Source organism: Electrophorus electricus, chromosome 5 (assembly GCF_013358815.1).
Source record: "Electrophorus electricus isolate fEleEle1 chromosome 5, fEleEle1.pri, whole genome shotgun sequence".
NCBI classification, from domain to species: domain Eukaryota; kingdom Metazoa; phylum Chordata; class Actinopteri; order Gymnotiformes; family Gymnotidae; genus Electrophorus; species Electrophorus electricus.
In genome coordinates this window covers 26,413,243-26,678,242 of record NC_049539.1, presented here as the reverse complement: position 1 = coordinate 26,678,242, position 265,000 = coordinate 26,413,243, and the positions used below count along the sequence as shown (strand labels likewise).

The window sequence follows — 265,000 nt, the reverse complement described above, 5'->3', positions numbered from 1 at the left end:
ATGATGTTCACTTCATACTGTGGCCAACAGAGAAGACACCTCTCCTACTTGCTAGCAAGACAATCTTCTATTGCCTCTGTGCTTCTTGTGATTCGATGTAATGTCATTGTATAACCGGGATTCAGCATAGCTCAGTTTGCTCAGCCTGGTTCAGTCTGGTTCAGCCTACTTTTAAAAGGCTTACAGATACAGTAGAGATTGGTTAGAGATCTTTTATCTGTTTCCAGACAAAAGCGGCTGATTTATCTTTCTTATTTCTTGTGCTGTTCTCTCTCTCTCTCTCTCTCTCTCTCTCTCTCTCTCTCTCTCTCTCTAACGCTGGTTTATCAGCTATCTGTGCTGTATCTGCCGGTTCTTGTCCCTGAGCGATGCAGTCATTAGCCGGGCCATCTGTGTCTGAAGGCTTTGGAGGGTTTGTGCCGTGCTCTGCGTGTGTGCATGATGGGTGGGGGGGTGTCGCGGACAGACGATCAATCGCGGTGCCACCCGGCGTGTTGACATGGAGTGACCCTGGAGACAAGCAAGGCCTGGAGCTTCTCAGTTTCTCGCCTGCTTACACATCATAAGACCCAGTGACACGGCGCCGGACGATTAAAGCCAATTGAAAAGGTGTCAGTCAGTTTTCCACACCCCCAGTGGTAATCATATTTGGCCCAGCATTTAATCCAGTCATGTATTTAATCTATTAGTTGTAGTGGAGTTTTTTTGGTCCATTCATTAAGTCTCCTTTTCCCATCTGAGCACTAAGGTTGTTGGATGCTTCTTGAAGACTCTACAATCTCTCCAGCACGGTGGCTTAGATGTTAGCATGTCTACCTGCCTCTCAGCACTGTGGTGTCAGGTTTGCATCCCTATCTGGGTGGGGTTTCCATGTTCTCTGTGTGGGTTTCCTCCCACGGTCCAAAAACACGGAGGCTAGGTCAATCTTAAATAAATTGTCCTGGTGTGTGTGTCTGTATGTCTAATAAAGTTGCCCTATTGTGAGCTATGGGTGTGTGTGTGTGTGTGTGTGTGTGTGTGTTTGTGTGTGTGTGTGTGTGTGAGTGATGATGTGTCTTCATGTCCAGTGGTGGATGGTGCTCTGTCCTGGGTGTTGTCCTCTCTCCCTCTCTCCACCTGATTCAGTCCCCCAGGTGGTTGAGAGGACACTGTGCGTGATTGGCTACCGCTTCTCACCGCCATGTGACTGGATGTAGAATCTTTGTGTGTTAATTGTAAAGTGACCTTGGTTTCCTTGAAAGGCACTATATAAATACAACTTCATTCATTCAAATTGGAAGCATTAGGATCTTAATGGTTCTCGGAGCCTTGGCTCAGAGAGTGGCTTCTTCCTGAGCGAGCAAGCGAGCATGGAATTGCTCAGTGCCCCGACAGAGATTGTTCCAGGCCACCCAGAGGCGGCCCGTACCGAGTGTTACCTCAGACAGGAGGCCCCTGAGACTCTCCCCTTGGAGACCCTGTAGCTTCATCTTGACAACAGCCAATAACACAAAACATAGTGTATCTGTGCTGTGATGCTGTTTCGATCAAGGAGGTCCTGGGTCTCTTTCATAGTTTATTTACTCCAGAATTAATTTATATAGTTTGGCCCAGGCTACTGTTTGCAAATTTATCAGTAGGATATACAATAAGCATTTGTTCAGTGGGATTATTAAGTGCTATTCCCATGAGTAAATCACTCAAAATATCTGCACCAGATGTCTTGTAGATCACCCATAAACTGGAATCAGTCGCCTGATCTTAGTGACATGCCGGCAGGTAGCACATTCAAATAAGATTTGTGTTGCTGTACAGTTCAGCTAGTTAAGTTGTCCCATCTTCACTGACAGCACACACTCTGATCTTACTTTGAATAGCCCTAACAACATTCCTTCAACATTCCTTTGACAGTCATTTATTCATTCTAAGATGCAGAGTGGTTAATCTGTAACCTGCGTATTTGCATGCAAGTGTTGCTAGTTTGCTTGGTTGGTACCTGAGTGACATTACTGGGGTTTTTTTCAGTAAACTCAGTGAGCTTCAGATGGAATTTTGTGTTCTCCGAAAGACAGTCAGCACACGTAGCCCCTGAACAGATCACTAAATCGCCCAGAGATGCTTGGCTGGTTTAAGTAGCCGTGTGGGACCCCGCGGGATGCATGCATTTCCCGCTCATTTTCATTCATGTTGATCACGTGGCTCTTAAGCAAGGAGAGCCTGTCCCATTGTACACCAGTGTCGATTTAGTCAAACGATTTATTATATTGTTTGAACAATTTATTTCTTACGTGAGAAAGCGAAATTGGAATGTGCTTCCATAGACTACAGAGCCAGAAATCAAACAGAAGTCATTTGCTCTCTTTGGAACTGGAAAAGGGGAGGAAAATTGTATGAGGAATTATGAATAGATTTAAGAGTGATTTTTTTTGTTGGGGGTGGGGGGTTAGCAAACTCATTCTACAGGAATTCTCTCCGCCATTATTGTGCACTCCTAAATCGAGTAGATGTCTGTTCATCTGCTGGAAGTCTCCACAAAGACGACTCTCTCTGTGCCTCCTCATTGCCTGAAGTGTCACCTGCAGTTACCTGAAGCTGTGCTGCTATTTCTGCTCACAAAAGCTCATTAAAGTTTCAAATCGCAGGCCCTGCGGTGTCACTGGCTGACGCCACTGTTTGTTCTAACGCAGAGAGCAGTGAGCCGGGACAGAACTCTGCATCCTCTGGAACCCAAGCTGTGGCCAGGAGCTCATTATTTGGACCATCACAGAAGGGAAACAAATTGGAGAGAGAGAGAGAGAGAGAGAGAGAGAGAGAGAGAGAGAGAGAGAGAGAGAGAGAGAGAGAGAGAGAGAGAGAGAGAGAGAGAGAGAGAGAGAGAGAGAGAGAGAGAGAGAGAGAGAGAGAGAGAGAGAGAGAGAGAGAGAGAGAGAGAGAGAGAGAGAGAGAGAGAGAGAGAGAGAAAGACTGAGAGAGAGAGAGAGAGAGAGAGAGAGAGAGAGAGAGAGAGAGAGAGAGAGAGAGAGAGAGAGAGAGAGAGAGAGAGAGAGAGAGAGAGAGAGAGAGAGAGAGAGAGAGAGAGAGAGAAAGACTGAGAGAGAGAGAAAGACTGAGAGAGAGAGAGAGAGAGAGAGAGAGAGAGAGAGAGAGAGAGAGAAAGACTGAGAGAGAGAGAGAGAGAGAGAGAGAGAGAGAGAGAGAGAGAGAGACTGAGAGAGAGAGAAAGACTGAGAGAGAGAGAGAGAGAGAGAGAGAGAGAGAGAGAGAGAGAGACTGAGAGAGAGAGAGAGAGAGAGAGAGAGAGAGAGAGATTGGGTTAGTTGTGTGTCATAGATATATTTTAGTATGGCACTATGATTCATGTTTGATCTGAGTCAGTCTTGCCAGTTTATCAGTTTCCCCACAGACTTCCCTTTGAGGACGGGAACCAGGCTCTCGCCATTTTGAGATAAATGGCTTTAAACGTTGCTTTAGGATTCATCTCAGCCCTGTTCTTCCCCAGTTAATAAATGTCCACTTGTCCAAAACCTGAAATGCTGAGGAGTGAGCTAATTCATTCTAAAGTGCAGGAGAAGCATTGGTGTTAGCTCTTCAGCCTGCAGTGATCTGGAAAGGGTGCTATGTGCACCTTTTCAGTATCAGGTACAGGCATCCTTCACTTTGGTCTGAAGGGAAGTGTCCCAGTGGGGGAGGGAAAAGCGCAGGCCACGCCTCCTGCCAGAAGCTGCCTGGTTCGCTGTGAAGCCATCCCACAGCCAAAGGTGGCCCAGACAACAACGCTGACCTTGATTCAGTGCCAGGTAGCTGAACATCCGATGTGGAGATCCAAAGCATGGCAGGGAAAGACCTCTTGGGTGTACGCTGGCCCAAAAACAGTGCAGGGAGGCGTAGTGATGAATGAGAGTTCAGGCCCACCTGTCCCCCTGCTGCCAACCATAAACACATTAACTAAAAGTGAGTGTATGAGGCGTCTCAGGCCGAAGACAGGGAACTCAATTTGGGCACCACAGAAGTGCCATTAAGGTTGGGTGAGGCTGCTGTAATTACACTGGGTGAGACAGTGGTGTAGAAGATGGATGGCGATGATGGCAGATCATGCCAGCCGGGACTGCAGCCTAAGAATAGACTTTTTTCTTCGGGGCGGGGCTTAGATGTTTATATGTTGGTTTGTAAACACACATGGAATTTGCGCTCAGAAAATATGACCACATGGATATTGCAGGAACATTGTTTGGAAACACATGAAAAGGCAGTACTGTGAAAAGTCGGATCCAGTCGGATCCAGTCACTAGCATGCAACCCTTGTCTCACCCTCCAGTTCTCCATGTAAACACTTCAAACATCACCCTGAAACTTCACCTCCCCTCTGTGGGAGCTTCCCAGGTTTTTCCTCAATGCTTGCCACAACATTCCGACTCCTCTCCATCTAGACCCAGCAATTGCTGGCAGCAATATCTCCGCAATTTTCACTCCCTGGGTCTCCACAATTTTTTCTCAGATAAAAATAAATACTAAATAAAAGTCCTTTCAGAATAAAAGATGGTAACAGCTAAATCAAATGTCTCATGCCGTGACTGAGTGATGACCCAAAGACACCACACTTTTTGCTACTTTTTTGCTAGATGTTGTCTTCGAAACCGACATCTCTCTGAATCGGAGTGGACGTGCAATACTGGCACCTTGTGCCTCTGTTCCTCCACTTTCTGAGTGGTGGTGACATTGACCACTTTACTCAAAGATGTTTCTGTCTACTGCTTTCAGAGGCAACATTGATTCAGCAGGGCAGATAGGAAAATGCAAAAATGTACGATAATCTAATCCAGTCCTGAAATTCTCCTTGGAAGGGTTCAAACAATGTTCCCTTATTGTGTTACATAGTATCACAAAAACATTTGAAAGACACGACCACACCCATCCACTAGAATAACCTTCTAGAAGTAAGTGGTTGTGTCTCAGTAAGAACAGATCCTGGATCAGTGTATACCATGGTGAGTCTATTACCTAATTTTGGAGTCAGGGTTATTTAGGCTCTCGCCTGCCTGCCCTGAGTCCATGTTCTCCACAAACGCTACATCACATTGCACCATTCAGACAAGGCCAGCAAATCATTGCTTGTGTTAGTATACGTTCGTTCACGCTTAGCACAGATCGGCTGTTCTCCTCAGGCCAGGCTACTTGACATCGTTGCTTCTTATCTTGTGTGAGCTTATCTTGTGTTATATATAGCAACAAATCTGCTTAATTAGTGACAACAGCTGAATGTTCGGAAGAGAAAAGATACGGCACGGTCAGGTTGAAATGATTCTTCTTCGAAACGAGCTCTCGCTTTTGCTTCTTTTCAGAGCCCCTTTCTACCCTCCGTCCAAGGGAGGCCGACCGCCTTCCCAGCACACCTCCCACTCCCAAACGACTGGGATTTTGTCCTCTTCACAGTGCTTAATTGCCCCAATTAAATGTTGTCCAAACTGAGAGTGCACCATGTCAAGAAGCCATCAGAAGATGAGAAAAAGAACAACAAAAGAAAAGCGAGGCACGGTCTCGCGCTGTGCAATTATCTCCGTGGGACAAAAGTGTGTTTTCTGCGTGCCTGCTGCTCATGGCAGCGCCCTAGTTTCTACACGTGTGCTAATAACAGAAAAGGCACTTTTGTTATGTTTTGTTTTGGCTGTGGTCCTGCCTCTCTGCTAAGGGAGGGCAAAGAACAAATGTGAGAAATTGCTGCGGATTCCTAATGGCTTCTCGTGGTGTGGTGTGCTTTCCCGATGCCCTCTTAATGGCCAAGTATGCTAAAGGTGCTAAATGTGTCCAAATCAGTCCCCATAAATCTCATTTGGTAGTACCCTTTAATAAATGTAACATATGGAACCTATTAAGCCAGCTCCCATTAGGATTCTAATGCTGATTTCAGCAGGGTGGTTTGGATTGCTTCTCTGTCCTCGTGCCACTCCACTTCCATCCAAGAGCGATGGCTACCTACTTAGAGCTCCGTGTGCAGGACGGGAATAGTACGCACCGCATTTTGTGTCCCTGGCAGGATGCTGCTGGATGCCAATGCATTCCAGCACTCCGAAATCCAGAAGTGTTCATACAGCCTCATATGAAATCATGAAAGAACATTGTCCTCCAAACTGCCTTGATCGCCAACCCCACCCCCACCCCCCCTCCCCACCAGCACATTTCCCTCATCTCCCATCATTCTCTCCACCCACCAGAGGCGGCACCCGGTCCGGTGAAGACGGCTGGTGAGGGCTCGCCAGCAGGCTCGCCACGCCTTCGCGGGGACTCGGACCGCTACTGCCAACTGTGCAATGCTTGGTTCAACAACCCGGGCATGGCCCGGCAGCACTACGACGGCAAGAAGCACAAGAAGAACGCGGCCCGCGCTGACCTGCTGGAGCAGCTCGGCAAGACGCTGGACGTGGGTGAGATGAAAGGTACCACGTTACTGCTGCCTGTCAACATTATTATCAATGCCACTCTGTACGGTTAAAGGCAAATGGAGTCCGTTAGCTAGCATTTAGGCAAATGACTCCTGTTAACCAGTTTTGGCTAGCTTTCACTCAGTAATTTCATTAACATTTCATTAACAGCCTGAAATTCTTCAACACCAACAAAGCAAAACATTTGATCTTAAGCTCATTTACTTAAATGTGAGTGTTGGAAAGTCTCTGATGGTATTTTGAAATGTGTCCTCCATTTCATACTGGTTCACTGAGCATGTAGCATGCATGTAGCATGCAGGCCCAGTTTAGACACCCAACCAAGAACAGCCTCTGCAACTCCTCACGTTTTTAAAATGAGGACATCCATTCTGGAATAAGGAGAACTCTAGGCTGCGTTCCCATAGCAGTGCCTTTTGTTTATATTGCTGTTTGCTTTATAGCCACTACCTAATATACTCCAGCAAAACGGATGGTGCCATTGACAGCTATTTGCGTCCAGTGTCTATGGATATATAAATACACAGCAGAGTTGAGTTGGCAGAAAGCCACAGGTTTAGACTTGTAAAGTGCTCCTGCAGGAACACAGTCATGGACCATAAGCTGTTTGGGTCCAGGAACTGGAAAAGCCAAGTTAAACCTGAATTTTCGTACTTTATCTCAGCTTTTCCCTGTAGTTTCTTAAAATAGAGCGGACTGAGCTGAGTTAGACCAAGTGAGCTATTTCCTGACTGGCTAATATGAAGTGACAATACTCCAAACATACAAAATATTTCACTTGCTTGAGTCTGCGGTTTTACACTGTAAATGTCTTGAGATCTGATGCAAGAAGTTCACATAGCTGCAACTTTTATCTGCAGCATTCTGCAATGGTTTCATCTAGTCATGAATCCTGGGACTGGACTGGGGTTAAAACTGCCTGCCAGCTTGTTCCTATCATGTCAGTCAGCACTTTGGTGCTGTTGTGTCTTTGTTACCTTAAAACAGCTAAGGGTATAATGCTGGTGACAAAAACCCTGTAGAATCTCTCTCTCTCTCGCACACACACACACACACACACACACACACACACACACACACACAAACAAGAGATGGCTTTGAACCAATTGAAGAAGAGCCAGTATGACACTGCAACACAAAAAATAGGCACTGTTGTATGACACATTGTGATGCAACAAAGGCTATCTCCATAGAAACAGAACAGTCCAGGGACTCAATGTTGGTGCTAAGTTTCATCTAGAAACGATATCCTGGTCACAGCTCCTAATGGCGAATCTCCATTGAATAGCTGGATGTTGCTTTGTATCTATCTGGGAACGCAGCCCAAAAACGTGTCAGGTTCCGTCACGACCAGCTGCAGTCACGGCAACCAGCTGCAGTCACGGCAAGCAGCTGCCTTTCAGCTGCCATGCATAGATATCACAGTAATGCCAGTAAGGCTCCCTCTAACATGCTCCAAAAATGTCGACGGCCAAAGTACCTAGTCTCCTTGCCTACCGGCCCCCCCACCCCACCCTACCCCACCCAGCCAAGGGAAAGGGGTAATCATGCTGGCATCCAGCACTGCCACACAGATCATGCATTTCTAAACATCCATGAGGTGCCCTCCAACCGGTTGCCTGCGAATTTACATGATGTCAGTGACAGGGATGAGCCCTCCTTTTCGCTCAGCACATGGGGTTTTCTCCGCTCAACAGAGCACACAGGCCTAGAGCTCATCCTGGCCTCTCCCCGAACCTAGAGAGGCAAAACCGCATCTATATCCAGCAGCTTCAAGCAGATTTGAGAGGTGGAGGTTATTTTGGCCTTGTTTTTTTACACATGGGTAATTTTCAGCCAGCTGACTGAGCAATGCTTACACTAAGCAGAAATTTCCATTAGAATCTAATGGTAGAACTGGGTGGACATGTGAATATTGCTTAGGGTTTGTAAGTCAGGACTTACAGGAAGGAAGTTTTACTTCGCTGGTCTTGGCTAATTCTGTTTAGTGATGAGTGATGCATTCATCCGTGTGTGTAGCACCAAACCAGTCGGCCCTTTCAAGCGAAACGTTAAGAGATTGCACTTTAGCTGTTATGCTCTCCACAAGCTTGCATGAGGATTAATGAGAAATGCATGAACTAAAACGGATAAAGCCATAGATTTTCAGAAATTACATGGAAACATTTTGTACTCTAGTGAGTTTTTATGGTCGCCTGCAAAGTATATTCCCGCTCGGACCGACGAAGAGTGTCTGTCCTAAAGTCTGCTCGCAGGATAGAACTGAGAAAGCATTTCCGGCTCCCGCACGGGCGCCCAACGGTATCGGCTTCCCCGGCGTGCCGCAGTAACTCAGACAGAGTGGCGCGATTACCGTGGTTAAACCCTCCGCAGGCCATGACTCGCTGTGGCCCCCGTCTCGGGCTGCAGAGACGGAGGTAGCCAGGACGAAAACGAGGGAGAAGGCCCTCCTGAAGCTGCCTCACCTCGGCAGCCAGCTTGCTAATGTCACACGGCCATTAGCCTGGCCCATAAATGCCAGTGCGGACATGGCAGAGAGCTCCCCTTGGACACTAATGAGGGCCCGTCACCACGGCAATTATCAATTAATAACGATGCGGCAAATCATCCTAACGAGCAGAGCGAACGGGGGGAAGAAGGCATGAGGGAGAGAGAGAGAAAGAGAGATGGTGTGATATGTGCTGAGGAGTGCTGATGGACTACAGCAGTAGAATGGTGAGATTTGGCTGCTGGCACACTCATCTTTTCACATAATTTCACCCAGCCACAAGTTCAGCAGTCTCTCTCTCTCACTCTCTCTCTCTCTCTCTCTCTCTCTCTTTCTTTCTCTCTCCCTCTTTCTCTCCCTCTGGAAGGTCTCTCAGCTTCTGTATCTTTTCTTGTCTTCTCCTGCCGTCCCCCACCTGGTTGCTGCTCCAGTGTGACCCCTTTAGATGCTTTCTACTGCAAGGTACCGAAGCAGCAGAAAGAGGGAGATAGTCAGAATGAGAGTGTGTGTGTTTGTGTGTGTGTGGGGGGGGGGGGGGGGGGGGGCTGCCAGACTTTGAAGATTACCACATGATAAAATATTCATAGCTTTTCGATAGAGTGCCTTGTGCCTGTGTCTGTTGGTGTGCTTGTGTGTGTGTGTGTTTGTGTGCATGCACACACACTGTACCCTCAGCTGCAGCAGAGCCCACTTTACACGCTGGCCATTATCTGTTGCACACTGAGGATTGTGGGAGGTTGCCCTCCGAAGAGTCCGACGTCCGCCCCTGAAAGCGAGAGGCAGCTGCTACGCCAGCTCTGATTCTCGCTTTGATCTCTCTGTGACTCTGCTTCACTCTCTCTCACCCTCCACTCAGGATTCGCACTCCTGCCTTCAGAGGTCAGTCTCGGGGAGGGGCGTCTTCACCCAGCCAAAATACAAGAACCGGCTCGATTACACGGCGACGAGCCCGTGACCCCATGACATCAACGCCACGCATCAGGTGATCGTGGTGTCGGAGCCTTACAGAGGCAAGCTCATTGAGATGAAGACGTGTAGGAAGCCATTGTTTGGCTAAGCGTCCTGCATCGGTTCACAGAAGAATGAAAAACAAACGAGCAAGTAGATCGCTGCAGCGTCTAGGGCCATCCATCTGTGATGGGGCCAGCCACTATAAAGCCTACTAATGCACCTCCTTTTCTCTGTGTGTCTCTCTGTTTATCTTCATCTTTGCTGCTCTGTTGTCGCCCCACTCTCTGTATTCAGCGTGCACAAGCGGACCCCGCCCAACCCACCCCCACCACCCTAGCTCCACCCGCAGTCATCAATAAAGCAGGGGCGGAGGAGTGCAGGCTCTCCCTAGGACCTCAGCGCTCCGCCCGCAAATGGAAGCAGCCCTTCGGAGACGATTCGTGTGTGCGCGTGTGCGTGTACATAGCCCATGTTACGCCGGGCCCACGTCACGTCTCTCGTGCCAGCTGACCGCCCCCATTAGGTGACTCTGCAGCCGGAATTCTAAGCACCCCAGGTTCTGTCACAGCACCGAGAAGAGGCCGTTTTTTCCATGGAATTGGGCAGAGCGAGTCCGATCGATCCAGAGCGTCGTGCCCGACAGGATAAGGCGTCACCCCAGCCAGTCCCACTCTATCATCACACGTGTGGTTTTAAAAATTTGCAAAGAAACCAGCTGCTCAGAAGACACCCGGTGCTTGAGGCCACATGCCAAGGAACCTGTAAAAAGAATTTTCCTTTATCACTGGTTTTATCTTTCCTTTGTCTGCTGTGGTCGCTAAAAGGAGACGCACTTATTATGCCACGGGGCTGTCCGGCTCCGTTTCTCTGTTCCTCTGGTTCTCCCTGTAAACTCTGAGTGCTTGGCTGATCATAAAACTGATCTTTTCTACTATTCACAATGGAACTGCCGTGGGACAAATGGGCACCGTCAGAGGCTTGCCCTTTGTCTTTGAGCCATGGTCATCGTGGCTCACCTCAGCATGGTAGCTAGAACAAATCACTATATGGTAGAGGGACAAGGCAGTTTATATATATATATATATATATATATATATATATATATATATATATATATATATATATATATATATATATATCTATATCTAGAGAGAGAGAGAGAGAGAGAGAGAGAGAGAGTTTCCAGAGAAACAGGATGTTTTGGACAGAGGTCCTTCATCAGTTGTGCAAGATGTGCTTACATGTTCTTCACTTTGCACAGCTGATGAAGGACCTCTGTACGAAACGTCCTGCTTCTCTGGAAACTCTGTGTACTTTACTTCAGTTTCTAATATCTCTACATCTCCTACTACAGTACACTGCAGTTACTCACCTAGAATCTTCTGCGGAGTTTATATATATATATATATATATATATATATATATATATATATATATATATATATATATATATATATATATATATATATATATACACACACACACACACATATGCGTGTGTGTCTGTGACATCTGATCTGAAGTTCCAGGTTACAGGAAATGTATTTTAGAAGTATTTTAGTAGTGAAATCTAGCTGGCTGTCATCAGCTCTGTCACCTTCTATCATGTGATGTCTTCTTGGTTTCAGCTCACTCAGACTGGGGCTGATTAAAAAGTCCCGTTGGAATTCCGATTTCCCTTTCAGCTGTGGAGCAGAAGCTCAGCCATGGCATCCGCTACACTGGCGCGTTATATTTTCTCCATAGTACTGATTGCAGCAGATCTTTCCAATGGACTGATGTCATCGCGTCAGCGATGGCTTTGCTTTACCTCTATCTGCCTGCCTGTCACTCAGCGCTGGCGACAAATTGCATCTCTTTGTATGCCGTCGTCTGGGGCAATTAATTTGAGATGCAGGAGTTGAAATTTGCAACGTTCCCCTATCGTTCTCTAATGTCCTTGTGAGTTGGGGGCTTTGCACATCTTAATTTCTCTGATTAGGCCCCCTCCTTCCACTTCAAAAATAGTGGTAGCAGCTTCTCTACTGACTGAGACCAGCTAACCAAAATGGTTAATAGATTTTTGGGGCGGGACAAAAGCTGACCCTGGATCAGTCTAAAGCATCAGCTGTTTTCCAGAATAAATTCTTTAAGGTCATGGTGATAGATTATAGAAACAGAGTAACTCAGAATGACTGACAGCTTAGAAGAGTTAAGTGTTATCCACCTGACCTTTAATGCACTTGATATGTTTCATTGATTTTTTTAAAGAATATTGTTTACTTCTCAAGTACAATTAGCATGAACAATGGATAATTAAATCTTACGGGAGTTTTCTATAGAGCTTACACCATGCCAGCCTGCAGTTAGTTCATTCTTTATATGCTGCTGTTGCATGCTGTCACATTCTGTTTCCTTTCATGATGCTCCAGTAATCTGCTTGATCTGGGTTACCAAAAAGCATCGAAGTGTAAAGATTATCGTAAATGAGAGAGAGATAAGCGTGATGCTTGCTCTGTCATTTAACAATGACTCTGTGTTATGATGCTTTTGGGAAAGCCCTGGCTGCTGGAGAATAGCACTTGGGGGTCTTAGAAAGTTTCTTCTGTAACCGTAACAGTCCAGAGCAAGTTCACGGTTCAAGGACACTTCACTCCGACCTGGATACACGTCAGAAGAACTTACCCCTGAGTTGAGTTTTTAAAGCAAAGCTCTTAGCACTTAGACTCAGTAAGGTGAGATGCTAATTAGACTGTGTCAAAGTATTTCCCATCTGCTAATATTGTTTTAGCTTCAGGCTCTTTTCATTTGACACGGATGATAAATTTGATACAGTTACATAAATGGATCAGCATGATCAGATTTTTTTTTCACACCATCTGCCTTTTATTGCACACATGTGGGTTTTTAATTCTCACCCTGTCTTTTCAAGCACCTTTACACGCCCCTTTCATAACAGGCGGTAACCGGTGTTATTCCATTAGAAGGCAGGCCATCAGAAAACAGCATGTGACAGTCCAGTAGCGATCCAGGCATCCAGCAATTGCCAACGCATTTGCCCCCAGCGCTGGGCCACGGTTAGCACGCTGGGCCCCTGGGCTACCATAACCCGCTCCCTGATCATGAACGGAAACCATGAGTCCGGTAAGATCATTGGCACCCGCTGTCTTTAGCCACGGTAGTTCTGGCTCTGTCCAAACATGCCCACCACTGCTTGCCAGAAAGAGCGCAGGTGGAGCTTGGTGAAGGCCGGCCAAGTGCCGTCACCTTCTCGGCTGTTGGGCGATCGCAGGCAAGAGGTTTCGGGGGAGAATGGAGCCAGACTCGGAAGCCTGCGGTAGAAGGCTCACGAGCAGGACCTATGCAAAGGCGCTCAGAGAGCAACAGCTAAAGTGGTCGGACACGGCCTGTCGTTGTGGTTACCCGGCAAGGAAAACAGCATGGACCAGGCAAATCCCACCTTTGGTTTTGAGACAGGATCGATAGATTGTTTCTCAGATGGAACAGACAGACCAATGACAGTCTAATGATGTAGTTGGGTTAGTGACGCCATGCTAGACGTCGCCAAGGAACCTGTAAACGTGTATTGCATCTCTCCAGATAGGTTGCATGTGTCTGTCCAGTGTGACAGCTTTTAAGAACATGTCTGAGAAAAGTCAGTAAAATGGGTCACATTGGCTGAAAGTTAAATCTGAGTAGAGGGAAAATGAAACCGCTGTAGGTCTCAATTTATCATCTCTGCTGAAAAGTTTTTGGGTTTTTTTGTACACAGGGCACTGGGGAAGATATAATGCCCGCGCCTCAGTTGTAAGTAATACAAATAGTGAGGAGGCTCCGGTCTGACATGGAGTCCTCGGAGAAATAATTGTGGCTCATCTCCTAAGCAAGTTTTCGCAGACTGGTAGAGATGAGACAGCCGCGAGTTTCGGAACGCTGCCAGACTCCCGCCGGTTCATTGCCCACGTGGCTAGGGTGGCATGCAGCATTCTGATGGATGCCTGGACACCGTGGCACTGTTCTGCTCAAGGCACGGGCCCAAGTGGTCAAAGCAGCAAGGCTAAGCTTGCCCCTGTCTTAGAGGCAAATAAAGTGAAAAAAAAATAACACTCTGGCCTGTGTTCACATATCTTCTCAGAGTAGCAGTGCTGATCCAGGATCTGCTCCTGTCAGCTAATAAATAAGACATAAATCTGATTTAAACCAGCACTCTTAGACTAAGAAGGCTTGTGAATACAGGCCACTATGAAAATCCCTCTGAATTTCACATTAAAATTCTGAACGCCACACCACATAACGCTTACTTATTTAATTTGATACTTTATCCACTTTCTAACTTTACTAACTTACCTTCTTTGCTTATTGTGGCTGAGTCCCCAAACTAAGTAATTAAAGCAGCTTTCCACACATCTCATTTTTGCAGCAGGAGACATTTTTGCCATCGGATCCAGGATTTTTTTTTTGGTCTGTGATACTTGGGAGGAGTTTTTTTCCTCTTATCCTTCACTCTTCATATCCCTCTCGGAGCTCAGTAATAATCAGGCTCCTGGGCTTTTGGGGCTCGGTCTCTATCTATTGCTCTCCACAATCCAAACCAGAAGGGCAACGGCGTGAACTGGCACCACTGAAGCCTGATGGATGAGAGTCAAGAAGAATAAAACTGGACGGTGCAACACCAAGGGGGTGTTCGTGTCGCCCCAGTCTTCTCCACAGAGTTGGAGAGCAGAACGTTGGTGTCGTCGCCCAAGATGGTTCTACTGTCGGCCAACTGCCATGATGCCATGAAGTCAACAAACGGCAAACTGCCTAACAGCAGGACAAGGTGGTGGGAGGTTCTGCAGGCCCCAATGCCCAATGTGATGAAGTCTCCGTGGGAGCCAAGCCATGGCCTGTTGCTCTGGCTCCATCTGTAGTCCAGCGCCAAGCAACAAAACGGCGGGCCTCTTGGACGTTCCAAATGTCACTCCGAGCACACAGAAGTGGGGAGGGGAGAGAAGAGGATGTCTGCGTCCCGCCGGGTGCCTGTCACAGTTCACCGAGTGGCACCGTCTGCAGCAGGACCACTGAGATGCAGTGGAAATGGAGCTCAGTAATGCCTCTATGCTGTTTAATCGCACGCATGCGTTCACAGCCATGCAGGCATGCACGCACACACACACATACTCATGCACACACACACATACACACACACACACACACACACACACACACAATTGTGTCCTCAGGGAGAGATAATCAGGAAAGTCGATCAGGCAGAACTAGCAGCCGTGGAGGATAGTTAACCCACGGCAATCCACAGCTGAAATAAAAATAGAGAGAGCGAGAGATAAAGCAAGAGAGAGTGAGTGAGAGAGAGAGAGAGGCCTCATTGACCTGATCTTCTCCCAGCCTGCTTTATTGGCACCGTGGACACCTGCAGGCCTTAAGGACACCGAGGTTGCAAACCGGTCTGAAAGACACTGTGAATACAGACCTGTTTGGAGGACACCATGGACACAGACCGCTCTGGAGGACACCATGGACATAGACCGTTCTGGAGGACACCGTGGACATAGACTGTTCTGGAGGACACCGTGGACATAGACCGTTCTGGAGGACACCGTGGACATAGACTGTTCTGGAGGACACCGTGGACATAGACCGTTCTGGAGGACACCGTGGACATAGACTGTTCTGGAGGACACCGTGGACATAGACCGTTCTGGAGGACACCGTGGACATAGACCGTTCTGGAGGACACCGTGGACATAGACCGTTCTGGAGGACACCGTGGACATAGACCGTTCTGGAGAACACCGTGGACATAGACCGTTCTGGAGGACACTGTGGACACAAGCTAGTTTGTACTTTCTGCCAGCTACTTCTATTTCAAGGCAAACTCTGAGGTGGCACTTCTCTGCTGTGCTTATAACACACTGTAGTGACTCACGTGTGCAGAGGGACTGGCTTATCTGGAAATTACTTCGCAATTAATAATGACACGACCCAATGTCGTGTCTCCTAATTACTTCAAATAAAAAATCTGAAAGCATCATATTTTTTTATCTGCAGTTGGACATGATTGATGTTAGCATTAGTACAGGAGCTTGTTTCCTTTATCTGCTCCCCCTGGGCTGGATTTTGTTGTGTCATGTCGTGACATGTGCGGTGTTTTACGTCTGCATTGATGCTGCATTGTCATGACTCATGGTGTAATGATGCACCTATGTCGCGTTGCCTTCTGGCCGCACTGCACTGCGATGTCTTACAGTAGTAAAACTTGCCTCTGGTTCTCTCTGCAGGACTGAAGCGCAGCTACACGTGTGACGTGTGCAGTGTCACGCTCAACTCAGTGGCGCAATACCACGCTCACCTGCAGGGCTCCAAGCACCAAAACAAGTGAGTACCCCTTGCACGGCCGCGTAACGCCGCAGGACAAACCGCAAGGCCATATGTACACACATCTGTCCTAGACACAGAGTGAGGCTTGGCAGGACCAGCCAGGGATAACGTAGCAGGCTAACACAACCAGTGTGGCGTGGTTCCCTCCGGTCTGGGGTGGCAGTTTTGGACGTCTATGGTGTTGGAAAGGCAAGGATGGGAATGATGCCAGGCTGTTCTTACGAGCAATCCGGCTACCCTCCACTTCAGCTGTGAGGAGCCCTTTTTTGGCAGGTTTAAGCTCTGCAAGCCTTTTGGGAAGATGGCCGAACTGTAACACCAGCTGCTCGACCAACATCATGTAAATTAGTCAATTTTCCCAAATTTCGGGGTTGAACAAAAAAAGAGAAAAGAGATGGGAGGGAGGAAAAGGAAGAGAGTGAAAGGGAGAGTATGAGAAGGAGACAGTGAGGGAGAGAGAGAGAGAGAGAGACAGAGAGAGAGAGGGAGGGAGGGAGGGAGGGAGGGAGAGGGAGAGGAGACCGGCTGTAGTATAGTAAGCTTGGCACTGCCCCTGTTGCTTTGTTTAGCCTCCACTACACCATGGACAGTCTGGAAGCCATTACTTCCTTAATGTGTCTAATTGAGCCACTTTCTCTGCTAACACTCCCGTGATAATCGCCAGCCATGAAGCATGCAGCAGTAAAATTATTTGATGTCCTCTAAACTTCAGGCTTGTCACAGGAACGGCAGTGATCTGGGACCAGGTTTTGCGCTTAGTTGCCTAATGAATTTAGCTAGGGAATCTGAACCATGATCAGGTTTTAAGATGAGATCATTTAGCTCACATTAGTGCCTGTTCAGCACTATAGCTTTCATTCCATTCTTGCATGCACAACAGTGGCCTACTGAACCTGGGCAGTGGTTACGCTTTAAGACTGCAGGAATGCCTCCTTATTGCTGTATTGTTAAGCCGAACCATAACAACAGAACCGGCAAAATAGTGCAAAAGTCCTCTTGCACCTTCGGGATCGGCGTAGTCGGCTCTCTAATGGTGGTCAGTTGGCATTCATATTCCACATACCACTCACCTGAAAGCACACTGAATTCATGTCTTTACTGTTCGCCAGGCATTAGCCCACACGTTAACATTGGCCCAGAGGCTTGTGTTAACCCAGACATTAGCATTAGTCTACATGCAAGCATTAGCCCAGAAGCTAGCATTACCCCAAAGCTTGCTTTAGTCAAGACACTAGCCTTAACCCATTGGCTGGCATTTGCCCAGAGGCTAGCATTAACTCAGACATTTGCATTAGCCTGCATGCTAGCATTAGCCCAAACGTGACCTGTTACTGTTTGTCCATTCTCCTCATGTCTGACTGTGACACTGTGTCATTACCTGTCTTGTAATTTCCCAAATGCTCATCTTCACTCCTAGGGGTGATAGTCCAAAATAAATAAAGCTTTTGAAATTTGAACTGAATAAATTTCCAGCATGTGTACTGGCTGTTCGCACAACGCACTGTGGGAACATACCAGGTGGGTGTGTGCTGGCGCATCCCAGGCAACACGGATACGATCCACAGATTCACGTCCAGTAAGATCCATCCTGGGCCCAAATACCAAGGGACGGGACTCGTCCTCGTCCCAAATACCGAAGCCTTTCCTACTTCCTGCTGTAGCCACTCCTGCTAGAACAAAAACACTTCGGTCTTAGCAGTATGACTCCATAAATGCATATCTCACATCACTAGTATCAACATATGCTTAATTCTATTATTTTGTTATTCTCAGTTAAATGTTTGGGGTGTTTTATGCCATCATAGCAGTTTGTAGATTAATTTCAAGTATCAGGTTATTAGAGACCTGAAGTGTAACATTCATATCACCATTAATGTAGTGGGTGCAGGTTACTGTATGCATTCTGGTTGCCTGTTAATTCAGTTTTATTGGCATATTTTGCAGGCATGGGGGCAGGGATTCTGAAACACTATTCAGATTTAATTCACTGGGTGTGATCTCCATGGCAAAGTGCGAATTTTTTTTTTGCTGTTCTGAACTTCCTGCTTTTACTCATCAAGGAGGTGATAATGACCTACTAATGACCTAATGAGAGAGAATTTGACCGTGATGGCATTAAAGAGTCTGGGTTGTGTGGTAGGGGAGGGGGAGGATACTAACAGCTAACATGCCTTAGTCCTCAAACTGGAGAAGGCACGGCACTTCTGCTTCCGACTGAAGGACTCTGCACGCACGCGCACACACACACAGCAAGTGGCGCTCGCACGCAAGCATGCGCACCCGGTCCTCTGGCTCAGTTACGCCTTCCTGATCCACCTTCCCCGTCCCTCCACCCAACCCCGCGTCCCTTCATGTCTCCCTCGCTATCTCTGCCCCTCCTGTCTCCTGTACACTTTCTTCCCCTCTCTCTTTCTTCTGCCTACGCCCCCCCTCCCCCATCCTCCCTTTTTCAGCTCCCGTGGGTTCTCCATCCAGGGCAGAGCAGCTATGTCGTGTCACACTGCTACCCACCTCCAACCGCCATGTCCCGCACACTGACTCTCTCACGCACGGGTCCTGAGCCATGTGACACACACATACACAAACACACACACACACACACACACACACACACACACACACACAAACACACACGCATGCAAACACAGATGGGCATATTTAGGCAAGGCCTTGCAAATGTTCTCAACTGCAGCGGGGGTTGGAGAGGTGTGAATGCGTGTGTATGTGTGTGTTGGCCAATATGCTCTAGGCTGTGCTTCAAGCAGTATTCATAAAATGTCAGCTCTCATAACTGTCACTCTGTTTATAATCGATTTTGGCACACAGGTGGTCCAGATTAGATTATTTTACACTTTGTTGCACCTCACCAGGCCCATAATTCAGATTTAATTTGAGAAACTTGTTTACATAAATAAATCAGTAAATTGCCTAAATTCCAGGGTCCTGCAGGGGACACTGTAGCAGAACTGCAGACTGAAAATGACTCTACGATGCAAAGTGTGTGTGTGTGTGTGTGTGTGTGTGTGTGTGTGTGTGTGTGTGTGTGTGTGTGCACATCTTGTTAATTCTGCAAGCTCAATGATGGACTCCAATTCACACTCTTGGTGATGGATGATGAAACAAAAAATCTGATCACCATGAGTGGCTCTGATCGATGCTCTCCTGACAAGCAGAGAAGTCTTTCCCCCTGCGATAGACCCACCACACCTCCACTACAGCCAATTACTGTTGCCGTGACCATTCTCAAGCACACAGTCGAAACCAGACTAGCACGTCTACAAAATTGGAATAGATATTCATTGTTTATTTAGTTATTATTTATTGCTCTTTACTGTTTATGTGGTTGCTGTTGTAGTGTCCACTGTAGGCCAGAGGAGGATGCCCCCCCCTTTGAGTCTTGGTTCCTCTCAAGGTTTCTTCCTCATGCTCTAGGGAGGTTTTCCTCGCCGCTGTCATCCCTTGGCTTGCTCACTGGCGGCTTGGACTCGGACATTTGTAAAGCTGCTTTGTGGCAACAGCTGTTGTAAAAAGTAGAAATGACTTTGACTTTGACCAGCTCCTCTATCATTTTATCACTTTCTTCTCCTTCACTACCTTCTCCCTCTCGGGTCTACAACTATACAAGAGAATCCATACTGAAAAGGCTTTTTGTACATCTCACATAGATGTACAGGCCTACATGATTGACAGTATTAAGCAGACAGACAGACAGATAGATAAATGGATAGATAGAGAGATAGATAGATTGATTGAGGTCACGGAGAACGTGGGAGGGGTCACGGAGAGCGTGGGAGGGGTCACGGAGAGGGTGGGAGGGGTTAAGGAGAGGGTGGGAGGGGTCACGGAGAGCGTGGGAGGGGTTACGGAGAGGGCGGGAGGGGTTACGGAGAGCGTGGGAGGGGTCACGGAGAGGGTGGGAGGGGTGGTCCCTGATCTGCAGTTTTATGGTTCTCAGACAATGTCCCTGCTGCAACCTTTCCATTTTCATCCAATATCGTCCCCAAGACATTGTCCTATTAGTCTCGTTTGAAGAAATTTGATTCCCATAATAATACAATAGGGAAAAATATTTGATGGATGGTACAAATTTTGTGTGTGCGTGCGTGCGTGCGTGCGTGCGTGCGCGTGTGCGTTTGACGATACAAGACTATGCACAGAGCCATCTCAAGAGGGGAGGAGGGCAAAAGCCTTGAATCTGGCCAAAATGTTGAAACATGAGAGGAGAACTGTGATATAATGGAGCATTTCTTTGTTGCAAATGGCATGGATAACCAAGACAGAAAGACGTCAGTTCTCATTAGCGTAGTCGGTGCACAGACATACAGTTCAATGAGCTACAGCTCAGTTCGGACAGATACAGTAGTCGCTCATATGAAGTTAATGGATCTACTTAAAAACCTCTTTAACTTGAAACCAAGTGAAATTGTCCAGTGATTTAAATTCAACTCTCGCATGCAACAGCCAAACAAGACACTGGAAGAATATGTGGCTGAGCTGGGAAGAACAGTTCAGAAAATCGTAACTGTGACACTTCACTGACAGACATGCTACGAGATTCCGAGTGTGTGGAATAAATGACAATGATATTCAGAGGAGGTTATTGTCAGAGACAAGTCTCACGTTTGACAATCCAAGTTAAAACTAGATACCGGTTGTAGTGTCACATTAATGAGCAAATCCATCTTTAAAGAGAAACAAGAAAATGTTCAAATGCCAGACCCCAAGGACATTCCAAATGAACTTCAAACTTAGAATGAAGAGGACCTTGAACTGTTGTGTGTGGCTGATATTAAAGTTCATTATCATCAACAGCAGAATATACTTCCTCTCTATGCTTGAAGGGTTTGGCCCCAGTCTGCTAGGGAGGAGCTAGTTAGAAGAAATGAATCTGAACTGGGAAGATATTAAACTATTGAAAAAAAGAGATTCTGAAATTACAAGTGCTTTCCAAGCATGAGGCAGCGTTCAGAGAGGAACTGGGAACACTGAAAGGTGGAAGAGCCACAATTCTTGGTGCACCCCACACAATCCTGTTTTTCAGCCAAGAACTTTTCCTTTCGCAATGCGCCAAAGCTGAAAATTAATTGGCTATTGAAAGAAGGCATTAACACTCCTGTTAACCATTCAGAATGGGCTGCCCCAGTAGTGCCCATTCTGAAGCCAGATGGTACTGGTAGGCTTTGCAGTGTCTATAAACTGACTATAAATAAAGTCTCTTTCTTGTAACAATACCCCATACTGAAAGTGGACTTATGTGTGGCCTTGTCTGGGGGCCAGCAGTTTTCAAAGCAAGATCTCAGTCATGCTTACCAATAAATACTTTTCGTTGAGCAATTCAAGAATTACCTGACACGGTATACATACCATAATGTTCACATATAATATTTTCCCTTTTTGAGTGTCTTTGCCAGTGGCAGTATACTTAGATGTTGTGCCAACAAAGGAGAACATCTGAGAAATTTGGATGCTGTACTTAGAACACTGAAGGAAAGTGATCAGTGGCTGAAAAGCTAGTACCTCTTGCTTGAGAATGAAGTGCAGTATCTGGGACATGCAGTATCTGGGAAGTGCAGTATCTGGCACCCCTGGAGTTTAAGGTTAAGGCAATTGTGGAGGCTATTACTCTGGAACCCTCTAATGTAGAAGAGGTTAAGGCTTACCTAGGTCAATAAATGACTAAACCATTTTCTTCCAAACCTCTCCATACTGCCAGCACCACTGCACCGGTTGCTCCTTAAATATGAGAGATGGGCCTGGACCTCAAGTCAGGCAGATGCATTCCTAAGATCTAAAGATCTTCTGCAGTGCGCAAAAGTGTTGGTCCTAGACTTGGGGAAAAAAAGTTGCTTTTATCCTGTCATACCTCACAGTACCGAGTTTGGGTGGTGGTGCCGCACAAATTGAAGTGCTGAACCGAAAGACCTCTTGGATTTATGTTGAGAACATTGAAAGTTTCTGAAAAAAAGATATTCACAGCTGGATAGAGAAGGGATGGCTGTTGTCTTTGGGATCCAGAGGTTTCACAAATACCTCTATGGTCACACGTTCACATTTGATCTCTTTGTTCAACAAGATAAGTCTGGTGCCTCAGATGGTTTCCCCAAGACTTCAACTGGCTTCAGATGTGTTCTCCTGCTCAACTGAGGTCCAAGATCTGATGATGGACATAATGGAGGACACACCAGTAAACGTGACAAATTAAAAGGTGGACATGCAAAGATGGCCTGAGATCAAGAAAGAGGCCATGAGAACGGAAAATCCCCACCAAATACTACATTATTACTGTTATTAGTTACTCAAACTCAAGGATGCTTTACAGACAGATATCAGCTTTTACCATTACTCACACCGAAGAGAAGTGGCAGCCAGTTTATGCACAGCGTACTCTCACTCGGAAAGCACAGCCCCCTGGGGGACTGCACTGGGTGCAGGGGAAGGGAGGTTAAGACAGGACAGAGCACCAACCACAGGTCACATGCATATGTGACTATTTAGAGTGTCCAGTTAACCTAACCTGCATGTCTTTGGACTGTGGGAGGAAACATCAGACCACAGAGGAGAGCCACACAGACATAGGGAGAATGTGGAACCTCCACCCAGATATGGACTGGAACCCAAGATCCTAGTGCTGACACAAACATGGAACCTCCACCCAGATATGGACTGGAACCCAAGATCCTAGTGCTGACACAAACATGGAACCTCCACCCAGATATGGACTGGAGCCCAAGATCCTAGTGCTGACACAAACATGGAAACTCCACCCAGATAGGGACTCAAGCCAAAGACCAAAGCACTGAGAGGCAAACATGCTGCAGTTATACTCCTGGGAATGGCCTGAAAGTCCAGGGTCTCCTACTCACATTGACTATGTGGGGCCATTTATTGGCAAAATCTTCTTGTTGATTATCAATGCACATTCAAAGTAGATGGAGGTGTACCCTACTAACAACTCCACAACCAGCGTGACCATTTCTGTATTCATAGGTTACCACAAATGCTTGTGTCAGACAATGACAATTGTTTCACAAGCCATGGATTTCCCAAATTCAGGAGGCAGAACAGAACACAGAAATAATTCCCTCCCTCTTCTAATGGGCTGGCTGGACGACTAATTCAGGTGTTTCAGGAGAGGACAAGAACAATGCAAGGAGGTAGTATTGAAACACAAGTCTCATGGTTTCCATTCAGCTATCATATTACCCCGCAGGCCATGACAGGACTGTCACCAGCAGAGAGGTTGATGTCCAGAAAGTTAAGGTTCACTTTTGACATAATCAATCCAGACCTTAAATCCAAGATTCAGCAGAAACAAGTGAAACAGAAAGTAGATCATGACAAAACCATTACAGTCTGAAGCTTCGCTCCTGGAGATGTTGTTTTCCTTTGGATTTTCCAGTCTGGGACCAAAGCAGACCTGCTGTAACTGAGTCTATTTTTGGCCCTATTTTCTATACAGCGAGAGTGGAGAGCAGGCAGAAGATGAACAGAAATGTCGATAAATTCCAAACACACATGCTGAACCTGTGCCAAGCTTAGCTGGACTGTGGAGAGCAGCATGTGGAGTGGCAGGAAGGGCCTGGTATTTTCTCTTTACCAGGTTCTGTGGAGCACCCTCACCCAGAATGTCCTTCTGCTGTCGTGGCACAAGGCACAGTGATGAAGTTTCTCATCTCTCCCACTGTGCATCAGTCAACCCACGAGAAACATTCTCCACACCGCCCGAAGGAGCACGTTACACAGTAGTAAGATTTAGTTGTGAAAATGGTCAAAGAACATTCACATTGTAGGGGAACCTTACCCTTGTATGGGAACATTCCCGCTATAGGGGAACATTCCTGCTGTAGTGGTACATTCCCGCTATAGGGGAACATGCCCGCTGTAGGGGAAGTGCCCAGTAGCAGGGGGTTTGATGCGAATTCTTGGTCCTGTCTTGATGCGATTTCATGCTTTCACATGCATTTTTGATTTGCAATTACTTGGAATATCACAAATGTATTTGAAACTCCAAACTACAAAATTGTGGGGTTACAGAGAAATTACAGACAGATTTGATCCTGTTGTACCGAAACCTGTTGAGTGAAAAACAGACAAAGAAATGAACTCTGCATGCATCTATATAACTGCATTATGAGAAAAAATTACTTGATGTGGTTCTCTCTCCTACTGAAGAACTGAGAGAGAGATATACTGAAATACACTGAAATGGTGGGTAAATACAGAGGCTCGTGGGTCATTTCAGAGACTTGAGCTTGAAATGTACAATGAAAAAATATTTTGTGACAAGAGAGGAGGGTAAACGTGTTGACAGTGTGAATTTTCTTTTTCCCCAGAAATATTTCAAAACTGCTTCCAGAAATCTTTAGACATGTTTGGGTTCTATTTGATGTTAAAACGTGAAATGACAGCAAACTGAAACTGCGGCACGCAGTTTGCTCTGAAATTCTCACCACATCAACATCGGCACCTGAGTTTAGTCGGGAACATCCAGATCCAAAAAATCATTCCTGCTGAAATAGCATATGGCAGTCCCGCCGAGGAAGCTTTCCAAACACAGACGTGGCATAGGATTTCACTCACTGTACCAGTTATAGCGGCCTCGGGAAAACAAGTTTCTCTGAAACTTCGGTTAATGAGGAATTACCTAAGAATAACCCCATCCCAATAGGGACTGTGTAGTCTTGCTGTCAATGGAGAAGGACCCTGCATTGGAAATAGACTATTAGTCACCCGTTTTGCAAAGAGGTCAGCAAGAATAGTCGAGTTCTGTGTCACTTTCGCAACCTTGGCTGGTTTCTCTTGGCCAAGAGTCAGACAGTTTTAATGGCAACTCTCTCTAGTTTCTTTGCTTGACTTTACTGTTAACGTCCCTTGCTGGGACAGTGTCACATGCAGCTGTTACTGCACAAGTCAGGTTGGTATTTCATCATCGTCCACGTCATCACCTGAACGCCCCTCGCTTCTGTAAATCCGCCTGCCTGTCTCCACACCCCCATAGCCCTAGTGTGTGTGTGTGTGTGTGTGTGTGTGTGTGTGTGTGTGTGACTACAGAGACACCGAAGAATAATAAGGTTTCATAAACGAATGAATGAATATGTAGGGCATGAGGTACTTCTCCAATGATGCATTGTGTGTGTGTGTGTGTGTGTGTGTGTGTGTGTGTGTCAACGTGCTGATGCAGCATCCTCAGATGTGTAATGACCTCATCACACACTGCCACCCATCAGCACACCCTGGTACTTCAGTGCGAAAGGGCCGGCGGCCTGCGTGGTTTAATTAGGAGGGAGGATGCAGGGAACAAGGGAGACTCAACATGAGGGAAAACGAGAGGTAGAGAGGGAGGGTACGAGAAGGCTTCATTTGTCCTGCTCTCCATTATTGACAGGTCGGACCAAGCTGACGGGCTGATTACCATGTCATCACTACTGTCTCTTTAAACCATCTATCAAGAGGCCAGCAGCGACACAGCTGTGACCTCCACACACACACACACACACACACACACACACACACACACACACACCCCACAGAGAAATGATCTGGAACATGAACAAACACACAAATAAGCAAACTGAATTTGCACAACAAAGGATTATATTGCTACACCGTGTTTGTTTGCTCGTGTTACGTGTTATTCAGTATATTAAAACTACACCAGTGACTTAATGTGGAATGGTTGACGACTGGACTGCAATATTTGGACCTAAATGATATACACTGGATTGTTTGAATGAAAACACCCACAGAGCAAACACATGGCATGCTAACATTTGCATATTACAGCTCTTTTTTTTGCATATTACAGTGCTCTGTGATATCAGTATTGCAAAGACCAAACTGCCATAACAGTTACCAAATGACAGATTGTGCAGCCCCACTGTGCACTCACACACACCTGTGCAAACAACTAAATATGTACGTGCAAGCACGCACCCGTATGTACAAACTCACACAGAGTAGTGCAAGATAATTTACCTGCGGTGTTGTGTATCTTCGTGCTGGCACTGTGAATGGGAGGCTGGTTTTTTAATACCACGGTACCTTCTGACTACATCACAGCACAAATGAACCTAGTGGCACGAGTAACGAGCTCTGCCCATTTTTAGTGCTAGACTGCGTGATTGTTAAAATTGTCTCACTTAAAATTGTTATTATTGTGGTGACCGTTGTTGGCCAGAGGAGGATGGGGCACCCCTTTCGAGTCGTGGTTCCTCTCAAGGTTTCTTCCTCATGCTCAAGGGAGTTTGGCTTGCTCACTGGGGACTTGGACTTGGACATTTGTAAAGCTGCTTTGTTATAGCTGTTGTAAAATGCACTTTGATTTGATTTGACTGATGGAGGATCGTGCTCATACTTTGCGAGGTTATTGTGCTGTCCTGAGCCGGGCTCATTTGACACCTTTGTTTTCATATTATTCCATTCCATCTGGTTTTTAATCTGTTTGTGTGTTCAAGTCTTGTGTAAGGGAGATCGTAGCTGAAGTGGACTAATGGAAGAGAACACACAGCAGGTGAATGACTAAGCCCCGCCCCCCCCTTGGGATACTCCGGCAGGTCACGGAACCTCTTTCATCCTGATATCTGTTTAATCCTGCCCTCTCCCTCTCCCCGTATCCTACAGTGACTGGGCCCCTCCTCCCCACGTGTTATTGTTTGCAATACCACCACACCATGCTTTCCCACATCTCAGTGTCTAACCCACCACAGCTCCTGACCCTGCGTCCAAGCATCCTGCTGTTTCATATTCAGATTTAGATTCAGAAAACAATAAACTATACATATCACCAAAAAAAAAAGACTAAACATAGGTGAATTACTACATAACAGATGCAAACATGACACACCTTCAGGGTATCTTAAATTGGTGCTCTGAGATAAGTAACTGAATATAATTAGATTGAGATTGAAAATTGCCTGCTATAATTAGAGAAGCCTGTCCAGAGATTGATTGCGTAACTCAGAACATTGTATTATATTTGTTATTCCTTCCAGGTGAATAATCCTTAATATTTTTGCTTTTTAAGTTTGCTTTTATTGTATGTAATATTAAAAGTAATCAAAGATTCAGTTAATGACTTATAAATGGCAATGAAATTATATGCAAGAAATGTAACTTATTTGCAATAAATTTAACTTCCTTATTAACAAAAGTTGTGGTTTGCCCTTTTGGCAATAGCATCTGTATGGTTGGAGCAGGCGAGGTGTGAGTTCATCTGCGGATGCTTGACCTTCCTTCCTTTACACTGCAGTCATTTAAAAAGGAACTCGAGGTGCCACAACATCAGTGTGGGATTCACATTTAAAATACCAGCTGCTTCAACTGCTAGAAGCCAACAAGAGTCGAGCTGTTTCACAACCTTGCACAATGAATTCAGCCTCAAATTTCACCTGCTGTGGGTCCAATTTGTCCTCTGTGTCTGCGTGTGCCTCCTGGCAAGACACTCGCTCTGTGCAACACAAATGTCACAGTCTCACTGTTTACTGCTTCGCTGCGTCTGGCCCCGCCTCCCTGCCGCCTGCCATTTGCTGCTCTGCCAAGCCTGGCCCCGCCCCCCTACAGCCTGCTGTTTACGGTTTCACAGTCTCAGATGTTGGGCAAGGCATCCATTTTTCTCTTTATATTGTCGAGAGTTGAGGGAAACATATCGGACCAGGTGGGGGGTTGGTAATATCATCGCTCAGTCTGCTGATGAGAGTCATTGTGTCCGTGTAGTTGTATAGTGTGGCCAGCCTGCTATGCTGCGGTCGAGCTACACTGTCTCTAACCAAGATCCACACCCTGAATGTTGTATCTCACTTTCACCTCATACTAACCGACTGTCAGAACAGGCTATTGTTCATTCCATAGGGCAGCCAATGTTTTGCATATCCTGCAAATGCCCTGTCGAACCAACCATAGAGTTAAAATGGCACTAGTATAGAACAGGCAATGCTGTAGCTATGCTCATGTGCACAAATCCCCCTTTAATGCACCCTCCTAGCTCCCCAGACTGGAGAGAAGCCTATTAGGGTATGCTTTCATGTTTCACTTTGATTGATCCAGCTTGAGGCACCTGGTACCCCTCTCTAGCCCAAAGAAAGTCGCCCAGGGATAGAGCCTCAGGACGGGTGTTTTATCACCAGATCCTGTCCCTCATCTACTGGGTCATGACGCCCTGTCGTACCCATAAGGCAGTAAAGGAAGCTCCCAGCATACAAATACATATGAAGGCATGCAAGCTTCGAACACGAGGCGGCATGACGGACATGTGTATGCATATCAGCTGTGTATATGGAGCGGGGGAGTCTTTTGTGTCAGGTGCCGTAACGAATTGGAATGTCGGTGGGGTGGGGGTGGGGTGGTGCTGCGAGGCCTCTTATTCGGACCTGGAGTGGGGAACAGACCGCACCTCAGCGGCAGCATAGGGAAGCATATGGCCAGTCCTGGAGAGGAAACTTTGCCGACGTCAGTTTGGCCATGGGGCGCAGGACAGGAGAAGAATGTCCAGAGGAACATGGTGGGAGGCTGAGGGATGGAGGATTAAGAGGGGAGGGGAGGAGAGGGGAGAGGAGGAGGGATGAGGGGAGGTCTGTGAAGAGAGGACATCAATTGATTTCAGCCACACAGTCCAAAGCCATTCATGTTATTATACAAGGTTTTTCTCTGGGCTCCTTTATTGCATAGGTAATTTGAATTATTGACTATATGTGCTATCTCAGTGAACCATGGTAGCAGGGGAACACATGGGCGGTGAGTCAAGCAGCACCAAAGTAGGGGGTGTGATCTTGAAGACTCAACCAAAGGGGATTCATCAGGTTACAAATTCGCAGTTAAACCTTTATGAATGATTCACACCTACATCACAAAGCTCGTTGAGGTCAGTCACTCGCTGGAGGCTGGAGGTGTGAACTGATGGCAGAAAAATAGTTATGATGCCATATACGGAAAACAAACCATACTGGTTGAAGGTGTTCCAGATTTTAAGGCACTGCCTTGACTTAATGTACTTGCCCATCCGATAAAAGGGAAACCTTCACAGACACAAAGCAGCGCGAAACAAAGTTTGTTTGCTCGTTTACCAGCTTTGCGCTGTGTGTTTAAGTACAGGTCTTCATCCAGCTAGCCTGGCCTCACCAAAAGACACCCACTTAGTTGCCCAGCAAACAGAACGGCAGTGCACTCCTTCCTCCCTCTTCCATGAGCCGACGATCGCGGACAGATGGACAGAGGACGAAACGCCGCACTTCTGGCTCCGGCCGGAGCGGACGCGCGCGAAACAACAGCAGCGGCATGAATAGAATGGTCTGGGCGCAGCTGAGCTGGTGGGCAGGTGGCGAGCGGATCTGCTTAGCTGCGGCTCCTGCGTCATCGCCTCACTTTAATTCGGTTACGAGGGGCAGCGTCAGCCAGGTCGATCCACTTTCCCTCGAGTGATTACCTATTCACTTCACAGTGAGTGAGAGCGTTCTGTCAGGGGGTGGGGGTTGGGGTGGTGTCTCCGAGCCAGGTTTAGCCATACGGTGGGCGGACCCTCCAGAGCAGAAGGGCTCTTAGTGGCAGGGCTCTGCTTAATATTCGGTGCTTAGGAAATGAAGGAATGCTGATTGCATTAACATGTCCTCAAGGGCTTGGGGCAAGTTGCCTGTTTTGCACTCCTCAAAGAGCCGTCATTGAGCTGGAGCTTTCTGACGACAGGGGTCATATCTGTAATACAGTCCATGTTCCACTCGAGAGGTGGCTGCTTCTGCTTAAGAGACACGCCAGCGCTTGTTTGTGGACTACTGTACATTTGCAGCACATGTGCAGCACATCTTGCACATCTGCAAGTCCATGGTCACCCAAGCAGGGCCCTCGAGCGGCTTGTTTTGGCTCCTTTTGGCTCGTCTGGCTCATTTTGGTTTGCGGCGTAAGCTGACCTAACTTAGCATCCATTCCTACTGCTTAGTATGGAACGGTCTGACCGCTCGCCCCGGCAGCCATTTTTCAGGAGTCCACAAACAGATGACATCCGCAGATTTGTAAGGGTGATGAGCTGCAGTCCTCGCTGAGATGAGAGTCATATGTCGCGCTCAGAAATGCAAGCGTGTGCACGCCTGCAGCTCATGCATATTAATGAGCACTGGGCCGACATGACTGCTTTGCACGAAGCAGGTAACGCAAGGACCTGAATTTGTCATATATAACAGTAATGCGCAAACTGTGTTCAAGACAGGGCCACCTGTGTAACAGGCTGTCCGCCTGGTCCCACCCAGCCAGACCTCGTAACCTACACCCAACCGGGCACTAAATTAGTGATGAGGCTGTTGAGTGGGAGTTAGAGACTCTCTGTCGTAGGTGCAAATTTCACTTTCCTCTGGCCTGAGGGACGTGGAAGTGCATGGAATGGAAGCTGGGTGTCTGGGGGAAGGGTCAGGCTGATTCTGTCCAGAACTGTCTTTTATTGACTGTCTGCTGCCCTTCGGGGTCTGGCATTTTAAAGCGGGGGACATAATAGACTGAGATGACTTTCAGGAGGCACCTACCACTAGTGCAAAGGATAAACAGTGCACCATTCTCTCTTCCACCCCTCTCTCTCCCTCCCTCTCTCTCTCTCTCTCTCTAGCTCTGTCTTGTTGTATCAAGTGAATGGAAGGCCACAGACAGAGTTCTTTAAATGTCATATGAAGCACTAATGCCCTACTTCATTGTTTCACACCTTTTGATGTATATTTATGTGTCCTCTGGGGAAAACAGCTGTCTAAAAGTGCTTGGGCTAGATACGGTAATTAAAACTCTTTGATTTACTTTTAATGTCACCGAGGCTATCAAACACAGAATCACTTTAATTATATCTTCAGAGCCACTATTTGGACTTCTTATTTAAACCTACTTTAACTACACGTAAATTGCCATAGTGCCTAATCTACCCCATTCCAGCTCCTGGGCAGATCTAGCTGGTCCACATTTTTGATTCCAGTGTGCCTGATCCAAGATACCAAGGGCACTATGCCTTAGACATTAATGTGTCAGTGCAATCCCAAAATTACAACACACATGTCCCCTGTAAGTAAAGTGAACACTGCCCTGGCTTCAGTAACCATAGTGACCCAGAATCCATTAAGAAGATGTGCCTAGCAATGCTAAGCTGTTTGTAACAGGCCTAAGGGGCATCGTCAACTGCATCACATCATGTGATGCAAGACTACAGAGATGATGCTCAGTGTTTCAGTAGAATAACAATGATCTGGGTTTTAATAAACCCAGCCAAAAAGAAGCTACATTGGTAATCCCTTTTCATGGGATAATTAATTCAGCAAGTGGTACATCCTTGATCCATTTCCAAAAGTATACAAACACCCTAAATCATTGGAAGTATTGCTGAAAGGCACAGGTAGAATTAAGGTAGCCTTTCCAGTGGTCAGATCTGTCCTGCAGCTCAACTGTGACCATTGCCCTAATTACCTTTATTTTCTGTGTGCAGGTTTTATCTTACTCCACTGCAGTTTGCTTCTCCCTCATTATCACTGCATCATTCATAGGCTGTACTATGACTCACACCACAAACAGAATCTTACTTCAGTCACTCCCCATGTCTGAGCTGAAGGTCGGTGCACCCTTGAGCAGCCGAATGGTCACTTTTGATGTTTACGAGAATCTGCAAAATGACAGCTGAGAGCCACAGTTTACCTGGAGACAGGCCTATCTCAGGTGCTGCAGCAGCACACGTGGGCCTTCGTTGCGGAAATTTCAAGCGCGCGTCCATAACCGCGTAACTCCGTAACCCTTCGGCATCTCATTCCTGTACAAGGAGCCATTTCCCCATGTCTCTCTCTCTGTCTGTGTCACTGTCTGTCTGTCTCTCTCTCTCTCTCTCTCTCTCTCTCTCTCTCTCTCTCTCTCTCTCTCTCTCTCTCTCTCTCTCTCTCTCTCTCTCTCTCTCTCTCTCTCTCTCTCTCTCTCTCTCTGTCTGCTGTGGCCTGTCATTAGGCCAGGCTAATGAACTGGGGCCTCTTGCTAAGCATAAGGGACATCCGCTGTGACATCACTCAGCCCTTATGGGCAGTCAATTAACTCCCAGCTACTGTGAGCTCTGCAGGGGAAGTGTGCAGGGGCAGAACTGAGCCCATTTGTGCATGATAAGAAGGTTGAAAAGGAAGGAGATTGGAACTGGTAGCTAATGGAAGAAGGAGAGTGACCCAGTGCTGCAGTTCAGACAGAGGAAACAGCCAAAACTGAGGCATTTGCCGTGGTATCCAGTTTGGATTTCTTGTTAATGGGACAGCTTGTGGCAAAGTGTGATGACATGGACAGAAGTAAACAACTGATAATTGGAATGACAGAAGCAAACACATCATTAGATAATAAATACTGTCCAGCTATTAAAAATTCTTACCTTCCATCTGCGATCAGTTTATTAGGTACACCTGACTGACTACATGCCCAAAAGTATGTGGACAATATATGGAATGTTCATTCATCTTTTGGAATGACCTCAAACATCTGCGAGCAGGATGTCATCCAAAAACAGTTTGTGACCTCACAAATGCTCTTATGACTGAATGGGCATGAATTCCCATAGACACTCCAAAATCTTCCTAGACCAAGGGAGGCCATTATAGCGACAAATGAAGGGCAACTCAATATTAATGCCCTTGGTTTTGGAATGTGGTATCCAACAATCTCCTAAGTGTGATGGTCATGTGTTCAAATACTTTTAGCCATGTAGTATATGTGCATTTTATAGGGGTACAATTACACTGTTGTCTGTGTGTTTACATGCATGGGGTTTCTTTATCCCTTTCACGATTGGTTAGTTCCTGAGAACAGGACCGATGACAGTAATGACTAGATTGTGTGTGTGTGGCGTACCTAAAAAAACTGTAGGATGGGATTGAGGATGGTGAATGCAAATTGTTCATGGCAACAGAGGGGATGTCGATTCTTAACTCCACTCCTACAAAGTATTTCTAGAAATGAAGTGTGTGCTGAGTGTATATATTATATAGAAGATTTACTGTCATCTAATGTCGCTTTTTCTCTCTCTCTCTCTCTGTCTCCAGCTTAAAGAATCAGTTATGTGTCCAGTGAGGCCAAGGAGGAAAGAAAGAAGTTGATTGATGTCAAACAAGCTTTGATTAGCTTGCCCTGTTTTCTCAGCCCCCATCCCACCTTCCCACTTTCCTCTCCACCTCGTTGTTTCAGGAGACCATTTTTTTTAACAATCTTCACATTCCCTGGATTTGCAGGGGTTCTCATCATCTGCTGCTACTGCCCCTGTTCAGAAGTGTAATTTTGTCATGACTGAATGTTTGAGTAGCTGCCCCAGGTCTCTGCTCTGTGGGACAGAAATGGGGTACCACGGACAGCGCCACTTGCGCCCCCCCCCCCCCCCCTTTGCCCAGCTCTATTGGTAGCTCCATGGTAACCACACTTCATCATCTTGTCTTCTGATGGTCTTCTGTCACCTCTTAGTGGTATTTTTGTAGGTCGATAAACTGAATCTCACATCAAGTTCAGGTGTTTTGCATGACCAAAAAAAAAAAAATCATTCTTTAACCCAACTAAGCAATATCAAAAATCTGTCAAATTTTATCACTGATAAAATTATTTACTTGAAAATTTAGTTATTTGTGTATTTCTGCATATTACTCATGGGTTTATTGGCAAAGGCAGTTATCACTGGCTACTTTGATTGGATGTAATGTGTGGGCATATTAACAGGGTTCTAAAAACACAGGACTGTGTAGTATCTGACACACCTATAAAACAAAGGCCTACAGCAAATTTTGTTCCATCACATATTGAACTTGTTGCCAGCAAACACGTTACGTTTGAGGTTCAGTCTAGTTTTAAGTATCGCAAAGGTGTATTCATTTCATTCCCATCAGTGATTGTTACAAACTTGAAACTGATTTCCTTTCTGTGTGACTATGAAGTTGATAGGCATTAAAAGTAACTATAAAGTAATAACAGTTAGAACACACTGTCATTTTATAATGAGCAAACTAGATTATGCATTATTAGAAAAGAGTATTTATTTTTATTCTATCATGAAAGATGTGTCCATGCAGCCGAACTTATATGTTAAACACCTTAATATTTGCCTTGGTGTTTACACCTTTGTTCTTTTTTAACTGACCTTCATTTAATGAGTAACAGATATACTGTATCATATTGAGAGTTTGAAGAAGATTCATCTTCTCCGGGTTAAAATATATGTGTTTTAAATTCTGGTTACGCCTTTTTCAAACCCATCATGGAGCAGATATCACATATGAACTCCAGTCTTAGACCTAAGTGGATTTTCCATGATGAACCTTCATTGACAGTTTAATATTGATCTTGACTAAGAGGAAGCTGTCTCGAAAACTCAGCAGCCAGAAGCTAAGTGTACATAACGTTCGATATTAACTGATTCTGCGCACGAACAATTTGTCGGCATAACTCTCGACTTGCAAGACTGCTTTGCTGCTTTTGAAGTTCAAGTAGTCCAGTCTTCTCTCTGTTGCACTTAAACTGTGCGCGTGCGCGCGCACATTTGTGTGAGTTCCCTTTAAGAGAGCAGGCCACTTCTTCCTCTGAAAATGCACCCTCCTTGTGCTATGGTCCATGTGATCGACTGTAAATATGAATAAAACATACTTGCAACCGTCTGAAGTGGTCTAAGTGTATTTGGTCACAGAACAATGAATAACATCAATATATCACCCAATACTTCTGCAGTCTGTTGTTCCTTTGCTATTTCTACTTTGAGATGCAAACATTTTCAGTTGTAAAGAGAGGATTCAAGATTAAATTAAATATTTGAAAAAATAAATACGTGATTTCATAATGATTTCACCTCAGAAACTGGCTATAAACAGAAGAAATTTTTCAGCTTTCATCCTGTCAGTGGATTTCTGCTGTCCTTCAGTGCTGACACGAGGTCGCGTGGCCGCAGGTTAGCGTCTTCTGGTGCGGGTCTTGTTTTGCTATTTCACTGCATAATGACGCTCATCCGTCACAGGAAACACGTAGTCTCTATCAGGAAACACGTAGTCTCTATCAGGAAACACGTAGTCTCTATCAGGAAACGTAGTCTCTATCAGGAAACACGTAGTCTCTATCAGGAAACACGTAGTCTCTATCAGGAAACACGTAGTCTCTATCAGGAAACGTAGTCTCTATCAGGAAACACGTAGTCTCTATCAGGAAACACGTAGTCTCTATCAAATCCCATTCCTACTCCACAAGCGGCGTGCTGCAGTCATTAGCAATGCAGCTACTCGCACCATAGCCAATAAATCGTTCCCGCCTTCACTCCACTTCCCCTTTCACGCCGAGAGTGAGAGAGCCAACGCCTATTTGTTTGATAATCAACTTTTCCAACCCGCCCATCACTCCGCTTCCCTCCACCCTCTACATGAACGCTGACCTGCAGAGACAGACGATTGTAATTTAGCGTCGGCAGGGACGAGGCAGCTCATCAGCGGGCACGAGTCATTAATTCTTCCGCTCCTGAGGAAATTTAAATAATGGAATGGAAATGGAGAGACGTCCCACGTGGGCTCTTGCCGGCTGGCGCGGGAACGGAGCACGCGCACGGTTTGGACAACTATGTCGACTTCAAAGGCCTCTTGAGAGACATCTCGTAAAAACTGAAAAACTGAAACAGCGCTGAGGCATAATTAAGACTTTGAAATGAATCATACGATATCATTCACTTGGAGTAAAAAATAACCCAACATCATTTTTTCCTAAATAGCAAAGTAGAATGCCTATCCAGCACTCTAGTGCCACAAGATATTGATATAGGCCTATTGCTATTACCACCACAGCAAAAACTTATTATATAGTAGCCTAATGAGTAAAGGACCTTACAGAATTACTGGCACCAACAATATTTATGTGGGCCATAACACCTGAAGTACAATGTTTGTCCTTTCACTTTTAAAGGGAGTGGCTGTGTGTGGAATGACTATAACAGGGTCACACTGGCTGTGGGAGCATTGTGAGAATGAAATGGAGAAACAAACTGGGAATAAAGCTCTAAACCAAGAACCAGAGCCAAGACCTTCAACAGAGAAGGTTGAACCTTCTCTTGGCAGCTAAAATCTCAGGAGTGCTGAAGGCAGAAGTGATGTGGAAAGATTACCCCCCCCCCCCCAACACCTCTACAGCTGAGGAAGAGAAATGCCTTCTCTCACCAGGAAATGAGCTTAGGCAAGGGGAAATGGGTAATCTCGTCCACTTGGGGGTGAAAAAAAAAAGCAGAACTGAACAGTTCCTCATTGTGGAAAGATTTCGAGGATCTGCAAAGTTGTAAATACGGAGATCACTCCAAGGTCCATAAAGAGAAAAACTATAAGAGAAGCATATTTAGGGGATTTTTTTTTCACCTGGGGCTGGGGAACCTTTTTAAGGAGGCACAGGGAGGATGTACAGATGCCTGTGGCTAAAGCTAAAGTATGGGGGCTGAATTCTGCTGCGCTGCATCCGTGATTTGCTGACTATTATTCTGCTGTAGACACACTTAGCATCTGAACTGTTAACCATTAACATCAATGCATTGGAAAGAAGACAGATGATGCTGGACTACAATCCAGGTAAAAAAATTCAGTATTAGATTAGAGGGTAGAACAGACGCTGCCGATTGTAGTAAGTACATCTGTGCTGACATGGTATATTTAAATTTAATTGCTCTCCTGCCAAGAATATCTCCTGTCAGTTAGAAATCAGATTAAAGCAGATTAGATAATGGGGGGGAAAATGGACAGAAAAGTACAGAGGCTGCTGCAGGATTAACTGCAACTAGTGAAATCACACTCTATGTGGCGTACGCTCCGTCGCTGGGACCAAGATTCCTGGCTGTGGCCTTACACAGCATCTTAATTAGCTGACATGATAATGGAGCAAAAATAAGGGAATGATCACTCCAGGAGGAATATGGAGGGCATGAGAGCACAGTTACTTGATGTGCGGCTCGTTATCCCCAGGCAATGCCTCCGGGCGCTCACCAGGGATCGTTTAGGCGTTTATCTCCACTGCGGCTCTGTCTATTTAGTGGCAGTGGAATTTAGTGGCTCCACATGCAGTGGGGGGGGGGAGACTTAAAAAACAGACTTATTACCTAAGCACATTTCACAGACTGTGCACAAAGAAATTTGCCAGCCTAAATCATGCATGAATATGATTACAACATGTTGCAATTACGACATGCTAAAACTGACAAATTACACTGATGAGGTAAAAAATAAAGGGTTGCTTAGGTTGTACTCACCTGGATCGCGGATTCGGTTCCTAAGGGGCACGCATACTCTCATGCTGTGGGCTTGAAGTGGGAAAAGGTGCAAAGACTCCCCTTATGCACATGTTGGCACTTGTATCATGTGGTATCTGCAAATTATTAGGTATTACATTCTGAATTTCTACAGTGAGGATTCTAGGATACTAGGAGATATCACTGATGTACACAACATAAATGTATTTACTCAAAGTGACAACCGTTTGCAAAACTATTAATTTTCATATATAATAATAATATACAATAATCTGATACTGCAATATCTGTACACTATAGATTGTGTGTGTGTGTGTGTGTGTGTGTGTGCTCAACAATTGGACCATTCATCTTTACTGACATTATTGTTAACGTGGTAGTTGGCTGTGGTAGTAGTAGCTTTAGGTGGTTTTGCTGATACTACACCGCCTGGCTCCTCGCTGTTAGCAGTGGCACTAATACATATAATACATAGGAGGTTGTCCAAAGTCTGATGTTCTGTAAACTCCTTCCCTTAGGTGAAACTGAGGGTTTGAGGGTCTGCTGGTGGCAACGTCCCTCGCCCCTTTGGAGAATCAGAATGCCCTTCACCATGGCAGTGGGGATTCCCCCAAGGCCAAGCGTAGAGGGGAAGTGTGGGAGGGGCAAACTTTTCCACAATCAGAACTGAGCGCTGATATGGAAAGGGCAGAAAAGAGTACAGGGAGCTCGTGAGAAGCTCCTAACAAAATGTCATGGTATGCCAAAGAGTTAAAAGTAGAAATGCGGATAGTATGTGTTGATCAGCACTGATCATACTGACAAATAGGTCGTTTGCTTCTTCCAAATGCTGTAAGTATAAACTTCTCTTCCTTCCCTTGCTGAGGTGTCTGCATGCAGTGTAGTCTTTTTTTCTTACCCCCTCTCTCCCAACAGTGTGAAATGAGATCATATATAAACACAGTCTGTATGATTTATTATGTTACAGGTTTATAGGGATGATTTTTTGGCCAAGGAAGGGTAGTTAAAATGAATCAGGACACACAAAGTCACTGTCATTGATGCAGAGAGCCGTATTACACGCTAGTTACAGGTTAGTGTCCCATATATTAGGTGATATACTGTTAGCTAATGGGGTAAAGTGTCTTCTAAGGGCTTAAGTTAGACGACGTTTTTAATGAACAGCGATTCATAATGCAGGCTCCCTGCCAGCACGGCTCCTTCCCAAGGATTATACACACACACACACACACACACACACACACACACACACACACACACACACACACAGAAAGGCTAAGGCTGGATGTACCTTGTCCAGTGTGCTGCCTCTTACAGCCAGGGCCTTTGTCTCAGGTAACACGCTCTGCTCCCCAGCCCTTCCTGGGCCCCAGGCTCTGGGCCCCTGGCATGCACATGGATGAAGCTGGAGTGCTGAAGCTCTGGCTATGTGAATGCTAATGTGTGGTCACGTGTTACGGCCCGCGTGCAGTGGAATTCACGTTGTCTTGTTTGTAACCATGCCCCCCTTGATAGCACACACCTGCACACGCTATGGTGTTGTGTGCCTGTATGTATATAAACCATTGTCGGTGTGTGTATGATTGTTGGTCATTGTGTGGGTTGCCGTTGTTAATGTTCATGTTGTTTGTGCTAGTTAGATATGTATTTATGGTTACCGTTTATGTTATGTGTGAGTGCCATCATCGTATGCGTTGTATGTTAATAAACGTCTGTCCATGTCGAGGGAGTCTGCGTCCTGCTCCGTCCCCTGTGGCACTCAAGCCGATAGATAGATAGATAGATAGATAGATAGATAGATAGATAGATAGATAGATAGATAGATAGATAGATAGATAGATAGATAGATAGATAGATAGATAGATAGATAGATAGATAGATAGATAGATAGATAGATAGATAGATAGATAATTAAGCATCTTCAAACTGATCATTCATATTCTATGTCTCTTTTTCTGTCCTTTCATGCTCCCTCTGTTAACATCCACGTGTCTCTCATTCTCACTGTAGTGAGGGAATGTTTTGCCTATCAGGATGTGTTAGCGCACCGCCCGGCAAGGTCTGAACGAGAACTATGTGCACCACTGCACCCACCACAACACCAGCCGCTGTCAACGCTGCCCTCCACTGCTCCTGGAGACGGTATCGACCTTCACACACACACACACACCCGACTTTACAAAGCTTGCATGACCGCACACAACCCTTCGCCTCATCAGCTGGAGGACGATGTGCGGCCGCCCTGACCAGTCTGATCCAAACAGATGCCATTCTTTTCCTGTGGGGTTCCGGCGCGTGTTAATAATCTGTTCAGTTGCCCACTGAACTGCAACATGTTCAGAGCAATAACTCTGCGTGAAACCACACGACAGCTGCACAGCCCAGTAATAAACAGATGACAGATATGAGATTACTGCTATAAAGAATTCCCGTTGAAACGTGCACGACAAAGCAACAAGACGGAGCATGTTTATGAAAATATGGCTTGTATCGTACGCCGTGCAGGTCGTTTAAGCTTGCCATAACTCAGGAGAGCATTCGTCACCATCATTCCCCATCATTCCTGAAATACATTGCAATGTATAATTTACTGTTCTGCATACAGCAGTCCTGATTCAGGACTAAAGAGAAAGGAGATGATTGATAGTTTTTGCACTCAAGAAGTTGCCATCAATTTTTTTATCTACCGTAAATGCATCTTCAGTGGCGAGCAGAACCACGAGACTAAGTTTCAACTTCCATTTGGGGGGGGGGGGGTATTGGAGGTGGGTAAATAAATGAACAATGTAAGCACATTATATACGGCACTGAAAGTCAGCTGTTTCTCTAGAGTCTTCCTTTCACCCAGATTCACGCTTGTCTAGATGTCGAGGAGCCCGGTGCTCACCTCTTCCTGTATGTAGGTCAGCGCTTCGGTTTCTACAGGGGAGGAAGCAGAGAAAAGAGATAAAGGCACCCACTTCAGTTCCTGCTGATGAGAACTGTCACTATGATAATGAAACAAATGTAGAGGATCAGGCAGCGGGGCAGAGAATAGGCCTTACTAATCAGGCCCACACCCACAGTGCCTGTTGGTAGGGACTCATGCAGTTTCTAGGTCATGCCAAGGGGAAGCATATTTCTAGAATTTTTCCAGTGGACTCTAGAACGTTGCTTAGCTGCTGTCTATGATTAGTGGTTGGTGTGTTTGTCTGTTTCAAAATAAACCCATTACATTCGATTAAGATGCTGGGGTTTTTTGCAATTAATTTATGCAATTAAGTGCATATAGAATATATTTGTTTTCATATGCTATATGAATTTAATCAACTGACTTTAGATTATTATTCAAAAAGCAACTACTCTTTACTATAATTATGACTACATTCGTCTTCCCTACAGCTCAGATAAGGTAACAGTTCAATTACAACCATATTAGCATCATTCCACATTTAAAGGTAAATGTATTTCGCATTGGCTCTGACATTTAAACGAACTTTCATACGCCTTGTTCACAGGCAGAATCGCTGCCCTCAAGACACAAGGCCCGCACTTGAATATGTACAGGCTGAATATATACAGCGCGAGAGTCTAATTGCGATGCGAGCTTTCCACCGCGAGGAGTAGCTAAGGCGTACGTCACGTTGCATACTAATAAGCTCGCCACTGAATACTTTTTGCAAAGTAAAACTATTTATTTTTCAATTGCTTCACTATTTCATGTTTGGGCCCCTTCACTCTCTCAACACGCCATAATACATAATACCTGCGCGTGTACGTGGTGTGGGCCAGTTAAGCGTTAAGATCGCCTTCCTCGCTAACTTGAGAAATTTTCATCCATGCATCACTGTGCACGACTGCGATCGCACTGCCCATATCGCTAGACAATAATTCATTAATGTGTCCAAATATCCAGTCTTTCCACAGTTTTTTCCCCTTCTATGCTCTAATGCAGTTTCCCATCTATCACAGTTTGACCGCAGTTTCAGTTTCCCATCTCCACAGGCAAAGCAGAAATTTCGCACTTCACCACACAGTCCTCGAAAGCAGTATGACCTTAGTGTCGTCCGGGTGAGCACTGTAATGTCATGTCATGTTAGTAGCGTCCGTGCTCCGCGGTAGAAAATGAAAGCGTCACATTTGCTCTTTTGTTCTATCCATTAACGACAATTACGGCACCTTGGTATATAGGCTGTGACAGAAACAAGAAGCTAGGCCATTTATTGATTGTGCACAAGGAAGCAAGACAGATGCTGGGGGCATGCGTGTCACACAAGCAGTCCTCCCACCCCTCCCCCTCCCCAGGTCATATAATGTAACCGCCGCGTAATTAACGCGCTAATATTCGCTGCATTTATTCAGCTCGCACGTTATCTTGATCTGATTCGGTCGGAAGCTGCCGGTAAATCCCCATTTGCATTTCAAGCCTGGCCACTGAAAGGAAGCCATAAACACGACAGTAACGGGAAGTGATTTGCATTTGCTGCTAGTTTATTTGCGATTGTTTACGATAAATTGCATTTCGTTCTGCCGCTTCAACTGCACCCAGATACTTTATAAAGTACATTTCGAATTGGAATTGTTGGTGCGATTTATAACTGATTTGAGAAGCAATTGCACATGACCTAGTTAAAGACTCATTATTGCCTAATTCTCTCATTTGTTTAAATTATCATTAGAGGAGCAGCTTTGTGTGTGTGTGTGTGTGTGTGTGTGTGTGTGTGTGTGCATGTGTGTGTGTGTGTGTGTGTGTACGTCTGTGTGTGTGTGTGTGTTTGTGTTTGTACGTGTGGGGGGAGGGGGGGGGGGTTTGCTTAGCTTCTCTGCTACAAAAGAAGTCTGTTACATGAATTAAGCTTCTGACTTATGATGTTCTCATATTCCAAGCTACCATTCACAATGCTAACCAGAATGCTTAGGAGTCCCATGAGCCCCAGGATCAAGTCTGAAATTCTGAACAATGGAAAACTGAATTCTGGGGGTGACTGGGAATTCTGGAGCAGAGCACAAAGCAGATTTCAAAAAGTAGGGTTTTTTTTTGTTGTAAACATAATCTCCATCAAAAGTTGCTGAAACTATAGTGTGTGAGCCTGAATTTATTGGATGGTGTATGAATTCTGTGACATGGAAAGGTACAAGCATTAACCCCACCAAAGACTAGCCTTAACTATTCTTACATTCATACAAATGTGCAATCATGAGACCATGCAGTCTTGAAATATGGTCCAATAACCCTGTTCAAGACCTGAAAAAAAAAAACATTCCAAGAATGATCAATGCTTTTCGGAAGGCAAATGGTGTCCCTGTGTCTTACATGTAACACACTTGAATAAAGAAAAACATAGGTTTACTGTAAGAAAATTTGGGAATTTCAGAGGATATTCAGCAGGCTACACTCATGACATGTGATGATATATACAGGGAATTTCCCACATGCACACATCCCATAGTGTCATCAGTGGAGTTCCACACAACGCTTCACAGCCTACCAGCCTTAGAGCCCCAGAGTCATTGTATCGTTCAATAATTATTGTCTTACAATGTACAACCATTAATTACTGCACTATTCAATAATTATAGCACTCTCATAGTTATTGGAATTATTGCACAGACCTACACTTATTGAACAGTCCTGTTCTTACAGCAGTGTCCTGTTATTTCAAAATCCCATAACTGTCCAACAATCCTGCAGATTTACCATAGTCTCTTAAACCAGCCTATAATTATTATACAGTCCCTCAGTTATTGTGCAACCTCCCAGATTTAAAAAAAACCATACAATTATTGCACAGACTCAGTGTTGCAACAATATAATATATAAGAATATAACAATAACAGCAAGGCTCAAACAAATATTTAAAAATGATATAATTGGCTCTTTGGCACTCTTTTTCTTCTGCCAGAGGGTAACAGCCAGTACTCTCGGTGCAGGACATGGGATGGGTCTGCCTCTGTTTTCTGTACTCCTTTGAGTAAACTGTGTTTATAGATAGCTTGTAGAGATTTGTATTCTTTATTTACTATGACATTCATTGCAGTTTTTAGTGTGGAAGTAATCTGAGATTTTAACTGAACAGTAAGACAGCCATGACAAAATAGAAACATCGGTTTCTCTCTAATCCTGTACACTCTAAGCCTTTTTAAATATCTAGCCTTTGCTGTAATCTGGAAAACAGTCCATCATCATAAGTTTTCTATGTGAATTATTTAATTATAAGTATGGACACCATATTTGTATGAATGAGGAATGTCCTGGATCATCACTTGACTAAGGTCACCTACTGCTTCTGAGAAAAACACCATCTCTTTCATATTACTCACATTTAATGTGAGGCATATTTACACACCACTTGGCTGTTAACTTTCACATTCTGAATGCAATGAAGAATGAACCCATTTAATAATGAAAGGGTTAATGAAAGGATTAATGAAAGAGATAATACTCATCTTCCACGATAAATGAGGCTGAATAGAACCTAAACTAAAAACAAAAATCAGCACAAGTGTGCATAAGCTTCTTCTAGATGCTTCAGAATAAAATGTGTTATGGTGTTGATAGCATCATCTTCGCCCTGTCTGGAAGCAACCTGGAATGGGTCTAACTGTGAACTTACCTCTGATTCTAATGTAGACACAATATATTTCTCTAAGCATTTCATCACAAAAGAAAAAGCTGGAGGCCTTTAATGATTGTTATTGATTAGACATGGTTTCTTGGTGACTGGTGTGACTGCCTTTTTCCAAATAATGGGAATAGTATGTGAGTGTAATCACTGTTGGAAAACTGGGCACCAAGCTGGGGTGGCATATTGATAGAAAATTCATGAATAACAGTATTATCATGCATGTTAACCATTAGATTGCTATGTTACCTTTTAAAGATAGCATAGTTCTTATATCAGCTATCAACATACGTAGAGAAACACCCCTTTCCTTCTTGAACATTGGTCAGATGTTTAATAGTCTGATCACGCTTTTCACTTGTTTGCTAAACATCACATGTCAGTTGGTTAATATTTATATTGTAAGAAGTACTTTTACCTGTAAGAATATATGGGAATATATGGTACCTTATATGTACGCTGAGGACCCCATCATTCACTATCACATCACGCCAACATACCAAGCATGTGGATGAGATTCAGTATCCTGACAGAAGACACATCATGTCAAATACAGCAACAACCATCATTATTAAAAGAACTGTCTCACACTTAATAAGCCTTATCTCTCCCATTCTCTCTGGTTGCAATTAACAGCTAAATGAAATAACTGCTTTAATAAAACTGTAAATTAACTCCACCATCACTAATTTATGTAATACCATCTCTGTTGTAGTTATGTCTGCTGATATTAATTGTATAGTAAACTAAGTTCACTCAGAGGATCATATGTTAATGTTTTCTTAGTTTTCCTGTCTTAAAAGATACTTTTTCACTGAAACTGTTTTGGAGAGAACTTCACCTGCAGGGCATCTGTAGCATCTTCTACTGCCACTATGTCACTCTCCTCAATCTCCGGATCCTGACAGCTCTCTCTGACTAGCTGTTCAGTCTGACCACATCTGCTGGGTAATGCTCTTTTGCTTCTGCTCTCAGCTGACATTCAACTTACTTTTTCCTCTTCTCCACTGCCAGTTGTCCTCATCCTCTGAAGATCTCTACTGACTTTGGACTTTACATTTTCAGGGCTTATCTCATAGACAGGGTATAGCTCTGCACCTTTCTATCTTTCTGTCAGACAGAATAATTACTCTAGCCACTTCTGAAAGTGGTATGCCTCATTTAATTCAGGACCTCAAAATGTGTTTTGGTCTTTCACCGTAAGGCCGAACAGGAACTTTATGGGAAGTCTTGGCTTCCATATGAAAATGAGGTAATAAGGAATAAACCCAGGTGCCTCATTTCACATTAGATTTTATGCATGTATCACTTTGGCCAGTGAGCTCTGTCTTCCCATTGGCTTTGTGGCAGATAACTTTTACATAGTGAATGTGACCCAAAGTGGTGCATGGAAGAAGCAGTATGTCATGCCTGGGGTTGTTTTTGATGGGTACACATGATTATGTTGCTCTCTAAAGACTGGCAGTCCTTTCAGCATTGCTCAGCCCAACAAGCTGGCAATACTCTCACTAACACTCAGCCCCTCAGCCTCGCAATACTCTCACCAATGCTCAGGCTGGCAATACTTTCACCAACACAGTTGTTTGTTGAGACAACGCTATCAAATGACTGACATTTTAAACACTAAACAGTAAGTAGGGTGAGATTTTAGACACGCTGACTGTCTGAACATACCCATACACCTGATGAGGTATTTTGGAGCATAGAGATTTAGGAGGATGTTTAAGGTATAAAACTCAGTTTTACTAATCCTCTCAGAGAGAAGGGATGAAAAAAGGTACTGTGTTGTTGGCTGAGCAGTGCTTGATTTTGAGACTGTAATGGTGCGCCCATGGCCAGTGAAAAGCGCCTGCTGTGAGCGGATGTGTGAAGCCCAGTGTGAATCCCTTGTGAGGGGCATGTGTGTGGAGGAAAAGTGGATGCATGAGGGACACATGGAATGTGTGATGTGTGTGCACCATGATGGAAAGGATAATGCTTCAAAGACAGTCACTCAGGAGGGTAAAATACGGGTTGTGGCTGCCATGCTTTGAAGCTGTCTCTTTGGTCTCATGGTCAGAACACACGTTTGTCACCTGTAGGACCCAGGTTTTGAAGGTGGGTGTGAAAAACTCTAGGGAGGTTTTCATTGCCACTGTCACCCTTGGCTTGATAATTGAGGGGCTTGGATTTGGACCTTTCTAAAGCTGCTTTGTGACAACATCTGTTGTAAAAAGCGTTATATAAATAAATTTAGATTTTAGATTTGAAAGGACAATGAGCTACATGTGGTATGACAAAACTAAGCCACTTACTCACTTCCCTGCAATGACCTGACCTCTGCCTCCCACCACTGGCTGCTGCAGCAAAAGGTATGGATCCTGAATGTCACATAAAATAATATGTCCCAGATACATCTTCTGAAGTTACACATTTGAGTTGCCATTTGAATTGCATTATTTGTCCACCACTCACATGTGTCCCTGTTTTGTGCCAACACAACTTGCACAGACGGGCCACAACTTCACAGCAGACACCCCCCCCCCCAACTTTCCCCCAGCTCCCCCAGGGCTGGACAACGCCTGCTAAATGCAGTGTGAATACTTAGGCACTTGGCCCCAGTGCGAAGCTATGTGAAGCCCAGTCCCCCAGCCAAGCTCGTTAACTCTGAGATCATTGAGACGCAGCGGGCACTGCAATAATGAGCCAGCAAAGCATCTTTAGTGCTCCAGTCGCAGGGTCGATGCTGTACCAAACAGGGGCGTTATTCTCAGCAAGGCGCAATAAGAAGTCACTCTAACAGTTGGACATTGGGACGATGTACTGGGCTATAACCAGATACAGGCACCATGGTCGAGCAGTTAGATGAAAGCATAAACAAGTAACGAGCCCTCTGCTTTCAGTGTCTGCTGCTAATGTAAAAAACAGAAGCCAACCATCTTGCAAGAGCCTTTTTGTTCCTCTCTGGTGTTTGTCAGTAGGGTCATGGAGGTCAGAACAGCCCTGAAACATCAGCCATGAGCCAGACATGGGGTGCATTTCTCCTCACAACATGCATTTGACATCTGCAGCAGATGTCACACCTTATAACAATCATTAAATGAAACTTAATGGAAGATTTATACAGGAGGCTCCCTTGTCATTAAAGGGCAAGGTGGTTTTCACTGCAGTTCATTTCCTATTAAAGCAACTCATTATGCATTATGACCTCTGGACATAGACAATTTACCTGTGGCTGTAGATCTCGAATTCCATACATTCTGTTCCCATTATTCACCAGGATACTGCAGAGTTCACCTTCATGCTGATAGCAGATTCTATGGCCTTTGAGGTAGTGCAGCGTACCACACGCCTTGCTCTATAAACGGGATGATAATTCAATGGCTGTACGGCTCGTTGGAAAACCCTGCTCCTTTGAAAAGGTTGGTTTAAGAAAGCCCAGAGGAGTTTTTTGGGTCATTTAAGAACACAAACATATATGCTTTAAGCCTTTTGCAGTCCTTACTTATACAGGACAAAGTGATTTCAAACACAAAGGATTTCTGCACCTTAGGCCATATAAAGACATTTTCAGACTCATGAGCAGAGCTTTCTGTCATGCTGTGCTCAGAATCACTTTGTCATCAGTCTGCACATCTGAATTTAAGATGAACTTTGGTTTTCTCCCTACTACAGGGCAGGAGAATAGATGAGGATTAAGAGGACTCATCTTTCCAAGAATGTTTCTGAGAGTACCCGTGACATCTGTTCAGGTATGGAAAAGTGGGAAAAATTCACAGCTTTGAATTTACAGTCCATCATGGTGTCACCTGCTTCACTAACTTGGGAAATTCTCATTCTTCCATCACAATTCATCATTCATGCTTTAGTTCTCTTTAATTGAGAACATATCTGGCAAAAGCTGTAAATATTGTGTGGAGCAATAATGGTCAGGAGCTGAGGGCAGAGAGATATCTGGGTGATTATATTTTCTAAATTCACAGGAGCAGTGTTTTATTTTTTTTATAATGCGATGACTGCAAACCCCAAGCGCTTAGGCGTATAGATCTAAATTAATAGAAAACCATTGTAATGTAATGTAATTTTGTAATGAGTTTCCATGCAGCACCACCCTTGATTGGTCCCTGGATATTACAGTGCACACGGGCCGCATCTCAATCTCAGAATCGGTGCCCTCCATGTGCACTTTGTTCCACTGACTGACAGCTGGCTGAATGCACAAGTGCAACCACAGAAAAATCGCATCCCTGTTCCAGCTGCATACCTAATTCATTCACTCCCACTGTAAGCCGTGCAGCTTTGACATCACTAACAGTCTGTGCATGGATGTTCGAGGCAGCCATAAATAACATTTTTCCATAATTGCATTATGATGTATCTAGGCAAGCCTGCGACATCCGGGCCCCGATTAGCCTTTTAATGGCGATTACATTTGCTCTCTCGAGGCTGCCAACAGACGGGAGACAAGTTCCGCCGGGCGCCGGTGGCTAAATGTCTTTATCCGACATTAGCAGGGGACGCAAGAAAATACGGGCCATTAGGGGATCACTATGAAATCCAACTTATGAAGCACGCAGAAGTGATGTACACTGGCATGAAGCTGTGTAATTAAAGTGTGGCCAACGTGGGAATGGGTTTATTGTCCTCTCCGAAACCCGTAGGTCCCAATCGTGGAGGTGACTGCGAAGTTTAGAGATAATCGATGCAGAAGGATATGTGTCTCATTTTAGCTCATTTTATGGCCCATCTCACATCAGGCACTCCAAGTAGATTCTCTCTCCCCAGATGTAGTAATTCCACCGGACCATTACAGGAGAGGAGATTATTCTCCTCCAGCACGTCTGGGTTGGCATCCAGAAGGGCTAGAGGGTTGGAACTCTGCCATCTGTCAAAGTCTGACAGACCATGTGACAGATTTGACATGTAGCACAAATTCTGACATTTGCTTAAAAGTCGGAAAAATGCTAGTGTAGTACAGATGGAAAAAAACAAACAGAAGAAAAGGAAAAAAAAACGTTTAGAAATGCTTTTATTGTTGATATTACACTGACATTTGAGATGGCATTGGGCGATGGGTTATCTGGCGACCTTTGCATGTGGTGTGACCTTTGCAGTCATGAAGTGAAAGTTATTGGTCGGTTTTTGTTCAGACGAAGACATATGAGGAGCAGAACAGACCTAGCAGTGTTTTCTAAAGAAAAAAGTCTGCAAGCAAAAGTCTGGAAAGTGTTCTATCACCAATCACAGCTCTTCGATGCATGAGGTCCATATTTCTGTCTTCATTCCGATGGCAGTTTAGGAAGCCATAAACCAAGCACTGACAACTGAGGTGAACGCTTCCTGTTTCCCATAGTTCTCGATTTCAACACTCTGAGGTGACAACCAAGACAATGACAAAGTCTGAACAGCAATCTGGCAAAACATTCAGGCTTCCTAGAGATTTATTTCTGAAGACAAAGCCTGCAAGCCAACTCATCGACATTCTCAAGCAGAAATTTGCGCAGTCTTCCCCATTTCTGTAAATTATGCAACCTGAAAGCAAACCCAGTTCTAATGCGGACAGATTTGGTACAAAACAAGTTCTCAAGCACACTGCTGGGTTTCGCGTTACCCCTCATCCCACTTCTCAGCCTAACGAGCAAACCCAACTGAGTTAAATCTCCACCCCAGCTCCAAGGCCGTGGCACTCTCCCCAAAGCAGAAGCCTGTGTGCCAAGCCAACTTTCAGCAGTAAACACAGGATAAAAATGGATTTAAATGTACTGTAATAAGGCCATGCACTGTTTACCAGGAGCCTACGAGTAGAGCTTTCGATGTCTTCAGTAAGGGAGGTGACAAACTCACGCCTGCCACAAACAAACTGAAGCTATGGAAACCCAGTAGTTTTCACCATAACCCTCCCCCAAGATTAGCCATCTGGGACTCCTTGCTAAACGATATCAGCATGTTGGCTGCGCTCGGCTAGCGGCACTACTCACGTAAGGGGGGCACAAGGCACTTCTAAGACCCTGGCACGCATGCAGCACACACCGCCTGTCACCTCACCTGCCCAGGTAGCATCCTGTTACAGACCATGAAGAAGCCCAGCCCACCCCCACTTCAACCACACCCCCATTGTTTTTGCTCATTGTTGGATCCGGTTACAGCGAGGATCTAATAACAGATTCATTCTCCACTAACAATGGTTGACAGTAGCAGACGATACATTTTAATAATGAATGGAAATTTTTTTCCCATAAGCCGATTAGATGCATTTGTGATTGCTAACAGGCGACTGACGCTCACCTGCTGGAGCAGGTAAGGCAGTGGCAGCTGGTGGTCATTTTCGGGTATTAAATCTCTACAGCAGTGACACAGTATGCAAAGTGGGTGGGAGTAAACCCAGGGTAAAATGCTTTTAAACGTTCAAATGGGATGGTCTTTAAGCAAAAGGGTGAATGGATGTTTTTGCCTAATTAACAACACATCGCCACGTGGTAAACAGATGACTCCACCTGCTATTTTAATGGTTTTTTTAATAGAATTTCCTATATATGGGTATATACATAAAACCTCAACATGTTTCAATAAATTCATAAATAATGCTCTTTAGGTAATGGACTTTGCACTATAATAAAATGTTTTCAAATGTCTTAAATTATTGAAAAGAAAATGAAAACTTTCTCACATTGTCAAAGTAACATCAATGTTAAAAGACTATAACTAAAATCAATGCAATTTTCTTATATGCAATTATCTTGCAATTAACTGCTACATACAAAGTACATTTCATATTATTAATCTATACTAGAAAAAAATCACCCGAACAATTTAAGAATTAATCTTATCACTCAATGAGAAAATGTGTGCTAATTATTTCCTAAAACACCATCATAAAGAAAGCAATTTTACAATTGCATTGCTGCATTCACATACTTTAAGTTGCCAGTATGTGGCAATGTCTAGTCACTAGTGACGTTGATTATTTAAACGCTGAGTACAACCTATGGATGTTTATAAGTAAACAACAACTAAATGTTTCTAACATGACTGGTATGGGCATTCTGGAACAGACAGTGGCAGATGGTATTGTTCACACGTTGATGCGTCATCATGCTTTGGTGGGTTAAGCAGCCTAGGCAAGCACAGGTTCTCCCTATTGGAATAATGCAGCTTTATTTGGTAGATTGGATTGTCCAGAATTGCATGGTAGCACTCCTTGAGATCCTTTGTCTTTGTGGGCCTTCCCAAACAATATTTATTGCATAGGCTGTGATCAGGAATATCAAATCAAATCAAATCCGATTTTTATATATAATGCTTTTTACAACAGATGTTGTCACAAAGCAGCTTTACAAATGTCTGAGTCCAAGCCCCCAGTGAACAAGCTAGGGCGACAGTGGCAATGAAAATCTCCCTAGAGCATGAGGAAGAAACCTTGAGAGGAACCACTCAAAGGGGGGGGGGGGGGCATTCTCCTCTGGCCAAATATGTGTAATGCATGTATTGTAGATGGTTTGGAAAGGAGCCTCTCTGGAGTTTTGATAAAGCCACTCACAGTAGAGATGGTGTCTTCTTCCATCACTCACAGGACATATGGTGTCTTCTTCTGTCACACTGTAAGTTCATAGCAACTTACAATTATGACTGAATACACATTGAGCAATTGAGGGTTAAGGATCTTGCTCAGGAGCGCAACAGTGGCAACTTGGCAGTGGTGAAGCTTGAACTGGCAACCTTCTGATCACTAGTTGAATATCTTAACACTGCCCCATTTCGCTGCCCCACACACTACACATGAATAAATTCTCAATTCCTTTTGCTGATTTTGCAAAGAAAGAAGAAAATCCAGCCAAAGTTGCAAAAAAATATATATATTTGACTGGGGGATGCATCTTGCTGTTTGGGTCAGCACCAAGTTAAGGCAGTGAGCATAACAAAGCACACATTCTGCACTTTGTGCTACTTCTATTACCTTTCCTTGAAAGCCATTGAAGTCTGATGCTATAACAGCTGGGCTGTCATGTCTTTGTCCCACAAGCTTTTGTATGTAGCTGGAGTTGTCTATCACTGTAGACACAGGACTAAGCACTGAATGCGTGCTCACTCCCAGAAACATCAAAAAACCACCAAAAACATTCTTGAATGAATCCTGCAACATCAATATACCTTGGTATGATTGATAACTGGGCATGACAAGAAATGTCAGTCATTTCATCAGTCTGCCATGAAAAGAATGTTGCAGAATCCACCTTGTTCTTGATTTCCTCTTGGACTGTTTCAGCAATGGTGTCAATCAAGTTCTGTATTGTTTTTGAAAGACCACTGAGAACTGAAAAGTCCACTGAGGACTAAAAATGTGGGGTCAAAAATAATCATAGCGAGAAATAACCTTTGTTAACTCCTTAAATCATAATCATAGTGAGAAATAACCTCCTTAAAGTACCCTTTGGTGATGGAATAGAAAGCTTTCAAATTAAGCATGCTGCCATAGTGTTGAATCTGTTTGTGTTTAATGCAGTTTATTTCTAGCAGTAAGGCATGCCATTTTGGGGAAGTCATGGCCATATCATACAGGGAATAAACAATATCACAAATGAGTTAAGATTGTCATATTTGTCTCGTTTTCTTTTCTATTTTATTTTTTTAAATCCATGCTTAAAGGATGCACCACCACTGAGCCAAAGGTCCTAACATGACCAAGGTTGTGAGTTCAAACACAGTTCCCTGGGAGCACACATACTAATAGACTAATAATGCTAATATAATCTGTTGAAAATGTGAAGGTAGCAACAGTTGCGTTGACGGTTTTGGCAAGATATATTTTAAGGCTTGGGTGAGCTAGACAACAAAGTAGCTAATAAAAACAAAAGAATTTTCATGGGGCAATTCGATTAAGCAATCTTGGGAAACAATAGCCTCCGTTTCTAAATTATCACTGTGTAACCAGTAGAACTACCCCGGGACATTGGCTGGTCATTGGGGCAGGACCAACACATCTTGCAGAATACAGTTTAGAGCTGTTTCCCTTTCTTTAAATTCAATTTCTTTGGTCACATTATTCAATCACTGTTATCACAGTTTTAAATGGGTCTGTTGGGACTGTTAGAATGCTATTTTCAAGAATACAATCATTGCACATAGCAATGTGTTTTTTCCACATGTATAAGCGTAAAGGCGATAAAATCTCTCAGGGACGACATGGATATCAGTATGACAGGATCTTACTAAAGCGTCTTTGTGTTATAAAAGTACCGTGGTTTACTCTAACTTCCTCTCCCTGTTTGCCCTCACATAAGTTTTTGGGGAAAGTAGAAATAGCCGTTAATTGAAAGTCCCGCCACGTCTGACAGGCCGCCAAATGCTGATTATTTAATTTCCACCCACGTTCACTCCACGTCGAAAAACGAGCAACGTTTTTCAAAACAGTCCTGGGAAATCAGCGAATGAATGATCCACAGCTACAATAGGAGACTTTCCTGCTAATCTGCTTGCCGTCCGCATTACTATTTTCTCGTAGTTTTATTCCATGTGGGGGAAAAAAGGTGTTCCCGTGGTGTCATCAATTCAGGCAGCACGAGCGATATTGATTTCCTTACATTTATTTTGTCGATTTAAAATACGCTTGACGGAGGGGAGCGACAAAAAGCAGATTTATTTTTGATGAATTCCAGCTCTGCCAACGGGTCCTGAAACCATCTTTCAAGCACATATTCGCGCGAGGAGGGTATATATCTATATATAGAGAGAGAGGCCAATATAGATTTTGCACAGGCGGCAGAATCTTGTTTCCTACAAGAAAACCGTGAGAGGCGGGAAGCAACTATTGCACCAGTTCTGTCAGTGCAGGTGGATGAAGGAGCGGATTCATCATCAGGTTGTGCATGAAGGTACATGACAAACTTTCCACTCCAGCCCGTCCCCATAAATGAAGAGGGAGGTAACTCCGAGCTGATCATTATGTACAGTCTGATCACTCTTGCGACAAAGTGAAAACGTGCACACCAAAGTGAAAACGTGTTCCAGTCGCGCGGACGCGTAAAAATGAGGGTGACCAATCAGAGTACTGTTGCCATGGTTGCAGTCCAACCGTTGTTCTGGCAGCAGAACAACTGTTCTTGTTCGTAACGCGTTGACTAGCTTCAGAAATGCAGAAGGTAAAGAAAATATATAATGACTACTGTAGCTAAGCACCTTCGTACAACAACAGTCACTGTTTATAATAGTTTTTTGCTTATCTAGCTGTGCGTATCCTAGCCTGTTCAAGCACTAGTAGCCAGCTAATCTAACCTAGCCAGCGTTAGCTAGCTTTCATCGCTTAATGAAAACACTGCGTTTTTAAATGTTTTTTTATTTTTATTTTATCGTACTTCGTGTTATTTGACCTTTATTCTACCAGTCGTTTAGAGTAGAATAAATACATAAATAAATATATAAGTCGAATCACGTGAACATTGACGTAATGCTCGTAATGCATTGAATACGGCTTGGCTGTAGGATGATAAGATGGGAAGGATAAGTTTAAACAGGTCCATCTAACAGAGGAGCAGGCCCAAACCTACCCCACCCACCCTCACTTAGGTCAAAGAGTCTAGACAATCTTTTGGCTCAGCTCAACAGCAAGAACTGATCTTATACCTTTAAAATGGCTTTTCATTTACTTGCAGTGAGCGTTTGCCAATGTTAATTTCGAGCACAGCCAATTCAAATGTGAGGGGTAAAGAGATTTGATAGGTTTGATCTGGAAAACAGCCAGAAAAGTCCAGAATGTCCAGTGTTATGTTCTTTGAATTGCATCTTTATTTGAAGAAACTCCAGAGGTCCACAGTCTGTCTCTCTCTCTCTCTCTCTCTCTCTCTCTCTCTCTCTCTCTCTCTCTCTCTCTCTCCCTTCCTTTTACTTTACAACAACAGTATGCAATATGTTGCTGCTTGCTTCTGTCACAAACATGGTTCAACTTGCCAGGAAGCTTTTCCCACCTGCTAGTACGCATCACATTACAAACACCACCACCCTGCCTTTCCATACATGTGTGTGTAAGAAAAATATTTAGCAAGATCTGAAATGCACTGCATAAGGAGTGGATGGGCTTTTTTCAGCAGCATCTAACATGAACATTTGACACCTGAGGGAAGCATCTTTGGTATTCAGATAATAGAGGGAGTTTGTGTGTGTGTGTGTGTGTGTGTGTGTGTGTGTGTGTGTGTGTGTGTGTGTGTGTGTGTGTGTGTGTGTGTGTGTGTGTGTGTGTGTGCATATTTGAACCTTGTTGTGCTCACTGATCTATGGCAAAGATAGTATGTGTGTGTATTCTTCTGACAGCAGTGATCAGATACACAGAGAGCTGAGGAATATGACATAATATGTTTCAAACACACCTGTATTTTTAGTCAAGTGGTAAAGGCCTTGTTATTAGAACTTAGTGCAATTGGATATTAATCCACATTAATGTTACTTAATAAGAGTAAAATGAATTGGCCAGCAGTTATGACAATCTGAACAATCTTTAGTCATCATATTTAAACAGCTTTCAGCAAATAATTGACTAAATTAAATTACACAATTAGATAAACATTGCTAGATGTGGGAGTTCTGCCAATGTTTTAGAACCTTGCTCTGCAGTGACTCATGTTTTTTCATTTGAAGCACTGGTCAGACACTCTTAGCCAGGGTGACTTGCTTTTTCATCAGCATGGGTGGGTGCTCTTTGAGGTTTGAACCCATAGCACCTTACCACACCTGCCCAAGTGCATGTATCTGGAAGACAAAAACAGAACAGAGATCACTAGTTCACTTATGGAGGATGAACCGTAGCTTCAGGGTTTTTGATGAACTCAGCCTTACTTCGCTCTGTAGCTACATGGGTACAGAAATATATTAATAGATTCAGAATAGGAATTAGAGGAGTTCTTCCTGACCTCCACTTTTAAGAAGTCTGAGTGTCTCTGCCTCTTTTCTGACCTTTAGCACAGTTGTTATTATTGTTGGCCCTGATGATTACTTTGTAACTGTACATCGCTTTGCCATTAACGTGGGGGCTGGATTCACTGAACAGCTCATTAACTTTCATGATCTTTATTGTGCAGCAGGGAGAGAAACTTCATTGGCGCATCAGAGAATCTGAACCTTGCCGTGTACAGCGCTCAGGCTGCAGTTCCTCGGATTCCCCCAGCTCTCCCCTAACAGAGCTCGTCAATTATGATTCCGTTCGAGGGGCTGATTTATTACCCAAGAGCCTCTGCTCTGGAGTGCCAAGGGGTGGGTTGCCCCAGCCTGTTAACGAATGACGAGGCGTCCGGAGAGCCATTCACATCGGTGCCAAAGTGTCCCGTAATTTTCACGTCAGATCAATCTATGAGCTTGGCCACCGGCCCGCATCAGATTGAAATATTTATCACTTAAGCCAAGACAAACGACCTGCTCAGCATGTTACACCAACAAATCGGTTGCATCTTTCTTGCACGTCGTCGGAAGTGCTGCTCGCTGGACCGTGACACTTGCAGACAGCGAACAGGTGGGCGTGGAAGACGTAGGAAAGCGATGCTGTTTTACAGAGCAAGATGAGTGCAGCAGTGCAGGTCAGGACCAAATGCTGTTTCAAAAAAAGTCATTCATATGATGTGATGTGTGGCAGGACTGAGGACGAATAGGCAGAAGTGTGATGTCACCGCAGCACTCGTTTTGTGCTACTTCAGAGACATAAAGATCCACTCAGACCGAGAAATCCAGAATGCAACTAGCCCTGCCTCCAAAGACCACCATGAGAGTATTCAGCAGGTCTCACTGACAAGGCATCAAGCTAGCACCCACCCACCCACCAGAATCTAGCTCACATGTGCACTAGAACTCAGCTCGCCAGCTTCAGAACCCAGCTCACATCCTCCAAAACCCATCTCATATAAGCACCGGTATTGCATTTGTGGTTGAGTTGCCTGACATTTGGGCTTAAATCACATTTCTATGCCCCTCCCTACCGCTTGCAGATAATTCCATCAAACATTCATTAAAGTCCCTAGGCAGATGCTCTCTGAAGGTCAGCACAGGGATAATGTAGCGCTCTGAGCTTCAGTGGATGCACCTATACACATGGCCTTCCATGAACCCATGCTAGCCTCAGACGTCTCACAGCCGCACCGTACCCACCAAGGTTTCATGGTTTTCCTTTGTTTCTTTACTCCCTTTGTTTGGGGAACGCCTCACCTCGGCTCCCTGGACTTCAGTCCTGCCAAAGGCCGCAGTGCAAAACGAATAAATGTTTTTTCTATAATTGCCAGGAGTCTCACCACCTTCTGCTGGAAAAGTTGGATTTTGGGCCAGTCCAAACAAATGTTTCCTAAACATAATGTGCAATTTGTGATTGAGTCAACCATAAATGCAAGTGCTTTTCCATGTGTGAAACTTGGTACCTGAAGGAGAGGCGTGCTTAACAACACAAGGCAACGGAAAACAACCATCTGCATGGTACATGAGCCAGTGTAATTTTTCTGCCTTATCTTTGGTAGTACAATAAGTACAAGATGTGCAATTATATATATTTGGTTAAGCCCTAATAACAAAGGCCTACTCTTTAGCCTGCAAAGTTCTTCTCACAAAATTTCAGCTTTTAAATGTGAGTGGCCCAGTCACAGGTAGCAAACCATGTGAAAAGAGTGTCGTCGTCCCCCTCGCTTGTCCTCTCTGCACTCTCTTGCCAAAACGTTTCAGCTGATCCATCAGGCAGATGGGGGCTCTCGGCTCAGAAAAGAGGCAGACTAGTGCAGTAATTACCACCACTGAATTAGCACACCAGAGTCATATCGATTTTCAATGTGTCTTCACAATGGATAGAACCCCCCCAACACACACACACACACACACACACACACACACACACACACACACACCTGACTAAAGAAAGTAGGCCTATCGTTCTCTCTGAACTCTGGGGAATGCATCTTGAATAATTGCTTATTGCTCTTAGGGCAAAAAAAAAGAAAATGACAAAAACAGAGGACTGGAGGATAGAACAGCTAAAGTTTTTCACCTGGCATTCTGTTTTTCAGAGGAAAATGGTGATTAGCTTGACAGACCTACCCAGTTGTTCATAACGGGTGGGCATTTTGACCTCCATAAGGATTCTAAATTATTTCGAGGATAATTTTCTCTGAAATGGGCAGTATTGTTAAACTCTGAGTAAATAGGTCTGTTTTTTTTATTAGAGTTGGTCATTTTCTGTTGTCGCTGACAGAAATGTGCCATCAAGCTCCCACCGACCTGAAAAGGGAATTCTTTCTTATTCCAGGCGACCTCATTCCTTACGCTGACCCTGCTGAATATGTCAGAACATGATTCTAAACAGCGGATGGAATAGCCTTGACTCCTGGGGTTCAATGCAATCACAACCCACTGTACCTGACTTTGGGGTGTGGATGATTTAATGGCAAAATTTGTCATAAAACCAGAAAGCTTTAATCCTATACATATACATTTTATAGCCAAAAAAAAGAATCAAACAGAATAAAAGGAATTTGCATATGCCTTCCCAAAGGAAGCTGAAAACTGATAAAAAAAGATTTATTTTTGGTGAGCCAAGTGGATTCAAATCGGCTGTGAACGCTGAGATGTGAACTAAAAATTCATAAAAGCAGGCAATATAACCAATAAGCCCTAGTTTTTACATGCAGTCAATTTCCCACAATTAAAACTTTAGCATGAATGCATTCAGTCTGTCTACACTAGTTGCTTGAGTCAAAGTCTTGGCAAGACAGCCCCACCTGGGTTTAAAGTGAAACCGCGACAGAAGTAAATCCAGAAGCATTAGACTTACATTATTTCTTCCCGAGCTTCATTCAGTGATGCAGTGAGGAACGTATGGATCTCTGCTTCTTTGGAGTACAGATCCATTGATTCCTCCTCTTACTTTACAGATTGTGATTTAATTTTCTTTTCATTGATTTCAGTATATTTGTTATCGAAATGCTGTGAGTTGTGCTCGGGGAGCGAAAGACTTCAGAATTGGAAGTGTGAGTTCACGTATAGCGACTTACAGCTGTCTTTGGTGAGAACGGAAGGGGGCGCGATTCTGCCCAGGACAGATGTTCGGTTCCTGTACATCATATCAGTGTTAGTCATGATGTTACATATGGAGGCACAAGCCTCATTTGTGTTAACCTTGTTAATGATCCTATCAGAGGTGAAATCAAAGTGGAGGTTGATGACGCTACTTGCAGTGAATCCCTCTTTGAAATCTGTGCACATCCTACATCACTTGGAATTCGCAATGAGAAAAGCCCATTACACATTACTCATTATATAGCATAATCCCAGACTACACATGGATGCAGCTTGCGCTTATTCTTCTTGTGCTATACATCAGTATCGGTAAACATTATTAGAATTACAAGCATGAGGATGGAGAGAATGTAAATTTCCCTGCTGAAAGGAGCCAGGTCAGCAGTTCGCTGTGGAAAACAGCCAGCCAGACGGCCGTAGTCAGGACAGCCTGTTGGCGTGGGCCGGTGAGAGTGATTCAGGCACTAAGCTGGCTCATACGGCATGTCCGCTGCGGTCCTGGGTCTCCCCACGTGACCGCGTCCCAGATCGGGGAACAGAGAGGCGTGTACGTCTCTGTCAGAATGACAGATATAGTGAAGTAAAGACTGAATCAAAGTTGGTTTAGATTGAGAAAGGAGATAGAGAGAGAGAGATGGACACAAACATGGAGAGGGAGAGCGAGAACATTTAAATGAAGGTCAAATCTGATGAATATGTTTGCTAATTAAGCCCTGAAGAGTCATAGTCAAGCCATGGTGGCTTACTAAGTCAATTACATGCCCTCAGTGTCTTACTCTGAGAGAAGGCAAAACACAGGAATGTGCAGAAGATCTCCAGCACTGGAATCTAATCACCGATTTGAGATTTGGAGAGATTTTTTTGAGTGTTGGCCAGTTTCACGCAAGGCTCCAGTGCTGTTAGGCTACAGGGTTCAGTCTCCCCTAACCCTCCCACACAGCTCATGGGCTCAGATGTCTCCCGGTGCAGGCGTACAAAAGTTAAACAGAATTAATTAGCAGAACCAGCCAATAATGGATAGAATAAATGGTACGTCTTTTGTTTCACCGTCCTGAACAATGGAATTGTACAACAAGCATTTTGACAGCACACTTATTTCCGTACTCCATCCTTGTTCATCCACATCTGCTTAACTGGCACTTATCTGGCATGGTTCGTGCGTTGCATTATGAGAGAGAATTATAATATCCAGATTAGGGGATCACCCGGGAGGAAGGTCGGGGAAGAATGTCTTTGAAGGTTTTCCGTCAGCCTTTGATGTTTCTCCCCTTTTTGGGGGGGGTTTTATGCGCTCTGGCAGGTTTATCTGGAGCAGAGGAACTAAAAGAGTGACCACAGTCCTGAGGGTCTCTAAGACAATGAATCATCATATGACATGGAGACATGGGTGGATGACAGAATCAACAACTGTGTGTGTGTGTGTGTGTGTGTGTGTGTGTGTGTGTGTGTGTGTGTGTGTGTGTGTGCATTCACACACTTACACATGTGTTTCTCTGTGCATGTGTGGCAATGAGGCAATGCATGTACAGTGTCGGTGCACCCACGGTTCAGATGTATTATTTACTGAATTCCTGTAGAGTAATGAAAAGCTCAAGCACTATCTTTCGAGCAGGTCTAAAAAGTGCAAGGCCTTGACTGTTGGGGGTGCGGTACAAGGCTATCGGGAGGTTAGCTGTTCAAAGAACACAGGTTCACAAAAAACAAAGGGAGCTTGCGGGCTACCGATGATTTGAAGACAAGCGTGGAGGCAGAAGATGGAAGCGTAAAGTGTGAAAGGCCTGCTAGAAGGATTTGGTCAGAGCTTTTCTATTATTTCTGTTATTCTATTGTTTCTATTATAAGGAAAAAGGATCATCATTATTTTACATATTTGGGTCAATAGATCAAAACTACATTTCCCACTATTAAATGGAAACATATGTAGGTCAATCTGGCTGCCTGATGTACCTTGACTGATCCAGCTGAAGGGTCATCAGGCAGGATCCACCCCCAAATTGATCTGATCCTGATTGATCCCTTAATGCCAGAGCATTACAGAGTCTGAGGTTTTCCCCAGAGCCATAGCAAAAGGGCACGATCCAGGGACTGGGAGGAGTATCATAATTTGAGTCTGATGGGGAAGCTGAGGCTCACTTGTGAAATCCAACACATATCTTCCCAAGGGATGGTCCTTTTGACCCCAGCCCCTGAGGTTGTCCGATTCCTTGTCCTGCTGTCAGCACCTTGCTCCGATCTTGTATGTCTCCTACTCCACTTTCACCTTGGCTCCCGTTCCCTGTTAAATAGTTATTACCTTATCCTTTACACCTCATGCTGAACGCCAAAGACCATTAAAAATGTGGTCATTGTGAAATCTTTTTGTACAACATATACCGAAGAGTAGCCATATAAATAAAAGTCTGATACTTATCACGTTCTTGCAATGAAAATTAATCCTATTTTTCATGTCAAGTGCTTTGCAAACGCATTTAATTACGACGCTGAGCTCTCTGGAGAAACACACACTGCCAAGCTGACTTATCTGCCTCCTTCCTCTTTGCGCGGAGACGATTGATTTGTGACTTCACTGATTTCGAATAATGGCAGTATTGGACAGTCAATACAGTGAAGCCATTCATCTCGATAAGTCTCCTCCATGCATTAATCTGTCAAGTCCAGTAAACATGCTGTTCCAAGATGACTCAGAAAACATCAGTGTGGCCCTTTGCTAACAGGGACAGCAGCACTGCTCCTTATAGATTTATGCCAAACATTGCCAAATATTTCATGGAAATAATACAAAGTCGCGGATTACTGTCCTTTTGCACTAGTGCGGAGTTTGGCTACAGTGCTCGGGAAGCATCAAAACAGCCTTTGATATTTAAATATCAGTAAATTGTTTTGGGTATCATCACAAGTTGTTGCGCATGTCTGCGTAAGCCATCTCGCTTAACAGCGGGTGTTCGGTGACCACGATCAACCGGTAGCAGTCTGTAGTGAGCTCGCTCAGCGCAGCTGCTGGTTGGAACACGATGACAACCGAGGCTGGGCTTTAAAAAACTGTTCCTAAAAGCACACAGGCATCAGGGAGGCCCCAAACGCAGCATCGTCCACTTTGATCGATGAGCTGTCCGAGGAGAGAGAGAGCCAAGAAATAAAGGAGATGAATTGCTGGGAAAAGAGATAGAGAATAAAACTGAATAATAGACAAGATACCGACGGCGAGAGCGGGTATGCGGGTACGTTCACTCTTAAATAAAGCTGCTTGTGATGGATAATAAGTAGTGGGGCCAAATCACTTCTCTAGCAGAGGCATTTGCTTAGAAAATACTTTCAGATGTCTGGTGTGAAACTCACCCAGCAGCCTGATCGAGGCTGCCAGGAGGGCTCAGCCGTGCCAGAACGCACATGTACCCCTGGCCCCAGATGAGCTGGTCCATATCTCTGTCTACACTTTCTATTGTTTGTGATGACATGTCCAAGTGGGTTATAGATTTTTGGAGGTGGGGTGTTTGTTCCAGAGACGGGAAGCATCCTCGGAGCTCTTCTGGCCAATCTCACTCATGCAACAAGATCCCATAGCGTGGGAATGGAAGGGGGCGAGAACCCTTGCTCTCCAAGGAAGGGACGCAGTGTCTGTCTGGAGCAGGGATCCAATAAACGTGAGGCAGAAAATGTCAGCGAGCTTCACCTGGCCCTGATGCAGAAGCCAGCGGTTCTTATTATGAAGTCTGAGTGTTAACCTGTGACGACCCAGGCCGTTGCAGGCCCACATTCAAAGATGCCTTTGCTAGAGAGACATAGCGTGTCTCACAGGGTCAGCACACCAAATCTGACGGATGGATTCAGGACAAAGGGGCAGTGTGAGTTTCACTAATGCACCAAGCAACTGAATTCCCTGAGTGTTTATATTGGCTGATTCTGTGCGGAAAGCCCCAAGGCTTGTTGGCACAACAGCACTGAATTAACACCTACAGTACTGAATTAACTCCCATAGTGTTTAAATAATGCTAGTAATGTTGACATAACACCTAAGAGTGGCTGCATATGAACAAACGCCACGCCTGTATGTCTGGGCAATGTTAAACCTGCCTCTACACCTATCCAGAGATCCACAACAATGTCTGCATTTAGTGTAACGGTGAAACAGCAAAGAGCCGACTGCTATTGCGTGCAACAGGCGACGGCGATAAATCCAGTTGCATGGTATGAAAGCCTCAAACCTCAAGGCCTGTCATATAGCCCTGGTGCTGATGGCCTGTGATGACACTCCGACCTGAAAACCGCAAATGGACCTGCGTTAAACCCACCAGAACTGCACTGAAGTTGATGCTCAGTTCATCACCCACAGCAGCATAAAGATATGGAGCTTGGCTGTACTGCACATATAGTACACTTAACCCGAATAGCCTCTTGGGACGTTTTTCAAGGCGCGGCGTAGAGTCCGTCAAGGAAAGTGGCCCCAGTAAGCGGCTGTCCTTTCAGATGGATACAATATGAATCATAAAATGAGCCAGAAAGATTAATGGAGCTGTCGCACATCTTCAAGTGGTGCACGAGCCTGAGACGAAGATTCTGGGCCCTTCATAGCTAACGACTCGGTCCTCCTGCTGAGAGCCACACATTTGTCCCTGGGTTTCCTAGTTTTCTTAGCCAGAGGGCTAGCGGAGGATCCCGGGCTGATGCAGAGGGAGTGTGCTCCAGCAGCAGCATCGAAAGAGTGTGTGGTTTCACTTTACTCCACTAATCTGTGAAAACACATGGCAACAAAAGAAAATGAGAGAAAAAAATAGAAAGAAAATATGTTGATGAACTGTATATTTATGCAGGACACATGTACGGTACATAAACATCCTTGAAGGAAAATTGTAGGACTTCTGGTCCCCTCCCCCTCAACACAGTGAAATCGACCCCTTTCCTCGGCAGCAAAAAGCTTCAATTCCTAATCAGAGTCTTGTATTATTATTATTATTATTATTATTATTAGGGGTGTGACGACGCATCGTGACACGTCTCCTCGCGATGCAGTAACGTGACGATGTGCATCGTGGCGATATCGCGTTCTATTTATTATGTTATCTAATGCAGTTGCATTATTTGAACACCAGAGGTCGCACTCCACCTATGGCGAAGCTGTTACAATAGCACATTTTGCTACAACAGCACGTTATAAAGCACTCTTTCTCCTACTTTCAACTTCAGGGACTAAATAGTCTTGTTTAAAACTTCATGCACAGACTGCACAGTATTCTGCAGTTATATACTTTTTTATTTCAGGGGACAAAACATTATTTATGCAAGAAAAATGTGAATATTTTTTGCATTGTTTCTACACAAATAATTTTTTCCCCAAATATAAATTTTGTTTCACATATAGTCAGAAAACCGAATCATGAATCCAGTACCATGAATCAAATTGAATCGTGAGCAGAGTGCAATGTTACACCCCACATTATTGTTGTTGTTGTCATTATTATTATTATTAGCATTATTATTATTATTCTCACTTTCCTCCTCATCCTAAAGCCATAGCTACAGTGGAGATTTTGAATGTCATTCCTTCATCGTGAAACAAACTTCTGACTGACTGCTTCATGGTGCAATACAAGCTAGTTGCTGTAGACTTGATTCACAGACTTCAAATCAAATCAAATCAAATCAAATCAAAGTTTCTTTGTCACATACACAGCCATAAGGCTAGCAGTGAAATGCATTGATGACTGCCTACTCACATGAAGGGTAATAGACACAGAATAAAGAATCTAAAAATATAAGGATAGACAATATAAATAAAGAGGAAAAATGGACAGTAGTTATAATATATATAATGTATAAACACTAATAATAATCAATTTATGGATATAGAGATTTGCAGTAGTGTGTGTTGTATAGCTGAGTGTAAGCTGAGTTTTTAGTTGAGTGCATAGTTGAGCTAGTTGAGTTGAGGGTAATGTTGAGTAGACTGCATAGGTGAGTTTAAAGTGAAATTTGCAGAATAAGCCAATTGAATATGCAGCATAGTACTGTGCAATTGAGAAGGAGGTGATGAATAATTGGATAGTAATAAATAACAATAATGAATAAATAATGTATAAATAAGTAACAGTGATTAATGTACGGTGAAGGAGTCCTGAGTATGAAAAGAGTGTGTGTGTGTGTGTGTGTGTGTGTGTGTGTGTGTGTGTGTGTGTGTGTGTGTGTGTGTGTGAGGTAGTTCTAGTTTCTGCCCTGATTCAGAGTCCGGATGGCCTGTGTGAAGGAGCTCCTCCTCATCCTCTCTGTGTTTGTCTTAGCAGAAAGAACCTTAGCAGAAAGAACATCCCATTGTTGGGATGGTTGGGGTCTCCCGTAATGTTCCTGGCCTTGGTCCAGCACCTCTTATAGTAAATGGTCTTCAGGTCAGGAAGCTCGTTCCGAATGATGCTCAGCTGAATGCACCACTCTCTGGAGGGCCTGCCTGTCCTGCTTGTTCCCAAACCAGGCTGTGATGTTCCCCATAAGGACGCTTCCAATAATGCAGCTCTTTTAAGAGTCTGAGGTGATAGAAACACTGACAAGCCTTCCTCGACAAGGTGTTGGTGTGGTGAGACCACGACAGGTCCTGCAGGATGTGAACTCCCAGGTACTTGAAGCTAGCTACTGTTTCCACTGCAGCTCCGGTGATCCAGACAGGGTGGGAGCTCCTCACCTGCTTCTCTCTGCAGTTCACTATCAACTCCTTCATCTTGCTGATGTTAAGCAGGAGATTGTTGTCCTGGCACCAGTTCTCCAGCTGTTTAATCCTCTCCAGGTAGGTCCTGGATCAGACCTACCATCACAGTGTCGACAGTGAACTTGACAATGGTGGTAGAGCTAGAGGTGGCCACACAGTCATAGATGTACAGTGAGTAAATTAGGGGGCCCAGGACACAACCCTGGGTGACTCCTGTGCTGAGGTTGAGGGTGGGTGAGATGTTTGATCACAACTTGTGGTCCGTCTTTCATGAAGTTAGAGACACAGTGACAAGGGGATGGATGAAGTTTGATCTGCCAATTTGATTCACTTCTGAATGTTTCTTTCCTCTTGCATTGGACTTTCTGTCTTTTTTTTTTTTTTTAGAAAATTAAGCCACAGGCTCTGATATTCTTGTTCAGAAACCTGCGGTTGTCTTTTAAGATACGTTGTGCCATCAAGTGCTAGAGGGCAAAACCGTCACCGTCGCGTTACCGATTTGCCTCCACGCTTCGTGGGTCTGTTTTTTCATACAACACAAATGGCAGGCATCTTCAGGAAGTCGTGAATGCTCTCTCCTCTGTTATCTGTGCCGGAAATCCGATCAGCCGCAGGAGCTGATGCATTTTGCTCCTCGTTTTTTTTTTCTCGTCTGAGTCGCACGCTCGTTAAAAATGCAGCGACTGGCCGCGGTGCCAGGCACTGCTGTGTGAGTTCCACTCGCCCTCGGGCTGTTGTCATTCACGGAACCCTGGAAAATTAACTGACTGGATTGTGCTTGTCAGTCTCTACCCCCCCCCACCCCCCACCCCGCACACACACACACACACACACACCATATCTGCCCCAAATGTATATGTGTTTGGGGCAGATATGGTGTGTGTGCGCGGGTAGGGGCTGACAAGCACAATCCAGTCAGTTAATTTTCCAATTTCTCTTTGCCTATCTCTGCGATCAACAATCAGCAACACTGTAAGACTGATAGACAACATCAGACTCGATTGGCCAAAGCTCCCTTTATTGTTGTTGTTGTTGTTGCTTTGCGGCCGAACAAAGACGCCTGTATACGCCCGTGCCGTGCAAATCGCTGACGGTAATCGCCGGAGACCGAATTTGCCGCTGGGAGGGAGAAGGAGACGCAATTGCCTCCGTGGTTGAAGTGAGCTAAGGTCAAAACAATAAATGGAAAAGGGCTGAGTAGGGCATGCAGTGATGTATACCGTGCGCTGGCGTACTTCTGAAACCAATTTCGCCGAAGAAGTCCCCTCACGCTCGGGCTATATTGTGTTTTTCATCTCCTGGCTACAGCAGCAGCGTCACGCGAGGTCTTGAGTAGCATTACCCCAAAGGCTTTTTTGTCTGGGTGTAATAATGGTTACATTTCTTCAGTGACCTGTGGGGTTCAGGACAGCTCCTTGTCAAGCAAAGATGGGCAGGCAGCTGTATCTGTCCTGCTTTTACATAATGAAAAAACTACACAATGGCCTACACATGTAATTCAGCGAAGAGATTCAGAAATGAACTGAGGATCGCAATGTTACTGCCTATTGTTATTCACTTCATTGGACACATAATAAAGATTTAAATGATGTCATTATAAAATATGTACAATGAGTGTACTAATTTGACCCCATTACTAATGGGCATCGTACCCGTCACGCGTATCTACAAATTCATTCTGCCATGGACCGTAACGTTTGTTCGTGCGTTGTTTTTTAAAAGTGGCTGGCGTGGAATCAGGTACCACCACAGACAGATGGCATCCCGTCATAGACTTCAGAGCACCATGCCAAGACCTCGTTCGTGCCTGTCCATTCTCGTTATGCCCCACGAACCACACGTTCTTTGTTTTCAAGTGAAAGTTTAGGTTTTTGTGTTAATGCTCAACTCAATCATTTACCACAACAACAACAACAACAATTATTATGATTATTATGATTTTTATTGTTATGATTATTATGAAGATTATTATTATTATATAGAAAATACAATAAACATTATACTATATAATGTATAGTATAACTGCCTCCAACAACCAAAACAAGTTCTTCCCAAAACATTTCCAGTGTGAAACAGCATTAATACATCAGGACCTCGATTAATGTTCATTTCAGTTCATTTAAATGTGATTTTTACTTCTCATTGTGTATGTTCTTGTGCCTTCAGACTTTGGTCAGGGTGCCACTGACTCTAGTGAAAATAAAACCTCAAAGACATCTTGTGAACCCTTGAGATTTGGTTCCCCCAAACATTCAGTTCCCATTTTTGTGTCAGTGCAATGTGACACACTGCAAACATAAGTTACCTAATTTTGCCATTTCTAGTGTACATTTACAATTACATTTACGCTCCTATCCAGAGCAACTTACAAAGGTGCGTTGTCATTTACTCATAGAACACATCCTAGCCAGTACAGTAGGTTAGAGTCCAAGATACCAGTGAAATAGAATATTCTTGAAATACAGGGATCACTGCTGATGCCTACAAGTGCAAAATACATAATCTCAGACAACAATCGGTGCAATGAACAATAAGTACTAGAGTTAGTCAACATAGGATTGTAAGACATTGTAAAACAAACTCACATTGCCCTAACCTGAATAATAACAACTTCCAAGTGGAAGTTCCAAGGTCAAAGTAGGATACACCCAACTTAAGAATGCCCAACCTAAGATTGTATGGGACTTTCAGATACAGACAGACAGGATGGCCATGGCTAACCAACTGGACATAGTAGTGATGGACAAACAGCAGAAGAGGGATGTAGTGATAGAAGTAGGAATCCAAAGTGATACCAAAGTGATATCAGGAACAAGGAATACAAAAAGCTTTAGAATTCCAAGGCCTGAAAGAAGAGCTAGAAAAGATATGGAAGGTGAAGGCAACTGTGGTTTCTGTGATAACAGCAGCAATACAGTTTATATATTTATTATATATAATTTATATAGTTTATATATTTCCCTCAGCAATCACAGTCCCTCTGGAGATACTGCTGACGGTTTATCTATGTTGCTTACTTCAGCACTCATTCTCATATGCTGGAATATGAGCTCATGGTGACTGTGATTGCTGAGGGAACCTGAAACACCAGCAAAGCAGAGATGCACTGATAAAGCTTGAACCCCAATAATCAGAACACTGCAGGTTCAAGCCCGGAGGACAGAATCAAATAGCCTGTCAGCAAAACAAAAACTATTTCCCAGCTGCGGGTGTCAATAAAACAGCAAAGGTTGTGCTGTCATTTAGTGAGCTGAATACTATATCCTCCATAGTATAGATATAGTTCTTATCATTTCACCTCTGCATACCAGCACATTGTGCTTGAAATGAAACAAAGACTTTGGGGTTAAACTACAGTATATCAGTTTTGAATCAAGGGTATTTACATGTGTACTTGGTGAACCATACAGGACTCACCTTTTATACATGGCAAAGGCATTTTAGCGGAGCAGAAATAATACAAATTAGCATACGCTTTCGTAAAATTATCATGTTGGATCAAAAGAGGCTAAACAGCAACAACTGTGATACCATCTTATTGCTTACTAGTGTATAAAATACAAATCAAATAAACTCAACAAACCACCAGCCTAAACACCTGACGTTAAAAAAAAAAAACAACAACAAAAAAACAACCAAACAAGAACCAGCTCAGAGAACATAATACGACGTTCAGGTGCCATAATAACACTGCTAAAATAGTGAGGAAATGAGGGCACTTAAAAATGAAACACAACCGGTCTCTTTATCGTTTTTAAAATGGGAAACCTTTTATGAGTCTCTGTCACATAACGGTTTCTTAAGTGCTGACTTTCCATAATGATGCTTCTCAGGGTAATGAGAAGAGTGTAATGGTATAATACTGAGATAGACAATTATCTATCTGTACCGGCAGCTTACAAACAAAAGGTCAGTTTTGTTCGAAGCAAGAGAGCTGCTACATGACTGAAATCTGATATATATTTTCCAAGATACATAGCAACGTCTGTCTGTAACATATCTTCCTGAAATTGTCCTATTTTTGAGAACTCGCTGTCATATTACCAATAGATGGCGGCAGAGAAGTTCTGAGCGTTTGTGTAAACGGTGCTTCACACGTTAACGAAGGTCGTGGGGAGTCTGCGAATTGCAGCCGAGCTGCATAAGATCACGCTGAAATGAAAGCGAAGCGCTTTCTGGGAACTACTGTCATTTCTTGAATATGCTAGACAGAGATGGGAAGTACGATGTTTCCTCAAAGTGTTCTCACAATACCAGCCCTATGAATAACACGCGCTGCAGCTCACCCTGCTCTGTGTGTACCTGGCGCGGGACGTTCGTGGACTGCGTCTGGAGAGAGCAGTAAACAGTACACAGGTGAGAAATATGCACTAAACGGATCGAGACTGGCTCAGTGCCCGGACAAGCCTGTGCTGTTTGAAATGTCCACAGATACGCAAGCTCACCCATATAAACACACATGCATGCGTACATACAAACACACACACACACACACACACACACCAACGCCCACGTCTACTGCTAGGCTTCTCAACACCTTGTGCTGACTCGTTAGAACAAAGGACCTTCCTCAAAGCATAACTACTTAAGGGGAGCGTTAAATGTGGCTGCTATTGTTCTGAGAAACGGGGCCTTCAGGTCGTTGGGTAATGGAGGAAGGCCTCACCCTTCTTTCAGGCTAATTTCCTTTAACACACCTGTTCACGTACATGGCGAGTATGAGGCACCTACCTCACTCCTACCTGCATACCTCCTTTTTCTTGTTACTTAATTGTTATTACCTCATAGTAATGCCTGGGAAACAGGATTTATTTTTAGCATTAAAGTCTCAGGGCCTCCGATGGTAACATCGTTCCCAGGTGTCCAACTTACAGGCAGTTTATGCACATGTATACACACGCGAGTGCACACAACTTCAGTTAACCCATGGCATTCGCTCACAGGCAGCTACACGCACACAGTTGTTTGGAGAAGGTCGCCAGCGTAAGCCCAGCATGGGGCAGCGAGCGTTTACATGGAGCACTTCTTCAGAATAACCTCTCGTACCAGACACTTGAAGGATCACGTGTTGTGATGGTGTAGCCTTCAGTGTTCAGGTGGACAGAAAGAGGGAGAAAAGAAGGGCAGAGAGGTGGAGAGAGGAGAGAGAAAATGGGGAGAAGACGGAAAGAGAGAGAGAAGCAGGAGGAAAGCAGAGGAGCATGCTGCTGAGGTTGTGCTAACCATCAGCAGCAGGTCTCCTGAAGCGTTCGCTAGCAGAACACACGCCTCAGGGCTTGAAAGCTGACATATTTAGGCAGGTTTCATGCTTGCTTAGCTAATGCGGTAGTAATGGAAAATTATGAAACCTAAGCAAATTTTAAATCGAAGGAAAATCTAAGATCTAAGCACACTGTTGTTAGGTAAAAATATTTAGTTACCCTTTAAATTGCATTCAACTAACTATATTTATGTTGTTAGTTAACATTAATGATCCTTCATTAATGAAGTCATAAATAATGTTAACGTGATTAACATTTATGTAGTGTTCAAAAAAGTGCATTGCTTACAGGCAGTGCTACTGTAATGGTGGTTAATTGTGTTAGTAAGTTTATCCTTTAAGATATTAAGTTTGAGGGCATTTTAGTCTGAGTCCCAGTGAAGACTCCAGTGATTGAGTCCTACAGGGCACGGTCCTGACGGCACAAAGTCCTGTTGGGCACAGGTCCCTGGAGGGGACAGAGTTTTGCCGGGCACAGAGTCCTACAGGGCACAGGGTCCTGAAGGGCACAAAATCCTGTTGGGCACAGAGTCTGAGAGGGCGCAGGGTCCTGGAGGGCAACAGAGTCCTGCTGGACACAGGGTCCTGCAGGACTGCAAGACTGGGCTTTGGGATGGGTGTTCGCGAGGACAAACACAGACTGGATCAGGCACAAGTCTGTCATCTGTGATTTCAGTGTGACCTGGTTTCTCTAATTTACCCACCCTAATCATCCCTGAGGTGATTCACTCACCTTAATCATGGGCCCATCATGTGGCTCTTAAAGCCTGCCAAAGATCTCACCCAACATCACCTATCTCAATCTCTGCCTCCATCTCTCGCCCTTCCTCCCTCTCTCCCTCTCTCGCTCTCTGTTCCAGCTGCTCGACTCTAACGGAGATCAAGGAATGTAGGGGTCGGTTAATGACAGAGGTGTAGGAAAGTGGAAAAGAGACAGAAGATCACTAAAAACAGTGAATCAGTGTAAAGCGGAAAGACAGTCATCCCTGTTCTACTGACATGACGTGTCTCCCAAACATCCCTGCTTGCGTAAGATGACCAGCCTGTCAGTGTGCCAGCATCCAATGGAAAAGGCTGTTTGGCACTGTCCTGGTGATGCTTGTGGTTATGGTGACGATGATGATGATGATGATGACGACGATGATGGCGGCCCAGAGGAAGTGCAGCACGCTTTGCGCACAGGCGCAGGTTGGGGCAGGAAAAAGTGGCGAAGGTTGGACCTCGGTATCCTTTCCCTGCCTGGCCGGTTGCCTAGCGCCCCCCCCCCCCCCCCCCCCCAGCGCCAATAGACCTCTAGCAGCGTTGAGCAATACATCCTTATCGGCTTCCTGTTTCCTTTCTGGAGCGCTCACCAAAAGTTGATTGATGGGTGCAAGCTCAGTGTGGGAGGGGCCAGTTGCTAAGTTCCACTCGTGGTACTGTTACATATTCTCAGAAGCCCCTGGGAGGTGAGACGCATTGTGCAAATCATGACCTTGCATCTCGGGGAGAAAAGCACAACGCCCAGGGGATAAGACAGTGACTACAGCCTACAGCCACACACAGAGAGAAACGCTTTGATTCGTTTCCAAACATTTCTTTTTATGAGACTTCTACAAATAGAGCCCTACTGTATTCAATGCATGTTCACAATGGCAAAGACTAGCAGACCACATTCACTAGCAGACTACACTAGACCACATTTACTAGCAGACCACACTAGGCCGCACTCACTAGCAGGCCACACTAGGCCGCACTCACTAGCAGGCCACACTAGGCCGCACTCACTAGCAGGCCACACTAGGCCGCACTCACTAGCAGGCCACACTAGGCCGCACTCACTAGCAGGCCACACTAGGCCGCACTCACTAGCAGGCCACACTAGGCCGCACTCACTAGCAGGCCACACTAGGCCACATGCACTAGCATACTACACTAGACCACATGCACTAGCAGAGAAGAGTAGACCCCATTCACAGCTGGTATTCACAGTTGGACAATGAATCTTCATCAGCATTTGAAACAGGCTTCTATCCCCCCCAATAACACTGCTGATGGTCTGATATTGGCTTTTTGTTAGTGATATTCTCATGTCGTCAAACTTGGTTGCGCTCAAGTGCTTCTGCAGAGATAAAATGACTCAACATACAGAAGAAATTTAGATCTCAAGCACGTCAGATACCTCACCAACAGGTGGCAACTCAAGGTGATCGGCTTGCAGCCTTTCTCTCGAGCCGCTCTCAGCACAGTTAGCAGAGTTTAGTAAAATCGTTTGTATCGGTTCTTTTTAACTCCTGTTAGATACGTAATTTAATGATCACATTGGGAACTGCCCTGGCTTCACAGTGGATTTACCACAGATTTCGTTGAAGGTGCAAACCTTGGACTCGGTAGTCGCCGTACAGTAGGGCACAGGACCAACCAGCTGCATTTGCAAATGAGTGACATCATTAAGACCTATCAGAGCTATGACAACACACAGCCCTGCCTGAACTGTTAATGATACAAGATATGACAACATAAGCAGCAAACCATGGAGGATGAGATCATTCTAAAATCGTCTTTTCCTCTTTTTTTAATTTTTAATTTTTTTTGTGTGTGTTTGTGTGTGTGTGTGCATACAGAGTTTCAAAGAAGTGTTACCACAAGTCTGAAAAAACAACTACCACCACTTATCTATTATCACAAAAAGGCAAATATTTACCATTATTAGAGAATCTCCCCCTTTGTTCCCAATCAGACAGCGCTGCAGAAACACCGCCGGGAATAAATAAAGTGGGGGAGAAGTAGATGTATAAATAGGTGGCCAAACTGGTCCATTGTGCAACGGTTGGGAGGGTTTCCTCCTCTGGCCTGGACCTCCCCAGCACCTGTGGACGTGGTGGGGGGGCGCGAGGGCGAGGGAGGAGGAGAAAGAGGAGAACAATGGGGAGGCCAGCCACTGGAATCACAGTGAGACAGAGAGTCTGCCAGCACGCCCCGATGGGGGGCTTCAGGAGGCGCACAGGAAGAGGCTTCTCCCGGCTGGACAGGACAGGCAGTACAGAGGCCAGAACAATGAAGAGGGGACAGCGGCATTGGAGAGAGACGGTCAGGGCGCTTTTACAGGAGTCCGGGTGGTACGGTACCCTGCTCAGACAGCGGCCAGCCCTAAACACACACACACACACACACAGGACTGCTGCGACGCAGGTTACGAGGCGCCAGGCATTGCCTGTCTCTTCCTACAGGGAGTCTCAGAGGAAGGTTTTGTTAATTGCCTTTTATTAGGTTTTAAGACTATGATTAACACAATATGCGCACACAAGCACTTACGGCATCAGTCAAACAGAGGTGCGGCTTCCAGAAAACCTTGAAGAGCGTAAGAGGAATTCAATAGAACTGGATATAATTTCCAGATCAGCTAATCACATGAAACTAGTGGCTATTATATTATTTACTATTTATACAGTTCATCGCTTAACCCTTCAGCTTTATAACTTCGCATCTGAGTGGTTGTAACCTGATGACAAAACCTGGCCCTATTTGGTTATACTTTGTACAACTCTGTCTCATTCTTGCTGACACAAAGGCCATTTGGCCAATCAACATCAAGCTTTCAAGGACAGCCAAGGCCCTCTGAGATGTGGCAAATATTTTGCTAGGCATGTAAATTACGCGTCAGAGCGTCGCCACCGTGAGCAAGCGGGCACACGGGGTCAGCTCCGACACACGGCAGTGTTGTGCACACACAAACACATGCGTGCACACCCATGCATACAAACAATGGACTGAGTCATCTACAGCATTTAGTTGGTCCCTCTTTGTCATAGTGCCCAGCCATTGGTGGTGGCCCAAGGCAAGTGACTAACAAACCAAGAACTTGTCCCATTTGTCCAAGAATTTGTATTCTGAGTCTCAGTGTTCCAAATTCATTGTTTGGAAACACTGGGTGCGAATGTGGGGGATTCCAGACAGCTGTGTTTGAATGTGTGTGTGGTGTTTGGATTAGTGCTTGAAAAGACGTCAGGAAAAGCGTCTTTTGGGAAATGAAACTGAAGTCCATTAAGGAACACCCCTGGATCACAGCACCCCACATGCACCTGCCACTGGGAAGCACACACACAGCAGGGAGTCTGTAAGTGTTGTGCCCTTGGCCAGGAGGTCTTCGGTCAGGTGGCCGCCGGAGGGCGTGACTGAGGATGGGACTGAGCGAGGCCGATTGCAGCGATGTTTCATCGTTTAAGAAGAGCAGTTCTGCATTTTTGGCACCGCCAGTGAGCGGGAGAATGTCAGTGACCTTCTCATATCCATGCCACCAACAACACACTAAAGAAAAAGCCTGTCGATTGACCACTTCCACTGAACTTTGCCTCACACGCACAGACAGCATGTCTGCCTAGAAGACATTATCCATACAACATCAGCTTTTTAGAAAACTGTCCAGGCAAAAAGTGACTACCCAATTAACAGAATAGGCCATGAGTCACAAATAATGACAGCAGCATTCTCTCTCTCTCTCTCTCTCTCTCTCTCTCTCTCTCTCTCTCTCTCTCTCTCTCTCTCTCTCTCTCTCTCTCTCTCTCTCTCTCTCTCTCTCTCTCTCTCTCTCTCTCTCTCTCTCTCTCATTTCCTCCCCACTCAGACCCCAATGGCTCTCTCAGTTCCTCTATCCTTGCAACCAGTTCAGGCTGGAACTGAGGGCGAGTCCCTCTCAACAGAGAAGTGCAACCATCCATCAGCTTTCAGATTCTCTCCCAATAGACACACACACACACACACACACACACACACTCAGCTGCCGCTCTGTCTACTGACTTCAAAGCCAGCTGACCCGAGCAGGGTAAAAGCCAGGAAATGCCTGGGAGAGGAAGGATAGCCCTGAGATATGTGTATCATGCTGGCCAGGAGACAGGCAGACACAGTTAGCTGGAAAGGTTCACTGTTCCAGCACTCAAACAGCAGGATGGCCTTAAAAGGCAAGGCAGCCAATAAATTCTTGATGAGATAACACACACTGAAGAACTAAGGGGAACGTTTATACAGGTCGTGGGGCTAAAAACGGACCATTGACCACCGGCGCACACACTGCGAGCTTCGTACACACTCCTACACGCAGCCTGTCTTACTATATTTATGCTGGCTTCAGTGCTACTCTGACAAAACCAGAATGTCTTAACCCCAGAAGTAAGCACAAAGGGGAAACTGTGTTTCTGTTTAGTTTTTAATTCATGTAATTTTTATAAAATAAGATGACCGTTTCGTTTCAGGTTATTTCGTTTCATTTTAGGTTACTTGTGAGGGCAATCGAATAAAAGTACCAAGACCAATGTGCACATAGGAGCATGTGTGAGTATTACTGGCTGAGTAGTACAGAAGGACAGAGAGGAAAAAATGAATTCTGACAAAGTAGGGTAGGAGAGAACAAGGGACCCCACGGTGACTGTATTAAAGTTTTTTATTTTTGTTTTTGTTTTTTTACCTGAGATCATGTTCCGCCTCCAATGACCAGGTAACCCTGCCTACCCCAGCCTCTCCCAAGGACAGAGCCACAGACAGCAGTCCGGGTGTCAGGTGTTAGGTGACACATTTACCACTGCGCAGAACCAGTCCGAGCTGCCTGAGCCTGACCCCGGTCCAATAAACCACTTCCCAGGTCAACAGAACCCAGACAATATGCCCTAACCGCTAGCAACACATTAGCAGCAAGGGATTAGCTGCCACCGAAGCCGCGGGGGGCCTTTCTGAGAATTCATTATCAAGCTCTTATCTGTGAAATGGGGTGACAGAGTCCACCCAACTCTAACACACCTTAACACAGACTGGTTCATACCAGTTTTCTACGCTACACAGCGAGAGGACTCATAGAAGGGTAACCCCAGCAGGTGTAGAGAAATGGTATCCTCTTATCTCAACAGAGGATAGGTGTGGGTGAAACCAATATGAGTGACCTTGCTGATCATAAATAAATATCTTGCCTGCCAGTAGATCATTGAACTGAAACGCTGGGACTCATTTCTACAGATATTGCACTGACTGCTGATTTAATACTGATTTATTTCAACGTGCATAGAGACTTATGGGATCGCATCAGGCTGTGTCTGAAAACTGTTCTATTAAATGAGGAATATACATTTGTAGTCTATAGAGACTATTGTGTTGCTGTCTCCTATACTTTTGCCTTTGAACAGCCTGTCACAGTCTAAGTCAGACAAAACAGTACATGTCTAGTGAACTTGAGGCTTTTTTTTTTTTTTCAGGAAGGTGCTCAAATGCCATGTCTGTCTTGGAGTCGCCGTGCCACACACACAGTGCGGAGGGAAGCACGTTGTCACGCTTGAACATTTTCGATGGAACATTTTTCGTATGTTCCGTCAGACTCGCGGAGGTCACTCCGAAGATGACTCAGAGTGGGCTGGTCGGTTGCCGAGGCAACTGCTGAGTAAAACCTTTATGATGTAATCAGTCTTCAGGATGATGTAACTGGGAGCTATCATCTTAAACATGGTGAAATTTGGGAGTTGGCAGTTATGAATGTAATGCAGACAGAAATTGCATCATATCTTTTTAAACCTGAAACATTTCCTGACATTAGTTCACTGCAGAAAGGTGGATAAAGTTTATTAATTGCTATATATTTAGTGTACTTTAAATTAGAAATGTGATTACGTTCTGTAGCATAAGAGGTGTACATGAAGCTTTTAAAAAGATGCCTTATTCCCCAGTTGTTCCAGCATGTTTCATTCAAGTGAATGCGTTACACTCATTTCACTTTCACATCATTCAGACTTTCACCTGCAAGTGAACAGTGGTTGGGTGCAATTTTCAGTGTAATTGAGCTTTTATTTTTACTGGCTTTGCATGTGTCTCAAGAAAGCCAGTAATTTCATAAAAATATTTCATATAATTTCACAAAGAGCAGCAACAGAGAGTGACAGCAACTTTTTAAATTCAAAATTTTATTGTTGAACTTGACAATCGTGTGAAAATGCAAGACAAGGTCATTCCAACGTTGTAACAAACTTAAAAAGTTAAAAAGCATGAAACAGAAAAACCAGAGGCATGGTAATATTCACAGGCGCGTTTAGGCGACAGAGCCCCAGGCTTCGCGTGCGCCAGTAACGAGGCACCAACGTGGTGCACTCCGTGGGGTCAAGTGTGCATTTGCAAAATGCAGACAAGCAGTTCACGAGACCGCGGTCCACCGCGTCTCTTTGCGTCCTGCACGCGGGAGCGTCGACCCACGGCAGGCCGTCGTTCCACCGAACACTCCTCTGCACGCGCGAGACGCATCGCAGCAGCGCACCACTAAAGTAGCTGCACGTCTTCCTTGCGTGCGGCGCGTGCGGCGCGGGGGGATTGAGTCTGCATGTCTCGCGCCGCGGAAGCAGTTCGTGTCCGTTCCTGACCGGGAATGTCCTTCATGTTCGTCACCATCCCCGCCTCGCCTCGGTCTGTATCCGATTGTTCTGCAAGCAGGTGGACTTCCAAACCTCCCAGTGACACGTCAGTAACTCTCGCCGGAGTCGGGCGAAGCCGTTCAACGCATCTTGAGCAACTGCCGGACCATGCCCGCGATCTGCAGGAACTTATCCTTCTTTCGTTGCTTCAGCGCCATCAGGGCTCTGGCCGTTTCCTCGGGATCGCTCGAGGAGGAGAAGATGCTCCTCACCCTCTCCTCCGCTTTCATGTCCCCGGTTTTCTGGAACAGCTTCATCAGCGCGTCCTGGTTGACGTTCTCGAAGATGTTCGCCACGGCCCGCTTGCGGTGCGCCGTGTCGAACCTGCTGCCGTAGACGGAGGGGCAGACCCGGCGACTCTCCGAGGTCACGTACGTCGACATCTTCAGGTTTCTCTCGTGCCGTCGGCAGTTTGGGTTTTCGACAGCTCGTTCGAGTTTCGGCTGCTGGAGTGCTCGTGGCAGAAACTGAAGCTCTCACGCCGCCGCTCGCGCAATTTAAAGGGTTTGCCGCGAGCGGAAAAGCTGGCAAGACCCGCGCGGTGCGTCACACGCATACGCAACGCCCCTTTTCTCAGCGGATGTGACACTACTTGCAAGTGGGCAGCGGCCACAAACGAACATTAGAATGAAATGCGTACACAGGGTGCACTGAAAAGAAGAAAAAGCGTCAAACTTATGGACATTGAATTTATTGTTTATTGTTTGTTCAACATAAACTCGTAAGTTGTCATGTTAAACTTGTACTACTTCAGTTATATCAATGCGCTGGCATTATGCTGGTGTAGGGTTGTTTTTTTTTTTTTAGAGTTTAGAGATTTTTTTGTACTTTGGTTTCATTAGAGGTTTCATTATCAGTCAGCGATAAATGCTCCTTTAATCAGCAGATATTTTGCATTTTATTTGTGTATATATTAATCTCGTCAATGGTCAGGATAAAATTAGTAACACCCCCCCCCCCCCCATTAAAAACATTCCTGTAACACTGCGCTATAAATGTCACACAGTGGTGTTTCTAACAGTGGTGTTTCTGTTTATTGAAGATGAATCGCTCAGCTCCTGCCTCAGCTGATGTCTGTGTAGATAACAGTGCGTGACTGCTCCTGCACTAATGGAAGGTAAACAAAGCCGACCATTCCCCTCCTGTGCACACGTACCCCGGGCTTTCCCAATAACATGCTGCAAAAAAATGTTTTTGCGTTTCCTCTCTTCCTTTTCTGTAACTCCTAATCTAAACATGTGAAGGAATCCAGGGTGAAAAAAAAAAACTGTGTCAGTCAAACGCTGGACATGTTACGCCAAGAGGTCAGAGTTCATAACCCTGGGAAAGTGGTCCATTGTTGCAGTAGAGTGGAGGAATTCAGGACCCCCCCTGACGCCTGTCTGGATGCCTCTCCAGGACGGACTGGAGGCTGGCAGCTTGGCTAAGGATGGAAACTCCTCGTTCCCCAAGCCCATTATGAAGACGCTACCACCACCACCCCCCCACCCCCCACACCCCAGCGCTGCTCTTCCAATGCCCGACCGAACCGTCTCCTCGTTGGTTAACAATGGGAACGCAAAATTTAACGAGAGGTTGAGGGTCACGTTAACCAAGAGGAGACGGCGGCCCCTCCAGCACTCACAACGGAGCCTTCGTAACATCCATCCCTAAAACACTAGCCACGCCGGCAATGTTTGACAGATAGATGACAACATTCTTAAAATGGATTTAAAAATAGCAATAACTCACACTTCTCTGGATGTATAAACTGCGACTTCGTCCATTTCCCGTAAATGTGCATGGCAATAGTGAGCAATGGCCCCATATATGGAATAACCGAGAATGAGAGAGTGCGCTAGAACTTTGCTGTTATCAGTCAAAGTCCACAGTCCTCCAGCCCCCTGGCTGGCAGCACTGAGAAGGTTCTGCCTGGCCACACATCACATCCTCCGCTGTGGAGCCTGATATGCGGGAAGCGTAGCAGAAGGGAGAAGTTTTTATCCAGTCAAGACAGCAGAGTCACGATTCCCCGAGAAGATGGAGTAACCATCTTATTAGGAACGGGCCTTCACCTGCAGTTACTGTCAGCTGGAATCACACATTGTAGTCAGTTGGGCATGTTGTTGCTTAACTGAGTGTGGTGTGACATAAATAAATGTCAGGTAGGCTCAGGTAGGGATCTGTTGCCATGCGCAGTTTATGTCCATTGTCATCCAGCATCTTCAGCAATGGTGGGATTTCCGACTGCAAGACCGCCGCTGACGGATATTTCTGGACGGGGGACCATTCTCTGCTAGGCCGTAAAGGTGATGCATGTAACAGCTGGCGAGAACAGAAACACTGCTGTTCCCAACAAACTCATCCTGACGGTAACGCCCACTGCCACACAACTGACATTGCAGAGGTGCTAGAGCATTGAGGCTGTCTTGTCACCCACATGGTCACCCTGCGGTCAATCGCACACCAATGGTAAAGAAGGCAGAGGGCAGCTGATATATTGTAGAACAGCCTGCAATCCCACACAGGTACAGAAAATGCCTAAGATAGGCATAACTAAGATAGGGGGCATGCAGGAGACATGCATGAGACATACAGGAGACATACTGGAGACATTGCTCACTCCTGATAGTGAGCGATTGATGTGGTACCTGCAGAGACTGTCTAGTGTAATAGATATGACACTTTATAATGCCGCAACCTCCCTCTCTACTGATTTCAGTGACGGTGAAGGTTTAACTGCTTTGTGGAGGACTGCACAGAAAAGGCATCACTATCAGTCTGTGTATGCAGGTCAAATCCAGTCCAGGAAGGGGAGGGGAGTGTCAACAGCTGTGGGGGGACACGCTCGCTGCGTCCGAATGCACAGTCCCTAACGGCGTCTCGTACCGCATCTGCAAATGTGGCAAATCCTCTCCCCACCTTCTCTTCCTTAGCAATAATCCCTTGTGGTGCCGCATGACAAAATATCACAGCTAGTACAAAAACGTGGTAACCCTAGTGTGTGTGTGTGTGTGTGTGTGTGTGTGTGTGTGTGTGTGTGTGTGTGTGTGTGTGTGTGTGTGTGTGTGTGTGTGTGTGTGTGTGTGTGTGTGTGTGTGTGTGTGTGTGACCATATATACATAATGGGGGTAAGAAGCATGAAAGGGACTAGCGTTTTATTCGTTTATGTCTGAGGAATCTCTTTGGCCCAGGTGTGCACGCACACATGGAAGCATAACTTCTACTGTCACTCTTCATACCCTTGTGTGTGTCCTTGTGCAAACGGCTCATGTGTGGAAGCTTTCGATGTAGCGGCTTGGATGGGCGGGTGGGGCGCTGTGGTCACTCCTCTGTCAGCGCTGACGTTGCCTTGGCAACGGCACAAACAAACTGCCATCGAGCGGATAGATTTCCTTCTGGACTTTGATCTTTATCATAGACCACAGATCGCACACACATCACGTATGCAGGGAAGCAGCCTGGAGTCATTAATTATTTCATCCTTGCAGGCTGGGAAGCGTGTAGGCACAGAAGGACAAGGCTCGGGTCAGTATCTAGGACAACTAACACTCCTACTGGGTGGCTTGACATCCGTTCCTGCGCTTGCAGCCTTTCTAACCCATAACTGCCAATCGGTGTGCCTTCAGAATTTCCCACGGTTCTTGCTTCCGAAATAAGTCACGGACTCGTTTTCCCTGTCTTACTCGCACTCCAGTGGCTTTGGGTCATGACCGCAGTTTCGTACCCAGTTTTCCCTGACTAACTGTCAAGAGTCTTTTTTCTGGCATTTCGATCCGAACCTGCTTTTCTGGATTTTGGTTGGGCCTATTACATCACAGTCAGTTTCCTAGTTTTGATATCAGATTTTATGTCAATGGTCATTAAAGTAGTACACTGCACATACGCCCAGGTCGACTCGCCTGGTCACATCACATGCACAGCGCATGCGTCCAGTCTCGTCTGGTCATCTACCCATGTATGCGTCCCAGGAATTCACTGCAGGGGGGAATATAAGAAAAAACACTCAATTAAATCGCTACATAAAATTAAATTGACAAGTGCGCCGAAGTCCTAGAAACTACTAGAAGCGGATGCACTCCTAGAGTTTGTCATTTCATTATTTAAGACATAATCTACCATTAACCATTGATACCACATGAACCGGTGTGGGTATCAGAATGGCAGTTTCTTTGTTTTTGACTTCATTGTCATAACTGAACTAAAGAAGTCACTGATTTTTCTACATTTATGTGATCAGGTGTGCTTAGCTAGTGCAGTTATCTGGCTGGAGCTTTCTATCTGAATCAGTACAAAACTGCACGGTCCTGATTGGTTAATCCTGTTTCTCACTTTGAACATCACATCAGTGCAATTACTGCACAAACAGGTCAGTTTACACACACGGCATCAGCTACACTCTAAGTGTATGTTATACTTTACATGTGTAGTATCAGCTATACTGTATGTGTTTTATACTTTACACATGCAGTATCAGGTATACTGTATGTGTGTGTTATAAATTCTCCATTATTAAACATTTGAAACTAATAAAGTTGTGCTGCCAGATCATCCGTTCAATAAATTGTACAGCAGGAGAACGCAGCATCAGAAACTTGGTGTGAAGTCATGCCAATACACACACGTGCTTGTGTTTGTTGTAATTTAACTTTAATGTGCACAAAATAACTTTACAAGAAAAACAGGAAAACAGCTAACTGGAAATGAGGTTTCGTGATCCAAGATAAAAATATATAGGTATGTTACTTGCCTGTTAAGTGTCAGTGAGTCTCACCTGCTATGGCTGCTGTTTACAGGAAAGCGCAGGGCGGGCTGATGTGTGAATGCCAGCTCTATTCCGGGAGACACAGCGATCTTACACAACCTGGTCCACTCTCGGGCCCTGGGAGGGCGGCAGAAGTTCATCTGAGTTCACTCAGATTTACGTGGCAGCCCCCCCCCAAAACAGACACAGTCACAAAAGACACTTTACAGACTCCACAAGCCATTTATTCAAAGGCCCACGCCGCAGAGCTGCTTCCTGCTGATTTGGGACCTGTTCGTGTTACCTGGACCCCAGCGTTTGCCAATTCCGTGAGTGAGGGTCGAGTGTCCGATGAAGGTCAAAAGGCCAAGTGTCCAAACTCGATAGTGGAAAGGAGCATAACCCGATACAGAGTCGCTCTGGTGAGTTGGTTGTGTCCAGGCCAAAATGCCATTCTCATTCCACCGCAGGGGTCTGGATAGGCTGTGTCTGTTCTGGGAAACCAAACAGAGCCTCTGGGCCTTATTCTTCATCTATTAAATGAGTTCTGCAACACATTTGCTTTTGATCAGGGTAAATGTTTATTAAAGCCGCTCTCTACTGACCTCAGTCGGGAAAGTCTTGGGGATGCTTCACAGTTGACCAGATCTGGAACGCTGCAAATAGAGGAATGCCTGTCAGCGCTGCAGTGACTCAAACAGATCCATAATAAACAGGAATCAGCTCCGAGAAGTCGTGATAAGCGGATGTAATCATCCTTTTTTTTTAGTGTGTTGTTTTGGTCGCCATGACAAACATCGAGGAGTGAATAACAAATGTAAGCGTCTTCTCTGGCATCATGCAGACAGCCAGACAGGCCACGCAAATTCCATGTAATCACCAGGATACTCACTGGACCTTGATCAGAAGAGAGTGGTATCATGTGCAGACAGACAGACAGACAGACAGACACACACACACACACACACACACAAAAACAAACACACACACAGGAAAGGTCAGTGTGTTCAGATTGAGTGACGCATTATTATTCACCAACTCAGGACACCCAGGCTGAATTACAGATAAACCAGTTCAAACCAGTTGCAGTAGCAGGCACCTTCTGTCTCTCTGTCTCTCTCTCTCACACACACACACACACACACACACACACACACCAGGGTTGCCACCTTCTTGTATTAGCCAATATATTTTGTCCCTTACAGTAACAACATTCCAAACTTACAGAATCTTGGGAGAACTTTCTGGAGTTTCCATCTCATGAGTCTATATGACAGGAACAACATTTCGCACATGTAACATCAGTGATGTTATACGCTGCTAGAGTGGCACATGCTTGTTGGCTCTTGCCTCTAACCCACCATCCAGTAGATGAACCTGCAGCTGTGGCAAACCAATCAATCAGGCAGAACGTTTATTTATATAGCGCATTTTACAACAGTAAGCAGCTTCACAAATGTCCGAGTCCAAGCCCCAAGTGAGCAAGCCAAGGGAGACAGTGGCGAGAGAAAACTCCCTAGAGCACGAGAAAGAAACCTAGAGAGGATCCAAGACTCAAGACCATCCTCCTCTGGCCTCAAACAACACCACAGAAAGGAATCCTGGCATAGACCAGCCATTGACGGTCCCAGTTCGAGCCTTTAACACTTGATGCCGTTGGGAGTTTTCAACTGGTCGCAGAGGGGAGAAAATCGATCTGCCATAGCATGTTTCCACGGAGGCACACGAGGAAGCGACACCGGCCAAAAGTGCAAGCCTCGTGGATTCTTTATAAGTGTTGCTGATAAAAACCTGCATCATGTGTTTAAACACGGCAGCCTGAGCTAGAGCAGTGTCGTCAAGCTCGACCGCGCTCACGTTCACAACTCAAACACTGTAAAGAAAATGCACGGAGCAGAGATGTTCGCTCGGGCCAAGACCTGCGAGGGATGGCAGCGGATTCGACAACCAAATGGGAGCCCGTTTATTTCTTCACTCTTTGTTTTCTTTGCTTGGAGAGCGTCTCTGATATTTCGCCGCCGCCAACCGACTGCTGTGCAAGCCACTAGATGTTTGTGAAGACGGCGATGAAACGGTTAATGGCGTCCATTGGGCTATTAAGAACTCCCTTGAAGTCACAGAGCTATTATGTTATCCAGAAAAGTATGAGTTTATAGCCATTTCTCAGCATCTGCCCATTAAAACAGGAGTCCAGGAGAAGCGAGACTGATCGACTTGTTCCTGATTGTTTTGAATTTGTGGAAAGGATATTTGGACTCAAGGAGCAAATGTGACTCGGACTTCTGTAAACCCTGACCGTTCAGTGCACTGATTTGTCTGTTGTGGTAAAGAAGAACAGAGTGTTGTTAGTATGTCCAGTTTGGGCCAGTCAGGTGTAATGAGAAACATCACTGTATGAAGCAGTACCGATGACTCCAGACCTTGTCATAACAATGTGTTTAGCATTGAGGGGGAGGGGTATCAGACTGGGATACCCCTCCCACACTAAAGGGAGTAACATTAATACACACACACACACACACACACACACACGGTAGGTGGTCCTAGTGTCCTGTTCCCCAAAACAGACTACTTTACCACCATTTGCGCAAGTGGTTTGCTTGGTACCTGTGGTAACGCACACACACATGCGCAAAAGATTGCATTTCGCACACAGAAAATCTGGACTCACCTCCTTTTCTCGTTGTGAAATGAGCAGGATTTGAACACAAACAAAGTCATTGCGGTGTTGGAGTATAATTACGGGGACGTACCGCAGACTGTGTGATGTTGTGAAAATAAGAACAAAACCATCGTGTCGTCATGGGTGAGGGGAATGCACGTGATGTCACAGCTCACATTAGGCCTCTCGAGATGTCTCGCGTGTGCGCGGGCAACAGCCGAGCGGCGGCTCAGCAAACGGATAGCATCTGCGCATGCCAGAGCCGCACGAGCCAAAGACGGAGCTCGCTCACGTGACCTAACGACCTTTTTGCACGCTAACCAGGGGAGAATTCTGCCACAGCTCAGCACCTGGCCCCGCCTACTAAATGGGCCCATTGTGGAATTAGATCTAATTAGATGGAATTATATGGAATTATATGGAATTATATGGGGAGGAGGGCAGGGCCTCACATGCAGATGTTGCTCGGTTTACATACAGTGAGAACATGGGTGCACAGGAGCCAGTTAAGTGGACAGGGCATTGAAGGCAGCCGCTCCTGTGCAAATGTATTACTCCCTGGAAAATACAGGTCTGGGTGACAAAGAGCGATAGTCTGGACTATTCTCTCTCTCCCTCTCTCTCTCCTCCCCTGCTTTTACCGTGACAAGCGCAGGGTGTATTATTGGTTAGATAACACTTATTTAACATATCCCTATCGTTTAGCTTTTTTTTGGGGGGGGGGGGTGGAGCTTCTGGGGTCGGCAGCATTATTTTCTGTTATTTTTGTAGTGATAGAAGCTGTCACAAGGTCAAAGCTGAAACTGCAACAGTGTTTACAGCTGCAACTCACCCAGTGTTTACAGGTCTACGCCGGTGGAGTGTTTGACGGACTGCCCTCGAGGGCCAGTGCCAAGGTTTACCACATACCAGTTCCTGCCAGCTTCGTGCACAGCAGGTGGCATAGACAGGACCTCCTTTCTGACTGCACGGGCCACACCTCTTCTCTAGACCCATATGGCAGACACACACACTGGGCCTCTTTCCTGGACTGGTACAGCAGGCAGAGACCGGGCCTGAGACACCTGAGTTCTGCCGTCTTGTACTATGAATCTTGTATCTTTTTTTAATACTACGACACATACAAAGGTAACCTCGATGCACTCCATATATGGATCTTAATAGCTAACGTATATGTAACAGTTTCTGACCTAAACTGATGAGCTGGTTGATGAGCCAGGCGTGCCTCACCCTAAACAAGTCCAGCATCCGCCCACCCGCACCAAGCAAAACCCCCGTGAGAAAGAGACGCCCATTGCCTGCAGGACCAAGTGTGTGTACGTGTGTGTGTGCGCGCGCGCGTTCCACCCAGTGGTAACTGAACAATGGGATCAAAGGGAACTCCTACACAGGACTGTGGGGCTTGTGTTTCCACATGGAGCTTCTCTTGAACTCAAGTGCACCTTGGACGGTAATCCTGCTCCGAGAAAGACCACGGCATCAGTCCGTTGGTATCCAGTGCTCTATTTCCAGAAGGTCCCATCTGTGGTTTGTGTGTGTGTGCTTGTGAGTCTGACAGAAGCATGCATGGAAAGTGGAAGTGTGGGTACGGCTTAAGCTAGACGTACGTCCAGTCACTGTCGCACTGAGAGAGGAACCGATTAACTCATCGCAAGCACCTTGGATATCAGAGGGCACAGGCCATTGCCCCCCCCCCCCCCCCCCACACACACACACACATACACACACACACACACACACACACACTCTCACTACAACACAAGTGTTGACTCAGAGAAATCTGTCTCGCCCACACCAGAGGTTCAAATACACCGGAGTTAAGTTAATTGGCCTTGTGTAATTCCGCTAACCCTTACAGAATAAGACGAATGCTGCAGTTTGCATGAGTCATGGAGCACAGCGTGGGAACAATCACTGCCAAGGGCCCGGTATGCCTGCAGGGCACAAAATCCCAGTTTTCAGTTTATTTGATTGTCTTTGCATAATAACGGCCGCCACAGGCTTACCCCGAACCAACGCTCCAGCGATGGACAGAATAGTAGCAAGATGAAGTAGTATAATCCGCGCACACACGGCTGACGCAGTGGTATAAAAATATGGGGTTTGCACGAGAAAAGCACAGTAATGCCAGTGCAAGACAGTTGGAAGTCTGTCCCTTCTCTCCCACGTTTTCAAAATCACACACACACACACACACACACACACACACACACACACACACACACACACACACACACACACACACACACACACACACACACACACACACACACCCCCCCCCCCCCCCCCTACCTACCTATTCATGAGTGCAGTGGCAGTTAAGGTACTTGTAATCTGTAATCAGAAGGTTGCTGGTTCGAGCCCAACCACCACCAGGTTGCCACTGTTGGGCCCGTGAGAAACACCTTTAATTCCCAATTGTTCAAGTTGTACTCAGTCATAATTGTAAGTCACTTTGGATACAACTGTCAGCTAAATGTCAGAATGTAAATGTTGTGGCATGGTGAGCATCATAAATGTTTGATTGTGCAATATCAAACATTCATATTAGAGCGCACGCACACTAACAAGAATGAAATATGATTAAAAAAGATTTCAGTTAGTAGACTGTTTCAGTGTGTGTGTGTGTGTGTGAATGATAGTGTGTCTTCATGCCCAGTGGTGGATGGTGGTCCTACACGGGACTGTGGGGCTTGTGTTTCCACATGGAGCTTCTCAAGCTCAAGTGCACCTTGGACGGTAATCCTGCTCCGAGAAAGACCACGGCATCAGTCCGTTGGTATCCAGTGCCCTATTCCCAGAAGGTCCCATCTGTGATGTGTGTGTGTGTGTGTGTGTGTGTGTGTGTGTGTGAGTCTGACAGAAGCATGCATGGAAAGTGGAAGTGTGGGTACGGCTAGACGTACGTCCAGTTTGGACGTTTTAGTAGACTGTTTGTGTGTGTGTGAGTGATGGTGTGTCTTCATGTCCAGTGGTGGATGGTGCTCTGTCCTGGGTGTTGTCCTCTCTCCCTCTCTCCACCTGATTCAGTCCCCCAGGAGGGCTTTGGTTGAGAGGACACTGTGCGTGATTGGCTACCGCTTCTCACCGCCATGTGACTGGATGTAGAAGCTGTGTGTGTAACCGTAAAGCAACTTTGGGCTCCTTTGAAAGGTGCTATATAAATACAACTTCATTCATTCATTCCTAAAACCCAGTTATTGCGAACACACATGCAAACATGTTTTGTGCTTAGTCAACCTTGAACAAATGGCTACTGAAAATGAGTCCAGTGTCAAACATTATCCAAGGATAAACATGTCCAGAAGATTTTAGCCATACTCATATGTAGCTCATCTGGTTACATTCTCATGAAAGGAGGGAGGGGAGGGGGTAGAGATAGCTGTCTTCTATCTTAAAACTGCATCAGACATGATTGCGAAGTTAATACATGAATCGCTAAGCCTTCGGGACTAGTGAATTACTGGAGCAGCGCGCCCTCAGGTGGACAGAATTGTTAGTACAACGTGATGCCTTCCTATTGTCCTCCACCCCAGTCAACTGCTCTCCGTTGCCCTTAAAGGACGCTCTCTTGCGGGATGGGTCGCAGACACATGTACTCCTCGGGTCAAGACTAGGACCTCTAGAAAGTTGGACTAGACATTAATTGTTGTTTTTTTTTCATTTTTAATTTATTGTTCTATTAAAATTGTTATTATTGTGGTGACCGTTGTCAGTCAGAGGAGGATGGTGCCCCCTTTCAGTCTTGGTTCCTCTCAAGGTTTCTTCTCTAGGGAGTATTTCCCTCATCACTGTCACCCTTAGCTTCCTCACTGGGAGCTTGGACTCGGACATTTGTAACGCTGATTTGCGATAACATCTGTTGAAAACAAACGCTATATGAATACATTTTTGCTTTTGATTTTTTTTTTAAATTGTCTATTGGATGGGTTCTCATTATTTAAATGTTTGTGAAGATTTAACTAAAACTTCTTCACACTCTGCAAGCCTGCATGTCAATCACTGGTATCTCCATAGTATGTTATTATCCATAGCCCTAGCCCTATGTGGCTAATTATAAGATAATTCATTACTCGGTTATCATAATAGTTATTATAATAACATGCTCCGCTACAGGCATTTTCTTAATTGTTGCAACAATTAATGGTTATCTTAACAGATAAGGTTTTAAGCTTTGAAATTCAATTATCCTGTGGCTCTTTTCATCTTGTAGGTAGTTATACCGCAAATATAGACACTAATTCCTGGTTGATTTCAGCGTGAAGAATCCTAAGTGTGTGAAGCTAACAAGCTAGCAAACCCGATCCGTTCTGTGAGAACAGTCCATTACACATTCTTACACAGCCTTTCTCTTACAGTGAGTGTGAATCTGGTTGACCTTTGTGCTGTAAATACTATAGTTGTCCACTAGAGGGCAGCAGGGGCGAACATATTTGGGCCTGTTAACTGCAGACGGATTGGTAACGATACCCGGGAGAGGTCCGCGGCAGCCCTTTAGCTGAGAGTTTTTACGTCAAATCAAGTAAACTTTTATTGTCGCGTGGCATACACGAAAACCGTAAGGGCTTACTCATGACATACTTGCAGCATTGTTATACAAAACATACATGTACATAAATATACTATGTACATATCCTAAAAAGTTAAATATATACAACTGTACAAAAGTACAAACAGAACAGACATTAACATATATGGAAGAAATACCACAATTATCATATTTTTTATTGAAGATATTAAAATGTTGTATTTTGCATATGCCCAGAAGCATGCAGTAAGACTAAACACATTTTATAATTACCCTTTAACGCACATGGAAATTTAACACAGGTAATTGTCACTTTATCACAGTATAAGAATGCATAAGAGATATCTTTACTCACTATGTCACGCTTAAGTTGTTATTCACACAGTGAATATGAACCTGGCGTAGTAATAATAATTATAAACACATTGTGTTTATATAACACTTTTCAAGGTTAAGACTGTTGAAAGAAGTATTAGAGGGAAAGGGAAAAGGGGAGTTTTTTAAAGGTGAGATTCGATTATAGAGCGCACTGCAGACTGTTGGACCAGAGGGAGAAGCGAGATCCAGAATGGAGGAGCACATCTAGAAAAAGCACGATCACCATCGTTGTGAAGGTTGGAGGAAGGAGTGGCGAGGAACAGGGCTGAGGGAGATCTGAGCGCGCGAGTAGGTTTGCGAGGGAGGAGAAGATCAGATGGGTATGAGGGAGCGAGGTTATTCAGGGCTTTGTAAGTGAAGTGGGAGGATTTTAAATTAAACACGGCGTTTTACAGGAAGCCGACGGAGATGTTGGGAAACCGGAGTGATGTGACGGGTGAGAAGGCGGGCAGCGGAGTTCCGAACCATCGGATGTCTGTGAACAGAAGAGGAGTTAAAGCAGAGTTCCGAACCATCGGAAGTCTATGAACAGAAGAGGAGTTAAAGCGGAGTTCCGAACCATCGGAAGTCTGTGAACAGAAGAGGAGTTAATGCCTCGCAGAAGAGAGTTGCAATATACAAAGCACCTAGAGATAAAGGCAGGAATGAGAGGTTCTGCAGCACACAGAGAGAGGGACAGCCTAACTTTGGCAATGTTGCGCAGATGGAAAATATATATATATAATTATAGAGTTGGTGTGGGCACTTTAAATCTTTGACCTCAAGTCAGGTCAAACCTGATAACAGGAGGATATTGCCAGGTGTATTCGATAGCTCATGTTTATTGTTTAATCTTGGCGACATATGACATTTATTATTTATTTTATGCCCTGTTAGACGAGTGATGTCTGGAAGGACAGGCAGAAGGTTTAGAACTTCTCCTCAGTGGAGAAATGAAGGTCATTTGGTTTCACTATCACTCTGAACTATGTGAGTGTGGGTATGCGAGCGTGGGTATGCGAGTGTGGGTATGCGAGTGGGGGTATGCGAGTGTGGGTATGCGAGTGTGGGGGTATGCGAGTGAGGGGGTATGCGAGTGAGGGTATGCGAGTGTGGGTATGCGAGTGTGGGGGTATGCGAGTGTGGGGGTATGCGAGTGAGGGTATGCGAGTGTGGGGGTATGCGAGTGTGGGTATGCGAGTGTGGGGGTATGTGAGTGAGGGTATGCGAGTGTGGGGGTATGTGAGTGAGGGTATGCGAGTGTGGGTATGTGAGTGTGTGTTTGTGAGTGGGGGTATGCGAGTGTGGGGGTATGCGAGTGTGGGGGTATGCGAGTGAGGGTATGCGAGTGAGGGGGTATGCGAGTGTGGGGGTATGCGAGTGTAGGTATCACGTCAAGTTCCTTATTGCATTGTTTTGAATAATTCAGTCCCAATGGAATAGATACATTATGGCCCCAAACCTTTACAGTACAATAAGGAACATGAATGCAGCTTCTATTCGGTGAAACCTGCTTTGCGAATACTGCTTTGTTCAGGACTTCACTATCCTCATCATGAAACATCGCAATGTACCAAAAAAAGCATGTGTTCGTGTGAGAGAGAGAGAATTTAATTTGTTCTGTATGTTTCAAGAAAATATTAAAGATTTCCAATAATACTTAGAGAGGTGTGTGTGTGTGTGTGTGTGTGTGTAAGAGTCATGCTTGGATTTGATGCAGTGTACTCATGTTACACTGAATATACTATATATGCAGGCAATGAGGTACTTAGTTACATAAAGTGGGTTTTACACTGCGTGATTCAAAGCAAAGTGGATATCAAGTGCATGATTCACAAACCAACCATGTTTGGGAAAGGTCAATCCGACTCAGTACAACAGATTGGTATGATCTGGAGCCAAGATTATAAACACAGAACCATTTATGATTGGAAACCGGTATAACTGCTTTATTTTATTTTACTAGTTTTACATTCAACAAAACAAATGATCCTTCTTGAGTCAGAGTGAGCTAGTGCAGGATACAGCATTCTTTCATCAAATCCGTCCTCCATTTACTTACTCATTTGTACTAATTCTCTCTCTCTCACACACACACACACACACACGCACGCAGTTAAATTCATGCAGCGACCAATGCAAATATATCCGCTTCTCGCGTTTACTACTTATACATGTGATTAAAATTACCATTTTTTTTTTACTTTTATTCCAAAGACTACTGACAACATTTCTCCCAAACTCTAAATAAAAATGTTGTCATTTAGAGCTGAAAATGACAACTTGTCAAAAAAGGTGCATGTTTTTAGACCTCGAATAACACAAAAAAGCGAGTTCATATTCATCTATTAACAACAGAAAAACTAGTGTTTTGTCCACATTTGGCGTAATAAGCTTGATGTTCGGATACAGTTTTCACGCTCACCAACAATCTTTACCATTCTTCCTTAGATACGGTTTGGTTCAGGCGATAATCTAATGTAGTGTGGCATGCATGCATGCATGCATGCATGCATGCATGCATGCATCCATGCATGCATCCATCCATCCATCCATCCATCCATCTATCGCTGACTTTTATAGCACGTTTCAAGAGAACAGGTGTCAAGAACCCAAACGATTCCAGTAAAATGAAAACTAAAAACAACAAAAACACAACACAACGAACCACAGACGACGACCAGAGCGCCACCAGAGCGCGAGATCACTGCGCCATAATCCCAACGCCCGCGTGAATGACGAAGCGAGATCGCGCGCGGTTAAGCGGTTAAATCTGCGCGCGCAGAGCACGGCGCGCGCTTCGAAGGGCCGCGGTTCGTTTAGCGCGCGGCCGAAGCGGAGCGCGCGTGCCTCGTCTGGAGAATGAACAGTAGAGGAATTCCGATTCTGGGGTTTGTTCAGGTGAAGCGGATTTATGAGGATTTGTACGGCACTAATTTGCAGAATCCCACTGCAACAGCCCATGGCGGTGCTCCGGAACACGCAGTGTACATTATGCATAATGCTGAGGAAGTGGCTGCATTACCTGAGGTCCTCTCGTGATGGCAAGCTCAGTTTAAATCAGCTACGATAACAAACTGCAAATCTTTATGAGGCAACTTGCTTGCGCAGCTGATGGACCTCTGTGGGAAATGTTTTGTTTCTCTGGAAACCTTACAGTTACTGATTTGGGGTCGGTATGTGTGTGTATTCTGGAGGGTACGTATAGATGGGATTGTGTGCTTTGGAAGGATAAGTCAAGTGAACTTTGGGCCGTAGTGCTGGGCGTTTGGGTGTAGGCGGCTCCGTCCTGACACAGGATGAGAGGGAGAGAGTCAGATGAGGGGAAAGTGAGAGGAGTTTGATTACTCTTGGACGATCTTTAGATGAACTTCACCCAAACTGCAGCTTCGCTGTTACTCCATCTGGCTGACTTCCAAAGCACATGACAGTCCAGAGGCTACACAACACAGGCGTGTCTTTTGGTTTAAAAAGCGCTGGGGACGCGAATGTGGCCAACGTGCTGGAACTGAAAGAGGTTCATGAAAGGATTTATGGCTGCTTTATAGTGAGTTTTATCTCAGGATTGTGTGACCATAAAATATAAGCACAAACATTTTCTGATTCTGTTATTAAGAACACGATACATTTGTTTTTTGTGGGGGGGGGGGGTTTGTTTGTTTGTTTGTTTGTTTGTTTTTTTACTAAAACAAGTAGTAAATGTTATATAAAATATATTCAGAATACACTTTCATAAAGTGGCAGGAATGCATCCCCAGCATAAATGATAGCTATGAAAAGATAAGATCGCCTTTATTGATCCCCACGGGGGAAATTCAAGTGTCACAGCAGCTCCAGTGTAGAATTAATAAATAGGGTTAAAGGTAGAATTACAGTAAAATAAGTACAAATAAAAACTATGGGGACAATTACTACACACAATGGCCCAAGGGCCACCCCATCCGCTAGTGATACACACTGACCAGTGGTATGGAGCATATCGAAAGAGACAGTGAGGAAGAGTAGCAGGTACACAACGTCGAGGATTAATGGGACTACAGACGATATCGGTGCAACAGTGGTATATGGTATAATTACGGTTACATAATATATGGTATACAACAGTGGTAGAATTATATATATATATATATATATATATATATATATATATATAGGGTGAGGTAGAAGAAGGGTAATAGCACAGATAAATGAGCAAAGGGGGTAACGTGAGAGTAACCGATAGTGTGTGAATAAATCGGTAGATTATAAACAGAGGTAGAGTCAGACGGAGGGAAGGTCACTTACGCGGCTGCGTCAGGACAGCAGACGCATTCTCCACTTCTGCAGCAGACCAGACAAAGGCTGTGTGTGAGGAACGAGGATGCGACAGCAACAATAGCTCCTTTCTCAGCGTCCTGCGCTGGCTGACTCCGAGGTCCCGAGGGCCGAGGAATGCAGCGTGGTGGGTGAGCGCACCCCTGTCCCGCTGGACACTGTAGTCCTGCTATGCAGACCCACTGTAAACTCCCCGGCCCACACACCAGAGGCCGGGTTGCCAAATCTTCCCAGCAACCCCACTGGCTAGTGCCAGCCCGTTCCCCCACCTGGGGCTACATCTCCGATCCATGAGGCGTGAACAAGCAACAGGCAATGAGCACACGTGTGGGGGGGGCGGATTTTCAGTCAGCTGGGAAACCAGCACTTCAGGAAAATCAGGAAACTTGAGGAAAACTGCAAGAGTCTCCCTCAAGGTAGGCAAAGGCATGTGTCACTGGCTACCTTTCACAAACAGACAAACTTGAAATCTTGGCCACACTTCAAAATTGGCTAAAACATTTGCGTGTGTATTCATGTTTCAGCGCACAATGCATGCGGCTTAACAATACCACATTGCAATTACACTTCCATGTACAGCTGCGGAATTCGTTGAAACGTCAAAAATCAAAAAACCTTTGTTGTAACATGGTGAAGACTGGCCTGCATTCCTTTAACCAAAATAGCTTGTTTATGGAGTTGACTTATGAAGCAGACTAAAGACTGTGGAGTAGCTGGAATAATATATAATAAATCTGCTGATCATGCTGAGAGATTTTGTATGGGCAATGAAAAGTGAGCTCAGTGTAAATGGTAACAGAAATACAGGCTCTACTGGGTCATATCAAAGAGCATTAGGTCACAAACACACACACACACGCAAGCACGCACACACATTATATATATATATATATATCTATATATATATATATATATCTATATCTATATATATATATATATATAGATATAGATATAGATATATATAGAGAGAGAGAGAGATATAGAGAGAGAGAGATATAGAGATAGAGAGAGAGAGAGATATATATATAGAGAGAGAGATAGATATATATATAGACAGAGATATATATATATATATATATATATATATATATATATATATATATATATAGAGAGAGAGAGAGAGAGAGAGAGAGAGAGAGAGAGAGAGCGAGAGAGAGAGAGAGAGAGAGAGAGAGAGAGAGAGACTACTGCTGATATTAGTGTTATTGTTATAAATAAACTGATAACCTGTTTATTTAGTATTATAAACAGAACTTAAAACCTAATTAAAATAAAGCAGAGAGATGGAGGGTGTCAAGCATTCTGAGAAATCTGGTTTTACACACTAATGCTGGGAATCTTTGTGCTATTATTGATTCTGCATGAACATTTAAAGGTGCACTCATTTTTATCAACATAAAGTAGCAAAAAATATTTAACATTTTTTCTATGAAGTGCTGCTCAAATGAGTTGAAGAATCAAATTGTTTTGTAGTCCTCAAATGAACTGGTTTATGCTTCATAGAGTGGGTCCCGACATGGAGGCAGCCATGTTTCGAATAGTACAGAATCTCTTAGTACAGAATCTCTAAAACCTCGAAGGCACTATTGGTCAGTTTAAAGGCTGTTTCATAATGTAAAAAAAAAAAATCATTAAAAAATGATTCCTTTAAAATCTCAAGTTGATATAATTTAAACCACCTTTCTTCCATTAGTAATAAAGCAAGAGTTAGACCCTTCCACACATTGCAAGATGCTAAGAAGCTGACCTATGCTTTTCTTTGTGTCTTTGGACTACAATGATGCATTGTTTGCTGTATTACCAAAAAAAAAACAAACAAAAAAAAACCCACACTGTACACACAGCAGCTTGTCAAGAGTGCAGCTGCCAGAGTATTAACAAGAAAGAGAGAGCACGCCACATCTGTATTTGCATAACAGGCTTCCTGTTTCTTTTAGAATGTTGTTCCTTTTACTGTTATTTACTGGTTTCTTTTACTGTCTTCTAAAGCTGGTACTGGCGAAGCAGCTTTACGCTTTTCCGAATATTTTACAGGAGAGGTTCTTAACCTGGAGGTCAGGACCCCCCTGGGGGGGTGAGTGCGGTGCTGTAAAGGCAACACATTTCCACAAAATACTGACGACTGCATGCCAGCTCTGTTGAATAGCTTCACTTCTCGAAGATTTTCCGTTGGGTGAGTTTTTACTGAGCTAGGGGTCTTGAGTAAGCATTAAAGTTGAAGCACTTTTTCTGTGCAGGGCTCTGATGGCTTAGTACTAAAAATGGGAAGGGTAAGGCTAAAACACAGAAGCATCCGATTAAAAAAACTACAGTAAAGTCTCAACAGAAAAAAAACAAAAACCAAATGAGGAAACATGATGAAAGGTATCAAGTGTGTGGATTTGTACTGACAAATGAGTGAGAAAAACTCACAACTGTCAAACGTCCGGTCTCCAAGTGGCTTGTTCGGACGAAATTTGCAGGAATGAAGAATCACCACCACCATGTCGCCAATGGCATGTCGGTCTTCTTTTGTAATAGCAAAGATTTCCTCAGATGACGCACAAGCATGTTCGTTTAGTCACTAAAGTGCAGGCTGCGGCCCTGTTTGCTTGCTCTCGCAGTGCTCGCGGCTAAAGAAAAAGAAAACTCACTTCTGCTGGTAATGCCATCAAAGCAACAAGTGGATGATTTTTCAAGATTCTCTGTCAAGAGCTGGGAGCAGGTCATCATCATCATCATCAGCTGTACCACAGCGAGGTTTGAGGCTTGGATCAGAAAGCTGTGTTTATCTTGAAGACAGTCACTCCAAGGCCTTTCCTGCAATTGCGCTAGCTCCAGCACACCAAGGTGTGTTTATTTGGACTCATCTTCATCAAATGATAGCAGTTTTGAAAAAAAACTTTCCGGAAAACCGTGCAGAGTCCACAAAACAGAATCATTTGTATGCAAAGCCACGAGGAATGGTCACTGATCTATCTGACCCATGATATGCCCTGAAATATATCTTCATAGAGTTCTCTGTGCCTGCATGAAATATCTTTAACCCCACAAAGGGTCAAGTGATGAAAAAGGTTAAGAACCCCGTTTTACAGTTTGCCCCAAACTGGATTTTGAATAGTGATGAATTACTAAACATACCAAGAATTATATTTCTATAGTCTAATAGAGCCAAAGTATTAGATTCATTAGTCAGTCACCAAAGTTTTGGGCAGTGGTAGCTCAGTGGTTATGGTACTCAACATGTAATCAAAAGGTTGCCAGTTCAAGGCCTGCCACTGTTGGGTCTCTTAACACTCAGTTGTGTTTAGTCAGAATTCTAAGTCACTTTGGATAAAAGCGTCAGGTAAAGTTAAAGTGCAGCTAAAAACATTCACATTAGATCACTTCCTTCGCTTTATTTTGTAACCACTTTGTGAGGCAATTGACAGGAAACCATTACAATGTGATGCGTTAACATATCAGTACAAATAAAAGATCCACTCATTTATTTGCTGTTCTAAACAAAAAAATGGGACATGTAGCAGAACAGATTCATATCTGCTACCTGTTTACTGTGGTGCAGTCAGAGCTCAGTCACAAAGGAGTGCCAGGGCACTAATCTTACTCTACGCGTTCTGTTCCTCCCCCACATCCTCTGCATGCTTTCCTCATTCTCTCTCTCTCTCTCTCTCTCTCTCTCTCTCTCTCTCTCTCAAGCGTGTTCGAACAGGGCTGCTGCTCTCACTTCCTCATAGGCCCGGTGCCTGGGCCAGGGGGGGGGGGGGAGCAGACAGCCCGGAGCTAGGCGGAGCCAGCGGGGCCCAGCTTGCGCAAACGTCCGCAGGTGACCCATAAGACCGGGCTCAGCCTCCTCTCGTTTCATTAGCTGCGCGCAAGCTGACAATGGCCGGCGATCGTCACCTGTTATGGATCCTCTCCCTCTGTGCCTCGCTCGTCCTCTCAGGTAAGACACCGGATATACGGCCACAAGGGCTGCATAACTACACTGACAAGCTCTGTGAGGATGGCTTACTGGTCAATACTGGCTCCTGGTTGAGGGGCCACTGCAGCTCAGCTGGTTTGTTTATGGGGGACTACCCAAATGTATTTATCGTATGGTGAATAAATATCAGGTTACCATTGACAGTTTTTTTTTTCTTTTGGTAGTGTGCTTGCCTACTTAGGAACATTAAATGTGTTTATAAAAAGTAAAGTAAATGTTTGTGCAGCACTGCCTGTTGTGTAAATGTGTCACTTAAGCTGTTAAAATGCTGTGACACATTATTCAGTTGAAATGGGGGGGTTGAGCTTGAGAGCTGCTCTCGTCCCAGCCAGCGGTCGCCTCTGACAACGGCACCGCGATTGTAATGCAAACTACCCTCGCCTTTGTGATTCTGGAGCCCGCTCAGGCCGAGACACCTTTCTACCTACAATCTACCTGCAGCCAGGTGTGGGTATGGTGCTTCATGAACCCCCAGTTAGTCGGTTCAGTCATGCAGGGGTTAGAGCGTAGGGGCTAGGGTTAGTTTGTCAACTTGTTTATTTGTTTGTTTAACCTATGATTTAACCAGGCATGTCATTAAGAACACTTCCTTATTTACCATGGCAGCCTGGCAAACAGCGCAATCCACTTGAAGAATGCGTAAACCAAAAATGATAACAGTAAAAAAAAAAAAAGAAATTTTAAAAACTGCCATTTTAATGGTTGTTGTTGTTGTGCTGTGACTGAATGATGGGGGGCCATAAGAAGTGTGTGTTATTAGCGGGCCAGGGCTGGGAACAATGCGCAGGGTTGGAACTCCCTCGGAGTTTCTTAGGCTTCAGCTCCCTCTATTGACTTATTAGTAGGAGCATTGTGCTAACTAACCTCCATCGAATGTCTGCGTGAACATGTGAATGATGGCGTTTCACAGCGCTGAAAGGGCGCAGCGGTCTGGGGCAACGGCTAACCACGCCTCAACCAATACCACCACCAGACAGTCCACTCCTTTACTCCAGCTCCCGGCACACACACAGCCGTCAACACTGAGTGCCTGATACTGGTGCGCCGGGAGCCGGGTTGTATCAGAAAACATGAGCCATTAAACATGCGAGGTGCTGAAATAATGGAATTATTTAAAGCTAAGAGGTAAAGAGTGAAGTGAGAGCTGGATTAAAATAAATGCTGTTTGAAAGATATTGGGAGTGAGTCATAACCTGAGCCAATATCAGTGTCACAGCTGAAGAGAGGTAAAAAAAAAAAATAATAATAATAATAATAATTATATATATATATATATATATATATATATATATATATATATATATATATATATATATATATATATATATATATCAACAAAGACATGTATTGTTATGCATTAATTATTAACTACCTGTGGTAAATAATGTTGTGTAAGAGGCACAGGTTGTGTGATCTTAACCCTAGGAGAACAGAAGCCCAAGTATTACACAGGAACATGGGTATGACCACACTCTCAAATGTTTTGACAGTGTGTTTGTTTGTCAAGCACTCTTTAATATAGTCTATACAAAGATCGGTGACTGTAAAGGCCACTCCACCAAGTCAAGCTAATCTAAGCCCTTTATCGATGGGCTCATAAACGGCACATCCAGGTCCACAAAAGTATGGGCAAGTATTAAAGGAGGAAAACGATCCCAATCTGAAGGCGTGTCTCTGCAACAGGCCCACGATTCTCCTCACCTGTTGGTAGTAAATGTTTTTGGTTTTTTCCTCTTCATCCTTCCGCTTCTTGTCACAGGTAGCCGTACTCTAGACGGAGTGGCAGTTTACGAGGTCATTCGACCAGTCAGACTTCATTCCCTTTATAAGCGAGACGTAGAGGTGAGAGAGCATCCAGAATTTCTCTGCAGACAATCACTCCTAGGGCAATTACTCATAAATTTTACTTGCTGTAGGCTAAACGCAGTATGACAAAAATAAGATTCTGTTTTCACACACTTCACACACTGGTACTGGTACACAGTACACACTACTTCCCGGTAATAAACGTCTTAATGTTGGTTTGAACTGAACTGTTTCCTCAGTCATCCAGGCCTGACGTGGTGAAATACGCCATGACTCTCCATGGGAAGCACATCGAGATGGAACTGCAGAAAAACAAGTAAGAACCTCTTTTGTATGCCAGACAGCATAAAGGCTCACAGCTGCTGCAAACACACATCCGGTGGCTCGGCCCAAGTCTGCATACACATGTGGCGCAATCTAGGAACAGTTCCTGCTTTAGCAACCACCACCTGACCACAGAGCGTCACACAAGGAATCGGTCAGAGCCGCTGGGGTTCGGGCCGGGGCCAACAGGGCCGGACGGATTTGGAGCGGGGGGTAGCGGGGTGGGCAGAGTCGAAGGATGTCAAGCTGAAGTTATCCAGACTTCAGCTCAGGGAATACCTCAATTCAACAAGCTTGTTTGCGGCCTGATTTCATATCCGTGTTGGTCCCTGCAGAGATTTACTGACCAAGGACTACACTGAGACATATTACACGAAAGAGGGGACACCCGTCACGACCAAACCTGAGGCGCTGGTACGTGAAGCTCACCAACTCCTTTCAGCTCAGTGTCACAAGACCATTTTCTCTCTCCTACACAGCTCAGCTCTTAAGGCTCCCCCAAGCACTTCAGCGCTAATCCTAAAAACTCTGCACCAGTGAAAAGCACTTTTCTTTAGCGACAGAAGTGATAAAAGCGTCGTTTGGACGATGTCTGGCCCCTAGACAAACACGTGTCCAAATAATAATATACCAAAAGCAGTTTAACTAGTTAAATACATTTTTTGCCCTGTTGTTCTCCCTCTATTCCCAGGACCTCTGCTACTACCAGGGGAAGATCGTGAATGACAGCGGCTCCCTGGTCAGCATGAGCACTTGTGATGGATTACGGTATGACAGATAAAAGTCAACTACAGCATTAAAGGCTTCTTAAAAGCTTTTGACTACGTTTGTCCAATCTATTCACTTTTTGAAGAGATATTGTAATGACTGAGTTTTAAACTAGCCATGTTGTCTCCATGGGACTGAGTAGTATGTGCAGTGGTTTTGCAAGTTTTCTAATCTCTCAAGTTGCTCCTTGATGTTTGTTAGTTTTTTAGTGCTGCTGCACCAACTTAAATTGGCCTCACTATTAATTAAATTAAAGAAATTACACCAAACATTAGTTCATGTCAGCAAGTGGTTTTAAGTAAAACATTTCCACTAACTGCACAATTTTATCCCAGACACAGAGTAATCGCTGAGTAATCTCTCTCTCTCTGCCAATCACTGTATCTCAGAGGTTATTTCCAGACCGCCGAACAGAGGTTTCTCATCGAGCCGCTGTCTGAGGACGGCGACCACGCTGTGCTGAAGTATGAAGACGTGAACAACACCCCCATGGTGTGCGGGGTCACCAACACCAGCTGGGACACCAACACCGATGGCTTCCCCCCTCACACCGGCAAATCCCGAAGCCGGTTTTCGGTAAAACCCCAGTTTATCAAGCTGTTCTTCGTTCAACACTATAGCAACCCCGTGACAGGAAAATGGGATCAGAAACTGGTGCTTTCATAACAGCTCGTGAATTGGCCCAGTAATCAATGCTTTCCTATCAAACTACACGTCCGGACGTATAGAACGTGATCGACTGCTCTTCTGTTCCTTTGCTTTTTTGCCAGGGTTCAACATCGTTACAGCAGCAGAAATACAATGAACTCTTCCTTGTTGCAGACAACAGAATGGTACGTGTCCCCAGGGGAAAAACACGAGGTCTGGTCTAAGGTTTCAACTGTATTCTTAAAAAACAGGACCAGAGGATTTATGATCGTCAAAGTCCAAACTTCAACTCAAATGGTGCTTGTGGAAACTCGTGTCACACCATCATCATGATTAAACACGAGGCTGAAACTTTTTTTTTGTGGCATAAATCCAAGACACTGATAACGTATGCGAAAGCTAGTTTTCACTTCCTGCTGAATGTGCATGTTGTGGTGAGGCTGGCTGTGACTCACTACACGTCGGGTCTGTGTTCCCACAGTACGTGAAGATGGACAAGGACATAGACAAAGTGAGGAAGAGGATGTACGAAATCGTCAACTTTGTCAACACTGTGAGTCTCAGATTACGCCTTGGCATGTGGACTGAAGTCATCATGCCAAAAATTCCAGCATGACGGTTGTTCCGTAGAACTTCTGCTGGGGAAGGTTGCAAGTTTGTGTGTTAAGGTCGAGGTTAAGGTTTTTGTTCTCTTCAAACTCCCGACACACCTAAGACGGGCGTTGAACTCTGTCCTGCCCTTTGTTTACCTGGTTTGGGTGTTAGGGCAGCTAGAACACAACAAAAACCTGGACTGGCTGGAAGGCACTGCAACCCTTTCACGCAGCTTTCAAAAGCACCTGCGATTTATTTCCAAGACACCCATATTTACCATGCGATTATTTGCCATTATACTAAAAAATGAACGTTTACATCAATTGCTAATACACTTATTAAAGCTTTTAAATCCTCTGAGCTGTTGACTGCTCGACATCTCGGCAGGTGTATAAAGAAATAAGCACCTTCATCGCCGTGGTCGGGCTGGAAGTGTGGACGGACTCGGACAAGATCAATGTGACGACGCCGGCCGGAGAAACCCTGGACAAATTCACCAAATGGAGAAACGATGATCTGCTGAAACGCCAGCAGCATGACAATGCCCATCTCATCACGTAGGTTACGTCCATGACGCGCCTTTGTCAAAATGCCGCCATTCATTTTGGCAACATCGTTCGAGTCATTCCCATAATCATATAACACACTATTTTATCGTTATGATTTACTTATGTGACCTTTTATGAACGTATAACACTAAGGAGGTGACGGGCGTGATTTCTGATCTCATCCAGTGCTATAGACTTCGATGGTTCAACAGTGGGGCTGGCGTTCATTGGCACCCTGTGCTCAGGCCATTCCACGGGAGTCATCCAGGTACGGTCCCCCCCAACCCTCAGGGAAGTGGCATGCGCACCCAGCGCATTGAAAACCATCAAGCCAAATGAGCAAAAGAAATCTTGACTCCTTCTTGGCCCAGCCAGACACGTTCCCACCCCAGCTCATGCCTCACATGTATCTTCCAGGACTTTGCTTAAAGAGAGAGGGGCGGGGGGGGGAGATTTGGGCCACTTCTAGTGTAAATACCCACACCACAGCAACAAGCTTTTGCCGTGGAAACAGAAACAAGGGTTTAAGGACTTCTGTGGCTTCAAAGGATCACAGCTAACCCTTACGTGAAAACCGAATACTTTGCTTACAAGCTCAAGAGCAAACAGCAAAAAGGATTTTAAGCACGTCTTAGTATTTAGCAAGGCTATCATGTTGGCTGAAGGATTCCTTTAACAGAGGGCAGTAGAGTGAGGTCAGAGATTGGTATTATCATTATTTCATTAAGTCAGTGTTTAATCAGGTCTATTCCCCACACATTAGTCCTTTAACCATCTTAATCTCAAACTAGTTTATGTTTCAACTTCCTTCAAGAGCTTTTCATAAATGCCATTTCCTCCTGCTGACTGACTGATTGAATTTGTTTACCACTCTCTGGTTACAGGACCACAACCCACGCGCTGTCGCCGTTGGGGCCACCCTGTCGCACGAGATGGGCCACAACCTGGGCATGAACCATGACACCAGCTCCTGCACCTGCACCGACAACAGCTGCATCATGGCTGCTGCACTCAGGTAGGTTAACCCTGTGCCCGGCCCGCGCAGGCCCATTTCTGAGGAATGGCTTCGACCTGCTGCAGCCCCGTCGCCGGCGCTAATACAGGGTTGACCTTTTTTCTTACCGTGTAAAACGTACGCAGGAAAAAAGGAACGTAACCCGAGTCCTGTTGTGTTATGTGAGTTTGGAGGTGCAGACCCAATAGCCTCCTGTAGCAGTCATGATCAATGCTCCTAATTTAGTACTGAGTACTGTATGTAGTACTGAAACAGAGAGGAACTGCAGAAAGGAAGTTACATCCAACTTATGTAAAGTTCCTCGATAGATACAGGCTGACTGAGGGAAAGAATTCCTCACAAAGGACTGACTAACCCTCCAGAGCTAAATCATATCTGTTCTTTAGGCTCTCCTGTTTCACCTCAGCCCTAATGCAAGTGTGTGTGTGTGTGTGTGTGTGTGTGTGTGTGTGTGTATGTATGGACATACCTACTCTCTGTTTATTTACTATAATTTAGAAACAGTGTTGGCAAAACCACCCTATATTCTGAAGACAATCTTAGTTTTCACCTATGATACTTTTCCAAATATTCAAATATTATGTTTTAGTTCTGTAAATCAGTTCATATATAGGCTATCATCTTTGTCTTTGTATTTTTCTTAAAAATAATTTAAGCATAAACTAATAGAATAAAATGGGCTTTAAGACTATAAAAGCCAGTCAGGTTTGTCCAATCTTTTGTCTGATTCTGTGTCTGTAAGTGCACCTAATCATCTCAGTATGGAACTGCCTACCTATTTAGATGCGTGTCTGAATGTTTAAAACAGGTATTTAGAGTTTATACCATTCTGGTTTAAACATTTTTACTTGAGAGGCACTGCCTGTCAAGTTCCAGCACGGCTTTTGTTCACTCACTCACACACACACACACACACACACACACACACACACACACACACAGCGGCCTCAGGGAGGGTGTTGCGTTCCGCACCCCCAGCGGCCTCGTTGCTAATGGTTACCGCCCCCTCGTGACTCTTCCAGCTACACCATTCCTCAGCACTTCAGCAGCTGCAGTGTGAACAGTTTTGAGCAGTACCTGAACTCCCGCAACCCCGAGTGCCTGCTCAACAAGCCCGAGGATACCAAACTCCTTCAGCCGCCCGTGTGTGGCAACGGCTTCAAGGAGATCGGGGAGCAGTGCGACTGCGGCACGGCCACGGTAAACCACGACTCCTTTACAACCCTCCCACCCCAAGTGAAGGTGTTGGGTGTTCCTGCCACAGTAACTTTCTTGGGGAAACGTAGTCCTAAAAGTATCATAAAAGTCACAGGGAGAATAATCAAGCAACCATTAGGCAGCTCTAAAGACGCGTTGCATCACCTAGGCCCTCCAGCCAATAGGAGTACTGGTTTATTCCCTTTTCCTCAATGCACAAGGTAAAAAACACCCTTCCAACAGAAGCACGTACTCACAGGTGTGTAATCTGTAGAGCGCATCAGAAACTCTGGTCTAGACATGCCTGAAACATGAAGGGCATTTTACGATGATGCACCAGCAATAAACAACGTCCCGTAAAAAAGCATTTCCCCTAGCCGTAGTAAGAGAGCGTGCCTTTGATACTGGGATACTTTGTAGTTTAGAACAACAGTGTGTTATGGGATCAGTAAGCATGTGGAAGAAACGGTTCTAATCACCTTGGTGATTCAGGACTGGAATGCAGTGACACGCGCGTACATTCCAATCTCCTGCAAGGGAGGGAACTCCACACCATTACGCATCTGTTCAAACCTGTCCAGGATACCTGTCGAAACTCACCTCCAGCCAGAGCTTAAAGGAGAGCGCTTGCAAAACAAATCATGTTCCCCCACACACATACCGCGTTCTTGTTTTGGTGAATTGGTTTTCGTTTGCAGGGCGCCTTTTTAAAGCGAGAGCGTATGTGAAAAATTAGGCAGATGAATGACAACTGATATGTAGACCATTTTTAGCTGGTGTCTCTACAGGGTTAAGAGTTATGACTTCAGACTAGGTGTTTCTGTTTGTTTGGTTTAAGACATCAAGACTCTACCTATATACTACATGTGTCATTTTCCAGTGAACCCTGTCTGATGTATGGGTGTGGGTGTATGTGCGTGTGTGCACGCAGGAGTGCCCATGCTGCAACGCCACCACCTGTATGCTCAAGATGGGCTCGGAGTGCGCAGAAGGGGAGTGCTGCAGGGAGTGCAAGGTGAGAGCCCTCATGTGGCAGCGCTTCCTGAGAAAACGCAGGCCAAGAGCCAACCTGGAGCAGGAAACCCACTTCCAATAAATAACAAACAGCCTTATCTCAGCTGGATCACTGCCGAAGAATTTCCAGTGAACAGTACTGAAAGGATGTATTATAGACAGTGGTACAGATCTAGCAGCAGTCACTCTGGGTCACTGATAACATACTGATACACAATGTCACTCGTCATTAAAACTGGATGTAAGATTTGTGGGTTACGAGTTCAACCTGGATCAACGGTTGTCTGCAATTTCCAGACGCTGCTACATTTCTTTGTTGTATTTCCAGTGTAAATTAACCACTATTTCTATACTGTCAAGCAGGCTAAGTTGGCCTCTAGGAAGCAAAAAACATTAACCCTTCCTACACAAAATGACTAAGGTGGAACACATGTTCAACAGGGGGCTAGTGACCCGGGTTGACCGCTCTTGTACCAACGCTTGACCTGTGTTCAGCCAGGCTGGGTTAACTCTTGCTGTGAAGAAGGTTCATGTCAGAATGACCACAAGCACAAGCAAAGTAAACTAATCCAGAAACATGTCAAAGAAAAACAGATCAAAAACCGATCTTAATCCCATCCCTGCCCCTAATCCTGCCCCCACCGGTAAAGCTGACCTCTCTCACACCTCCCAGATCTTGGACTCCTCATACATGTGCCGGGAGAAGCACGACGAGTGCGACCTTGCAGAGTACTGCTCGGGCCAGTCCGGCGTCTGCCCCGAGGATGTCTTCGCCGTCAACGGTCTGCCCTGCAAGAACAAAATGGGCTACTGCTACAACGGGAGTTGCCCACTGCGGAAAGACGAGTGCATCAAAATGTGGGGAGCAGGTGAGCGGGCGTTCCGCCGCGGCCGTTGGGGTCCCAATCCCGGAGCGGAGGCGCTGTGTTTTTCAAATGCCCACTTTCGTTTGCGTCCCCCAGATGCCGTTGTGGCAAGCAACCACTGCTACGAGCAGAACAAGAGGGGTTTGTTCTACGGCTTCTGCTCCCGCCCCTCTAGCGAACAGTTCATCGGCTGCCAGACAGAGTGAGTGTATTCCATTCGTTGAACCATTGCGATGCTTCTCCGTTTTCAACGTGTTTTTAACCCACATGCACGTGAACAGACGGGACCGAGTGAATCACTGAGTTTGCATCCACAGTTCCAGCACGCTGAGAGTGTTCGCCGTATCGGACATCAGTCCAGGACAGCTTCCTGATTATCAGACTAGTGCCTAGTTTTGTAGATAGCATTAAAAAAAATAAAAACAAAACCCCAGCAACATATATCACCTTCTTGTCTCCAACTGGTTTTGCTCTTAGGGACATACTGTGTGGAAAGCTCTTCTGCAGTAAAGGACAGGAAAACCCTATCAACTCCAACGGACGCCTGGCCAGGATCGGCGACTGCAAGACCACTTTCTTCGACAACATAAGCAAGGACAATTCTCTAGTGGAAACGGGCACCAAGTGCGATAATGACAAGGTAAAAGCTCATTCACCGAACACTACAGAGAAACAAAGGTGAACCCGTGTTCCATGACCACTATAGAGTGTCAAACACACAGCCCGTGGGCCAGGACCAACCCCATTAGGCTTTTAATCTGGCCAAATGAAACAAAAGCCCTGTTTGAATGGGAATAGTTAAATCAGTAATTTGGACGGGATAAGTTACATTAGTAATATCATTTTTTTAAGTCCTGTCCGAACACACCATGTCAGTCATTTTTACCAAATGCATGCGCTTTTACCTTCTGGAAAATTGGCCATAAAAATAAATTCAGGTTATATTAATCCAGTGCAAATCGACATGTTTGTAAAGATTCCATTATACCCTGTGGAAAACCTTCACGGTTTTTCTCAAGTACGGAGGAGCTCGAAGAGACATTTAGTTTCGTTGTGCATGGCAAACGCCTCGCGAGTAGCCTTAGCGCTCGCGTCTGTGCGACTACATCTTTGACAAGCAGTTACAACTTAGGTTTACAGTTTCCGTGGATAGCTTTCAATATTCACACGTACCAGTGATTTCACCATTCTGCCGTAACGGCTACGAGAACTAAAGAACCGCCTGGAGCAAGGCGTTAACACTGACATAGCAGTGATCATGCAGCTCCAAGCACTTCATGCCCATTTTTTATGTTGTTGTTGTTGCTGGAAATCATTTTAGTAGCTTTTTAACAGCTCATATTGCTTATTCTACATGTTTAGTTTATTTTATTTGTTGAGTTTTTTTGTTTTTTTTTTTTATTAAAGCCTCTCAACTTGGTTTCATATAGTTAAAAATATCATACTAGTAAATGTATGCATTGGAATATGCATTTACTAATGTTATATTTAAGAAATAAATATTAACGCAATTCAATGCTAGTTAAATGTGCCAATGCAAATATAGAATAATTATATATTAATATAATTTTATACGAGTTAAATGTTTCAAATATGCTGAGCTCCTTCTTGTGCTGAACTGTGAGGGTGCTGAATAACTGATGGTGGCATCCACACAGCAACAGAAACAACCCAGCATTAGTGGTGGTGTCGTGGTGGTAACATGTCAGGCAGGATCAGTGTGGCTTAGACATATGTTTGAGTCATCTGACGCTGAACGAGTCTCTCCCGTAGGAAAACAATCACCATAAAATGTGCAAATGACAAACAAAAATATCCAAGATACCAGCTGGTTTAGCCAAGGTTTGCACAGTACCAACAAGACTGAATTATGAGCAGGGAAGTAGTCATTTTATGAAACACTGCTCTCAAACGGATCAGCAGTTAAAAAATGATTCAAATCTTTCAAAAATAAACGGCCGTGAAGTGCTTGGAGCCCTATGATCGTGATTTGCAATTGTCATAATTTTTTGGACGGTCCTGAAACCACACTCGTAATCTGTACATTGCTTTAAAGTGTATAATATTACATTTCACTTGTGAGCACAGTATACACACACAATATTTTAGCAGCCCATGTGCTGTATTAACTGCAGTTTTTGAGTCCATTTTTCAGCACAGATTCTGGCTAATTAATTTTAAGGTCTGTCATCATCACGCCGTCTCTCAGCACACACAATGAGGTGAAGAGCAACTGCCGGCACAAGCTCCAAAACCTGCGGCCATCTGTGCACGTCATGGTGTCGCAGAACCGGCCTTCCCAGCACCGAGCGCTTTTACTTTAATTCTACTTCAGGGAGAATGAATAGGACGCTCAGAATGGGATCCCAGTTGTTGAAAAAGAAACCCGACTCCTAGATAAAGGAAAGTGGAACACCTTTAGTGCCCAGACCTCAGGGAATGTAACTGCTATATACCAGCGGTGTTCCAAACAAGATTCTGCACGATGTCCAACAACAAAAATAAACCCAAAGTTGAGGAATCTCTTCTTGGTCTGTCGCCATTTCTCAGGTTTGCAGCAAGAACCAGTGTGTGGACCTAGAAACCGCCTACAAGGCCACAAACTGCTCAGCCAAATGCCAAGGACACGGGGTGAGTGGCAACAGCTCCTGCCTTCCGCACTACACAGGGGAGGAGGGATCCGTAATCCCTGCCTTCGTCTCTTCACCGATCCCACGTCCCCGCTGTTGTCACAGGGACTTCCAGGTTCTATCCGTTTTTGTGTGGTTCTCTGCTCCAGTTCAGTTCACAAAGGCCATGACTAGATTAAATCCGTATCCCGCCCGTGCAAACGAATCAGGCTGTGATGCAAAATACAGTGGAACCAGAAGAGAAGACACGGGATGTGTGTGATCATAGTGCTTTGTGTGTGTGTGTGTGTGTGTGTGTGTGTGTGTAATTGTGTGTGTGTGTGTGTGTGACCCCCAGGTGTGCAATCACAAGCTGGAGTGTACTTGTGAGCCTGGCTGGCTCCCGCCTGACTGTGAGAGGCGTTCCACCAGCGGCCTATCCAGAAGTACATACAACTTTATACTTTTTTTTAAGTCTCCAGCTCCAGATCCTGCAGAAAACCGGTTCCCGATTCCACCAATCCCAGCTCTCGCCCAGCTCTGCCTAAATATATACTACTCCAGTTCCAGGGTGCAGGTGCACGGCCCTGTGATCCACATATTGGCTGCATATTTCAGGGTCTTGGGAGCCGGAATTTTTTAAAAAAATCTCCGTCCTGGTGTTCAAGGAATCAATCAGGACATCTTGATTTAAGTTTCAGTGTGAGGTGATCTGGCATAACAACCCCTGGTTTGTGGGTTAAATCAGCTCAGCTTTATGGGCTTGTAAGAAAGCGAATTGGGAATGTTGATGTATGGGAAGCACTTATGACGGATAAAACCACACCTCCTGTTCCGCATTCTGTTTAAGGTGGAGTCATTGCCGTTGTTGTGGTGACCTTCATCCTACTGGGGATCGTCCTAGCTCTGGTTGCCATCTATCTTATGAAACGCAGAAAGCGCCAGTGTCAGACTAGGTGAGCAGAAACACATACAAATATTCTCTCACTGTTACACACACACACACACACACACACACACACACACACACACACACACAACAGCACAAACGCTCCTATTAGAGTGGGCCCAAGCTGTACATCTGAGTGCTGCTATTCATGTCCCCAGCCGTCAGATGCGGAAGAAAGAGCCTGCACCAATCAGCAAATCCTACTTCAGCCCTCAGAGAGTAACCCCTCCTATGGTAACTTCTGAAGATCTCTCACACACATCACTTAAAATTAATTAATTTTCACGTCGTCTGTCCACGTCGGTCCGTGGTTGTGATGAGGCAATATGCGTTTTGTTTTTAGTTGGTACATCCTAAAGGTCCCCCGCCTCATCCTCCTAAGGGCTCACCCAAAGTCCCGACCACAGCTCCGCCCAAGGTCCCGCCGACAGCTCCGCCCAAGGTCCCGCCGACAGCTCCGCCCAAGGTCCCGCCTACAGCTCCGCCCAAGGTCCCGCCTACAGCTCTGCCCAAAAGCCTGCACACAGACTTCAGAGCAGCAAAGCAGGTATCATGGCCAGTCCCACCAATATTGCCCTTTATTCCTGATTTAAAACACAAAATTTATAATAAATGAATTTGATAAAATTAGCAAACATTGAGTTATTGTTTTGAAAGAGAGTTTCTCTTTGTTACTACCTGTTTAAAATTAACATCTATATTTGGACCTATAACTAGCATCTGAAAAAGTATTAACTGCATGCTTCAGTAAACCTACATCTTTATAGTATCATATTACTTTTCCCAGGCTCTCAGACCACCTCCTCCTGCACCAAAGGTGTGACATCCGCCTCCACTGGACTGACGTACGGAACAAACCGGCCTTGAGACCTCAGGATCTCACAAACTGGGCCCCCAAGCACCTAAAGAGGACTGATGAACTTAAACTACTTGAGTTTTGTGTGGCCGTCTACTGGCCAACACAGAAAGTGCAGCTAATGCTGTGCAGAATCCAAACCTATCTTCTGTAAATCCAGCTCCTGAAGGCCAGCTCGCTGCAGAGCTTGGGTCCTCTTGCAAAATAACAAATCTGGTGTGTTAAAACAGAGGATGTGTTGTAAACTATGCAGCGGCGTAGGTCTGCAGGGCTGGATTTGTGCCACTGGTTGGTCTCAGGAGAGTGCCATTCTGTGGTATGATGCCTCCTATTGGAGCCTTTCATGTATAGAACTTGAATTTGTATAGAATAATTTATTTTCCCACTTGTGTGCTGTGTGTGTGTGTGTGTGTGTGTGTAATATATATAAACATATATATATAAACATATATAAACATATATAAACATATATATATATATATATATATATAAACACACACACACACACACACACACACACACATACATACACACACATACATACACAATCTTTTTTAACCATTTTTTTTGTGCATGTAGCAACTATTAATAATCATTCTGATTTGTAGCTGCCTGACAAATTTAAACCTTGCTTTTCCTCAATAAAATACACATTGCACTAAAAAAACAAGTCTGAAATTCTTTTTTGGAATTACTTGTTTGCATTAGAGTTGTGTGTGTCTCTCTCTCTCTCTATACATATATACACACACACACACACACACACACACACACACAATGTAATAGATGTGGCAGTCCCAAGTGATGAAAACTGCCAAGGGGAGAAATATGAGCAAATTGTGAGCCCACTCATTCTGTGCTAATTTTTAAATATGATTCTTGGGTGTTAAATTGTTTTCAATACTAATGGCTTTTAGATGGCTTTTAGATTGCAGCCCAATTGTGTAAAGACCTGTTCCCTGAAGTCTTGTTTGAGTGGTTGTTGTCCAGTCGCGGTTTATAACATCTCCAGGTCAACACAAAATAACTGCACAACAGTAAACAAACCAATGACCACTTACATAGTCTTCAATATTCCATTTTATTTTTTTCTTTGTTTTTCTTAAGTGACACAGCTACATAAAAGAATGAAATGTTGGCCTCGCATGACAGGTACTCAACAGCAGGATTCGTCCATCCTTGCAAACTGTATAAGACTCTTATTCTGGCGGTATAAGACTCTTATTCTGGCAGTGTTGACTCTTAAACCATAATTTGTCATGGTGTGGGAAAAGTCCTCCAGAGTCCCGTTGCATGTCCACCTCACTAAGCCTTCATTGACCCAACTGCACAAAGTCTATACAATCTTGATTCATTCTCTCTCTCTCTCACACACACACACACACACACACAAACACTCTCTCTCTCTCTCTCTCTCTCTCTCTCTCACACACACACACACACACACACACACACACACACCAGGGCAGGTGGGAAAGCACAGGGAAGCCCTTCAGCTGTACATTGCTCATGGTTGCCCAGGCCAGCGTCCGAGTAACACCGTCTTACACATCATACTGAGCCCAGTCCGTCAACATCCATGTGCTCCAATCCTGCATCTTCCTCATCATGATCAACATCAACCACATTAACAGTGCTCTTTTACATTAGTCTTAACAACAGATAACTTCTCAACAGTACTGGTCACAATTATCCAAACCATATCAAATCTTAACGCTTCTTTCCCTCTGTAGTCTAAAGCAAGTGCATAGCGAGCCAGATTGCTCCGCTCACCAGCAGAGGGCGCTCCAACCCCACCTTTACTCGTTACACAAGCGCCGACAAACACAAATACACGTAGTGTTACAGACCCGAAGGGCAAAATCACTTAGAGTCGATTACAACTTGCTTTGTTAACTCTGTGTTAACATTTCCGAGCACGTGGTGCGCCGCGAATGATAAACTGCAGAACTTCACAGCTCCCAGTCCTTGTACAGGAAGAAGAAAAAAAACGCCTCAGCTTATAGGACACTAACGGGACCACCTCCCTCCCATTTCAACATTTGTTACAGTCCATCATTGTGGTCGTCCCCCCCCCCCCCCCCAAAAAAAAATATATATATATACACATTAGAGCAACAGCCCTTGGGCTGGGCTGAAGATGCACCTAAAGCTGTCGGAGCCCAGCTGGTCCTAGTGCAAACCTAGTCACGTTTTCCCACCAAACTTTGGTTTTTGAGCCACGTTGGGTCGTCGTTTTCCCAAGCAGATGTACACGTTTACACTGTTACAGATTACAATACTGGGAACAACCAGCTAATCTCGGGTGTAGTGTCTCAAGACAAAACCTCTTCACGGATGGCGGTTATGAAGCAGAACTAATACTTGCGGTCTTTGCTGCAAAATGCGCACAAAGTTGTCGTAACTCTTGGCAAGAGGTTCCTGTCAGTTCATGACTGGATGCATAAAACCTGAGGTACGTTTCTACAGTCATAATCTAACACAACCTATAGGTGCCACTTCTACGGTTGCTGTTTTCCACGACAGGTCACGCTGTCTGAACCCCAGCAGGTGTGGCGAACATTCATTCTTTCGTTGTAACTCAACAGAAAACGATAGTACACAAATAATATTTATGTATTCGTCGTAGCTTCGAATCCACGGATTCCTTTTTAATGGCGTCCCATAAATTAATTCCCTTTAGGCTGCAGTCATTAAAGGGTTTGCAAGCAAGCAGGACGGATCGCACATCACTAGGTGGGAATGCTCCCTCGACAAGCACCGTAAGACTTTAGAAAATTCGCCACAAAAACGCCACAAAACCTTCCCGTCATTAGACTACGGATTTGCCTTCATACTTAAAACAATGTTTATAAAAGCAATAATAAAATCCTACAATTGTGGTTCGATACTTGACACACACACTCTGAGTGCTTTTTTGGGGGGAGGTGGTTCTTAAATGATTCTTTAAACGTTCATGTTTCAAAAACATCGCTAGCACATACATCTAATACATTTCATTTTAATAAATAAAATATCTGGTGGATGATGTGCTGAGTTGTGGTTTCTCTCTAGCACAGTCAGTCTCTGCATGGGTGGGGCCCCCATCACTGCAGCGCACAGCAATGGGGTGTGTGTGTGTGTGTGTGTGTGTGTGTGTGTGAGAGAGAGAACACTGCGAGGGGGGCGGGGTCGGGAGCGGAGCCCCTCCCCCTCACACCTTGCGGTCGGTGCCGTTCTTCCCGCTGCCCAGCACGCCGGTCTGGCCGTCCCGGCGCGGCGGCATCCTCTCGTTTATCCGGTCCAGGCCCCGTGCCTCCTCGAAATTCCGGATCCTCCGCGTGGGCGAGAAGCCTTGGATGGCTGCCGGGGAAGCCGGGGAGAAGACACACAGGCGGGGCGATTAGACAGGCAGGGAGCCGGGACCGGCTGCTCGGCGAGCGCACGGCGCACTACTCTCGCGCGCGGGTTACTGCCATGGCCCAGCCTTCTGTTCTACTTCAACTCCAGTAAAGTCACAATCCTGCCCGAAGGCTGAGGAACCGAAGCAGATGCTTTCAAATAAAAGCAAATGGCCAAGAAATGAATGCCGCGCACACGCACAAAGACACGTTATGGCCTTGACAACGACGCGTCTGAGACGACAGAGAATGTCTGCCATTAGTTTACTCAGTCATACAGCCTAAACATATTTAATCATATTTATTTAATCATGGGTAATTACTTTAATTTTCAGCTAAAGGGGGAAAAGAGACAATTAAAACCATAAGACCAGCTGTCTGCTCTTTCGTTCCCTTAGGAAATTAGCTTACCAGAAAACATGCCGCAGAAAAGTAAACCATAACTAAAAGCGCATAACGGCACGATTGGAAACAAATACTCAGCAAAGACAGATACAGGCTTGCACAGACGCATGCTGCAGATGCATGGTGAAGAAAAAAAACAAATGAGCTCCTTCGTTATTTTCTCATTCCTGTCTCGTCAGGGCGTCAAACAGGCCACTCGAGATGGCTCGCTGGGAGCGTTCCGCTGATTAAAAGCAATTATCTGTAGCGTGAGACAATCGGCTAAACCCGCTGTTTAACCCGCTAGTCCAGTGGCCGGGGTGGGGGGTTAATAAATAAAACTATTTGGCTGGGATTTTGGCAAGCAGTCGGTAGGAAAGTCTAGTCGTGGTGGAGGAACGACACGAAGCGAAACATGCAACACGGAACCCAACAGAACATGCTTGGTCAGAAAAGGACATTCTTGCACAAGCAGCGATCTCTTTAACTCTCAAATCATGCTGGGCGGTTGCTAGTGAGGGAGTTGAGAGTGATTCTGAGAACAAGCAGAACTGGCCCATTTGTTCCCAGTGGGAGAGAACGGCGGGAGAACCGACGCCAGCACTCTACTTTTTCTGTCTCACGCCCCTCCCATGCGGGTGTGTGTTTGCACCTCGGAGAACGAAGCATTGGCTTGAGAGCAGGTGCGTGCAAAACAGAAGCAGGCCACCTCTGGGGGGGGGGGGGGGGGGGGCACAGTCCTCAACCAATCAGAGCGCAGCCTGGGAATTGGCCAGCTCTGGCCTCTGACAGAGTCTCAGCTCTGTTAATTACAGGAATGGCAAGTGGTGTTTAAAGGGGGGTTCTGGATTTCATTAGTGCAAAGACGAGACGCTTGTGATCCGAGGACCAAACGCTGATTCACTTACCATCCCAGGTCATGTGGGATAATCGGCAGTTAAGTTACACGTGTGCAAGACTGGTCATTTTCTGAAACAGTACCACATCATCTACTACAGCATCACAGCGATAGGAGGGGTGGGGGGAGGCACGACAGGCGGCTAGCATACCTTTGCCCTCCTTCGCTAGCAGCGCGGCTGTGTTGGCAAGAAACCCAAAATACGAACAGAAAAGAGAGCAAGTGATCAGTGATGTTAGACAGAGTCATCGCAGATACTGGTGGGCAGGCGAGCGACCGCAGCGGGGGGGGTGATAGAAAAGGAAAAAAAACAAAAACAACAGCATCAACAATAATCAAACAGCTCCAGTTAGCCCCAGCAAACACACAGCGACACAGAATGGCAGAAAATGAAGTATTCAGACCTGGAGCAAGTACACTGGACAGGCAGAGGTGGAGGTGATTAGTGAGCTATTTACGTTCTCATTTCGGTCTCTGTTTGAACAATTTAGTGCAGCACTGGCACTCTATTTTGACTCTCAAAATAAGACGACCCTCCAAGAGGCAACAACCAAGTCGAATCAAAGGAAGCTGCAAATACACTGAAACGATCTCAACTTGTTACTGTGAGTCAGCAACTTCTTACAATTTGAGTAATTGAGGGTCTTGCTCAGCAGCCCAACAGTGGCAACTTGGGAGCAGTGGGGCTTGAACCAGCAACCTTCTGATCACTAGTCAAGTACCTTAACCACTGAGCTACCACTGCCTCTTGAATTGGTTCCAACTGCTCACTGACCGACTGGTGTTCTTCACCAGAGCCGCACAGTGGTTTCCCAAAAGCCAGCAACGTGCCCGTGCAAACCGCGCTGCCCTGGATGGAACGTTGGGGCGTCGACGCCCTCAGCAAGGGCAGAGGGAGGAGGCGAGTGGCAGCCTAGAGGGGAGATTGTTGGCAGACAGTAAGGGGCCATTTCTGATGCCCAGAGGAAGACAGACAGTCCTATAAATATTGTTTTTTAATCCTTTTACTACTTTCCCCATGTGGTGTGAAAACATTGCTTGCAGTATTTGCATCACACACACAGGTACGCACACATTTTTACACCAAACATTTCAGCAGAATGAGAGCACACTCTCAGAATCCTCTGAGACATAATGAACAGAGGTTTATTTCATGGACTCATTGCTTGTTTGGAAACAAATCTCCTGGCCAGCTGTGCCAGCCACTCATACTGCATCAGTCGGAGCAGACTAACCTCCCCCACCCATACTGCATCAGTCGGAGCAGACTACCCCCCCCCCAAATACTGCATCAGTCGGAGCAGACTAACCTCCCCCCCCAAAATACTGCATCAGTCGGAGCAGACTAACCTCCCCCCCCAAATACTGCATCAGTCGGAGCAGACTAACCTCCCCCCCCCAAATACTGCATCAGTCGGAGCAGACTAACCTCCCCCCCCCAAATACTGCATCAGTCGGAGCAGACTAACCTCCCCCCCCAAATACTGCATCAGTCGGAGCAGACTAACCCCCCATACTGCATCAGTCAGAGCAGACTAACCCCCCATACTGCATCAGTCGGAGCAGACTAACCCCCCACCGTGTCAATCAGTGACCAAACAAACCACCAATGTTAGCTTGCCATTTAATTCACTTTGTCTTTAACACAAACGAGAAAACAGGCTGACACAAAGCGTCCTGAGTATCCACCTCCGCTCATCCTACCAAACCGTTCTCAAACGTTTACTGGAACATTTCTTGATAGGAAGCGTAGCAGTGAGCCAGAGCCGTCTGATCATTGGTCGTCAGGAACAAAGACCTGGAGCAGTTCCCTCCTCTCACCATGATTCAAACAGCATAAACACATTACACTGCAAGGGAGATCGTGTCAATTACAGATTCTTTGCATGAATCCTCTCAAAACACTTTGAGATTTGAGATTCAACACATTTTAATCATTCATAGAGATAATGATTTATGCTAACCATACACTAGAAGACTTTGAAGACACTGAAAACTCTTTTAAAAGACTAAAGTCTGACAACCCCGCATATCTGAAAACAATGCGTCGAGTCACAGAATGTTTAATCACAGACTACAATTTTCCAAATTGGGGGACTTGGATTGAGGACTGAGAATCTTGCAGGGCTACCATTTACAAGACTGCAAACAGATTCCTTTTGAGATTATTTTCCATCATGCTCCTGTTGGAAATATACAGGAAGCGGAACAATGGAACAGAATCAGATGCAGCGGGTGTCCCAGTCTCATGTCTGATCTCCCAGTCTGTCTGATCTCCCAATCTCATGTCTGATCTCTCTTTCCTGCTCTCTCTCTGGTGTTTACCTGTTGGTTGTTGACAATGTCCACGTCACTATTTGCAAGAGCCAAGACCAAACACTCACGATAACAGATCTCATCAGATCGACTGGACGAGGAACAGACAGACTAGGGACAGTTATCCTGACCACCTGACACCATATAAATGAGATGAAAGGAGAGCGCAACAACTCTAGCAAAACTCTCACGATTTATCGTCAATGGAATTTGGGCTGCGACAGTGAAATAATTTGAGAAGCCGTTTGGGGTAAGACCATCATAAATTGGGCGTTGGGCATTCCTACGCTTGTTACTTTGTGTGTCTTCTTTTAAAAACATATGACCATGTTGTTTCTGGCAAGAATCGACCTTTATATATTATTATTATTCTCTGACTATACTAATGGAGACTAACAAGTTCAACACACACACACACACACACACACACACACACACACACACACACACACACACACACACACACACACACACACACACACACACACACACACACACACACACACACACACACACAGGTTTATCCCTTGCTCACCTGCACCAAAATACTTATGGTCTGTTTGGGCATTTTCATTTCAACAGATGGGGGACAGATGTCAGTAGGGAACAGATGTCAGTAGGGATTCTGCCTTGTCATGCCGTAGCCCGCCTAAAGGAGAGCACTGCGTTCATATGTAGGTCAATTTGACGGGGAGGGGCTCCGGGGAGACTCCGCCTCCGGCGCTCATATCCGCGCACACTCTCGCAGTGCGCCAGCCAGCTCTGGTTCCCGAGAGGAGGTGCGACTACAGGAATGGCGGAGTTCTGCGATTCGGATCGAAGCCCGCGCCGAGAAACCATCTAGAACCGCCCGGCTCCGCTCGAGCAAAACCATAACTCATGCAAATTGCCGTGCTGGTGGGATCGGGGACGCGAGCATGCTGTGTCCACAGTGGAAGTGTGTGAACGTTGTACATCACACCGTGCTGAAAGAGATTTCAGACGTTAGAGTGGAGTAGCGCATAAACAGGTCAAGGGGACGGCACGCAGTTAGCTGACTCATTTGGTCAGAAGTGTGAATGAGTCCTGAATCTCAGTCAGTGTGTTTGTGTGTGTGTGTGTGTGTGGTGAATATGGACGCACTTTGCGATGCACATGCATGCAGGGAGGCGTGCCAGAGGACGCGCACTTACCATTCTGCAGGGTCTGTTTACCTCCGGACAACACTCCCAGAGGTAGCGTCCCAGTTGGGGTCAGGCCCTTAAGAGTCAAAACACTCTCACTCTCCTCCCTGATCTCACACACACACACGCACACACGCACACACCTCATTAGATTTGCATTCAGACACAGAATCAATTTGCAGGAAGGCAGAAAGAGGGAGATTAAATATTAATTTGAAACTATCCAGTGCTGCCACTGTAATCTGAATATTGTTATCAAGGAACCCTGCACAAAAGATTTCAGAGCGCGTCCGAAAGGCCAAGCGGAGCTCTCCTCGGCCGCAGTAATGTCTAACGCGATTAATTATACAACCATTTCCACTCATGACTCACTGATGCCTGCTCATTATTCCTGATGGAGGAGTGTGTGTGTGCGCGTGTGTGTGTGTGTGTATGTGTATGCGTGCACACAAGCCTGCCTGTGTGTGTGCGCGCGTGTGTTGTGTGTGTGTGTGTGTGTGTATGTCTATGCGTGCACACAAGCCTGCCTGTGTGTGTGTGTGTGCGCGTGTGTGTGCGCGCGCGTGCGTATGCGTGCACACAAGCCTGCCTGTATGTGTGTGCGCGCGTGTGTATGCGTGCACACAAGCCTGCCTGTGTGTGTGTGTGTGTGTGTGTGTATGTGTGCGCGTGCGTGCATGTGTGTGTGTGTGTGTGTGTGTGTGTGTGTGTGTGTGTGTGTGTGTGTGTGTGTGTGTGTGTGCGCGCGTGCATGCACGCTTTCAAACAAAACTTCATTGTGTGCCGAGCTTCTGGCTCCTTTTATAAACAGTGAAATCTATTTTCAACTCCGTGACCCGTTTTGGTAATGAGGCCTCTCTCTCGCGTGTGGCGGAGTGAGAACCAACGCTGTCCAGATGCCCCGGGACACCGTCTGAGTTACTCAGGCCCTTCTGTCTCGGGTCACTATGCATTGGCCAAGCTGTCGGCATGCCCGCGGGGATGTCGGATCCGCAAGACCCGGGCGAGGGCCGGACAGACTGCGAGGCGAGGCAGACGCCGCGGCACGCACCTGAGCACGGAGAAGACCCGAGCCATCTTCCCAATGGCGCGGATCTTATTCCTGATCACCTCCTTACGTGCTGCTGGTGCTCCACCTGCAAGAGCATGGACACACACACACACACATACATACATACACACACACACAGGGACACACAAACATGCACGCAGGCACATGCACACCCGAGTTTGGTGTTGTAAAAGATTGTGTAAAAGAAAGTATACTTTCAGCAGGATGTGGAAGATGGAAAGATAGCAAAGATAAACATTTAATCAAAACATGCGCGCGCAGGCACACGCGCACACACGCACGCGCGCACACACACACACACACACACACACACACACACACACACACACACACACACACACACACACACACACACAGAGATCACGTCTGGAGGTGACTACATTTCAAGTCTAAAATTTATAACACATAGCGTGTAATTGTGGGGTGCAGTGGGCTGTGTAGAACGGGCTGTGTGTGTGTGTGTGTGTGTTTATATGTATGTAGTCAGCACTGCAGTAAGACACAGCAGGTCTCCGGGGGAAGGAACTGAAGTGGATTTAATAGCAGTCTGACGCATCTGATGAGCTGTGACATGTGTACAGATGAGGCGCTTTCTCTCCTAACGATGAGAGCTCCGCCCACTCTGCCAGCTGGAGCCTACACACTGCAAAGACATGCGTGGGCTGATCTGAGACCAACTCCGCCCCGCGTTCATCCTAATGCAAGACCGAATCGCAGATCCCACATCTGCAATCTCACCACTAACTAAAAAGAGCGATGCAGAAATGCACCATGGGAAGATAACAGCACGCAAACTTATAAACACGCAGGCGAGGAGAGATGGGGTCGAAAGTTATGATCTGTGAGTGTGTGTGTGTGTGTGTGCGCGTGCGCGTGCGTGTGTGTGGTACCTTCACACAAGTCATCTCCCTCGGACATGAGCTCGTCATCAGAGCAGATGTTGAGGACGTTAACCAGCATCTCAGTCACTGGGAACACAGGCGAGCTCTAGTCAGAGATCAGCCATCCTTCACCACCGCTGTTCACTTTACCGTTACCAGGAAAGGCCGCGAGTAGTGTGTCGCACAACCGCCGCTTCTGTTCCAACTCGTTGTAAATTGTGTGAAAAATTGTGTGAAATCGCTGTGTTGTCAAACCTTACTGGGAAAAGATGTATAATTGGTTTAGCACGTAACACAGGAAATCTAATGATTGGTCAGGGAAATTTAGCCGCACTGCATCATTGGCACGCTTATGATCCCCCCCTCCGCAGTGCCTCGAGAGAGGGCGTCACCTTTTTCTCCCACGAAGGGTAGCGACCAGGTGAAGACGTCCATGAAGTTGGGCAGCCAGTACGGGTGGGGCGAGCAGTTGAACTGCCGGATGTTCATGACGTTGTTCTCGTACTTCAGTACGGCGGCTGCGGAGGGACAAAAACAGAATGGCGCAGGGGGAGAGGCAAAGGGAAACAGCCCGGGGCCCGGGTGCGGCGGCGCTCACGTGAGGGGCCGTCGGCGCGGCGCACGCCTACCTTTGTTGTTGTACACGTCTAGGTAATTGGGAGCTGAGAAGATGGTGATTAGCGAGGGGAAGCCCGTCGTCTGGCTTTTCCTGTACATCCTGTACCTGCGCGCAGGAGGGGCGACAAACAGAGCATCTGTGTGAGGGGGTGAAGCGTACCAGCCCCCTACTGCAGCTCACACACACACACAGGCACACACAGAGGCACGCATGCGCACATGCGTGAACAAAGAGAGGCACAGACACGCAAGCACAGACGCACAAAGACACACGCACGCACACACACCCCCACCCCAGAGGCACAGAGACACACACACCCCCAGAGGCACAGCGACACACACACCCCCAGAGGCACAGAGACACACACACCCCCAGAGGCACAGAGACACACACACCCCCAGAGGCACAGAGGCACACACACACACCCCCAGCGGCACAGAGACACACACACACACCCCCAGCGGCACAGAGACACACACACACACACACACACACACACACACACACACCCAGAGGCACAGACACACACACACACACACACACACACACACCCAGAGGCACAGAGACACACACACACACACACACCCAGAGGCACAAAGACACACACACACACACCCAGAGGCACAGAGACACACACACACACACACCCCCAGAGGCACAGAGACACACACACACACACACACCCCCAGAGGCACAGAGACACACACACACACACACACCCCCAGAGGCACAGAGACACACACACACACACACACCCCCAGAGGCACAGAGACACACACACACCCCCCCAGAGGCACAGAGACACACACACACCCCCCCAGAGGCACAGAGACACACACACACACCCCCAGAGGCACAGAGACACACACACACACCCCCAGAGGCACAGAGACACACACACACACCCCCAGAGGCACAGAGACACACACACACACCCCCAGAGGCACAGAGACACACACACACACCCCCAGAGGCACAGAGACACACACACACACACCCCCAGAGGCACAGAGACACACACACACACACCCCCAGAGGCACAGAGACACACACACACACACCCCCAGAGGCACAGAGACACACACACACACCCCCAGAGGCACAGAGACACACACACACACACACACACAGAGGCACAGAGACACACACACACACACACACACACACCCAGAGGCACAGAGACACACACACACACACACACACACACACACACACACCCAGAGGCACAGAGACACACACACACACCCCCAGAGGCACAGAGACACACACACACCCCCCCAGAGGCACAGAGACACACACACACACCCCCAGAGGCACAGAGGCACAGAGACACACACACACACACCCCCAGAGGCACAGAGACACACACACACACCCCCAGAGGCACAGAGACACACACACACACCCCCAGAGGCACAGAGACACACACACACACCCCAGAGGCACAGAGACACACACACACACACCCAGAGGCACAGAGACACACACACACACCCCCAGAGGCACAGAGACACACACACACACCCCCAGAGGCACAGAGACACACACACACACACACACACACCCCCAGAGGCACAGAGACACACACACACACACACACACACAGAGACACACACACACACACACACACCCAGAGGCACAGAGACACACACACACACACACACACACCCAGAGGCACAGAGACACACACACACACACACACACACACACACCCAGAGGCACAGAGACACACACACACACACACCCAGAGGCACAGAGACACACACACACACACCCCCAGAGGCACAGACACACACACACACACACACACACCCCCAGAGGCACAGAGACACACACACACACACACACACACACACCCAGAGGCACAGAGACACACACACCCCCAGAGGCACAGAGACACACACACCCCCAGAGGCACAGAGACACACACACCCCCAGAGGCACAGAGACACACACACCCCCAGAGGCACAGAGACACACACACACACACACACACACACACACACACACACACCCAGAGGCACAGAGACACACACACACACACACACACACACACACACAGCCCCAGAGGCACAGAGACACACACACACACCCCCAGAGGCACAGAGACACACACACACACCCCCAGAGGCACAGAGACACACAAACACACCCCCAGAGGCACAGAGACACACACACACACACACACACACACCCAGAGGCACAGAGACACACACACACACACACACACACACCCCCAGAGGCACAGAGACACACACACACACACACACACACCCAGAGGCACAGAGACACACACACACACACACACACACACACACCCAGAGGCACAGAGACACACACACACACACACACACACACACCCCCAGAGGCACAGAGACACACACACACACACACACACACACACACACACACCCCCAGAGGCACAGACACACACACACACACACACACCCCCAGAGGCACAGAGACACACACACACACACACACACACACACACACACACACACCCCCAGAGGCACAGAGACACACACACACACACCCCCAGAGGCACAGAGACACACACACACACACACCCCCAGAGGCACAGAGACACACACACACACACACACACACCCAGAGGCACAGAGACACACACACACACACACACACACACACACACACACACACACACACACACACACACCCAGAGGCACAGAGACACACACACACACACACACCCAGAGGCACAGAGACACACACACCCCCAGAGGCACAGAGACACACACCCCCAGAGGCACAGAGACACACACACCCCCAGAGGCACAGAGACACACACACACACACACACACACACACACACACCCCCAGAGGCACAGAGACACACACACACACACACACACACACACACACAGCCCCAGAGGCACAGAGACACACACACACACACCCCCAGAGGCACAGAGACACACACACACACCCCCAGAGGCACAGAGACACACACACACACACACACACACACACACACCCCCAGAGGCACAGAGACACACACACACACACACACACACACACACCCCCAGAGGCACAGAGACACACACACACACACACACACACCCAGAGGCACAGAGACACACACACACACACACACACCCAGAGGCACAGAGACACACACACACACACACACACCCAGAGGCACAGAGACACACACACACACACACACACACCCAGAGGCACAGAGACACACACACACACACACACACACACACCCAGAGGCACAGAGACACACACACACACACACACACCCAGAGGCACAGAGACACACACACACACACACACACCCAGAGGCACAGAGACACACACACACACACACACACACACCCAGAGGCACAGAGACACACACACACACACACCCAGAGGCACAGAGACACACACACACACACACACACACACAAACACACACACACACACACACACACACACACACACACACACACACACACACACACACACCCCCCAGAGGCACAGAGACACACACACACACACACACACCCAGAGGCACAGAGACACACACACACACACACACACACACACACACACACACACCCAGAGGCACAGAGACACACACACACACACACACACCCAGAGGCACAAAGACACACACACACACACCCAGAGGCACAGAGACACACACACACACACACACACACCCCCAGAGGCACAGAGACACACCCACACACACACACACACACACCCCCAGAGGCACAGAGACACACCCACACACACACACACACACACCCCCAGAGGCACAGAGACACACACACACACACACACACACACACACCCCCAGAGGCACAGAGACACACACACACACCCCCAGAGGCACAGAGACACACACACACCCCCCCAGAGGCACAGAGACACACACACACACCCCCCAGAGGCACAGAGACACACACACACCCCCAGAGGCACAGAGGCACAGAGACACACACACACACACACCCAGAGGCACAGAGACACACACACACACCCCCAGAGGCACAGAGACACACACACACACCCCCAGAGGCACAGAGACACACACACACACCTCCAGAGGCACAGAGACACACACACACACCCCCAGAGGCACAGAGACACACACACACACACACACACACCCCCAGAGGCACAGAGACACACACACACACACACACACACACACACCCAGAGGCACAGAGACACACACACACACACACACACCCAGAGGCACAGAGACACACACACACACACACACCCAGAGGCACAGAGACACACACACACACACACACACACACCCAGAGGCACAGAGACACACACACACACACACACCCCCAGAGGCACAGAGACACACACACACACCCCCAGAGGCACAGAGACACACACACACACCCCAGAGGCACAGAGACACACACACCCCCAGAGGCACAGAGACACACACACCCCCAGAGGCACAGAGACACACACACCCCCAGAGGCACAGAGACACACACACCCCCAGAGGCACAGAGACACACACACCCCCAGAGGCACAGAGACACACACACCCCCAGAGGCACAGACACACACACCCCCAGAGGCACAGAGACACACACACACACACACACACACACACACACACACCCAGAGGCACAGAGACACACACACACACACCCAGAGGCACAGAGACATACACACACACACTCCCAGAGGCACAGAGACACACACGCACACGCACACAGACACACCCAGAGGCACAGAGACACACCCCCCCCCCCCCCGCCAGAGGCACAGACATGCGCACATGCAGAGGCACGGACATGCACCCACACGCATGCAGAGGCACAGACACGCGCGCGCGCACACACACACAGAGGCACAGACGCGCACACACACAGGCACACACACACACACAGGCACAGACACGCGCGCAGAGGCACAGACGCGCGCGCAGGCACAGACACGCGCGCAGGCACAGACACGCACACACACACACCCCCAGAGGCACAGAGACACACACACACACCCCCAGAGGCACAGAGACACACACACACACCCCCAGAGGCACAGAGACACACACACACACCCCCAGAGGCACAGAGACACACACACACACCCCCAGAGGCACAGAGACACACACACACACCCCCAGAGGCACAGAGACACACACACACACCCCCAGAGGCACAGAGACACACACACACACCCCAGAGGCACAGAGACACACACACACACCACACACACAGAGACACACACACACACCCCCAGAGGCACAGAGACACACACACACACCCCCAGAGGCACAGAGAAACACACACACACCCCCAGAGGCACAGAGACACACACACACACCCCCAGAGGCACAGAGACACACACACACACCCCCAGAGGCCCAGAGACACACACACACACCCCCAGAGGCACAGAGACACACACACACACACACACACACACCCCCCCAGAGGCACAGAGGCACAGAGACACACACACACACACACACCCCCAGAGGCACAGAGACACACACACACACCCCCAGAGGCACAGAGACACACACACACACCCCCAGAGGCACAGAGACACACACACACACCCCCAGAGGCACAGAGACACACACACACACACCCCCAGAGGCACAGAGACACACACACACACACCCCCAGAGGCACAGAGACACACACACACACACACACCCCCAGAGGCACAGAGACACACACACACACACACACCCAGAGGCACAGAGACACACACACACACACACACACACACACACACACCCAGAGGCACAGAGACACACACACACACACACACACACACACACACACACACACCCAGAGGCACAGAGACACACACACACACACACACACACCCAGAGGCACAGAGACACACACACACACACACACACCCAGAGGCACAGAGACACACACACACACACACACACACACACACACCCCCAGAGGCACAGACACACACACACACACACACACACACACCCCCAGAGGCACAGAGACACACACACACACACACACACACACACACACACACACACACACACACACACACACCCCCACAGGCACAGAGACACACACACACACACCCCCAGAGGCACAGAGACACACACACACACACACCCAGAGGCACAGAGACACACACACACACACACACACACACACACACACACACACCCAGAGGCACAGAGACACACACACACACACACACACACACACACCCAGAGGCACAGAGACACACACACCCCCAGAGGCACAGAGACACACACCCCCAGAGGCACAGAGACACACACACCCCCAGAGGCACAGAGACACACACACACACACACACACACACACACACCCAGAGGCACAGAGACACACACACACACACACACACACACACAGCCCCAGAGGCACAGAGACACACACACACACCCCCAGAGGCACAGAGACACACACACACACCCCCAGAGGCACAGAGACACACACACACACACACACACACCCCCAGAGGCACAGAGACACACACACACACACACACCCCCCCAGAGGCACAGAGACACACACACACACACACACACACACACCCAGAGGCACAGAGACACACACACACACACACACACCCAGAGGCACAGAGACACACACACACACACACACACACACACACCCCCAGAGGCACAGACACACACACACACACACACACACACACCCCCAGAGGCACAGAGACACACACACACACACACACACACACACACACACACACACACACACACACACACCCCCACAGGCACAGAGACACACACACACACACCCCCAGAGGCACAGAGACACACACACACACACACCCAGAGGCACAGAGACACACACACACACACACACACACACACACACACACACACACACACACCCAGAGGCACAGAGACACACACACACACACACACACACACACACCCAGAGGCACAGAGACACACACACCCCAGAGGCACAGAGACACACACCCCCAGAGGCACAGAGACACACACACCCCCAGAGGCACAGAGACACACACACACACACACACACACACACACCCAGAGGCACAGAGACACACACACACACACACACACACACACACACAGCCCCAGAGGCACAGAGACACACACACACACCCCCAGAGGCACAGAGACACACACACACACCCCCAGAGGCACAGAGACACACACACACACACACACACACCCCCAGAGGCACAGAGACACACACACACACACACACCCCCCCAGAGGCACAGAGACACACACACACACACACACACACACACCCAGAGGCACAGAGACACACACACACACACACACACCCAGAGGCACAGAGACACACACACACACACACACACCCAGAGGCACAGAGACACACACACACACACACACACACACACACACACACCCAGAGGCACAGAGACACACACACACACACACACACACACCCAGAGGCACAGAGACACACACACACACACACACACCCAGAGGCACAGACACACACACACACACACACACACCCAGAGGCACAGAGACACACACACACACACACACACACCCAGAGGCACAGAGACACACACACACACACACCCAGAGGCACAGAGACACACACACACACACACACACACACACACACCCCCAGAGGCACAGAGACACACACACACACACACACACACCCAGAGGCACAGAGACACACACACACACACACACACACACACACACACCCAGAGGCACAGAGACACACACACACACACACACCCAGAGGCACAAAGACACACACACACACACCCAGAGGCACAGAGACACACACACACACCCCCAGAGGCACAGAGACACACCCACACACACACACACACACACCCCCAGAGGCACAGAGACACACACACACACACACACACACCCCCAGAGGCACAGAGACACACACACACCCCCCCAGAGGCACAGAGACACACACACACCCCCCCAGAGGCACAGAGACACACACACACACCCCCAGAGGCACAGAGGCACAGAGACACACACACACACACACACACACATACACCCCCAGAGGCACAGAGACACACACACACACCCCCAGAGGCACAGAGACACACACACACACCCCCAGAGGCACAGAGACACACACACACACCCCCAGAGGCACAGAGACACACACACACACACACACACACCCCAGAGGCACAGAGACACACACACACACACACACACACCCAGAGGCACAGAGACACACACACACACACACACCAGAGGCACAGAGACACACACACACACACCCCCAGAGGCACAGAGACACACACACACACACACACACACACACACACACCCAGAGGCACAGAGACACACACACACACACCCCCAGAGGCACAGAGACACACACACCCCCAGAGGCACAGAGACACACACACCCCCAGAGGCACAGAGACACACACACCCCCAGAGGCACAGAGACACACACACCCCCAGAGGCACAGAGACACACACACCCCCAGAGGCACAGAGACACACACACCCCCAGAGGCACAGAGACACACACACCCCCAGAGGCACAGAGACACACACACCCCCAGAGGCACAGAGACACACACACCCCCAGAGGCACAGAGACACACACACACACACACACACACACACCCCCAGAGGCACAGAGACACACACACACACACCCAGAGGCACAGAGACATACACACACACACTCCCAGAGGCACAGAGACACACACGCACACGCACAGAGACACACCCAGAGGCACAGAGACACACACCCCCCCCCCCCCGCCAGAGGCACAGACATGCGCACACGCAGAGGCACGGACATGCACCCACAGGCATGCAGAGGCACAGACACGCGCGCGCGCACACACACACAGAGGCACAGACGCGCACACACACAGGCACACACACACACAGGCACAGACACGCGCGCAGAGGCACAGACGCGCGCGCAGGCACAGACACGTGCGCAGGCACAGACACGCGCGCAGGCACAGACACGCACACACACACACCCCCAGAGGCACAGACACGCACACACACACACCCCCAGAGGCACAGACACGCACACACACACACCCCCAGAGGCACAGAGACACACACACACACCCCCAGAGGCACAGAGACACACACACACACCCCCAGAGGCACAGAGACACACACACACACCCCCAGAGGCACAGAGACACACACACACACACACACACACACACACACCCCCAGAGGCACAGAGACACACACACACACACCCCCAGAGGCACAGAGACACACACACACACCCCCAGAGGCACAGAGACACACACACACACCCCAGAGGCACAGAGACACACACACACACCCCCAGAGGCACAGAGACACACACACACACCCCCAGAGGCACAGAGACACACACACACACACACACACCCCCCCAGAGGCACAGAGACACACACACACACACACACACCCCCAGAGGCACAGAGACACACACACACACACACACACACACACACACACACACACACACACACACACACACCCAGAGGCACAGAGACACACACACACACACACACACACACACACACACACACCCAGAGGCACAGACACACACACACACACACACACACCCCCACACACCCCCAGAGGCACAGACACACACACACACACACACACACACACACACCCCCAGAGGCACAGAGACACACACACACACACACACCCAGAGGCACAGAGACACACACACACACACCCCCAGAGGCACAGAGACACACACACACACACACACCCCCAGAGGCACAGAGACACACACACACACACACCCCCAGAGGCACAGAGACACACACACCCCCAGAGGCACAGAGACACACACACACACACCCCCAGAGGCACAGAGACACACACACACACACCCCCAGAGGCACAGAGACACACACACACACACCCCCAGAGGCACAGAGACACACACACACACACCCCCAGAGGCACAGAGACACACACACACACACCCCCAGAGGCACAGAGACACACACACACACACCCCCAGAGGCACAGAGACACACACACACACACACACCCAGAGGCACAGAGACACACACACACACACACACCCAGAGGCACAGAGACACACACACACACACACACACACACACACACACACACACACACACCCAGAGGCACAGAGACACACACACACACACACACACACACACACCCAGAGGCACAGAGACACACACACCCCCAGAGGCACAGAGACACACACACCCCCAGAGGCACAGAGACACACACACACACACACACCCAGAGGCACAGAGACACACACACACACACACACACACACACAGCCCCAGAGGCACAGAGACACACACACACACCCCCAGAGGCACAGAGACACACACACACACCCCCAGAGGCACAGAGACACACACACACACCCCCAGAGGCACAGAGACACACACACACAACCCCAGAGGCACAGAGACACACACACACACACACACACACCCCCAGAGGCACAGAGACACACACACACACCCAGAGGCACAGAGACACACACACACACACACACACCCAGAGGCACAGAGACACACACACACACACACACACACACACACCCAGAGGCACAGAGACACACACACACACACCCAGAGGCACAGAGACACACACACACACACACACACCCAGAGGCACAGAGACACACACACACACACACACACACACACACACCCAGAGGCACAGAGACACACACACCCACACACACACACACACACCCAGAGGCACAGAGACACACACACACACACACACACACACCCCCAGAGGCACAGAGACACACACACACACACACACACACACACACACACACACACCCAGAGGCACAGAGACACACACACACACACACACACACACACACCCAGAGGCACAGAGACACACACACACACACACACACACACACACACACACCCAGAGGCACAGAGACACACACACACACACACACACACACACACACACACACACCCCCAGAGGCACAGAGACACACACACACACACACACACACACACCCAGAGGCACAGAGACACACACACACACACACACCCAGAGGCACAGAGACACACACACACACACCCCCAGAGGCACAGAGACACACACACACACACACACACACACACACACACCCCCAAAGGCACAGAGACACACACACACACACCCCCAGAGGCACAGAGACACACACACACACACACACACACACACACACACACCCCCAGAGGCACAGAGACACACACACACACACACACACACACACCCCCAAAGGCACAGAGACACACACACACACACCCCCAGAGGCACAGAGACACACACACCCCCAGAGGCACACACACACACACACACACACACACACCCCAGAGGCACAGAGACACACACACCCCCAGAGGCACAGAGACACACACACCCCCAGAGGCACAGAGACACACACACACACACACACACACACACACACACACACACACACACACCCAGAGGCACAGAGACACACACACACACACACACACACACACACACCCAGAGGCACAGAGACACACACACACACACACACACACACACACACACACACACACCCAGAGGCACAGAGACACACACACACACACACACACACACACACACACACACACACACACACACACACACCCCCAGAGGCACAGAGACACACACACACACACACACACACACCCAGAGGCACAGAGACACACACACACACACACACCCAGAGGCACAGAGACACACACACACACACCCCCAGAGGCACAGAGACACACACACACACACACACACACACACACACACCCCCAGAGGCACAGAGACACACACACACACACACACACACACACCCCCAAAGGCACAGAGACACACACACACACACCCCCAGAGGCACAGAGACACACACACCCCCAGAGGCACACACACACACACACACACACCCCCAGAGGCACAGAGACACACACACCCCCAGAGGCACAGAGACACACACACCCCCAGAGGCACAGAGACACACACACCCCCAGAGGCACAGAGACACACACACCCCCAGAGGCACAGAGACACACACACCCCCAGAGGCACAGAGACACACACACCCCCAGAGGCACAGAGACACACACACACACACACACACACACACACCCAGAGGCACAGAGACACACACACAGAGACACACACACACACACCCCCAGAGGCACAGAGACACACACACACCCACACCCCAGAGGCACAGATACACACACACACACACACACACACACACACACACACACCCAGAGGCACAGAGACACACACACACACACACACACACACACCCAGAGGCACAGAGACACACACACACACACACACACACACCCAGAGGCACAGAGACACACACACACACACACACACACACACACCCAGAGGCACAGAGACACACACACACACACACACACACACCCCCAGAGGCACAGAGACACACACACACACACACACACACACACACACCCCCAGAGGCACAGAGACACACACACACACACACACACACCCAGAGGCACAGAGACACACACACACACACACACACCCCCAGAGGCACAGAGACACACACACACACACACCCCCAGAGGCACAGAGACACACACACACCCCCAGAGGCACAGAGACACACACACACACACACACCCAGAGGCACAGAGACACACACACACACACACACCCAGAGGCACAGAGACACACACACACAGAGACACACACACACACACACACACACACCCACACCCCAGAGGCACAGAGGCACACAAACAGCCTAGAGGCACAGAGACACACACGCACAGAGACACACACACACCCCCCCGAGGGGCAGAGACATACACACACACACACACACACACACACACACACACCCAGAGGCACAGAGACATACACACACACACTCCCAGAGGCACAGAGACACACACGCACACGCACCCAGAGGCACAGAGACAAACCCCCCCCCCCCCCCCCCCCCCCCCCCCCCCCCCCCCGCCAGAGGCACAGACATGCGCACACGCAGAGGCACGGACATGCACCCACACGCATGCAGAGGCACATACACGCGCGCGCACACACACAGAGGCACAGACACGCACACACGCGCACACACACACAGAGGCACAGACACGCACACACACACACACAGGCACAGACGCGCGCACAGGCACAGACGCGCGCACAGGCACAGACGCGCGCACGCACACACACAGGCACAGACGCGCGCGCGCACACACACAGGCACAGACACGTGCGCGCACATACACAGGCACAGACGCGCGCACGCACACACAGGCACAGACGCGCGCGCACACACACAGGCACAGACACGCGCACACACACACACAAGCACAGACACGCGCATGCACACGCACAGGCACAGACACAGACACGCGCAGGCACAGACGCACGCACGCACAGGCACAGACACGCGCACGCACACACACACACGCACAGGCACAGACACGCGCACACACCCGTGCACAGATACGCGCACACACACACGCGCACACACACAGGCACAGACACGCGCACACAGGCACAGAAACGCGCACACACACAGGCAGACGCGCACACGCACACACAGGCACAGACACGCGCGCACACGCACGCACAGGCACAGACACGCGCGCACACGCACAGGCACAGACACGCGCACACACACAAACACACAGCCACAGACACGCGCACACACACAGCCACAGACACGCGCACACACACAGCCACAGACACGCGCACACACACAGCCACAGACACGCGCACACACACAGCCACAGACACGCGCACACACACAGCCACGCGCACACACACAGCCACAGACACGCGCACACACACAGCCACAGACACGCGCACACACACAGCCACAGACACGCGCACACACACAGCCACAGACACGCGCACACACACAGCCACAGACACGCGCACGCACACACACAGGCACAGACACGCGCACGCACACACGCACAAGCACAGACACGCGCACGCACACACGCACGCACAGGCACAGACACGCGCACACACCCGTGCACAGACACGCGCACACACACACGCGCACACACACAGGCACAGACACGCACACACACAGGCACAGACACGCGCACACACAGGCACAGACACGCGCACACACACAGGCACAGACACGCGCGCACACACAGGCACACAGGCACAGACACACGCGCACACACACACACACACAGGCACAGACACGCGCGCACACACACAGGCACAGACACGCGCGCACACGCACACAGGCACAGACACACACAAACACACAGCCACAGACACGCGCACACACACAGCCACAGACACGCGCACACACACAGCCACAGACACGCGCACACACACAGGCACAGACACGCGCACACACACACAGGCACAGACACGCGCACACACACACAGGCACAGACACGCACAGGCACAGACGCGCACGCGCACACACAGACACGCGCACGCGCACACACGCGCATGCACACACACAGGCACAGACACGCGCACGCACACACACAGGCACAGACACGCGCACGCACACACACAGGCACAGACACGCGCACGCACACACACAGGCACAGACACGCGCACGCACACACACAGGCACAGACACGCGCACGCACACACACAGGCACAGACGCGCGCACACACACAGGCACAGACGCGCGCACGCACGCACACACAGGCACGCGCGCGCACACACACACAGGCACGCGCGCGCACACACACACAGACACGCGCGCGCACACACACACACACTACTACAGAAACACAGACTAGAGATGTGTAAAATCACCTCTCCTCTGTGGCTTTAAGCTCTGCCTTTTCCATTACAAACAGTCTCCCAATATATAAATACATTCGGGCCGCCATAACATATAACACAGTAAACACTCTAGTACTACGTTTTTGCTTTTTCTGAAGTGTGCATCACCGCACATCAAAACGTGTCGAAAGGTGACTTGCACACCAGGAAGTCAGAACGCAGCGTTCCCAAAAAAAACCGCTCATCCATCTGAGGGGGCAGAGAAGCTACACTAGGAACTTAAAATAGGCCGACGGCCTTTCAAACCCTGGGCCTTTTCCCTTAAAAAAAAAAAAAACAACAAAAAAGCTAGCAACAAAGCATGGAAAGGAAAGCGAGTGGCGTTTGTGAAAACAAAGTGTCCCAGGGGGGACAGAGCCTGCTTACCCTGCGTCCTGAGCTTCGTGGGCTCTTATCACGGACAGAAGGTTGTTGTTTGTCAAGAAGTCGCATACTGCAGGGTAACTGGAAGCACAGAAAGACAAGAGAGGCTGCTAGATGGACAGAGAGGGACAAGCACCGGGGTCCAGACCCCCCACAGAGTTCCCTCAGAGGTGGTCCGCGTACAGTAGTTGGCCGGCGCTTTGGGCCCGACGCCGCCCCACGGCGCCCGGGCGAGTACTGCACCTGCGTTTAGTTAGGGTTCCGTGAGCGTGGAACGGGCCAGCTGGACAGGCAGACGTGTGGGAGGCACACACACGTGTACACACACACACAGATGTGTGTGAAACAGCTCAGTTCAGTGTTTCCATAGAGCCAGCCCAAATCAGAGATTTCCACTCAGTGCTCAAGATGACTTAGCAATTCCACATGTAAGCGTGACACACACACACACACACACACACACACACACACACACACACACACACACACACACACACACACACACACACACACACACACACACACACACACACACACACACACACACACACACACACACACACACACACACACGGTCTGCCAAGCACTTTTTGGCCCATGAACACCTGTTACCCTAAGCAGATTAACACAAGCAGCCCTAATTTGCCTAAACTAACAAAGTGACTGCTAATGACCTGCTAATGCTAATTACTGGACTGAATAATGTGGGACACAAGAGAAGACGCTTATTAATTCCGTAGGGCGGGGCTACCTCAGGACCGGGGGCGGAGCCTGAGGGCCGAGGGGCAGGTACCTGAAGAAGTAGGAGCAGCCCCGCACGGAGTTGTGGTTGAAGTGTTCTGAAGTTTTCTCGCTCCCGTAGTCCTCGCCAGGGTCTGCCCAGATCAGGTCACACATTGGCCCGAAAGCTGGAGGCTCCTTAAACCTGTCTAACTGCAGGCAAGCGCACAGACAGACAGACAGGCGCGCAGACAGACAGGCAGGCGCGCAGACAGACAGGCAGCCAGACACATTCCCAGAACCATGTCAGCCCTTCCACCATCGCAGCCTACAAAAATCCGGGCACGCACGAGCACTTTTCGCGATATCGGCACCACAGTCCTTTGAACGCAGCTACGCGACTCAAGAGTCAATTCGGATTTGGACGCTTTATTTTACCAAAGTGCTTCCTAGCCCTAATGTTGGTCATGACACAGTACAGAGGTTTCTTCCGTTCCTCCAGCCGAGAATGGTTTCTTTCCGCCAATAGTCCCAGAGAGGAAACGGTAACCAGCGTCACGAATCTGTCTGATTTCGGTTCGGCCTGCGTTTTTGCGTGTAAACGATTACTCCTAAAGACACCTTCTCAGAGTAGGCCCAGGAGCTCGGATAACGTCTCACTCCGGGTTCCACTATCCACAGTCAAAAAGCAAAGGAAACAACCACGGAGAAGAGAAGAAAAGAGAAGCTCTTCTCACTTCACTGCGCTTTATCTGGGGGTTTCCAGGAGAGACACAACACCCCCAAACCCGGCTGTTTCTCTTTACGGCACGCGAAGCGTCAGGGACCCCTGCCCAAGCATTCCGAGGCGCCTGTAAAAACGGGCGGGGCCTCTGCCGCACACCCCCACTTACCTTGCGGATGTCGTCTAAGCAGCTGATTTCGGGCGAGAGACCTCCGTGCACACACAGGAACTGCTGGTTGAGCAGGGCAGCGAGGGGCAGGCAGTCGAAAGCTTCCATGCACGCGTCGTAGACCCGCTCCGAGTATTTGATCTTACCTGCCGGAAGAGAAGGGGTGGGAAACGGGGAGAGGGTTGAAAGGGGCAGGAAAATGTTCCTCCCCGTGTTATTCCAGCCTTTATAGTCTACAACGACACGTCGCGCCACCCCATAAGGGCTCCGAGGGACCACTCTGGCTCCTCGCTCTGCCCACACGCGCCAACGGCCGTGGCTAAAGCTGCCATTCTATTACGCTCGGGCTGTCGCGATCCCAGTCAGGGCCGCTTGTCAGCGAGCTCGGGAAGCTCGTCGTTTCCACGGCGTCCCACTTCCTGATTTACCAGCCTTGCTTTCAGAAGTTCCCACTGTGGGCCCCCCGAATCAATCCACAAAGCTTTATTTAAAGCTGCAAAAGAAGGTCGCACGGGGAGCCCTTCTGAAGAAAAGGCACGGCCACACAGCTAAAGTCGGCCCAGCTACTCGGCTTCAAACCCAGCTGCTCCGGTACGACAGAGTCGTAGTTCCCTTTACGCCTAAAGGCCTCTTTCAACGAGCGCTCTCTGTTCTCACCTGTTCGCTACAGACCCACTCCGCTGCGTTTTGGAACTTAGGACGTCGGCTTGGTCATTTTCCAGAGGCATGCATCCATCCATCCCTCCCTCCCTCCCTCCCTCACTCACTCAGCCCAGTGCAAAAGGACAACCCAAGTCATGCTGTTTTGTGCAAACACAGCATCGGTAAAAGCGTTAAAACACCAAATGGGCACCCACACCCAGAGCTCCACCCCTTTTTAGATCCTCCATACTGTGCCAGCCCTTCCAAAGTCTTTCCCACGTTTGTGGCCCGCAGGTGTGTGCGGCGCCCTGCTCTGCGCACTCACATTCTTGCTTGAAGGTGAAGTACTCCGTGAGGTGCCGGCACTCGTGGTTCCCTCGGAGGAGGAAGAGTGTGGTGGGGTGGTTGATCTTCAGCGCCCAAAGGAACAGCACACACTGTAGGGGGGAGAGAGGAGAGAAGGTTTGGAGGAGGAGAAATGGAGAGAGACAGAGGGGGTGGGGTGGGGGAGAGAAGAAAGAGAAACAGAGAGAAAGAGAGCAGAAGCAGGCAGAGAGAGAGAGAGAGAGAGAGAGCGCGAGAGAGAGAGGGAGGGAGAGAGGGAAAGCGCGAGAGAGAGGGAGGGAGAGGGAGAGAGCGCGAGAGAGAGGGAGGGAGAGAGAGGGGGAAAGAATTCATCAGGCTCAGTTGAGACAAGTGATCACACAAGAGATGTCTAGTCGTGCCCCTCAAAAGCGAGTCTTGGGTGGCCGGCGACCTGCTTCCTGTTTATTTGCTGCAGCCCACCAGCTCAACTCACGGCAAGGCAGCGTGACTGGGTAACGAGCCCAGACGGGCCGAGTGAGAGCAGGCTCGCCTCCACGGTGCAGAGGGCGGCCAGCACTGCAGCTCATCTACCATAGACACCACCGGTCAAAGAAACCCGCTGGAATATTTAGAACACGTCCCAGGCTGTGTCCCGGTTCGTCACGCTGCAACAACAACCCCCCCCCCCCCCCCCAGTGGCTTAATCGTGTGCCGGGAAGATGACAGCATTAGACGATTACTCCAGGACAGGGTGGCATGATACGGACAGAAATATCGTATCGTGATTATGTGCCTCCACATTGCAAATGCAATATACTTGGCAACACATAAAATACGATAATTATCAATTGATATATTGTGCAGACTGAAGGAACTCTGTATTTGTCTTATTTTGTGCCTGTTACTGATTCTGTTGAATATTACATTTGTGCTGCTGTAATTTGTCCGAACGTCTCCGTAATTCTTCTGTGCGAGTCCGGCATTCAGGTGTGGAGGTGATGACTCCACCCCCTCATATATGCCCCGCCCTCGACTCCTCCTCTCGACCCCTGCTTCTTAAGTTTGATCACAATTCTCTGTTGTTGAACTGACTGCCTGATGTTAGACTATTACACTTCTGGCTGAGAAAAAAAACAAAAAAAAAAACAGATCCGAAGTTTCTCAATGCGTGCAAATGAGCAGAAGTTTGAGTATGAATTTCTGACAAGATTTACTGCTGTAGTCTTCTTCTCCCACATCGTGCCGAAGTTCTATTCTTTAACGGCTGGCCCGTCACCACATTGCCCAAGCCCAGATGGCCATCGTGCGCACGAGGAGTCGCTAACAATCGACCCACGCAGCGACGGACTGACCAAAGGGAGCGGCTCAGCTCGGTGGGACGCGTGCGGCAGCGGACCACACGGAGACCTGGCGGTGTGAGCTGGCACTCGGGGAGGGGGCCCAACGCGCCTCCGCGCCCGTTCACAGGAACGCAGCCCGCGTAGTTCCCATTAGGCGCTGGTCCTCTCCGACTCCTGTTACCGCGCGACTACTCCTGCCGCTCCTGCGGTGGCAAGCGCACACCGCCAAGGTGACCGAGGACGGCCGGCACCCGGTCACGTGTCGTGCGAGTAGCGTGCACGGGCAACGCTGGAAGTCGGTACCTCGGCCTACGCAGACGGAAGAATGAGTAGAAAATTAAAGGTAATGGCAGCAATGAGTGAAGGACCTGCTCTATGTAAGAGAGGGAGGAAATGGGAGAGGAAGAGAGAAGAAAATAAGGGAAAATTGGCAGCACTCACTCATTCTCTCTCTCCCTCTCCCACAAGCGTAGGAGGGCAAAAGTAAAGGCCAATGCTGGCATTGTGTCAGACAAGAGGAGACTGAACCCACGTCAGAACGACCAAGCCTGGGGTTCAGAGAAAGAGTGTGTGTGTGTGTGTGTGTGTGTGTGTGTGTGTGGGGGGGTGCTGTACGAATAACACTCTCCTGGATCAAAGCAAGGCAGCCCACCACTGCAGGGGCAGGGAGGAGGTATTCGCCGCGTAGCAAACAGGATCGTGCATGTGGGTTCCCTCACTTCGAGGGGCGTTGGGTGCGGGGGCCGATAAGGAGGGCCATTTCCGTCACATTAAGTGTAACCGCGTTGACCATCGGGTCAGTAACAGGGCAGAGACGTACAGCAAGCAATGCAGCCCACTCTTCACACTGCCACGTGCACAGAGACAGGCACGCCCTGTTTGAGCACTATTCATGATGGGGTTTTTTTTTTAACTACAAATGTAACGGTCCAGCCTAGTGCAGTGGACACTTCACAGAAACCGAGGCACTACGAGACCCTCAGCAAATCTGCCTCACGCTATTGGTTGATGATGCTAAGGTGGGATTGGCAAAACGAGAGGGCGGAGCCTTTCTTCTTGGGAAAGAAAGGGTCGCACACAGCGTGCAGTACTGGTAGGCTGGCTCTCCCATTTTTTTGACGTTGCAGCCATTCAGAGTTCCAAGTCAAGCCAAGGTCAGCTAACGAGGGACATGTAATGTGTGAAAACAGCTTGAAAAGGTGTTTAAGAGGTGTGACCCCAGTTATATCTTCCAGAGGCATCATCTAAACACATCGGGGGGGGGGGGGGAAGGAAAATGTTTTTGTTGTCTCAAAACACCTTTTTCCAAGAATTATGCTGCACTCCTTTTGAAACAGCTCGCAATTAAAGCCCCGGGCAACTTTTTCTTGTTTTCCAGCAATTTGTTATTTTCAGGGCAGAACGATCACACTGGTCGACTGGTTATTAGTCTCCTAGATATCCAGGCAGAAATGCAGTTTCCAAAATGTTCAAACCCTTGGCTCTGACACAGTTGGCTCTTTAAACATGTACAGGTAGTCCAACCAGAATAAAGGCGGTCCGAGCTGCACGTATCTGAAGCGTCTCTGCCCTAGTCACAATTCTACAACCCCGCCGACGCGATCGGCGAGTAAGCCCAGGAGAGGCCTAAACACTGCCACCACTGTGCCGATCTGGCTCCGGTTGCCATGACATCTGGATTCGATATGTTTTTTTTTATTGGGGACTTTATTGGAGTCGGTGCCATTGGCTGAGCATAACAGACACTGATGAATATCCCGCCTCATCCTATTAATGTGAGTACTTGATTCGCTGGACGAAAACATCTCGTATTTGAAACACGCTCCCAGCACCGTGTAGATCGGCAATTCTGTTGCTTGGAAATGGAGGCTATTGCTGGCCCAGTGATTGCCTGTGAGGGCATTTACTGAATCTTAGAAATCTCAGGGTTTTATCCCCCCTCCATCCAGTCGCTTTGCGGTAGGGGAGGGATTGTAGTTTTGGTTGTTTTGGTTTTTTTTCCAGGAAGGAAAAAAAACATGCCAAATAGCTGGTGTTGTAGCAAAGTTACAGTGCAAAGTGGAGCTTGTTTGACTGGGAGGAGATTAAGATAGCGATCCCCTGTTAGCCCTGGAACTCAGCCTGTGAAGTCGGCAGCGCAGAAACATTAGATTGACCTGTTGGGTGATTGTATCAAATTGTGTTTACTCTTGACAAGGATGCAGATATTTGCTTAAACTGTTAGTCTGCTCTTCTTTTTGCAGTTATATTCTTTTTGCAGTTATATTGTTAGCGTTCCGTACGGGGCAGCGCGGTTTGCACGGGCATGTTGCTGGCTTTTGGGAAACCACTGTGCGCCTCTGCTGAAGAACACCACTCGGTCAGTGAGCAGTTGGAGCCAATTCAAGAGGCAGTGGTAGCTCAGTGGTTAAGGTACTCCACTTGTAATCGTAAGGTTGCTGGTTCAAGCCCAATCACTGCCAAGCTGCCGCTGTTGGGCCCCTGAGCAAGGCCCTTAACCCTCAATTACTCAAGTTGTATTTAGTCATAATTGTAAGTTAATTTTGATAAAGGCGTCAGCTAAATGCCGTAAATGTAGTTCCGCCATCTAGTAACATTAGATAGCTAAGTTAGCTTTTTTGACGAACATTTACATTAACACTTCAATATCCTAAAATTTTAAATAAAACTTTAATAAAAACAAAAACATGATTGCTACCATGAAGCTATTTCTTTCATACGATGAGCCTACCTCACTATGAACACACTGATAACAGGTCTAATTTAACAATGCCTGTTAGAAAATAACCCCCCACAGAGCAGGGCAGAAATTTGTTTCTTGTAAATAGCAACAGGCCTCTTTCTGTGTATGTAATATGTGCATTATGTGTAATTTTGACAAAACTTTAACCCCCACCGCCCAAGGGGTGGGGGTGTCACCTTTTAGGTTTCTGGTGCATGGTCAAAAGAGACTTGCAGGCATATTCTGTCAGACTCCACACTTCCATTTTACTGTGCACCAAATCTCCGTCCTAGATTCAGAACTCTATGATTAAGGGTCAAGAGTTTTGGTTTCAATAGGCTTTATGTATCGGCCAGGAAGATTCTGGAACATTCCTCTTACAGGGAGCTTAGCTTTATTTAGACCAGGGGGTTTTCCCTCCAGCGCTGTCCTCCATTCGTTCGTACCCTGATCCCTCCCCAGGGCTGGTGTCATAATCTCACCACGCTTTCACACAGGCGAGACAGCAGCGTCTCCCCCAAGCCTCTGCAAAGACTCGAGAGCAACAGTACCGCACACCTCCCAGGAGGGGGAGCCAGGGAGGTCATGAGAAAAGCAACGGCCTGCCTGCGAGCCTTCACTGTGGGACCCTGGCTCAGATCCCCTCGCATCCGGACAGCACTGACCCACAGAGAGAGGCCATGCGTGTACCCCCCCCCACCCACGCCCGCATGTGTGTGTGTGTGTGTGTGTGTGTGTGGGGTTAATACAGTACATAACAGCTGGTTGTTACTGATTATGCTTTTAACAGATGGTTGGAGCTGACATGCAGGCAGAATGTACCATCAGCCAAATCTCTGGGGGGATGCGGGTGGGATGGCACGTGTCCTCGGCTCCCCACAAGAATCCCGATGAAGTAATCACTCAGCGCACGCACACTCGGAGCTCGTGGATCTGGACATCATACACACAGCCACTTTCATCCTTCCAGCAGTCCTAGTTAAATAACCTACACCATAAACAGGCAGGATTGTCCTGTAGTGTACACCATAAACACGAAACACTGTCCTGTAGTGTACGCTATAAACACGCGACACTGTCTGGTAGTGTGGTCGGCTTTCTCTCCCCCCCCCCCCCCGGTTTTCAGTAAACGAACTCCGAATAACGCCGTTCTTACGATTCCCACTCCAAGGGCGATTTTGCAATTTCTTCTATTTCAGGACTGCATTATGCTGTGCAAACGAACCCCTGCTGAAAGTGTCCTGCCTGTGGGTTCGGTCGGAACACGAAAACCTGACCTAACTAATGATCAGCAGAGGCCGGCACGCAAAGTGCTCCTCAATACACGACACGGAAGAGACAGGTGTTTGCGTTTAGGAGCTTCAGAAACTGAAATATTAAGGTAAAAAAAGGCCAATTAGTGACAAGCTAAGGAAGTCAGGCTAACAAACCACACCTCCGCCAGAGGTACTCACCTCGATACTGAAGTAGCCTCTGTCCACATAGTCCCCCAGGAACAAGTAGCGCGTGGTGTCGGGCGAGCCCCCCACCTCGAAGAGCTTCATGAGGTCGAAGAACTGCCCGTGGACGTCACCGCATACTGAGAAGGATCACCCAAAAACAAGTCAACCCAAAACAGCAAACCAGCAACCCAAAACAGCTATTAATGACAAAATTCTACATTGTACATTGCTGTTCTGGGAAAACAAGATCCCCTTCGATTTTAAAAACATGGTGGTGAACCATGGACTTGTCTTGGTTAATATAGTAAAAACTTGAAGGAAATTAAGTAATATTGCACTCAGTAGTGTCTGGTAAAGAATTTATTCCGGGGGGGGGGTTAGTGTTTGAGGCAAGTGTGTTATTTTTGCCACATGATGGCAGTTGTGCTCCGGCGTCAGCAGGTGTGTGTGCCATCAGCGGAGGGCTCCGCGTGCAGGTGTGAGTTACGCAGACAGAGGCTGCAGTGTCGACCTTGGTCTCAACGAAGCATCCCGCCTCCGCACGCGCCCTTCCAGGGCTGCTGCGACAAGGCAGCCGTCACTTAGCAACAGCGGTGCCGGTGGCGACCATGTCTCGGAGCGGGCACAGCGGCAAGTGGCTCGCGGCCCAGAGTGGGGAGGGTTTCACCAACCAGCAGACCCACTGCACACTATGTGCGCCGGCCAGGAGGGTGAAAAAATTAAAGCTTCTGACACATTCATAGCTCATAGTTGTCCTAAATTCCCACACACGGGACACCGAAAGTGCCAATTGGGCACCCGCCCGGCCTGACCACCCAGTTTCAGAGCTTCATGTTGTTCGCGATCAATTTGTTCACACAAAAGAATTTTTTTCTGTCACTGTCAGGCTTTCTGGAGAAGATAATATCAAGGATTTCGGGGGGTGTTTGGTTTTTTTTTGGGTTTTTTTGTTCTTTCACACCAGAAAAGAGTATAAAGTGTATCTTTGTTTCCCAGCTCGGAAGCATTGTTGAGCAGACGCACAGCCATTACATTCTGCGGTGGAGCTTGTCACTTGTGCAGGGACATTTCTACACCTCCCGCACACAGAGAAAGCTGGAATATGCCATTATCCCATCGTTCCAACTCAAACAGTCGGAACCACAGCGAAATGCAGAGCTTTGTCAAACACCTCCTCAGTAAGCACGAAAAGCTTTTGTACACAGGCACACGCCTGACGCGATAAACTGTACCATTGTCAAATATAAGTCCTTTTTTTTTTTTTTTATACATTCTTATTGTCCACTATCCATATATGAAGCACTCTACCCAACTGACTCATCCTTGTTGCCAGGTGATGTTAGCTAAATTACATTTCCTCAAAAAAAAGTGCATCATTAGCATGCAAGCTAGTATCTCAAGCTATAAGAAGACAATGCTGGCATAAAAAAAAGGTCTTATTCAAACAACACTCCATGGATCATGATCTACATATATCACGAACGTGCCAAGCTTCCAGGAAGCTGCTTTAGGAGTTGACCGAACCCGAGTAAGCCACATCTAGACCTCCGTAAGGTTCCTGTACTCAAAAGTTCACGACTATAAACATTGCAACGCCTGCGACAATTTCCAATAGCAGCTGATAGGAAAGATGACTTGTGAGCAACAGGTCCAGCAGCAGGCTGGGAGCAAGGGCGGGGACGCCAGGTGTGCTCACCTGTGATGGGCGCCTCCACCTCCAGCATGCACTTCTCCTGCCGCAGGATGTCAGCGCCCTCGTTGATGATGTGCAGGGCGGCGTCCTCCTCCACACGGCCCTCCTTCACCAGATGGCTCTTCAGCAGCTCCACGTTGGGCTTGCCGCCCGTGAACAGCTCCCTCGCGGTCAGGCGCTGGTGAGGGGGCAGAGGCACGGCTGCGGGGGGGGGGGGGGGGGGCACACGCACAGCACGCGCTTTGTCATGGAGGCCCCCTGCTCAGCACAGGGGGGGTGCTTCGAGGACTCAACAGGGGGGTTTAGCTAGGACAAGCATGTACGTACGTTCGTGGTGAACGGACCGTTAGGCTACAAGTCTGGCTTGTTCCTGCATTCAGCAGGCTGACTTCACTTGAACGGCGAGATTTTTAAGAAACGCTGCTGACCCCCTACCTCAGTTTCATCAGCGCTATTAGATGGAGCAGTTCCACTAGTGAGACATAACCAAAAGTTAATCGCGGTTTCACATGAAATTACAACCTGTGGAGATACAGATACAAAGTCAAGGGACCTGTGGCTTTGAGAAGGCCTGGCGTTTTGGGTTTGCGTTCCTCACTAAAGTAGCATAACCTTGGCTTGTCTCCAAAATAAGGAATGGCACCTTTAGATCACTCGTAATTGTGCTCGCTGTAACTCAGAATGGCCCGGAGGTGGGGGTGGTATCGGACACACAGTTCGTCAAAATCGCTCCATGAACGTTTTAAAGGTTGCCATGGAGAGAGGGAGAGACCCAGCTCTAGGCGCGCTCGGTTATGAAATGCACGCTCAGACGGGGCCCTTAGGTTTCAGAGGGTGAACTTGAGAATTTAAAAAGACCCCCCAATCAATCCAGACTTACAGGAACAGCAAGGGCTAAGCTGTACAAGCAGAAGAGGGAGATTTTACAGGGAGATTTAGATCCTGCTCTCACAAAATTATTTAATTAATGCTTTGCTGCACATGCAAACACTGACCAGCAAAGTAAGATCACATGTATTTTCAGTCATACTGTCCACAGAAATACAAAGAACTCCCATACCACCCGTGTTCAGTTCTAGGCCTGGCTAGCCACACATCACGATTCCCAGTGGAAATGGATCAAAGTGGCACATTCACAGCGTTTGGCGGAGCCCCTTATCCAGAGTGACGCACGTCCACTTATCAGTGTATACATCACACATGCTGCTTATGCTCCCCTTACTCTGCCTGACGAGCTACAGCAGCACTCCATCAGGAAGCTGTGTGTCAGATTACAGTCGTCTCTTCCTCTGACATCAGCAATCCAGGAGTCCACCACAAGTCCACCTGACAAAGACTTGGGCATTGCCAGCCAAAACCGGTGTGTGTGTGTGTGTGTCCATTACAAAGGCTAGGGTCAGTCTGTGCGCGTGTGTGTGTCATTCAAAATGTTCAGGTTCCATCCGTGTGTGTGCTGCCTTGCCTCCTCCCTCAGAATGTCCCCTTGGGTAATGGCTGACTCTCCTTCACAGAGTCATACAGTGCATCAAAGGTCAGGTGGGACAACCAACGTGTAGCTACGACCACCCACCGTAGAGGGTTCCGTACAGGCTCCCAGAGGCAGCTCACGTCAGGATGGGGCCTGGGCCATGGCTTGGCGCCGGCTGGCCGCCAGAGAGCTCTCCCCTAGATCTGACAACCGCCTCGAGCACGGAAGGAAGACCGGGGCAGACGCTGCAGAGCACCAAACAATCTGTGCCGCCAGGCTCCTCGGCCATGCCCGCCCGCTGCGAGCCGAATCAATCTACTGAATCACACAATCAATGGGGCTGCGTGTGCGCGGAGGGAGTAGGGCATGTGCTTCAGACAGCAGGCCCCCATGCTACCCGCCAACCCAGACTAAACAAATCAAACTGAGATGGGCAAACCTCTATTTTGTTCTGCGATCAATTAACTTGACTTGGAAATTTTTATGCATATCCATTTACACTCTTTGACTCACAGCACATTCTTTGTATGTAAAACAGGCTCCTGGTTTGATGACTATTGTACTGTGACATGCACGGGCTAATGGCTTTTACACTCTACGTAATGTACTGCATATGTTAAAAGATGAATAACCGTTTAGAGCCATCTAAGAGCGGTCTATAATGAGGAAATGGAAAGACGCACCCAGGGACCTTTCACGCTGATCAAAAATCTTCTGAAGTGCCTAAATATTTGAAGCCAGGTGGGTTTGATTTGTGGTTAATTGATCTGATTTGTGAAGTAATTATGCAGGGTACAAGATCTCCAGCATCAACCTCAGCAAACTCCATCTAACAGGAACTTCCCCACAGCAGCAGAACAAGGATTTGTGGAAGGGCATCCTGCAGATCCAGATTCCCAGCATTCCGAAGACTGGCGACTGCCAAACCAGTCCCTTGTGAATCTTGTCTGTACAGTCTGTAACTGGCCAAAATCTAAATTTGGTTCTAGAATCTCGACTCAAGGTATGTCCTCGGCAGCCAGACTTACCATCTTCATGAGGCCTGATCATTAAGCAAAGGCATTACCCATACACACCAATCAGCTAATTAAACATGGCGTTTCATGACACGACTTTTTCAATCTGTCTTTCAACCCAGACCTTAATTCTGCCCAGATGTTCTTCTGAAGCATTTGTTCTGTGACTAACTGTGGAAACAATGCAATTGTTTTGCAATAGTTTATGACCAGATTCAGTTATCTGACATAGGACTGCTTGGGAGAGGATCAAAACCGTAAAGAGAGAAGTCAGGTCGAATAAGCACAGTTAACGTGTCTCTTTGTTTCCAAGATATGGCACGTGTCCAACGCCTGGAAGGCAAACAACCTTCCAAGCTCCTTCCAGAAAACCAAAATTTTACAGAAGTGTCACGACAAATGCATTTGTGTCTGCACCAAACAGAGCCACAGTAGTGGTGTTAATTGCTAAACCTACATGATAGCAAATATATTGAATTAGCAGAGTTGACAGGGGATGTGCCACAGCGTTGGCACTGCTAATTGAGCCAATTTGATTTTCCAACCTAGGCTGAGGGCATCCGCAAGTGCTGTCAGACGCGCGACAAACTTGTAGTCACCATTCAACAACTATTAAGGAAGGGCAACACCCAGCACCCAGCCCCAGTTTGGTTCACAAATTCAGCTGCACAGTTGTGATTTCCCTCACATACCAACAACCCACTACATTATCAAAGAACAGTTTTGGCAGAACGTGTGAACTGCCTCAACACACTACAAATACTGAAATAGAGTGATGTAAAGGGGATCCCCTAATAGAGCCCCACTCATCCTCCCTGATGGCCAAGGACCACATTCCGACACCTAGGAGCGTAAAAAAAGTAAACAGTAAGCTCTCCCGGGTCCACAGGATGGGCTGGGAAATGGTCCGGTAAGCCGGGTAGGCGCTCTGAGAAGAGATTAGGTAAAGCCTCTATTAGCCAGGGATTCCTGGTCTATAGTCGGTTTATTTAAGGGCCCAGCAGGACGGTAAAACAGATCTCAGCCCTGAGGTCCACCGCACAAGACAAACTTCCAGATCAGAGTGGATGGTAAAATACAATGTCAGTGTGACCATGTCTGGCCAGCATGGCACTATTGAGCTCAAGAGGGAAATACGCAGAGGGGGATCTGGCAACGCCTGGAGTCTGGTGAGATGGGTTGAGTACATGCGCGGAGGAACGTCTAGGTCAGGGGCTTCCTGACCGACAAAGATCTTTGCACAAGAAAGATGTGACAGATGTCGCGCCAAAACAGTAGCACTCAAAACTCTCACAGCCAGCTTCGGAGATTTAGCAGGCAGGTAGTTACGCATTAACCACTTCACCTCGCTTGCATACTAGACAGATCCTGGTCGCGCATTTCCAGTTTTGCTAATACGCTGACAGAGCCGGCCTGGGCCCTGGACATTTGAAAGGCAAATAGGCACCGGGTCTGATTTAACTGTGGTCTGTTGTGAGTCTAAACACCTCTGGTTGGGTGACTGTGGGTGCTTTCAGCAGACCCACCCCCCCTCCCTTAATTGAAAGCCTGTTAAGCAACAACAAGATGTTGCCGCAGTGAGGACTGACCACACTGTAAAACGTCTCCCTAGACAACCACAAACTAAGAACTGGCCCAGATAGTCGGTGAAGCAAGTGTGAACTATTTTCAGTCTGCTGCATTCACAGAAATATATTGCATTAACTTCAAACAGAGATGTGCTGAACAGTTTATTTTCCATACAAGACAAACTCCAAACATTTATCGAGTATGCAAAGGAAACTGTGGATAAATCGATTAAACATTCTTAAAGTTTTTATTGGTTGGTGAGCTACTGTTTTGTGGAAAAAGTGCTAAATCCACCAAAGCAGACCTGCCCACGTGGAAACTTCCAGAAGAGCTCAGAAATGCAGTAAGCATTTAGTATCCCCAAAATGTAAAAGGACTTCCGGTTGTGTTAAATAAGGAACCTTTGTTTTCAACTATTCGGAAATTCCTCCCCTGAAAACTGAGAGAGGCCATTTAATATGATTTTCACTCCACAAACAGCAGACATTAGGAGTAAAAGGTAGTAACACTAATACAAACAGTATACATTTGGGGTAGAGGATCGTAATCTCACTAGCTACAACATCAGTATATCATGGGTTCGAGCTAAACTCAGCAGGGCTGCACGTCCCCCTAGCTCAATCCACCTCGCTCCTCCCTCCCCAGATCTTCCCCTTTACTGGATGGTACCTTCTGTTCCAGGCCGAGCTACTGCCTCCCTCTCAGCAGCTCCTCAGCCTGGCTTTTCCGAATCAGGAACGCGACTGGGATGTGATCCGCCTCCCCACTCCCCCTCCTCTTACCGCTCTCGGCCGTATTTAATTACTCGAGCCCTCGTTCTCAAAGCCGACGCTCAAGAAGCAGAGGGTGAAGTTTTCCAGAAAGTTGGGGCGGCCCAGAGATCTGGTGGCTGCCAGCATTAACGTCCTGGTCAGAGCTGGAATCCACCACTTGTGAGCACAGAGAGACAGCCAGCACTCTCCATTGCGTACAATCCTAATGTATAGTTTTGCATGACACACGGTGATACACATACAAATACAAAATATTCTGAATAAAGGCCTGCTTTAAAGAAGCAAAGGTTTCTTTAACTTTTTGGGGGGCAAGCTTCAGCGAGTGTCTCAGCATACAACTGAGGCCATTTTGAATGCAGTTGTGTCTGACATGAAAAGCCTTAGCATGGTTGATAAGACGTAAAACTGTCTTATCATAAGGCAGTTAAGATAAGAATTAAAAGATTAGGATGTTCAGTTTGTTTGAATTGTTTAGACTCTGGAGGCTGTCAAAGAGCATTACACCTGGCTACACAGACAGGGAGCAGAAGCTATAAACATTGCCTATTTTTGCGCCACTGATTCTAAGTCAAGAGCCAATCACAATCAGACCCCAGACAAAACAAAAATCTGAGATAAAATTCAGGCTCTCTCCAACTACAGCAGGCATGACACTCGGTGACTCAAAAACCCAATTTCAGTAACAGAATGGTCAGAAGGAAGACAAACAGGACGCTTGGAAAAAATGACAATATAGAGAATTTAAAGAGCAAAGTGAACTGAAAAACACCCTGGATCCTCGCAGTTTTAAAGCAAAGGTTTGACAAAACGAAAACAAATATGCCTTGTAACCAGACCTCAATATTATAAAACTGACAAAAATAATCATTTGAAAAGTAAATCCGAACTGGGGACATTTGTAAATGTCACCGTGCTTTGCGCGAGATGTGTAGTAGATGATGAACGCGTCATCACAAACCGTTAAGACGTCCTCGCGTGACCAACCGACCTTTTTTTAAAAAACAAAAACAAAACAGGGACATCAATAACCAGGACTCGTTTTACTCGGTCAGCTACAGGTGATATCTGCAGGGACGTGAATTTATTGTCAAATTTAGTGAATACCGGCGACTGAATTGTCTAGACTATCGCTTTACCAGTTATCTTGCCAATAATAAAAATAAAATAAATGACATTTTTAAAAACAATTAACGCTAACGGTCCTAAGAGGAGACCTGCATTGAACTTGTTAGAATTTATACTAGTTAGCGGATGCAGCAGACCTGTGCATCATGCTTTAAAAGTTGTCTAAATAAACTTACTTTTAATGATACGTTCAGTGGTTGATTGTTTTTCTTTCGGTTCTTTGGTCGACATCTTCGTTTGACCAGCTGTAGAAGTGCCAGGAGGATTTGTATTAGCTAGAAAATTACCAATCTATTCTCCGTGTTGCCGATATGAGGTCCAAGCGAGGAAAAAGTGGTCGCCGGTCGCCGTTTTACAGCCCGCAAAGTAGCCAGCTGCTCCGTTTGTAAAGAAACAGTCAAACGGTCAACCCGATATCGCCCCAAAATGAGGAAAAAACGACCAGTTCAGTAAAAAAAAATAAACAAAGTTCCTCATGCAGATGGAAGGGCATCAGAATATCAACAAAATCTAATTAACGTCAAGAAGCTTTGGCTTTTTTATTGTGAAGTAACGTTACCCAACACGCTAGTGCTCAACACTGTAAACTACTACAAGCAGGGCACGTCCTGCTCTTTCACAGATGTCGTGGATTTGCGAGTAGCCGGCGACGTTTTCATCCACCTCCGGATTTTTTTGACAGCACTTCAGAGCAACGATTAGTCTTGGTACGCGGTCGTGAATGTTAATCCGATTTTCCACTTTTTACAGTGAGAATGTCAGTCCGCTAGTTAGCCAGACAGCCCGGTTAATGTTAAATTCCCAGCCGCACTGGGATATATGTCCTGTGTCTATAAACGACACTCTCTGCACTACCCTCCCACTCCAGCTAACCATATGGCTAGCGACAGCTAACTCGCAATCGCACCGTCCCTCCCAGCTCCTTCAGATTAAACACTAATCCGAAAACCACAAAACGGATTTCCTACAATATGGCGGAACGGGTCTGAACGTAATGACGCAACCTGCGCGTCATACGCAAACTCGCATTCGCGACCCAAACCTTAAAATGGGGCGTGATGGACTGAAGTTTTACCTCAGACAGAAACAATACTGAGAAAAATTGGACTGTCATCAAGGATACTTTGAGAAGAACTCTCCCACAGTTAAGAGAATATCCGTGGGAGAGTTCTTCTCGAAGTATCCTTAAATTTAACTGTGAACCGCATCACCTTGCCTTCAAGTACAACACACAAATCAGAGGCGTTAGTATGGGTATACAAACCTCTTTGTTGGATTCGCTGAGAAACATTTTTGGAGCGATATAGTGGACCTGTACCCTTACAATTTCTGAGATACATTGCTGATTTTTTTTTTTTTTTGTATCGCTACATGCACATTAGACGACCTCTAACTGTTAATTTCTTCATTCTCCCAAGTTCCACCAGCTCTTGAATATGCATGAATATGCACATCGTGGCATGAGGATAATGTTTTGGACGTTTCAATGAAGTGTGCAAATTCTTGTTTAAATATCACCATCTGTTATAAAACTACGGACTCTCATTCCTATTTCCAGTACCATTGTTCACATCCCAAGGCCTGTAAAAACTCCATCCCTTACTCACAGCTATTTAGACTTGCACATCTTTGCAACAGACGACGCCTTTACTTGTGTTTTACCTGTTCAGAGAGTGGACGCACTGACCTATAATCAACCTGCTGTTAAGACTTCAGTAATTCCCTTCGTGCTGACTTGTCATCCAACAGTGGCTGATATTATACTTATACACTTCGGAGTCCCCCAGAGACGGTCCCTTTTTAAGGATCCTCCACTGATCTCATCCGAGACGAGACAAAAACATCAAAGACATGCTCGTCAAGAGTGAGATGAATGACCATTCAAATAATGGCAGTGGTACAGTAGCCTGCAACTGCTCTAGATGTGCTACATGGAAATTTATTAACATGGCCACTAAAATAACTGGCACAAAAGAATCAATTGTCATTAACCATATCTCCTCCTGTGTTACTATGGGAGTTGTCTGCTGTATTATTTGTAAGAGATCAGCTTTATATACAGAAACCAAGAGAAGGCTCGCTGACTGGTTCATTGAACACCTTCAGCCCATCAGAGTTATGGATTTGTCGGTTCCAGTGGCAAGGCATTTTAATACTAATGGACACTGCATTAATGACATATCTGTTTGCATTGCAAATTGTTGCTATGGGAGCAATGAAATTAGGAAACTCAAAGGAAAAGAATTGATCTACTCTTGGAATTTTATAACCTCATGGAATGAATGTTCTGGTTTTCCATATATAATGAATGATCTACTTTTCCATATATAAATTGGTTCCTCCTACTACTAATTCAGAAGGCCTTTGCTTGCACAGCTGAAGGACCTCTGTCCAAAAAGCTGTTTCTCAGGAAACACTATACTTCACCACAGTTTTGAATCTCTCGCAACATATACATATGTACATTTTGTGTGTGTGTGTGTGTGTGTGTGTGTATATATATATATATATATATATATAGAGAGAGAGAGAGAGAGAGAGAGAGAGAGAGAGAGAGAGAGAGAGAGAGAGAGAGAGAGAGAAAGAAAAGCAGGGCACGTATGGATGTATAGATATGTCCACTAGGAGGAGCCAGATTCCTTGTGATGGCAGCGTGACAGAATAAGTGAACAAATTAGAGCATGCACAAAACTCTTAATTTGGGAAATTAGCACTAATGCTAGATAACAAGTAAAGAAGTGGAGTAAGAAGTAGATAAGTCTAGATAAGAAGTAAAGACACTTGCTCAAAACGTTTTATTTTCTTTTATTACCCTTAAAATAGACACAGGTCAATTTCAACAGTTCTATCACGCACACACAGAAAATTAATGGTTTACATTAGGAGTGTACAAAGGCATCATCAGCCTAGACGACCAGCTGACATTGTAAAGATCGGAGACGATGAAAAACAACAAACATCTACACAAATATTCACAAGAGGAAAAATGCTGGTTTTTCAAGACTGCTGGCAACCCATAGCAGGCTGCAGCAGTGTTCCACTGCATTCAAGACCGGATATATTGCCTGCATTGTTCAGCTTTTTTTTCCCTCCAAGGAATCGAGGCCAAGGAGGGCCCCAAACAATGTTAAAATGCAGTGAGTTTCAGTACCGCGTTAATATGAGAGCCCAGGGCCCTGTGGTGTTCGGCAGGAACTGAATGGCACGTGACCATAACTGCTGCCCTCCATACATAATAATGAAAACCACAAACCGAAAAGAAAAGCGGCCTACCTCAAACAGCACAACGCGCTGAACAGTTCCCACGTTCGGACAGAGCAGCTCCGTTGTGAGGTAAAGGAGAAGCTTGGAGTACAAGCCAGCACTCGCGTTCTGCTGTTGGACAAACGCGGGCATGGAATTCACGGCTGGCGTAGCACTGTATATTCGTTCGGGTTATATACGGACGCTAACCTCTAGTGTTTCTTTCCGTGGCTACGAAAAGGAACGCGGAATCCATTATTGGAAACCTTATGGTATGTAGAACCTTAAAACTACATGGCCTAGTATGCATTTTCTAAAGGAGAAAAGTGTTCAAATTACCTGAAGATATCAGCATGTAAGGACACTTTTAAAATGATAAATCAGGCCAACAGCGTGTTTGTGACAAAAGCAGCTCTCAGTTTTCCAACTCAGAGATTCTGAGAACTTTGCATTGAAAGAGAACAGGAGTAGCCGTGGTAACCACAGCAACCACACCTGCAGGCACTGGGTGGCTATTGCAACATTCCACTTCAACACCGTGACCCAAAAGGTCTCCTCTCGGGTCCCCGTTCACGCAGTTTTCCGCCGAGTCCCTGGAGCTGTAAAAGGCGCGGGGCAGAGCGAGCGTCGAGCCGACGTGGCGCGTTCGGAAGCGCAAAAAAAAAAAACCAAAAAACGCCGCGTAATGGGAGCAAAGCATGCAGAGAAAGCACCTTCGCTAGGAATATTAGCAAAACGGTCTATAGAGGTTCAGATATAAACAGTACCAACCTTGCCCTTGAACAGTAAGTCTATTACATATAATTTTAACAAAAGGTTATGTTGAAATGAAAAACATCCTTATCAAGGACATATTTCTTTTAATGATGTAGTAAATCAATGCTACTATGGCTGTAAGGAAGAAAGATTTATATTTAATTATTATTATTACCGAATATACTTAGTATTTAAAAGGAAGTGCTTCACTTGACACCCATCGTACCCAGTCAAAATTCTATACATTAATATAGAACAGAAATAATTAAATGGTAATTAACATATTAATATTAGATAATTTGATGTTCAGTGTTAGTACACAATAAAAGTTAAACCCAAGCGACACAAGCGATGCGTTCGAATGTGCTCCTATGCGCAATTCTTCTCCGTCCCCATCTTTTTGAACCCTTATTCATTTTCCAGGTCGTTCCCCTCCCCGCACTACGATCCTGCCAGTGTCCGCCCTTCCTCGGAAGCCTCCGGGCTCGTTTTCTTAAAGGAGCAGCGCGTCCCAAAACGCCGGCCACCGTCAGACAGCACGGCACGAAGCAGCCGCCGTCTAAACTCGGTCAGCGACTTGGACTCTGAAGGCGAAAACGTCCAGGACGGCGACGGACGTGAGACTCAGAAAACCGCAGTCATGTCGTTCTACTGCTAATCGAATTAGGGATGTGTCATCTCCCCAAGTTCACTCAGAACTAAATCAAGTGAACCAAACATCTTTGGCTGCAGGTCTGTACACCTGACCTGGAACGCAAAACAACTTTTATTTCTCTTGTTCGCGCAACACAATGTGGTCTCTCGTTTGCATAGGCTTCGCCACGATCAGAGGACATTTTCGGACAGGAAACATTCCAGGATGCACAGGGATATTAACAGGACTCGCAAGATGGAACATCACACCTGGCTGAGGTTTCCAACGCCCTGGAGTGGTTTATAGAACAGCAGCACGGCTTTGATTCAGGCCTCGTTGGTCACTTATTGCTGCCATGCTGGCTACGATAAAGTGGAGATGAGATGAAGAGGGCTGTCAGCATAACAGGACCAAAGAGAGCCAGATTCGCAAATGAGGCGCGAGGCTTTGTAACCAGCCATCTCTGATTCGAAACCAAAGATGGAAGCACAAAGTCTAAAGTGCAAATTTACACCCCACCCCACCCCACCCCACCCCGCAAAAAAACAAACAAAAAAAACCACACAACAACAAAAAAAAAAACAAGTCCCATTGCAGATATGGCATGCCCTACTTTTTTAACTGTAGAAATGTCTAAACAACCCCCATAATGATAGACTTCCAGCATCTTAATGCACGAGATCCTTTATACGAGTGCAGGCTGAAGAGGCTGTAGGTGGGCTCGGGTCGGGGTCCGGGGTACGTATTGTTCCTTCACAGTGGACAGCAGGGCCCCAGGAGTCACTGGACGATGAAGCCTGGCTGCGGGCCGATGCGCGGGGCCGAACGCTGTGGGACCGGTGGGGGGTACTGGACCATGCACACGGATGGGTACAGCTGATTGAAGCTGGGCGCCAGCTGGCCCGCCCTGGGGGGGATTGGAGGGTACGGCCTGGGTGGGTAGGACAGCAGAACCAGAGGCTGGGCCGGCGGGAAGGCAGGGGGGCTCTTGATGGGTGGCAGGGGCGGGGCCCGTCTGGGCTGGGTGACGGGGGTGTCGCCAGGCTCCCTCTGGAGGGCTGAGGGCTTGGGGGCGGGGTCGGCCGTGGGCGTGGCCTGGAGGAGCTGGGGACCCTTCAGCACCAGCTCCTGCAGCTTCTCGATCTTGACGCGCCGCAGGTGCGCCAGCTTTCGCTTGCTCTGGTACTCGTCGATGAAGGAGTCGAGGGTCACGTCGCCATCGAGGAAAGAGTCGGCCATGTTCTGATTTTCCCCCCAAAAAAAGGGGGGTGGGGGGTGGGGGAGGGAATCAATATATAAGGCAGACGTAGGGAATCGTGAGTCAAGCCACACCCTTATTGAAAAGAAAATGCAAAGGTTTCTAATAATGAATGAAGATTAACGGGGTCATTTCGGACAGACATTTGCTTGGCCTCAGTGATCTAAACTCTACAGCAGTGATGACTTTGCATAAATGAGCAGAGAGAGAGACGAAGTAGCTACATTGCCATGACACAGCTAAATATCCCTCTTAGGTGAGGCTGTTTTGTGACTATCCGTCAAACTGTTAAGCGTCGAAGGAAAACGTAACACATCGTACGCGGTGAGTGAGGGTGACCCGCCTCAAGCGTCACATCAAAACATGACTCAATGTGTCAGACACACAGTTTAACCAAATACAGCCCATCATGCACTACTGATGGAAACAGAAATAGAAAGGCCAGGAAACAGGCTAGTGTATGCAAATGCCCAGGCCAATATTAGCATTACATCACCAGAACCACAACAGCCCTGCTAGAACTCGTGTTGCCCCGTTCGGTGCCAAGACACCTCCGTGTCGTGCTGCTTCTCAGCTCTCAGCTTTGAGGACATTAGGCCTCGACGCTCGCCGCTTCCGAACCAGGAGCCCGAAGTGCCTTTGGGACGTACTCACCTCTGTCTCCTCCTCGATCTTGGCCCCTTCGGCTTGGAGCAGGGCTAGGAACGTGTCCAAAGAGCTGCTGCCCGACTTGTGGTCTGTGAGTAAAAAGAGAAACAAAGGGGAAAAATATTACTAAAGTGATATGAGCAGACATGATGGATTACATTTTCACTTGATTTCAGTTTTCAGATTTCAGCAGTCATGCTTGTTTTCCTCTTACTGGGTACGTCTCCGTGTTTCACAAACACTTTTGTCCTTGACTATTTAACTATTGTGAAAACCGCAGTTGCACCTGTGTCGAGATTGGATCAGTAACCAAGGATGGAAGCTTGCTTCTGTTAGTCTTTGACAGAAAAGGAGCTTTCTTAATCTCACTTCCCCTGTACTGCCCACTTACACCTTGATACACAGCCGCTGGGTCTTAAAGGGCCACGGAAACCCTGGAGCACAACCACCTGTGCCAGCTACATGCGCCGTCAACCGGAACCAGCAGAGGTTTAATTGGACAGCGATGAAATCTGTCTAGTCAAAACCTTAGCAACATGAAATGAACAAAGCTGATTGATACTTTCTGTATAAACTGAACTCTCTTAGGCTGCTGGCTAGACAGTTCAACAGCCATGTTTACGCTGTAGGACAGGGAGGCAGAACACATAATGGCTTTCTGGAAATGCTGCATAGTCCTTAACGAGACAAGCCCATGAGAGAGAGAAAAAATTAAAACGAGAATCTCCAAATACAAAAAAAAGAAACCCAGCACATTCATTAGTGCTTCAGTTCAAACCTGATATTCTTGTTAAATTTGTCTCCGTTACCCAAAGAAGGGAACAAGCGTGTGTTTGTATGCCGTCGTTTAAAAACAGTAATGAATGAATTCCTTTATCTTCAGCTGAGCTAGTGCTGCTATAAACACCAACTCCCAGACAGCCGATATTCAGACTTGCTAACAGTGGATATGAGCCTGTTGCCATGGCACCATGTTCCACTAAATCATAACTTGAACTTTCAATAAAGCAGACCGCCAGACTGATCCCAGATCAGAATCCAGACACACGCAAAAAGCAGGGTCAGTAGTGGACAAAACCTTCTCCTGCTAGCAACTTACAAAACAAATGAAATGTATAATTTATGGACCTGTAGTGATCACAGATCCATAAGTGGCAACAATGTTACCAATGGCGATGTCTACTGCTTCTACACACACAGAGACAGGAGAGAGAGAATGTGACCCTGTGTGTGTGTCCAGTTAACTGGGTTTTGTCATTTAGGAACCAGGCCTGGGTCTAGTCAGTAAAAGTCAGCTTTATCACTGACAGCAATGAAAATAAAACAGTCTCTCTGACCACATCCAGACCTGAGGCCTTCATAAAAAATGAGACAGCCAGCATAAGAGTTCCTAATTTCACAACTTAACAGTACACCTCCTACAGCCTGGTGTACTCCCAAAGGCCGTGAAGAGTTTGCCTCAGAAACGTGTGGGTGTAAACAGGGAGTCCAAGCGTGAATCTCGGGTCTCTGCTCCCTGCTGCTCCCACTGCCAGGAATCTCAGTGGAGTTCCACGCTCACACAATGCACCATTCTTCCTCCAGCGACACCCACACGGCCCTGCCTGCCCCGCTGATGGACCGTGAGGTGGTCATTTGACTGTATCCAAACTAGCCCCGGTCTCAGCTGTGCATGTGTGCGTATGCCTCCTCGCCCTCATCGTTCCGACATGGCAACGCTATAGCTACATGCTCCACCAGCATGGTCCGATTTAGGGGGATTCAGTGGGAGGTGTAAGTGACAGGACTATGTACTTGAAAGAAAGAAAATGAAAAAGAATAAGAATAAAGCATCAGCACAAAATAAAACTGAATACAACTCCATTACTAAAGACCAGCGAAATCCATTACACGGATGTTCTTTTCCCATTTGTCTTGTATTAAATCACTCTTGGCAGATTTGCTATTAGAAAAACTTGAAACCCGGGACTAACATTAATCTCCATTAATCAGTTTGACACCAAAAGAAACGTAAAGTCTTCTACCCAGCGATGGGGGTGTCGTGCACGGAAAATACTTGGGTACCACCGGCTAAGCCAAAAGCAAATCCAGACTGTATGAGAATCTGCGATTAGCAGCCCAGCTAAGAAAGGAGGACAGTGTTAGCATGCTGTTTAGAGCCAGCTGCTTAGCAACCAGTGCGTGGTATGGGGTAATCAGCGACACACAGGGATTCACAGCACAGTGGGGAGTGGCAAAGGGCTGAACACTGTTCCTTGATCTCTGATCTCTTTCCCTGCCCAGCTGACAGAAAAACACCCCGCTGTAGTCTCTCGGTGCCTCGGCGGGAGTGCGGGACACAAAAGAGGACGTACCGGGGAAAAGTTTTGTGCTGTGGGAGGTTTCCCATCAGGAGGGCACGGAACCAGAAAAACCTGTTCGGCTCGGCCACGTTACTGCTGGAATTGATGACAAGTGTAAATAAAGACCGTAGAAAGACAAAGACAATGGATTCGACCGCTCCCACTGAGTTAGCCTCGATCGCGGAACTCCAGTCGTTCCCCTACATCGCCAAGTTACGCTCGGTAATCACCAACGCTGCAGTGGGTAAATAAAGGATATATTACCATCAAAATCAGGGTGTGTGTGTGTGTACTTAAGCACATGTGAGGGAGAGGAGAGGGAACATGAGAGAGATGAACAGAGAATAAGAAATTCTTACACACATGTAACGAACAGTAGCTTTAAAATGTTCGAGCCATTTTCCGGAGTTATATGTAAACGTCAACAGAAGCTGAGATGCCGGGAAGGAGGCCCTAGCAGCGTGCCAGAAGTAGATATGGTAAAAAAAATAATAATAATAAATCCCCTAAATGTCCTGGGGAGGGTAAAATGGAAACAAGAACCAGAACACGGCAATGAGAGGTGTTATTGTAGCACGGAGCCTCAGATAGCTACGCTGTGTTCTTAGCTGCATCATATCTTCCTAGTTCTCAAGAGCACCGGGTGAACGACAGAAAAGAACAGCAATATTTGCGAAGATTTTCTAAAAACTGTTAAGAGTTTACCACATAACTCGTAACAACATCAAACACAGGTTAGATCTCGCACGCCCAATTTTGAAGAGTTTCTCGTCAGGTATGAACACGCACAGTCATGACAATGGGTGGCAAGTTTGAAACGGTGGGTGGGGGGAGCTGATACGCTCCTCGGTAACAGGGTCGGAAAGCGCCGCCTCACCTAGTGTAGACTTGCGCAGCTGGTAGGCCTCAAACAGGTCCTGAAGGGAGCGGTAGCGCTTGGTGAGCTCATTCTTCTGAAGGTCGAGAGTAGGCTGCAGCTGGAGGTTCTGCTCAGCCAGGTTCCGGTTACTGGCCAGGGTCGTCTCCTTGCTCTGCTGCACCTTCTGCACCTGAACACGAACACACACACACACACACACACACACACACACACACACACACACAACACAATACTAAATTTCAGTGTGCACAGATCCTATCCAGGTCAAGGTGGTTTTGGGGCTGACTCTCCAAGCACCAACACTAACAGTGTTGGGCTGGCAGTGGGCTGGGCCTACTGAAAGAGAATAACAAGCTGGCTTGGGGACGCACCGCAGAGCCAGCCAATCACAAGATGAGGAATGGTGCACAAAGCCTTGTGGTGACACGAGCGATGGTGCAAGCTTCCCGTGAATCTCCTGGTGAGCATGAGGCCGCAGAGCATGGAGACCCCTCCTCCGTACAGCTGAAGAGCTTGAGATGGGTGCAGCGGGTCAGGCCAGATCAGGGGTGGTGTCTGAGAGGAACACCCTCACACGTTCCTATCCGCTGACGCCCGCAGCCGAGAGCGAGTCAAACATCTTCCCAGGGTTATTTCCAAGCAAACACACCAGTTGTGGAGAAAATGAAAACTGCACAAGGAAGGGAAGGCTGAGGGGTTTGCTTGGCCCCGAGGCTTCAGCTGATGCACACACAAAAAAAAACCTGGTTGTCTAAACTCACCTAAATGAGTCCTTGTCTCCTGGGAGATGTAAGGGAAAAACCCCAGAGAGACGGCTCTGTACTAAACATCTATGACAGCAATACCTGCCTACAGGGGACCGAGCACAGCTCTAGGAGATCTTTCCCCTAGAGAAGTTTCCTCCAACACTACTCTGATCACTGGCTCCAGGATATAGATGCTGCTGAAGACCTGTTAGATGGATGAGGCAGGTCTGATTTGGAGTTCAAACTCCAGGTGTGCAACATGTCGTCTGTTAAATGTTACAATAATACTAGCCCTTGCACTGCTGATATTAACATGCCGATGTGACTTCCAACAATTGATACACACTTAAATGTGTGCTGTGAGCATCCAGTCATGTGTAGGTAGACATAAATGGACATATTTTAAGTGCACGTGACCCAATACTGAAGTCCAAAACATGACAGTCACGTCAGATCTGTGAGACTGCATGGCTGCTTTCATATTAAAAAAAACAAGAATCACTTCACTCAAGCTGTTTCTATGGTGAACGCCAAAACCAACTCTGGAGGCAGAGTGGCTTATCACCTGATCCAGCCTTTCAGCCACTGGTTAGAGGTGTGGATTTTATCTTAATATAGATTAGACAATATGTACAGTGTCATAGCCAACGGACCTATTTTTATTGAAGATTAATTTAAAATATTATTTAATTATAAATTCTAAAGTTTAAAACAGTTACAATTCAACACCCCAAAAATTCTATAAGTAATGTATGCTAATTCAACTGAAATAAAAATCTGTGGTCAGCCACTCCTGTTTCGTTTACATCACATCCGTGTTCGGGTCATTCCGCATGCGAAGCTTGCCGAATTCTGCATCCCGAGCAGACCCTCTGGAAGTTCGGAATAAGCGTGCACCACCCCCCTTTATGGTCTAGACGAGCAGCATAATTAATTAGACAGCCCTTCGGCCCCATGGACATGAAGCCCACAAGTCAGGAAAACACAAGAGGATTTCTACTAAACAAGCGCGAAGGAGGCGGCACCACTGCAACCGTGACGCCATTACACTCCTTTTGTAGTAATAGGTTCTCAGTATTGAATGACCTCCATTCTTACCATAACAAAAAAAAAAAAGTCCTTGTACATTTAAAGCAGTGGACTGCTACCAGGCTGTTCATCCTGTGCTATTAACACAAGTAGGACATATTGACTGGGGCAAATTCTACACGTTGTCTATGTACCTTTGTCACACAGGGAGACTGAATGGTTTGTACATTTGAAAATTATAGTACGTTATTCACTGAAATTGAATTTGTGTGACTAAAAAGTGAACCATATCCTCATCAACGACATGTTTTTCCAGCCTTTCTTTTAGTGTTATATAGCTTATGGGCATATGAACAGTCTTCTATGTTACAAAGCCACTAGATTACAAGATAAAAGTAACTTAAAGAAGCCACTTTTCTTAGGTACCTGAAACACCTTGAAATTTCAGCCATTTTCTTTATTACAAGATAATGCAATCTCATAACACTTTCCATATCGCCCACCTTTTTTTCCCTTTAATATTGTCCGCCTACCGGCAAGCTTGGGCCACCCTTGCACAATGTGTAGCAAGTACTGGAGTCTGGAAAGAGTTTGTTCAGTTTTGTAGCCATGTCAAGAGGACACCATGTTCCGAGTTGTGAGGGGAAATCTCCTTTGTATGCCGTGCCAAAGGTAGGACCCCAAAGAACGCAGTGATCAAAATTTTACCACTGTTCCAATAAGCAACAGTGTCATTTGTCAAAATATTTTAATAAGTAAATACTGTATTCAATCAACTTAAATATCGCCTAGCACTAAACTTAATTAACTTTGTGAACTAACACAGGTCAGCCTTTAACAACAATCACAGATTCACTTGTGTGTTTTGTATACACTACAAGGGACATCCCGATCTCAATTGCATTCCCGGAGAACCGTGCCACTGCTTTTCCGGTTCTAACGCGCATGGCTTAATGGCTCTACAGTTAAATGTTTAGGTGTGGTAAATTGAGAACACTGACTGAGTTTGTGTGCCAGACTGGAGCACTCCTCCATAATCACAAGTGAAGCCTGAATTTGTATTTTGATCTAGTATAAGTGCAGATTTAGGACTGAAGCTGCGGTTCTTGACGACTTCCACTGCACTCAGCCACCAAAGGGTTCTGCTTCCTTCCCCACGCCCCACGCCCTCCACACAGACATGTCCCCACAGCCACTCCTTCCAAACACACGTGCGTTCAGAGCTTAGACCACTCCTCCATTTCTAGGCTGATCCTCTTGCATGAGAAAATGGCTGGCAGGCAAGTCTTGTGATTGGTTAAATGTAGCTGCTGTGTGCTGAAATGTTTTGTTTCTGATTTATTTTTGTTATAACTATCAGGATATAAAGTCAGGTTAGTGAAAGTGTTTAAAAAAAAAAAAAAAAAGCTTACAACTGTTTTAACCCTATATTGGGAACTGATCTTGTTTTACATCAGCCTTATTGTTAAGTCAGTTCTGACGATATGGCGAAGTCATGAGATCTCAGGATCTGTGGGAGGTTTGACTTTAAAGCTCATTGTAAACTTAATCTGTAGAAACACAAAGGAGCCAGCAACGTGGACAAACTGAACTTGGAGTCTCCTTCCACCAGGTGAAATTTAGACAGTCCGGTTAGGATTAGGGTTCACTTCCATCGGGTAAGCCACAAAAAACAGCCACTGTATGTTACCAGGGCTAAACATAAGAGATTACAGAATTTCATTAAGATGACCATATCGCCCTGAGAGCTCCTGTGAAATGGCTGGTAATGAAATAAACATTTCCATGGCCTTATCAGGGTGCTAATAAAAGATTAAATATGCGAGATTACCCTCAAGTTCAAGTTACTTCTCAATAGTCCTTACACGGTCTATGTTGAAGGTGGGGTTAAATATGAAGTGCACATTCCTCTAGTCTCACTCTCCCCCAAACACACAGAAGCCCAAAGGTTTTTTGTTTTGTTTTTTCCTGAGGGACTTTTATGGCGTGCCATTAATAAACAGGTGGGCCGTTCTAAAGTCAAACAAGGACATCTGTTGTTCCCATGTAAACCTCTGAACGTAACGGAATGACAGGATGTCTCCTCTTATTAAGAGGCGCATACATCATCTCAGAACAAATGACTTCTCGTTAAAAGCAGGGCAAGAGTCATCTGCCTGCAACAACATACCGATACCTTCTACTGACACGTTCCTCTACTTCTGCAGGTTACCGAACAGGTCTGTCCTAAAGCGGCAATTACCAGGAGCTCACAGCGAGTGTGTTCAGAAATGCAGACACAAAAGAAGAACTCAGATGCCAAGAAGGGTGTTGCATAATGACGGCGTTGCACGACGGGACTCCCCCTGCCCGTACCCCATCGGACCGGTTTGCGGGCAACGTCAGAACTTTTTCCCGCATGGTTACGACCGAGCTGGCTTCTCTGCCTGGTCTGTCAAACGGGTGTCTGGGAAAGGTCGGGAGCTCCTCGGATGGTGACAGACACAGACACCTGGCATTGAACAACAAGGCGTACTCAGGGGCATGCAGGGTACACACTGCAGGGGGCCTTAAGCAGGGGGGCTCCAGTAGGGGATTGTAAATAAATAGATTTTTTTTTTATGCCCCACCCTGCACTACACCACTGATGGTACTGAAGGATACCAGGACTAGCACAAGCGCTAATACTGTGGTTACACCCTTCACCAGGTCGTGTATTCCAGATAAGTCACACGGTTCTCGTCTAGTCTATCAAGCAGCGACTACTCAGCCAGGCATCACACACTAAATTGGGAATTCTACTTGCATTCTTTTGACATTTCTAGCACATTTGTCAGCCGAAATTGTGTTTTACATCAGGCTGAGGTTTAAGGCACGTCGGTTACAGTGCGAATAACCACAATAACTTTTGTAACGACTTCAAAAAGCCACTTCCTTAGACGCGCAGCAGGAAATCGAAATCTCGCACATCTGCCAGACTCGTCGATGAGGAACAGGTCACAGCCCCTTTTCCTTTGGTCTGCAGCCAACTCCCCCCGCCCCACCGGCGATGAAAGCAGCGTACGTGCCTTGGATGACGGTTAAGCCGAAGCCCAAGCCGCTGAGCCAGCCGTAATACAAGCAGATGTCCGAGCCGGCTGCGACCACTAAACAACGTCCCACCGAGTCCGCGCCTAACGTGACCGCGAGCAGCCGCCGCTATATTCGGCAACTGCGGCGTGTGAGGACCCGGCGCCTCTGAGGGACGTTGGTGGAGGTCGGGTCTTCAACGCTACTTTTTGGCGGTTGGGGTATGGTTAAAAAAAAAAGGACTGCGAGACCCCTCCAGACAGACACTTCGTCGGGAATTTGAAGGGTCACGTAAATCAAAGTCGAAGCCGGTGGACCCGGGACGCGCCAGCCACCCAAATCTTCGTTGTCGCCATGACTCAGCGGCCACTCGACGCGTAGATGCGCTCTTTCCGACGTGAGGTCACCGTGTGTGACCCACCCTGTTACATTTCCTGACACCTGAAACTTAGGTGACACACAGAGACTTTTTTTTTTTTTTCGCACAGTCTGCTTTCTTCAAAAGAAATCAACAACGTATGACAAACAGCCACATAGCTAGAAATTGCGTGTAATGTAGTGCACCCGTATTTCTGACTGCAACAGAGCTGTAGATACAATGTCACTGCAGCGTTCAAACTTGTATCTGCTGACAAGTCATAGCAAAAAAACAACACGCAGCATGATTCGACAACCTTCAGCCACTGCTTGGAGAGTTTATTTTCCAATCGCTTCACGGCGTTTAATCTCGAGGTCAATGTTAAGTTTATTAGTGATCATTCAATATTATTATTATTAGTAGTAGTAGTAGTAGTAGTAGTGATAATTCAATAATCCCGAGTGAATATTCTGAAGGACTGTTATGCTGCTAATGCATATTCATATAGTTACCCAAATTATTTTTTTTTAATGGTTACAGGGTATTAACGATACGGATGTACCAAAATTCGGATAAGCAATGTAACTCGCTTTGTTTAGCCGGGAAACAGGTTGTTATAAAGTACAACTAAGCACGGCGTCCTTCAAAACACCACGCTGGACGGAAAGGCGAAACAGGCTCACCTCCTCCATGTCCTGGACGATGTTGCTGAGCTTCTCGTCGTCTTCGAGCAGCTCCGATAACTGCGCTATGGAGTAAGCGGCCAATTCGCTTCCGAAGCGAGCCATCCCGGCCACAGTCGTGCGCTTTCCCTCCCTCCCTCCGCTGGCCTTCTGAGTTTTTAAGACTTTGCCACTCTGGAGGAGGAAACGCGACGCCAGCGAGCAAAGCCGTACTCACTTCGACCGGAAAGAGCCGAGAGAGGAGTTACGCTGTGACGTCGCGTTTCGAGTTTGGTGACGCGTGTGTGTTGAATCTGACCTTAGGCCAGTTCGAAAATCCTGTACATGGGCCGAGTTGTGTCGAAAGTGAAATTATATACGATATGTTTCGGTTTTGGGTCGGTGGAGCACATTCGATATGGGCTTGAACGATGCGTCGGTGTGTCGCCGGCACACTGGAAGAGAATGTTTGCGCAGAAAGGAATAACAGCAGCATTCACCACTGTTTACCTTTGGCAAACAAAGTATTTTAATGAGAAGTCTGGGCCTTTTCTATGGTAATAAAGGGCAAACAATGTGTAAAATAATGTGGGGGGTTTTATAGCTCCAAACAGTAACTAAGATACTGTTCCTTCCCTAATCAAAAGCATTCCTGACAATGACGTCACATGCCATCAGGGCCAGATTAGGCCTCAGGCTATGCAAGATTTGGGGGACCCTTCAAATGAAGTTTTATATACGCAATATAAAAACAACGACAGCGTAATAAATAGGACAGTGTGAAGAAATAAAATACTATGCTTACACTAATTCTGTTGCAAAAAAAAGACTACTTCTTACCAAATGATCACTAAAGATGACAGTTGCTTAGGCACTTCTACGGTACATGGTTAATTTACAAGAAGAATTATATATTATCTTATTAGTTGGTGTTGTTTCATTTATGGGGCCCAACAGATACATTTTGCTATCTGATGAAATGCTAAATTAAATATATAACCTAGTAGTAAGCAAACTTAAAATTTTTAGCACCACAATCTCTGTGCTCTTGTCAGAATATGTAATTATGCTTGAAATGAGTGCCAAAAATGTATTCAGACTCATTTTTTTAAAATGAGGCTTCCTGGTCTCCCTAGGGCACAGCCTATATAACCAATAATTTTTCTTAAGCCATTTTTTTGGGGGGGGGGGGGGGGGTTTGTTCATAAAGAATGTATAATGGGTTAATGCTACTGACACTCATTACCCAATGTATTGGAAACACCTACATTGTACCTGATCAACTATGTTAAACTATCTTAAAGCTGCGATCTGTAAGTGCACAATATAGCTCCTATGTTCTTATGCACGGATCCTCGGCCACAGTTATTTTAACACCATGGAGCTTCTGCCCACAGGGACGCCGCTGACTGGCAGACCATTCTCAGCACACCATTAAGATGAACATGACCGGCAGACCATTCTCAACACAGCATTGACACTAATAACGTTGCAGCGTTTCTGGGCGCGATAAGCTAGCTGGGTTGTTACAAGTGACATTGGGACTGCTGGGTGGAAGGTGATCTAGTCACCAAAAGTCATCCAGCCAACATCTGGTCTTGTGGTCACAAACTGACCACTACTGAGCATCTTGGGGGATGGCCAACACACATTTTGCAGAGAAACAGATAAACAATGTTACTCGCCATCTATAAGGTGTTTTTATTAAATACATTTCAGTAAATAAATGTCAAAGTAGCTGGTAAGTGGAAAATATTGCTTCTGATAAAAAATCTCACTTTGATACATTTGGATTACATTCTTTATTTCTTCATCTTTGTTCATTTCCAAAGTTAAATAAGAAAAAACATCTGAATTGACACATTATTATTGCAAACAGACATCTTGGAGTCTTGAGGCATTTCTCATAGTTCTTTATTTCCTTCAGATTCAAACTGTGGTGCAATGCGTTTGTGTACTGATATGTGAAGTAGTGCAGTCACCATAGCACTGCGTGGCATTCTACAACAGAGTGCTAATCCACCTGGTTAACTAGACCCTTAAACCCAACACATCTTTGTTTCATATTAAAGGATTTGACCTTTTTTAAAGAACAAAGAAATGTGTGCATGTGTTTGTCTGTGTGTGCGTGTGTGACAAATAAAAATCTTCCCATGCTTGTTCCCCTCCAAGAGGACAACTTCCTCTTGATCTTAAAGATTCCAGCAAATCCAGTAATCAGTAATCTCACAGGTATCGCGATTGCAATTATTGTACTTAACAGTGCGATTATCCTAATTCCAAAGCAACGGCTGGCGCAGAGAAGGCCATGCCGAACTCACATCAATATGTGGCCCTGTGTCCAGCCTCACCACCCTCCCCCTCACTAAACTCCTCGTCCTCCTCCCGGCTTTGGGGAGGCGGCGCCCCGGGTGGGCGGGGCACTTCGTCTGTGGCCCCGCCCTCCAGCCTCAGCGCCTGCCTCTGGACCAGCCTGTAGTAGATGCCGCGACGGGCCAGGAGCTCAGCATGCCGGCCCTGCTCTGCCACAGAGCCCCGCTGCAGCACGACGATGCGATCGGCCCTCTCCACTGTGCTCAGCCGATGGGCGATCACCAGCACCGTGCAGTTCTCCATCGCACCGTTCAGTGCCTGCTGGACCTGGGAAAACACAGAGCAGCCGGACGTTGGCACACAGCTGGACTCCATTAGAGAATGGCCATCAAAATTCTTTCATAAACCAGAACTACTTTTCGGTATCAGAGAAAATGGGTTCGTATTTCCCGCCTACCACATGCTCGCTCTCGGCATCCAGCGCACTGGTGGCCTCGTCCAGCACGAGCACACAGGGCTGCCGGATGAGGGCGCGTGCAATGGCCACCCTCTGTTTCTGGCCTCCAGACAGCTGGGATCCCTTCTCCCCCACACCTTCAGCACCACAAAAAGGGGCGGGTCAAAGAGCTCGCACACGGGCATGAGAGGCCGAGAGGCCTCCTCAGTGCGACGAACCTAAAAACTTTGGGTCTAATGGGTTGGCTGGAGGATTCTTGCCTCAACACAAACATTTTGAAGCCATAATACCTTTATGCACTGAAATCTAAATGGCGAACTGAGTTTTCCACAAGCCAAAAAAACTCAATTTGATTTATTTTAATAAACCAATAAACCAACAAACCAACTCTTTAATTAAGAAACCAAATAAATATATCAGACGAATGTAACTTGATTTTTTTTTTTTAAAAGTACGAGCACTTCAAAACATAATTCATGTGTGAAACTCAACCCGTGTCGTAGCCCTTGGAGAGACCGCAGATGAACTCGTGAGCGTTGGCTTTGGTGGCCGCGGCAACGACAGCTTCCATCGGAGCGTCTGTCAGACCGTAGGAGATGTTCTTCTGCACCGAGCGAGCAAACAGGACGGGCTCCTGGCTGACCAGCGCTACCTGCGACGGCGCCAAGCGGAAACATGCAGGCCCATATTTACAGCAGTGTCAGCGATACCCTCATGTTGTCATATTTCCTACTCAGAACACCACAGCGCAGGAGTTTGGTGAACTTAAAGAAACACTGAGCAGAAATCAAGAAGGAACATGCCAATCACAAACAGACACTCACGTATGCATGTAAGCAATCGGAGCCAAGCGGTTAAGTGCCTTGCCAGGCAGGAGCTCACCTTGGAGTGAAGGTAGTCGTGCTGGTAGCTTTGAACCGGCCGCCCATCCAGTAGCACCTGGCCCTGCATTGGGGAGTAGAAGTTCTCCAGCAGACACACGCAGGAGCTCTTACCGCTGCCCGAGGGACCCACCAAGGCTGTCACCTCGCCCGGGTGAATGCTGAAGGAGACGCTCTGAAAACAGAACGGGCAGGGGGGTGGGGGCGGTTGGGGTTTTTTGGCTTCATCCACCCGTAGACTAGGTGTTATCAACACCAGCGTTTCTCAACCCGGTCCTCAGGAACCCTCAGACGGTCCATGTTTTTGATCTATCCCACCTCCCAACAGGCCTCAACCAAGCTAATAATAACACTGAATACCTGGTACAGGTGTACTGGGAGCAAGAACGTGGACCGTTTAGTTGGTACATGAGCAATGCTGATATAAACAAACCCTGATAAACGAAGAGGTCATGACATTCAGTGAACTGCTGCAGGTACCATCAGAATGGTTGGGACAGCCCATGCATTGGAAATATAGGCTTTCAGTTCACGTTTAACTGGCCGGGAGCGCTACCTTCAGGACATCAGTGTCTGGACGTGTGGGGTAGGCAAATGTCACATCATGGAACTCCACCAGACCACGGAGGGTGTCTGGCGCTTCCAGGCCATCGGGAGCATGTCTGGGCTTCCTGTCGATGTACTCGAACACCTTCTCGGCCGCCCCCACACCCTGCATCAGGCCTGTGTAGACGGATGCGATGCTCTGCAAAACGAAACCGGGGGGGGGGGGGGGCATGAAAAAACGGATATAGGACATCGACACGTACGTGAACGCTCGGGGACGTGCACACACTGTCAGTCGCAAACACAGCTAACCTCAAGACATTCGCCGAGTTCAAGCTCATAGATGATGAAAGAAATGAGGGTCCCCCCTGTTATCTGGCCCGTCACCACCAGGTGTCCGCCGTAAAACAGGATAGCCACCTGCAAAGCCAGCTCCGAAATCTAAAACAACAAAAACATCGATGGCGTGATTCCCACATCAAAAAGGATCCTATAAATGACATCGTGTACATGATGATGTGCACTGTGTGCGTCTGTCTCTTTGCTATATGTAAACAGCAGCTCCCGAAAACTTTGAAAACTAAGCAATGTCTTTGAACAGGAAGCAGCTTCCAAAGAAATCAACAACCCCATGAGAGCACAGAGGTGTGATTCTAATGCAGCACGTGTCTGTAAGAGAACATGAGGTGTCACGTGACTCAGATCTTAAATCCAGAGCTGCTTAACCTCAAGACAAAACAATGATATAATGACTAAATATCATTTATATATGATGAGGGCCCGGTCCTAAAGGTTAGGCCCAGAGAGTTTGGGTTTGGGTTTCACACCTAGGAGGCCCGAAGCAAACATTTAGGTCTCGAGTCATTAAAAAAACAAACAAAAAAAACAAACAAAAAAAAACAACTTTAGGTCAGTCGAGAACATCCCTGGGGTGAGCTGGATGGCCGTTGCCACGGTAACTTACACAGCTGGACCACATGAAGCAGGCATAGGCCAGGGCCTGTTTCTTGTTGAGCCTGAAGACGTCTAGCAGCCGGCGGTGGTAGCCGTCAGCCTCCTGCTCCTCGCAGGCGAAGCTGCGGACCGTGCGCATGGCCGAGATGGTCTCCTCGGCAACCCTGTTGGCATGGGCCAGCGAGGCCTGCACCTCTTTGGTTAATTTCTGTGGAGCAGAATGGTGCAAGACTATTTTAGTGGGACCGTTCGTTATATAGTACGCTACAATGAAAACAAGAGCTCTGGCCTAATTAAGTGAAACACTTACTTGCATACATTTATATGCACCCGTTTATTCACACAGACGCAGCAATAACACCACAAACAGATCAGGCCATGCATGGATTTAAACACAATCACATCTGTCTGTTACTCTGATACTCCACCCCCATAACTCTGAAAACATTATTTATTAACTGTACCACTACTGCTGTTACTATTCTAGTAAATATAGAACTAAATAAACTAACTTGTTAAAACACAGTTATATCCCTAGAGCCCTTGTTTAATTGGCTCAGGTATGTCGAAAGTGAATAACAGTGACAGCCAGCTGGGTAATTCAGCGGACTGGACTGGAAACATCTGACCTAGAAGCGTATTCACAGAGGTCAGCTGGGGCTTGTAGAAACAACGCCACTGCCAGCTATCGGGGCTCCTTTGGCGCCCCCTAGTGGCGGACTCGCCTTGTAATGCTCGCCATAGAGCTGGGAGATAACAGCGATGTAGGGGAAACCCATGATGATGACCAGGGAGAGCTTCCAGGACATTCCGAACATGAAGATAAAGTAGCCGGCACCCTTGATGAAGCTACGCAGGAACAGGTTGACATTCTGCGAGATCAGGTCGCTCACCTGTGTCGTGTCCGACGTCAGCCGTGACGTGATGTCACCTGCATAGCAAGACGTCGTGACATAAGACGGCATTTAAACACTTGACACGGAACTGGTGCTGCCGTGTCGGATCTCTCCGACATCCTAGTCTTCCAACACTGCACTAGGTAGACAGTTTACTAGAAAGATCACTTTTTCTAGTAAAGTGACGCTTTTTCATAGTGTGTCGTCATGCAACAAAGCGTTCTACATCAGGGGCCGGTCTCTCCCCTTAGGACCTCAGGACCAATCGGGGAAGGTTCATGTGGTTTAGGTCAAAGCCTCATGTTAATCTGATATCTCAAATTGATTACTGATTTGGCTCGCAATCCCAGGCCTTGTTTGAATACAAAAGACAATCAACTATGAAAACAAACATGCTGATCCCAGACACGTTTGTGCAAAGATTTAACGCTGCGCCCATACAATAAGACTGTAGTCACCATCACCATATAACACCAGAGGGTCTCACTAAATTTCTCCACACACGGAGAAATGCTGTTCCATACTTATCCCAATTTTTTCAGATTCAAACCATCCCATTTCACGTGCTCAAGTCTTATATCAGCCGGCGTGGCATGAACAGAGTGTGTTTTCCCCTGCCGCGAGGCTCCACCTGTGTGGTTGGTGTCGAAGAAGGCGATCTCCTGGTGCACCAGCGACCTGAAGAGGAGGTTCCGCAGTCGTATGCTGAGCCTGGCGAACGTCAGCGCGAACACGCCTCCGCGGACCCCGATGGCTACGGAGCTGAGCAGGGAGACACGGGCTCTCAGAGTTAACGCCAGGCCCCCAAGAACTCCGTCAATGAGGCGGAACGCCAGCGGGCCGCGCGACTCACCTGACCAGGGCCAGCACGGTGAGGATGATCATGGGCTTGGCAAAGTATTCCATACTCTTGTGCATCACTATGCCGTCTATGGCTTTGCCGGTGTAATACGGGATAAAGGCTTCACCTGGAGAGACACAGAAACCTAAGAGTAAACTTACTAAAATTAGTGCTATAAAGAAGGGTGTGTGTGTGTGTGTGTGTGTGTGTGTGCGTGGAGGGGGAATCGTATTTACCGTGTGTTCAAGAAAAAAAAGATTTTGTCACATTTGTGTGGTGAATAAGTTCACCCAGTGCACTTGGCCAGGTAAACAAGAGCTGTGCAGCTTGAGTACCTGGAGTGGCCCCTGGGGGCACGAGGACCAGGCAGGACTGCAAACCTCAGGACTGCTGAACATTTGAGCTCAAGAAATACATATAAAAACAGGTAAACAACCAAATAAAAGGCCTAAGCTAAAGCTGGCGTGGGTCACTGACTGTATTTGATAATGATTATAGTGATTGTTTGAGTGGAACTGCTGTGGATCTGCTGTGGAACACTGGAACTGCTGTGGAACTGCTGTGGAACACTGGAACTGCTGTGGAACTGCTGTGGATCTGCTGTGGAACACTGGAACTGCTGTGGAATTGCTGTGGAACACTGGAACTGCTGTGGAACACTGGAACTGCTGTACAACGAACTGTGCTTTGTGATGTCATAATGCATAGAACTGTTAAAGAAGGTAATGTGGCAGCTACACAACACCCTATCCTGGATGTGTAACTGGGCCAGACATCGATCTGTTTGTGTGTAAGTGCAAAAGAGAACTGACTGTGGCAACAGAGCAAAACCACAGCAATGTGCAATGCAACAGCAGACAGTTGTAAAACTGCCGGTCATTAGGAATGTAAAATGGGAAACATTAAGCACCTCAGTGGAATTAATTTTTTGCTGAGTTTCTCATTTTTGAATGAATTGAAAACTTAAGTCGCTTTTCCAGAAGATTAGTCCTAAACTCATACGATACAGAACACGCCAAGTGGTGAATCACCACTGACATTATTATGTAGTTTAAGACTACAATAAATCTATATTCAGGAAACGTTGTTCACATTTAATTCAAAATATATTCAAAAAGTATCTAAAACTAATGCAGTGAAGCCAGAATCACGATCCAAGTTCACCGAGCTTGTTTAGAAAGAAATGTGATATTTTTGGCTTACCATTTTTCTACAAAGCAACCAAAACCCATGCAGAGCACACATTCCATTATACATACACCGATTTGTGATGTGACGGGTTTAGCTCTTAGTGTCATGGGATGTTAGCATGCCCTGTTGGCAAAATTTGTTTAGACATGTTGTTCATATCCAAATGAAGGAATGGTAACATCTAATTTTACAAGCATGGTACAACTAATCAAAAATATCACTTTAAAAAGGTCATTCTTCTGTTACCTCTAAAACTGTTGTATCAAAGAAGAAGAGGTTTTCTTTCTCAGCCTACAACTCATTATATCCAGTATACGTTTACAAAAGACCCTTGAATAGTTAATCACTTGTAACTTACAAAAGCTGAACAGATTTAATAGAGCACCAATCAGAAACTGCTGCAACTGAGGATCCAGATTTAGTTTTTTTAAGGTAACGGGTTGTTTTTTAAGATAACAGTAATGTGCCCACTACAGTGTACGTTAGGTTATGTTGGATGGTGAAGCAGAGGTAATTTTCTTTCTATTAACCTCTTCACTTACGTTAATAATTTTAGGGTATATTAATTACTCCAAAGTCCTATATTATTTAGTAACTTCTCTGAATTATTCAGTATAACTACTGAAATTGATACCAAATGTATGTAGTTTCAAGTCTACTGTGACCGGTGGGCCCCTGTGATGTGAGTGGTTAATATTGTGTGTCATGGAGAATGTGACACAGAGACGTGTAAACACTCACACACAGCAGAGAGCAGGAGGAAGAAGAAAGCTGTGGTCAGCAGCGCCGAGTCCTGCTTACAGTAGGAAAGGAGTCGGCCAACAGTGGCCCCCGAGTTCGGCTGCCGCCTCGCGCCCTTGCCCGCTGTTTGGCACTTCTCCTTGGGCTCCTCCTCCTCCCTCCCCGCCTCCCCCTCTCTCTCTCCGTCCACCAGCCTTTCACTCTCCTCGCCAGCCACCTCGTCGCCCCGTGCCCTCGCCAGCAGCCTCCAGAGGAGCGGCGCGGTGACTGCGGCCCCGCACGTCCAGGCGAGCAGGGCGAGGAACCAGGGCTCACGCGCCAACGCGCCCTGCTCCGACAGCACCAGCAGCTTGACCAGTGCATAGCTGAGGACCACCAGACTGGTGAACGTTGCCAGCAGACGCAGGCGGGCCACACGCCGCGGCCCGTCCCTCCGGTTCCAGAGCACCCCGATAGACGCCCCCAGGAGCAGGCACACCCGCAGGAGGAGCGTCCCCCACAGGTCCAGGAGCGAGTGGCGCACGTCGAAGTTTTTGACGTCATCCTCAAACACCTCCAGGCTAGATCCCTGGACGTACAGCACTGTGGTGACCACTATGTCGACAAAGATGAATGCCAGGTTGCAACCGACAATTACAGAGAGCCTCATCTTCTGTCTTGTATGGAATAAAGGTGAATTATTGCAATGGGGCTCTGATAAGCAAGCAAACCTTTGACCCACTTATCTGCAGTAATAGTAGCTTATAAAAAATACGTTAAAATCCAATATTAAGTTTTGAGCAGTTTTGTATCTGATATGTCGTCCTGTGCTGAGGCCAAAGTAAGTCCCAGTCTTTAAGCACCCGGTCCCTATAAAAACCTTGCAGTCTAACAGCATGCCGGCACCAGTCAGGTGCGATTACGCGTTATGTGTAAAAAAAACCCAAACAAACAACAATTATACAACAGCCACGCGATAAACGTCTGGAAAGCCGTGCGCGATGGACCAGTCCCTTCCAAACGTGTTCATATGTTCAGCTGATGAAATGAAGCATGTTTTTCAACAACGCAATTTGCCGCCTTGACTCAGTCCCGCTCCCATAAGGACCTGGCACGACATAACCACAGTGCGGAAACGAAGTAGGGCTGCGACGCTCCTCCTCCTTTACAGCTCGTCCAATGAACGAGCGCATGTCAACAAAGGGACCCGCCCACACGCAATAGGCTCTCATTGGCCTATTTTTGAATAGATAATTAACCGCTCGGCCTATGAGCTTCAAAACGAAAATAAAGCGTTTATTGTAATACTGTGACAATATAAAATGCGCTCAGGCGTTTACAATGGATTACCCGAATGACCTAGTTTATTATTAACTTTCAAACGCAATGCTGGCATTTTTAACGTAATGCTCAGATAAGAAGGATGAGGCGGCGTGTTGTAATCAACGGTAATTCAGAAGACTTCATTAGATTTGCTCAACAAGCCCACACTTGCATCAGAACTGGCCGTTGGTGGTAAAAGTTCGTTTGAGTTGTTCCGTAAATAGGATTAAAAATATATTTGTGTAAATAAAGGGGAGGGGGCGTGTAAATAAAAATAATAAAAATCCATTTTCAAGGCTGATTAAAAACAAGATTAAGCAAGAAACGTATTACAAACAATCAGTGTTGATATGTTGGTGTTTATTAACGGTAGACACAATTCAAAGTGTCTCTTCTCAGACAACTTGTATGAGGAAAACGGGTTCTAGGAAGTAGAAGAACTAGTGTAGAAATGGAAAAACCCCAGAGGTTTAGATTCCAGTCAGAGTCTGGATAAATTTATCATATGCAGCATTAAATCAGTCAATACGTACTGAATGAGATAAATGTTAGTCATAAATATCTTCCTTACAGTTCTGAATCATATTACGTTCAAAAAACAGAAAAGTAATAGACTGTTTTCAAATGCCAATTATAACATTTCTTGTATTTCCTGTATTTTAAACGATCTTAACAGATCTTACAGGTAATCTAGCCATTAAGCACGGCTGATTTTCCAAAAAAGCACAGAAGCAGTAAGAGCACTGTGATGCCACATATCAGAAACACTACATTTCCCAGAAACCACCACCATCACACCCATCTTAAAATTTATTTGCTCTTAAGACAAACTCAACCAGACTCAAAGTCAATTTATGTTAAACCCTGTACAGAATTTGACCCCCCCCCCCCCGGTCAGGATGTGTGCTTTTCCATTTCTCAAAAATGGCAACAGTGCCAACGACTCTGTCCAGCATCCACTGTGCTCTGCGCCCAAGTCAGAATACTGCATACTGTCCGTGGTCCTGGTCTCTTCCCAACTCAAGTGCAGGCTGTGCTATACTGCATGCAGCCTCTGGGGGGCACCTCCACACTGCTGCAGGTGTCAATTTGCTCTGAAAGGAAAAGTCCTCAGTGCAGTGGGTATTCCAGCCCGTTCTTCCTATCCTCCGGGGCAGCCTGTACTGTGCCAAGCACCGTCTCCACGGGGAATGTCACGAACAGGCCGTCTCGCAGCTTCTTTGGTGAGGGACACTCGTCCGGGGGGCACAAGGGCTCGGTGACGGTGAGAGTTATGGAGCTGATGTTCCTGCTCCGACGTTTGGCGCTCTTCTTCTCCTGTTTATAGGCAGCGTTCATGTTGGAAAACACCTAAAAATAAGATGAATAACCTTAGAAAATACAATGCAAAAATTCATAGCTGCTTTTTAAGGGAATGCTTGAAAAACGATCCAGTGTTACATATCTGAGTGATAAAAACAGGTAAACCTTTGCTTTCTGTATCTGGTGTGACCCCCTTGTGCAGAAATAAAAGGAACTCAACGTTTCCTGTAACTACTGATCACATTGCACATCGGATTGGGGGAATTTTAGCCCAGTCCTCCGTACAGAACAGTTTCAGTCCAGGGATGCTGAGAAGTTTACTCACATGAACGGCTCGCTTCAGGTCCTTCCACAACATTTCTACTGGATTAAGGTCAGGACAATCGGCAGCCTTTCCAAAACATTCACTTTCTTCGTCATTAACCATTCTTTGGTAGAATGACTGGTGGGCTTACGGTGTTTGTCTTTCTGCATGACTTAACTTCTCTTGAGATTGGAAGATGGAAGACTTTCAGGTAAAAAAAAACTCACTGTTTGTTTCAGCTGACTTTGGTGCTCCTGCAGAGTGGAGAGGAAGAAGCTGTCGGCTTCCTCACTGAGGGTGTAGCCACCTGGCCTCTGCTCATAGCTCAGCAGGTCCAGCTTCATCTAGACACGTCAGAGAGATGGCAACGGATGAAAAGCCCACGTCATCATTTCGAAGTGTGAACGCTTGGCGTAATCAGCATCCAATCAGAATTAGAGACTGCACAATTGGCCGTGTGATTCAAGAGCAGTTTTGACCTGGAGCAATTTGATTAGATCTTGTTTTAAAAACCATGAAACGGACACCAGAAATGTACTATTCTCAACCATCTTTGAAGGAAAAATTGAAAATACAACCAAAGAACTACAAGTTACATATTTATATAAAAAAAAACAGTTTGCCATGATCTCCAATCAACACTTCAAAGGTCCTGCTGTACCAAACTGGTGAATGTGTGTGTGTGTGTGTGTTTGGATGAGATGTTCTTAGTTAGTTAGTTTGCAAGTTTCAGCTCTCTGACCGCACTGACTGATCCTACCTCTCCGGGCACGCTTGCTTTCCTGTTGAACATTAGGAAGTATGGCGTAAACTTGGTGGCGGGGTTGACAGCCGTGCGGAACAGGGCTACGACCTGCTCCAGGAAGTCTGCCCACTCCACCTGCCTCTCCGCCACCAGCTGCTTGATGGCATCTCTCAGCAGGGCACTGCCGTGGTCGTAGAGAGCGTTCCTCTGTGGCGGCTCTGCTGCCGACACCTTCTGGCTGACGTTCCACCGCTCATGGAGGTGTTTAGTCACCTAAAATGCCACACCGCGAGGTTACGCTCAGGGGCCACTTCATCAGAAACACCTTGTACGTATACTGCTCGACATCTACAGCCCGTCTGTTACCGTGCACAGTTTTGATTAACCTACCTCTACCCTTACTATGACAGTGTTCATGCTGTGCTGAGAGCACAGCAAAAAATTATATCTTAGAAAGTGAAAGCATCTGAAATCTACTGTAATAATCTAAAATAATAATAAATAATCTAAAAAGTCTCATTTTGAGACTCTTGTAAGCAATACACTTACTTATACAAATTAAAAACATCTAGAAATAAGGTCTTTATTTCTATACATTTCTTACAACAAAATGAGAAATGCTAGACATTTACACTAGATTTAAGATGTTTTGACTTCTAAGATAGTTTTTGCAGTGACTGGTTTGCCACCGATAATAATACACGGTTAGCAGTAATCTTGTGGTCAGATCTCGTGGTCACTGATGAACAGGGTAGAGGGTGGGTGATAAACTGTGCACGGACTACAGTCTGTAATTGTACACTTATCAAATTCCCCTAAAAGACAAAAGTATTAAGAACGTATCATTAGGGAAACTGATTTTACCTCCTCACAGAAGTCAGCACTTTGAGAGCAAAATATAGTCTTTGCTGACCCATACCTGGAAAATATGTGTCTGGTTGAATAAGTGGATTTGCTGATGTACGAAATCTCTTATGAGAAAGCAAATGTCTACGATTATAAGCGCAAATGAACGGGGTTTTTTTGTGTACCTGTAAATAGATGAGGAAATGCATCTTGCCACACAAAGGGAATCTTTCTTTTGGACGGGAAACACTTCCACCCACTTACTATAATAATCTGTGACGATGACAATGTGCGTGTTCCCCCCGTGCGCACTGCCTGGAAACGGACCTGGTTTCAAATACAGACTAAAGTAATTCATTCCATTCCAGTTTTCCAGCTCTCTGATTGCTGTGGCTGAACCAAAGCGACGAACATTCACTCTTACCCATTATTTCAACCGCCACAATCTCCCATGGCCCATCAACCTTCATGGGACGCACCGTCCGTGTCATGTTTTTATTGCGTTCTGTGTGCTGACACGTCTCGCACACCTTGATCTAAACGGGATGAAGGCACAGAGACAGAGGGGTGTAAATCTGACCCACTGCACTGGATAGTCAACCCTCGCCTCTGACTTAGACGGAAACACCAACCCAATCCACCACGTCCTTGACGATCCCAAGCCAGTAGTATTTACTCTGGATGCGGTGAACCGTTTTCTTCTGGCCCAGGTGATGGCCAGTGTCGTTGAAATGACACTCCAAAAAGATCTGCCTCTTGCGCTCAGCTTCGATCACCACTTCACGCTTCTCCTCCTTCTTCGGACCCACGTAGTACAGCCGGCCGTCTACAAGCGAGGAGGGTTGCACAATACAATGTAAACGGGAAAGAATAAAATAGAGGTATGATATGAGGAGTTTCCGTTCTAAAATTAAACAGCTTATCCCTCCTTTTATAAAGTCGAAGCCGGTCGTCAAGTATCTAAAATAAAAGACCATGCAAAAAGAGCCAGAAATTTGAGACGTTAATCGGGTAACCGAACGGACCCGACTGGCGGTCGACTGCAGCACGCACTCACCGTCGAGCATGAATTTTTGCGCATATCGTTTCAGGTTTTTTTTGCGGATGGGGTTCATGGCCTGCGGGTAGCTGCCTTCGGCCACAAACGCGTATATGTCCCCCAGCCGGCTGGAGCTCGACTCGACGACCTCCTCCTCGGCGACCGACAGCGAGTCCACGCTCAGCATTCTGCGGCGATACAGAAAGTCCGACCATCACAGGCAAAACCAAGAAGCCGAGGGACCTTTGTGCGGTGCCGTTACGTTTCGTGGGCTGACCTAAGCCATGCTGAATCTTTAAAATAGCGAAGCAAACATTGTCGGTGCAGCAACCAGCAGCCGAGACATGACGTCGGCTGACGGACCGGGAAACAAACGAACACGCGTGGGGAAACAGAAGAAAACGTATCAGCTTTCACAAAAATACTGATTAGCAGCAGATCCAGGGTCTGTCTGTCTTCTCGCAGTTGCCTTTAAATTCTGGAGCTTTACTTTCGGCCGATAACACTCGTATTTCTGAACGCTGCTCTGGGTGTGTTTCCTTCCGGACACATTAGTCGTTAGACCAAAACAAAACGACATCCGGTGAAGAATTCCTTACCTGAGTTTATTAAGATGAACAAAAATAAGTTTCACGTACTATCGCATCTGATAGAATAATAAGGAAAGCTTTAACATTTGACGTTTGTGTGTCGAGTGCCCCTGTCCAAATAGCACAAGTTATAAAGATAAAAGACGCGATGCAGAAGTTCTGTGCCTGTGAATGTTATTACACCGATAACATTTTTATTGAAGAATACAAACTCCATGTTCGATTTGTTTCAGAAGATCAGTTTAGGAAGGACTACCAACACGTAAGTGGTGAGCCGACAGCAATACAGGTAAAGCTGTGTTGTGTGTATGTTTAGCACTGTTGTAATAGACTTAATATTTCGGATATTGTCGCGTCCCCCTTTCCAGATCCTCAGGTCTCAGGGTTGCACCACTGGTCCGCAGCTCCACACTGTTCTGGAGAAAGTGAGTGCGTTTCGGACAATAAATCTTCTTTCTTCCTATCTTCTAACCAAATGAAGATAATAATAATAATAATAATAATAATAATAATAATAATAATAATAATAATAATAAAAAGACCAGCAGTTGACAGGTGCGTGTAACAGACATTAACGCTCATAGGTCCAGGCGGAGGTCGAGAGACGCAAGAATATTGCGGTCCAATCGGCGGAACGGCGAGCGACGATAAAAGAAACGTATAAACCCCTGCATGAGAACGTCTACCGCTTACAGGTGAACACTAATCCAAGACGGACAGTCAGCAGTGTTTCGTGTGATGTTGGAGTCGTAATCAATTAAGGCTTGATAGAAATGTTAGGCTGTAGAAACTCAGTAGTTTACACTTATGTCGGTACTGTGTTTATTGACACGCCGCAGGCTATGTTAAGAAAATGCTCATCGCATGTTCCCGTAGGAGTCACACTTGGCCCCTGAGTTTTTAGAAATAGTGAAATACTGTCACATGGATGGCGCCAATGAAAAGGGACTCTTGGCTCTCCTCACCACAGAGGCAGGTATGACATCCTTCTACTGTTTATAACAGTTACATAAAATGCTTGCTAAAATTGAGTAGGAGAATTGGTTGAGAGCTTTGCATCAGTTCAGGGCTAAAGGATTATTACATGTCCACACAAAACTAAGCTCTTCATAAGTAAGTGTGTGTGTGTGTGTGTGTGTGTGTGTAGCTCCCAGGGTGTACCGTTTTCCAGTCTTCACCAAGGATTTCTGCAGGGATTTGGTAGAAGAGCTGGAACATTTTGAACAATCCGACGCTCCCAAAGGCAGACCAAACACTATGAACAACTACGGGGTAGCCAGTCGTGTTTACGGTCTATCATTCCTACTGCCGATCGCACGTAATCCCGTTTAATTCACCTACACGATGCTTAAAGCTGATTGCTATTATAACTAGCAGTTCTGCTACTGTTTCAGCCCTGCACAACCAAACGTTGTATTTTGATCCCTCTGGGATCTGAGGCCAAATATGCTCACCCCCCCAGGTCCTGCTGGATGAACTGGGCCTGGATGAGGGCCTGGTTGGCCCGCTAAGGGAGGAGTACCTGCGGCCCCTGAGCGCGCTGCTTTACCCAGATTGCGGGGGGCGCTGGCTGGACAGCCACAAAGCTTTCGCCGTGAAGTATGCTGTGCACGAGGACGTGGAGCTCAGCTACCACTATGACAATGCCGAGGTGACGCTCAACGTCTCGCTGGGCAAGGACTTCACCGGCGGGAACCTCTACTTCGGGGACATGAGACAGGTGTGGTGAGAGGGCCCAAATGGGAGGGGCCAAGGTTAAGCCCGGCCCCAGGGGCAGGGCTAAGTCTATGATGCTGTACGGTCCACTCATGTAGTGTTGCTGGTGTTAAGACAAGAAATTGGACTGGCCGGGGATCCAAGTGGACCAAGTCCAAGTGGATTTAAGTTATTAATGAATTTATTGTTATTAATAAACTGCATGCAGTACAGTGCAGCCTTTATTAAACAGCACTGAAAACGAAAATCTTTGAGTACAAATATTTGATTTCAGTTTCAACCAATCAAATATTTGTACTCTAAAGTTCATTTCGGGAGTCTGTGTTTTCAGTTATGTTCATTCATTTTAGTAAACTTTACAAAGATGCTACAAAATGGCCAACACACCACTAATAAACTCTGAAACATGACTTACTATTTCAGAGGAGTGTTAATAATCTAAGTTTACTTATATAGTGCTTTTAGGAACATCTCAAAGCAACTTTGCACAAGTTCTATGTAATGTTCGAGGGCAACTGGGCGCTCACCTCTTCGGCGTGTTCCCGTGTCCCAGGTGCCCCTGTGCGAGACGGAGTGCGTGGAGGTGGAGCATCAGGTGACGCGGGCGCTGATGCACCGCGGGCAGCACATGCACGGCGCGTTGCCCGTCTTGGCGGGCTGCCGCTGGAACCTTGTCGTGTGGATGCGGGCATCGTGCCAGCGCAACCACCTTTGTCCCATGTGCGATGCCCGGCCCCGCCTGCGGCCTGCCCCCGGCCACGGGGGCGGCTTCACGGCCGAGCCCGGCCAGGAGGGCACGTGCGCCTTGACGTGAACTCTTTGCGACGGCGCACCTCCCCGGAACTCGAGGAGGACGCGGATCTGCGGCCCCCGGACCTTTCTGCTTTTGTACCAGGATATCACAAGTCGGTCAAGGAAAAGACGCTGAAACTGACCGTGTGATAAAGCGACTATTTATTTCAGCTGTACTACCAGCAGAGAATAAATACATCGTTGTAATACTGATAATATGCGGTGTCTACATCTAAGCATAATAAAGTATAATAATGCTGATTTTATATATGTATATATAAGATGTCTTGCTCATTTCCTGTAATGGGGACCCATGTGGCGAGAACGTGTCGCTCCTTTTTAGGTCACTTTTACGACACCGCCGACCCCTCCACACACAGCTGGAGACAAACCAGCCTCGCCGCTCCTCACACAAACCCGATGTTTCCCTTTTCTGCCATTCCAACTGTTGTAAAGTCAAGGAACGGGGGTGTTATTTTTAAAGCCACGTCTCCTTTCCGATGTTCCTATTCCTCTGGTTCGTTTAAGCCACGCGAGGAGCTGGAAGGAGCCAGCTGCAAGGCTGTGTGTGGTGCACAGGCACAAAATGTCCTTCACAGGAAAGCTCCGGCTTCACGCAGTGTCCCTTTTCCCAGATGTCTTAGGGAAAAGGTGATACTCTTAGGGAAAAAGTGATACTCCACAGTTCTCTGCAATAACATTTTTTTTCTAGCTAATAAAGTTAGTACATTTTTTTTAAAGGTGTAGATTCTACATACATTTCAATATAAAGGCATTGACCTAAAATACATTCAGGGAACAAAAGAACACAATGCTTCAACCCCAGTTTACATCTCCTCTGGACCTAAATTTTCCTTCACCAATTTCATTGAATTTTTTAAAGGTTTGATTTGGGTCTTAATACAAAGGACAATGAAGGTTTGTAGCATGCAAGCACACATTAAGTAGTTCCATGTTTCATATTACAACCATTAAGTCGCTGAGAAATAGTTCTTGTATTCATTCAATGTTGTCAGGTTCCCCAGTTAAAAAAAAACTGCAAAGCCAAACACACTGGTTCCCAGAAATCACTTGAAATCCTGTTCAGAGAAAACCTGAGTCGTGTTTTATTAAGATCAAAACGCGTGTAAGAGGTGAGTGCGGTCAGAGGGTCATCTCGTTGCCCCGTTCGCATTCCCAGTCCCTCAGCTCCGCATCCGTGTCGTCGTCCTCGGACTCTATCTCGATCTTGACCTGAGGCAGAGCGAGCTGGATGCCACCTGCCTCTGCCCCCGGCGACGGAGGGCACGAGATCTTAAGGTGTAGGGTGATGCCGCGGGACGCCAAGGTCCCGTTACCGGTGCGAGAAAGAGGAGGGGGGAGAGGTGACGCGATGGAGGGGACATCCGAAGGCCGAGGGCCAGAGGCGTGACCCCTCCTTTGCAGGACAGGGGTGGGTGTCGCGCTCCAGACGTCTCCCTCTTCTCCGACTCTGTAAGCCAAAGTGAAAGCAAGAAAGCCTGACATCCCGCCCCCAGAAAAGTGAAACTGGAACTAGGGGCCTCAACCCATGGAGGAAGAACTGGGAAGGAAGGGTCACGAAAGGCAGGTTGAGGTAGGCCGGATCTCGTACACTGGAAGAGCGCGAGAGTTTCGGCACCCAGCCAGGCCGATAGATCTGCTCCCAGGCCTAATAACTATCCTGGATCGATGCTACTTTGATTAGAGGCGATGGACGCGTATTCTGCGAGTTATAGCATGGCGCAGCCCTTAGTTGGTTTTCAAGGCAAAAAAACCCAAACAAAACTGCTCAATCCAGCCCTGGGTGCGTGATTTAAAAACAAAACAAAAAACGAATTACTGGAGCGGAACTGAAGCTTGGCTTTAAATAGCTAGAAGCCATAAGGGCACAGTGTCATGTAGTCTATGCACATTTAAAAGCACTGAGGATATCACAGCCAGCGGCTTTCAAACAGCACGTTACAAAGGGTGGGAGGATTTGAATAAAGCTACAGGTGCAGGTCTGGCTCAGGGGCAAAGCTGAAGTGCTCTAAGGGGGAGGAGGGGAAGGGAAATGTGACAAACCACTACGGGATGGATACATCTGAAAATCCAGCTCTAAATGTGCACAGAGCAAGCAGGCAACGTTACACTGCAGGGTTCCTCAGCCCTGGTGCTCAGGACCTACCAGCAGAATGTGGGCTTTGCCCAGACCAATCTGCACCGCGTAGCCGGTGTTCTTATCAGCTTGGTTCAGGCGTGTGAGGGACTGGGCAAAAACGCAACTCGGCTGGTGGGTCTTCGGGACTGGACGTTAGGAATGCATACACACACGAAAGGAGAAAGAAACAACCCAAGGCCCAGTTTTTGCAAAAACAAACAATCAAACCAAAGGTTCCTAAACAAGCAGCAGTGGTCTGTTTACTCGATCCTAGAATTGTTCTTTGTGTCTGATTTTGCAAATAACTGGTTTTGCAGCATCGCTGATTGATAATGAGGGTTGTCATATAAGTGCTCATCCCCAGAACCCCACAGATCCCTGTGTTGGCCCAGTTAATGCTGCATATTGGCAAAAGTATAAATGCAAAGGGAACCAAACATATTGCAAATAACGGTTGCAAGTGGTTACACATAACAGTTGAGTACATTGCTTCAAAGCCCCTGGAAAAGACAATAAACCACTTTTTGTGCAATAATATTATTAAAAATATACAATGTAACAAATGCTGAAATAAGCATACTGTCTTTTTGTTAGAAGTCCTTTTCATGTAGCTTAATGGCTGTTATTCAGATGTGTGTGTGTGTGTGTGTGTGTGTGTGTGTGTGTGTGTGTACATGTTTGATCCCACATGTCAGAGTGTAGGTACGTGTGCACAGGCTTGTCTGTATGCAAGTACATGCGAGTGAGAGTGTGTGCGTGGTGTGTGCAGCCAGGCAGGCAGGAATACCGGCAACAATAGGCAGAGGACAGGCAGTTTGAGCACATGGTACCTGTAGCCCAGATCCGCTGCTCCCGGGTCACAACCAGACCACCACAGGCGCTTTTCCTGCAGCAGGATGAGGAATGAGAGGGTCATCAACGACTCTAAAACCAGCCACTGCTCGGAGGATTGGTTCTGGGTGAAGTTTTCATATAGGGCTTCAATTTAACGGACGTTTATGCTCTTCCCTGTAAAGTAAGTTCGTTATTTTATTTATTAGGCATCACATTTGGTAATGTGAAGTAAATGGGTGTGTGCGCTGGGACTACATGCAGTACAAGCAACGACCAGTAGGGGGAGGCAGCACCACATAATGCACAGACATTCTTGGGCAAACATTTAAAAATCCATTAATAATGGAATAATTCTGAACGGTATACTAGATGCAGATGAGATTTTGCGCACAGAGGTGTGTGTGTGTCTGTGTCTGTGTGTGTTTGCGTCTTTTAAGACAGATGACACAGAAATCTGGAATGAACGCACACCCTTCGTGAACCATATATACTAGATAGGCCCCTCCGAAGCCACCCTTGCGAGAGACACACGAGCGGTCCTTACGCCGTCCATGTCGCCGTCCTTCCCGCCGCCGCAGTTACGGCGGTTACTCCTCGTCCGCTTCGGCCAGGGCAGCAAGTCGTCGAGCCAAGCCAGGTCGTGCTGCGAAAACGCCGCGTCCAGCAGCTTTCGCACTAGCATCAGGCCGAGGATCTGCAACACGCCGCGACCCCGTGTAACATAGTGACTTAAATGAAACAAAGAAAAAGGAAATAAACGAAGCGTGCCAGCAGAGCTTGGCCATCTTCTCCATACCATGACGGGGAAGATGATGGCGAGAACGGTGGACTTGAGGGCCCAGAGCGCAGCCAGGCAGGTGATCTGCAGGAGTGTGAAGAGGTGGACCCGGCGGAGGGGCACGTGGCGCAGGTAGTCGTGATCCGGCTGGTGCTTCGCCGGCATGAGGAACAGCTTGACCCTGTCCCAGAACTGCGGGGGGAAGAAAAGCGCTGTCGTCGTGGAGAGTGGCAGAGCTGACGGGACGGGGTTGACATGCTGAATGGCGCACACTAGTCTTGAGCCATTGCACACTTCCACTGGTGACTGAACGAATTTCAGTGGCTGACGAACGTTACGAATCTCGGTGCTCAAAACTGGCACGGCAGACACTTTTTCTCTGATACGTATTCAGATATTGGAGCCACATGGATTTGAATGCGTTTGTATTCTTTCTGAACTTCAATATATAGTAAGTAAATCATATATTCATCAGTTCTGTGGTGGATATGGTCACGTGATTGTCCTAAGAAAGTCAGTCAATCATAACAGCTTTTAATTTGCCATCAGCCAGCAATGACCACCTGAAAATTGATTAATTACATTAAAAAACAAACAAACAAACAAAAAACATTAATTAATTAATTAATTTAAAGGTGCTTGACACTGACTCCAGTGTGCACCCATAGGACCTCACTTCACAGTGCCTCACTCCATGCTCCCTCACTCCACGGTACTCTACACCACACCGCCTCACTCCACAGTGCTTCGCTCCATAGTGCCCTACACCATAGCACCTCACTCCACAGTGCTACATTCCACACAGCCTCAGTTCACAGTCCTTATGGCTGTCCTGCAAGTCCCCAAACACCCATAATACCAGTCCCAGACTGATCAGCTCACCAGACAGAAAATCCACTCTACACACACACACACACACACACACCAGCTGTAGCAGCACAAAATGTTGGCCCATTGATTCTGCACCACAAAAACCATAAGTATCTCACTTTAATCTTGGATTTAAGTGCAAAAAAACAAGCTGGGTGGCGCCTCTCACCTGGATGCCGCTGAGAGAGGCCACACCCATGTAGAAGAAGACGCCATAGAGCACCGGCATGGGGATCAACTGGAGAAAACACAGTACAAAAAACACCACCAAAAACACACACACACACACACACACACACACACACAGAGCATTCGGTCTGTGCCTGAGATAAGATATAGGGCAAATATCTGATTGGCTGATACAAATTATAGTGCCATTTAAAATAATCTCAGTTAGTGTGGTTTTGAAGACTGACCTGACCTGTAGAACTAGTATACATGTCACAAAATTTTGTGAAGTGAAATTTTGACTGTTGGATAAACTTTCTACTGTCACTATGCAAGCAAACCCACTGCTCTGCCAATCATGGTTTGTTGAGCCTGAACAGATAACTGAGGGAGGGCCACAACAAGAATCGACATTTCCTGTTTACCCAGAAGCTCCTTATCCTGTAACCATTTGAAGCCGATTGCTCATTGGCTCTGGGACTCTGAAGGCTCAGCCCGGAAACGAGAGTATATTCGAGAGACTTACGTTTAACAACCTTTTTTTCAGATCTGTTCAAAATAATCTACTTTTGAGTCCACCCACATCCTTGCCTCGTAAGCCTTTGTTGCTAGCAGAACCTTGATGGGAGGGGGCGGGGCAACCAGGCAGTGCCTATACCTGCAGAACGGGGGCCAGGAAGATGGAGGTTCCGGTTAACACAAAGACCAGGATGCCGGTCATTCGCTGCTCCCTGTGGGATGGAGAGAGACGGAGTTGCGGATGTGGACGGAGCGGACACACAGGATGACATGGAACTGCTGCACCAAAATACCTTGAGTTTATTTAGTAAGTAAAACGGAAGCTCCAGAAATTTCCAAAAATGTTAAGTGATCATTAGCCTACATGATATAATCCTAAATACTAAGTCTACAAAATGCTACTCTACTAAATACTAATCTACTAAATACTATGTCTACCAAATACTGCTCTACTGAATACTAATCAACTAAATACTACTCTACTGAATACTAATTTACTAAATACTATGTCTATCAAATACTACTCTACTGAATACTACTCTACTAAATACTAAGTACTAAATACTACTTTACTAAATACTAAGTCTACTAAATACTACTCTACTGAATACTAAGTCTACTAAATAGGACTCTGCTAAATGCTAAGAGCTATTATTGTCCCTTAGTTTGTATTAAGCAATATCCAATTATTTCTGAAAAACTACTGAAATACTAATACATACATGTGGAATGTATTAGTATTGCATGTGGAAATGTCTAAACAAACCACTGAACTAAACCACAAAGCAAACACGCTGGGGACGAGTGGCGTCGTGGCACCCACCTCACGCCCAGGAACTGTGGCTGCTCGCCCGGGGCGCTCGACTCGCTCTCCATCCTGAGGGAGTCAATGTGGGCGATGGAGATGACGGTGGCAGCCACGTACCAAGGCAGGCCCACCAGAGAGCAGAGAGCCAGAAGCACACCCACCCAGAACAGGTCCAGGTGGTACCCGCACCCTTTCTGTTCGAGAACAAGGAAAGAACAGTGGGGGGGTGGAGGAGGATCACGTCCAGGTCAGAATCAGAGCTGTGGCCGAGAGTAATCCGTAGCTCTGAGACCAAATGTTTAATGTTTCTGTCTCAGGACTGACAAATATAGCCTGTAGTCTGAAAGAACTTTAATACTACAGGGAGAAAAAAAATGTAGATATTGTTTTCCCTTGAACGGAGCCAATCGTTTCTGAAAAGATTAATGACCAAATTTGGATGCAATGGCACACTCCCATGCAACCTAGATCATGTGGCATGGCACACCACATGCTTGTGTTATTATTTTGCGATTTGACAGCTTACCACATGCTCGGTCCTCGTGTTGGCACGCCCCCCTCATTAACCCATTATTGATCACACCTGCTTCTTTGTTTGCCTCTTGCTAATTTCTTGCTAATCAATTTCTCAGGCATTGTGAATGCCCCCCCCCCCCCCCAATATCACTTCATTAATTGTTGGAGATTCTACCATGTACAAACTCAAGTCTGTAAGCTCAAAATATCGTTTTCACGTAGACCATCTCGTGCACTTCTGCGCGGCTGCAGGGTGCGGCACCTTGAGCTTGTTTTCCTTCCGGTTGACGATGACGGCACTGATCTGCTGGTCCATGAAGACGAGGATGGTGACGAGCAGGGCGGGGGCGAAGCTGGCCAGGGACACCCACCACGGGTTCTTCCCGAAGGGCATGACGAGCCAGCCTCGGTCTGGACGGGTCGGCTACACAGAGCAATCCGACATATCACAGACTTGCGGGTTGACAACCAGCGCAAGAACGTTCGTAACAGTAACTGTAGAAGGAGCGGAGAAAGTGTCTGCACTGTTGGTGCAAATAGCACAAATTTTCAAGAATTGTGCTTCGAATGTGCCCTAAGATAATATGATGTTTTTTAAAAAAAATAAATGGTTCCTATACAATTGTAGTATAGAGAACACATGGAAACAGACTGGAAAGTGCAGGAAGGAATATGAGGGGTGTGTGTGCGTGTGTGCACGTGTGTATACGTGTTGGCCCTTTACCTTGAACTCAGTGGGCACAATGAGTTTGGGTGTTTTCAGACCCATTGCCATGTCCAGACCCACAAACGTCACGATGGACATGAAAATGGAGAAGTCACTGATAAGCTTCCGCACCTACACACACACACACCCATGAAATAAAAATATGAAATCTTTTCAGATAAAGACGAAGGAAAAACATCCTCCAGTGATTCTTCCTTGTCTGGAGTCCAACGTGTAAGAAACGTCAGAGCGTGACGCTGGATCCTGACCCGCAGTTTAAGAACTGTTTTACCCTAATGGCAGCATGTGGAGTCAGACTGCAAAAATGTATATACAATATATATAAAACAGGCAGGATCCTTCAGCACCACCATCAGCGATGGTTTAGGAATATGTTTGAGGCCATCCTCAGTTTGCCCTTTTTATTTAAACGGCCTCTTTAGGTGTCCACGCCTAAGACTGAGATGACCAGGATGATGGATTTAAAAAGACAGTTTGTGCGTGTGTGCACAGATGTAAGAGCATAGCATATTTGGATTCACATCACATGCGGGAACCTCTCGAGGACATATTATCTCTCTCTTCCACGCTCCTCCCTCGCTCGCTCCCTCTCTCTCTCCCTCCCCATACCTTAGTGGGGAAGTAGCGTGTAAACTTGAACTTCTTCAGTGAGACGGTCGTGGAGTAGGTCCCGAAGAACAGGATGAAGGACAGGAGCGCCAGGTCAGGGACGTAGCCGCAGGAGTTCCCCACCAGAGAGCCGCCGTACTTCACACACTCACTCTTACCCAGCTGGCTCCAGTCCAGAGCTGTTAAATTCGTCTGAGACGCAGAGACGCGCGGGGGGTCGAGCGAGGGAGACGGAGGAGAGAAATCCGGAGAAGGGAGAGGAGAGCAAAGGGATGCAAAGGGCATATGGTTCACAAATGATAAGGAGGGAGAGAAAGCAAAAGCAACAGTGGATGGCCAAAACAAAACAAAAACACCCACACCATGCAGGCCGCAAAAGATTGAATCCACTTTCCATCATAACACCCCTCCTCTCGAGAAAAGTCCCACTTGAATATAAACGAGACACTCGAACATGCGGGTCAAGACGACAGCGGGGTTCGAACCCCCTTAATTCCAACAAGGCCCAATCTAAAGGCAAAACCAAATGTGGGGTTGGCAGGCGCACTTACGCGAGAGATATCAGAAGTGTTATCCGACGCTGGAACCGCACCTGAGAAGACCGCTGCTGCCTCTGAGGACACAGTGAGGAGATGGTGGAGACAGCGATACAAGCCATCAAGGGGGAAATTGCAATTCGTCGCCGGATCACGGCGCTAGGATCACGGCACTAGACAACAGATGGCTTCCAGATGGAAATTACAACCTGCGAATTTTAATTGTGGGATTCAGACTCGGGAATCTATCTGTGTGTGTGTGTGTGTGTGTGTGTGTGTATATATATAACTATAAAAACACTTTGCTTGCACAGCTCTACTCTACTATGCGTACTTTACTACAACTCCGACTCTCTTTCGCTCTCTGAATAAATAAATAAATAAATATATATATATATATATGAAAATGCTAAGATTCGTTTTGCTTGGTATTCTACCTTCTACTGGCTGGCATTCACGTACGTATAACCGCAGCCATGTGGGATGTGCACAACAAAATGAAACAAAACACAAATCAGTCCCAGTATTCATGTGTCCTCAGCTGCTTCTCATATCCACAGATACAGCCATACTGCTATAGTGCTGCGCAAAAAAGCAATTAAATATTCAGTGCAGATAATGCAGATTATTTATCAGTACCTCTCTGACATCGCTCCCTAAAGAGTGTTCCCTAAAGAAAGCTCCCTAAAGAGTGTTCCCTAAAGAGTGCTCCCTACAGAAAGCTCGCTAAAGAGTGTTCCCTAAAGAACGCTCCCTAAAGAGTGTTCCCCAAAGAAAGCTCCCTAAAGAGTGTTCCCTAAAGAGTGCTCCCTACAGAAAGCTCGCTAAAGAGTGTTCCCTAAAGAACGCTCCCTAAAGAGTGTTCCCCAAAGAAAGCTCCCTAAAGAGTGTTCCCTAAAGAAAGCTCCCAAAAGAGTGTTCCCTAAAGAGTGCTCCCTACAGAAAGCTCGCTAAAGAGTGTTCCCTAAAGAACGCTCCCTAAAGAGTGTTCCCCAAAGAAAGCTCCCTAAAGAGTGTTCCCTAAAGAAAGCTCCATAAAGAGTGTTCCCTAAAGAGTGCTCCCTAAAGAAAGCTCCCTAAAGAGTGTTCCCTAAAGAAAGCTCCCTAAAGAGTGTTCCCTAAAGAAAGCTCCCTAAAGAGTGTTCTTTAAAGAAAGCTCCATAGTGTTCCCTAAAGAGTGCTCCCTAAAGAAAGCTCCCTAAAGAGTGTTCCCTAAAGAAAGCTCCCTAAAGAGTGTTCCCTAAAGAAAGCTCCCTAAAGAGTGTTCTTTAAAGAAAGCTCCATAAAGAGTGTTCCCTAAAGAGTGCTCCCTAAAGAAATCTCCCTAAAGAGTGTTCCCTAAAGAAAGCTCCCTAAAGAGTGTTCCCTAAAGAAAGCTCCCTAAAGAGTGTTCTTTAAAGAAAGCTCCATAAAGAGTGTTCCCTAAAGAGTGCTCCCTAAAGAAAGCTCCCTAAAGAGTGTTCCCTAAAGAAAGCTCCCTAAAGAGTGTTCCCTAAAGAGTGCTCCCTAAAGAGCGTTCCCTAAAGAGTGCTCCCTACAGAAAGCTCCCTAAAGAAAGCTCCGTAAAGAGTGTTCCCTAAAGAGTTCTCCCTACAGAAAGCTCGCTAAAGAGTGCTCCCTAAAGAAAGCTCCGTAAAGAGTGTTCCCTAAAGAGTGCTCCCTAAAGAGTGTTCCCTAAAGAGTGCTCCCTACAGAAAGCTCCCTAAAGAAAGCTCCGTAAAGAGTGTTCCCTAAAGAGTGCTCCTTAAAGTGAAAAAGTAGCGGTTTTGGAAAGGCGTCCACCACTAGAAAAAAGTCAGTACCATTTACTTTGCTTTTTTGCTGTGTATCCAGTATCTGTATCACCAGGGGTGGTTCTCTAGCCACAGTGGGTTAAACTAATCTCTGTTCAGTAACTAAAGCAAGGACGGAAACACGTGGAAACAGAGAACAAAACCACAGCGAGGTGCCCGAGACCGACGATAGCGTCACGTTCATGCAGGGCAACTCCAGACGGAACCGACGTGTCACAGGGAAGCCAGTCTCCTCCACTCTCAGTACTTAGCCAGTCAAAATCCCCAGTTAGTATCGCATAATAATGAGATACTGGATCATAATTATAAGAGAGAGAGTACCTCATTTAGGGACTAACTGAGATATGTTGTTACGTCATAATTACAAGATGTTGTATTTTACTCATAATTTCATATTAAAGTCCTACATTTTATGAGATATTAATCATTCCATACATTTCAGACCTGGTATGCTTTTTTATTACACATGCTTTACTAATTTGTTTATCACTAACATTATGATCGTTATGCATGTTATGCGCACGAATAATAACTAAATAAACATAATTGAATAAATTTGACAGCGGGACGGGGTCAGGGAGGCGGAGTTGATCTGAAAACGCACTCACCCGAGTCAGGCGCGACGCACTCACACTTGTAGGCGGCGATGCGCTCAGGGCTGAAGGCTGCGTCGATGGGGTAGGAGCGGAAGGTGGCAGCCATCTTCTTGACAGCGTCGGAGATGAAGATGAGGGAGATGAGGCTTGAGAAGCCCTCCTCCGTGAAGCGCGTCACGTACCTGATGACGCAGCTCGCGTCGGCGGCTACCAGGACGAGGCACTGTAAGCAGGCGTGCATGCCCACCCACAGACGGAGCTCCATGTAGTCGAGGGCACTGCTCCTGGCAGAGGGGGGTGGTGGGATATGTCTGCTCTTGTTCTGAACTTCTCAGATCATTCTGGTAACTAAAACAATGCACCTGCCCAAAGACGGTTATTAATATCTTTAGAATGACAGCATTTAAAGCATGAATCTGGTGAACTTTACGGATGCATTTCCATAAAGTGTAGAAGCGAACTGACTGAACTGGAGCTTAAATAAAGAACCAGAGAAAACAGCTCTGATGAGGAAAATCCGGTTAAATGAGCATTCGTCCAGTCGTTGTTGGTTGTTTTATTACTGATTAAGTTGATTAGGAAATCAGCATAGTGATGAGACACCACCCAGTACACCTGCTGTGCATCCAACTAAACCGTGCGACTCGGGCAGGGGAAGCCAAATGCAGCTGGGTGAAAGGGGCGGGGCTCTGCTATGGAAATACAGAAGGGGCGGGGCTCAGCTAGGGAAGGAGGAAGGGGTGGAGTCCAGTTTGCAAAGACAAAAGGGGTGGCGCCCAGCGCTGGCAACTCCCTCACTTGCTGAAGTCGTAGAGCAGCTTCTCGAAGATGAGGATGGGCCCTGTGGAGCTGAGGATGATGAGGGGTTGGCCGCCAAGCAGACAGAAGACGGCGCCGGCCAGGGCCGTGCCCAGGAAACTCTCCATCACCCCCTGAAGGGCGGGAGTGGGGGTTTGGGGGTGGAGGACAAGAGGCAGAGACAGAGATTGCTTTGTTGCTTTCATCCTGCTCTCCAAACAGAAGCAGACAGCTGCAGAACCACATGGAGAGCTGGAGAGAAAGACAAAACCAGAAGAAAAGAAAGCCAAATGAGAACGTCAGCAGGCCCGAGGCGCGCCGTCCCGGAACGTGCCTGGTAGTTGTCTGTGGCATCCCCAAGGAGGCCCCCGAAGGTGATGGCATTGGTGACACAGCCCATGTAGATGAAGAGCACAGCTGAGAGTGATTGGATGTGGAAGCCCTGGTAGAAGTCGCTGAAGTACCAGGGCAGCTTCCGCTTGATGTCCAGGAGGAGGCCGCCACAAAACCTGCACCACAGAGACACACACACACACACACACACACACACACACACACACACACACACACACACACACACACACACACACACACACACACACGCACACACACACAGAGGGCCATGCATTATTGAACTTCTGCACATCTCACATTAAAAGCCAGAGATGGAAACGCCTTGATGTTTGTAATTGTAAACGTCTTTATGTATTATTGTAACTATGTATTATTTTTCCCTCTTCTCCATATTCCTTTCTTTTCACATGCTTACTTCTCTCACCATGACTTCAATTTTTCGTTCATGCCATTTACTGTTCTGGCAAATACTGGTCTGGCAAATACTGGTCTGGCAAATACTGGTCTGGCAAATATTGCAAATGAATATTGACATGTGGATAAAGGCTTTTGAATTGAACTGAACTGAATTTGGAGAATGAGAAAGCGAGATTGAAAGAGGTAGCGAGAGACAGGTAGAGAGAGAGAGGTGGAGAGAGACGGGTAAAGAGAGACAGGGAGAGACAGGGAGGTAAAGAGAGAGACTGGTAGATTGATCTGGAGGGTTATGAAAGTGCAGCTGTGTTCTGTATTGGCTATTGGCTGCTGCACTAACAGGCTGTTCAAGTGCCTTGCAGGACGCTCCATCCTTCCTCCCTTCCTCAGCTCGTCACTGAGGATTGCATGTCCTTTTAACCACCTTATTCCTCACCGCAGCTAACTTCCGATCCAGATACTCTGAATCGGCGCGTCCTCGCAGTTTCTCACAGGGAACACAAACTCTGAAAGTAGACCTCACACTGCCAAGTGAAGCATTTTTCAAACTGTCCAGCTGCTCAGCGGAAATGAAAGGCCAATAAACACACCCACCCTTCCCCACCCCTAACCCCAACCTTCCGGCTAATGGCTGCTGGGGCATTGTGGGTACTCGCCTGCCGGTGTGCAGGAGCTCCTCGCCAAGCTCATGCGGCATGGGCATCTCCTTGTCCGCGCCGCCGGTGCCCGGCACGCAGTTGGTCTGACCAAGCTCGTTCAGGGAGAACGCCGACTTCCTGCTCAGGGAAGGCAGGTTGGAGCCCAGCTGAAAAAAAAACTCCGCAGGACTCAAGAGGGCCGATAGATGACCGCTAATGGCCAGCCTGGTTTTTTTTGTATTAATTAGTCATTGCAGTCTGGTAGCAATCGGGAAATCATTCCCATACGAAACTCAAGCCCAAGCAAATGGTCCAGAAACACATGTCAGGGATAAACAAACCCGACCTACCGGGCTTATAAAATGTCATTGTTCAGGCTGTAAGCATTTTGAAGCCTTTTAGGTTTGCCTTAATTGAAAACGTGGGCAGAAACATTAAGGAAGCTCTCGCTGTACCTTTGCTCTGCCGAGGGCACTTTCTTGGGGGGCTCGATGCGGATGTTGGGGTCCCACTCGCCAGGTGGGAGTACGATCACCTCGTCCAAGAATTCATCGATACCCGCGATCAGGTCGTCTCGGTCCCTGGCCTTGTAGGCCACGTCGCTGAAAAGCTGGAGGCAAGACCAGCGGGGTGAGCGGAAGCCTTCACACTCGGTGGAGTCAGTTATATCTTATTCCTTCTCACTCTCTTTCACCATATCCTGTGACTGTATCTAACTCTTAAAAGGTCTATTCTAGCTATGCTAATGCAGGATGGGGTTTTTTTTTTCAAACACCTCTGATACTGCAGTACCAAACCAGACTTGCTAACCCTGACAGGAGTGGATCTGTTACACATTGTTTTAAATGCTCCTTCAGCTTCTCCTGATATCCAGACACTTAGATTACCACCCTTGCAAACGAGACTGCTGCCTTCTATTCTGGTTTCCATTTTCTCCTTGGAATTTAGCGCGAAACTGTCTTGTATTTCGTTTTTTCATATCTTCGCCCTTTGCCAATTTATCTGTCCAGATGAATTTTTTTTTTGTTTATTTTTCTTTTAATCTAGATTACATATTTCATTTTGTGCTCCGCTATAAATATCCCCAAAGATAGAAACTGAATATTAATCTCCCACGTACGTCATCCACCATCAGTGTAGCAATTGCCCGGCCGATCTCGCTGTAGGACTTGGCTTTGTCAGGAGGCCCCAGAAGCACAAACAGGAATCTGTCATGTGGAACAAGTGCATTTAAAACATGGTTTAATGGCAGAGTTTATTTACAAACAAGCTTGATTTTTATACAGTTACAACATACAAGATCGCACTTCATGTTCTGTTTCACAAATAACTACATGCCTAAATGTGCTTGATGACCTGCAATCAGGTTCATAGTTATCAAGGAGAATCTTTCATCACAGTTTCTTACATCCAATTTTACTGTTGTTGTTGTTGGACATGCTGTTGTTGGACATGCTGTTGTTGGACATGCTGTTGTTGGACAAGCTGTTGTTGGACATGCTGTTGTTGGATATGCTGTTGGTAGCCTAGCGGTAAGCAACAAAAGCAGAGACGCCCTCGCGGCCCTGTGGGGTGTGGCAAGGGCAGTACCTGGTGGGCACCGGGACCTCAGTGAGACCACCCAGCGTCGTGGCCTGAGCCAGCCGCACGAATGCCACGAAGGGTCTGGGGAGGAAGTCCACCTCCCCCACCAGCACGTTGGAGGCCTCCGCGTCCCTCGGAATCTTCTTCATGAACCTGTTCTTCAACTGCAGATGCAGTTTCGCAAAGATAGGGAACGTCAGGAGGACCGCACGCAGGGTCCGCATACACAGCCTCCCTTTAAATCCGAACCAACTCAAATTCTAATCCACACCAACTCCAATTCCGTAAATAATGTGGGCAGGGACAGAAGATCCGCACGCTCCTTTAGACTAGAAGAACAATATTATCTTGCACCTCCTCAGTGCTGAATTCTTTGTTTTGTTTTTAGAATATCCAGATTGTCTGATAATTTAATGAACTTTCGAGCATCCTAAGTATGCTGTTGACTTTACCTTCCATGTAGCTAGAAAGTTTAACCTACATTAACGCTCAGGTTACAAATACTCTGATCCAAACCTGTGAGTCTGCAAAGTACTTTTATTCTGAGGGCAGTCAAAGTTACTACTGAGCACATCGTTCCGTTGCTCCCGGTGGTCCTGTTGTTATCTCCAAGGCGACGTTTTACGAATGAGAAGGAAAACAAAACCCTTTTATAGTCCTGATATATAGGCCAATGCTAGTATATCACTGTAGTAAATCATGACTTTAAACAGTCATCTTTGCAACATATTGAAAATGAATCAGTGGCATATGTTCTGTCAGCTAGGCGTGAGGTCAGATGATGGTAAAACTCAGATGAAACACTTTCAGTGCACCCCGGCCTTTCCTTTTCCTACCCGGGGCGGGTGGGAGGGCTCCTCAACATTAATGAGGGGCAATTTCATAAGTAGTTAAAGATCAAAAGAGACCTCCATGCTCTGCATCTCTGACATTTCCGTACATATGATCATTAAGCCAATTGGAATTTGATACAGAAATTGTTCTGTCTTCAGGCTAAGTGGAGTCTGCAGACACTTTAACTGAAGTTAAGCTTTAATTTGCTCTTGCATTGCTTTAAAAAGAGCATGTCATTTTTCCTTCTTCACCGACACGGACTCTATACCGACTTATTCTCCCGTGCTAAATATACTTCTTAGAACTATTACTGTCTTTAAGAACCGTTGTAATTATACAGCATCTAATTATGTTGAATCCTACTGCTTGTGCGCACTGTGAAAGAACTGGCTTCAAATCCTCAGTTCCCAGGTTATCACATCTAAACAATCTCCACGGGAAAGGCGCTTTAGGTAGGATTGTGACTGCTGCAGCAGTAAAATAACATCTGATGAGCACATGCCAATCACAAGGGTTTTTCAGTCGGAAAGAAAAGTTTAGTCTCATGTGCTTCACAGTCATTTCGACTGCCAGCAGATATTTCGCTATAATGCCATAATATAATACTATATAATGCTATAAAGCTATAATATCACAAAACCAGATCATCTTTTGAATTCTTATTGTTCGTTTCTTTAAACCTTTTCTTTTTTTCTGAGGTAGAATTCAAAGCAGCCCGCGGAGCACCTAATCCTCCACACAGAAAGAAACAACTTTAAATTACTTTGATATCAGAAGATGCGTGAGGCGGAATGGTAGCGTTAAATGAAAACATCTAATTTGGTGAACTACACCAGTCCACATCAAATACATATAAATAACAAGTATAAAACAACATCTTGCTCATTGGTAAATTTGCTGTCAGTTTACATACAGACACAAAGAACTCTCCATATCCTGAACAATAAACACTGGAGGAACTTAGAATGATAAAAGTCCTCTACACCATGGATTATGTTAAGCAGTTGTCCCAGACTACTGATCCATGATCAGGTTCTGCTCTCCAAACCCTTAAGACTATCTACGTACAGACCCACAGGGACAAGTGGATGTATCTCCTTAGTTAATACATCCGTATTTCCTTAGTGTTCCGTGGATGGTGCAGTGCATGAAGAGCCGGTGAAGGAACACTGCTGATGAGAAGAACCGGGTGATCCAAGAACCGGGTGATCTGAGTCCAGTCGAAGCGGAGCGCTGTTGGGGACTCACTGTTGGGGACTGGGAGAGCAGACAATGGGTTGACTGACTGACCACTGAACACGACACGTGCTAATTCCCAACAGGAGTCTGACCAGCCAAGCAAGGCGGATTAGCTAGACTTCAACTAGCTAGATTTTAGTTGGAAGTGTGTTAACTAACTGCGTCAATATTATATTTATGTATAGTTCCCACATTACCATCCTGTCTGTCTGTATCTGGAAGTCCAACAGGATCTTAGCACGGTAATTTTCCCCACCTTCAGCGGTGTATCCCACTTAGATCTTGGAACTTCCAGCCCATACTTGGCACAGAAGTTTCAGTATACTTTGGCAGCTATTTGGTTATTTAGTTATGGCATTCCATGCTCTGCCTGCTATCATCATATACAGGAGGATGGCCCCCCCCCCTTTGAGTCTTGGTTCCTCTCAAGGTTTCTTCCTCATGCTCTAGGGAGTTTTTCCTCACCACTGTCGCCCTTGGCTGCTCACTGGGTGCTTGGACTCTGAAATTTGTAAAGCTGCTTTGTAACAACATCTGTTGAAAAAAGTGCTATATAAATACATTTTGATTTTTGATTTTGATATTCACACACTACAACATATATATTGGTGTTTGTAGGTAGTTTGTTTTATTGATTTTCAGGCACAGTAGTGGGACTCTATTAACCTATTAGAGATTACACTAGTCAGTGACCTGAAACTATGCTAAAGGATTTGATGACTAACTGTAACCCAGCAGACAATCCTTCATGGCCAGCAACAATCAATAGCTCTAAATAATATGCAATAAAAGCACACAATTACTTTTTCTTCAGATTTAACTTGTGATTTAACTTAATAACAGCAAACTGTTATTAGTTTCTTTTCTTTTCTTTTCTAAAAGGAGGCCATGGAAGAAACTGAAACTGAAAGCTTGATTTGTATCTTATAGGTATTTTCAGGGGGGATTTTATAAAGGGCACTGTGGATAAACACTCTTCCTTAAGTCAGCCCAAAGGTGGAAACATGTCACACTCTTATGTGACGCGGTAAAGCCAGAAATGGACAAGGAAATAATCACTCTATTCCACCAATCAAAAGGAGATTGATTGAGTGATTGTTTAAAAATAGACCCTCACTACTTTCAGTCTCTAATTCCCATCTTTTGTGATGAGTTAGTTTGTTCGGAACATTGAAATGTAAAAGGTTATCAAAGTGGGAACTCTGATTGCCATGACAACCGTGAAGAAAGCTGGGGCTCACAGGCCAAATAAAGCCTGCAAATGTCAGTGTGTACAGTCCTGAGTGTACCGTAGATTACACAAGGCCTTACACACACACACACACACACACACACACACACACACACACACACACTCACACTTTACTAAAAAGATGTCCTACCTGTTCTGTGCTTGGGACATAGGAAATATCATTCATACTTCTGCTTTGTGTATGACCTGTCATAGAATAAAAAAAAAAGATGTGTGTGTGTGTGCGTGTATACACACACACACACACACACACACACACACATTTTACCAACCACATATTTAAATCTATCTATCTATCTATACACATGTACACACACACACACAAACACACACACACACACATTTTACCAACCACATATTTAAATCTATCTATCTATCTATCTATCTATCTATCTATCTATCTATCTATCTATCTATCTATCTATCTATCTATCTATCTATCTATCTATACACACGTACACACACACACACACACACCATTGTGCTGTCAAACTCTAGTCCTCAACTCCAGAAGGCCACATGACAGAGTCCAGTTGAGATGATTTTCCCTGTCCCACTGATTTAATTCATCAGTTAATTGCTAGTTTTAGTACTAAATTCTCCAGGACTCTGCCCCTGCAGGAGCAGAGATTAACAACCCTGCAGTACCAGATGCATGTTCATATATTTGCATATTTGATGTATATTCATGTTGGTACAGTATGGTCTGTACAAAAATCAAGCCTGATTAGAAACCCAAGAGCCCCCAAATCATTTTTTTAAAAACATTTTTAATCTGTAAGTAGTTACGCAAACTCAGACTACACACTCATAGCCACATACCTGCCATATACATCACACATTGAAAATGTACTCGACTGTACACACCTTCGGCCCACACACACACACCTTTCGGCCCTTCGACCCGGCCCACGTATGCCCGCACACACAATTCAGATTATAAATAAGATGCATGACCATGCCCCCTGACAGGACGGATGGCATGTCAGTCACTTTTGCCCTCAGTCAGTTTTCAAGCCAGGTGGCGCAAAAGGGGTGGGGCTAGAGGCGGAGCAAAGAGACAGGGAGGTGGACTCACGCAGATGTCCACAACTGCGCAAGTCTTCTGTGGAGCGGCTGAAGGCAGAAGGGAGGGCACAGGCCAGACTCCGCGCTGTGAGAATGAGAGGTGCGGCGGTGAGGACACAGAAACATCGTCACACACTCATTCACGACGGACCAGCCCACGTCAGTCGGACCACGTCCGAATATTCAGGACGTTGTTGCTATGCACTACCACTTGCGAACACTGTTTGCCCTGCAAGCCTGAGATGATCTGAGCGAACTGCGGGGGGGGGGGACTCACAGGGGGCGGAGCTGCCCTTGCCCAGGTCAGCCAGGGAGTGGTGGATGGGCTTCTTGGTCTGGTGCCTGTGTTTCCTCAGCAGCACAAAGCTGATCTTGTCCCTCAGCTCCGGGCCAACCACGCCCTCCTCCACGTGACGCTCAATGATGTCATCTGCGGATCAGGGGTTCAGGGTTTTTGCACCATTTGGGAAGAGAGAGAAGAACTCGCTGACCTGAGTGCAGCGTCCAAGGTGAAACATGTTCACTGTCACCGTGCAGCCGCACGAGTAAATATGGGGCTTCGGAAGCATCTAATGCATTAAGTCCTGCTGGGTTAGGAATGACACTAAAATAAACAGTGCAGTGGTCCTCTGAGCACAGAGCTGGTCTTCCCTGCCATAAAACAACTGAAAGAACAGGGTCAAGATGTGCACAGCACACTATAAATAAACAAACCAATATGCAAACACAATTTGGATTTAAGGGGTCTGTTTTCAAATCGCAATCATCTGCATAAATAGGTATCCCATAGGCAAATATCGCAATAATCACTAAGAAATTATATATTGTGCAGCCCTACCTACGATCTGTGGCAGGGAGTAGCCGTCCAGGTCGAGAAGAACCACGCCGGTCTGCAGGCACGTGCGCAGCTCGAACAGGCTGTGCAGCGACAGCGTGGACACATGCGGCTTGCTCCACCTCTCACCACCCTCCTCCACCTTCTCCTCAAACTTCACCCATCTGAGAAAAGGTCAGCACAGATGTTGGTGAGAACACGATGGTGTTCTTTACATGCATTAATTAGAAGGGGGAACCTGCAGTTATTAAAGGGGATGCAGTCTCTATTCTTAGTGTTGTGTAATAATAATCTCTGTGTGTGTGTGTGTGTGTGTGTGTGTGTGTGTGTGTTTGTGCGTGTGCGTGCCCGTGCATACCTGGCCGACTCCCTCCACTCTAGTTCATCACCCTCGTGTTGGAGTGTGTCCATCTCGGTGAAGAGGGTGGGTGTGGGCGTGGCATCTTCAGCGTCTCCTAAAATATACCGCAGACGCTCTGCAGCTGGGGATACTTGGAACCGTAAACATGCAGAGACACACACAGCCTGTGTCTTACGTTAACGTAAACACGCAGAGACGCACACAGCCTGTGTCTTACGTTAACGTAAACACGCAGAGACGCACACAGCCTGTGTCTTACATTAACGTAAACACACAGAGACGCACACAGCTTGTGTCTTACATTAACGTAGAGACGCACACAGCCTGTGTCTTACATTAACGTAGAGACGCACACAGCCTGTGTCTTACATTAACGTAAACACGCAGAGACGCACACAGCCTGTGTCTTACATTAACGTAAACACACAGAGACGCACACAGCTTGTGTCTTACATTAACGTAGAGACGCACACAGCCTGTGTCTTACATTAACGTAAACACGCAGAGACGCACACAGCCTGTGTCTTACATTAACGTAAACACGCAGAGACGCACACAGCCTGTGTCTTACATTAACGTAAACACGCAGAGACGCACACAGCCTGTGTCTTACATTAACGTAAACACGCAGAGACGCACACAGTCTGTTTCTTACATTAACGTAAACACGCAGAGACGCACACAGCCTGTGTCTTACATTAACGTAAACACGCAGAGACTCACACAGGCTGTGTCTTACATTAACAAAACACGCAGAGACGCACACAGCCTGTCTTACATTAACATGAACAAGCAGAGACACAGACTAGTTTCTATTCAGATGAATGTGACCTCCGGGCTCAGCGTTATCAAGTGGAAATGATGTTTAGTCCATGTTCTCACTGTCTAAGCAGTGTTTAATTCTCACTGCTCCCTGATTATGCCGGCAAAGCTTGTCTTTCTAACATCGTTCCACATTTCTTTGCATCACAGCACCTTTTGCTCTCTACGAGCTGTGAGTGACTCTGAATAAGACTGCTAAATACGCACAGAGCCAGTTCAACTATACTCTATTTCAAACTTTGTTCTTATGTCGCAAAAATGCTAAACCTTAAAATAAGTTGTATTCAGTGACTTTGTGGGAGCCACTGCGGTGCAGTATAAACTGCAAACAGTGTTGAGACTTAACAACAAATCCAGCAATCCATGAAGTGACTGCACAGGGCAGAAAGCAACCTTGCCTTCACGCATTGTTGTTCGGGAGGTGGCGAAGCCGACGTTTGACAGTGCAGAGTGCATAAAACGCTCTGCTCTGTGTGTGAAGACTGTCTGAGCCTACAAAGGGTACTGCACTGAATGGGCTTGGAGTGGGGGATGCTATTTTAGAGCAAAAAAAAGCAGTCGTTGGGGTTAAACAGTCTCCGGTCTAAAAAGGAGAGACATAAAAAACATGGTGTATTATGAAAGCTGTGAAGTGTGTTTGGGCAACGTTTACTTCCTCATTTCCTTAGTATTTACTCAGCACTGAACGTGAAAGACCTGATTTGGTGGAGAAGACTCTGACACCTAGTGGAGAAGCTTCTAAAAAGCAGGGCAAAGGGCCAAGGAGAAAGAGTTGGGGAGGATGGGGGTGGGGGTGGGGGTGGTGATGGGGATAGAGGTGTAGGGCAGAGACACGCCGTAGACGCTCAGCTGAGAAGAGTGCAAGCTTGGGCCCATCAAAACGCAGTGGGCTCAATCTGTGGAAACCTTTCAGGAAATGGAAGCACTAAACTACTGCCGTGGCTGCTATGGAGCTCAAGGTTGAGTGTGAGGCCACCAAATCGGTCCTTTTCCATACATTTGTAATGCGCCATAGCAAAGAAATTGGATTTTTATTCCATGTCAGAAATATTCCACTTACAGTCATCTAGAGCAAGGTGGCGCATGTTTTTCAGCCCCTCTTTAGATGTACAGAGGTGTAACGTCATGTTAACCTTCAGTAAGTCTTTAATGTGCGGCTAAAACAGCAACAGAGAAGCCATTTAGAAGGCTTTTTTTTCTTTATTAACAGATACTACATTGAAAAGAATGGATGATTTAGTATGAGAGGGTTTAAAGTTTAAAGTTAGTTGCATTCTCTTAAAAAGTGTCACATTTGCCCCTCCCTGGCATGGCGGTTCCCACGGCAACACTACCATGTTTGTTTACTTCCTGGTTTTGTTTCCTCATACTTCCTTGTTTTGATCGCCGTCTAATCATTATGTTCACCTGTGTCTTTTTAGTCTTCATTGGTCCTAGTATATAAGCCCAGCATGTTCTATTAGTCTTTGGTGAAGTCTCGTCAACCCGTGTTATGTTTCTGAGCCATAGTTTCTCCTGATCATTTAGATTTCTGCTTGTGTATTTGGATTACCGTCCTTACCTGTTCCATGTCTGTTTTGGTTGCTTCATTGTGTCACGGTTGGCCGGTCATCCACCGGAGAGCACACCCACTTTAGATAGGGACCGTCCTACACCCCCATCTCGTTCCCAATCACCGGAGTTTTAATCAAGTACACCTGTTCTTACTTATCTTTGTTATTTAAACCTACAGGTCTCTGGAGAAGACGCTGCACATTAGCGATCTAAGCCAGACAGAATACTCATCCCGTGCATTTGCTTCCCAAGATCCTCAAATTTAGGATACTTGTTTTGTTAGATCATGGAAAATAAAGAGTTCTTTAGCTCAACCTTGCCTCTCACTTCCTCTGTGCCCTAGCTACCGTCACAGAATGTGCAGCCTCTAGGAAGCGTAGCAAGTAGCCCCGACTGGGCTCAGATGGTGGCTCTGGATCAGCAGAAGCAGGATATCGGAGAGATCTGTTCGCTAGTGCAGAGCTTCGGTCAATGCTTGAATTGCCTGACTAGGAGTTCCGAACAGCAAACGACCTCTGCCGTCACCCCATCCAATGCAAACTTTTCTTTGGATATCAGCCCCATTTACCAGATCACGCTAAAGTAGCATTTATGATTTCCTGGCTCACGGGGAAGGTTCGCATCTGGGGAACAACTTTAGTGGTTAATTTGTCTCCCCAGATGAACAACTACCGCGGATTTGTACAGGAGCTGAAAGTGGTGTTTTACCACCTACGGCAAGGAAGACTGTGGGCAAGCACTGCTTCATTTGAAGCAGGGAATGAGGCCAACTGCAGAGTATGCAACGGAGTTTAGGACACTAGCCGCTGGAACGCGCTGGAATGAACCTGTTCAGGTAGATGTGTTCCTCTGCGGTTTGAGGGCGGAGCTGCAAGTGCAGTTGGCCTGCAAACAGGAGGTTATCATGCTGAATGAGAATATCCTCTTCGTATCACCTATGACCGCCTCCTACAGGAAGGAAGGTGTCACCTCCACCGAGGGTTTTCGTCTTGGAGAGAGATCCCAATGCCCAGTCAGATTTTGGTTTCAGATGAGCCTATGCAACTGGGCGTGGCTGGGGTAAGGCACAAGGAACAAAGGAGGAGTGGCAATATGGTGAGTTACTCTCCGAACCTATCCTTGTGTAGGATACCAGTTAAAGTGTTGTGTAATGAAAACCGCGTCCTCCAGTGGGCGCCATCTTGCGAAGGACAATGTTTTCCACATCGGAGGGTGTGTCTCCAGGTGACTTTATTAGAAAGCCTGGAAGCTGATACGCAGGTCACCGTTCCCTGAGAGTATGAGGACCTGGCATAAGTGTTCAGTACCACCAAGGCCACACATCTCCCCCCGACCGAGACCGGGATTGTGCCATTACTCTTAAGGAGGGGGCAGTACCGCCCAGAAGCCGAGTCTATCCTCCTTCCCAGGAGGAGGAGCGAGCGATGGGACAGCATGTAAAAGAGGCCCTGGAACAGGGTTATATCTGTCCCTCTACGTCTCTGGCCTCAGCTAGCATTTTCTTTGTGAAAAAAAGGATGGGGAGTCTAAGACCCTGTTTGAACTATCGGGGCCTCAATAAGCTGCTTATACAGTACCTGTATTCCCCTGGTACCCACCGTGCTGGAACAACTAAGGGGAGCTAGGTACTTCACTAAACTTGATTTGCGCAGCGCATATAGTCTCATATGGTTTAGAGAGGGTGACAGGCGGAAGACGGTGTTTAATACATCTTTAGGTATTATGAATACCTAGTGCTACCCTATGGTCTGGCCACAGCCCCCTCTGTGCTCCAAGCGTACATTAATGAGGCCCTAAGGGAGTTCTTAGGTAGATTTGTTGTCACTTACATAGACGACATTCTGATCTATTCCACCTCCTGGGACCAACATGTATGTGATGTGCGTGCCATTGTTCATAATCTGTTGAAGAATTTCCTATATTGCAAGGCAGAAAAATGCGAATTCCACATGAAGGAGATAAACGGCCTGGGCTACATCATTCAGGAGGGCAGCGTGCGTATGCAACCAGGTAAGGTAGAGGCAGTTAAGGCCTGGCTGAGACCACACACACGTAAAGCCCTACAGTGTTTTCTGCGTTTCGCTAATTTCTACAGATGCTTTATCAAGTTTTTCAGTACACTGGCTCAGCCCCTCACACATCTACTCTGGGGTCAGAACAAACGGCTGAACTGGAATCCCAGGGCGGTGAGGTCCTTCGAGGAGCTCAAAAATGCCTTCTCCACCGCACCGGTGCTACGACAACCCGACCCAAAAAAACCTTTCGTGGTAGATGTGGACACGTTAAACGTAGGTGTGAGAGCTGTGCTGTCGCAACAACAGGATAAAGGAGGCAAATTACACCCCATAGCCTTCTTTTCCCAGAAGCTGAGCCCAGAAACGAAATTACGGAGTTGAAGACCGCGAATTGCTAGCCATGAAACGTGCGTTCGAGGAGTGGAGGCACTGGCTAGAGGGAGCACAGCACCTCTTTACTGTGATCACCCATCACAAGAACCTCGAACACCTGCAGAACACTAAGAGGATGAATTCCATGCAGGTACGATGGTCACTTTTCTTTTCGCGCTTCAATTTCTGGGTTAACTATAGACCGGGGGAGAGGAACTTAAGGGGAAATGTGCTCTCACGCCTATACAACGCCGAGGCGCAAGCCACCTGTTCAGAACCTGCCCTTCTCTCATCTCGCTTCCTGCCATCGCTAAGCTGGTAGATCGACAAGCAAATAGAAACGGCTAACCCTCATCCACAGTGTCCACCCAATCGCCTGTATCGTGACTCCCTCATCACATGGGCACATACCTCAATGGGAACTGGTCATCCGGGGTCCACACATACCACCCAGTTGCTGGGTGCACGCTACTGGTGACCAGCCCTGAACAGGGACGTGGTGAGCTTCGTAACTTTGTACATGGATTGCGCACGTAGCAAAACGCCACGTACTCCTCCCGCAGGTAAGATGCTCCCCCTGTCTACCCCCCTGTATATACGGTAATATATAATATGTAATATAGGTATATAATATATAATATAGGTATATTACCTATATAATAATAATATAGGTAATACGGTGGTCCTCACAATAATAGATTTTCGAAGATGGTCCGATTTGTTTCCTTGGCAGGTCTACCCACCGCTTGGGCAACGGCGGATTTACTCTTTCGTCATGTCTTTAGACCATTTGGCCTACCAGAGGACAGTTTACGCAGTTTACGTCGCAGGTTTGGAAGGAGCTACAGGGGAAGCTGAATATCACTGTCTGCCTGACGTCTGGCTACCACCCCCAGGCCAACGATCAGGTTGAGAGAGCTAACCAGGAGTTGGACTAACCCCATTTGAGTGTGTGCTAGGATATCAACTGCCACTTTACCCTTGGAACCCCCCTACCTTGGATCAGCCTGCAGTGGAACAGTGGTGCCAACGCAGTGAGCGAGTGTGGGAAGAGACACACCAGCACCTCTGCAAGGCAGCTGCCGCTTACATGCAGAAGGCCAGTAGAACACTCCTCAGTATGAGATGGGGCGGTCTGTCACGGTTGGCCGGTCATCTGCCGGAGAGGACACACCCACTTTAGATGGGGCCCGTCCTACAACCCTACCTCAATCACCGGAGTTTTAACCAAGTACACCTGTTCATACTTATCTTTGTTATTTAAACCTACAGGTCTCTGGAGAAGGCGCTGCACATTTACCTGAGGGGAAACATTTACCTGAGAGGAAACATTTAACCGAATGAGGCAGCAGACAGAGGGGAAAAGGACCAGCTCCATGTTACACACACACACACACACACACACACACACACACACACACACACACACACACTCATACACAGAGACAAACATGAATAAGGACTGATAGGTACAATATTTCATCACTTATGAGAATTGTTCAGGAAAGGGCTAAGAATTGAATATATGTAGCCTTACTAGTGAAGCATATGAAATTACAGATATTCATGTGACTTCTGGCACTCATTTGGATCTCGGATATTCAGTTACAGTGGGGAGCTGTGAGAAGACCTTCATTCTTCATAGTCAAAGCCAACAATCACTATCAGTTATCAGTTTTAATATCGGAACAATGACACCTAAATGTCCTGAACATATTTTTACAATTTCAATAGAGCTATTGGTGACCACCATTATAACAAAATGGAAAAACAGAGTTTTGAAAGTGAAAAAAGGTGAGATTTCTTTTTGTTAGACATTCAGGTAGACATGCTATAAAGTGAAACCATTTTGATGGATATAGTGGATAAGCAGAGATGTTATATGGCAGTATTGGATAGGGAACTATGTTTTTGTTAGTCAAATCTTTCTAAAGAAGGGGAAAGAGGAAAATGTTGTAGTTTTGGATTTAACCAAATTAACACTATATAGGTGACATGATTGCTGGAGGTATGCATAATCTTTTTGGATGAGATTATTTTTAAAAAAATGGTTGCTATTTATGTTTGCCGAGTCTTTAATCCAAACCCAGGGGAATACATATAGCCACTGTGCAAGACAAGCAACTCAACTCCCAGGATTCCTTTTTATCTACCCTAACCATCACCCCGGGAGGCTGTTGTCATTTTGGAGTACTGGCTGGACATTATGGCACTATTTCAACTGCAAAAACTATTTTTTGCAGCACCGGTCTGGTAACAGGCTTCCAGCACACAAAGGAAAGGGGTCACTTGACACGCACCAGTCTGAGAGGAGCTGCAGAACTTCAGTGCCACATTGCAGTTTCTGATGTGACATAGCATTATTTGTAATTTAAAAAAAAAATAATTAAAAAAAAGGTGTTTAGTTAAAAGACCCTAAAGAGCTGAATTCGCTGAAGGCTTCTCTAGTAGTTTAGGGATGAACATCACAGCTTCCCATAACAAAGTAGTGTCAGACCACCACCTTTTCGGTTTTGTCTGCGATTTTGTCTGTGGTGTTGCACGTAGCTGGAAAAACAGCATACTCTGATGTCTGACAGTCTGAGTGCTAGCAGTGCATCTTCAAATGGAGCTGCAATTACTGTAAGAGAAGGTTAGAAATAATACACTTATGTTACAAGTATCATAAACTAAAAATACTGCCTTTGATTAAAGTACTACTCTCAGAACAGGAAATTTGCTGCTGAATTTGGATATAACTCAAACAACATAAAATAAAGACCGAACGATGTTCTTGATGGGCCAAGGTGTTCACAATGTCAAATGGGAGGTCTGTACTGAATTCTCCACAAGACTTTTAATACAACTGTCCACTGTAGCGTCACTTATCTAGTGTAATAACATTTCACACATTATACTGGCTGGTGATACTCTCATGAAATATTTGTTGGTCACAATAAAGCAACTTAACCTGCTCTGTGCGGCATACACAGACAAAATGTTGAGATTGTACAAAAACACCTCACATGGTCAAGACTGGAAAGGCCTGTGGGCTATTCTGGCAATAGGCCTTGTAAGGCAAGACTCATAGGTTTATATAACAAATTTATAGATGTAGAGAATACAAGACAGTACAAGTCAATAAAGAATAGATAACTGTGCCTTGAACCAACAAGTGCTTTCAAGATTTTCATCTGGGTTTTTTTTTACATAGCAAGTAATTCTTTATCATTGCTAATGCTTTAAGTTGACATAAAGTGACAGTCCAGTTCTTGTTTCGATGTTTAATTTTTTTTTATTTTTGGTGAAAACCAGCAAAAACAGATGCTGCAAAGATATCAGATAACACGGATCTCCACAGTCACTTTAAAATATATTTTTTAATACTTGAGTACTTGAGTCCAGTTACTCAAGAGAATGCATCTTTTAAGGGTTTCATCTCTAACAATAACAAAGGCGTTTGAACGCTATGACAGTTTGCTCAAACAAGCCTGCTTTGTGTCTTGATTGCATGAACTTTTAAATGATTTTTTTTGTTACTCGAGCTAAAACGTGTTTTCCAACGTAGAAAAATGAAATTCGTACAACCCGCCAAAAAATGTCAAAGATCTTTTTTCCTTGACTTCAGTATCCACCATGACTGAATTGCGAAGCGAAGACTATAATTACACTGCCAGGATCGATCACATGGTCAATGGCAATTCGGGAACATGCTCGAAGTTTTTTTGTTTTGTGCAATTACATGTGCCGAGTCACCGAAGAGCACAGCTCCGAACCACGGTGTCTGCAGTCCTTGTGAATATGGACAGTCCCTTCCCAATGACTAGCGGGCGTATTGGAAAAAAACACCTCCCTCCATCCCTGTGCGTCCTACGCGTCTTAAGAGTTCAGGTTTAGCGCCATGGCAGGCGAGAACCACTAGGGGGCGTCGAGAAATGCGTAATGCAGGATTGCCTAGTGGGGGAGAAAGACGAGAAAGACCGTAGCTACTCTTTACTTCATGACTTCCACCTCCAACGAAGGTCAGATAGGTTCACAACCAACACAGGGATGTATGCGCACAGCAGGTAAATGTGGGCGAAATCTGATGCTTCCTTGCATATGGGACACGGGTTTGTCATTTGGATGGTTCATGCCACTGCGGGACGAGATGGACAAATAAACTGTTGTAGATCACTTCTTGTTTTGCTTGCGGGATATTGTCAAGTGTTATTTCAAATTAACGTTGGATATAGGGCACATTAAAAGATATTGTGAATAGCCAAGCAAAACATGGATCTGGTCAGAATATGCTAAAGTATAGCGATCCTTTTAGGTGCAGACAACTCATGTAGGCCTACATCTGACCCCCCCAAATGAACTAATGGATTATCTGTTCATACAATTTCATTATCTTGAAGAAATTAGAGCTCGAATTGAAAAATTAAACTTGATGAATAATTATCCTGACACAAGTGCTTACCGTCACTCTGCTATTTTCCCATTGCAATCGAAATCACGACAATAGCCATTAATCTGCTCTGCTAAGAGCTGACACTCTGTGATGTTGTACATGGCCACACTGTCCATTAACTTAATATACAGTGACAAGTCCATTATCTTTATATACAGTGACAAATTAGCTTTCAATTAAAATTCATTTACATAATTTAGCAGCTATGTTTATATTGTTAGTCTCTGTCCAGAGAAACACCCTTTATCGAGGTCTTCTATAATCCTTCGTTGAGGCAGTACAGTCTCACGTATCATGATGGGTACACTTGTATGTCTTTTCCCCATGCCTCTGATTTCATATCAAAGTTTATTTATTAATGTCATTATGATATGGACCTTAAATGCACACATTAAGGTTTCTTTCTCAATCACCGCCTGTCAACATTCAATTGCACTATTGGTGATGTTATCACTATTAGTGATTTGTTTTTGTTTGCTCATCTCTGAAAACAGGAAAGTATAAATGACACAAATCTGGCGGCGCGCTTGGGTGTGAAAGTGTACTTGAGTGTCAAATTAAAAACGCCAGAGACTCTTCGCAGATAAACCAACCTAGGCCCAGGTTTTCAAACGAAATCTGGCAGGATCAAAGCAATGGGATAACATAAACTCACAAAACAGATCCCAACACTTCCGATACTGATTATTTGGATTTGGGATTTTAAACCAGGATTAAATGCCAACGTTTGGATTTTTCAAAAACCCAGAGATAAAATCTGGATCAGTTTAATACTATAAAAAAGGGAATATGTTGATACTCCATAGCAAGGTGGATTTGGGATGGTTTAACACCAAATGTCTTGCAGAAATTACATGAAAGCCAAGTTAGAGTAATAAAGACTGTAAATTATGACTGGTGTGTGCTATTGCAAAGTTATATTTATTGGTTTATGTTGCTAGTACTGCAACTTCATGGGTACATTTAGTACTCGAGGTACCAAGAATGCCATTACATCAAAAAAAGAAAGCAGGATGCGTGAGTTTCAATCCCTGATCATGTTAATATCGCTGGTACTGGCCAGTTAAGGACCACGGAACAGGTTAAATTTTGTTGGAAGAATTTAAAACAGAAGGAATGTAAAGACAACTGTCTACCCAGATAGATTGCAACTGTTTTGAGGAACTTGTGAAAATGGAAACTTTTCTTTGGAAGTGGTTCATTACAGATTTCTTTTATTCAAAAGGAATTATTATCTGTCCATCTGTGTCGGTAGCGGCATAGAGGGAGCGAGGGGTGAGGGTGGGGTAAAGGGGTCTTTATTCTCCATTTCACAAGTCAGGCTGATAAGCTGCAATGCTCAAAGGTCCACTAATGTGTGGCGCCGGCTTCAGGAACCCGTGGGCTTAAATAGAAGCAGGGGAAACAAGGAATTGGTGAATGAGAACTGGAGCGGGTGCTTGGTGTGGTTCTGTGCAGCAGCGGGCGCGTGCTTCCTGCTAGATGACCGGCCTACCAGGACACCGTCAGGATGCATTTGACTTCCAGTGCAAAGATTTCCAAATGCAGAACTGGAGATATTTGGATCTGATTTTTTTTTTTAAAACAAAGACAAAATAACTGATCTCAATTTGATCCTAGATAAGTAAAAGGGGGCTTTGATTATTTGGACAAATATAATGCAGATTAAAAGTTTTGAAAAACTGGTCCCTGGGGAAAATCACCTGTGCTTAATTAAAACCAGTTCGAAAATAGATCTGCAGCCTCACTGAATTTTCTAAAACGCATTTTGGAAATGCATTTGAACCACTGCTTATGAACTAACATGAGCCAACAATAAAGGACAAAATATCTAATTCAAATTCTAAATACTTTCTGTATGTACAATTTATAAATGTTTTCAAACACCCAGTTTGTCAATTGTCATTTAATTGTCAGGAGTCATATGAAATAAGCTCACTTGAAACACAACGGCAGAGCCAACGAGTAGAGTGTGCACAGTTCAACTCAGCGCAGGCCTACTGTAAAGTATTAACTTGTCGCTGGTGATTGCCCAGGCCATATCATGGAAAAACGCCACTCACTGTTCCTGCTGATGTCCAGGCTGTGCTCTGCTTGCTCCGGGCTCGTGGGCTCTGGGTCGCGGTGCTCGCGTTGGCGGTGGTCGTCACACGGCGCTCTCTCAGCATCCATGGCCTCGAGGCTGGACATCGACGAGCGCCGGCGTCTGCGTCTACGCCGGTAGCCCCGAGAGGCTGGGACGCCGATGTAAATGGACTCATGATCTGAAGACGATCAGAAGTTGAGAAGTTATAATGTCACACCTCCCCCCCCCCCTTTATTAGTAATCCATGATGCACCGCATGCAAATGCAAATTTCTTTTTATATTTGGGGGGTGGAAATGTGATTTTTGCAAGGCATTTAATGGACCACATTACTTCTTGTTTCTGCCATGTCACAAAGAGACAAAATGAGTTATTTTATCTCCCACCTGTGCACAGATAAGGGATACCTCATAATTCGGTGTGAGCTGCAAACACACCGCATATACCATTTACGTCACCAGTAACAGCTGGAACAAAACTAAGCACACGGCTTGCTTCATCTTCTCAGCTCCCAATGGTTTGTGGCACATGGCTTGTTCTTGACCTCAAATGGGTTCTTAATAGCCACAGTAATCAGGGCAAGAGAATTGATCTCTTTTAAACAATGGCACAAAGTGTCAAATATTTGTGAACATGTTTACATTTACAGCATTTAGTAGACACTCCTGTCCAGGGCGACTTACAATCGTGCTGTTCTTTTTCCTTGAAAGAAATCCATATACTAACACATTAGGCAGAGTGGATGGATGGATGCATGACCTATATAAATAAGTGGCTAAATGACAACAGAATATTGTATGCTGAAGACCCTTTCAATAATGTCTGTTAGTTTCCCACTGATTTGTGTGTGTTAGCATTCCGTTCCACAGGGCCCCTAAACAGTTTCTCGTGTTTCCTACACACTAGTGATGTGACGGCGGTCAGGGGAACTGCAGCTGATTACACCCATTCATCCAGAAACCCCTGCAGCATTGTCACGCAGAAGACATCAGACGGTTCCTTTGTTTGGTTTTCTTTGTTTATCTTGACACCTGCGCAATCAGACGGTTCCTTTGTTTGCTAATGTGTCTACTGAACTACTGAACTGTATCCCCATAACTTGTAGTTATGCAAGATGTTGTGTTTTCAAATATTTTTCTTAATTTGTTTTTGTATAGAGCTTTTTACAACAGCTGTTGTCACAAAGCAGCTTTACGCCTGTCCCAGTCCAACCAGTCCAACCCCCCAGTGAGCCAAACAAAGCTGACAGTGGCAAGAAAAAACTCCCTAAGAAGAAGAAACCGTCAGAGGAACCGAGACTCAACATAGGAGGCCATCATGCTCTGGGTGACACCGGACACCCCAACAGGAACAAAATAAGTGAAGAATAAAACACAAAACAAAAACAAATAAGCAAAAGATGTCTATCCTGGGGTCCTAAAAGGTCTAGTTTGGATTTGAGTGGTGTGTGTCTGAAACCCATCTGGTGCAGACACAGCCCAGGAAGACCTGCCAGTCAGCCTAGAGCCCTCCCCAAGTTCTGAGAGGGGAGGGAACCGAGGCAATGGAGAAGTGGCTGGGTGGATATGGAGGTGGCAGAAGCCATAGCAGATGAGCTAGGTCAAGGCTCAGCATAAGCGCAGTGTTAGTTAATGTAACATTACTCATGAGAGAAAAGAGAAATCCCCACATCTCATGTGGCATTTCACGCACCTCACTCTTGCCTTTTAGGCCAACTGTCGTTACTAAACAGTGAAACGAAAATCTGGTTGTTGTAGGCTAAACATCTTGTTGCCAGTATTTACCTCATTATCTAACTAGGTAAAAGTTAACAAGATACCTTCATTTTATGGCTGACTTGGTAACCTTTCTGAAATATTAATAGCACTCAGAGATCAGTGAATGCTGACATGTTCCTCTTTAACTTGTTGCTCTTGATTAACCAGCCCAACAAGCCAGAAGCTCTTGATGAGACACACAATGACTGATGGGTAAACTTTTGTGTCAACTTCCTGTATAATGATAAACCTTTACACACTACTCCTGGCAAACTGAATGTTTTCATACCCTACGGTTTGGAATCTCTCATAAAATGCCCAAATTCCTTGTGAGTCTAATATATAATGAAGACCCATTTAACCTGAAAAGTCTTCGCCTGGTGTTTCTAGTTACCTCGTCATATAGAAAATGAATGTCCCCGAGGGCTTTTAGAAACATCTTGAAAATGAAACTTCATAAACTTCAGTAAAACAAAAAGTCAAGTGTGCTTTTGTTTGTTGGAAGTGCCTTTCTGTATCTTGTGGATTTTGAGGGCCTTGGGAAATTAGGTCTTATTTGTTGCCCATGGTGTTCTACTTAAACTTAGCCAAGAGGGGATCTGCCAGCAGCCGTATAACTTCGTTAACTCTCCGGGGGGGGGGGGGGGGGTATCCGTATCCCTAAGTCCAGGTTTCCTGAAATCAGGTTACCATGGCGATCAGGGATTGCTGCTTTGTCTTTGCACTTCTGTAATGAGTTTTGGGGCCACGATACGTACCCACGCTACATTCTGGGCATGGCTGTAATCTCCTTAAGCAGACGCACATCGGGCCACGTGTCAAACTCTTTTCGCTTCGGCCGAACGCCCAAGCTGTCGGGTCGACGTGTGCAGCGACCCAAATGAAACCAAGAAATGCGGGAATCAGTTTGTACAACAAGTTAACTTTAACATGGTTACACACTTCGTCTACGCTCTGCCAAACGGACGATACTTTGGTCTGATATACCAACGTATATGCTCCTTTCCTATTACCGCAGTTCTTTACCGGCGTCTGGAATGTTATTTGCTGTCTCGACCCCCAGCAAAGTCCCAGAACGTATTAAATAATTAATGTCAGATGAGGCAACCACCGCTATTAATGTTAAAAAGGAATCCTTTTTAGGGTTTCTCATGTAATTAGCAGTTGTATCGACAGAACCTGCTCAAGGACAGATTGCACTGAAGGAACGCAACACAAACTGGCCAGGAAATGGACAGATATGAGCATCCACTGAACGTATACCCGACGCAGATTTGTAGCTTGCTTACCATAGCAGTAGCACAGAAAAACGATAAACTAAAATTTACGATTCCCACCTTGTTTCTTGGTACCCGTGAGCCATTCTTTTACTGCTTTTCCTGTATCTATACGGCCGACATGTTTAGTAAAAATGTAAGTTGCTTTCAAAGGCAGCCAGTAATTGTCTTTGACTGAAAATATGTTCTTACATAAACGCGTACATTTAAATGCCATTCAAGTGTCAATTATACTTTGTAGGGATTGTAACAGCAAGCTCGGGACCATAAGTTCAACCTAAGAAATGCACAAATTAAAATGGTGTCCACCGATCCCAGGTAGCTAGGAATGTATTAGTATTATGAAGTTACTGATTGATTATTAGCAGTTATGATATCTAATTATCTGCTGTGTCTATAACAACAAGAACATGAATACACATTATACAAGAACAACTGCGTTTTCTTAGTAAGGAAATGACTTTTCAAATTATTTCACTGTCGCAGCCCAAATTCCATTGACGATAAATCGTGAGAGTTTTGCTAGAGTTGTTGCGCTCTCCTTTCATCTCATTTATATGGTGTCAGGTGGTCAGGATAACTGTCCCTAGTCTGCCTGTTCCTCGTCCAGTCGATCTGATGAGATCTGTTATCGTGAGTGTTTGGTCTTGGCTCTTGCAAATAGTGACGTGGACATTGTCAACAACCAACAGGTGAACACCAGAGAGAGAGCAGGAAAGAGAGATCAGACATGTGACTGGAAGATCAGACATGAGACAGGGAGACTCATTTTTGGTTCTTTCTGAACAAACCGTTGCACACACAAGGGCAACTCTGGCCGAAAGCTGCATCTGATACTGCTCCGTTGTTCAACAGTTCCTCTTCAACATTCTGTGACTGACGAGACATTGGACATATTCTTTTCAAAGTTAGTATAAGTGTTAGATCCTTATGAGTATAGTGTGTGTGTGTGTGTGTGTGTGTGTGTGTGTGTGAGAGAGAGAGAGAGAGAGAGAGAGAGAGAGAGAGAGAGAGAGAGAGAGAGAGAGAGAGAGAGACACACCTTCCTCTTCTTCATAGCGGTAGCTATTGCTGTCCATCCCTTGTTCACGATCCATTCTAAAATAGTAAAGAAGAGGGATACAAGAGGAAGTGAGGAAGAGAGAGGGAGAGAGGGATGAAAGTAGAAGAATACGGGACTGAAGCAATATGTCTTCAATTCAGTTATTAAACTCTTACACCAAAAGTTTAGGAATGTGTTAATAATCTTAAGGCATATAATGCAATAAAAACTGTAAATAAAAGTGTGTAGTTAGAATGAAAGACTAGTTCCATCAATAGGGCTTTGAAGTGTGTGTGTGTGTGTGTGTGTGTGTGTGTGTGTGTGTGTGTGTGTGTATATATATATATATATATATATATATATATATATATATATGTATGTATGTATGTATGTATGTATGTATGTATGTATGCCAGACTGTTCCTGTTTGTGTGTAAGATAAAATTCAAATGTGTATAAAGTATCTACTGTACATGCATACAAGTAGCCATGAGTTTTGTATGGATGCATATAGTGTATCTGTGTGAGTGTGTGTGTGTGTGTGTGTGTGTGTGTGTGTGTGTGTGTGTGTGTGTGTGTGTGTGTGTGTGTCCATGCATGTGCTACTGCTCCTGACCTCACTGTGATAACTTCTTTTAGGGCAGGCAGAAAGCCAGCACATGACACGTCTCCCGGCTCTCTGCCATTCATCAATATTCAAATCATTAAATGGGTCTGTGCCCATTGGGAATGAGTAATTAAATCCATGAAGAGAGTGCACATTACCCACGCCACACTCCCCATCTCCTCCTAACCAAGTCACGTGAGGGCCTGGCTGGTCTCGTAATGCACATCCCAATGCACACGACTCTAAGACCTCATTTAGATCAGAGGTTTTCAGGTCCTTCAGGTCTACACATATTCCACCTTCCCTCTACCTAGGAGACATGTGTGATGGCACAGTGACCAGCCAGTTATGTCAACCGTTTAATCAGCTACAAGGGAGTGTCTTCAGATCATGATTATCAGAAGATGGCCATAGAATACACCAAAACCATTCATTACAAAACACATCTAAAAAATATACCGGCTCTAATAGACGTTGTATTGATATACAGTACTAGTATGAATGAGAATTAGTAGCATGCGTCAAAGTATAGAGTCACTATAACTTTAGAAATGAAAAGTCCGGATGTGTGCTGACTGTTAGGGCAGTGTGCCGAATCGATGCCGATTCAGGTTTCTTCTGTTTTCTTGCTGATTAATTCATGCTGTCACATCATCAATAATTGTCCTTTGGCCCCAAGAGAGACAGAGGGAGGGGGAGAGAGATTGTGAGAGACAGACAGAGAGTGAGAGTGAGTGTGACAGAGGGATACCGTTAACTATTCTCATTGCTCTTATAGGCCTAGTCGATTGATCGGATACCGCAGACACGAAATTCCCGCAGTCCATTGGGAATGCCATGCTTGCGCCTCTATCTATCTCTCTCTCTCTCTCTCTCTCTCCTCCCCAGATTTCCTACAGACACACGGGGAATTGCGGGCTCTCATTGGGATTCTCTAAAAGTTTCGCGCTCCCTAATCCTGCTCGTAGCTGAGAGCCCTTCCTCTTGCGCTGCATGATAATTGGCGCGTCCCCCTGCACGAGCTCAGCGCTCGCAAAAGCCACCGAGAGTGCAGCAGTCGGTAATGCAAACCTCGCTTCCAGTCCTGACAGTGACACACAGCGGTTTGATCGCATGAAACAGTACTCCATTAAAATGTTGCGCAAATCATTCTCTAAAAGCAAAATTAAGGCTCATTGTGGAACGGCATAATCTTTGCAGCTGCGCTGATTTGTCACATGCATATGTGTAGGGGAAAAAAGCCTTGATTGTAAATATCAGTAATACTGGTCTACAATTGGTTCTTCTAAATGATAAACACCGCCAAAAGGTTGGTGGTCCAGTAAGTGCTAGTGCCTTGCTGTGCTGTTCACTTTACGCCTATTCAGGAAGAGTAGATGTGCCACGCCGTTCAAGAACGTCTGAGCATGTTTACGTTTTTTAGAATGTGATTGTGATGGTCTGTCAGTGAGGGGTAAATGCATTGTTCCATCATAAACCAAACTGATGACATTCCAGTCATATGATGAATAGTCTTGAGGGAGGTCTGGATGCCATAATTTGGATATAGGAACATGATTTCCTTTATGAAAGGCTCGTTTAACACCGTCTGCTAGAAGTTATTGTACCTGGAGCTTTTGAGGCATGTAATATATTTCAGTGACATATATTAGGCTGGTAGGCCATGAAACATATCATATCCAATCCTATCATATATCACATATATTAGACTGACTTGGTAATTAGAATATGCTGTATTGTAATCTCAGTAGGATAGGTCTAATTAACCAGTTTGAAAACAAATGATGATCAATTATCTTTCTGTGAGGAGATCTAAACACTGCCGACCTTAACGCTATCATCTCATATTGGTCATCTTCTGGTTTTTCAAATTCATACAGTTCCAAAGGCATCCAGCAATAATAGAAGCTGCTAAGCGCTGATTAATTTTCCACTCTGCAGTCAAATCTCCGTTAACCCCACTGGCACATGGCTGGCGCATCTGTGTCAGAGGAGAAAATCGTCCTTAAGCCGTGGGCTTTCATGACAGACCCGCTACTTTGTCCGATAAGTACCTCATGAGAACCAGGGGTTTATCCAAACACAGTATATTCCCCACAAGCTCTGCAGCGTGCACCGGTGCAAGAACGAGCGGTAAAATTTTACAGCATATCTTTACCCTGTAAGTGTCTGCGGAAAGAAAAGCCTTGTAAATCAGGAGTTCTCCTAACAAAGTAAAAACAGGAGCGCCACCATTATGCATGAAACCATTGCAAAGTCGACTGGTTCCTCGGGGGAGCAGGGGCATCTTACAGAAGCTCCAGATACCTCTGCCCTCACCACCCCCAACACCGAAGGCAATGTTGCCCCTGGGTCCCAGGGCAAAGGGCCAAATGCGCACAGGAGCCTGGCGCAAAGCGCAAATGGCATTTTCTTTAAAAGGCAACCTTCTGTTGGATGGAGGACTGGCTGGCCAGAGGGGTGGGCTGAACAAAACCAGGCTCAGCACAGGGAGCAGAGGAAGGAGGGAGAGGAAAAGGGAAACACCTCCTACCTGGTTTCATCGGAAGGAGGCCAAGCAAGATGGAGGATGGAGGTATCGCTAATCAAACAGATTTATAAACGCAGACGGCGGCGGCTCAGATGGACGGCAGAGAGCCTGAAAGTCTACACAACACTAACTAGATGGCAGAGGTTTCTCTCTCTCGCTCACCCTCTCTTTCAAACACGTGCACACACACACACATACAAAGAAGGACATGCTTATGGATTGATGGTCTCTCCCTGTCAATAGTATGGAACAGTGACTGAGTCAATGAGTATCTGGAAATACAGGCAAATGGGCTGTAGAGCTGTGTGTGTGTGTGTGTGTGTGTGTGTGTGTGTGTGTGTGTGTGTGTGTGTGTGTGTGTTGTGCTGTGAAGTTTTTTTTTTTTCTCGAAACCCATTCATGCCCACAGATGAGATGCAGCTCTCCTCTATCAGTCCATAAAGGCTTCCAGAGAGCAGACGAACTCATTTACGCACTTCCTGAGAAGGGCACGGGAATGATTCGGAAACTGCGAGGCGAAAATTTGATACCAGGGGCGTCTGGCCACATTCTGAAAAAGCAATACTTTTGTGCTCATATCCATATATTTTACAGGCCTGAGGTGTATTTCGTTTCAAAGGCATTTCAAAGGCATTTCAAATCCAATTTTGGCACATTAAATACACAGTGTATTTGAATTATATATGTGTTAATAGTACCAATAAAACAATGTATGTGTGTTCGTGTGTGCGTGTGTGTAAAATATATATTTCTGAAAAGGAGCGGGGGGCCCCACATACAATGACTCCTACACCCGTGCTTCTGGAAGACATGCAAATTACTTGACTTTTCTACTGGTTGACAAAGGTTACCACAGCAACCCATAAATACAACGCTGTCTTGTGTGTAGACCTTCACTCATAATATTTTACTAATTCAGGTTAAGACCCACAGCAAGGGAGATCTACCCAGTAAAATGCTAGCAGTCTCCTACCAACATATATCCCTCTGAATACTTACCAATACAACTACAAACACCATTCACATAAATGTAAAATACACTTTTAATAGATCCGTGTTTAAATAGGTTTCGCTGGCAAATCCTCGGATTTCCTATTTCCCGCTTGATCTAATTGTCAGGGGCTTTGTCAGTAAATCTCACAGCGTCAGCACCAGTTCTAGTGCCTAAAGGCACAGCTACGAATCTCTTCCTGTGTGTTCACTGGATGCTTGGCAAACAAGTGAAGAGAGACATGTGTTGAACACACATCATTGTAGCCTTAGACTGGTTTTAAAGACCTCAGGTCACACACACACACACATTCTGTCTCCCTCACACACAGACCGAGTCAGTATGGGGAAAAGGAGCTATATGCATATCTATATGTTCCTTCTGTCATGTTGTTGACGTCGCACGCATGCATCACACACCTACTAGATCAAAAACAGGCTAAGAAAGAAAAAGACAAAAAAAAAACAATACAAATTCTGAGGAACTCGAATCGTAACTTGGCAGAGCGAGCAAAGGATGTTTGATGAAGAGCGTGAGCTGTGAGCGTGAGTGTGGTTTGCCATATTGGCGGAAAAGCCAAGTAATTGTCCAGCACATGCAGCGTGGAGAGACGAGCGTGGCACAGTACTAGTGTTACTAGAATCATCCGGCATCCTTACATCTGTTAATGTTACTCCACAAACAGCTTGGTGCAGCAAATGCTGAATTTGGGCTTTTTGATAGCGCTCCAGTCGCGGTGCCGAGGCCCTACTTGGCACCCCAAGAAAAGCATGCTGGGATTTTTTTTTTTTTTTTTAAAAGGCCAATCAAATTAAACCTGGGAGAAGTTTAAAAGCGAAGACCAGGTCATAAATAGGTGGGGACCAGGGTGACTCTAACTTTTTATATGTGAGAGGCTCTGGAAGAGAGAGATTAGTAATATCCTCTTGTAAAAATACTTAACAACAACAACAACATTGATGTTGATGGGAGAATTCTATGATAAGAACATGAAATGGTGCAAGAGATTGTGACAATGCTATCTAACAAAATAAATCCAAATACCATTGGCTATCTTTAGCCATTATCATGGAAGCTTTATCCATTAACATTAGCACCTGTGCTAGGATAACTGTCTACACACCCTAATGCAATATCATTTCAGATGGAGATGGAGAACATTTATCATGCATGTAATGTTAGTTACTGAATTTTTTCACTTTAATGGATTGGCTGTGACTGGCTGGATGGCCTTTCAATCAATTTAACTTGACCTATGCGTGGGTGTCTTCAGATATAAAACTCCTACTCTGGAAAAGTGGATTATTCAGTCTGTTTTACCCCTCTTTCCCCTCTGCCTTTTTTTTTAATCATCTTGTAATTTCCTGCTACCACCTTATCGCTCTTTTTCTCTCTCTCTGTTTATCTCACAAATTGCTTCTTAAACACGGCTCTCTCCCATGAATTTCCAGCTGTCACTGGCTGAGAGAGGAAGACCAGTTTCGCAGTATACTAAAATGCCAATCACGTGAATATAAAAGTGAGACCCGTCGTTAAACTGAAATAGGACGTGTAGCACCGCTGCTTCCACCAACATGTGCTCACTCAGTAGGAAACGTAATTACCACCTTTATGGTTTATGCCTGTTTGTCAAATCAAAGGAAAAAACAAAACGCAGCACCCTAATAAAGACCCCAACCTTCTATCTCAGTAAGGGAGCTGGGAGAAGGCGTGATGATTCCGTTGCCAGACAGTTTGGACGTGAAGGTGCACCTCCGCCTCCGTCCGTCTGCCAGGGGCGGGGGGTTGGCCAGAACCTCCGTCCGCTTTTCCGGTCACAGCGGAGTTAAGGCGCGCCGGGTGTGCGTGTGCCCCGAGCCACCAGCAAGACAGGAACCTGAAGCTAGACTAGCAATTACAAACTAAATATGGTTGCGTGGAAACGTATTATTCTCCGCTTAACAATAGTCAGACAGCTTTGGGAAAGTACACTGAGACAGTTTACAGTGAGACAGATTACCCGGGGGGAACAGAAAAACAAGAACAAATACATTAACAATACGCATGGCATAAACTGGCAAGATAATAACCAGATAATAAACACACAAAAAGATATGGGTGGTTATTAACAGGCGGGGCTAGGAGCTGGAGCAGGAGTTGAACAATTAGGACAGGAATCCTTGTGGTGGGCCAATCAGGATGAAGGTAAAAGGAGAACCAGAGAACGGTAGCAGAGCGAGCACATAATCCGAGCCCATTTGCTGCTAGGGCCCTAACTGTGTCTATTATTGCCTGTCCCGTGAAGCGGTGTGTCAAGGTTGAGGTTCTCCTCAATTCCCACAAGCACTGACTGCAAAACAGGTTCACTTTTTATGCACGGATGGAGCACAACAAGTGTCACAGACACTTCAGGCAACAGCGGCTATGATTTTCTTGGAAATTCTTTTTCCCTTATCGGCATACTTGACAACAAGCTATCTTAAATGGGATGTATTATGGAAGATTCACTTTTCGGTGTTTATGCACATACATTTGGCTATCTGGAGTACCCACCAACCCACAGACTGTGAAATAAAACAACCCAGTCCGTTTCTTGTGGGCTGCCTAAATCAGAAAGCGTAATAAAAACAAGTCGTTCAGATCAACTTCCCTTATACGTGTCACTAAGGGCATCATTAGAATTATGCTGCCTCCAATCTGAGTATCTCCAACCACAGTCTGAGAACCTTTGGGAAGCACCACCATTTGTCAAGCGAAGTGTGGGAGCTGCTCTGTTGATGGCAGCTCAGACCAGCACAAAGCGCTAGCGTTCATATCCACTCGCAGTCTCAGATAACAGAAGGGCTAAGGGGATAAAGGGTGATTTTGGATGGCAACGTCCCAGCTGCAATAGAAAAAAAACTTGTGTGTTGATCACTTTGTGTCTGACTGCTTTTACGCCCTGGGTCAGTACAATGCAGGATAGGCAACTAAACCTAAACTAAAAGAGGGAACAGTACCAACTGTCTGAGGCTAAACTGCAGAGGAGAGAAATAGAAGTATTTTTAAAAATAATTATGATAGGATATGTGGTAGAAGTTAAAATAATTCCTGTTGTGTTCGAGTGAGGTAATCGGGGGTTAGCGACATAAGCATGATGTGCTATGGGATAACGTGCCTTACGTCTGTGTGTAATTTGGTAAACAAGCATGCTTAGCAATGCGCAGGTCTGTTTTGCCAGGGTGAGAATGGTGCTGGGATGCTTGAGCCTTGTGGTATTTTAAGCAAACTATGTCATTAAGAGCCCCGGGAGTGGTGTTACTTGCGTAGAAAGGGATATAATTGGTCCCCTTTAAAAAGGTAACGGGCCATTTGCATTACATTACTTTAAACGCAGGCTACCCAATTAGTTAGGCCTATATCCTTATTAAAAATAGAATTCAACTGTATATTTCTGCAACAGTCGGATATTGTTTAAAAACAGTCATTTCTTTCCTTTTTTCAACTTAACAGTAGCATTTTAATACCCTAAGTGCTGGTTTGGCCGTTGGTCGTTCCTCTTCAGTTCACCGACGGGAGGGATTTGAGAAGTCACTCGGTAATGATACGCGGATCAAATATGACCGTCTAAGATGTTATCACCAAGCTCCCATGTCAACTTTACGTTCTGAATTATCATATAATCGTACCGATTAGTTATATAATTTAAGGATAAACGTCTCGAAAATATTTCTCACAATACTGAATGAAACTCCGACGGCCGTCATCAGCATCTCTCGGCCGGTGCAAAAGGCGCACGAAAGTCTGCACATCTACAGCCTTCCAGAAATTTCCATCTGCAAAGATCTACGGACCTGCTTTCTGCAGTAACTGACGGACACTCCCATGACTTCATTAGTGTTCATTAAAACAGGCCCTGGTGAAGATATCGATGTTTGTGTTCGATGTTCCGGTGAGGCAGAGGACTTATCTTTGAATGGCAACGAGTTAATTACTCGTGGCACCAGCGATGTTATCATTATTATAATGTTGCATGCGTCCTGTTCCCTTGCGACCGAAGTGTTATTTTGGCTCCCGTGGATGTGTGCGCTATAATTATCCCACCCGCTGTTTCCTGATGGCCATCATTATTGCTCCGGATGGAGTGATATGTGGAAATAAGAAACAAGAGCGCTCAAGTCCGACGTGGCGGCGTTTGAGTCCGCGGTGAGTGCGCTTTAACGATGGCTGGCACGATCCGGCCTTGCGGAGTGGCGCTTTAATTGTTTTGTCATCTCTTGACAGGGACAGCAACCTTTATGAACCCACCACTATTCATTGACACACTTAAGGTACTGGTCTAATTCGTTTATATTTTCAGTGTTAAAATCTAATTTAGCAATCACACACAGCAGCGGTCACAAGGGCTCGAGTGTGAATGAATTTTGACTTAGTCTAATCTGGCTGTCGTCCAAGTATCGGGACAATCTGCGCAGTTTCTGAGCTTTCTGGTTTGGGAACTGCAAGGTATCAGTGACAGATTGACTCAGCGAGCCACTGTTTCATACGTCACAAGCCTAAGTAACCTATCCTCTCAACTTGTGGGTGGGGCTTTTCTTATCATTAGCATAATGCTATTGTGACGTGGGTATCAGAGGCGGAGTTAGCTGTAATATATTTTGCAAGGTATGTTTTACTGTTTTTAAAATGATAGCAGAAAAATGTTGTTCTCTTTTCAGTTGCAAAAAGAGAAAACGTGAGCCTTGATGTTCGTGCAGCTCCATCCATTTATCCTGCGGACGCAGCAAGTACGAGCAAACGTTGGCCAACTGCTAAGTTTATTTTTCTTGTGTTTTATCCGTTGGCTGTGTACAACAAATCCGCAGTGCACTACATAATCTTAGAAAACTTTAGCCTTCCAAGTTAAGCAATGATTCATGCCAAATGCTGACAGGGCATTTTATATTGCTTGGGGACGTTGACAAAAGTTAGTATAAACATTACTCAAAACAGCTTGTAAGATAGCTTAACTGCTGCATGGCTCTATTCATGATAATGCTTACAGACAACTTCACATGACTTTTGGGGTTGTTTGTGAAGAAAGGGGTCATAATATAAGACTGTGCTTATAACCAGGTGGCACAGCGCTGGCGAGATAACATTAGCCAATCGTTATTGCCTATGGCATAGGGACAAAGCTTAGAAGACTTAACTACCACATGCATGATCTGCAGTCAAGAAGTAGCCAGACATTTTAGAAAGACAACCATGCACAAGAGCTAACTGCATATCATAAGGCACGCACCTGAGGTTGCTTGTTTTAGAAATATTTTTTCAGTAGCAAATTCTAATCTCTCTTCCATTCTTTTAAACTGTATACACCTACATGGTCCCTGTCAATAATACTGCATACTGTATACAGTATATAGACATGTGTACATGCATATACCGTATATAACTGAAGTATTCAATGCGTTCTTCCCAACAGCACATCCAGACTTTGATCTTAACAAGGTAGTGACCAAGAGTGATAGTCTAGCATTAGCAACACGTTATTAGTGGTTTGATAACAGTCAAGCCAAATGCATTTAGTTTCCAGTTCGAGCATGTATGGCAAAGTTACTCCAATATTACCTTTTGCCATCGTGGTGAGTGGCAGAAGGTGGGTGGAGTCAGAGGCATGGACTATTTGCATATTCATAAATCTGTGTAAATAAAGACAAAGGTGTAGGGTTACAGCTAAGCCACTTTTAAGGCATTAGAGGAGTTTATTCTTTGAAATAATTTCTAAAATATGCCATTTTGGTGAACAGAGATGAGTTTTAGAGATTTAGTAGATGACAGGACAGGGATTTTAACTCAGCGTATGTTAGCATGAGTCACAAATAAACGCAGAGGAACAAATTCAGATAAATCACTTTTATTGGCAAGGAGCACAGTAGATTTTTCAAAAGGCCTGAGCAATACATCCCCAAAATTACGTTCAACAATGTATTTAAGGTAGTGTTTCAAAACGACTATGTAGGCTACTACCACAGATAAAAGCACCTTTAAAGTATTACGGCTGCCTTAGGCCTGTTTCTTTCCATCATTATTTACAAAAAAAGCAAAAAACATGCACTTCTTCACAAACACACAAACAACTGAAAAAGGTGTTTTGTTTTTTTCTCAGCAGATTACACTTCAAGTAGGTACTCCTGACGGCGAGGTTTAAATGGAACTTCATTTAATTAAAAACCGTATTCAAAAATACCTGCAAACAGGCGCGGTATTGCGGATAAAAGCTTATCTATTGAATAAGGCAATGATTTACCCACAATTTGCAGTCAGTTTATACTCGCAGGGTTGTAAACAAGAACAGCAGCGTCAAATTAAGTGAAGATCCTAAACCCAAATTAAAATGTGGCTGTCTGCACCCTTCCCAATTTTTGAACGTTGCTCTCCGTAATTACAATTTTGATGGCAGAAGAACATTTCATCTTATTGATTAGTTCAGTGTCCATATATTACAGACGAATCACCACAACCCCAGGGGTGCACTGATAATCAAATCGCTAATAATAGTTCTGTGTGTCTATCAACCATAATAGCGATGTACAAACACATACAGTGCCTTTGTTAAAGTGTAAGTAATGCATTTCAAGATGTTTACTCAACGCATCCTCAATCCACTAGTTATATAAGATGTTCTCCATATCCAGCTTAATCACACTAGCTTCAAACATTCCCCAAGAATTCAACCATGTTGAAATGCTACACAAATATTATTATTAAACCCATGCATGTGATTCTTCTATTAAAATACCTGGCCATACTGATGTTTTCCTGCTAACCTAATAGGCCATCACTGCATGTCTCATAAAACACAACAGCCCAAGGCAAACTGATTGTCTACCTTCCCCAACATTTCATTTCTATATTCACCTTTTTTTTAAATACAAAAACATTATTGGTTGCCGGTCACTGCAATATTATTTCCAGCAAAGTAAAAGACAACATGACAAATACAATAAGCCAAACCCAACAAATCCTAAGGAAATCCCTTTTTTGTAAAAACATGGAAAAGTGTGTAAAATGGGGGTTAAAAAATTATCACGTGTGTGTGTGGGGGCTCAGTAAGAATATGGGCACTGAGGCTAGTGCAAAGTAACCGTGCAGTAGGAGAGGCATCGCTTCTACACAAAAACAGACGTAGAAATTTTTTTTTTTTAAGTTGGAGAAGGTGCACCATGGTTCCCTTTCTGCTCATTAATCTCGACTGTCCACTTCATCTATCCCTGGCATCCAGGCGGAGTCCTGACCCACCTCTTCAAACTGCATGAGGCTGTGTTCAGCCTGTACCTGCTCCCAGTCTAGGGGCGGGGCGTTGGGTTCAGGGGCGGAGTCAGCCGGTCCCGTATCCGCCCTGGCCAATGGCAGGTAGCCGCCCTCCCGCGGCAGGCACATGCACCAGCCGGCGCCGGCCAGGTCCAGATCGCTGTAGTCGAAGCCAGCTCTCTTGAGCGCCCTGAAGTCCACCATGTCGGCGGACTCGCTCATCTCCACCAGAAGGTTCCAGAACACACAGCTCAGCAGAATGCCTAACAGCTGGGAGGGGAGGGTGACATCATCAAAAAGACACCAGAGTGAAAAGGTCCACTTCTCCCTGACACTACGGTGGTGTCTAAATCACTTTTAGTGTAATTAGAGTGTCCACACTGCAATGATGTTAATACCATGAGGTTAATGCCAGGCTGATGTACCACTAGAAATTTAAGTGTGGAACACTGAAGCCTTCTGCCTCTTAAGAGACAGGTTTCACATGACAGAAGGGGCGGAGCCAACATAAGGTTCAAAATGCAAATCAAAAGATCAAAGTTTAGTAGATCGCTGATGACCGTAACGAGCAAAAGGTTTTGGGGCAAAATTGCTCTTCAAACTGCTGGTGGTATTCCTAGTGAGGCTATTCTGGCTTGGTTTGATGTTGTGAGGTGCTGCACTGTAATTTGTCATGTCTAATGCCAAACTTTAGAGAGCAAGTTGAGACGTTACCACCCTAATAAATGTATAGAGCATGAACGTAGTGCATACTGTGCGTTCTGACACTAAGCCTTATACCAGCCAGTCGTAAGATCACAGATACATTGACAGATGTTCAGTTTAACCTATAATATCATTTATTCCAGTAACTTTATGCAAAGGACAAACAGGATTTTTTTCATTCAACTTGTCAGTTAATGAGCATGAATTTCCTGATTTTCAGTCACAGCAGAGAAAAGCCAAACTGCATGGTGCTGGTCTCCAAACTCTGTGGTGGTGCCATTGTTTAAATCGAGATTTAATCAGACCCTTTTTCTCAGAAACGTTTGGCCTCTCTGGAAAGGCAGAGGGGGCACCTGCTAAGTGTATCTGAAACATGCATGGCAAATGAGCGATTCGCTGACCTGCTGCACTGTTTGAAGATCAGGACAGGCTGATGGCTTGCCGCCAAGTACCACATTAATGAGCACCGGGGACGCAGAAGTGTATGGTCCAATAAATATGTCCCTCACTGCTCTGTCTTTCTGACAGCCTGAATGGACTTGTCTGGCATCTCTAATCAGAGCTCTAATGGGGATGTGTGGGTAGGGTTGGGTTGAGCTAATGTCATCTAATGTTATCCATCTACTTTTACACTCTCTACGGGGGGGGGGGGGGATTCCGAGTGTATGAGGAACAGAGAGAGTGGGAAAGGGACTGGCAGTGTGTGTGTGGGAGACACGGAGGGATGGACAGAGAGAGAGATGGTATGAGAGGGAAAGAAATGCTGAGATGGAGAGAAACAGGGAAGAGTGGGACAAGGACACACGGTGAGAGAGAGACAGAAGGAAACAGACATACAGTATGTTTATGTGCAAGAGACAACAGACCGAGTCGAAATGAACTGTGAGAGCGCGACAGAGACAACTGAGACAACTGTGAGAGAGAGAGAGAGAGAGACAGATGCCATGAGCTTCTCTCATATTCCCTCATATTAACTGGCGTGTTACAGATGAGTCAGTGTTGCCCAGCGCCACAGATGAGCTGACATGCGGAGTCAGGCCGTTACATCCAGCCAGCGAGACAGACCGACAGCTGGCATCCAGCGCCCGCATGGGGGGCCCATATTGGAACACTACAATTTCGTTAGCCCACCGTTTGGCGGAGGTGGTTCCAGTGAGGGGGCGAGGCGGTGGGCACATGGTTAGGCAGAACCCCGTGTTCACGTCTGACTGGACACTCGATAACAATCAGTTTGAGTGAGCGGTGTCTGGGAAAGGTCAGCTTGAACGAATTTCCAGGAAGAGTACTTCCTCGACAACAGTGCCTGAATCACCAGCGTGCCCTGCTCAGACGCTTCACATGAGAGAGGGTCCATTTTGGCTCCCTCATTTCCTTCTTGCGTGTGCATAAAATGCGCAACCAACGTCACTAGGCTTGGCTTTGAAGCGCCTCCATCAAGCGCTTGTCTAACGCGAAATGGAAACATCCGGATTCCGGTGGACACTACTCTAAAGACAAGTGAATCAATCGGCCTGTGCCTGGAAATCCAATCTACGTGGGTGTTATGGATTTGCGTTATGCAACACAGTCGAGAGGCCACGCGGGTGACAAAACCACATGCTTGGTGACGAGGTGGAGAGACGGCAGCAGAAGGGTGGAGGGGTGCAGGGCGGTCGCCGGCTGACCTGGGGCAGACCCACGGCGCAGCAGATTCCGATCGTGGCTCCGATGTTGTCCCCCATCCACAGGTTGACGGCATGGATGCAGCCGCGCACGTGTATGACGTCGGTCAGGTCCTCGCGCTGCGGAGACGGGAACGGCGAGAGAGAGAGAGAGAGAGAGAGAGAGAGCGAGAGAGAGAGAGAGAGCGAGAGAGAGAGAGAGCGCGAGAGAGAGAGAGCGCGAGAGAGAGAGAGAGCGCGAGAGAGAGAGAGAGCGAGAGAGAGAGCGAGAGCGAGAGCGAGAGAGAGAGAGAGAGAGCGAGAGCGAGAGAGAGAGCGAGAGCGAGAGCGAGAGAGCGAGAGAGCGAGAGAGCGAGCGAGCGAGAGAGCGAGAGAGAGCGAGAGAGCGAGCGAGCGAGAGAGCGAGAGAGAGCGAGAGAGAGCGAGAGAGCGAGAGAGAGCGAGAGAGAGCGAGAGAGAGAGCGAGCGAGAGAGAGAGAGAGAGAGCGCGAGAGAGAGAGAGAGCGAGAGAGAGAGCGAGAGCGAGAGCGAGAGAGAGAGAGAGAGCGAGAGCGAGAGCGAGAGCGAGAGCGAGAGAGCGAGAGAGCGAGAGAGCGAGAGAGCGAGCGAGCGAGAGAGCGAGAGAGAGCGAGAGAGCGAGCGAGCGAGAGAGCGAGAGAGAGCGAGAGAGAGCGAGAGAGAGCGAGAGAGCGCGAGAGAGAGCGAGAGAGAGAGCGAGCGAGAGAGAGAGAGAGAGAGAGCGAGCGAGAGAGAGAGCGAGAGAGAGAGAGAGCGCCGAGTTACAAAATGATTTTACAAAGGATTCTGCGAAAGACATGGCGATGACGATGCCCCAGACGCCTCTCCACACCGCCTGTAATGGTACAATAGGGGTGCTGGTAGCGTGGTAACAACCGTACAATTTGTCTTGGTTTTCCATCCCGACTGAATTCTGACATGGACCCAGTTTCGCAAATGGCTGCGATTGAAAAGACCTAGCTCACATTTCTGCCTCTCGTCCCATCTACGGGGGTCATTTCACCCAACACACCAGCAGACAGCTGCACCTCCCAATGTGCCACTGAAAAAATGGATAATGAGAAGGTTCTAGACATAAACAAAAAGGCCCATCTTTTTTCGCCCTTCCAGAAGCACACAACAGAAGCTCACAACCCACGGCTCAATAAAAACTATTTACTATTAGTAATGGTAATTAGTAATTAGTCCTACTACTACTACTACTACTACTACTACTACTACTACTACTGTTACTACTTTTATTTTGAAAGTACGCAAATTCTCAGAAATACAATATTTCTGTTCTTTAAAAAGGATGAAGCCATCTACAAAATGCAATGGGACTGGATTAATCAATTATTGTATTTTGAACAAGTCGGCATATAAATGGATGAGCGGATGAGCGCGTGAATGGTTGATTGGATGAATGTATGAGTGAGGCCAGCGAAAGCTCCACTCACCTGCTTGGTAAGAGTCTTATAGCCACAGAGTGTGTTCACCACTTCTCCTACCTGAGTGAAACACACACACACACACACACACACACACACACACACACACACACACACACACACAGTAAAAATGTAAAACTAGTTTAGGTCTTTATATTTTTAACATTAAAACTACTAAATAGAGTAACTGAAGGGGTGCACGCTTGGCCTCACTTCCACTGACCCTGAGCATGCTGACATTACCCATCAACCACCTGTAGCCTGATGGCTCCACACCTCCAAAGCAAATAGACCGCACAGACCGCCTCCCCCCCCGGGGCTCCTGCTGCTTTCCTCCAGCCTCCCTGGTGGCCCCGACTCCCGGGAGCACTGGGCTTTTCCCAGATAGAACTTCAGATGTAGCACTGCATTGTCGATATATATGATTTCTTATTCCAAGGTAGTTTTCCCCCATTACTGCATTTAGTAGCAATTCCATTACCGGCTTCCAGTGTTGAATTCATGTATAAATGCAACTTCAGTAGTATTGTTCAGCAGACCTACACTCTACACAGACCAGTGGCCACATCCAATATCAGAATTAGCCTGTGCACACAAGCTCTGATGTTCTCAACCATGTTACAAGCATCATGAGTTTTTTTTAAGACAGTGCTGTATTTATTAGAGTTTGCTAGATTTATTTTCAGCGGCATTAAATATGTACATTATTACATATATACAGAAAAAAAAAGTTTTTTTCTTTTTGTTCTGTGTAATAATTCATAGTGAAATAACTCAATGTGCATTTTATATAATGCATATTTATTATTATAGTGTGTAATTTTTCCCCCCAAATGGTAGGTATCCATTATTTATGCTGTTTTTTAAAATGATCTTTCATTGTCTGTTTTTATAAAGCCCAACTTGAGAGTACACATTGTACAGACAATAAATCTCTCTCTCTCTCTCAAGAGGCCAGTAAATGCTCACACACTGCACAGTGCAGCCAGCAGTGGAGGACTACAGCTACATGGAGCCTATTAGGTGAAGCTTCAGAGTAGGTGGACCTACGTGGTCTCCTCATTAGGTGAAGCTTCAGAGTAGGTGGACCTACGTGGTCTCCTCATTAGGTGAAGCTTCAGAGTAGGCGGAGCTAAGTGGTCTCTGGAGGCCATGCCACGCAGCCCTGAGAGACTCCATTAGCAGCGGGCTTCTCGGGCTTCTACTCTGGCAGGGGAATTGTTTAGGAGTAATGAGGGGGAGTCAGTGAGGAAGACTGCCAAGAGTGTTCAGTGAAGAAGCACATCATTCTCGCACATTCCTCTGGCTGAGTGGGTTCGTTTCGAGTGCGCACCAAACCCCCCCCCAATACACATGAGCCTGTGATTAGCATCGCTTAGATTTGTTAGGGAGAGAGCCAGAGAAAGAGAGAGATGAATGAACTGGGAGGGGGAAGATGGGGGGAGATGGGGGGGGAGAGAGAGAGAGAGAGAGAGAGAGAGAGAGAGAGAGAAAGTCATGAAGAGAGTCTCTACAATGAGAGGTGCAGCTAATTCAGTCTGCTCAGTCAATAATCTCATGACGCGCTCTCCATCAGCTGAGCTTGCAGTCACTCTTTCACCCGCCCACAACCTGCCACCCACAACCTGCCACCCACACCCACAGGCAGCCACACGCCCACAGGCAGCCACACGCCCACACACAGGGCTGCTGCTGCTTCCTTTGTAGGCAGCACTGAGCCAGACAGGCCACCTATGCCCTGAAGAGTCCTCCATCTTTCCCGCTCAACACTGAATCCATAAGCACTTTCCTGAAGGAATCTGTATTAGCATTCGGAAGCCCAGGGGCTTATAAAGTCAGTCAAGGGGTACCATTTCCCCCTTGGTGGCCGTTAGGCTGGACTGACTCACCTGGTGGATGCAGCAGGTATAAGGCACGCCACAGGCCAGGGGTCCCGAACCGTTACAGAAATGATACTGATTCACCTCCCAGTCCTTATACTCGTCCCCGCCACAGCAGGAGAACTGGTGAGAGGAAGAAGGATGGAGAGATGGAGAGAGGGTTTGATTTTTAGTTTAGTTTTTTCTTTTATTTGGAATATTAGCTTCATAAAAACAAATGAAGTCTTATTATAGAAGTATACCTCAGGCCATAGACCCGCAACACAGGAAATAGGTATTAAAATGGATTACAAATTCATCAGTAAAACAAAAGTGTTTTTCAGTTCCTTGAGTTCCTCCTGCGCCTCATATGTGTCCCTCACCCATCCACCCTCCATCTGGGGTTACACCCATCCACCCTCCATCTGGGGTTACACCCATCCACCCTCCATCTGGAGTTACACCCATCCACCCTCCATCTGGAGTTACACCCATCCACCCTCCATCTGGAGTTACACCCATCCACTCTCAATCTGGGGTTACACCCATCCACCCTCCCTCTGGGGTTACACCTGTCCCCTTCATCCTTCATCCTCTTTCAGGGAGAAGGGAGGGGGTTTCCTTTAACCATGGGCGTGCTCCCAGTCACCTCACAACACCATCCCACTTCTGACATCAGGCTGAGGGCAACCAAACCCGGTCTGGAACACAGGTGCACGAGGTGGTACGCGTGTTCTCTGACCACCTATGAGCCGGCGCTCTGGCACAGCGGCTGGAACGCGCGTTCGCCTTCGTGAGTGATGGTCTCTTTCAGAGGGGGGCAGTCTCCACCACACCAATCACCCTCATCCCCCAACATGAAAAGCTGTGGGTCGTTTGGGGCAGTTTGGCAACTTCGACCCACATACTTCTGACAACTCTTGTCAGGAGCAGAACCGACTCTGCTCCGGGTCTGTCACCCAGCGTTATGGCACATACAAAGCGGGCCTAACTTTATGCACCCTGCACTGTACATGACCGCAGATTGGCTGAAGAAAGACGACAGATGAAAATAGATGGCTCCTCCGGTAACCGTGTTCCAGCAGGTGCACTGGTATTCTCAACTAATTCTCTCACAGCTGTATTAGGAACAACTTCATTTGCGTGGGAGCCCAATTCCGTCTGTTTACAGTGTAACTGATCAAACAAACTACAGTAATGGTTGGAAAGCAATGTAGGTTCTGTAGAACGGGTGTCACTGTGCGGGGTCAACAGACACAGTCTTTTACACTTGTGTTTGAATTTGCAGTATACTGTTGACAAAACACCTCGACTTTCAAAACTATACAACATGTTCACAAAAATCCTGCAACAAATTCACCCTCCTTCACCATCACCACCGAACATCTCGAAGATTGCGTGTAGAGTTCCTCCTCAAAGCAATCTATACTTAAACCCTCGGTACAACTCCAATCGCCTCCAATAACAACTGAGCCTGTACTCTCACTTCCCCTTAATACACCGTTTAATGTGTTTGCATTCGAGACGCTCACGTCTAGCATGTCCAGGGTCATACACTTTAAAAAAGCAAACAAAACAAAAAAAACAGACCCCATCACTTTCCATTTTTGGCTTTCACTAAAACAAGCCTGCCTTTCACGGGCTCTTCTGCACGCAGGCAATCGACACCTAATGCTGGAGAAGACAGTACTGCCAACCCTGTGCTCCGAGGAGTTCCATGACTGAGTATATATTGACCACCTCACCGCACCCCCACTGAACTTCATTACCCACATCACTGTGTTTCTGGGAGAAAAGGCCCATGCAATTTCTTTTGTTGTCAAGCACTAAGGCATGTTTATGTCTCTCCCTCCCATGGTTAATACTGGAAGAGCTGACACCCCCTGCCCCGAAGCCCTCTATATAAAGATGGGGAGACAGAAGGATGAGGCGCAGTTTCAAGTCACTAGGTTTTGGAATTTTTCTACCACTTTCCTACGTATTATGCAAGCTGCTTCTTTAGACAAACACATTTCTTCTCATGCAGCTGCTCTACACTCGCTGACCTCGCTATCTGTGTCGTCCTCTTTCCAAGCTTCTCAAGGCTTGGTAAATGAGCTTTGCATTGACGTTTGCCAAAAGTGTCATCTGCGAAAGAAGTGATTTTGTGCCGTGCGTGGACCGAGTTGTCAACGGAAACTCCCCCAAGGACCCGGCTCCTGGACGTGGGCCGAGTCCATCCATGACTCAGCCTCCATCTCATTAACAGAGCTTTGTGGAGAGCGCACCTCTCTGTCGCTCGAAGCTCCGCTGAAGGTGGTCCGTTTGAGACAGTAACAATGGTAGAGGGAGAATAACATGGGGGTGATCTGCACATGCACTCACTTAGCAGCAATACCGCCATCAACCCGTCAACTCGCAAGTCGTCATAGCGACACCAGATGGGACAAGCGTCTAATAGAAGCCCCGCATGCAGAAGTTTGCTGAATGAGTTAAAAAGCACATAAAGAAAACAGTCAGCTGTGCACGCAGGGCAGAATTAGGCCAACTTCCACCGTCAGTAAACATACAGAACGGATTGCTACATTTGTGGACGCATTTAAAGACCAGAGAAACAGTTTTAAGGTGCTACTGACCCGAGAACCGAACCCTGAAGAGAGTCCTCTTAGTCAGCAACAACAACCTCCTCGCTCCTCATTCTTACTTCTCATAAATAAATCACCCACACCCACAAACCAACACACATATGTCTTGTTTGCCAAATATGTTTACGTATTAATTAGTTATATTAGTTGGTTATGTCATAAAGGCTAATCAGATAATTATAATTATTATTATTGCACTATATTATTATTAGTAGTAATAGTAGTGGTGGTGGTGGTGGTGGTGATGCTTTTTAAAAATGTTTGTTTTGTTTGTTTTTGCTTAAGTGTTAAAAATGTATAAACATTCAGTGCTTTTTCTTTGTTCTTTATACCCTCATACCAATAAAGCTCTCTTGACTTACGTGAGAAGGATGGGACAGGGGAGTTAAGCGAGAAGGGAGGAGTGTGAGAGACAGTGAGAGAGAGAAAGAGAGAGAGAGAGAAAGAGAGAGAGAGAGAAGGGAGGCCTAAGTGAAGGGTTTCTTTAAAAGGTTCGGGCAAACGAGTACGGCAATTTCTATTCACACCTTGGTATCCATTACCAAGATGTCTACTGTGGCAGGAATCAGCCTGCCCTGATCAGCTCAACGACAGCATCCGTCCGACACAACACACATCATGTAAGGGAAAATGTACAGGAAGCCCAACGGGGTGTTCACGGGTATCTTTTAGATCACCCTAGAGGGACTTATTTTGCAACACTGATTATTTTCAGGATTTTCATTATTACAATTTATAAAATGACTTCTTACCAAATGAATAATTAAAAATATTTACTCATTGGTGGTTTTGGATTTATTTTATTAGCCAGTTATAAGCTAGGGCAAAGAGGAACACTGATTTTCCATTGTGTAGTTTTGATAACGTTGTTTAGTTCAATTGTCCATCTTTCACCAATAACTGATCGTCAAACACTCTGACTGACCAATCAGAATTAAGGTCTCCACAGAGGCGTGTAATATAACCTAATGACACACTACATCTACATCTGGCATTCAAAGCAATGAGTCTGCACTCTTCATTTCCTAATGGCATCATCAAGACAAAGAAAAGGTCCCCTTGCGCTGGCAAAATCAGCCCCTTGTGTTTACATGTGACTCACGTTATTTAATGGCCACCTTTCAGCTGCGCGTTATCTAATAACCTGTCAGTGTGTTTCCTGCGGACTTTGAGCTGTGCATGTGAAATGCCGTGAGCCCACACGCGTAAGGATCCAGACCTGTCGGGTGGTGCATGGTTGCCCGTCAGGCCACAAACCTTCTGCTGCACGTAGTCTAGGATATTTTTGAAGTCGAGATCATCGTAATAGTGCTTGATGCCTTCACGGATGTTCCTCTGGAACAACTCGGACGTCTGGGGAGAGGAGGAAGAGACGGAGAGAGGGAGAGAGAGAGAGAGAGAGAGAGAGTGAGAGAGACCAGAACAAAGGCATAAAACCGAGAGATGAGATGGTGGGAATGGCATGGTTGCGGTTCTCGACGGTGAGGTAACTTACCGTCCTCTCAAACAGGAGGGCGACAATGAGCGCCAAGGCCTGGAGCGCAAGCAGAACACACAGCACACAGAGGAACTGTAGGTGACACACACACACACACACACACACACACACACACACACACACACACACACACACACACACAAAACACACAGTCAGCACCGCACATAGAGGAACTGTAGGTGACACACACACACACACAAAACACACAGTCAGCACCGCACATAGAGGAACTGTAGATGACACACACACACACAAACACACACAGCACAGCACATAGAGGAACTGTAGGTGACTGACACACACACACACAGTCAGCACCGCACATAGAGGAACTGTAGATGACACACACACACACACAAACACACACAGCACCGCACATAGAGGAACTGTATGTGACTGACACACACATACACACACACACACAGTCAGCACCGCACATAGAGGAACTGCAAGTGACACACACACAGAGTCATCACAGTATACAGGTCTCTTCTCTCTCATACAGACACAAACACACATTCAGCAAAGCACACAGGACACACAAACACAGTCAGTACACAGAAGGACATCTCATTCACACAGTCACCAAGCACACAGAAGAACATAACCACACTCACAACACACACATGTGCACAACCCCACACACACACACACATTTAATTTTCAGATATCTAATGTCTGTAACAGTCAATCAAGACATACAGACCTGCTGAGAGCTTTGTGAACAGTAACGATAACTGGACTCTTTGAAAGCCATTTGTCTCTCAGTAAAAATATTCAAATCACAAAGTTGCCCATGTTAAAAGATGTGGGGGGGGGGGGGGGCACCATTTCCACAGGTAGCACTCTGAACTGTGTGGCTTTAGTTATTGGAGACACCTGAAACTCTGTGATGCTTTACGCAGGCAAAAAAAACCCAGTAACAGAAGAGAACACTGCCAAACCAGATTCAGAAACACACGCTTCGCAAACTGGCTCAGAGAGCTCAGTGGTCCAAATACTTCCAGCACCAGTATTTACACGGTTGGGCTTATTAGTGATAGTTTTTCTCTTCAGCACGATGGCCATCCCACAAAGAAAGCTGTCTCTCACAGGGTTGCCAGGCGCTCTCCGAGGTGCTGAACCCTCTCTGTAATATCGGCACTTCCTTTGTGGGTTGAGAACTGGCGGACTCGGTGTGCCTTCGCGTGCCCTTGCATACCCTCGCGTGTTAAACGCAGACTGACGGGCAAAAGCCTGCTCTCTTACAGGCGCTCCCGGCGCGCAAGCGCTCCCCTCCTCACCATGTGCAGCAGGGTCTTGTTGTCGCGCAGGGAGCCCACCATGCCCACCAAGGACACGGTGAACATCACGAGGCCGAGCAGGATGAGCACGACGGCCGGCGCCAGGAACACGCCCTCCAGCGTGCGGTACCTCTGCCGCTCCACCTCCGCGTACACCCCCACGCACAGCACGCACAGGCCCAGGAACTGGCGGCCCCCAGGGGCGGGCCGACACGCACACAGGGAGGCCCACACGGAACGACAGACACAGAGACACGGACAGACAGGTGGAGAGATGGAAACACAAAAATAAAGACAGGCAGAAAAAATAGATAAATGAATATTTTAGCGTGTTTATAACTGCCAATGCCACTTTGGTTTGAAGACCAGAAATCTTGCGCACGGAGTATCTCACAGTAAAACCCAGGCTAAGTGCGGCTACAAGGGTCTTCGGTGTTGCCCTTCAGAGCTGCCTACTGTGAGAATCAGCCCAGGGTTTCCAAACGTTTTTACACAGGGCTGCTCTCAGCGTTATGATCAGATTAACTCTAAGAGCCTGGGCTCCAACTCTTCTGAGGGACCAGGCCTTGAGGAGCTGAAAGGAACAAATGTACCACCTCATTAGTGACAAATGGAGGTTGAGGCAGAAAAGCTCTGTTCCTATTAGTGTTGGACTGCACTTATACCACGGCACAAAACCGAACTAATCCAATCCATTATTTCTTAATTTCCCATTCTGTCCTACTGGAGTTGATTACCCACCACGGAGCTTATTGGTGGTGGTTAATCAACGTTCTTGCCAGTCAATTTCCTCCCTCTTAATGATCATCTTGGTTTTAACTAGGCTAATTCCAATGTTTTGTTTCCACCGCGTTTAGGGTTTGCTTGGGAATGTGACCCGGCTCAGCGCTACTGCCCAGGAGAGCAAGAGCTGAGCTCCGGGGTGAAAAGGAAAGCGGGAAAAAAGAAGGGAGAGCGAGATTTAACTGGACGCGACGCAGCAACAGGTCAGGGGGGCTCTCCTGACAGCTCCACGGGGAAAAGCCTTGGCGCACGGGCACGCCATGTTACAGCCCAAATAGCCCAAGCAGAAACCAACAACGGTGCGTCAGTGCATGTCCAAATGTGCCCGTTTACTGGTGCGCTAGCCTTTGAAATTCAAAGGCATGGCAAGGAAAAAATAATGCATTGCGCTGAGAGGAATTCCTGATAAACGAAAAATCTTGAGGGGAAAAAAGGAATTAAAATGAAAACAAAAGCTACTGTCCTTACACTACAATAAACAGGTCAACAAATATTTCGCCAGTGTCAAGAAAAACCCACGTGATTCCATTAAACGAGGCAGCTAGTATGAAACTGATGTCAGAATCACTCATTATTGTTGCTTTTCTAGCGTGACACTTTGTCTTTAAGCCTAAAACTAAATAACAAAATGAATAATAATTTTTTTAAAAGCCTTTGATCGTCACTCTTAACCTGTCTTGCTTTTAACCTTTACTGTAAGGCAGTGGTGGTAAATACAGTTGAGTCACTATACCTCGAGTCTGACATCGTGTGTGCGAACAGTGCCAATAACAAAACTGCTTTGTCCCTTTAAATTGTCCCACACCCAATAATAACTTATACCTCACCTTTTGGCGCAAAAATGTACGAACAGACATAAAAGTAATATTCACTGTGACAGAGAAAGCACTTTTTAACTTGCCTTAGACATTCTGGACAGCTCGAGTCAGCTACACTAGGGCGCCATCTAACACTTTTACTGGCTAGCCGGACGGCGTTCGGCTTAGCTCCACTCCACCTACCGAAAACAGCATTGAATAGACGTTCAGGGTGAACTTAACGAGGTAATAGAAGTGGACGGTCCGTTTCCACTCTTCGTACGACGGCATGGTGCGTATCCCGGCGAGGGTGAGCTCAGCCAGGGCCGTTCAGGCCTGTTCACCTGCCCATCGATAACGCGACAGAGCCCGGCTAGCCGGCTAGCGCCGGTTCCCTCCGAGGTTTTGAACGCGGAACAAACAGCTCAGAATGAAACGGGTTAACACATGTTAGTATGGACTGGAATTACAGGGTTTGTTTTGTCTGGCAGGGAGACACGGCTGCAGCTACATGACTACGACGGGGGGTGAAGGAAACTTCTCCGTCAACAACAACGACTTCCGCGCCGCTCTCCCGTTAAAGGGACAGACGCTTGTGGAGAAACCACCCCCAGCGCAGTTCAGTATCTACTCACGCTGGTTTATAGAGATTGCGTTGTTCTCAGAGATACACGGCACCGAATTAATGCACCGGTGTTGGCTGAATGTCGCCAAAAATCTTGCTCTCGGTAATGATCATAAACCGATGCCCGCATGACATACGGAGAAGAAAAACCAGCTCGCAGTGTTTGATGCTCAGAGGGGCTCAGAGAAAGATTACATTTCATTATATTTATGAGTCATAGCGCAAGGCTAATGGAGGGCAGAAACATATTCGGACTGCTGTCTTTTGTTCCGCTAATTAGATCTTTATCGCCCTCTTCTCTCCGCCCCGAGTCGCCGCCTTTCGATCTTACTGCGTTTAATAAAGTCTGAAGGCATTTTTGTGTGTGTAGACTGTAGGACGTTTAATAAAGTCTGAAGGCATTTTCTTGTGTGTAGACTAGGACGTTTAATAAAGTCTGAAGGCATGTTCGTGTGTGGACTGTAGGACGTTTAATAAAGTCTGAAGGCATTTTCGTTTGTGTAGACTGTAGGACGTTTAATAAAGTCTGAAGGCCTTTTCGTTTGTGTAGACTGTAGGACGTTTAATAAAGTCTGAAGGCATTTTCGTGTGTGTAGACTGTAGGACGTTTAATAAAGTCTGAAGGCATTTTCGTGTGTGTAGACTGTAGGACGTTTAATAAAGTCTGAAGGCATTTTCTTGTGTGTAGACTGTAGGACGTTTAATAAAGTCTGAAGGCATTTTCGTGTGTGTAGACTGTAGGACGTTTAATAAAGTCTGAAGGCATTTTCGTGTGTGTAGACTGTAGGACGTTTAATAAAGTCTGAAGGCATTTTCGTGTGTGTAGACTGTAGGACGTTTAATAAAGTCTGAAGGCCTTTTCGTGTGTGTAGACTGTAGGACGTTTAATAAAGTTTGAAGGCCTTTTCGTGTGTGTAGACTAGGACGTTTAATAAAGTGAAGGCATTTTCGTGTGTGTAGACTGTAGGGTTTGCTGCAGGACACCCTTTGGTAGTACAGAGGCACTCACGTCACGGTCATATTCGAGACGAAGAGATAAAATAAACTCGGTGCTTTTGGCGAGACTGTGCGCACAGTCAGCGTCTGAGCAAAGGGCAGAAGTCAGAACAGTGATCGAACATTCAATCATCTGCTGTTATGGCTATAATTTTCAATTACTGTCCCATTATGTTGCAAGCTACAACAGGGACCAAGACAAAAATAACAGGTGTAAATGTATGACATTTATTTCTCATTAACATGCAAATTAACTTCAAAGTTTTTCCAAAGTCCATGACCAGACGGGTCGCAAAGAATTATGTCCGGTTTTAAATTACTAAACCACGGGGTGACCCAGATTACACTGTCATACCGCGAAACACTGCATTACTAAATAGGACACTGTAATCGAACAACTGAATCAATCCAGCTGGTGAAAAACTCCGATCCATGTGAAAAGCTTTTATTAACTGAACTCCTGTCGTGTTTGTATACAACGCGCCTGTGCCAAGCTATGACAGCCTACCACAACTCTGTCTGGCCTCAGACTGTGCTATTTACCCATCCCAGTTTTAGAAAAACCCAGTACTGACAGCTTATTGAGACATAAAGCATGACAGAGTTGTGAACCACATAGCGATAGAGAAAAACATGATCATTTAGATGGGTGAAACATGGGTGTTTCATTATTATGAATGCCAGGGGTGTGAATCACTGTTCAAAAAGAGCAGATAACTGAATGTGATTATACTAACACAAAGAGTTATAGCCTACAGAGGTATACTAATTTGAGTGCTCCGTGGGGGTATATATCAGTGCTCAGCATCCACAGTGTGGTGTGTGTGTGTGCGTGTGCGTGTGCGTGTGTGTGTGTGTGGGTGTGTACAATGTTGTATAAATCACTGGCACATACACATGTGGCTGGTAAGGGACTACCTGCTATTCTATGTGCACTTAAGTATGCTAAACATGCTTCCTGCAGAGAAGTTTTAACTCTGAGTGTAGTCTAAACCTTCTCCTACAGAGCTTTCACCCTGTCTGTGGATTAAACCTTCTCTAACAGAAACGCTTTAACCCTCTCTGTGGTCTAAATCTTTTCTAACATAGAAGCTTTAATTCTCTGTGTGGTCTAATCCTTGTCTAACAGAGATGCTTTAAACTTCTCTGTGGCCTAAGCCATTTTGCCTCGTTTGCTGTCTTTTGATGACTTTACCAGCTAATAGCAAGGAGGGAGATGAAAAAGATCCTTGAAAACCATAATTATAACTCCAACCCCAGGCCAACTTGAAAGATAATCAAGCAATGATTGCTGGGTTTGTGTGTGTGTGTGTGTGTGTGTGTGTGTGTGTGTATTTCAGTATACTTGGTACCATATAATTTATAGAGTGATTTTTATTCAAGGCCCCTTATAGCCCTACTGAGATATACATATGCTCCCGGTCAATCCATTAAAACAAAGAGTAATTGCTATTGTCCGAAATGGCATGGTGTTTAAAAGGCTGCTGTGTGTCCATCTCATGAAAAGCAAAGTTGCATGAATATTTTCCCACCTCGGGAGTTACCAGAGCAGATAATGTATCATGACCACACTATTTCACATGAATCAGAGACATGGAGGAAGCATCAAGGTAGGGAAAATGAAACAACAAACAAACAGAACAAACGAAAAGCATTGTGGGGTCCGCAGTTTCTTAGTGGGTTATAAAGATGCATATAACTCTTATTAATGGCTAAGACAGAATGATTTCACTGTTTCAACAGTCACCAAATAAGACACTGGCTTGGAGTCCTTGTTTTTCTGTGCGAATGCTGTCACTTTGATTTGGTGTGTACATCACAATCTGCCCTGGATTTTAGCACAGCCTGATGAACAGTAAAAGCTTTATGTGTAACTGAAAACCACAATCTGGGCATTTGAAGTCTTTGTTTTACAAAGAAGCATCTGGCACAGTTTCGACCATCGACCGGTCCGCGCCGATAATCGGAATGTTCACTTGTATTCAGGTTTTCATTTCCTCCCTGTTTGGAGAAGCCGCAAGGAAATTGCTGGGCCGTCTTTTAAAAGCTGGACAGAGACCGGGCAGTCCCGGTCGTTCTCTGCCCCCTCACCGCCACCCCGCCTCCCAGCTAAACGTATTCAGACCAGACGGATGGCGGCTGGCGTGTGAAATGAAATTTTTTGATTTCGCGCGGCTGACAGCCGGGGCTGAGCCATCTGTATCGATTTTGTCGGGGAGGCCTCTTTGCTGTGGAATATTGTGCTGTTTTGCTCAAATGACAGAAAGAAACAGGATGTTTCCATTAATGTGAAAGATGAAAGTCTTTCTTGAGGAACCCCGGCGTTGATAGGCTTCACTTATGCATTCACTGTCATCCCTCTAATGCTCAGAACCAAAGGTTAGAGATGAACAGACAGGAAAAAAATCCATCCTCTCCCTCTCAGGTTTGATTCATCTCAAAAGAAGCAGTTTAAAAATGGGTAACGAGCGAAAAGGTAGCCAGACAGGTCCGGTGGAGAAATGGCATGAGCGGGTTGGTGTCCATGGGTGTACGCACATGATCAAGTGTGTTAAAAGGGGTGAAACGAAATTACACGCAACACGTTCCCCTGCGTGAAACGGCATTAATGTACCTGCTCGCTTGCTGCCGCCCTCTCCAGCTCACCCCACTCCCAAAGACTTCTGGGAGAATCCGCGATTCAGCCGACGCAACTCTGAATGCATCTGCATTGCAATCAGAGCCCCTCTGCTGATCTCTTGAATTGATCACGAGAGGTTCCCTGCTGTCTCAGCACCACGTGCAAATCCTGACTCAAGACGTGTGAACGCACTGCAATCCGTCGCTGCCTCGATTGGCTGCGAAGGTGCGTCGATGAAACCGACGACTCCCATTACGATTCATGAGAATTACCCAGCGTGCCACAAATGAGCCGCACCGGGCCGTATCGGTCAGGTTTCAACTCTGAGTGCTGCGGAGCGACATCGGTCTCCTCCGTTGAGCGATAAGCCAATACAGGCAGCAGCGAAAACAATAGTTGCTGGTGAAGCAAAATCCATTCTGATATATCTATAGACATAATAACACACAGCTTTTGACCAAATGCCAAGCCACAGCAGCCGAGAGGAACAACAAAGACTAAAATGCATGCGTTCCTTATTCTTGACAGCACAGGAAAGTGGGTGATGGCAATGTGCAACTGGTTAATGGACCGAAGTGTGATTTACTGGAAGTGCTTGCGTCGGAGCCAGAAGCATCCCCTGTGACACCTGACAAGTCTTGGATACACTGTCTACTGACTCAGCAGGCATTATACAGAAAAACAAACACTATTGTATTAACATCTACAGTGTTGAATTCATTCAGAAGTCATTTGTGTCCAAGTGGATGCATATAAATAATGTAGGTTTTAATTCAGTGCAGGATTTTGGTATAAACTATTAAGCCCCACTGCGGTGTAACTCCCCTCCCCACAAAGAACACTCGCTCTCTTCACACCAATGAGGTCATTATGTCCATGAACACATACTGAGTAGCACTAATGGTGTGTAACAGACATGTAGGCAAAACCACAAACCAGGAGAACCAGAATCCAACCCAAGTACAGGCACACGGCAAGATCCTTTGAGACTACAACCCAGACTAAGACTCTTTTCACTCTGACAGTTTTGCCAGAACTAGATAAGAGGTATTAAGTTATTAATTCATAGAAAATTCTGTACTGAGAACAGATGTTTTACAGGGTTGTGATGTGGTAGCAGGAAGCACAGAGAGAGGATACACACTCTAGTGGCTTTTATTGTAGCACATAATGAACGAGAAGGGACAAGCAGGTGACCAAAATTGCAGAAAATTCAGAAACAATTTAATACAGAAGCTATCAGAACTGGTATCAACAAGGATACAGAACTAGAAAACCAAGGTGACAGACTAAACCAAGACAGACAAAGGTGAACAGGTAGGATTACTGTCATAAGGGCCTCAGGCCAAAACCCAAAAGGACAATCAAAAGATCTCCATTGTATCTGATGTTTAATCCCTGATATGATTGTGAAGGAGATATGGAAATGTATGGTATATTTTCCATGTTAATTCAACCACCAGTGTAATGAAAATGTGGCAAATGATATTAGCATTCAACTGGAACTTCTAACATCGATTAGTGCTTTATGGGTCAATGTTTCCCAGATCAGGACAAATCTACACACATTGCTTCCGATCAGATCATGGGATTAATTTATTCTTTTCGGGTGTATTTGACCAAGAAATATCAAGTAGTTTTGGAATACTCCAACAATACAATATGGAACACATAACAAGGACTGTGTTGGGGATTCCGTTGTGGAGTATTTTATTTAAAACCACAGGTAGAGGGAGACTGTGAGCAGCGTTTCCAGTATCTTGCGCTTGATCAGAGTGACTAATTGAACACCTAAATCGATTATCACTGACATTTAAGACATAGTCGCCAAGACAACGAAGCAGAAATGACCATATAGTTGTCAACGTAACTAAACATCCCAGCGTAAACGTCTGGAGTGTGCAACTGATCAGGTATTACGAGGCGCCACCAAACAAATTTGGTGCGCTCTCACATTGTGATAGCAGTCTGCTTCTTTCCCCGACACCAAAAACATTGTTCAGATTCCTAACATATCAGTCCCTTTACGCACGCGTTTCATATTTGGGGGGGATAGCTCGGACTTGGGCGATACGTTATTTTTGAGACTTTTTAAAAAAGAATTTTCGAAAAGTCTTAAGATAAACGCGGGTTATATGGTGTCCGTTCGGGCACGATTCTTGGAGATGCACCAACGCTGTCGCCGCGTCCGTGCCTAAGCGTGCGCGAAAGCACCGTCGGCACGCGCTGTGCGCTTGGCGACCCCGCGTGGTTCACGGTGTGAGGGGAGCGAGCGTAGTAACCGGGGGGCTAAAATTGGTCAGCAGGAGAGGAGAGGTGAAGGAGCTGGACCCCCTCCCCACCGCGCCCAGTTCTTTTTTTTGCGCCCGGATTCAGTCGGTACAAGCAGACTACATTCTTAAGTGTTGGAGAGTGCACATCGGAATGTATTTTGCGCGACGTAGCCTCTCGAAATCCGAAATCGGGAAACAGAATCGAAGCACCGTGCTATTTTTCGAACATGGTAGATTAAACATAAATAAGATTAATGCATAAATAAGAGCTTAAGTGATTGTTCGTTGTTATGCTCTATTAGTGTAGAATTAAAGTCGAAATGGACACACTTTTCACTTCAACTGAATACCCAATCAACTGGACCAACCACCCGAATGAAACAGAGGAATACTGGAACCAATTTGTGCAACCAGTTTGGAGGATAGTTCTTTGGGCAATCGCTTATTCCACCATTGTCATCGTGTCAGTAGTGGGCAATATAACGGTCATATGGATCATCGTGGCGCATAAACGGATGAGGACAGTCACCAACTATTTCCTTGTGAACTTAGCGTTCGCCGAGGCGTCCATGGCGGTGTTTAACACGGTTATAAACTTCGTCTACGCCGTGCACAACGAGTGGTACTTTGGTCTGATATACTGCCGCTTTCATAACTTCTTTCCCATTGCCGCCGTATTTGCCAGTATCTGTTCTATGACAGCTATAGCGGTGGACAGGTGAGTCGATACACTGACAGCCTACATTTTATGTCCTAGAGTTATACACCCATAAAGGCGCTTATGCGCGACTCTGCCATCTCATCGCCGTGAAAAGTTCCGTCGAGTGTCACATTCAACAGCAGGCTGTAAGCCCCACCACCCCATAGCAAAGTGCCCGAATGTAATTAATTAGTTAGTGTCAGATGAGGCAACCACCACCATCAATGTTAAAAAGGAAACTTTTTTTTCAGGTCTCTCATGTAATTAGAAGTTATATCGATGGAACCTACGGATCGAATTGTGCTCAGGGAACGCGATACAAATTGGCCCGGTAACGGACCGGTTTGATTTTGAGACTAATGATATGTGCATACGCTGCACGCACATGCAATGCATGTTTGCAGATCGCTTACCATACACCAAAATGAGGCGTTACAAATTTCATCCGTTTTTGTCATCTTACACGCATGAAGTATCAATGCAGAATAAATAATCACTAAACACACACGACTGTGAACCTTTCCTAATTCATAATCAATTCGAAATAATTGTGTTTCTACTGAATTAAAGGTGTTTCTTGTAACTAATAATGCTTTGCAAGCTCAGCGCAAGAGAAGAGATACTCAGAGGAGACTGTATCCCTGGAGTCTTGTTGTGTTGTGTCCTGGAGTCTTGGCAAACATTCATTATTTTCATTTGGCTTCGATTATTCTGAATGCAGGAGTCTCTCTCTCTCTCTCTCTCTCTCTCTCTCTCCCCCCCCCCCCCCCATCTATGTGCGTGCGATTGTATTAGTGCACGCGCCCGCGCGTGCGGTTTTTTTTTTTTTTTTCTGATGTGCATCAACATATGTATGGATATGTGCGTGGGTGCATGTGTCTATTGAACTCCGAGTCCGATATGTCTGTGTGTGTGCGTGCATTTAAAAATTCTAATTTATTTCAACAACATGAAAAAACGTCATTAGTGTTATTACGTTGCTTTATTCACCGTAACGAGGCACGTGCGCTCACCTTTTGGTTTAAACTGTGCAGTACGCGTCCGTAATCTCGCTGCTTGTTGATACCCTTCGTTTCTTCTGTTACTCAAACGCATACACTCGAACTTTGTCGGGTTTTCCAGTTGTGAGGGAGAGAGAGCCGGCAGCAGGTTGACTTGGATTTAATGGGGCCTCTGCGCCCTGCTCCCGACAGAACGACGCCAGTGTGTGCGTGGCTGATCCGCCTCGGCGTTAGAAAAGAATATTTGAGGGCAAACGTTTCAGTTCTATATTAGGAAATCGGTCAAAGCAGTGTTTACACGTTCGTGCCGCGTTAAAGCTCCATGAGGTTTTCATCACCGTGTTAGATAACTGAAGGTAATCCAAATGAACTTTTTATCCTTTTTTAATGTCTGAAAAAAATCTTGACCGTTTGATCCGAGAGCCAAGGAGCCCATTGTTGACACATCAGTTCAATTTTTAAACTTGATTTAATAATCGATTATTGATTAAATAAATAATGATAATCATGTGCACTGTGCGGTTCTTCCCAAAACGGCGGCCTTCAACATAAATTATTCCAACTGTGGTTGGTGCGCAGATTTGGACGTTTAATTCCAAATAACTGCACAAACAAGATGGAACGTTGCAACCCGACAGTAAAGAAGTTCCGCTGAGTGAATGGACACCTTCCCGTGTGCATGCATGCCTGCGTAGCTGGTTGACCTGCGCGTTACTTTCGAATTCAAAATTGCCACAGTGTATGGTGGGGTTTTTTTTTTTTTTTTTGCTAGCTCTATAAAAAGCCGCCGGTGGTGCATGTCTTCCGTCTGCCATTATGTCAATGAGATGCCTCTCGCTTCAGTGTTCATCTGTTTTCTTTTTCTCTTTTTCCTGGTGGCCTGTATTGTACTGTATTGTATTTTCTGGCAGAAGCACACACCTGTACACTCACACACGTCTGGGTGTGTGCTTGTGTGCGGATATTGCTTTGATTCAAACAGACCACCCGATGGCTTTGAGTAGCTGAATGGAAAATGGATAAAGTGCCTCTGCTTGGATGCTGGAGCAGAAATGAATCAATCAGCGTTTTCTGGTCACCAGCCAGTACTCTCAGACCGGACTCGCTAAGACCCATTTTTCCTTCACTCTCCCGGTACCTTTCCGTGCGAGATGAGAAAAGAAATAATATTCCTAATTAGATCACGGTGAGCTGGTGGAGGTGAATGCGGAATTTGGACTGAGAACGCCACGAGCTGGGAGTGGCGCAGGTGTTCCGTCTTTAGGCGACCTTTATTTCTCTAATGTCCTGCCGCTTCGGGTTCTGGCGGCGGCCCGTGCGAGCCCGGAGGGTTGCCGTGGCGGCACGCGGCCTCCTTCGCCCCGCGGCGGGTCTCTGCTAGCACCTCCTCATCTGTCAGTGACACCCCTGCCACTTACTGCACCTGGAACGGCCAGATCGATTTAAGGAAGCTTTAAGACTAGTGAGGCTGTAAAAAGACAAGAAAGCAGTCAGGCTGTGTGTGTGTGTGTGTGTGTGTGTGTGTGTGTGTGTGTGTGTGTGTGTGTGTGTGTGAGATTATGCATGTATATATTGGTCAGACACATTGTCCATCATATTACCAATACACATATACATTTGGAAGCTGGTGTATATATAGATCATTGTAATTCCTCTGGATTCACTAAAGCATCACAGTCTCGTTCGTATCTTTAGGCAAAGATATATGGTTTCTCTGCTTATGAATACAACAATAGAGGTCCCATTTTCCATATTAGAGGTCTGGCTTATACACACAACACATTCATTTCTTAGAAATGACGTTACACTCCACTCTGGCCATGGAAAGCAGCCCTTCCTCACCGAGACTGGTGAAATGCTTCTGTGGACGATGGCTTTAGAGAACGCGATCCAAAAGTCAACTGATACGACATTCTCTGTTTATTTTTAACGGTGGTTAGAAGAGTGATTTTTCAGCTGTGAAGTCTGCTTCTGAATCCAAACACGGCTGCCAGTGGTAATTCTTTTTTGTAATCCCCCTCCCACCCACCCCCCTACCCCACCCCACCCCACCCCACCCCACCCCGCACATCAGTGGTTGGCTTAGTGCACATCCAGCAAAGCAGGGCTAAGGACTATTAACTTGGGAAGTGCTTCAGAACAACTTCCAGCATCTTTGCAACAGCGTTGGGTTATTCTGGAGCCTTCAGGCTGTTCCAGAGCCCTCGGTCTGGGTTATTCCAGGGCCTTCAGAAATGGTTGTTCTACAGCCTTTAAACGGGGCTATTCTAGAGCTGTTATACTGGGTTGTTCCAGAGCCTAAAGACTAATTGCCTAAGCTTTGTTTTTTCGGTTTTCCGGGGGGGGGGGGGGGGGTATATGCGTGTGCGTGTGTGTGTGTTTGTGCACACCCTCGGAGAATCTCGAGACACACCTGACAGCGTGTTGGCGTGCGGAACTGCTGCATGTTGGCTTGCCTCAGTTCTCAGCATTTCATGCAGTTTTCCTTTGAAAAGACTGGCGTTCTGAAGGCAGATTCACTAACAGAAATGTGTCAAGGCTGTCTGTACTCCTCAGAGAAGGAGCTGTTTTAGGAAAGCATATTTCCGCTTGCTGCGTTTAAAACATTCATGAACAATATGAATAATCACACTATTATTGACTGCGTAGAATGCCAGTCACTAAACAGCATGGAGAGGCCATTTTATGTTCGCAAAATGTTTATTCATGCAAATAAACACACAAATAAATTATTTCAGGGTTACCACTGGTAATCTACAAACATTTAGTGAAAATGGTTTATGAATTATTTATAGGATAAACTAGAGATACATTTGATCTGAATGAACATCAGAAACAAAATACACTGATTTATGTAAATTTATGTGTTAATCATCTTTTTAATTGCTCAAACAAGGTAGATTTAAAAAAATTCCAAATTTCAGCACAATGCCTAATGATTTTCCTTGTATTTATGAATTATTTCTTCTACTTTCTTCCAGTACAGCATTAAATGAAATGATCTCATCATTTCATAAGCTTTCGCTTCTGGCAATCATTTTTCTTGAGCGAACGCGCAGAGCAGCTAAAGTGGAGGGAAATGATCAGGGAGCGGCATGTTGGACAGCTCCTTCCAGTCCAGTCGGAATCGCACGTCTGATTTGGCATAATCAGAGGCCGGCAAGCGTAACAGCAGTACTTGCATCACGCTTAACTAATTTTCCAAAAGGCACTTCCCCGCCCCTCATAAACAAATCACGTTCCTAAAAGCACTACGACATCCGATAGCTGGAATTTACCACGCTGCGTGCATCGTGTTGCACACTCAGCTTCAAATGTCCTAAATTACGAAGAAAGGGGGACGTGGCCCTCAACACGGTTCCTTCGATGGTTTCTAAAGTAAAACATGCTTGGTTCTCCTTTTTCCTTTTTGGACACAGCCCCAAAAAATATCAGTCTTTCGAGGACCATACCACTCTACGCTGATTATAAAAAAATCCTTTTTTTATCCCTTCATGCAGGTTTAATTTTCCGCTGATTTTAAAGAATGCCAGTGTAAACAAAACGGCTGAGCCATGTTTCATAAATCTTCTGATTATCTGACGTAACAGCTACAGTTCTGCAACTTTGAAGGGGGAGTGTGAAGCCACATAGCAAGTGAAACCTGGCAAATAAAGTGTTAGCGCTTTGATACGCGAACCTCCGGGTGTGCCTTTAAAAGGACGCGCTTTCAGCGTCGCTGGTTGCTGTGCTCTTCGGCTCCCCCTGCAGGTACATGGCCATAATCCACCCTTTGAAGCAGCGGCTCTCCTCCACGCAGACCAAGGTGATCATCAGCGTGATCTGGGCCCTGGCGCTGCTCCTGGCCTTCCCACAGTACTACTACTCCAACATGGACTGGCTTCCCGGCCGAGTCGTCTGCTACATCGACTGGCCAGAGTACACCCTTCTGGACTTCAAAACCATGTAAGACAAAGATGCATTAATCTTTGGTGGGGCGGTGTGTGTGTGTGTGTGGGGGGGGGGGGTTCACCATCAACCCTCGTCTAACGTACCCAACCATGCAAATGCCTGCCTTGGTTTGACCCTGAACTAAGGACCACTAATTATAGTCTGAGCTGTAACGTTATCAATGGGCAGACATCAATAACAAAACCCTTAGATCAGGGGCAGAGTTAATCTCTGTTCATCACAATTTACTTGTGCCTCTCAGACAGATGTTTAGGTTGGAGTTATGGGGATAAACCTTCATTTCTAGACTTACGCAAGGTCTGGTTTATTTATCTTGCTCATTCTGTTCAAAGACTAAATTTGGCAGGCAGGCAAGCTGAGATCTGGTGAGGTTCTTTGCTTTAATCTGATTGTATTAGACACGCTATCAGCAAGATGATTTGTTGAAAAGATCAGAGTGCAGATTGCAGGGATTTATTTCTTATTAGATTTGAAGGAAAAGTTAAAGGAAATGAATATCTCCAGTAAGAATATTACATTTTAATTCCTGTTATATATTTTTTTCTCCCTAAAACAACATTAAAAGGAGTGCTTTGAATTTTCTTTTTCCTCTGTTGCCTTTTAGCATTCTGCTGCGTGGGCGTGGACCACAGCAAATTGATTGGCAGTCTTTGTGTCAAACGCAGCCATCCAGCTAGTCAGTATGGCGCAGGCTGGGAATAGCGTCACATCACCGCAGTGTTACTGTTAGGCGCTCAGGGACAGCGTTACAGCGTTAACAGCGTAACAGTAACAGTGTTACCGTTAGGCGCTCAGGGATCTCGGTCAACAGGGGAATGCATGCCATGTTGAAATAGAGGCGAATCAAATTCTCTGTTTAAATTAGAGGGTGCCAAAGTGCATGTTTGTATTTGTATATGTATTTGTACACCAGCTGTGTTAATCAAGCTGAACAATGTGGAGTGTGTGTGGGAGGGTCCGTGTGATTTCACAGCTCATGAATATTCAATACAAGGTAGCTTATGATTCGCTATAGTCAATTAGCATTATCTATGATGTCAAAGATAACACAAATAAAGTGTAATTCATAAATGGTGGTTAGGGGGCAGTATACAAAAAAAATGTTAATTTTAGAAGTCATTTTATGCACACTGCAGGGCCCAGGAAATGTTGAACTGAAGCAGAAGTATGAAGATAATCATATGAAGATAATCAAAATATGAGGAAAATACTGTGCTGGGCCTTTAAGGACCATTTAGAAGGAAAGAAATAAACAAATAAGTCTGTCACTCCAATAGTGAGCCAATGGATTTTAATGTAAAACTATTGCTAAAATGCTATTGGCCATGGTGATAGTAAGGCTGGCCTTGTAAATTATACAGTCTGGACCTCATGATGATATATATTATTTTAAAGAAGCGTTATATATAAAAGTCTTTTTTCATGTGTGTTTAGACTTCATAGAAATCAATCCCAGTCACCTGTGGCAACAGGCTTTCTCTGTTCACTGAATACTTTGAGCCTAACCTGGAGAAGATCCTGAATTGATGTGCCCTATCTCTTCTCCTGTCGGGTGGCACTGATCTTCGTGGGTTGATTTTTATGTATCTGGGTAAATGAAAAGCCCAGATGCATTAACTGGGGACATACTCCACCTGGCTGTGTTTATTCTAATGGTTACTTCTAAGATTTGCTTCATTTGGGTCCCGGCACAAAAGCCCGAGCCTTGACCCTTTCTTTGTTTTTGCGGGTACGCGGGACCGCCAGCGGCCAACGGAGGCCTCGGCCGTGCGCGGGCCCAGCAGAACGCTAGACAACTCCATTTCACGCTCGATCAGTATTATAGACGCGGAACCGATGAGCGTCGCCCGCGGGGTTTCAGCCGCGGAGTGACGCGGGACGTGTGGGTCGCTTCGAGCGAATTTGTCTCCGGCGATAAGGCACACGGCAAAAACAAATGCAAATTGCTGTAATCGAAACCAGCGGACACACAGATATCTGGGCTGTAACAGTCGATGGACTTAACTACTTTATTCGAAAAGGGGTCTGATTGGAAAGAAGTTAATATCCAGATTGGGTAGCAGAGCTGTTTTATATGCAGATGGTAACGGAGCAATTGTGAATGCTTGAAATAGTCCGAGACACTCGGAAGGAAGCCCCGCAGTAGAGGTCTGCGTTTGAGTCTCACTGAGCCATCTGTCATCGTTGGCCAGGAATCCCCAAGGATACCCAGTAAGAGGAAAAGGAGAGTCTCACTCCACCTGACATTACGGGACGGGTGCCTGCGCCAGACTGTGTTCTGTGACCACGCTGGGATTACTGTTCTTCACCTAAATCTCCTCCTGGAGAGTTTAGTGCTTGGGAAAGATGGTCTAGCAGGCTTTATCAAGGTCAGAGCTTTTTGACATCTGTGTAACCCCTCCCATTTTCTTCCTGTGTCCCGTCTCTCGCGTGTCATGCTTCCAGTTCTCCAGTCGGGTCTCCGGATGTACAGCGGCGGTTACTGCCACAGCTGGGCGCTTTGCAGCCTTCCAGTGATGGTCTTCCATGACACTGTGCAAATTAAAATCCACAACAAAATCGCGGACGCCTGCAAACCTTTGTCACTGCCCGTATACTGGTGGACAGGCAGTCTTCTCTATTGCCGCATCATTTTGATAAACCAAAGACAAATTATCAATTACAATCATTACATTTAGGGCTACATGTAGCCTTAGTGCTGACATACAAGGGCCAGCTAGAATACCTTCGATAGGTTGGGACATGCCTATAGAATTCCAAATCATAATCTAATTGGGTGATCAAACTGTCAGTTTACATTTATAGTCTTGCCTTATTTGTATTATTGCCATGGGAATGCTATTCCATCCCTGAAGGTTCATGGAAGAGGCCTTATCTATTTTTCCCCTAGAGGCACAGTGGAAAAATATTACAGTTGGTTCTTTTTACACCATCATGGAATAGCTTTTCTTTAGAAACCAGGCTTGTAAACCTATTTTGATGGGTAGTGCAATATAAATATGAATAACTTCAGAATAAATGTTTGATTTATTTTTTTATTCTTTCCGCAAACACGCAAGGTTTCAGAGAAGCTTTAAAGGTCCTGATGGGGCACTGGTACTTTCTCTCTCTCTCATACTCTCTCTATCTCTGTGCACCATGCGCTTTCATTTTACTCTCTCTATCTCTGTGCACCATGCGCTTTCATTTCACTCTCTCCATCCTGCTAAATGCCTTAAATGTAAATCCATCTTTCTCACTTTCTCTCGATTCTCTTATCAGCTCTCACTGACGTAGAGCTCCAAGTACATGCCCATGTTGCCTGTATTCCATTAGGACAGTATAAATGAAAACACAGCTGCAGCATGAAGACAACTCTACCTGCCTACATACGGAAGGCAGCTCTACCTTGCCTGCGTACAGAAGGCAGCTCTACCTTGCCTGCGTACAGAAGGTAGCTCTACCTTGAGAATGGTTAATCGTTAAGATTGGTGTTGTTGTCAAAGAACCCCCCTCCCCCCCAGTTTCCCAGTTTATGGAATTTGGCAGATACTTTTATGCGGAGCAACTTAAAATTGTGACAAAGTACAATTCGAGCAATTGAGGGTTAAGGGCCTTGCTCAGGGGCCCAACAGTGGTAATTTGAAGATGGTGTGTCTCGAATACTCGAGATGGTGAGTCTGATTACTAGTCAATACTGCTGAGCAACCCCTGGCAGCTTCTTACTACTTGTGTGTCTGCTTTTTCTACAGTATGTTTGGTTAGAGTTTGGAGCAACCCGTATTTTGGGAATTGAGAATATTTTATTTACGTGAAAAGGATGGATTGCTCTTCAGTAAACAGACAGACAGATGCTCTTTGTCCCAAGATGTTTGTTGTGGACGCATGGATTGCTCCACAAGCCCAGAAGAAGGAGACCGAATTCTCTCCTTATGCATACAAAGGATGAGCATTCTGAAAGCGCGCTCGGCCTCCACAGATGTCCGAGCCCTGCCTCCAGCTGCCGTTGTGTCTGAGCCTGGATCCCTGCCGCCTGTGGAGACCAGGCGCAGAATGAGACTCACCATCACCGTGTCTGAATGGCTGGAGAGTGGCATGGTTTTCATAATGAAGATGATGCATCTGGCCTGTCTGCATTAGCAGGACAAAAGAGAGCTGAGCTGAAATGCACTGACAGAAGAACACGTCTGATTGGAGCAGAGACTTAGAAAGGTCCACTTTAGGGTCATTTGTGTCATATGGCAGAGGCGTATACGGTGGCGTATATGTTGGTGTATATGACAGAGGTGTATATGGTGGTGTATACGGTGGCGTATATGTTGGTATATATGACAGAGGTGTATATGGTGGTGTATACGGTGGCGTATATGTTGGTGTATATGATAGAGGTGTATGTGGTGGTGTATATGTCAGAGGGCCTTCAGTGGATAGGCAGCTTATGAATGCCACGGATCGTAAATCCTGAAAGCATGGATTCCTGCTCTGAGCCTTCATGTGCTTATGCACCCAGCCTGCACACTGCCAGGAGGTTATTCACAGTATTCACAATAACCTCCCTATTTCTGGCAGGTTCACTTACAGGCATGTGTGGGTGTCAGGGTGTGTCTGCCCACCGCACCAGTTCTGCTGCTTTTGATTGGTCCACACCTTGGAAGCACCCGTGCACCATGGCTAGCTGCGTCTGTCTTCTTAGTGTCTGTGCAAGTACACTTCCTTACTGTGCCTGCTGACGCTGCAATTCCGAGGTTCCTGAATCTGAAAGTCCCATGTTCAGGATTACAGATCTGCTCTGTGTTAATCCTCTCTCATTGTGATTCAGTCCTTCCCACTTTCTTCAGTCCTGGATGCCTGGTACAGCCCTGCTCTGTTACTGTGCTGGAGCGAGAGAGAGAGCGAGAGAGAGAGAGAGAGAGAGAGAGAGAGAGAGAGAGAGCGAAAGCGTGATAGAAAGAGAGAGAAGCATCGTGCTCTCCACACACGTGTGCACGCATGAGTGAGACACACGTGACAGACGTGGGCGTGTTTTACACTCGCACAGGCACCCCCGCGGTTCGACACACGACACGCGTCTTTGTCGTGCACCTTATGACACACTTCGACTGGAGATTCAGTGGGAGAGGTGTTCTTCAGCTTTTGAGGTTCTGAGGAACCCAGCCACACAGTAATTCCTCTTACATCAGGCGGTTTTCAGTTGCTCTCCACTCACCTGGATGGTAGCACACACTTGCCACACACACACACACACACACACACACACATCTACAACACACGTGTGCAACACACATGCCTACAACAAATCCCTCATCTCAGAGTACTGTCATTTCCAGCTTCCTCTTTTATTTTCTTATACTTGTCTTCCATACTTTCTCACTCTCTTTTGTGTTGTCTGTATCTCGCTTTCTCGTCCTCTCTCTCCCTCCCTGTCTCTCTCTCTCTCTCTCTCTCTCTCTCTCTCTCTCTCTCTCTCTCTCAACAGTACTGAGGGCCTGGTATTTTTTCCTCCCGCTGGCCTCTGATGGGCTGCACTCGATCCGCCACTGATTTTTGCAAATTGCCACAAATCCCTCCAGCGAGCTGGGACCGACAGACCAAGTGATACACACGCCCGTTTTCCCTACAGTCGGCCCATTTCCGCACACTCTTGGAGAAAGAGGAAGGGAAAAGAGACTCATAGGTGTGTGGATTGGTAGCTGTACAATATATATATATATATATATATATATATATATATATATATATATATATATATATATATATATATATATATATATATATATATATATATATATATATATATATATAATATATATCAGGTGTCTAGTCTACAACGCGTCGAGCCCTCCGGTATTACCACAAGTAGGGCAGATGTGATCGTCTGAATAATTTAATAAGGCACAATCCAGCTGTGGTATGCATGCCACTGAGCTCACGTTACGTATTATTAGATCACCATATTGGCCATTTCCATTTTGGTTTTGGGCACGCGAGTCCGGCACCTCAGACATTCCTGCCGAGACGACGGCAGCTAATAAATTCCCTCTCGTTCTTCTCCGCTCTCTTACACACGTTTCCTCCGCGCTTGGCTGCGGTGTGCGGTTTTTTCGGAAACAGAAAAATCCAACCTGCCGTTGAGGATTGTTACGCCAATTACGCCACCTCTCCGTCCGACCCTGTTCAGCGAGAGCGGCGGGACGCAAACAAAGCGATCTCTTCCCCAGACACTGTCGTTATTAATAAACTGCTATATGAGGTGAAATGGTGTTCTGAGGGTCTGCTGTCATTGTGACGAAGTGTTAAAGGTTCTTACTTTGGCCATACAGAATTAAGGCAATTTCTTGTTGTGTATAAAACGGAAGGCCTGTCTCTCAGTAGGCTAAGCGGAATTTTAGACATCATCGTGGCA

General features: G+C 46.3%; 11 protein-coding genes and 1 long non-coding RNA gene across 15 annotated transcripts in view; 5 read left to right on the top strand and 7 right to left on the bottom strand.

Moving 5' to 3' along the window:
* Positions 1-34,823, top strand: part of zmat4a (zinc finger, matrin-type 4a) — an 85,621-nt gene extending 50,798 nt beyond the window's left edge. Inside the window, exons 5-7 of the mRNA XM_035525872.1 lie at positions 6,189-6,410; positions 16,113-16,209; positions 33,231-34,823. Of these exons, the coding sequence (XP_035381765.1) occupies positions 6,189-6,410; positions 16,113-16,209; positions 33,231-33,258 (347 nt within the window). The 3' untranslated portion in view covers positions 33,259-34,823. The remainder of the gene's footprint in view (positions 1-6,188; positions 6,411-16,112; positions 16,210-33,230) is intronic.
* A 43,068-nt stretch (positions 34,824-77,891) lies between these two features.
* Positions 77,892-78,959, bottom strand: tcima (transcriptional and immune response regulator a). Its single transcript, XM_027029658.2, has one exon. The coding sequence runs from the start codon at positions 78,790-78,792 to the stop codon at positions 78,490-78,492; it is 303 nt and encodes a 100-aa protein (XP_026885459.1). The 5' UTR covers positions 78,793-78,959; the 3' UTR covers positions 77,892-78,489.
* A 2,889-nt stretch (positions 78,960-81,848) lies between these two features.
* On the top strand, positions 81,849-83,248 carry LOC113589817. The gene is made up of 3 exons (XR_003412028.2): positions 81,849-81,916; positions 82,629-82,757; positions 83,185-83,248. It is a non-coding gene; the product is annotated as an uncharacterized LOC113589817 (long non-coding RNA).
* A 76-nt stretch (positions 83,249-83,324) lies between these two features.
* On the bottom strand, positions 83,325-154,672 carry ppp3cca (protein phosphatase 3, catalytic subunit, gamma isozyme, a). Of its 2 annotated transcripts, XM_035526494.1 has the most exons (16): positions 153,902-154,672; positions 147,778-147,975; positions 146,094-146,218; positions 140,597-140,708; positions 139,630-139,775; positions 138,810-138,949; positions 138,020-138,097; positions 122,875-122,969; positions 122,638-122,763; positions 122,255-122,332; positions 121,344-121,428; positions 120,302-120,399; positions 116,965-116,991; positions 115,351-115,493; positions 83,738-83,788; positions 83,325-83,626 (listed from the first exon to the last, which is right to left on the bottom strand). In XM_035526494.1, the coding sequence occupies exons 1-15, from the start codon at positions 153,954-153,956 to the stop codon at positions 83,765-83,767; spliced, it is 1,530 nt and encodes a 509-aa protein (XP_035382387.1). In that variant the 5' UTR covers positions 153,957-154,672; the 3' UTR covers positions 83,325-83,626; positions 83,738-83,764. The 2 variants fall into 2 exon arrangements, with proteins under 2 accessions (XP_035382387.1, XP_035382388.1); XM_035526495.1 differs by lacking the exons at positions 83,325-83,626; positions 83,738-83,788 and having other exon boundaries at positions 113,214-115,493.
* adam28 (ADAM metallopeptidase domain 28) lies at positions 95,338-112,579 on the top strand. Its single transcript, XM_035526493.1, has 24 exons — positions 95,338-95,409; positions 97,028-97,166; positions 98,672-98,918; positions 100,717-100,799; positions 101,003-101,079; positions 101,423-101,501; positions 101,779-101,855; positions 102,245-102,431; positions 102,626-102,688; positions 102,985-103,056; positions 103,485-103,654; positions 103,832-103,913; positions 104,530-104,660; positions 105,683-105,860; positions 106,789-106,872; positions 107,545-107,740; positions 107,834-107,939; positions 108,215-108,377; positions 110,288-110,368; positions 110,705-110,792; positions 111,197-111,302; positions 111,454-111,529; positions 111,639-111,842; positions 112,083-112,579. Exons 3-24 carry the CDS (start codon positions 98,858-98,860, stop codon positions 112,116-112,118), a joined length of 2,400 nt encoding a protein of 799 aa, XP_035382386.1. The 5' UTR covers positions 95,338-95,409; positions 97,028-97,166; positions 98,672-98,857; the 3' UTR covers positions 112,119-112,579.
* A 4,216-nt stretch (positions 154,673-158,888) lies between the features above and the next one.
* On the bottom strand, positions 158,889-169,930 carry vps37ba (VPS37B subunit of ESCRT-I a). The gene is made up of 4 exons (XM_027029292.2): positions 169,351-169,930; positions 163,484-163,655; positions 160,271-160,353; positions 158,889-159,600 (listed from the first exon to the last, which is right to left on the bottom strand). Exons 1-4 carry the CDS (start codon positions 169,453-169,455, stop codon positions 159,139-159,141), a joined length of 822 nt encoding a protein of 273 aa, XP_026885093.2. The 5' UTR covers positions 169,456-169,930; the 3' UTR covers positions 158,889-159,138.
* A 1,077-nt stretch (positions 169,931-171,007) lies between these two features.
* Positions 171,008-179,240, bottom strand: abcb9 (ATP-binding cassette, sub-family B (MDR/TAP), member 9). The gene is made up of 11 exons (XM_027029287.2): positions 178,150-179,240; positions 176,230-176,344; positions 176,008-176,138; positions 175,206-175,411; positions 174,491-174,688; positions 173,839-173,967; positions 173,537-173,725; positions 172,982-173,155; positions 172,592-172,751; positions 172,100-172,236; positions 171,008-171,969 (listed from the first exon to the last, which is right to left on the bottom strand). Exons 1-11 carry the CDS (start codon positions 178,796-178,798, stop codon positions 171,652-171,654), a joined length of 2,406 nt encoding a protein of 801 aa, XP_026885088.2. The 5' UTR covers positions 178,799-179,240; the 3' UTR covers positions 171,008-171,651.
* Positions 179,241-179,790: 550 nt separating this feature from the next.
* zgc:113436 (uncharacterized protein LOC503528 homolog) lies at positions 179,791-184,222 on the bottom strand. 2 transcript variants are annotated; one of them, XM_035526070.1, is made up of 8 exons: positions 183,706-184,222; positions 183,281-183,474; positions 183,073-183,184; positions 182,834-182,963; positions 182,667-182,721; positions 181,818-182,075; positions 181,285-181,401; positions 179,791-180,801 (listed from the first exon to the last, which is right to left on the bottom strand). In XM_035526070.1, exons 1-8 carry the CDS (start codon positions 183,872-183,874, stop codon positions 180,562-180,564), a joined length of 1,275 nt encoding a protein of 424 aa, XP_035381963.1. In that variant the 5' UTR covers positions 183,875-184,222; the 3' UTR covers positions 179,791-180,561. The 2 variants fall into 2 exon arrangements, with proteins under 2 accessions (XP_035381963.1, XP_035381962.1); XM_035526069.1 differs by having other exon boundaries at positions 182,834-182,975; positions 183,706-184,219.
* A 140-nt stretch (positions 184,223-184,362) lies between these two features.
* ogfod2 (2-oxoglutarate and iron-dependent oxygenase domain containing 2) lies at positions 184,363-187,051 on the top strand. Of its 2 annotated transcripts, none has more exons than XM_035526071.1 (7): positions 184,363-184,539; positions 184,646-184,702; positions 184,862-184,972; positions 185,154-185,253; positions 185,425-185,549; positions 185,740-185,997; positions 186,547-187,051. In XM_035526071.1, exons 1-7 carry the CDS (start codon positions 184,426-184,428, stop codon positions 186,805-186,807), a joined length of 1,026 nt encoding a protein of 341 aa, XP_035381964.1. In that variant the 5' UTR covers positions 184,363-184,425; the 3' UTR covers positions 186,808-187,051. The 2 variants fall into 2 exon arrangements, with proteins under 2 accessions (XP_035381964.1, XP_026885092.2); XM_027029291.2 differs by having other exon boundaries at positions 184,363-184,566.
* A 91-nt stretch (positions 187,052-187,142) lies between these two features.
* Positions 187,143-222,467, bottom strand: slc4a5a (solute carrier family 4 member 5a). The gene is made up of 25 exons (XM_035526068.1): positions 222,413-222,467; positions 218,315-218,515; positions 207,054-207,186; positions 206,699-206,859; positions 206,138-206,290; positions 205,871-205,945; positions 204,923-204,978; positions 201,474-201,631; positions 201,004-201,091; positions 200,339-200,493; positions 199,902-200,021; positions 198,812-198,986; positions 198,478-198,611; positions 197,688-197,963; positions 197,353-197,375; positions 194,755-194,990; positions 194,143-194,256; positions 193,681-193,842; positions 192,918-193,096; positions 192,234-192,306; positions 191,577-191,645; positions 190,556-190,729; positions 190,304-190,453; positions 189,756-189,811; positions 187,143-188,256 (listed from the first exon to the last, which is right to left on the bottom strand). The coding sequence occupies exons 1-25, from the start codon at positions 222,465-222,467 to the stop codon at positions 187,929-187,931; spliced, it is 3,504 nt and encodes a 1,167-aa protein (XP_035381961.1). The 3' UTR covers positions 187,143-187,928.
* Positions 222,468-232,381: 9,914 nt separating this feature from the next.
* On the bottom strand, positions 232,382-247,053 carry zgc:110329 (uncharacterized protein LOC550500 homolog). The gene is made up of 8 exons (XM_027029297.2): positions 246,657-247,053; positions 244,873-245,058; positions 243,587-243,661; positions 243,349-243,444; positions 239,498-239,611; positions 237,618-237,668; positions 236,164-236,280; positions 232,382-234,064 (listed from the first exon to the last, which is right to left on the bottom strand). Exons 1-8 carry the CDS (start codon positions 246,741-246,743, stop codon positions 233,726-233,728), a joined length of 1,065 nt encoding a protein of 354 aa, XP_026885098.2. The 5' UTR covers positions 246,744-247,053; the 3' UTR covers positions 232,382-233,725.
* Positions 247,054-252,980: 5,927 nt separating this feature from the next.
* Positions 252,981-265,000, top strand: part of tacr1a (tachykinin receptor 1a) — a 16,678-nt gene continuing 4,658 nt past the window's right edge. The window contains exons 1-2 of the mRNA XM_035526406.1: positions 252,981-253,684; positions 258,418-258,612. Coding sequence (XP_035382299.1) covers positions 253,287-253,684; positions 258,418-258,612 — 593 coding nt within the window. The 5' untranslated portion in view covers positions 252,981-253,286. The remainder of the gene's footprint in view (positions 253,685-258,417; positions 258,613-265,000) is intronic.

Coding starts and splice junctions, on each gene's coding strand:
- tcima (XM_027029658.2), bottom strand. CDS start 78,792: ATGTCGACGTACGTGACCTCGGAGAGTCGCCGGGTCTGCCCCTCCGTC.
- adam28 (XM_035526493.1), top strand. CDS start 98,858: ATGGCCGGCGATCGTCACCTGTTATGGATCCTCTCCCTCTGTGCCTCG. Junction 107,741..107,833: donor CATCAAAATGTGGGGAGCAG/GTGAGCGGGCGT, acceptor TGCGTCCCCCAG/ATGCCGTTGTGGCAAGCAAC. Junction 111,530..111,638: donor AGAGAGTAACCCCTCCTATG/GTAACTTCTGAA, acceptor TTTTGTTTTTAG/TTGGTACATCCTAAAGGTCC.
- ppp3cca (XM_035526494.1), bottom strand. CDS start 153,956: ATGTCGACCAAAGAACCGAAAGAAAAACAATCAACCACTGAACGTATC. Junction 138,098..138,809: donor GGCTGCTCCTACTTCTTCAG/GTACCTGCCCCT, acceptor CTGTGCTTCCAG/TTACCCTGCAGTATGCGACT. Junction 122,764..122,874: donor AGACGTGTACAACAACAAAG/GTAGGCGTGCGC, acceptor GTCCCTCCGCAG/CCGCCGTACTGAAGTACGAG.
- vps37ba (XM_027029292.2), bottom strand. CDS start 169,455: ATGGCTCGCTTCGGAAGCGAATTGGCCGCTTACTCCATAGCGCAGTTA. Junction 160,354..163,483: donor GCTGCGCAAGTCTACACTAG/GTGAGGCGGCGC, acceptor TTTTACTCACAG/ACCACAAGTCGGGCAGCAGC. Junction 159,601..160,270: donor AGATCGAGGAGGAGACAGAG/GTGAGTACGTCC, acceptor GGGGAAAATCAG/AACATGGCCGACTCTTTCCT.
- abcb9 (XM_027029287.2), bottom strand. CDS start 178,798: ATGAGGCTCTCTGTAATTGTCGGTTGCAACCTGGCATTCATCTTTGTC. Junction 176,139..176,229: donor ACCGTGCTGGCCCTGGTCAG/GTGAGTCGCGCG, acceptor CTCCCTGCTCAG/CTCCGTAGCCATCGGGGTCC. Junction 172,752..172,981: donor ACGACTACCTTCACTCCAAG/GTGAGCTCCTGC, acceptor GCGCCGTCGCAG/GTAGCGCTGGTCAGCCAGGA.
- zgc:113436 (XM_035526069.1), bottom strand. CDS start 183,874: ATGCTGAGCGTGGACTCGCTGTCGGTCGCCGAGGAGGAGGTCGTCGAG. Junction 182,976..183,072: donor TGTGGCGGTTGAAATAATGG/GTAAGAGTGAAT, acceptor ATTTGAAACCAG/GTCCGTTTCCAGGCAGTGCG. Junction 182,722..182,833: donor ATTTCCTCATCTATTTACAG/GTACACAAAAAA, acceptor CATATTTTCCAG/GTATGGGTCAGCAAAGACTA.
- ogfod2 (XM_027029291.2), top strand. CDS start 184,426: ATGCAGAAGTTCTGTGCCTGTGAATGTTATTACACCGATAACATTTTT. Junction 184,703..184,861: donor TCCACACTGTTCTGGAGAAA/GTGAGTGCGTTT, acceptor TAACGCTCATAG/GTCCAGGCGGAGGTCGAGAG. Junction 185,254..185,424: donor TCTCCTCACCACAGAGGCAG/GTATGACATCCT, acceptor GTGTGTGTGTAG/CTCCCAGGGTGTACCGTTTT.
- slc4a5a (XM_035526068.1), bottom strand. CDS start 222,467: ATGGATCGTGAACAAGGGATGGACAGCAATAGCTACCGCTATGAAGAA. Junction 200,494..201,003: donor CTACACTGATGGTGGATGAC/GTACGTGGGAGA, acceptor TCTTGCCTCCAG/CTTTTCAGCGACGTGGCCTA. Junction 191,646..192,233: donor TCCTGGCCCCCGTTCTGCAG/GTATAGGCACTG, acceptor TGTTTTCTCCAG/TTGATCCCCATGCCGGTGCT.
- zgc:110329 (XM_027029297.2), bottom strand. CDS start 246,743: ATGCCGTCGTACGAAGAGTGGAAACGGACCGTCCACTTCTATTACCTC. Junction 237,669..239,497: donor ATACCTGCTGCATCCACCAG/GTGAGTCAGTCC, acceptor TGTTTCACTCAG/GTAGGAGAAGTGGTGAACAC. Junction 234,065..236,163: donor GCGCCGTGGGTCTGCCCCAG/GTCAGCCGGCGA, acceptor CTCCCCTCCCAG/CTGTTAGGCATTCTGCTGAG.